Genomic DNA, 288,358 nt, shown 5'->3' with positions numbered 1-288,358 from the left:
AGCCTTGATTTGCTTTATTGCTTTCTTAAATTCTTTGAACTCTTGCATGAACTTCTCATTTTTTTATCAGAAGCTTTAAAATGAGTCTTATGGATTCTGTGTCCCCCATTTTCTTGATGTCTTCCTCAGTTAACTCTGAGGTTGGCATAGGGTTTTGCTCCTTTGCAGGGGAGTTTTCAGTGATATTTATTGTGCTTTTGTCTCTTCTTTCACTCTTGGTCATTGTACTTCTGACTAGCAGATTCTTTTCCTTGGAGCAGGCTTCTAAGCTGTGTCACCCACAGGGCTACAATGCGATTTTACTTATTGCGGCTGGTACACAACTTTTTGCTTGCAGCTACTTGTGCCACAACCTCCAGCAAGTTTCAGGTCTGAGTACTTATGTCAGATTTCCACTGTGGTCTCCACCGCCTCAGCTCTTGGCTCACTACTCTCCACCTCCTGTGATATCATGTTGAGGCTGCACTATTGTCTCTGCAACTTTTCTCCCACTTCTGGTTGGAGCAGGTCCCAGGATTAGAGAGACAGCAGGTGTCCTATCTAGTTAGGTTGTTGGTGGTGCTGATCTTGTCGGAACTTGTTGGATGTTAGGTCTGGGTGCCACATGGACCTATTTTGACCGGCACGATGCCACAATCTGTATTATTTTCCTGCAGGACCAGTGCAATAAACGGACCTCCATGAGTTCTCGCGAACTCAGCACATGGCACTTCACTGTTGTCCCCTGCAGTCCCAAAGCTATTGCCACAGTGTACAAAATGGCTCCTGACACACCACCACTACAGTCTTGATCTGCTGGCTGTCAGATCTGAGGGCTACCCAGTCCTGCCCCAGGTGGAACCCATAGAATGCCACGTTGTTGCAGTTCACCTAGTCAGATATGAGTTAACTCCCAGCTCAGGGTATGTTCAGTCCTTTCCCTTGCCCTTGCCTCCTTACTCAAAATGGCGCCCAATTCAGCTCTAGGGGACTGACTAGGCTATGAAATCCACCCTGTTCTCACACTGCCTGAGATCTACTGCTCTGTCTCTGCTCCTGGCCAAATCAAACGAACCAGCAGGACGGACAGTTCTTTGGATTCACCTCCCAAGCTCCCAGTGAAAGTTCCTTCCCACCTGGTTGCTGGTGGAGTTCCAGCTGCTGGTGGAGTTCAGATTGCTGTTAGCTGAATGCCACTGGAGTATCAGTCACTGCAACACTACACTGCTGTGTCTGCTGCTTTCCTGTGTCTGTCAGTCTCCAGGTACCCCTCTGCTGTTGTTCTGTCCTTTCCTATTTCCTGAAATATGTCCTCTCTGCTTCATCCTGATTAAATATTTCTCCATCTGTTTAAATGTGTCCTTAGCCTATTCCGTCATCTTGATTCTCTCTGAGTTCTTACGTTAAATTTCCACCATGGTCTGCATCAAGCCCCTGCTCACCAGTCTCCACTTCATGTGATGCCATGGGAAGGCTACACTGTTGTCTGTAAAACCTTTCTCCCACTTCTGATTGGAGCAGGTCCCAGGGTTAGGGAGACACTGGATGTCCTATTTGGCTAAGTTGTTGGTGGTGCTGGTCTTGCTGGAACCTGTTGTCCATTATGTCTGAGGGCCACACGGGCCTATTTTTTTTTTTAAAAGATTTATTTATTTATTGGAAAGTAGGGTATATAGAGAGGAGGAGAGACAGAGAGGAAGATCTTCCGTCCGGTGATTCACTCCCCAAGTGAGCGCAACGGCCGATGCTATGCCGATCCGAAGCTAGGATCCAGGAACTTCTTCCGGGTCTCCCACATGGGTGCAGGGTGCCTAAGCTTTGGGCCGTCCTCGGCTTCTTTCCCAGGCCACAAGCAGGGAGATAGATGGGAAGTGGAGCTGCCGGGATTAGAACCAGCGCCCATATGAATCCTGGGGCACTCTCAAGGCGAGGACCTTAGCCGCTAGGCCACGGTGCCGGGCCCCACACGGGCCTATTTTGACCTATGATGCCTAATTCAGCAGTAAGAAACTGACTGGGCTATGAAATTTACCCTGTTCCCACACAGCTCATCTGGGATCTGCTGCTCTGTCTCCCTCCTAGTCAAATCAAACAGACCAGCAGGCCAGGCAGTTCTTTGTCTTGATTCATCTCCCAAGCTCCCAGAGAAAATCCCTTCCCACTTGGTTGCTGGTAAAGTTCCTGCTTCCAGTGCTATTCCGATTGCCACTCACTGAACTCTGCTGGGGCATCAGTTACTGCAACACCACATCATTGTGCCCACTGCTTTCCTGCGTCTGTCAGTCTCCAGATGCTCCTCTACTGTTTTTCTGTAGTCTCCTAACTCCTAGATTGTGCTCTGTTGGCACCACATTGGTGGTTGCGATTGTTGGGTCAGTTCTACCTCCATCCATGTCTTCTACACAAACCAAGGGTGTTGTACCCCAGCCTGATCCTGCTTATAACACATTCAGCCCTCACACAAATGCTGGGGAGCTGAAGTGTAGCTGGAGTGAGCAGCAATAACCACCACCAGGCCTGCCTCCTGCCCTTGATCCCGTGTTTGCCCGTACATACAGCAGACTGGTCCAGTCTGTCCCACATCCCATTCAGCTCTCCCACATGTCAATAGACATTGAAGCCTAGTTCAACCCAAACAGTCCCACTATCCAGTCCACACACATGCTGGTGGTTGCCACTCACTGTCTAGCCATGCCTGCTGCAGTCCTGGTTCTTTTACTCTCCAGTGGAAGTGGTAACCCAAGAGGGAGCTGACCATTATTTTCTTCCTGGCACACTCCAACTCCCAGATTTTACACTCCCAGATGGTTCTGTAGTTTGACTTGACAGAATTTGTCCCCAGTGCCACCTTTTACAGCTGATGCTGTGGCTAAGCCCAAACAACCCTCACCCACTTTGATTTATGCTTGCACCAATAGGAACAGTAAGCCCAGTCTGGCTTTTCTCTGATCTAGCTCACGTGAGGCCCACAGGTGTTGAAACCCTGCCCAGTATGGGCGGTCCCCATCCCAACTCACACTGTCCAGTGGGAGTGGTGGTCCAGAAGGGGAGCCCTCCACATTCTCCTTACCAGCTTTGTCCTCTCCCTTCCTGGTTCTCATGTGTGCTGGTTGGGTAATATGGCCCAGTTAGGCATGGCCCACCTCACCTCAACATTTACCAGTGGATGCTGTGGCCTGGCCTGGCCCAGCCCACAGCCAATTCCAGCTCACATTGGTGGAGGTTACAGACTAGCCCAGCCCAGCAGGCACCCAGTCCCAGCCCTTATGTGTGCTGGTACGTGTTATGACCGAGCCTGGCCTGATCCACACTCTATTCTGGTGTTCAGATAGACCAGCGGGCAATGTGAACTGGTTCAGCCTGGTCCACGCCCACCTATACCAAATGTATGCCAGTAGGTACCTTTCCCTGGCCTGGTCTGGGTTGCTCCCTATTGTGGTTCTTGAACTCACCTGCAGGGACTCTGTCCCAAAAGAGGAGTTTCCCAAGCTCCTCCATCAGAACCTCTCCCAGTGTTAGATCTTGTGCATACCAGTGGGTCAGTGGGCCAACCCTACTTAGTGCACCTCCTGTCCTGGCAGGAACAATGGCCTTTTCTGACTGGCTTTTAAGCCATTCTGGTCCTTACTGTTGGTTGTTTCAGCCCAGCCCAGGTTTGTCCACACCCACACACAGCTCACACATTGCTCAGTAGGAGAAGAGACCTAGCCTTATGTGTCCTATACCTGCAGTTGGTGCTGGAGTCTAGCCCAGTCTGGCACATCTCAGCCCTAATCCACACTTGTGCCAAGGAACACTGCAACCACATCCAGACCAGAACACAGCTCCCACTCTGGCACCTGCACTCACCAGTGGGAACTGCAACCCAGCCAGGGAGTCCCTTTCACTCCTCAACCTGGCCTTTTCCCAGCCATAGCTCATGCATGTGCCAGTGGTTGCTCTGACCCAGCTTGGCATAGCCCCTTACCTGTCTTGGTCTTTGCCTTAGATGCTGTAACCTGGCCTGACCCATCCTACTCCAGTCCCAACTCTCACTGACAGTTGCTTGAACCTGGCCCTGCTCAGTCTGTTCCCATCCCTGGCTCATGCAAACCAGTAGGTTTAAGAGCCTAACTCAGCATGACCTGTGTTCCAGCCTGATTTCTGTTCTTACTGGTGAGCTAAAGTTTGCTAGGCCCTTCCCAGTCCACCTACCTCCAAAACCAACCCACACATTAGCCAACAGTTGGAGTTACCCTGCCCAGGTTGTCTGACCCCCAAGCCTGGACCACATGTTCACCAGCTGGAACTATTACCCCAATAGGGGAGTTTCCCAGATTCCTCCATTTGGCCTGCTCCCTGACTCAGACCTAACATGCTGCAGCGCATGCTCGCCCTTTGCCCTACATAGCCTACCACTCCAACTTGGCCTTGGTATGAGCCAGCGGATATTGCATCCCAGCATGCCTCACACCCTGTTTTAGGATGCACATGTGGGTGCTGCAACCTGGACTTGCCCAGACTGTTTCCAGCCCCAGTACCCATAAGTGTCGGTGGGATTCCATGGTCATTCCTAGTTCAGCCTATCACCAACCCAATTCTTGAACTAACCAGTGGGACTTGTATTTCTACAGGGTTTTCCCAATTATCCCCCACAGAAACTATCCCCCCTGGACCTGTTCTCTTGTGTGCTGGTTAGTGTCATGACTCTGCCTAGTGTGACCTGTCCCCTGTTCTGAGATTCAGTCAGGTACTTAGATCTCGCCCTGCCAGACAGGCCCCCAGGCATAGTTTTTGTGTGGGCTAGTGTTGGCGGTCAGCAATGTTCTGCACTAACAGCCCATCTCAGGACTCCCATGTAGGCTGGTGAATCAGTCTGACCCAAGCAGATCTTACAGACTGTCCCCTCCAAACCACCAGGTGCCAGTCTCCTTGTTTGCCTTTAAGATCAGTGACCCCATCTCTGGGAATCTCACAGGACTCATTCCTCACCACCAGGCACAATTGGCCTTAACCATCGGTGTCCCTTGGCAGCAATTGCATACCCCAAAGACCCTAGAGCTCAGTGCTGGAAGGCCAGCAGGCAGAGCCTGGTGCCACTTGGTGTCCAAGGCCCAGGACTCACTCACATCATGGTAGCAGTGGCCGTGGCCAGGGCCCCAATCTTTGAGTCTAACCTAGCTCAGGTACCCTCAGCAGCAGCCAGGCTGCTAGAAGCTCCCTCCACCTAAGCCCCATGGTCGAACTCTCTTTGATTTTTAAAAAATTGATCTTGACATTGTTGCACTATGGACATTTTATTTTCATTTATACAATCATGAAAGTACTTAAAGGGCCATGCAGAGTAATGTTTCTTAAACTCTGAGGCAGGATCCAATTAGTAGCTAGCGGAGTTGATTAAATGAGTCACAATTGATATTTAATACAAATAGAGGAATAGAAAACAGTAGAAAGAAAATACAAGAATGTATCATAGTTAGAATAGATTTTACTTCTTAAAATTTTATTTCAGAACCATTGTAGTGGCACAGTGGGTTAAACTATCACCTGAGATGCTGGCATATCATATGGATGCTTGTTCATGTCCGGGCAGCTCCACTTCCTATCCAGCTCACTGCTAATGCCTGAAAAAAGCCCAAACTTTAACATTTTAAGATTTATATCTTAAACAGAAAAATAAGGGGCCTCTGCCTTTGGTGCCAGGGTTCCATATGGATCAGGTTCATGTCGGGTGCTTCGTTTCCCATCCAGCTCTCTGCTTATGGCCTGGGAAAGCAGCTGAGAATGGCCTAGTTCCTTGGGCCCATGAACCCTTCTGAGAAACCTGGGAGAAGCTCCTGCTCCTGGTTTCAGACCTTGCAGTTGTGGCCATTTGGGGAGTGAACCAGTAGGTAGAAGATCTCTCTCTGACTCATCTTCTCTCCAGGAAACCTGCCTTTCAAATAAAAACAAATAAATAAATATAAAAAAAACCCCAAACCAGAAACTACTTAATTTCATTTCTCTACGTACATATATAAAACTGTGCATGTGTATACACGTAGTTCTTCATATATATACATTTGTACATACTGTTATGTCTATATAAACAACATAGTATTTATATATAATATATATTAATGCACATACATGAGTGCTCTGACAATATGGAATACAGACACATATTTGAAAAAGTCTGAAATAAAAATATTTAAAATAGAAGGAGAACATAGAAAGTAAATGTTATTGTTACACAATGAATGTGATTTTAAATACTAAATGCCTTTATTAAATCATTATCTTCATCCTTAGCAAATTAGCAGTTATAATAAATAATGGAGTCACAGACTTAAAATCAGCAACAGGACTCCCCAATTCCACGAACAGCATTAATGATTAATCATGTAAAACAAAAATTGCGATTAAACTGATGTTTTTACAGTGTCCATTCTTTCAGCTACAAGCACTCTAAGCTAAAAGAATGAAAAAGAGTTCTCAGGTGATCGCTTTTTTAGTGTAAGATCATAGCCTACTTAGCACTTAACTTCTCATTAGACTGGGGTAAGTGGTGTGTGATATAACTGGAAGCCAGGAAGCTATTCTGAAACTACGTGATGGTTGAGACAATAACATCCTATCCCTGTTTTGCAGGATTTCTACTTCAGTCTCTCCCCGATAAGAACCCATCTCCTGGAATATTGAAACCCTGCTTGGCCCATTCTGCATCAGGGACCCTGCAGGCTTCCGGAAACTCTCCAAACTAAAAACATTCCAGACATTCCTGAAGGTCAGTTTCTTGGGATCCTGCAGGAGTGCTGGCTGCATGGCTGCAGTCACGACTGCACAGGCCCTTGGTTAGCAGACAGCAGGCCGGCGCTGCCTCCCCTCCCCTTTCTGAAAGGTTTGCTGTGCTGGGCAGGCCGGGAGTTCTTCCAGCTTGCTCAGAGAGGGGCAGATGAGGACACTGGGACCCTCGCTAAAGAAGCCTCCATCTGTGTGGCTGAGTTTCCAGCAACACAGTGAAGCTACACAGAGGTGGGAAACTTGGTGGAGGTGTGTTTTCTTTGGAAAACAGGCATTACATGAGGTTTCCTTTAGCAAAGTCTTGTCCCCCCCTTTTCAAGTCCAAGAGTCTCAACATTACTTTTAATAAATTCAAGAAATAGAAATTCTACACTGGAACTCTTATTAGCTGCCTGTCTTACAAAAATAATTTCAGGCCACACCATTCTCCTGTTTTTCCCCTATTAATAGTTCCAGTTCTGCCCCTTTCCTGCCTGCTTCCCTCCTCACTTTGCCTCACATATATTTCATTAGACTCTCCTCTTTTTGACCGGGGAAAGAGAATTTCAACTGTACCATAATGGAAGATTTTCAACAAGGAGAAGATAAGGTCTAAGTAGCCTTTCAGATCCCTTCTCTTACTGCCATTCTCCGAGATTTAATTTGCCTAGAATTCTCCCTAGCCTTTTCTCCCCTTGCCTTTCCTCCCCTTCCTCCCTTCCACTCCACCAAAACCCCTTCTTCTGGTCCCACATTCCCTGATAAATACAGCCAAACCCACCAACTTTCTCAGAAAACATAAGGGTAGGTTCTGGCAGCCATAACATATGGGTTGTCAGTCAGGTATATCAAGACTGCAGTAATGCTCTTGGGTTGGGAGCACTGACCTAGTGGGGTTGATCATCGGACCTATTCTTTTCCAGGGACCCATGAGACACTGAAAACAGTGGTACTCTGTATTCAGCATGAGACTGATAGCTGGTGAGCTGTCACTCAGAGCCCTGGGGTGCACCAAGACTGAGGGTGTGAGGAAGGAAGGCCGAGGGCTATACCACATTCCAGTGTATAGAGTGACAGTTGGGACTCTACATATGTTGCTAAAATGAGAAGACAGTGGGTGACACCTTCTCTGTTCTAGATAGGATACATGTCAGTGTCCTTTGGCCAGAGCTATTATTTTTTCCAGGTCCATTTGCCCAATGACTTTTTGACTTTTGAAGCTGTGGCAGAATTTTTAAACACCTGTTCTGAAATGCAGAAACTCATCTAAGACAAATCCTGTAAGACATCATCATCCCCAAAATACCTCTGGTGGATTCTGGGGAGCAGGAATTGAAGCAGAGGTAGCAAATTCACAATGGCTTTTCAAAGAGTCACTACGGAGTGCTATAAGGATCTCACAGATGACTAAAATTAGTTTATTGCATAGCATTAGCTGCTGCTGACTCAAGATGGTGATACAAGCAGTGCTAAGCTGTGAGCTCATCAGGAAGCTCATTCCCTTAAAATTACTGTCTGGCAGGGGGAGACCCTGCATTCACAGCAGTGGGTGGAAGATGGGGTATAAATAGCCTCCTGTTATAGCACCACTCAGGAGCGCACGTCCTACTTATCTGGTGTCTGAGCCTCCAAGCCAGTCTCTTGTCTCTGGGCTCAAGAGTGTGGAGTGAGTACGTGTTTGTGTGTGAACATCACTCTTTTGCTATGTATTAATCAGAAAACAAATTCAGAGGTGTGGTTCATCCAGCAGCTCACTGACACTAAAGACTGAGTTATTAGTCCCATAATACTTTCTTTTAAAAAAATATTTATTTTATTTCTTTGGAAGGCAGATTTAGAGAAACAGAGAGAGAGGGAGAAAGATCTTTTATCCACTCTTTGACTCCCCAGATGGCTGGAAATGCCAGGGTTGGGCCAGGCCAAAGTAAAGAATACAAATTTCATCCAACTCTCCCACGTGGATGGGAGCAACCCAAGCTCTACGGCCATTTTCCACTGTTTCACCAGGAGCATTGGTAGGGAGCTGGATCAGAAGTGGAGCAGCTGGGACTCCAATCAGTACTTGTATGGAATGTCAGTGTCATAAGTGGTGACCTAACAGAACGCCACAATGGCATGCCTTTTCCCCTTACCCCCCCACAAGCCTTTTTTCCTTAAGATTCATTTATTTATGTGAAAATCAGAGAGAGAAACAGAGAGAAATTTTCTGAGACTTAAAACATCCTGTGAGGTGGAGGAAATGTGCTATGATCTGACTCAAGGATCAATGGTCAATATATTGGAGACCTGTCCAGACAGATAAAGACAAAGAACAGTGTGAAGATAGATACAGGTGGTGTTGGGATGAGTATTCTACTGTGGAGAAAGAGAGTACTTCCTATTGAAGGTTGTTTATCAGAACTGAGCTGTATCCAGAGTCTACTCAAAATTATTGCAGTTTTTGGGTTGTTTTACTCAAATTATTAACTTCATAAAGAAAGTCAGAGGGGTCCAGCATGGTAGCCTTGTGACCATCGTTCTCGCCTTGCACATACCAGGATCCTATATGGGTGCCAGTTCTAATCCCGGCAGCCCCGCTTCCCATCTAGCTCCCTGCTTGTGGCCTGGGAAAGCAGTCGAGGACGGCCCAAAGCCTTGGGATGCTGCACCCATGTGGCAGACCCAAAAAAGGCTCCAGGGCTCCTGGCTTAGATTAGCTCAGCTCTGGCTATTGTGGCTACTTGGGAAATGAATCAGCGGATGGAAGCTCTTTCTCTTTATCTCTCCTCCTCTCAGTATATCTGACTTTCCAAAATAAATAAATAAATAAGAAAGCGAGAGAAGTCAACTATATAACTAAATTGGTTAATCAATCCAGGGTCAAAGTAGCTCCATGTTTTTTGCATCAGCCTGTCGTGTTCTGTCATGCTAGCTGATTATATTTCTTTTCATCCCTATCACAAATTTTCTTTGATATTAATTTCAGAATAGAAATGGATATCCTTAAGTGTGGTGCCAGGCTCAGTTTGGTTATAAATAATTCTATTGCTCTGTTGGTGCTTGTTCTCTGCCACTGATAACTTTGCCCCATCTGTTGAATCCATTTTCTGCCATATTAAGTCCTAGGATGATTTCTTCGGTGACACAAGAAACCTATGCGTCACTGATTTGCTATTTTGAAGCCCTGGCATGTTTCCTGTTGGGACACTGTGTACTTCGTTTCTAATTAGGCTTTCCTTCTTACTCATATTTGGCCTTAGTTTATCAATAAATTACACAATCAATAATTGGGAACAGGATCTCAGAACATTCTGCAAGCATGCTTCTCAGTGATGCGTGCGAAAGAGGAGTGTTCGGGGAGAACTGGAATTCAAATAGTGATGGGGACAAGATGGCTATTGGGCTTGATGACATCATGGTGGGAATGACAGCTGGATTTTTACTCATGCTAATAGTGCTGCTCTGTAGCCAGCTCTTAGTGTTTGGTAGAAACCTGGATTGGATTGCTGGCTGCCTGCTTGGGCCTCCACTGAGAGCATTTTGGGCAAGAGGAGAGTGCCCTGTGGATGAGTTTTCTCAGTACCTTTTTCGCTGTATCTTTGCCTCTCAAATAAATAAAAATGCATTTAAAAATCAATAAAAATTATATTCAGACATCAGATGCAATCTTACTTAATTGAATATTCCCTTAACATTTCTTTGTGTCAAGTATCTTTAGAGAAAGCCAATGAGTATATGTTGAGCACTGGGTCCACCACTTGGAGTTCAGTACACCTGCATGAGTGTCTGGGCTTGAGTCCTAGCTCCATTCCTGACCTACCTTTCTGCTAAAGGACACCCTGGGAGGTGAAAGTATTTTGATCCTCCTTGTATGATATACAACTTTGCAAGTGTCTGCTACAGTGTTCTGTCACCCTTCAATCTCCAGCAGCACTGATGTGAGCTACTCAGAGCACTCTTCTAGTGCAGCAATGGCCACCTAGGAGGAAGAATCTACTATTCAGCAGAGAAAAAAAATGCCAGCTGTAGAAGGAGCACAGGCCACGCAATTTTGACAGTCTCCAGGGGTTGTAGTGGTTCTACACAGGAGATTCACTAGGGCTCATTGGTTTTATTCTATTATCAGTTACGAGCTTTTTGTTCATTGCTTCTGCAATGTTGTTGCCCATATGGGACAAGAACATTTACAGATTTGCTTATGTCTGTCATTGTTATCTGACAAAGAAAAAAACCCCACTACGTCTTCTATCGGAGTATAGTGATTTTCTGCTCATGGGAAAGACATTTTCTGTAAGCTTATTCTTTTATAGGGAGCTTAACATGAATTGATTTTGAAGAAATCAGTTTTCTCATGACTAATAAACCTTTTAATTCATTTTTTAAAAAGTAATTGGATCCCAGCTACTGAGTGGGAGACCCCACATTGAGTTTCCAATTTGTGGCTATCAGCCTGGCTCAGCCTTGGCTATTGTGAGCATTTGCCAAATGAACAAATGGGAATGAATACATAAAAATTGAATGAATAAATAAAATTTAAAAACCCAAAATGAAAACAACAAAAATAAACAAACAAACAAAAAAAACCCCAACACATTTGGCTTATGTTATGTGACCAAAATCGAGAAAAGCCTTCAGAAGTTTCTTTTTTGAAGATCCTGTTGTAACGCCTTTGTCTTCAAGGAAAATGTTGCTGACCATTCCTCCATCCCTTCGGATCCTACAACACCATCCCCAACCATCCCTCCATTCCTTCAACTCCTACAATAGCCTGAGATAACCCAAGTGGAACACTCAACATGGAGCCTGTTGCAAAGAAAGTGTTCAGAAAGTGTTGGTTACTATTGTCTCTGCCTCTTGAGAGCAGGGATCACCTTCTACCTATCTCTTTATTATCTTAAACATTTAGCTACCCCACCAAGCTAGAAGGTCCTGGAGAATATGATGCTTCCTTTTATCCTCAACTGGGACTGTACTTTCTGGTTATTGGATATTATATGTGTGTTGAGTGAAATAATACAATTTCAGTCTTAAGCATTTTTGTCCTCTCATACCTGACAGTAGGTACTCAATCTTTGATGAATGGACAGAAACCAAAATTTCCATTAATGATTTTTGGAAAGGCCACTGAAGTTCAGCCCTGTGTTCAAAGGATTAGCTTTTCTAATATCCTATTAATGTCAAACATGTTAACAACAACTTCAACAAGATTACTCCTGAAATGAGTGTTATGAAAGGTGTGCTTTTCATTTGAATGACTGGCCACCTGGCTCCCCCAGTTTCCTATTCGAAGAGTAATTATAGCTGATGTTTAGTGTATATTTGTTTCAAGCCAGGCTCTGTCCTGAGCACTTTACACATACTCAATTTAATTTTTGTTACAATCATTTCCAAAGTGAGGCGTTGACTTGCCCCAGGTCATGCCCTTGGTAAATACTGCATGTAGCCAGCGTTTGCCTGGGGTGGCAGATGAGCAGTGGTTTGATTTCATGTTTCATTGAAAATGTTCAAATGAGAGGCAGAAATGAAGCAATCCAGCCAAAATGCTGTCACACAGAGTCTCACATGTCGTTCTCAAATTTGGTTGAGCTCGCAGCTAGCTGTCCTTTGCATCCCTGGGGCATAGCTAGAGAGTGCAAGGAGGCAAAAGCTATTGCTTGGTTTGTCAGCACAGGAAATGTTCTCCTAGCCACTCAAGGGCACCTATCTTTGTAAATGGCTGCTCTGCTCCATCCCCTCATCTTGCCCACATCTACTTTCCCTCTTATTCTCTGATTCCTCCCAGGTATTCCCTTGGCTTTGGGTTTTCTACTTTTCTACCTTTCTTTAGTTGCTTTAGTTGTACAAGTTACTTGCGATTCTTGCTAGACTCTCAGCGGTTCTTGCTAGAAACCTTCCCTGTTTGTGCACTGGAGACATAAAAAGAGCTAATACTTGTTCCAGATAGATGTCAACACCTCCAGAACTCTCTGAACATCCATCGGTCATGGTTCATATGGTTCTACTTTGTAAATAGTGGTTTAGTTGTCTCTGCTACCAGATTGTAAGCTCTTCAAGGGTAGGAAACTTGTTCTTATTGTTCTTAGTCATATCGATTCTATGAGACATACAAGGTGTCTTATGAATGTTTATTGATTGTATAAATGATTGATTAAACGTAAGCATTCATTTGCATATTCATTCCACTCTAAAATTATGACAGAAGTCAACCACAGGGGCTGTGCACTTCTGCTTTTATTTACTCAAAACTGGGCAAGAAGGACATGGCCAAAACTAACAGATAGGAGATGCTGTTTCTCTCTCCCTATGTATCAGAGAGAAAATATCCTACTGCTATCCAAACCACCGCCATAGGAATAAATCATTCTTGAAGATTAAAAATATGTAAGCCTGAAAAACTTTGTGGCTGGAAAAAATATTTCAAACAGCATTTTACTTTTCTCTTCTGCGGGTGTGTTGTGTAAATTATGTGTGGGGCAAATGTCTGATAGGGAGATGGAGTGGTAATTACGTGTCCTCAAATGTTTGGTTAACCACGCCTCTTAATCCCACATACAGTAGCTTAGCACTGAATTAAATTCTGCCCTTTAGGTAGGATTAGTATTTGGAGTTTCTAGTTTCTTTCGTTAAATATTTTTATCCCAATATTTGTGCTTTTCCATCTAGAATAAACGCAGTTTGTGTGTGTGTGTGTGTGTGTGTTAGGGAGGGGAATATAAATAGCACGGACTTTTTATGATTCAACTCATCATTCTTATTGGTTTGTGGTTGATTTTTATGGATACCGACTTTTTAAATTACTCATGCATAATTAGTTACAGGAACATAGAAAGAATTGCTAGACCATTTTCTCCCTTAATGATTCTAGTATCTTCCCTTTGCCAATAATTAGAGTTTTTACTTTTATAAGGGGAAAAATAACTTTCTGTGGTCTTTACTTTAAAAATGCAGATACTTCACGAGAAAAAGTTAGAAGGAATCATTAGGGAGGAAGGATTTTCTTTGCTGCCATATATAGCAGGAACGGGGCTCTCTTTATATGAGTGGTTATACCAATTTATTCTTAACTCATTAACATCTATGTGGGCCTAGAAGGGACCAAAAGCTGCTATTTACTAGAGAGGAAAAGAACTCAGACTTGGTGTTTCTCCTCAAACAGTTTTCAATGAAGAAAAGGATGCTTATATTGACAGTTGCAAAACAAAAACAAAAACAGAAAAACACAAGTTAATTCTTGCATGAATGTCTGTCCAAGGCACATCAGAGCTCTGGCTGAGAGTGTGGTGGTGGGTGGGGGTCACGGATATGGATTTGCAGAGGAGGGAGTATCTGAACTGAAACCCACAGAAGGAGCAGGAATTTGCCAAGGCAGCAGAGCTGGTGACTGCATGATTGGGGAAGGCAGTGGAGACACAGAGGGTGAAAAGCTGGTTGTCAGACTCTTTGGGGCTTTATTATCTGTAACAAGTTGCCTGTGATCCAGATCGCAGCTCATGGAAACACCTCAGACAGAGGTAGTCCAAGGTGAGGTCCTTTGGGAAAGGTTAGAGAAAGAGAGAGCAGGTTTGTTCTAGCAGCTGCGTGCCAGGGAGACCAATGTAATGGGAAAGCTGCCTCTATGTTTGCACCAAACAATGTGAGGGCAGATCTGGAACCGCAGTGGTAGGATTCAGAATGTAAGCAGTAAGGCAGAGGCAGGGCTAGACAGGTCACAGGGTGCTCTTAGCATTGTAAGCCACAAAATCTGCACTGACTTGACTTTCCATTCAGTGACCACAGCCACCTGCACCATTGCAAATAGAACCAGAACTGTTGAGCTTTGCACTGAAAGTAATTTGAAGCGGAAAAAAATGAATCAGACCAACATTAAATTATCTGCTTGATATTAGGTGGGTTATTTTCAAAACAGAGAGTCAGTTTTGGAGAAGGGCATCTGTCCATTTAATAAATGCTTGCGTTTGTGCCTAGAGAGGTAACTGTAATACTTTCAACAGGAAATGAGCCGAGGCTCACTTAGGGTGCTCCATTAGCCTTACTCTATTTTCTTTCAAAGTCCCTCACCAATATCTTCCTATGCTTTTTTTGCTTCTGCTGTGGAGTCAGTAACGTGTTTAGAAGATGATCCACATCGTAAGTATACACACCTAGATGTCACATTTGTTCTGGTAGCCGACCCCCGCTGTTGAGTGTACGTTGCCGTTTTTCTTGCTTCTGTATAAATGCTTGTGTATGTTTTTAACGCTCTTCAAAACTTTAGGAAATCTGCTGCAATCACACAGATCCACCACTGTCTCCTGTGTCCTGGTGACAAAGTCCCTTTCCTCTCTGACAGCTCCTTCTTTGAAATGTCTAACCTCCTCTTTCAGGATCTGACACCAAATTAAATTTCCTCAAGATGTTTAGTCGCTATTCCAATTGCTTCTTGTTTTTCTTACAACATTATGAACTGCATAAGCTTACATACATGTTTCTTAAATCATCTTAAACGTTTTCATGTACATGGTTTCAACATTTTCAAGTGGCATCATCCTTAATTGGGCATGATTTCAGTAGATGATATTCAAAACTTATGAACAGAGAGTGGAAATACACTTCCGTCTCTCTGTCTAAATCTCGTTTTTAATTTGAAAACTTTTGGGTTTTTGCAAATTCCAAAATTTGTGTGTGATTGGGATATCATTTCTGTTTCTGACTTTTCAATACAGCTCTTTGATTTAATGCACTTTCTGTGCACAGAAAAGTACAGAATATAACAAACCAGAATTTTAAAAGATATCTTCTCATGTGTATTTCAGATACTTTATTTTTAGTTGTTTTGGCTTAGAAATTAATACACAGGTCAAATACCAGAGTATCAGAGTTCAGTACCCAGATGGGTTCTAGCTCTAGTTTCTTACTAATGTAGACCTTGGGAGGCAATCGTGATGACTCAAGTGATTTGGTTCCCACCACCCACACTGGTGATCTGGTTGGAATTTCTGGGTCTTAGGTTGGGCCCCAGATGGGTATGCTGTGGGCATTTGGGAATTCTCTATATCTGTCTATGCCTCTCAAATAAAAGTTTGAAAATAAATAAAACTTAACTTAAACTTCAGAATTTTGCTATTTTCCAATCTGAATTTCTGTGATTGCATTTTAACAGATTATATGCGCTATGATTGTTGATATGTTTAGAACTATTTGTAGCATCTTACTTGGAGCTTTTTATTTTACATGGCAATTTTCAGTGTTTTTCTCCCTTATTTTGTCATTTTGTAAGTAACTATTTCCTTTTTTATTTTCATAATATTTTGGAAAAAAATATGTATCTTCCTAGTGTGACTATCAAGTTAAATACAAAAGTGACAATTATTATTTTTAAAATTGCATGTAGTGGTTAAGCCTCCTCCCACGACGCTGGCATCCCATACTGGTGCTGGTTTGTGCTCTTCCTATTCTACTTTGATCCAGCTCCAGCTGTTGCAGCCATTTAGGTAGAAGCGCTTTCTCTCTCCTTTCTGTAACTCTTTCAAATAAAATAAAATATATATTTAAAAATTACTTTTTACTCTCTATCGCTATCCCACCATTTTCCCCACACAAATACACATCTTCCTTTTATTCTCCATTGCTTCTTTTATAAAAATTTGGTTTTAGTATTTTCATTCTTTTACAGTTTTTTGTTATATCGTTGACAATCCAGATGTGTGATAGTGTTCTAGTTCATCTTTATAATAGTGATGTGACAGTGATGATGACAGCTGACATTTGCTGAGTGATTACTGCCTGTCAAAAGCTTCATCTCTTTAAAGTTTACAACAATTATATGAGCAAGGAAACTTCATCTTACAGATTGATGGGCCTGAGGCTTAGAAGTGTATGCTAGTTAAAGTAATGACTTCCAAAGGTGTTCACATGTAATTCTGTGCAACCTCTGACTGTTATCTTACATAGCAAAAGATTGAGGGTGTGATTAAAACTAAGGACCCTGAGATGGGAGCTGCCAGGTGGGCCCAATCTAATTACTGCAGTTCTTAAAAGCAGAACAACTCCTGGGTGGGTGAGAGGAGATGTGATATTAGAAGCCGAATGGGAAGGATTCAGCACCAGGTAGCTGTTTTTGAGAGCTAAGCATTTATGTTCAAGAAAAAAAAAAATCCAGGAGCTAATGGCATAAGCTCTCAGCCAATAACTTGCAGGGAAGCTGAGCCCTCAGTCTTACAGCCATGCAGAGTTGAATTCTGCCAACACGAGATTCACAAGAAAAAAGAGATTCTCTCTGAGACAAGAGGAAATGCAACCCTGCCAGCCCATTCATTTCAATCCAATCCAATTTACACTATATTGCATTACGAGATGGTAGCTTTGTGTTTTTACCTCAAAAACTGCAGTAATTTGTTATAAGTAGCAATAGAAAATGGATACAAATGGTCATGACTAATAAGCCGTAGAAAAAGAAAATAGAAACTTGGAATCAGATACTGTGTTTCCCAGGTGGTGTATGGCTAAATCATAATACATTTAACCAGTCTATTGATCTAATGACCATCAGGTCATTGAGTTTACTTCCCATTTACAGTATTTCAGACAATGGACAGATTTCTTTACATCTATGTATTCATTCACTTTGGTTGGAATTTTTATAGGGAGATTTCTAAACATGACATTATTGGGTTAAAGGGTATCCTCCCCCCCAGCAACATACACTTCAACGCAAGGCTGAGCAAAGAACTGAAACCAGCAGAGAGAACTAACAGAAGAATGAACGGATTTGGAATATCAGTGATCATCTCAGCAAAGCAAGTGAAATGGCCATCTAAGTGGAAACATCTATCTCCTGGTTGGCTTCCAGAAGTTGGCCTGAGAAGAGTCCCTCTGCTCTGTGTTCTGTCAGTCAATTCATTCCTTCTGGGCTTTTATTTCTGGTTTCTGTCCTTTGATCTTTGCAGAAGCACTGACAAAAAACTAAATGGTCTTTTCCTTGAATGCTGCTTGTGCTTCAAGTTCATTCAAAATGCTGTATCATGGGCTTTGCACGATGGCTCAGTGGCTAAATCCTTTAAATCCTTGCCTTGCAACCACCAGGATCCCATATGGACATTGGTATCCACTTTTTTTCATGCTCTTTCCTTTGTTTCAAAACATCTTTTTCTCATGTTCTACTGCCTTTGGGATTTTTGGTTTTTTCTTTAGGCTGTGATTTTTAATCACTGGAGTTGTGAAATCTTTTGAGTCAATTGTTATGCATGTTCTATGCGCTGTACTCAAGGGCTCAGTCCTGGGACATTAGAATAAACATCCGCTCAGATGTGAAATGGAAAGATGTGTAATTAGTGAGAACTCCTTTGCTTGTTACTTACCATGGAAAAAATAGAACTCTGATAAACCTTAGGGCAGTGAAAAAAAGTAGTAACTTATATATATTGGACCCTTGCCATGGACCATTATGTGAAACAGGTGCTACTATTATTCCCATTCTAATGTGGAAGGAATAGAGGTTTGAAGAAATAAGACAACGTTCTCTACACGCTAGATAGGATAGGAGGAGGCCAGCACTGAGATTCACACATAGTCTTGTCAGTTAGTAATCTTGACCACCATACCGTGTGCTCTTTGGCATTTCAAATTAGTCATAAGCAGTAATTCCAGGAACATTTGCCATCAGGAAAAATTATATGCAGAGCTACTTTGGTGTGGGGAGGCAGGAAAATCATTGGGATTGTAGGTGGGGAAGAGAGTCCAGACTGTAACCTTAACTGGTTGAGCAAGTCACTGAGCCAGTCATTTCTCCAGCTGGCCCAAGCTTGCATTTTTCTCATCTGTACAAGTGCCAATCTTTTTGCATCTTTAACAAAACTTAATTTCCTCTTCTTTAATTTTTTCCTACACACAGATAGATGAAGTCTGCCACTCCCATATAATTTGTGACAGTTGAGACCAGCAGCAGATGACTCAGTTGGCACAGGTACATTCGTTCTAAAAAGGGGGAGAGGGGGAAGGATAAAGCAATGATTAAATGCCACCCCCTGGCAGATAGCAAACTAAGCATAATGACTCAAGTTTAAAGCCTAGAAAATCTTGGTGGAAACAGGGTGGATATATTTTGTCTCCAATTTTTTTTTTTTTTGCGTATATTCATTGCTGACTGTAGAAATGGGCATGAGCAATTGGCTCATCGTTAATCATCTCAGAATTACTTAGCCTGTTCTGAAGTAATAATGCCATCAGACGTTGTCCAGCTAGATAAGAGGCCCATCCATTGAAAAGACCTGCTGGGTCCGACGCAGTGGCCTAGTGGCTTAAGTTCTCAACTTGAACATGAGGGATCCCATATGGGCACCACTTCTCATCCAGGCAGCCCCACTTCCCATCCAGTTCCCTGCTTGTAGCCTGGGAAAGCAGTCAAGGACGGCCCAAAGCCTTGGGACCCTGCACCCATGTGGGAGACCTTGAGGAAGTTCCTGGCTTCTGGCTTCAGGCTGACGTAGTACCGGCCACTTGGGGAGTGAATCATCAGATAGAAGCTCTTCTTCTCTAGCTCTCCTCCTCTCTGTATATCTGCCTTTCCAACAAAAATAAAATAAATCTTATAAAAAAGAGACCTGCAGTCTTTCTTGAACCTGTATTTACTGTAGCACATAGCTTTTCTCTATCCCATATGTAAAAAGCTGGGGTGTGTGTTCCTCCCTTTTCAGACTGTGACTGTGTTTGGATATAAGACCTGTAGAGAGACGACTCAGGTAAACTGAGGTCAGATGTGTTGTCCAGAATCCAATAAAACTGATGTTCTTCTAGGAAGAGATCGGGACACAAATAACATATAGACAAATAGTAACTAGAAAACAACTAGAAGGCAAACATCTACAAGCTAAGGAGATTATCTTCAGAAGAAAACAAGCCTTTCAACATTTTAATTTTGCCTGCTTTCATATGCCCTAATCTGTGGCATTCAGTTTTGGCAGCCCTAAAAAACTAATATGCCATGTTTTAAATTCAAAGTAATCTAAAAATTTATCCTTTTGTTTCCAGATGTTATTCTCTCTCTCTCTCTCTCTCTCTCTCTCTCTCTCTCTTTAAATAACATTCCTCCTTTGTTTGAGGTAGGTTTTTACACTCTAGTAAGTTGTATTCAAGTATTTAGCTTCACTCATGTAGTAGGAAATCTGAAGAGTGCCCAATGTTTAGGATGAACTCTGATGAGTACCCTGAGTGCAATTTATATTTCTACTCATGAGGAAAATTCCTGTCTTACCATTGCTCACCTTTGTGTGTGAATTCTCAAATAGATTGATATGATAGTTGATACAATAAAGCAATGTTTTATACACACACACACATATATATATTTCTTAACTTTATATATATTTCTTAACCTCCACTCCTACCCTATGAACTATTCTCCTTTTGCCCACCTATCTTTGGTAAAATATTAGGAGCAAAGCCACAGCCAAACTCAGAATCTCAAGGTAGGAATTTAGGGAATCATTCTTGTTTTGTTTAGATTTATTTGAAAGGCAGAGATACATATACAGAGAGAGAAAGAAGAAGAGAGAGGAATACACACACACACACACACACACACAAGATAGATCTTCCATTTTCTGGTTCATCCCCATAAATTGCTGCAAAAACTCTGACAGGACCAGTTCAAAGCCAAAACTCCAACTGGGGTCTCTGAAAGGTGTAGGAGCCCAAGTATTTGGGCCATCTTCCACTCCTTTCCCAGACACAGTAATGGAGGGTTGGATCAGACCAGTGCCCATAAGGCAAGAGGCAACTAAACTAGCTATGCCACAACACTAGCCTCTAGGAAGCCATTTTGTTTCTTGAATGTTTACTCATTTTTATTGAAAGGCAGATTTATGAAGAGGAGAGAGAGCAGGAAAGTTCCTCTGTCTGCTGGTTCACTCTCCAAGTAGTGACAGAGCTGGAGCTAAGCTGATCTGAAGGTAGGAGCCAGAAGCTTCTTGTGGTCTCCCACATGGGTACAGGGGCCCAAGGCTTTGGTCATCCCCTACTGCTTTCCCAGGTTGCAAACAGAGAGTTGGATGTGAAATGGAGAAATCGTGCTACAAATCAGCACCCATATGGGATCTTGGTGCTTGCAAAGTGAGAATTTAACCACTGAGCCATCATACCGGGCCCAAGAACTCATTTTTTATTCTTGCTTTCCCCTTACGTCTCATATATAACTCATTACCTATTTTTGTTGATTCTTTCTTTGAAACATTCAACAGAAGGTACTTCTTAAACTATAATGTCAACTTTAAATTGGAAATATCAATATAGACTCATGAATAATGAATATACACATGCACAGATAGATACACAAACATGAACAATCTTTAAGCAGCTCATGAAAAATGCATGCTATGCAAAAACCTTGGACAGGTTTCAGTCATTATGCACTAAAATGAACCTTTAAAAGTTTATTTATTTATGTAATTTGCTCAGGGACAGAGATACAGAAAGACATACAGGAAGCTCTCATCTACTGGCTCTCTTCTCAAACTTCTGCAATGCCCAGGGCTGAGCCAGGTTGAGCCAGAGGATGAGACCTAAATTTGAGTTGCTGTGTGGTTTGTAAGAAATCAGTTACTTGAATCCTCACTTGCTGCATCCCAGAGTGCATATTAACAGGAAGCTGGCACTGGGAGCAAATCAAAGCATTGAACTCAGGCACCTCAATGTACAATGCAAATATCCCAAGCAATTTCTTATTCACTTTGTCAACCACCAACTCTGAACCTATCTTAATTTCATTTTTCCACAAATGTTTGTGTGTGGATCACAGAAAGAGCATAGAAACAAAGACATTCCTGTAAAGATAAACACATCCGAAAACAAAATATTTGGAGAAAAATGGATTCATTTTGTTGATTAGAGAAGTTGTAAGGTAAACTTTAGACACTATTCCCCAGAAAGCAAGAGAAAGCTCAGTGATCTGTAGGGGGCACGTTGTAATGACACAAAAACCAGTTCAACAGGACTCCCACTTAGACACACTTTGGACATGAGTATATTGATTATAAGGCACTGAATATATAAAATATTTGAGTCCATAGTGGTACCCCAAAAAGTGAAATGGAGGTGATTACTCAATATATTCTTATTCTGAAGTTGTTAGTAAGAGGAAAAGAACTGAACATTTGCTTACCTTTTTAGTAGGAAATACATGTTATGCTAGTTAACCAGGCAAAACTTATCTTTTAAGAAAATGACCAAAAAAAAAAGAGTATAAAACAAAATATGTTTTGATCCCTAAGGAAGTCATTGGTTCGGAAAAGGGCCATCAATGGTGGAAAGTTGCTCTGAAGTTGGAGCTTCACATTATGATAAAAAGGCACAACACAGATTATTTCATGACTGCAAAGGAACTAAAGAAGAGATTTTGGCCAAGTGATAGACTGCAGATTTAATAACATGGGATAATGTTACTCCTAATATGACACACATGAAATTCATGAAATAGTTTAGGAAGTACTCTTCACAAAAGTGTTTAAACTGAGTCAACTGAGTCAAATTAGCCTGCTAGTCCTAAATTCAAATATACAAATCTCAATACGGACTCAAAGAGCATTCAAATTTCAAGGACATATGTTGAAGAATTCCAAATATGAAATACTTAACAAGACAACTTCTTAAAATTTCTCCAAAACTCATTATCATGAGGGGGGGGAAGAAAAATAAAGTAACCATCCTAGGTTAAGAGACAGTGAAAAGGCATAGCAGCCAACCACAATAAATGCAACTTAGTGGGCTCAGTTTGAAAAAAGCAACTAATGACATCCAAAGAGATCAGTACATGTACAAAAGGCAAAGCAATAGTCTCTACATCGTAAATCTGAAGAGGACCTGGGAGGAGCTTCTGTGGGTGGCTTGTGCCATTGCCATCATTGAAAATCCTGCTGTTAATGAACGTGGTATTGAGTGACCAATATGTTAGAAAATGCTAGTTTTAAACCACATCCTGTAACTACTTTTTTGACATCTCAGTATATACACAACTGGCTGCTATAAACCTTTTTTTTTTTTTTAAATCACAGGATGTGCTATATACCTTAAAATGGTTATATTCAGTTGTCTCGTTTCTATTTTCATTTTTATATTTATCAGCTTATAGTATTGAAACATGATTTTTACTGAACTCCGCAAATTTTAGGATAGTCCAAATAGGCATATAACTCTAACAAGTCATATGTTAATGATCGAGGGGCAGAACAATTTTAGGAGGGGTGTGCAGAGAAATCCTCAATACCTTAGTGAGGTGTAACTGATATTTGTGTCCTACCTAGAAAGGTATATGGTAGTCCAAGCTGACTTTTTCCTGTCTGTTCTAAGCTTTCCTTTTGCTCTCTGTCTGTCTATCTGATCTAATTTTGGGGGCTCCAGAGTGACCCTGATGGTCATTGCAAGAGAGGGTGGAGAGCCAAAGTTGGAACTAAGTAAGGACCAGAGAAAACTCCTCTCCTGAGTCCCGAAGGAAGTTTACTATTCTTCTGTTTCTGAGGACTGCATCATGATGCTGTTAATTTCCATGTTTCTTCCTGTTGTTGAAGTTGTGTAGTGGCATCTCATTGGAGAGATGATATCCAGACCAAGGAAGATCTCCCAATGAAACTGTTTAATTTATCTGGACAATAAGATGCTGGACTCTCTGCATGGTCCATGCCCACAATGAAGGAATCATGACTGGTTATGAACTGTATTACTGTTACAATATGGAGGAATTTAATATAGAGGGAGGGTTTGGGGGAATCCCAGAGCCTATGAAACTGTCATAAAATTAAATTTAAAAAAAAAAAGGAAAGAAAACCCTGGTGTTATCAGTGTGAGTCTCGGAAACGCTGGCCTGCCTGATGCCATGCGGAGGTTTGCTGCTGCCACTGGAGTTACTCCTTTTGCTGGCTGCTTCATACCCGGAGCCCTCACTCACAGATCCAGGCACCCTTCCTGGAACCACGTCTTCTGGTGGTTATTGGTCCCACGGCTGACCATCAGCCTCTCCCAGGGGTATCTTCTGTGATTTTGCTTGTTGTTGCTCTGTGTAACACAGACTTTTCTCTATACTGTCTGGGCATTCCCATTCCATGGAACAATGACAGCGTTTACTCATTGGATCTCAAACAATGTATGTTGGCCCTGGGAGTGCTACGTGTGCTAATACCATTTCCCACAAACATCTGGAGAGGTGATGCCTAATCAATATTTCCACAGAAATCTTAGAGACTGAAATAAAAGCGCAAGCCATTGCTGAAAAAGCTGTGAATTTTAGGGTGACTGGACTGCCCCAACTCCTGAGATTACTGCTATTCCACATGAGCTTGTAGATGGGTCTGAAAGCATGCAGGGGCCCTCTGTGCCTATTTTCAGCAGTTCCCTGTTGAAGACTGGAGAGCCCAACTAGCCACTGCAGAGATGTCTGCAGCTCTGACTATTCGGGCCACCAAGTGGGTGGGAACAACTAAGGGATCTTAAGCAGCTATTCTTCATAGTTTCTGAAGTGAACATTGGAAATTTGCTTGTCAAATAAGCACATTTCTTTATTATTTATTTTTTTGAAAGGCAGATATACAGAAGGAGATACAGAGAGAAAGATCTCCCATCTGCTGGTTCACTTCCCAAGTGGCTGCAGTGGCTGGAGCTGAGCCAATCTGAAGCCAGGAACCAGGAACTTCCTCCAGGTCTCCCACATGAATGCAAGGTCCCCAGACTTTGGCCATCCTCGACCGGGATGCAGAGAGTTAGATGGGAAGTGACACAGCTGGGACATGAACCGGTGCCCATATGGGATCCCAGAGGATGTAAGGTGGGTATTTAGCCATTAGGCTATCATATCAGACCCAATAAGCACATTTCTAAAGAAAACAAAAAAGAAAAAGTCATCTAAAAGATAAACAATAGGGAAGTTCTGATTATGAGTTACATCTCCCGTGATATACGGATGTTACATGATACTAAGGAGTTAATATTTTAAATGTGATAATTGATGTGATAATTAAATATAATAAAATCCTCATTTTAAGAGATGTATATTTAGATATAAAGTGTATATATATATATATATGAATAATAGCTTTCAAAACATATATACAGGTTAAGTAAACAGACAAGCCCATCCTATTTATTGCAGACACAACCCAAGACCCTTAGAGGAAACCTGAATTAATCCACAACACTGAGTTCTATATAAATATATGCTAGGTTTTCTTCCTACCAGCATAGTTTTTTTTTTGTAATTAAAGCAAGAAATTTCAAATGTTTATTTAGAAAGTACCTTATAGCTTTTCTTTTGCGTTTCCGAGTTGCCAGTCTCATGACTTTTGCACTCTGGAGCCATTATAAAGTAAAAGGAGGATTACTTGAATACAGCCCTATGGTACCTCACAGTCAATCTGATAGCTAATAAGGTTACTCAATGACTTAGGGCAGATACTGTATACTGGAATGAGATGGGTCATATCCTAAGCAAGACAGAACTGGGTCAGATTTCATCCTATTCCTCAGTACAACATAGGTACCAGTCAGCTTTTTATCACTACAGTAAAATACCCGAAATAAGTAACTTTATGAAAAAGATTAGATTGATTTGGCTCACAATATTTGAGGCTCAAGTTTTAAATTAAGTTGTAGCATTGGTTTGCTGTTTGTGAGTATGATGAATAACAATGGGAATGCACACAAAAGAAGAACTACATGGTAAATTAGGCAGAGGAGGCTGGCAAAAAGTTAGATTTTTCTAACAACCCTCCTGTGAGAACTATGCTACAAGGATATGCGCCAATGACCCAAGAATCTCCCAATTTGCCCCACTTCCTGAACAATATAATTCAATCTTTACCCTTATAGTACTTGTTTCTTTGGCACTTATATAACTGAATAAGTTTTGGGGCCAAATCCTATACAAACCATAGCAGCATGGATTTAAAACTTATGAATTATTACTTCTGGAATCTTCTGCTTAAAATTTTTGGGCTAAGATTAATCATGGATAACTTAAATTGCAAAAAGTGATACCTTTGGTAAGAGGAAACTTGCATGTGGTAAAATAGTAACAACTGTTAAATCTATGCTGTTGTATCTGGTAGAGACCATATAGATATCTATTTTATTATCATTTAGTTTTTCTAGATAAAACATTTAATATTTTCATATTAAACAGCTAAGAAACATTTCTATACCTCTATCATCTCCTTTAAAAAATTAATTTATTTATCTAAGAGATTTGGGGAGACGGGGAGAGAGTGTGCCCCTCTGCTGGTTTACTCTCTAAATGCCAACAGCAGCGGGGGTAGATCACGGCCAATGCTGGAAACTCAACCCAGGCATCCCCCGTAGGTGGCAGGAGCCCAAATACTCAAGCCATCTCCTATTCAGGCTCAAAGTTTCTAGGTCTGCATTAGTAAGAAGCTGGATTCAGGCAATAGAGCCAGGTATTGAACCCAGGTACTTTGATGTAGGAGGGTGCTATCTTAGGTTATGCTAGGTTAAATATCCAGCCAATAGTTCTTCTGTGATTCTGTGCTTCATGTCTACCCCAGTTCTACTCTTCTACTGTTCATCTTCTCCTGCCTGAATTATTGCAGTGGCCTCCAAATCATTGCTATCTCCAGTCTAACTGCATGAGAGTCATCTGTTAGAGAAAACTTCCAAAAACAAGTCCTTACCTCTTTCCTACCCTGCGTTACTGGATTGATAGCCACTGCCTCATCATCATCGTTAAGGGGAAAGTCTGAATCAGTTTAACACCCAAGACAAGTCATATCCTTGCTCAAAAGTACACGCTCATCACATCCTTGCTCAAGGTTTTCTTCTGATACCTCATGTGCTGAGTTCAAGCAGGAGTCACAACCTCAGATACTAAAGGGAGCAGGGTTTGTGGGGAGCTAAGAAGCAAGATGGTCTGTGAAAGGGGCGTCTACCACTTGAGACCTTGAATTAATCTGCGTTACTTTCTTCTTAATCACTTCACACTGTCCAATATTTTACTAATCAATAGTTGATATTAGTTTATAGATTTATTGGATGGTCCAGTATAGCATACATCTTATCTATCTTGTGTTCCACACACTGAAAGTGGAAACCGATGCATTCATGTTCTTGGTATGAACCTGTCAAATTGATTAATGAACTTTATAAATAAAAGGAATCTATAGAATGCAGTAGGCTTAAACTGTTTTAAAGCAAAGGAGTGTTATCAAACAATGTGTTTAGTTTTCAAATTGCTCACTTGTTTGATTGGTTGTTTTTACTCCTTTCTTGACATGTAATAGTGTTCTGTATGTAGAGCAAACATCAATTTAGTGAGTGCTTGGCTCATGAAAGCCACCACTAGGGGGAAATCAATCTACCAGTAGCTGTGGATAGTGAGAAAATCTGGCCTAGGAAGAAACAGACCCAACCCCAGAAGACAAGAGCAGGGAGGCAGGCTCCTATCTGTATTGTGGCACTAGGACTCATCCATGGATTCCCGGTAGCTCTGCAGAGAAAGGCAATGCTGTCATTTGGAAAACATAAGAGAGAAGCAGCAAGGGAGGGTTCTTTCGTGCAGACCCAAGGCTGTAGCACTGTGGGAAGGATGGCAAGATGAGCAGTAGTGACCAGTGGAAGGAGTGGTAATGTGTTGTAGATGGCAATGGTGCTATAGTGTTTGAGAAAGGAAATGACACGGGAAGCAGCCCCTTCCAGATGGAAGAGAGCAGTGATTCTGTGACAAGCAAGAAGCAGGCAGGAGGGCAACTAGCCCCATACATGCTCTTGAGTGCCAAGGTGGAATTCAGGCAGCTGGGATCCCAGCTTTGAGCATGTGTGATCAGAGCCATCAGTAAGCTTTTGTGTTCTTCAAGAATTAAGCAAGATGTATGACTATAGCATTCATTGCAATGCAAAGGATGGAGACAGTGAATGTTGGGCAAGCACCATACCAAAACTAAAACTGAATAATAAACCCGGTGAATAAAATCTAGGGAAGGAACAATCAGTTTGAAATTGCCCATGCCTTCAGATAGTTTACAATATGGAAAGGGCATGATCACTCACAAGGTAGAAACTGAATGGAACTGTTGGAAGTAGTGCCTGTAGAATGTCAAGTATGTTCACACAAGATAAATTCCAAGGTGGAGGACTAAATCATTGTTATGAAGTGGCCTTGGTCTTAAAGAGTGAATATAATGTAGACATAGGAAGATATTTATAAAGGTGTAAAGAAATAGTTTAAATAGCCGTGAAAAAGATAATGCATAGTCTGTACAGGAAACATCTCTATTTGGGTGAAGTATTAAGCGTGAGAAGAGGAATTGAAAAGATGGATAGAAAGAGATTTTGGAGGATCGCTGAATATCAAATTTCAGTTGTTATTTGCTAGGAAATACGCCTTCAAGGAGTAATCTGAATAGAAGATAAACACTCTCAAAATGAACTCGTAAACATCTGACCTGAAGAACAATTGATGTGCCTGAAGTGCGCTAGGCAGTGCTGCAGGTTTTGGATACAGTGATTAATGAAGCAGACAGAAGTCCCGGAGCTCAGAGAGAGATAAAATGGAGGCAGGCGGATTATCTAGGACATGCTTATGATTTGTTCAGCTGAGAGGTTGGAAGGACGCAAACTGAATCATTTCTGAAGAGTTAGGTAAAAGTAGCAAGGCAAGATACACTCCAAACATAGGATCACGAGATCCTGGCAACTGATTGTGAGGGAAACTGGAGACCTGGAAGTAAACAATGGCTGCAAATGTGGATCAGGGATTTAATATCACTAATTGAAAATAACAATCACACCTAGGAACAAAAGTAAGTTTTGAAGGAAAGAAAATTTTATTTTCCACATACTGATTCTGCTGTTATCTGATCACTTGGTTGCATAGCTTCAGCAGACATTCAGAAATGCAAAAGTTCTTCAGAATGCTTTGGAAAACACATACTTTGAGAAGTCTTTGCATGAATTTCAAAATTTTTGCACAAAAATTAAGTTATTTTGAGACTCATGTTTGCAACAGTGGTAAAGACATTGTAAGGGATATCTGCATCCCATGTGAGAATGCAGAGGTTAGAGGCTTGGCTCCACTGCTGACTTTGGTTTTCCTCTAGCACATGCCACTTGAGGCAGCCGATGAAGGCTCAAGCACATGGAACCCAGCAGATGCATTTGGGCTCCTGGCTTTAACCTGGCCCAGCCCTGACTATTACAGGCATTTGAGGAGTCAATTAAGTGATTAAATGTCCCTTCATTTTTTTCTCCCCTCTCTCTCCATTTTGAATAAATTAAACAAATAAAATTTAATTTAGATAAACAACTGAATTATAAATTTATCTTTAATTCAGTTTTTCAGAAATGTTTGAAGTAATTTACGTGAATTGAGCCTTAAGAAATAGTTCTGTCTTGGTGGCATAGACTTGTAAATCATAGCATTATATGGAATGATGAAAAAAAGAGTACAAACTAAAATAAAGGATTATTGCATTCTGTGCAGCCAATATATCACAGAAGCAAAAAGAGGAGAAGATAGGCAGGAACAGTAAAAAATTTGGCAGGAAAATCAAGGTGATTTTTAGGAGTGGAAAAGGAAAAAATTGTCAAGAGGAGATAATGAATAATCAAGTCCTAAGTGTGTGAATTTCCTTTCCTTTTCTTTTCTCTCTTTTTATTTTCCACAATGAAGTTATCAGTGTCATCCTTCTTGCCACAAACTGCTGTGAAACTGGTCGAGATATACAAAGCAATTGTTTTCAGACAATGGAATTTAGGCAATGTTGGATGTTGGTGCCTGATAAAGAGAAATACATGAGATCAACTTCTTGGTCATTCTGTCTTTCCTTGTGGAAGCAAAGGAAAGGGAAGGTCAAGTTGATAACAGTGCCTAGTTGAGCTATTAGGCATGGATCAATGCTCAAAGTTGTTGAGGTAGCTCGAATTTGTGGATCAGAGTAATGAAGAGGGAATTGCTACACAGAGAAAGAGGTCCAGATATCTGTACAGGAATATCGTAAGTTCTTAGTCGAATACTAAGCTTGTTCTCTACTCAAAACCCCATAGGGCCTTGGGAATTCCAGAAGATGCAGAGTTGACTTTGTAAGCATTCTGAATGGAGTGAACTCAGACATTCACTGGTGTTTTCAGCAAAGATGACAGAAAACTATGCATTAGCAATAAACTATCCAAATCCTATAGAAAAGGCTAGTTTAAATGAAGCTTGAAGACAGTCTTGTAAAAGTCAAGTTAATACCAGGATGGGTGTTTGGTGAAGTAGTTAAAACGTCACTTGGATACCTACATCCCACATCCCATATCTCATATCCCTGAGTTTCATACCTAACTCCACCTTCAATTCCAGCTTCCTTCTTTTGTGTATTCTAGAGATAGAAGGTAATGCATCAAATGGTTATGCTCCTGCCACTTGCTTTTTTTTTTTTTTTACTAATTATATAAATTTTTGATGATAGTTGATTAGGGTGATAAGGGCCAAGGGCTACAGGAATGTGGGTGAGATCACCATTTCCACATTCTCTTTTTTTATCCCTTCCTGTTCCAGGAGGAAGTCGGTTGGGGCTAGTAAACAAGCAGAAAAGTCAGACCCAGTCTCCCAAATCTTCCATGTGTACCTGGATGTGCTGTCACTGCTCCATCTAAGACACTGAGGAGGCCTGGCTCTTATACTTGCACTCCACAGTCAGACCATAGAACCTGCAATTCTCTTCATGAATGGGATTATGAGTCCAGAGATTCAGATGGGGAGATTCCCAAAGAAACTTTGAGGTGATCCCAGAGCTGGTTCTTATGTGTGCATGCCAGTTCAGGGTCCGGAAGATTCCGTTGCCAAATCAGCTTATGCACACAATGGTGGTTGCAGTTGCTGGGTCAGTTCTGTTTCCAGCCCTGTCTTCCACATGAACCGATGGGTGTTGGAATTCAGCCTGATACTGCCCTCCACATGCAAACCCTCATGCAAACCAGTGGGAGCTGCAGCCTGGTCAGAGTGATCCACAACAATCACCACCAGGCCTGCCCCCTGTCCTAGTTCCCATGCTTTCCAGTTTGTACAGCAGACTAGTCTAGTCTGTCCCACATCCCATTCAGCTCTCCTACATGTCAATAGACATTGAAGCCTAGTTCAACCCAAACAGTCCCACTATCCAGTCCACACACATGCTGGTGGTTGCCACTCACTGTCTAGCCATGCCTGCTGCAGTCCTGGTTCCTTTACTCTCCAGTGGGAGTGCTAGTCCAACAGTGAGCTGACCACTATTTCCTATGGGCCCACTCCCACTCCTGGATCATGAACTCTCCAGGTGGTTCTGCTGTTTGACTTGACAGAATTAACCCTATTGTGTCACCATCTGCCAGCTGATGCTGTGGTAAAGCCCAAACAACCCTCACCCACTTTGATTTATGCTTGCACCAACAGGAACAGCCAGCCAAGCCTGGCTTTTCTCTGATCTAGTTCACATGAAGCTGAGGTGCTCTGCTTAGTATAGTCTGCCCCTATCCCAACTCACACTGTCCAGTGGGAGTGGTGGTCCAGCAGGGGAGCCCTCCAATTCCCCCCTACCAGCTTGGTCCTCTCCCTTCCTGGTTCTCACATGGCCCACCTCACCTCAACATTTGCCAGTGGATGCTGTGGCCGGGCCTGGCCTGGCCCAGCCCACACCCAATTCCAGCTCACATTGGTGGGGGTTACAGACTAGCCCAGCCCAGCAGGCACCCAGTCCCAGCCCTTATGTGTGCTGGTATGTGTTATGACTGAGCCTGGCCTGATCCACTCTCTCTCTCCTGGTATTCAGATAGACCAGCGGGCAATGTGAACTGGTTCAGCCTGGTCCATGCCCACCTATGCCAAATGTATGCCAGTAGGTACCTTTCCCTGGCCTGGTCTGGGTTGCTCCCTATTGTGGTTCTTGAACTCACCTGCAAGGACTCTGTCCCAAAGGAGGAGTTTCCCAAGCTCCTCCATCAGAACCTCTCCCAGTGTTAGATCTTGTGCATACCAGTGGGTCAGTGGGCCAACCCTACTTAGTGCACCTCCTGTCCTGGCAGGAACAATGGCCTTTTCTGACTGGCTTTTAAGCCATTCTGGTCCTTACTGTTGGTTGTTTCAGCCCAGCCCAGGCTGGTCCACACCCACACACAGCTCACACATTGCTCAGTAGGAGAAGAGACCTAGCCTTATGTGTCCTGTACCTGCAGTTGGTGCTGGAGTCTAGCCCAGTCTGGCACATCTCAGCCCTAATCCACACTTGTGCCAAGGAACACTGCAACCACATCCAGAGCAGAACACAGCTCCCACTCTGGCACCTGCACTCACCAGTGGGAACTGCAACCCAGCCAGGGTGTCCCATTCGCTTCCGAACCTGGCCTTTTCCCAGCCATAGCTCATGCATGTGCCAGTGGTTGCTCTGACCCAGCTTGACATAACCCCTCACCTCTCTTCGCCTTTGCCTAAGATGCTGTAACCTGCCATAATCTGACCTGCCCCCATACTGATTCTTGCTAGTGGGTGTTGGAACGTGGCCCTGCTCAGTCTGTTCCCATCCCTGGCTCATGCAAACCAGTAGGTTTAAGAGCCTAACTCAGCATGACCTGTGTTCCAGCCTGACTTTTGTTCTTACTGGTGAGCTAAGGTTGCTAGACCCTGTCTGATTCTCCTACTTCCATAACCAAATCATACATTAGCCAGCCGTTGGAGCTACTTTGCCCAGCTTACATGATCTGCAGGCCTGGACCATGTTATCAGCAGAGAGAGTTATTATCTACTGGGGGAGTTTTCCCAAGTTCCCCCACTTGACCATCTTCCTCACCCAGATCTCATAAATGCCAGCTGGTGTTAAGCCAGTGCCCACCATAGTCTACCCTTCCTCTTGACCTTATATGAACTGGTGAATGTTGTGACCCAGCCTGCCCGACACCCTGTTAGAATGCACATGCAGGTGCTGCAGCCTGGACCTGCCCAGACTGTTCTTGGTCCCTGTACCTGTGAGTGATGGCAGGTTCCATAGTGACATTTAGCTCAGCCCATCCCCACCCCAATTCTTGAGCTAAGCAGCAGATCTTGTATTTCCACAGGGTTGGGCCACACATCCCCGACAGAATCTATCCCTGGACCTGTTCTCTTGTGTGCTGGTTAGTGTCATGACCCTGCCTAATGTGATCATTCCCTGATCTGACATTGTCAGTTACTTAGATCTAGCCCTGCTAGACAGACCCCCCAGACTTATTTTTCAAATGGACTGGCGTGTGGTGGTCAACATTGTTCAGTGGTAACAAGCTCTACTCAGGACTCCCATATCGACTGGTATATCAGCCTGACACAAAGAGATCTTAGGGTCTCTTCTTCAAGCCACCTGGTCTTAGTACCCTTGCTTATCTTCAAGTAAAGTGACCCTGTTGTTGGGAGTCCCTCAGGATTGATTCCTCACCAACATGCACAGTTGCCTCATTCATGGATGTGCCTAGGCAGCAGTTCCACATGCCTAAAACCCCAGAGCCATTATCTGCTGCTTTCCATGTGTTAGAACGGAGCTGGATCAGAAGTAAAGCATCAAGGGAGAATCAAGATGGCAGAATAGGGTAAGGACACGTTTAAACGGACAGAGAAGCATTTAACCAGAATGAAGCAGAGAGGACATATTTCAGGAAATACGAAAGGACAGAACAACAGCAGAGGGGTACCTGGAGACTGACAGACACAGGAAAGCAGCAGGCACAGCAGTGTGGTGTTGCAGTGAATGAACTCCAGCACGGCGATCTAAACTCCACCAGCAGCCGGAACTCCACCAGCAACCAGGTGGGAAGGGACTTTCACTAGGAGCTTGGGAGGTGAACCAAGACAAAGAACTGTCCGTCCTGCTGGTTCGTTTGATTTCACCAGGAGCAGAGACAGAGCAGCAGGTCCCAGGTGGGTCGTGCGAGAACAGTGAGGATTTCATAGCCCAGTCAGTCCCCTAGAGCTGAATTGGGCGCCATTTTGCCTAAGGAGGAAACGGCAAGGGAAAGGACTGAGCATGCTCTGAGAGGGAGTGAGCTAATTTCTGACTTGGTGAACTGCAACGACGTGGCATTCTACAGGTTCCATCCAGGGCAGGTATGGGTAATCCTCGGATCTGTCAGCCAGCAGATCAAGAACTGTTGTGGTAGCACGTTGGGCACCATTTTGCGTACTGTGGCAAAAGCTTTGGGACTGCAGGGGGCAACAGTGAACTGCGCATGTTCTGAGCTCGCAAGAACTCGCTGAGGTCTCGCAGGAAAACAATACAGACTGTGGCATCTTACCAGTCAAAACAGGTCCGTGTGCCACCCTGACCTAGCAGCCAACAAGTTCTGACAAGATCAGCACCACCAACAACCTAACTAGATAGGACACCTGGTGTCTCTTTAATCCTGGAACCCACTCCAAGCAGAAGAGAAAGACAGGTTGCAGAGACAACAGTGCAGCCTCAGCACGGTATCACAGGAGGTGGAGAGTGGTGAGCCAAGAGCTGGGCTGTGGAGACCACGGTGGATATCTGACATAAGAAGCCAGACCTGGAACTCACTGGAGGTTGTGGCACAAGTAGCTGCAAGCAAAAAGTTGTGTACCAACTGCAATAAGTAAAATCGCATTGTAGACCTGTGGGTGACACAGCTTAGAAACCTGTCCCAAGAAGACTCTGCTAACCAGAAGTACAATGATCAAGAGCAAAAGAAGAGACAAAGGCACAATGAATATTACTGAAAACTCCCCATGCAAAGGAGCAAAACCCTATGCCAACCTCAGAGTTAACTGAGGAAGACATTGAGAAAATGGGGCACACAGAATCCATAAGACTCATTTTAAAGATTCTGGTAAAAAATGAGAAGTTCATGCAAGAGTTCAAAGAATTTAAGGAAGCCATAAAGGAAATCAAGGCTGATATATCAGAAATTAAGAACACAGTAGACCAAATTACAAGTACAGTGGAGAGTCTCCAAAATAGAATGAAGCAAGCAGAAGAAAAAATCTCAGAATTGGCAGATATCTCCTGTCACCAGAGGGAAGCAAACAAAAAGTTGGAAGCAGAGCTGGATCAGGCCAAAAAAAGTATTCAAGAATTGAAAGACACTATTAAGAGGCCAAATATAAGAGTTATGTGAGTCCCGGAAGGTGCAGAAAGAGAAGCTGAGTTTGCAAATGTACTTAAGGAAATAATCAAGGAAAATTTCCCTAATCTGGAGAAAGAATTGGGAAACAAGATCCAGGAGGGACACAGAACTCCTAACAGGCTTGATCAAAAGAGATCTTCACCAAGACATATGATTATCAAGCTCTCTTCAATTGAACATAAGGAAAAGATCCTTAAATGTGCACAACATCAATTGACATATAAAGGAATGCCAATTAAGCTCACAGATCTCTCACAGGAAACTCTACAGGCCAGAAGAGAATGGAGTGACATATTCCAGATTCTAAAAGAAAAAAATTGTCGGCCTAGGATAACATACCCTGCAAAGCTTTCTTTTGTCTTTGAAAATGAAATCAAATTCTTCCATAGTAAAGAAAAGCTAAAAGAATTTGCCTCTTCCAAACCTGCTCTACAAATGATACTTCAAGATGTTCTCTTGACAGAGAAGAGGAATAGCACCTACCAAAACCAAAGGCAAACGGGAAGAACATCCCAGTAAAATGACAAGAGAAGACTAAAACAATGAACAACCCATTCCTAAAATGACAGGACCAAAGTACCACCCATGTATATTTAACTCTAAATGTAAATTGCTTAAGCTCAATCAAACATCATAGATTAGTAGACTGGATTAAAAAACAAAACCCATCTGTTTATCGTCGGGAGGAGACACACTCCAACAAAGATCAGCGGAAATTATATCACATGGGTTATGTTGTTTTCTGTTGGTTTCTTCTCTTCAAAACACTTTCTTCTGATTAAATCATTTAATGACTCGTAGATCATGCAGTGGCATCATTTTCTTCAAGAAGGTTCTTGATTTTCACTTCTTCAGCTACATGTTGGACATTTAATAGCATGTTGTTTAACTTCTTGGTGTTGTTAATTTCTTTTTTCTTCCGGAAGTTGATTTTGTTTTGTGGCTCTTCATTTAAGGGAAGGTAAAGTAGTTGTGTAATGGAGACTGTCATATCTAGTAACATGTCATTTAACTTCATGGCATTGTAAATTTCTATTTTTCTTTCTATTGTTGATTCTGTATCATGACTTTTCATTTAAGGGAATGTACAGTAGTTATGTAATGGAGACTAACAACCAGATGTGAGGATGCAGTGTGGTATGCATCTCTGTTTCCAGACAAAGATGGACTTACAGTGAAACTGTTTATATTATATTTTGACAATAGGATTCTGGACTCTCTGCCATTGTCCATGCCTGCAATGATGAACATATGACTGTGTATGAAGAACTATATATTAATAATGATATAAAGGAACTGGGGGGGAGGGAATTGGGGAGGGGATAGGGGAATATGGAACTGTATCGTAAAATGATAGCAATAATAATAAAATGTGGGGGAAAAAAAAAGAAGTAAAGCATCAGGAACTCCGACAGAAATTCCTATAAGGGATTTGGGAGTCTGAAGCAGCAGCTTAACCTACTGAGCCATGGCACTTTGCCATAAGCATCTTTTTTTTTTTAATAAAGTATAATTTGAAGAGGTGTATTTCCTTTTAGAAAGTAATATATAAGACATTTGGAGGCTAGCTCACCAAGGGGAATGCTGATAATTAAGTTTGAATTGTCCGTAATTCTAATTTCATCTCCAGAAAGCAAAATTTAAGATTATGCAATGAGTCTTTACTTGAAGAAAGAATTTTGCTACTTCTCAAGGTCATCTGGCCATTGACTTAATAATATATGACATGAGAGATTACTCTTTTGTAATCACATTACATTTTGGATTGTTACTTTTTTATGTAGAAAAGTGAGATGGTTTTAAATCTCCAAGAGTTGTATTCAAGGGCAGGCATATGGCCAGGTGTTAAGATGCTCACATCTCACATCAGAGTATTGGAGTTTAATGCTCAGCTGTGCCTCCTGACTCCGACTTCCTGATAACACAGGTTTCGGGAGCCAGCAAGGACGGCTCAAATGACTGGGCTCCTGTTGCTGATGTGGGAGACATGGACTGGTTTCCTGGCTCAGGTTCAACTTTGCCTCAGTGTGGCTGCTGTGAGCCTTTGAAGAGGAACCAATGACTAGAATCATGAACACACCCCCCTCTCTCTCTCTCTCTGTGACTTTGGAGGTGCTGCCTGTGTGGTATATCCCAGTAGAGTGCACAACTCATGACCATTTTTTTATGGCTGGGTGCTATTCATGACTGTTTCTTTACTTCATGAGCTTTATGACACCTTTCATTTAGACAGGTCCTTATCCCTGTGATTACTGTGTGTCAGGTTGATTCTGCAGCTGGCCTTCTAGCTGTTCATTAGCCTGAGCTCCCAAGCAGCAGACACAGTTGATTGTTGAAGCTGTGGTGTAGTTAGGCTAACTAATCTGGTGGTATCCAAAGGACTTCTGGTATATGGAAATATTTTTCAGGGCCATCATGGTTGAATGACAAAGTAGGCCTCAACTTGGAAGTTTGGCATCCCACATGGGCACTGATTCATGTCCTGCCTGTTCTGCTTCCAATCCCACTCCCTGCTACTTACACCTAGAGAAGCAGTGGAAGATGCCCTAGATGCTTACACCCCTCAACCTACTTGGAAGACCCAGTAGAAGCCCTGGTTTCCACCTGGCCCAGCTTTGGCTGTTGCAACCGCTTAGGGAGGGGATCAGCAGACAAAAAATTTCTTTCTACTTTTGCCTTGTGCCTTTCCCTCTCTGTAACTCTGCCTTTCAAGTAAATAAAATAAATGTTTAAAAACATTTTTTTTTGCTTGAATTAAAATGCAGAAAAAGCAGAAACCCAAGCTGTGAGACGGGTCTGTGAATAGCTTTTGTTCTTTTATGCAGAATGTCCTCAATGATAGCACCTGCAAAAAGACAGGCACATTCTAACAGTTTCATAATAGAAGTGTTTATGCAAAGTGGTGGCAGGAAAACAAAACAGTTTTATCTCTCCCTGATTATTATTGGTTGATGACATTCCTGTGAGGGTTTTTGGCATTAAGATACCACATTTAATTCCTGTTTTTGTAGACAATATTTTTGTGGCTCAATCTAATAGAGACTGGACAACTTCTGTTCTAAGAGACAGGTTATTATTGTTGTTGTCATTTTATGACACAATCTATAGGCTCTGGAATTACCGAATTTCCCTCCCCCACAATTAATTTCCCCTCTAGTACTACAATGGGTGGTCCTTCATAATCACTCATGAGTCCATCTTGCTGTTATTAAGGCCTTCTGGGCATGGACAATGCTCTAGAGTCCAGCAACCTGCTCTTACGATAATTTCAGCTGTTTTACAGGGACTCCATCTTTGGTCTGGATGAATAGAGAACTACTGCACTTTGTCTCCACATCTGAACATATCAGTCCTCAGTACACTTCCATTGTACATCCCTTAAATACAAAGCCAGTGAACACAGTCCACAACAGGGAGAAAAAGAGCAAATTCATCAACATGAAGTTAACGAACATGCTACAAAAATACCCAAGTGTAGCTGGAATGATTAAAAATAAAATTAAAAACCTTCTTGTAGAAATTGATGCTACATGACCCATGTAGCTCTGAAGAAATTACAATTAAAATTAGAACATCATTACCTATGAGATGTAGCAAAACAGTGTTGAAAGGGACATTTGCAATCTCAGGTGTTTACAAGCAATCAGACCAAGAGACAGGTGTATGTTAATCAATTCTCACTATACCATTGTGAGTCTGCTACAAATATTTGAAGTTAATACACATATAATCTAAAAATTGAAGTGCAAAATGCATGATTTGTCCTATTCTCCTTGCTGTTTGTTCAGTGTCATTACTCTCCTGTTCACAAAGAGAATATATATTCTAAACCCAGAATATTTGACAGTTGTATTCATCCAGCCCCTTGAGAATGAAACAAGCAAAAACACTCAGTCTGCTTATTTAGTTTTGCTGAGGACATTTTTAGATCCTTCTAATGATAATTTACCTTTGTAGCTGACCCTTTGTGGATTGCTTTCTGTTCTGCAGGAAAGATAATTCCATTCCAGGAATCTATTAGAGGTATTGAAATATCTTTCCCTCTCTCTTCCTCCACATCTCTTCATGTGCAGTTTCATTTTTACAAAAAGGGAGCTCTGGAATCTTTGGCTGATATGTCCTAGTAGGAATTGTTTCAAATAAAAAGCAAGAACTGCTTTCAACACAAGCTTAAAACTGCATTCAAGCAAATTGAATTTTTGGTCGCTGCTTATAGGTAAAGGTAAACACGTGTAATTGACTCATGCTTATTAAAATGCACTTGCATTCAAGTGTCCTTATAAATTAGTGCTTCTAGATGGAGTTAAATTATATTGACAGAAAACATCCACTTCTTCACATTTTCAAATTCCCAGAAGGTTTCAGAACTTATCTTCTGCATGGTTGCTTTTTTTGGAAAAACGAAAAAAAAAAAAAAAGTAATTCAACCAAAGGTGATCTTGTTTTTCCTTTATACTCTAAGCCAGAAGCAATTACTTTTCATTTCAGGATTAAGGGCTGCAATGTTACCATTCGTCGTGGAGGATCCTGGTTTCAGCATGTTGCCTTGGTTGCCAGCCAGTCCAGGGTGTGCAGGTAGCAGCTGGGGTTGGGAGTGTCTCTCTAACCCGCATTCCTTGGCCATGAATTTAGCAACCCTGTTTATCTGATGAAGACCTCCCGGTAGTGTATTGCTCATGACATTGTCACACAGACCTTAATGAACGACACGGAAAGGTACTGATTTTTTCCTCCTGACATGCCACCAGTCCTGAGTTTCCCAGCACCTCATCCCTGTCTCATCATCTCAAGGCCAGTAACTGAGTTCTGACCATGAGACCTGTCCCACATAACCCAAATGCTAACAATGAAGCTGCAAGTCATCTCTGTGAGCCTGTCACCCAAGCTTGCTCAGAGAATTTTTGACAATTACTTGAACATTTGCCTACTCACTGAGTCTTGCTTCTCTGAATAATTACTGTCATCTTACATAGCTATCTCTCCCTATCCTCGGCGATTGATTGCAGCACTCCCCTACCCAATGGATTCCAAAACCAAGGGTGCTCAAGTCCCTAATATAAAACACATCAAATTTGCATCTGCTTTTTGTACATCTCCTGTATAATTTAAATTATCTCTAAATTACTTATAATATCTAGTATAATGTAAATGCTCTGTAAATTGTTGTTCTACTGTATTGTTCAGAGAATAATGACAAAGAGTGCACTTATTCAGTATAAATGCAATTTCCTCCCAAATATTTTCTATCTGCAATTGTTTGAATGTGAGCATGCAGAACCCATGAATACAAAGAGTTGCTTGGATTTTTTTATTTTAGTTTATAACTTCTTATTATTTTATTTCTATCTGATTATCTTCATTTTTTTTGACAGGCAGAGAGACGGAAACAGAAAGAGAGAGAGAAATCTTTCATGCACTGGTTCTCTTTCCAAATGCCTGCAACATCTAGGACTGGGTCAAGCCAAAGCCAGATCAAAATTCAACTCAGGTCTCCCATATGGATGGCAGGATCCAAATACATGAACCTCACATGCTACTTCCAGAGTGAACATTAACAGGAATGTTAATAGTAAGTAGAGCTGGGACCCAAACCCAGGCACTGCAATGTGGAAGGCAGGCATTCCAGATGGAGTCTTAAACCACCACAGCACATGCTCCATCCTGTGAACTCTCAAACTGCAAACACTTGCACCATTTTCAGCACACAAATTCCCTCTTTTGAAACTCTTGACTTTACTTGGGTAACTGGAAAAGCTTTGTAACATGCCTTTCCCTTTCTCATTTTTCTCTCACTTGTCTTCACTTTGCCTTCCCTAACCAGAGTGTCAACTCCTTGGGAGAAGAAATGCAGAGAGATCTAGAAAGAACTGCACAGACAGATATGCTGTTAAGAGTGTAGGGAAAGGGTGGTGCTGGCAGTGGGGCGGATTACTTTTTGCACTAAGTAATAAAAAAAGTTTGTCCTAACATGTTCTGGATCCTGGAGATGGAATACAAGGCTCCTCTCCTTTCCCCTGCCTGCCCTCTGCTGGAACTCCAAACAAGCAATGAAATGGCTAGTGCAGGACACAACGTGGGGGAACAGCTTATCAGACAGAAAAGCAAGTGGGTAACTGTGAGCTATGAGTCCACAACCTCCATCTGTGAAGTTTCTCCTTGTGTGTCTTTGATTACTAGCAGCTTCCCCACAAAACCTCTCACTGATTCAGTGAGATGGACCAAATGAACTTGAATGTCCTCTTCCTTCTCTGTATTTGCATCTCCAGAATCCAGCGGATGACAGGTAGTAGAGCCATTGTAGAGGCTTTCCCCATTCACTATTCACTACTCCGTCCCTTGCCTGAGTTTTTAGCTCACTCCTTTATGAATCATTGCCAAGTCGGTAATGAAATGCAGAAGATAGTTTGAAACCCTACACTGGTTTCCTATCTTTGAAGGGTAGCAAGACATGACAGCTGCTGAAGCAATCCAGTTGCCGTTGGAAACGAGAAGCCTGAATATGTGAGCACTTAATAAATTTTTCCTCTTGCTCCCTCCTGGCAGGGTGGACAGTTCCCCATGCTTGCTGTTGGTCAGGTGGCTAGATGGCTAGATAGTATTGAAAAAAAAAAGAAGGAAAAACTTCTTTTATTTTATCTTTTTTATTGTTAAGAGAGGGCACATTGGGGAAGCAGAATCCATTAGCTGAATCCATTTCAGTATCTAAGGCTAATTAATTTAGGCAGCTTTAATGCAATTTTATTATGTAGTCTTTAAGAGCTATTCTGGTAAATGCCCATCCCATAAATACTAGTATGACTTTATATGTATAATATTCCTTTTGGAAGGGTGAGTATGAATTATTATCCAGATGTTAATCTGATGCAACCCAACCAGACAATGCAGTGATGCTTGCTTCTATTTTGATGCTTTGCAAGTGGGAAAAAATTGTTCAGAAATGACCATCTACACTATAAATCAGTGGAAAGTCAGTTGGGTTGCCTCTCCAGACATAATTTTGAAAATCAGTTTCACCATACTATGGACCAAATAATTGATTCATGTATTTCATTCTGTAAATTAAACACTAAACTTTGAATTATTAGAGGAAAAGAGCACAATTGGCCAATAAATTGGCCTTCTCACAAAATGACAGCATTTTAATTTATTGTATGCATTAACATTTATTCCTACCTAAGTTTTTATCAATCAATTTTCCATTTAAAAGATGTCTCTGGAAACAACAGCAGAGAAATGTTGAGTTCCAAAAAAAATATATTGTGAAAGGTAGCAGGTCTAGCATTCTTAGTGCTCTTGTAACTAAAACACAGTCAATAATCGAATGGCTTCACATTTTCCTAGGTATCTACTTTATGAACTGACTCTCTTCAAATGTCAAAATTTAAAACAGAAAATATTTGAATTTGCTGTTTAAGAGGTCTGCTCTATTTGTTCAGTGTTACAGCAATCTCTGACATTATTTTAAAATATTCATTTCTCATTTTGACAACCTTGTACACTGCTGCTGGCTTTTGATTTTGTTTACAGTACTGTTTTTCAGTAGTTGGCTTCAGATTGAATCAATATTAGAATTTTACAGTGTTTTTTTGTATAGTTGCTTTGCAAAATATTTTAAGCTTAAGCTGACTCCAAAATAGAATCACTACCACCAAGTTAATGTTAACTTCAAATCATTTATTAATTTCATTCACTTAACAAAAATGTATTGGATGCATATTAGGACACATTTCTCCACTGGTGCTATGGATCTAAAGATTCCCCTCTAGAGCTCTTGTTGATATTTAATTGCCACTGTGACAGTATTAGTGGGGGGGAATCTTCAGGAAGTGATTTGGGCATGAGAATTCTGCCCTCAGGAATGGATTGACACTGTCACAGTGGGAGTAGGTTATTTATTCAGGAATGAGCTCCTGACTTAAAAAAAAAAAATCTTCTGTCTTACCTGTGCTCATTTGCATGGAACTCATTAGATTTTTGTGCCATTTTTTTCTTCAACTTCCCAGCCTCCAGAGCCATGCATCAATATACTTCCATTCTTTATGGAAGTCTGTGATATCCTGCTATAGCAGCAGAACATGAACTAAGACAATAGGCAAGGTAGGCATTATATCCAGGGTCCGTGATACTTTTAGAGACCTGTGAGTATGTTTCAATTTTCTTTTTTTAAAAAATATTTATTTATTTTTATTGGAAAGGCGGATATACAGAGAGGAGAGACAGAGAGGAAGATCTTCCGTCCGATCATTCACTCCCCAAGTGACTGCAACGGCTCGTGCTGAGCCAATCCAAAGCCAGGAGCCAGGAGCCAGGAGCTTCTTCCAGGTCTCACACAGGTGCAGGGTCCCAGGGCTTTGGGCTGTCTTCTACTGCTTTCCCAGGCCACAGGCAGGGAGCTGGATGGGAAACAAGGCCACTGGGATTAGAACGGTGCCCATATGGGATCCCAGCACGTTCAAGGCATTTCTCTTTCACTGGCTCACTCCCCAAATGCCCACCATGGCTGGGGCTGAGCTAGGCAGAACGAAGGAGCTGGGATCTGAACCCAGATATCTCACAGGGGTGACAGAGATCCTACTGTTTCTTCTACTACCTGCTGCCTCCCAGGGTCCCCATTAGCAGGAGCTGAGACAGAGAGGAAGAAAAGGTACGTGGACCATGGCACTTGGGTATAAGATATGGGCATCATAATTCTGCATAATAACTGCTAAGCCAAATGCTTCCTCCCAGATGCCATTTTTACGAACTATTTTTTGAATCTGGTTGAATTAGCAGAAACATAATCCATAAGTATGTAGGGCTGCTATATCATGTTAGTATATTCATCTTTATATTAACATAGTCATGAAGTATAATTTTTGATATTTTTAAAGGAAAATAAAAATCCACCGAATAAAATTTATAGTGTAGACCTGTGGATCATAGCTCAGATTTTGTCTATGGTGATTCCCAGGATGAAAATATGAGTAAGACACAGTTTTACATCCTAAACACAATCCAATGAGAAAAGTGAACATAGTTCATAAGCTGATTGTTTCTTTGAAATAGTAATTATAAACTGAAGAATACAAAGATTGTACTACAAAGATTTATTTGTTTATTTGAAAAGGCAGAGAGAGAGAGAAAAAAAAATTGCTTCACTTCACTTCCCAAATGGCCCCTAACAACTGGTCTGGGCCAGGTTGAAGCCAGGAACCAGAAATTTCATCTGGTATTCAAGCACTTGGACCATCTTTCACTGCCTTCTGTATTGGAGGTGTATTGGAAGTTGTATTGGAGGTGGAGCAGTCAGGACTTGAACTGGCACTTGGCTGATAGAGGATGCCTGTGTTGCAAGTGGCAGTTTAACCTACTGTACCACAACACTGGCCCTAAAACAGTATCAAGAACAGACTTCACCTTAGCCTTCTTTCAGCTAACCCAGGATATATATATATGTATACAGGATATATATATATATACACACATTTTGGACAGAATACCACAAGTCCAGGTCCTTACTATTGATGGAGCTACAAGGAAAATGAGATTTAGTTTTCTGTAACTTAGTAAACAAGCTCACTTTTATTCGTCTGAATTGCTTTGAGGCTTCAGAAGTAGGACAGAATACCGACTGCATTTTCCCTCTTCATGAAATTTGCTCATATGAAAGCCAGCATCTATTTTTCACCATTACAGTTTCAAAGGGCACTTTTGGAAGAATCAGAATGAGCTGTTTAACCTAAATCTTCTCTGTTAATATTCGAACCATTTTCTCATTTTGTCCTGTCAATTAGAAAATGACTTTCAAATATTTTCTATTTATAGAGCAATTTTCCCTGCATTATCATATTATACACACAAAAGCCCTTTGAAAAAAATGAGCCATTACAGAACACAGGAAAACATGGCTGAGACAAACTTGACCCCAAATCTGAATTCTGCTAATCAATCTGGGTGACTTTGATCACCTAATCTCATTTACATCTCAGTTTTCTCATCCATAAAAAGGGGATTGTTATGTATATCTCACAAAGTTGATGTAGAAAATTAAAATAATAGAACTAGTATGTGAAGGGTTAGATGAGTACATGCAATACAGTTGATACTCAGTGAGTAGCTACTACTATTCTTGGTCCTATTTTACTAATCAGGAAACTGAAACACAGATATCATAAATGCCTTAATTGGTGTTGGGGGGTCTAAGAGATCCAATTCTTACAAATGAATTACAGTTTTCATCATGGCAAAGCTTTATTGAGAATGAAGTTGTAGAACATGAAGGTGCAGAGTAAGCATAATATAATAATCTATTTATGCTTGCAAGGATCTTACAAACACATTTTGTGTTTAAGTTGGGCCATTTGGCTTCCAAATGACAGAGCCCACATTTTTCCATACCAAGTATCAAACACAGCTTGTTGGGAGATTGTTCTAGGGGTAGCTGTGTTTTAGGGCTTCCTCTCTGTGGTGCTTGACTCATTTGTCCAGTTTTCCTTTCATATGAACTGTCTCCAGATCAAGGGGAAATTGGCTTGTAGCAACCTTATCACTCATCATCCTACAAATTTTTTTTTTTTTTGCTACAACAAAATAGAACTTCTTACTCTTTTGTTACAGCCTGAAATCAATTCCAAGAATCACTTGAATTGGATTAATTGAGGACACATACTCTGCCATCATGTCTTGCATGGGAAAATGTGGCAACACAATTGGTCCAATTAATGATAAGTCACCATCCTAGTCATTAGAGGAAGTTTTTTGCCCTAAAGGAAGGTATATTGGGCAGGGAAAAAATAATAATTGCTATCTTCTATTAATTATCATAGGTAAATTACTATTTTAATTAATTTAAAAAGAGTTGGTACAAAGAGTCAATAGACTAGAATCTCAGAATGGACAATGTCAGAGTGCATATGTCACACAGACGCTCAGCCCAGCAAGGAAGTTCACCACACTGTTGTTTTCCAATTACATTACCTCATAAACCACAGACTTGAATGTGCTTACCACACACACTTGAAAAAGGAAAGTTATAAATGCTTGGGCATTGTCTAAGAGGAAGCAGAAATTTCCAAGGATTATGACTAGAGGCTGGTCCACAGAATATCATGCCTGCTATTTGAGAGATAGAACGATGTCATTTTCTATTGCAAAGAATTTTTCTAACAAATTGAAAAATGCTTTTTCATCTATAAAGTCGGCTGGAGGGCGGGGACTGGAGGCAGGCTTCTAAATTGAATTGTATAATGGGTGAACTTTTAACGTATTCACTGGAGTTGTTTCAGCATTGCATTGATTGCTCTCATTTCCAGTGGTTCAGTGACCATGAACTGTTGTATTGGTGGCAGGCCATGATATTGTGTTAGAGAACTGGAAAACCAGTTTTTGCTGTTTTATCCAACATCATTTTCCTCATACATTTAACACAATTCCTGCAAGTTTGACCTTCTGTCTAGTCAAGGCTATCTTGACTACTTTCAGGTCCTTAGTATGGATCCTTTGGAAATATTTTTAACCTCAGAGTTTTACTGCTGCATCATAAATTACTCTTCTTCTTTTCTCTTTTAAATCTCTACTCTTTCCCAGCACTAAATTCTGCACTCTTCTACCTCCTTGGGAAACTAACTTCATCCATTGCTTCATTTGCTCTTCACATCTTCAGTTATTCCTCTGTGCTGCATCTTTCTACAGTTCTCCACGTACAAGGCTGCCCTCCCTTAAGATACCATTATGTGATAGTGTATATGGGGAAGTGCTTTGTTACTCGACAGTAGGGTATAAATACTGGGTAATACAATAAGCCTGTCTTATTCACACCATAATCATCTTTTACAAAGATTTCTATATTTGTTTAAAGATGTATTTATTTATTTATTTATTTAATTGAAAGGCAGATTTACAAAGATAATGAGAGACAGAGAAAGATCTTCCATCTGTTGGTTCACTCCCCACATGGCCACAATGACTGCAACTAAGCTGATTCTAAGCCAGGAGCCAAGAGCCAGGAGTTTCTTCCAGGCCTCCCACGTAGGTGCAAGATCCTAAGGCTTTGGGCTGTCCTCAACTACTTTCTAAATCACATGCAAGCAGCTGGATGGGAAGTGGAGCAGCCAGCATATGAACCAACACCCACATGTGATTCTGGTGGCCACAAGGCAAGGATTTAGCCACAGAACCATCACACCAGGCCCATGGTTTCTATCTTAAAATATGACCTCTGTTTTCTTAAACACTATTTTGGGGGCTCATATTTTTATTTCCCTTTCTTCCTGTATATGCTATAGCTATGACAGCCTTGCTTTGTTTCTATAGCCTTACTACCTTGGTTCACCTCCTTTCTTCAGCATGAGTCTTTTTCCTTCTAACTCTGACTATGAGTGCTCTCCACTCTTCCGTTCTCTCTCTCCTTTGCTTTCCCCCTCTCTTGCTAATCTTCATCCTTCTCACAAATACTCCTTGAAACAGCCACAGTTATTTCTCTTCCCTTCAACTTCTTTTAAATGCCTGCTTACAATTTTAACTGACATGTCACACTAGCTCCCAAATACATGTGCATATATACATACATATATACATGTACATATATATATAGAGAGAAAGAGAGTTTCAAAAATTTTTTATTCATTTGAAATGCAGAAAGGCAGATGTGTGGGGAGAAGGAGAGATAGGAATGATGCTTACTAGAGACTGAATATTTGTTTCTCCCTCAAAATTCACATATTGAAGTCCTAACCGACAATGTTACACTATTTAGAAATGGAGACTTTGAGAGATATATAGGATTATATGAGGTTAGTAGAGTACGGCTCTCTTGTCATGATAGGATCTGTGTCCTTACATGAAAAGACCCCAAAGAGCCTGCTGACTGTTCCTCTCCCACACGAAAACACAGCAAATAGGTGGCCATCTAGAAACCCGTTCAGAACCTGACCATGGCACCTTGATATTGGACACCAAGAAAAGAGAAACACTACATTTGGGGTGAAAAAAGAAGATAAAATAATCTATGTTTACACTAGCTTGTGTGTGCATGTTTAAAATCTTGGATTATATACCTGAAAAACTAGTAATATTGCTTATCTGTTTTTCAGAAAAACAGACTAATTACAGTCGTGGAAAGAAGACTTTCTCCGTATATATTTTTCTCTGTGTATATTTTTATGCCTTTTTTGATGCTTAAATTTTGAATGCACTCCAAGTTCAAGAAATTAAGTAAATAAAAATTACTTCTAAATTATAACAAGAACTTATTTGGAGTCACAAGATTATCTAGAAAGAAAAAGTTTATTTTATTGAACAAAAAGTGTTCAATAGCAGAGTAATAGCAGAAACTTACATCTGATTTGGTTGAAGTGATAGCAGCAGGTGCTCTAAATTCTTTCTTACTCAGAGCTTTAGCAACCCGCAGGACACTGCAGCCAGTTTCTATTGTCTACTTCGCTTTCTTTGGATCTACATTGTTTACTGCCAGTAGAACTTGAAGTGAGCTATCCACTAAACCCATATTCAATTGAAAGGAAATGTCCACAATCTCTTACAATCTCAGTAATGCCCAGTGCTCTCAGTAAAGTTGCCTTTTCAGCAACTACATACTGGGAACCTTACACACAGGGATGGCATCTGCGAAGGAAAGAATCCAGTCATTCATTTGAAAGAAGCTAATGTCTCTTGTCAAATTCAAAGACACAACTTTCCTCACAACCTGCTCTGGACAATTATGTAAAAAAATTGCTACTAGTCTACTTCAACATGTCACTTTGACATATAATGCTAATCTTTCATTGCTGTTACACATCTGTTGAAGATTTGTTTTGCATTACTTTCAGGTTCAAATCTAAACGCCAAGATATGATATTCAAAGACCTTGGCAAGCTGATCTCTATCCCTTTGCTTTTACCTGCTCATTATGGGATCTCTGCCATTATCACAACATGCCTTTGTTCTGGCTTCTTTGTAGATGCCATTTCTGCTACCTGAAACACCCCTTCCAGCTTGATTCTTTTGATGATCCAGCTCCAAATTGAGGTGAGCACTTTTCTTAATGGCAGCTGTATTTATTGTATTCCATTGAGACTCTTGGTGACTTTATTCCTCTTCAGCAGACTCTAAAAGCTCAGGAGCCATAATACATCATTTTGATCTTGCAATGCTGGCATTTGGTAGGTATTAACGACTTAGTGAATGAGTGCATGGGAAGTCTGACTGAAATTTTCAAGACAGAAATATTTCAGTATCTATAGTGAAGTCCTAATCAGGGAATAGGGAAAATCTTTCATGGAAGAAATTTAGCTCTCTGTGGCTTAAGAATATTATTCAGCCTTAGATTGACTTGTAAGAGATAAATTATCGTCAGCACAATTCTCTGTGAGTCTTTTGATGTTTTTGGAAAACTTTTAGATTTATAGACTCTGGGACATATGGTTTTAAAACTCTGCTGGGCATCTCCATAGTAAGACATCTCTTTGATGATGAGCTTTGCTTAAGTGTATTTTATTTCCACCATTCTATGACAAAAATGACAGCTCTCACTCTTACTGGATTGTCATTCTTATCTGCAGAAAACTACAGTTTTTTATGCTTTGTAGTAGTATGTTATACTTCTATCAAAATCACCCTTATGGAAATGAGCCTTTGGTATTTGCTTGCCCAGGAGCCAGAGTGACAACAACATAAACTGTACTACTTTATGGTTGGCAGGTCTTCTTCTGGGTCTTCCTTGAAGATATTCTTTTTAAATATTGTGAAATGTACAGAATACAAATCCAGAAATTTCTAGATGAAATAATTCAGAGGCTGATTGAGGTGGGGTTTTTTGGCCACTAATTTACTTTTTTTAAAAAAAAAATTTTTTTTATAATGTTTAGAAGTTAATCAGGGTGGGAAGGATCAAGGCTTAGGGAAAACTAGGTGTGATCATCATTTCCAAATTTTCTACTTCTTCCTCCTGTTTTTTGGAGAAGGGAGTAAGTAAGGGGATGAGTCATACCCAGCCTCCCAATGCCCCAGTACCTGGAGATGCTAGATACCACATGTTTGCCTTGATTTAACCTGTAATTTTTGTATGGTTGTTTGTTATTTTTTGAACCTGTCATTGATACTGTCTCAACCCAGATGTTTCAAAGAATGGAACTTGCATTATTTTTAACATATTGTTTACCCAATACTATGTCAATTAATTCCATAATGTTGTATATTGATAATGAGGCCTTGTTGGGGCTTTTAACTGACCGGATCTTTACTCTGTTAGACCTATCTTCAGACCATAGAAGGTCTCCCCAAGAGGCCACTGGACTTATCTGGACAATAAGACACTGAACTTCATGCTAGGCATGTGTTTGCAAGCAATGAATCTCAACTGAACTTGAACTATGGTTATGCAACAAGGTGGAGGAATCCACCATGGGGGGAGGGTTATGGGAGGGGTGGAGGGAATCCCCAGTGCCTATAAAACTGTACTACATAATACAATGTAAGCAACAATAAAAAAAAAAAAAGATTATCTAGGATATCAACCCCGAGTCCCAGTGGGTACATTCTCTGAGGGTTTTGCCCAGGTGGTTTTGCTAGTTCTGTCTTACCGACCAAATGATCTCTGTCTTATGGTCCAAGCTTGAGGAAACCATTTCCAGTGTACATTGGCTGACATGGTCAACCTTACAGTCTCCATTCACCCAGATTTTTGCTGTCATCATTTGGCTGGGGTAATTGCATCCACTGTGCAGCTGGGCCCAAGGACATGGGCCTGGATACCTGGGCCCTACTGGACGCTCAACATCTGGGTTTTCATCGACCTACCATCCACCATGCAAGTGGGCTGGAGGACCTAGGCCCTAGCAGACCCTCTTCCCAGGGCTCATGGAACTGATACCCAACATGTAGGCAGACTCAAGAACCCAAGCCAGGTGACCCGGGCCCTATTGAACCCTCAATCCCTGGGGCTCATGGACATGTCATCCACTGTGCAGTGGGCCAAAGACTTAGGCCAGGCAACCTGGTCTTGCTGGAATACTGCCCCTGGGGCTCACAGACCCAACACCCATCACTCAGGCAAGCCAAAGATCTGAGTCAGGCAACTTATCCCGAACCCCCGACCCTTAGGGCTCAGGGACCCGGCACCCACTGTGTAGGCAGGCCCAAAGACCTAGAGGTAGGTTTTAACTGTGACAATAAGGTGGTAATGAGATAGACTTTAGAGGCTAATTTGCTTTACCCTGAACAAAATTAATACAATAAATACCTGAACTACAACTAATCAGATAAGTTTGTATAAACATGGCCTCATAATAATTTGTTCTTAGAGTTCATTGACTTTAACTGTCCTGTGCATTGTGTTGAGTTGTGCCCATTGATATATCTGCTGTGTTAGTTTTCATTTTCTAAGGCAGTGAACACTGTCCCAAGCCTGAGCTCAATATGCATTTGAAACCAGTCCTGGAGCTAAATTAGAGCATTGATCTTAGTAACAGTGACTTGTACCTGAAGCAAAACTTAAATTTCCCAGAAGCTGTTAGACCTTAGTATAGATACCATTCATTACAGGGTTTGGGGATAGAAACAATAGGAGTCCTGAAATGTTTCTTACAATCCATAATTTCAGTTTTTTTTACAGCCACCAAATCTGCGAAATCTTTGCATTTACTCCCCTCCAGAAGACACTGTCTAAAATTAAATAAGTAATTAAGCTCTTTTAAAAACTAGTAGTTCTCCCGAGGTTTACTTCTATTAATTGCTTTTTATGAACTAAAGAAAGCTGTCCTTTTCATCGTTAATATAATGATGCACCTATTTCATTCATGTAATTATGTTTTTTTTAAGAGGGAGTTTTACGTTATTTATTTAAAAGACAGAGTGACAAAGAGAATGGAAGAGACAGAAACACTCCTTATATCTCTTGGTTCATTCCCCATATGATCCACAACCAAGACTGGGTGAGACTGAAGCCAAGATCCCAGAACTATGTGGATCTCCCTTACGAATGTCAGGGAACCAGACCATTGGGTCATCTTCCATTACTTTTCCAGACACATCAGCAGGAAACTGGGTTGGAAATAGAGCAGCCGGGAATCAAATCGGCACCCCAATATGGAATGTCCACACTGTGGCATAGGCAGAGGCTTTCTCCAAGGTATCACAATTCTGACCCTTTACTCATGCAATTATTTTACCTTATAGCTTACATGTCTCTCTGTGCTGCCACTGGGGAAAACTATAAGGTCCCAGAAGTCAGGAACTGAGTGTCCTTATTTTCTGTGTAGTCTACACCAAATAAATTGATTTTCAACAGATAATAAATATTTGAGTGCAATGATGACGGTGATGGTGTGGTGAAGACAGGTATATGAGGCTGATAAAACTTAAATTTAATATTAAAAGGCAAAGTTGTAGCTGTGGCTGTAATTTTCAAACTTACACATAACCTGTATCAGTTAATAAGGAGAGTTTAGTGTTACATAAAAGCAGTTATAAAAATGTTTAAGATAGTCAACTTACAATAGCCAACCCTCTAAGGTCCAGGGGTCTCCTTAATTATCTGCTTGATTTCGTTTAAGCCTTTGATCTTTGTGACTCTAGCCATACTTTCAGCATGAGATCAATTCATTTTCTACATATTTTTTAATAGAGTTACTGAGAGAAGGTGGTAATGATGCTAAAGCTTATTTTTTAGGAATTACTGTGACATTTAAGTCTTGACAGTCGACTGGCATTAATAAAAATAGGTGCAGATGAATGCACTGTTGGTTGGACTGTAGCAAATTTCATTTTTCTGTCAGAAGATCTGCATGTTTTGCATGACAGCAGAGTATGTTGTGTCCACATGAGAAAATTCAACAGCCTATCTTGATGGACTAGCAGCACTCAAAGAAGGAAGCCTTAAAGACAAAGCTGGGTTTCCTAGGACCGAAAAATCTAACCTTTGTGCTAGTCCTCCCTTCTGTCAGCCGTGTCAGCAGAAAAACTGTCAGGGCTGATGTCAAATGAATCATCTTTGGCAGCATTTATTTCCCCCTAAACCGCTTACCTGTCACTTCGTGGAAATTGCTACTTGCCCTTAGTGGTATGCAATATTCTCTCAGACATTGCACATAATTCGCTTTGCTACAAAAACTGAAAAGAAAATTAAACATTACATGTAAATTTAACTTCCATATTAAAGATAGAAGTTTCTCTTGGACTGAGTGTGTGTCAATAAACTTAATAATTTTGTAGTTAAGTTTTTAAAGTGCAGCCTTTTGGTCACTTGCTGCAGTTTTCTTCCAGGAGAAATTAAGAAATGCTTCAATTAGGGACAATCTAACTTGCATTGACAAGTGCATTTTTACCAGCTCTATTAATATTACTTTTACCTCGCCAGTCCCCATGGATATATTATGATTTGTATACTTCAGATTGTTCCCAATTTTCAAAATAATGAATTGGGATCATCATTTGATGTAGCAATTCCATCCCTGTGCCCCACAGAAGGATGCCCAAGTTCAAACCCTGACTATCCCCGATCCCAGTTTCCTGCTAATGCATACCCCAGAAGCAGCAAGCTTACCGAATAACTTTGCCAGGTTTAATTAGATGCTGGGGAGGAATCTGAACAAAGGTAACTTTAAAACAGAGACATTTTGGTTACGGAGGGGAACAATCTGAGTGTGGGCTGAGAGAGGCAATACAAAAATAGGGAATTGCTGAATGTGTAGGATGCGGAGAGGGGAATATAGTAGAATTTCTAACATGAATTTTGTGTCACAGTTTTGCCTCCTGACAGAGATGTTGAACCATCCACACAATGCTTTGGCTCTCCCACTCTTCCAAAGAAGTGCTGTGCTGTCACATGCTCTATTTTCTCTTTTAATTGCTCATCGATGTTCCTGTGAGAATAGACATGTGTTCTTGGAATTTAGTTGAGCTTCTGCTTTAGAGCAATTTGACAAGGTAATGTGATCTTCCCAGGTTACAGTTTGTGTGAGATGGTAGATCATTCATTTCCCGAGTCAGTTCTAGAAGAACTCTTCCAGGTCTTGTGATTGGCCTTGTCCAGTGGGATCTTCTCCACCAAGACCAAAGTGTTGGAAGCTGTAGGATCTACTTTCATCCTGAAGAGATCAAGACAGGATCCAGAAAACTGGACTAGCAATATTTAGTTGTCTGGTGTTCCAATGCGCCTCACATGGACTCCGCCTCCAAAATGCCTATTACCATAACTGCTAGAATTAACACTGCCTGTTTTGATTTGCAGCCAAAGCCCTTTGCTTTCAAACTAAGTGAACACTATTGTAATACCCAATAAACAATTAGTGATGCAAAAATTGGTCATAGTAATATTAGTGTTCATCTAATTTGTTTAAATTTAATTAGGCAGTTAATTCCTGTCTGGTGTCTTTATAAAAGAAAAACAAGAGGGAGAGAAAGTAATCTCAGATTATTAGCACTTGAAGCTTTTTAAGCTACTACCTCTTGGGCTTATAGTAAATCATGCATCCTTTAAAAACAAAATGCAAAATAAAATTGAAAATTGCATATAAATTTTCAAAAGGCAAAAAATGATCTTTAATGAATAAAACCAATCCCACCACAATCCTCAACATTAATTAGCATTATGAAGTAATATAGATGAATGTAGATAACAACATTATATGATGTTGGATAGCCCTGATCTGCACTCTGCATGGTTGATATTCATCAATCTTCTCTGATGGTGCCCAGCCTCTTCTTCCTTGATCTCCTGCTTACTTCAATGGTAATTTCTGTGGAAGATCTATCCAACACTACAGACTAGTATGTAAAATGCAAGAAACAGTAACTCACATTAGAAAGATAGAACTAAATAATCCTTAGAATTAACCAAGATGTTAGAAAGAGTCCTTGGTTAAAATCAAATTATAGTGGAAGATTCTTGCCTTTCTTCTTAAAGGTGAATCATATAGCCCAGAATGGCAACTTATAGGTTTCCCAGAAATCAGAATTCTGATTTTCTATATTATATCCTTGCCCTCTCTTCTCTTAAAATTGTGTTTACATCATAGGTTTCCCATCAGAAAAAAATGCAATCTTTTTTCTTTTTCACCTATATTTTGGAAAATTCTTTCTTTGAAAGTCTTTGCATTGGGCCTGATGTGATGACCAGGTGACCAAATCCTCACCTTGCATGCACCAGGATCCCAGACCTGATTCTTGTGTGTGCTTGCCAATGCAGAGTCCGGTACAGTCTGTCACTTGAATCAGCCTACATGCAGACTGGTGGTTGCAATTGCGGGTCAATTCTGCCTCCAGCACTGTCTTCTACCCGATCATGTCCACCATACACTCATCCCTCACACAAGCCACTGGGAGCTGCAGCCCAGCTGGAGCAATCCCGAAATCCCCAACAGACCTGCCCCTGTCCCAGTTCTTATGCTTGCCTGTATGTATAGCACACTGATCTAGTCTGTCCCACATCCCATTCAGCTCTCACATATGTCAATGGGTATTGAGGCCTAGTTCAACCTAACCAGCCCCACTATCCAGTCTACACACATGCTGGCGGGTATCACTCACTGTCTAGTCATGCCTGCTCCAGTCCTGGTTCTCATGCTCACCAGTAAGAGTGGCAACCCAAGAGCAAGATTCCCATCGTTTCCCTACTGGTACCACTCCCACTCCTGGATCATGCACTCTCCAGGTAGTTCTGCTGTTTAGCTTGACAGAATTAGCCCCCAGTGCCAGCATCTGCCTGCCAGCTGATGCTGTGGCAAAGCTCAACCAACCCACAGAAACTCTGGCTTATGCATGCACCAGTAAGTATAATCAACTCAGCCTGGTTTTCCTCTAATCCAGCTCACTTGAGGCCAACAGGTGGTGTAGCCCTGCCCAACCTGGTCTGCCCAATTCCAAATCACTCTCAACAGTGGGAGTGGTAGTCCAGCAAGAGAGCCCCTGCAGCCCCCTACTGTGTTCACTGTCCCTCCTCTCCCAGTCTCATGTGTGCTGGTTGGGCGCTGTGGCCCAGGCTGGCATGGCCTGCCTCATTTCGATATTTGCCACTGACGGCTATAGCCTGACTGGGTCTGGCCCACCCCCAATTCCAGCTCACGCTGGTAGGGACCACTGCCTAACCCAGCCCAGCTAACTCACAGTCTTGGCCCTAATGTGAACTGGGCCTATTTGGTGTGACCCATACTCTATTTTGGTGCTCAGATTTACTAGTGGGTAGTATGAACTGGCCCAGGCTCACTTGTCCTGACCCGAGCCAAATGTATGGGTATCATTCCCTGACCTGGTCTGGGATGCTTCCTACCATGGTTCATGCACTCACCTGCAGGGACTGTGTCCTGAAAGATGAAATTCCCAAGCTCCTCCATCAGAACCTCTCCCAATGTAAAATCTCATGCATACTGGTGGGTCTGTGGGCCAGCCCTACTCAATCCACCTCCTTTTCTGGCAGGAACAGTAGCCTTTCCTAACGGGCCCTCGCCTATTCCAGTTCTTACTGTTAGATGTTACAGAACCAGGCAAACCTGGTCCATACCCAGACACAACTCACACATGGCTCCGAAGGGGTAAAGACCTAGCCCTGCCCATCCTGTACCAACCCTGGTTCTCATGAGCACTAGTGGATGCTGGAGTCTAGCCCAGTCTGCACACACCAGACCCAGTCAACACCTGTGATAACAGACACTGCAGCCATGTCCAGACCAAATCATAGCCCCGACTCTGGGCCTTGCACTCACCAGTAGGAACCCAAGCCCAGCCAGGACATCCTCTTCATTCCCCAACCAGGTCTGTTCCAAGCTATAGATCTTGTACATGCTAGTGGTTGCTCTGACCCAGCTTGACATAGCTTCTCCCCTGTCATGGCCTTTGCATTTGGATGCTGTATCCTGGCCTGACCTGGCCTGCCCCCAGTCCCAACTCTCAATGTTGGGTGCTGAAACCTGGCCCTGCTCAGTCTTTTCCTAGCCCTGGCTCATGCGGACTGGTAGATGTGATAGCCTAACCCAGCATGGCCTGCACTTCAGCCTGCTTTCTGCACTTGCCAGTGGGCTAAGGTTTGCCCAGCCCTGTCTGGTCTGCTCCCTTCCAAAACCTACCCACACTTGCCAATGGGTAAAGCTACCTTGCCCAGCCTGCCCAACACCCAGTCCTAGACCATGTGATCATAAGTGAACGTTATGACCCACTAGGGGACTTTCCCAAGTTCCCCCACTTGACCCACTTTCAGACCCAGATCTCATACATGCCAACAAGTGCTAGGCCCTTACCCAGCATAGCCTGTCCCTCTGTCCCAGTCTTGGTATGAGCTTTTGGATGTTGCAGCCCAGCATGCTCCACATCCTGTTTCAGGGTACACATGCTAGTGCTGCAGCCTGGACATGCCCAGCCTGTTCCCAGCCCCAGTACCTGTGAGTGTCAGCAGGTGCCATGGTCACACCTAGCTCAGCCCATCCCCACCCCAATTCTTGAGCTAACCAGCAGGTCTTGTGTTTCCACAGGGTTTACCCACATATCCCCCACAAAATCTACCCCCAGACCTGGTTCTGCTGTGTGCTGGTTAGTGTCATGATCCAGCCTAAAATGACCTGTCCCCTGTTCTGACACTCAGAGTCAGGTATTGGGATCTAGCCCTTCCAGACAGTTTCCCAGCCATAGCTTTTGTGTGGGCTGGCATGTGGTGATCAGCACTGTTTCATCCTAACAAGCCCAGCTCAGGTCACCCATGTGGGCTGTGCATTGATTTGACCCATAAAGGCCTTCCAGTCTCTCCCCTCCAAAAGTCAGTCCCCTCACTTACCTACAAGTATAATGTCCTATGATTGGGAGTCTCTCAGGAGTTGTTCCTCATCTACATGTATGGTGGCTTTATCTATTGTATGTCCCTCGGCACTAATTCCTCAGCTGATAGAACAGTGGCAATGTCTATGCAAGACCCTTGGAAGTCAGTAATCACCTGGACATGAACTCTCAGGTTCCTACACACCCCCACCAGTCCCAACCACCAGACCCTTTATAGGCCTACTCCCGTAAGTTCCCAGAGCTTATCATCAGGTGGCCAGAGAGCTTTGTCTGGCACCATTGGCACCTGGGTGCCTGACCCAAGATGGTGCCAGCCACATTTACACAGTTGGCATGGTGGAATTCCTGGATCAGGAGGTTAGGCTGTGCTTTCTGCCACCAGCTGAGGCAGCTGGTGGAGAGGAGGCTCCCGTTCATGTGCCCAGCCCAACGCAAGCTTTTAGAGTCCTGTAGTATACAAGTTCATACATGTGTAGGGGGCACATACATTCCTTTCCTTCTCATATACAAATAGGAGTGTATAGCAATTTTAATTGTAGATACTTTTCTTTTACATTTAGATTACTTTAAATTTGAATGATCTTTTCCTTCAAGATAGTTCTTCCCCCACAAGCACTTACTTTTAAAATGCAATTGTCATTTTAAAATACTTTTATAAAGGTAATGGTGCAAACTTTGGGAAAATGAAATCCAAGAGTTGTTACGATAGTTTGGAGCCACACCCACCTAGGTATACTTGTTCAAATCTGGCACATTCATACAGGACTTTGTTCTTTATAGGGTACTTTGACTATTTCATTAAACCCTAATGTAGTCCTAATGAGACAGATGATTTTTGCATCAAAGGATTATCATACTGTGATATGAAAACATAAAAAGCAGCATAATAGGAATAGAGCAAGAACCATATTAATGCAGAAAGGCTTGTTTGGGTGAAAGGAGTCGGGGCAAGGGATGGCTTGAACTTTGAAGACTGAGCCAACAACACCTTTCAGTGTTTACAGCATGACCATCACTGCACTTTTTGTGTTTATATTATTTGAAGGCAGGGATTTTTGAGTGTTAGTAATGAGCATTCTACCCAGAGGCAGATGTTTCTTTGGTAATTATTGACTCCCATAGTATAAAAGCATTTATGTGACACTTGAAGTGAAGTCCTAGCAAAAAGTCTATGGCCTACTTATTTAAGAGTTTTGAAGATAATGCTTTATGATGCTGGCAGAGTGAAGAGAACCAACCAGAGACCAGCAAAAAAGAGAAGCCAATGTCAGCCTTAGGGAGGGGGCTGCATTAACAGATCCCTGCTGAGAACCAGAGGGATACGCAACAGAAACTCTGATGGAACAATGCATCTGAGCCAGAATCTTGCTCAATCATGATGAGAAACATGAGGAACTTTCTCAACCTCCTTCTATGGCCCTCCAATCTTCATGCACATCCCATCGTCCAAATCCAACAAAAATGGCATCCAGATGATGGGATCCAGTAAGATCAGTAATCTGGGGTTTAGAGCAAGACAGGAAATCAGAAATCATGGGTGTTGGGTACAGTTTGAACCATAATCCCCAATGACACAATCCCAAATAATATAATCCTAAATGTTACAATGCCAGAAGACCGAAATCTCTGAAGTCTAAAACACTTTGGAGTGTTCTGATTAGATCAATCAAAACTGGGTCTCCATAGTAGATGCAGTCACTCAGAGCTGGCATCTCAGGAAATGGCATCTCTCACAAACACAGAAAAGAAATCCCTCTTCTTACTGACATATTCCATGTTTTTGCAGATGCCCATAATGTTTACATGTGAAATCAGCATTATGGTAAGGCACTTTTGCAGAGTCAAATTCACAAACAAATTGGAACTCTCTAGAAGTGTTTATGCAATTTATACTTCCCGCATTGGAAAAGGTGTGAGAATGAAATACATGGGATAGTAAATTGCAAAAAATAATGCTGCAAAATTTTTAAAAGATTTATTTAGTTTTGTTGGAAAGGCAGATGTACAGAGAGGAGGAGACACAGAGAGGAAGATCTTCTGTCCAGTGATTTACTCCCCAAGTGACTGCAACAGCCAATGCTGTGCCGTTCCGAAGCCAGGAGCCAGGAACTTTTTTCCAGGTCTTCCATGTGGTTGCAGGATCCCAAGGCTTTTGGCCGTCCTCGACTGCCTTCCCAGGTCACAAGCAGGGAGCTGGATGGGAAGTGGAGCTTCCACCATTAGAACCGGCGCCCATATGGGAATCCGGTGTGTTCAAGGTGAGGACCTTAACCACTATGCTATTGCGCCAGGCCCACTGCAAATTTTAAATAGCAAAAACTTTAAAAGAAAAATAAACTTTACAAATCAGCATGTGAAAAAAGCATGTCACAGGGATAGGGCAAATGCACAGAGGAAGTCCACAACTGGCTGTCATTGTCGTTATTATTTTGAAGACTTGTGTTGAGACGAACTGCTTTTTAGTTTTAGGGCATGAATCTTTTTGAAAAATACAGTCACATTCATTTTCTATGCAGTGCTGTCCTTTTCAAAATTCTTTCATGATTTGGTATAATACATGACATGAGTATTCCTCTTAAACTTTCTAATATTTTGTGCCTTTTTTCCATGTTATATAGGGTTATGGAGCTCTATTCCATACACACTCATAAACACCTTTGGTGGAAACAATATTGATCACCCAACAGCAGCTCTGTCATATGAATGCCTTCAAGCTTATTCTGCACATTACTAATTTTGAATCAGTCAGTAGCCTGGCTGGCTTCTTTAAGCAAATGGCACTTTAATTCATTTAAAGATCCTGGAATTTCACCATCTTGAAGAAATGCCATTGCAATTAAATAACACACACTTAAGTTGAAGTCTTCATCATGGCCATGCACATGTGGCCAATCCACCCACTGGAATTTTCCAACATCACATGAATAACACTTTGAAATTATCTTTAAAAAGGCTTGACCACCAAGGGCTCTGCGCAATGGCTCAGTGGCTAAATCCTTGCCTAGCAAGCACTTCCCGGGATCCCACAGGGGTACTGTTTCATGTTTCAACTGCTCCTCTTCCAACCCAGCTCCTTGCCAATGGCTTGTGAAAGCAATTGAACATGGCCCAAAGCCTTGGGACCCTGCACCTGCATGGTAGACCTGGAAGAAGCTCCTGACTCTTGACTTCGGATCAGCTTAACTTCAGCCATTGTGGCCATTTGGGTAGTAAGCCAGTGGATGGAAGATTTTTCTCTCAGTCTGTTCTTCTCTCTGTAAACCTGAATGTCTTTACAATTTAAACATAAATATATCTTTTTTAAAAAAGACTTGACCACTCAGAATTCTAAACCTGTCATGCTTGGAGATTTAGTCTATCCATTTCTACCAAGTCCATCAAATCATCAAACATTTATAAAGTCGTCAGCTTTCCCAGGTCATTACTACATACCTAAGCAAGAAAGCTTCAGAATTTTAGGATCCAATGGGGCATGAATTGTGTGGATTTAATAAACAAAATTATAGGTGTGGGGGGAGGCAAGGAGCACTGTGCATTAAGCCATTGCTTGGGGCCCCTGAATCCCACACCTGAATTCTTGCTTTGAGTCCCGACTGCTCCAACCTTCTGATTCAGATTCCTGGTCACATGCTTGAAGGTCGCAGATCATGTCCCAAATACTTGGGTTCCTGCATAAATGCATAAAATTTTTAAAAAATATACTTGAGAGCTTTGAAAGTGTCACCCATTAGCCAAAATGAAGCATATCCTAGTTTCTCCACATTGGATTTGATGGCAAATAAAAAGTTTGTCTTTTCCGACAATAAAATACCTAGCTAGGAATAGTTCAGTATTTAACATGTTTTGCAGCACTGGAGAGACTTCTTTATTAGCAAGTTTATGGTTCAGCAGATCGCTGACCTTGTTGAATTCTTTGTGTTTTCTGACAAACAATGTTTTGTTTGTTTGTTTGTTTGTTTGTTTTTGATGGCAAGCACGGTACTGTGTTTGAAGGGGTGGGAATAGTACATGATCAAAAAATTGGTAACTATTCTGTATGCAACTGGAAATGCACCAACTCCTTTCCACATAATTTGGCTTCTTAACCCTCTTACAGAACTTCTATATTTTGCCCCCAAATGGTAATAACAGTGTTCAGAATTTCAGCTCTCAGAATTTCAACATTTTGGATTTAATCTTTGAAGAACACATTTTGGGGGATTTCTAACATCTGGGATTGTATCTTTTAGTATGATGATTGGCATCATTTGGGTATTCTAACATTACACAAGAATCAAACTCAAATTTGTCCAAATATAAAATGTATGTTATGTTTACTAATTTTATGCATTTTTGCACCATACACATTGTAGGTGCTAGGTAAATACTTGTTTAATGAATGAAGTCCCAAATAAAAGTTTTGAGGCTACATGTCTTGGCTTTAAGTACTAGAACTCTGATTCCTCTGAAATCATATTCTAGCTTGTAACTCATTGCCATTTGACCAGACATCACTCACTCTTTGGAATAAAGGAAATCTGCACTAAGGAGCCTTGTTGTGATAGCTTATGCTTAAACACTCAAAATTCAGTGTCAAACTGAAGGTTTATGGTACTTACTGATCTCGTATTTCTAATGCTTGATGTCGACAAAAAGAAGTTTTGAATCCACTTTCTATTCCTAAATATTTACTTCCAGAGAGAACCTTTATCTGTTAGAATGGAGTTAAGAAATGGTAATGGAAAGGTGCTGTGGCATGGTGAGTTAGGCTAGTGTGTGTAGTGCTGACATCCCACATGGACACAGGTTTGGTTTGTGTTCCAGCAGTTCCACTTCTGGTCTGGCTCCCCTCTCATGTGCTTGGGAAAGCAGTGAAAGACGGCACAAGTACTTGAGCCCTTGTTCCCACACAGAAGACACAGAAGAAGCTCCACTGGAGGGTGAACCAGTGGATGAAAGATTCTCTTACTTATTCCATCCCTCCCTGTCTTTATAACTATACCTTTCAAACAAACAGATAAATCTTAAATGGAAGAAAGGGAGGAAGGAAGGACAGGGCAAAGCTGGAATGCTGTTTCAGAGATGATGCCATTCTGAAGATTTAGAGTTGGGGTTGTGGCACCAAGGGTTAAGCTAGTGAGCCATTGGAAGAAAACCTTTCTGTCTCTCTGCCTTTAAAATAAATAAATCTGCTTTTTCTTATTTCTGAACCCACAGTAGACCATAGTTCCCAGCCTTACAGTTACTACAGCTGGTGACTGAACTCCAACCAGAATGATGTGAGCAGAGGTTACCTGCCTCCTTGCCAGGCAGACCCATGAATCTTTTTAGGCCTGATGACAAGTGTCCTTTCCCTTTTTTTCTGATGAAGCCACATGAGCAGGCTGAATTTAGATGGCTGATATTTAACTGGAGCCAAAGAGGAAGAAAGCTGGATTCCTAACTGTTGATTGGAGAAGAGTTGAAGATCAATCAGCAACATCTGTGTTAAAACAGAGATAAGTGTCTATTAGCTCTGTGCCATCATAATTTTGGTTTTCTCATTTGTGTGCTTCTTGTTATTTTGCTAAAGCACCTAGAATTGCCTTAGTATTTAGTGAATTGTCTCTTGAATGTGGCTCTGGCTTTCTCACATACTTTTCCTAAGAATCATCATCCTCTCATTCAGTTACTTTCACCATAAAATTTTTTCAAGGCCTACACTGATTCTAGTCATCCTCAAGCTGCTTTTGTCTTTCACCATTGTCACAGAGCTATCTCCCTCTCTCAGCCTGTGCAGCACTGTGTTATCTGTCCCTCCCATACTTACCTTGGGTCTGATTTTGGGTGTCTTGTTTTTCTAGGAAGATTTGTGTTCTCTTTGGAGTCAATGATTATGTTTTCCTGTTCTTTGTGTTATTCTAAAGTTAATCTTTGTCATGGGAATTTTCAGTATATATGTGTGGAAAAACTCTAATAAAGGTTTATTTTCCTAAGAAATAGTCTTTTGTTATTGAAGCACAAAAGCATCTAAATTACAATTTACTGGATTTGCCACCTGCATTCTTCCTCTTAGAAGAGACAGAGGGCATGTTTATCATATTTCTAATGGCACAAGTCATAAATAAGGCAAACAATGGAAGAATCAAAGCTAGACATATTAGATTGAGGCACATAACACCTAAGAGGAAAACTACACAATTACCTATCCAACTTCAGCATGAAGACATCAACACCAAATTGACAGGGTAATGTTTTATTTTTGTTTATGAATTATATTTATTTGAAAGGCAGAGTGACAGAGACATATCTTTCATCATCTGATTGACTTTCTAAATGCTCATAGCAAATAGGGCCAGGCTAGACCCAGGAACTCAATCCAGGTCTTCCAGGTGGATGACAGGGAACCAATACTTGACTCCTCACCATTTGCTTTTCAAGGTATGCATTAGCAGAAAGCTGCAAGCGAGAGCAGAATTGAGATTTAGACACAGGTGTCTTATTATGGAATGTAAATATCCCAAGTAGGGGCTTAGTCACTTTGCCAAAAACCCATTTTTCTTACAGATTTTAATTGGTTGTCCACAGTTAGGCTCAGGACACTGAGACAGTGAAGCATTCTGTCTCTAACAAGGCACAAGCATGAACCAAGATTACTAGATAGTAGCCAACTGGAAGTGAATCTGACTTCAATGTTGGGTAACAAGAGAATGAAATACCATGTGTTAATTGGGGCAAAATAAGCATATGGGCCAATTTTTACCTATAATACTGGTGAGAATCCACTATATAAGGACATTATCGAATGCTGTCTTCAAACTGGTGCCAAAGGACAGCCCAGGTTCCCTGAAAGTTTTGCTATAGAAGTAAAACCTAGTAGGTGTATGGGGAAAAGAAATTCCTTTCCCTGTGTGATTTTATGGTTTTCTGGAATAATACGATTAAGATAAGTAGGCAAAGGCATGCACATTTATTGACATACAAAAGGGAAGAGCCACTGTGCTGGGATTTCCAACCGATTAGGCATTATTCAGAAACGCATATGCCTCTTTTACTATGGGGATGGAAAAATGGAAATGGTAGATAATTTTGAGAGTTTCCAAATGATTCCCAGGGGATATCAATGGTCTCAGAGATAGAAATTCACTTATAAAAAGACTCTTTGGTGTTTGGGAACAGACACTGTCTTGGAAAGAAAGTCCATCCATCCATGGGTAGTTACAGTCTCTAGTTTGCTTTAGGGACAGATAATGAGATTTAAGAGTGAGGGTGAAAAATAGTCATATTCTTTTGGTCCAGGTCTTCCTGTGGCTAAGGAGAACTCCAGAGCAAGCTTTCTGCTTACATTAGAAGGTCAACACACCAGAAAGTGCCACAACTAAGGAGTAGCATCCTCTGAGCCCCAATTCTCAACAGTTTATTTTCCTTTTGATCTTATTCTCCAGGATGAGGGTACAGCTGACCATTACTGAACAGCCTGCGTTTTTGTACCTTCAAGTTATTGCCAAGGAGAAGAGAGACAACAGATCCCAACTTCTCTGGGCTTTGTTGGGACAATTATTGTAAGATGTTCAGACCAACCCATACATAGAAATGCGTGTTTCCTAGAAGTTTGGACTTGAATTCTGTCAATAAGGCTGCAGTCGGGGCCTTGGCACTAGATGGTCAAAGAAGGAATAGTCTTGGCATGTTATAGAAGCCTAGTATTTGCAATAAAGATGCTGTTGTGGTCTTTAGGTCAGACCACACAGCAAGTATTATTTCCTTTCTGGCAAGCAGAACTTGAAATAGATGGAGGCAAACTGGTGTGTATCAAAAGGCAGGTGATTAGAATGTTGAAGGGACTTAGAAACTAAATTACTAGTTACTCTGGTTGTTCAGGCTCCAGGATTTAATATGGTCATCATTGGGGGTAGAGAGGGTGATGTCAACAGTTTAGAGATCAGAACGGTCTTCAGATACGTGAATGCTGTTTTCTGAAAGGATTTTAGAATACAGAGATAACGCTAGAAGGCAGAACTGGGACCAACGGGATTTAAGTTCAAAATGAATTTTTAAACTATTATAGTTTATAGTTCAAAAATGGAAGAGACTTTGTAAGTAAAATTTTAAAAGATTCACAGAAAGACCAATGTCCGCCAGGGCTGTTTTAGCTGAAATTCAAGAGCATCTGGTAGGAAGTGAGATACAAAGGTTTTTAAAGCTTCATTTTAATCTAATGTTTGCTGACCTACTCAGGCTTTAAATTAGAAGTATGTTACACAAGAAAAGAACGTTATTACCTGGGATTATTCTGGAATTTCAGCCAGGTTTTAAAAACAATCTCAAAAAGAATACAATTCACAGATTACTTAACCTGACATTAATTGGTAGGTGGGGAGAGGAATAGTGTTATCATTATGAAAGAAAGCATGCTGGCAATACACCAGCTGTGCACAGGAGTCTGAGTCTTATTGTAGGGGTGGGCTGGAAGGATGGAAACCTTGTTTCCGGAGGACAAGGAGCTCACTGGTCTAAGACCTGAATGCTTGTCCAAGGTGAGCACAATAGGAGTGGCTGGGGCTTACCTCCCTGCCTCTGTATATTTTGGAGACAAACACACCAGAATCACGTGGTTCCTAGGAGCTGATTGCTTTATTAAATACTCTGTGTTCCCATCTGTGTATTCCTCTCTGCTTCCTGGGTTATCTCTCTCCTTCAGGGACTGGAAGAAATATATTCTTTTAATGATATGCAATCTCATATAGGGTATAAGATCATCTTGGGGGAAGTCCAGGTAATGTGAATTTGATAGAAAGAGTATTCTCATACCAGGAGCCTAAAAATTGGCAACAGATGCTGGATCAGCTACACCCAGGAGAGTGTTATGGAGCACCCCCAGAACTGTCTGGAGTAATTGATACAAACCACCCAAACTGGATCTTCCTGCTGAATGCACAGCAAACCAATTACTGACACCAAGGTAGTAGGAGAAAATAGCTATTGCAGGGCTCGGAGCAAGGAGCAGAGCAGGTATGGCTTCACCTTCTCCACTCGGTGAGGGGTTAGGGTAAAGGGTCCTTAAATTGAAATTGGGGTTGAGAATGTCCAGGTTCCTGGATGGTCTAGTTAGTGGCTCCCCTTGACTGGTCACAATATGGCGTTCACTTCTGAAGATGCCCTACCTGTCCAAGATTCCTGGACAAAGAAGTTTTTCAGGGGCTTTTTGGTGGTCACAAGGTGAAGTATGGGATAATCATTTCATGAATAAATACTTGGATTACTCTTTCCCTCTCCTGGCCCCGAACCCCTATTATACAGTAGTGCCATGGTGTCGTAGCCTCCCTCCTTTGCCGTGACATCCTCACTTTCCTTCAATTTATCTAGTTAATCTTAGTAAAATCAGGGCTAAGAAGCTTCAGACTAGGGGAGACCGCAAGGCTGGGAATTAAGACCTGATGGTTTCCCCAATCTACAAGCAAGGAGTGAATGCTCAGCTACGGGAGAGGGGAAAAAGAGATTCAAGTACTTGTGTCTGAAAGAACCGTCTCCATGTCTCACTTTTTGTCCAAGAAACCTCCATGTCTCGCTTCTTGGCCAAGAAACCCTTCTTTTTTTCACTGCCTTCCTCAGCGTGCTCTCCAGGTCCTGACAGGCAACGGTGAGAGGCGTGCACCTGCAGCGCAACCACACAGTCAGGTGCGGGTCAGGGGTACTTCGGCATGAGATGCCTCCACCTGTGCGTACCTCTGGTCCGCTTTCTCGGTGGCCTTTCCCGGCCCCACGCCTCACGCGGTGCTCGCGACTCGAACTCCCTCCTGCTCGGTCGCAAAACCTGGGAGCGCCGGAGTGGGCGCGCGGGCTGCGCGCGGGCCGGCGCCCGGAGCTCTGGGCATGCTCAGTGGCGCGGGCAGGGCTCCGGGCGCGAGCCGGGCTCCTTCTGCACCACATTCATCCGCTGCCAAGGGGAGCCGCCGGGCGCTCTTAAGGCTCTGCGCGCGCTGCCCGCTACCGAGCCGACCGCCGCGCCCCCTCGTCCCCACCTCCGCCGCGTCCCGTCGCTTTCCGGAGCCATGGCAGGGCTCGGCCACCCCTCTGCCTTCGGTCGTGCCACCCACGCCGTGGTGAGGGCACTGCCAGAGTCCCTCTGCCAGCACGCACTGAGGCGCGCCAAGGGCGAGGAGGTGGATTTCGCCCGCGCCGAGCGCCAGCACCAGCTCTACGTGGGCGTGCTGGGTAGCAAGCTGGGGCTGCAGGTGGTGGAGCTGCCTGCCGACGAGAGCCTCCCGGACTGCGTGTTCGTGGAGGACGTGGCCGTGGTGTGTGAGGAGACTGCCCTCATCACCCGCCCCGGGGCGCCGAGCCGGAGGAAGGAGGTAACCGCCTGCCGGCGACGCGAGGGGCGCGGTCGGGGGTGCGCGGCGGGCCCTTGAGGAACCGGGCGAGTTCACAACTTCCCACGGCGAGGCGAGGGTGTGTGTGTGTGAGAAAGTGAGTCAGGTAGAGAAGTCAGCGCCTTCGAGGTGATCAGGCTGAATAAGATGCGGTGCCAACTCGGCAGGTGGATAGGCTGGGGAAGCCATCTCCCCAGCATTTTTATTTGTAAATACTCCGCATGAGCAAGGTGCCACTCTCAGTGTGCCTGGGAAGCGGGGGAAGGGGTGAATCTGGACGTCCCTGAGGGAGGGGCGTGCCAGTCGGTGACACTTGAAGACCCCCACCCCCTGCCCCGAAATACTGCTGGCAACGGATGATTTACCGGGGTGTCAGCCACGTCGACATGGGGGCACCCGGAGTTACTTTTCAGAGGTGGAGAGTGAAACCCTGAAACGGGCTCTGGTGTGAATGAATTTGCTCAGAGTATATTGCTGGGAACCGTGCCGAATGTGTGCGTGAGAGCTCTAGGTCTGTGAAGCTGTACTCTGTGGGATGTTGGGCGTGTGCGCCGATTCAGAAATGGTTGTTTCCCAGATCCATAATTCTATTGATTTTTTAAAGTCTTGGGTATGGAAAGAGGTTTTCTATGTTCTCAAGGGGAGAGTGACCACTTTTAAATGTTGCAGCTTGTGAAAATGGCTGTGGTTGTATGAAACGCAATGTAGGTTAGTGGGGGAGAGAGAGAGAGTAGATTTGAAAATGCCATCTGGCTTGGGAATCTTCTCACAGGCGGTGCAGTGTCTGGGCCCAAGACTGCCATTGCTGTTGACACTCAGTGGCAACACACCAAACAGGTGTTTTCTTTCCTGTCTGGAGATTTGGGACTTTCACCCCGACCCCCTTCCTATTTTGTGTTTATTCCACTCCGAATTCTCCGGATATATACTGGTCCTACTGGAACTCTGCTTTTTGGCTAGTGAAATCCACATAGCCTGAGAATAAGCTTATTCCATTTGTTTCTCATTGAGATAACTTGCTTTCTTTTCCTCTCACTTTAACAAAATCCCAAAGGGTAACAAATCTCAACCTCTTATTTCCATTGCCACCAGTTTGCCCATTTTAAAATGCTACGAAATGAGAAGCCCTGTTGGAATACTATTGGATGTGTTCTAGGCCATATGGTAGAGCTGTGGTTTGTATCTGAAGAGTAAAAATAAGGTTCAAGAACTGTTTGATAATGGAATTCATTCAATAAGAGTAGGCCAGGGCTTGCATGAGAGACTCACTACACTACTGAATTTCATTTTATTCCGATAATAAAACCTTCACAGCGTTGGCCTTCCGGAGACTAAAGTGAGCAGTTGTCTTTGTTCTCTGCCAGATTTTCAGGTGCACCTTTTATATTGGTTTCATTCCAATAATGTCCTGGTTGGCCCACTGCCCAAGGTTGGTTAGTTTAGTACATAAGCACGTTTGACTGGGTCTACTGATTGTATGACCATGAGAAACTATCTCTAGCCTCACTTTTCTCACCCTTGAGGTAGATACTACAATACCCACTGCATTTACAATAAATCTATGAATCGATTTGAAATTAATAGAACAGGATGTTTTATCAGTGTTGACTATCATGGTTAACTTGGGTTAGGGAAGATTTACTCTTTGAGTAAGTGTCAGCATACACTAATGTGTATTACAGGAGATGGCCTATCAAAGGCTCTTGTCTTCTCACAGGGAAAGAATTTCAGACATGAGACAGAGAAGCAGTAAGCCTACAAGCCAAGTGTAATGGAAAGAACACAGCTGACAACCCAAGTGGACGTCAGTAAAGAACTAAGGTTCGGTCTACTTTTAGAAGTTTTTACAAATTGAGCCCACCATTTCCCTGCTCTCTTTTGCCTGTCCACTTCTGGGATATTGCTGTGTGCAGGAGTCTCTGGATCTGGAATTCATGGAATTCCCCCCCCCCCCGAGACTTTATAAGCATAGTGTTATTGGACCTATTAGCAGGGCAGGGAGATTCCCCCAAGCTGCTTTAGGTAGAGGGCTGAGACCCACCTAAGGCTGCTGGATTTGGACAAGAATTTAGATGTACAAATGCTGCTCTGCTTCCAAGGCTCACTTATACAATTCCACCAGCAGTCAATCACCCCCAAATTCCTGTTTTCTTAACCCCTTCCCTCAAACAAAGACTAATGTTTACTTGCCACGTATTAGAAATGTTTGCCCTGGAAGAGGTAAAGGGGAGTCATCTCATGTCTTAAGCTCCCCGCTAAGCTTTTTTATGACACTACACCCTGGTTTGGATCTCCTACTGGTATATGGTCTCTTTCTCAAGTACATCCATGCCATTGTGCTTGATCTGAGTCACAAGCCAGGTAAGTGAATATGGACCATCTAGTAGGACAGGAGGATCTTGGAGAGCAGGGTAATGTCTTCTTTCACAACACCAGCCCCTGCCTTAGCAGGTGTTAGTGCTTGTTGAATGAATGAATGAATGCTAAATAGCTAATACAGATATGCTATTAGCTTTACTATTAGTATTGCTATAAGTATTTTTAAGTATATACACATACACACACACATATATATGTATATGTAGCTTGTCTTCCTGTTTCTGAAAAATCATCACAGACAAGGCATTGTCTTAAAATGATTGTCACCATCCTCCCCAACTCCAGACTCATTATTCTTCATTCTGTTCTCATGCTGAAGCCAAAACACATCTTTTGAAAACACATATCTGCTCTTATATCTCTTCTGATGAAGACTGTTCTGTGTTTTTTTAAAAAATATTTGTTTTATTTATTTGGAAGTCAAGAGTTGCAAAGAGGGAAAGAGAGAGGGAGATAAATCTTTTATCTCATGGCTCACTCCCCAAATGTTTGCAACAGCCCGGGCTGGGCCAGACCAAAGTCAAGAGCCAGAAGCTTCATCTGGGTCTCCCATATGGGTACAGGGGCCAAAGGGCTTGCATTGTCCTCTGCTGCTTTCACAGGTGCATTATCAGGGAGCTGGACTTGAAGTGGAACAGCCTGAACTTGAACCACTGCCATGTGGGATGGTGGCATCACAGACATAACACTGGCTGCATGATGAAAATCCTTGAGACAATCCATTAAGCTTAAATAAACTTGGGCTCAGCTTTAATCAACTAGTTCCAGCTGCTTCTCTGAGCCCCCACCTCACCTGTCTCCACTCAAAAACATGTCCTGGCACTGATCTCAAGCCAGGTTCTTTCACTGAAGCTCACCATGCTACTGCTGTTCTATATAGACATGTTTCCTTCGGTACATGATTCCTCCTGCTCCTTCCCTTTCACTTATTTGAAAGGCAGATTTACAGAGAAGGAGATACACACAGAGAGAAAGATTTTCTGCCCATTGGTTCATTTCCCATATGGCCACAATGGCTGGAGGTGAGCAGATCCAAAACCAGGAGTCAGGAACACCTTCTGGGTCTTCCACGTGGGTGCAGCTTTCCAAGGCTTTGGGCTGTCCTTGACTGCTTTCCTAGGCTGTAAGTGGAGCAGTGGGACACAGACCGCCACCCCTGTGGGGTCCTAGCACATGCAAGGTGAGGATTTAGCCACTGATCCATCACGCTGGGCCCTTTAAGTACTCTTAGTATGTTTAATACTCTGAAGAGAAATCACCCTGAAAAAAGTATCATATTTTAAATTAATCCCATTCAATATTTTAGGAAGAAAAGTCAACTTCTAAATGTCAGAGTTCTGTAAAATTTATCTGAAAGCTGGCTTATTACTAGTGACAAGGTATGAGATTAAGTATTTTTTTATTGAAATTTTTGTAGACGTAATACATGTCTACAGAACCAAATGCAAAAATGTGTTAGAGACTATGTAGCCTTACCTCCTATGACCATTGTTTTATTTTTAAAAAATATTTACTTTCATTTAGTTGAAAGACAAAGTGATGCAGAGAGACTCTTCCACTGGTTCACTTCCTAACTTGTCACAACAAACAGGGCTGGGTCAGGCCAAAGCCAGTAGTTAGAAATTCCATTCAGGTCTCTAACATTGGTGGCAAGAGGCCCAAGTGTTTGGGTCATGCTCCACTGCCTCCTAGGATGTGTTGGAAGGAAGATAGATCAGAAACAAGACTTGACCCAGCACTTCAGAATGAAATGTGAATGTCCCAATGTGTCGCAGGCATTATAAGCAGCAGCTTAACCCATTGTGTCAAAACTCCAGCTTGCCCATTCACCCTCCTTGCGCCCGGCTACGCAGAAGCCTTCTTCAGAGGCCACCCCTTATACCTATTTTCTTTAGTTTCGTTTTGCAAGGTTTTTACTACCTAATAAATGATTAACTAGGAAATCTTATTTAAATAAAATTGTGAAATACATCCTGTGCCCTTTAGTGCATCTTTAAAAGCTATTATATCTTTTTCAGACACCAAGTATTAGTGTGTGAGATAATTCTGTTCAGAAGAAAAATCATACAAACACTTTATCACAAAGTGATAATAGCTTTAATTATTCTTTACTTGAATATTTGCATTTTTTGAGACATCTTTAGCAAAAAGGCAATGCTTAGCACAAGGAAGGCAACAAATCCCAGAGGAAGAATTAGACCTCAAATGAGAGGACCAGTGGTGCAAATGGAAGGAGTGGACAGTGCGTTTTAGGGAGACATTTCCTTTATATTAGGGCACTTAATCATTAGGAGCTACATATTTGGCAACTGAATTTATTTTCTAAGGAACAGCATAATTATGTTCCAGGACCCAGATGAAAATCAAGATCATGTCTGATAACAGAATGAACAAATGTGTAGGTTTTTTAAAATATATATATATATTTACTTAATTTTTTTTTAAATGTGAAAGGTGACAGAGACAGGGCGACAAAGAGACAGAGATTTTTCATCCTCTTTGGTTCATTCTCTAAATGACTGCAAATACTAAGTGTGGACATGGCTAAAGCCAGGAGCAAGGATTAAGGCCACAGTAACTTGGGCACATCAGCAGGAAGCTGGAGGAGAGAGCAGTTGGGAGTCAGACAAGTGCTTCCATAAGGGCCGTGGGCATCCCAAGCAGTGACTTAACCTCCTGCACCACCATGCTGGGCCCGACGACTAGGTTTAGACTATAAATCCCAAAAGATGGTAAGAAACCCAAGACTCAGGTAATAGGAATAGTACCTTGTCCTAAGGCACACGTGGTTAATCAGTTGCAGAAATGAGGTTTTCATGAAAGCAGAAAGGTCATTTTTGTTTGATGAGTTTGTTGCCAATTATGATTAATCCTAACAGAACATTAAACAGATGTGGAACGACTTGCTCAATCCAGTTTTACACTTTAACAATTTACAGCCTAACTTGGACACTAAGTGAATCCTTTCTACTTTCCTTCTCTCCTAAATGAGAGTCACTTATTTTCCTTTTAGGTAGAAAATAGTAATCAATCATTTACATGAACCTCCTAAATTGCCTAGGCATGGTTTGTGCTTAATTGTATCTTATTTATCAACAGAGTGAATGATTGGTTTTTAAAATGTACACATTTCCTCAACTGTTGTTTACTGCAGGTGAGAAGACTGCCCTAAACCATAATTAGAAATTGCTCTTCCTCTTCCTGAGATGGAAGGCTAGAGGCTTTTCACATGGCAGCAGATTAACGGCTCTGGATAAATCACCACCTCATCCTAGTTAGAACAAATGCTCCATTTTAGAATGTTTCTTCTCAGCTCTTTCACATGGCCTTGACAATCACATTTGGAAATTGATGTCTCTCAGAGATCAGGATGCATCCAGTAATGTAATCTATTTGCATGCACTTGAGCTTGAAGGCCTTGAAAATAAAAGAACACAATGAGGAGTAGGGAGTGACTTCCATTAGATTGTAATAGCTGAAAATGAGCTTTCTGCAGAGGTTCTTAGAATCATTAAAGAATCATTATAAGACAAGGAAGACAGGGCTAGATCCCTTGTAATTCAGATATGCCAGAAAATTGCTTTTGCATGTATTTGAATTCATATTAAGCTGAGATTTCTTCCAAATTAGTTTTATTGTATAATGGTAGGTACGTATTTATTACTGTAAATCACAACCACAGAGAAATCTACTTAAGTCTTGGAACAAACATATTTACTTTCCATTGCCTTTGTCCTAAGCAAATTATTTGTGACATCTTATAACGCCCATATAAATTTGGAGATGGATCTTTAAAAAAATGAAAGCTGATTATTGTTTATTTCATGGACTTTTGCTATTAAAAATCTCTAAGCAGTTCAGAAAGCCTCACTTAAAAAAAAAGATTTTACTTGAAAGGCAGAGTTAGAGAGAAAAAGAGGTGAGGGATTTTCCATCAACTGGTCATCCTCTAAAAGGCCAAACAGTTGGGTTGAAGCCACAAGCAAGGAGTTTCATTCTGATTTTGCGCATGGATGGAAGGGGCCCAAGATTTTGAGCCATCTTCTGCTGCTTTCCCAGGTCATTAGTGGGGAGATAGATCTACAGTGAGGGACAGAATTTGAACCATCACCCATAGGGGATGCTGGTATCACAGGCAGCAACTTAGTTGATACACCACAGTGCTAGTTCCACACTTCACTTTATGATGGGAGTTTCGGGTATGTGGTAATGTTCATGGCCCCTTTTGAAGGGGATAATGGCTAAAGATAAAATAACTAAAACCTAAATAGAAGAAGGCCTCATGCATGTTCTACTTCATGCAGTCTGTAAATTGTTATTTACTGTACCTGAATCCCCTGATGTTCCATCAGAATGCTCACCTGACCTTTGGAGTTAACGTCCATTACTTTCCTTAACTGACATTAGATATTAAATCTGTCAGAGTGCACAGGCTCATTTCATAAGCAGGCACTTTTCATCTGAATGGACTAGCAGGTTCAACAGCACACAATGAACCCCATTTAAAAATGTATGTGGGTAATGCCATCCTTATTCACTTTATCATTGTCAAATAATTTAATAATGCTCATCGTCTTCCTGAAGCTGAGGGCTAGAGGAGCGGTCACATCACATGGAAAGGAATAAATCACCAGACTAGATTCTCGTTTCTAAGTGTTTACATTGTCCAAGCAAGTATGACAGGTGAAGTCAGCATAGCAGTATGAAAATAAAAATGCGTAGTGTTGCAGGGTTGGTTGAATTTGGCCCCACAAATCAACATGGGCAATAACCTGACTCAGTTTAGATCGAAAAATGGAAGGAAATAGAATATTTTAGTTATTTTTGTAACTGGGCAGGCTTATGGGTAAATTGTCATTCCAGTAATGTATATATCAGTATATGACTTGATTTGACTACATCTAAGTACATTAATCTTTGATTTCCTGAAAAACAATTTTGCCTTTATTTCTTTGTTCTCATTTTAGGAAATATTATGGTTTTCTAATTTGTATGTGGGAGTAATTAATTATGAGTGTGTAAAAAAATGATTCTGCCTTTGAAAGTAGAGACAATGAGTTCTATCACACTCTTACGGATTGTGCATTCAGCAAGTGTTTATTATATGCCAAGCCTAATGTTTAGTGCTGATGACATAGAGATCAATTCAACATCTCCCCTGCCCTAGAGAAGCTCCTAGTCCAGCTGGGAAGCAGACCAGCATCAGACACTTGCAGAAGAGGGGCACTGGCCCCTTGACAGAGCCCTCTCCAGTGTTTTTTTCACACCTTAGGAATGTGCTTGAGCCACATCAGAGCTTCCCAGAAAGAGTGATTATTAAGGGGGAGTTAACTAGGAGAAGGCAGAGAAGTAGCCTTATAGAATCACAGAGCATGATGAACTAGGATAGAGGTGACTGTGAAAATTAATTTCATCCATGTTAGAGATTGAGGGTTGCAAAAAGCCCACTCTGCCCTCAGAGCTCTTGATATTTTAGACCCTGTTACGATGCCAACTTTGCCCAGGGAACAACATCCACAATTGCATTTCTTTTTAATTTTGGGTCAGGAGAATTTGGTCTCCTGGGGACCTTCTTTCCTGTTACCCAAATGCTCCATAAGGGTCATTCACCCCTTCTAAGAGTCCTGCTTAGCACACTTTGGTGGGAACAGTGCAGCTGTAGCTGAAGTGAAGGGGACTGAAGTGTCCTTCAAATGAGACTCGTTTCTTGTAGTTGCCATTTGGCTTCTGGCAAGGAACTTTTATTTGGTTTTGTAAGTTATCAGTGTATTCTTTGCTAGGCAATAATTTTTCCTTATAGGCCCATCAGTTGTCACATTAAGATGTAGCAGGCAAACCTGATACCATGTAGTCTACAGTTAGATATACCATTATTTGTGTCTGTAGCAAGTCATGAAAAACTAATCTCTATTTGCTGTTGAAATGTGTTCTTTACTAAAATATCTTTAAATCTTTACATTCATAGGCATTGAATCTCCCACTAATATTAATCAGTTGCAGCCTAAACTAAAAGTGTGTCTATAATCATGAGCTAAATGCTGTGCATGTGTATGCTGGACGGAACAGCCTTATGGAGAATACAGCACTGTTTTAGGAGCCAGAAAAACCTGGTGTCTGCAGTAATATTGAGATTCTAATCTTTGTAAATTGAAGATATCATTCTTTCCTCTTGCCACATTGGTTATGTTGGCTTGGAAACTGTAGAGCTGGAAAGACATAAAGAGCTTAGGGACAGTGGGAGGATGAAGATACGTAATTCAACAGATGGGATGGGAAATTGATGAAAAAATACGGGATTTTATTCAACCAGGGACATTATATTTGTTCTATTTAATTAACCAATCATATGAACCCATGCCTTGCTAATGATAATCCATTATGAAATGAAATTGAATTTGTTAAATCTGTTTCCACCACTTTGCTTACTCAACCATTTATAGCACATTCAATAAGTGATTTTTCTAGTAAAAGAGTTACTGAAAGCCAATGAGACAGCCTAAGATCCACAGACCTACACAAATTCTGTCATCACAGAACACTTTTACCAATGTCTGCCAGTTGATGCTTCTGTGGCAAATGTGAATCAAAAGCTGAACAAATGGAGAGCAAGTAGTTGCAAGGTAGGGAAGTTTTCTATTATAACTACAGGTTTGGGTATTCTCATGGCACTCCTTTGTTAAAAAGAGGAAAGAAGATTTCTTTATTTGAAAGCAAAGTGACAAAGAAACTGAGATATATCTTCCATCTGCTGGTTCATTCTCCAGATGACTAGAACAGGTGAGGCTAGGCCAGGTTCAAGCTGAAAGTCAGGAATTCCATGCAGAGTAGCACAAACTCCAAACAGCACCCCCATGTGAGATGGGGGTATCCCAAGGAATGATTTAACCTGCTGTATCACATGAATCTCGCCACTCTCTACATCCTATTTCTAAAGCTAAACCTTTAGTTTTGTTTTCCACATCTTGACTTTTGTTCTCCAAAACTGCATGAGTGAAGACTGATAAGTTAAAGGTATGGGTTTAAATGTAGTTTTTCTATAATTAGCTGTGTAAACAGCAAGATGCTTAGTCCAGTGAGATAGAGGCGTAATTATATAATTTTAAATATCCATTTATTTTACTTGAAAGTCAAAGTTACACAGAGATAAACAGATCTTCATCCCTTAGGCTCTCCTCCATGGTTTTCCCAGGCCATTAGCAGGGAACTGGATCAAAGGTGGAACAACCAAGGCCAGAACCAGCACCCTTATGCGATGCCAGCTTCAGGACAAGAATTGACTTGCTATGCCATACTGGCCCCATGGAGTAATTATTTTTTTAAATGTGGAGGTACACATGTAGACATTTTCAAATTGAAGCTATTTCCAATGCTGAAATTGCTGAATTCATCTTGGTTCACTTACACAGTAATAATGGAAGAAACACACCTATTTGATTCTCTTAATTTTTATTTTCTTTGAGTCATAAGACAACTATCATTTCACAAAATGAGAATAATCTAACTTAAATTTGACTTTAGATCATATTTTACACCATTTATGATCTTCAAAATAAAATGCTAGTTTTAAATTCTTCCACATAAAACTCTTGAACTAGAAAACGATGTTTAGAATTTAAAACTAGCATTTTATTTTGAAGACTCATGTCCTTTATGCCTTAACTTTGAGTATTTTAGAACTTTCTCTATGTCATCTTAGTCCAAAATCAGCTACCTAGCTTTTCTGGCAATCCCTTCTCTAAAGACAGTGTTGCAGACTGAGGGGTTCGAGTCAGAAAGATCACTAATTTCTTCACGCAGGAAGTTGGGTCTATGCTGTTTGCATGAGAAATTTTAGCTCCTGGGTTTAGTGTGGCCAGCTGCAACTCTTTGTGGACATTTGAAGATTCAGCCAATAGGTGGGAACTCTGTCTTTCCATATCACCCTGTCTCTCTGTTTCTTAAATTAAATAAATAAGCAAATATCAGCATTTTTCCCTATTATCAAGTGACATCTGAATTCCACCCACTTGGAAAATCTCCCAATAATTATGATTTCCCATCTGTTTAGACCCCTATTCATTCAGAAAAGTGACATTGGCATCTTCTACTCTGTGGCTTGGTGAATGTGTTTAGGGACTGTGAGGAGTAGGAGTTTTGTATTCTATCTTTCCTTTTTGGGTTCCTTTGTCTAAAGCAGTTAACAGATGATTGTATCGATAAGACAGGAAAATAAAAGTATTTGCCCTACCAATTAAGAAACTTAATATGACTATTGCCCACATAGAAGTACCTGGGTTCAAATCCACATATGAGTACCTGGGTTCAAATCCCACCCCTGGCTCTTGACCCCTGCTTCTGTCAAGGCATGCCCTTGGAGGTGCTTGCAGATGATTCCTCAAGTAGTTGTGTCTGTGCCCTGGAGTAAGTTCTCCGTCCCCTCTTTTGGCCTGGCATTGTATAAGCCATTATGACTCAACAGATAGATGCTTTGTCTGTCACTCTGCTTAAAAAAAAAAAATGTAGGAAAACATGGTTTCCCATTGGAGCTTGAACCTTTTTGCAGTCTTTCTTAGGGTAGGTTGAGTGGCAATGGTTGCCTCCCAGCAGCCACCAGTGAAGGCGGAGGCCTACATGGTCTCTATCAGGAGTCCCCAGGCCCCAACATCAGGAGTTGGCCCCAATATGCATGAAATGGGGCTGGGAACTCAGACGCTTTTCTTAGTTCAGAGAATGCCAGAATGTGTCCAAATACACTATATGGTAAAACATTATAATTTTCATGTCATTTTCAGATCACTGCCTAAAGGCTTAGATGTGACCTTGGAAATCACTAGCTTCATCATCTTTGCAATTTGCAACATTAGATAGGTGGAAATTCAGGCTTTTTATAAGATGGACCAAAAGGCATTTGAATTTCTCCCCCATGTAACCCGTTTGAGCTGTTTGTTACAGTGCCCATGAGAAATAAAGCATTTCGACTGGCATTTAGATTGGGTTCATTCTGACAGCGTGTGTGAATGTTTTGTGATGGGTTAGTCTGTGATTACAAGAAAATAGCATCTGAGTTTCAGTGGTAACAGCTGAGGAGCCATAGTACTACAAGTGAAACACTTCCTCATGCGTGCTATTTTGGCTACCCTCACCTTCCCAACAGTGCTTTTAAACACTTTAGTAGGTGACATCAATGACAGAAGCAAACCATGTGGTTGTATCTGGAGAAATCATGTCTGTAGAAAACGTGCCTGAAATTGTGCAACTTGGAGTTGTAATGACATGAGAACACAAGAAGCAGTTGTCATATCCCTGTCTGCATTTTTCTTCATGAATACTTAGCTGAATAACTGAAGTCTGCATGATTTGCAAGAAAACTGAGGTTAATATTCCTTCTAAACTGACCCCTGAGAGAAGCTTCTTGGTGAGGATATGGAGTAATACATATTTAAGATACCACATTTTCTTGAAAGTAATTGCGCAGAAACATAAGCTATAGTCCACTGGCCTCAACGCAGCCAAGGGCTCAATTATGATTCAATACACACTCCCTGGAGCCCTCACCTGCCCCCTTAGGTCAGTCTAATGACTGGAAATTCTGCAAATGTAACAGCTACTGTCCCTGGCCTATTTTTAAAACAGTCATATGCACACATAGACACATAAACATGGTTTATATATATTCTGAATCAAGTTTGGTTAAAATCCATTTTCTGACAGTGCCTTTCTTGTGAATCATGCTTGGTAGTAATGTGGGTTATCAAAAGTTCTAGAGGAATTCTTTTTTAGCAATCACTATATTTATTTATTTGAGAGACAGAGCTCCTAGTTACTCTGCCAAATGCCTATCATAGCCTTGCTGGATCATACTGAAACTGGGAGCTGGAAACTCAGTCCAGGTTTCCCCCATGGCTGGTCAGAACCTAACTACTTAATGAATCAGCTGCTGCTTCCCAGAATCTGCATTAACAGGAAATTACAATTGGGAGTGAGAATGCAGCCAGCATTACAACTCAGGCATCCTGATATGGGATTGTGGGCATCCCAACTGACATCTTAACTTCTAGGCTGCCACAAGAGGAATTATTGTTCCTTTTCGGTAGTATTTTATTCTTCCTCCTCCTCTCCCAGTTCCGCTTCTCCTCCTCTTCCTTCTTCTACTCCATCTCATTTCCCTTCTCCTCCTTCTCTTCTTCTTCTTTTTTTTTTTTTTTTTTTTTGGCATCACAGAAATTCATTCAGTGATACAGTGGGCAAAGGTATGTGAGAGATGTTTCTGCTTTCAGCTTATGTCCATGGGGAGGATGAGGATGCCCCTCCCTTTTGTCTGGCTTCTCGTGACCCAGAGAAGAGGAGGGGCTGCTTAATACTATTTTCTACTCCCAAGTCCAGGGGAGTACAATCTGGGGAAGAGGACATTTAATTGACAAGTAGGCACACTGTGTCACATAGGGTGGGGAAGATCTGACCTCCAGTTCATGAATCTAAGCTTGCTACCTGTTTGTTCCATTTTATTTACTCCCAAGATTTCTGACCCCTATTCTTAAGGGGTTCATCTCATTTTCTCTACTTCTGTAGCTACTTTCTTCTGACTAGGGATGTAGGCCTTGCATTTCCCGGGTTCAGAAATCTCTCCCTATCTCATCTAATGGTTCCATCTCACAAGCCCTAGAAAGTGTAGCTGGTGCCAATGGCTGTCATTGCTACTTTGAGAAGTCACTGGCCTTTTTCTGGTTTTTGAAGAGGGATCTGTGGACCTCAGTTTGTTCATAAGAGCAGGCTGACTTGCCCTTCATATGTGCTCCTGAGCATGATCCTCTCCTCTGCACACAAGTCAGCATGGGAGGTGACAGCATACATTGTATGTTCCAAAGCCAGGATACACACTCTAGTCTCTGGTCCCTGAATCTGGAGATCCTGTTGCTTCTGGGATTGTTGGGACATGAAAACCCATGTTTCTCAGCAACACCAAAGACTGTCAATGGGGGCTCCTTCTAGAACCCCAGACTCAGGCCTCTGGTCTAGCACAGTTGTGACCACCTAGGTCACAACATCAGGTCCCTGCTCTGCTTTTCACAAATTATCATGCTGTCATACAGTGGATGTTGCATGCCCAGGACACATCAGGTACTTGGCCTGCCAAAGGTCATCAATGGACTCCTCACCCTCTCACAGGACCCTGGCCTAAAATAAGCCTTTGGCCAAGTTCAATGCTACACTGCAGGTGAATCCCAGCATTGGCCTCTGGTCTGCCACTCCCAGACAGACACGTTAGTGTGCCGCAAGCACAGCCTTTGTAAGAGTTCTTAAGTTGCATTGTTTTGGTTATCACAAGCCAGGGGGGCCATCTTATTTTTAAATATTATGTCTTGGGCCTGGCACAATGGCTCAACGACTAAATCCACACCTTGCAAGCACTGGGATCCCATGTGAGCATTGGTTCATGTTTTGGCTGCTTCACATCTCACCCAGCTCCCTGCTTATGACCTGGTGATGCAGAAGAGGACAGCCAAACATCTTGGGACCATGCACCTTCATGGGAGACCTGGAAAAAGCTCCTGGCTCCTGGCTTCAGATTGGCACAGCTCCAGTCATTGTGGCAACTGGAAAGTGAACTAGTGGATGAAAGGTCCTTCTCTCTCTCTCTCCTTCTCTCTGTAAATCTGCCTTTCTAATAAAAATAAATAAAATGTTTTTAAAAATGTCCACATCAGAATCTAGTGCATTTTCATGCTTTGTTGACCCTGGTCTCTTCCATTTTGTGCTTCTACTTTCTGCTGATCCATGTATCTACCCACATGCACCTTCTGCTTGCTCCACACTCCAGACCCATGATCTCTTCAGTGTCAGATTCGTACAGATACTTTACTTATCGTCAGCTGCAGTTTGCGCACCTCCAAGTAGTCCAGTCATCTAGAGATGCGTGTGTTTAAACCCTCCGAAGAGGCAAACTGCCCAACCCTTACAACATACCTGGAGCCGTGGTTTTCTGGTCTTGTGTGCTCTGAAGGCTGGAACAGGAAAGCTATAAATTCACACTATAGTCCTATTATTTATTAACTGCATGGCCTTGAGCAAGTTGAACTTCCCTTTTTCATCATCTTTAAATATTGGGGGTGATTCACTCCCCTATTAGTTTGTTATGATGACTACATGAAGGAACATGTGTAAGGTACTAAATACATGCAGTGTATGCTTGCCATCAGTGATCAGTCCCTCCTTTCTTTGCTGTTCTCTTATTTGTATTTTTATTAAGAGCTGTCATTCAAATCCTTAGGGATTGAAGTTTTGCTTTCTCCTGCTATTTTCTTTTCCTGGAAGTTAGAGCCCTCCATTCCTGGAGCTTGAAAGCTTGCCTGAGGCCAGAAGTTGGAATACCGACTCTTGTGTTTTGCATCACTGTGCTTGAAACATGCCTGGAGGGTGGTAAGACCACTAGAGGAGTCTGCTTGAGTCTCAGCTGGCAGCTGAACCAGTCACCTAGCATCTGTGACACTGTTGACCCTGGCTTCTTCCCCACCTCATGTTTTTAGATGTAAGTCATCATAATCAACTGAATCAATAGATATCATCCCATAATCCCATTTCACCCTCTGATCTTCTAAGTGGAAGAATACTTACATAATTTCTGCTTTTAAGATTACCACTTGATTTTGAACTAGGCAATGTATTGGTGTTGAAATTTGAATTCATGTTTCCAGTATCTTTGCACATTGAGTATGTTTTCAATTGTTACAATAAATTTTAAATTGCTGTTACAAGATGAAATTCCCACATGGAATTGAGTCTTGATTCTGCTTCTTCTTCTTTTGTTATCTTGGGCTCTTTGCAAGTTTCAGTATCGTGTGAAATGTCTTTCTGCCTGTTTCCCAAGCATATTGAAGATCAAAGTGTTCTGAACACTGGGATGCCCTGTGCACATGTGATTACAGTGGTAACATTGTTATGATGAGCACAGACAGTACATTGTGGTGATAGTAACACGATTGTTTATGGAGCTGACCGGATCATCTCTCTCATTGACCAGATCTGGCGAATATACCCTTTGCCACAAATGTGGTTCTGCTTCTGGAGACAGATCTTCATAGAAAGAGGCCACTCTCAGAAAGCTTCAATCCACTCAAAAGACCCAGAGATCTTATTTGTAAAATAAACTTGGTCCACCACCCATGAGAAAGGGTAACATTATTTTTCTTCATTTAATATCCGATTGAGTGCTTGGCTAGATGAGAAACTGAAGGGATAAGCAAATATGATGCCTGCCCTGATGGAACCCATAGTCTAAGCGGGGTGATAAAGATAAAATAGATAATCACAAGCATATGTATGGTTTAAAAATGGTGATAAGGGCTTCAAAGGAAAAGGTCTTGTTTCATAAAGTTGTAAAAAGTTGATTAACGGACTTCAGCCACAAAAGGCTTAAGTATCACTTTGAGCTCAGAGCTCTTATGAGATAGTAAACAGTATATGTTTTTGGTCTAATGGCTTACCAGAGATGTTCCCCAGGCAGCAAAGACATAGGTTGACAATGAGCAGGACCTGAGCTAAAAGTCTTAAAGCCTCTTACTTAAAAGTGGTGTTGCTGGAGGCTAGCTGGAGACCACTGCTAGCTTCAGGATCCCCATGTGTAAAATGAGGGTAAAGCTGACCAGTACGGAGCAGAGCTATGAGTCTTCTCTAGCAGTGGTGCCTCTGCACATCACACATCACATCCGTGGGAACAGGACTACAGCCTGCTCTGAGGATGGGGCTCTGGCCTGCCTCAGCTGGCTCTCAGAATTTGGCTAGCAGGATCTTCAGCACTGGCACTGCATGTGCCTGGCATTTTGCTCCATTGTAAGGAACTTGATCACATACAACACTCCTGAGAAAAGCCCTTTGTTTATTAGAGAATCAGGAAACAGACTGTAGTTAAAATCTGTGATTTTATAGTAGTGAAGCTGAAATGGGGTGCCCAAAGCCAGGATATTTGGCCACCACCTCACAGAAGAGGCATGAATTTTCATGTCACTGTTAACAAATTTTGGATTAGTGAAACCCTGTTGGGACAAATACCAAACAGACAAGATGCCCCCTAAGAAGCAGGTTTCCCATCTATTAATAAGACATCAGGAGGAGTGAGAGAAAAATGCTTCTTGTTGAAGACGATTTTCAGCTTGGCAGTGATCTATCACTCTACATGACATCCATGAAGCCATCTCAGAAACCTTCCTGATCCAGGAGAACCAGAGGGGCTAGCCCTGGCTCCAGCCATGCATCTGTTCCAGGCTTCATGTTTATTTGCAAAAGGTTGCTTCAAACCGTGAAGCAACTTGTGGGAAACCTGGACCTTAACTTGCAAGCCCAGGAGGGGGTGCTAAGAAGAGTTGCACACCACTGGAAACAACCCAAGATCCTGGAGGAAAACTCTCAGGCTCTTTGGGAGTGAAAAACGAGGATTAATTCCATCCTAACACCACACTAACTTCAGCTTAGGCTCCCCTTAGACAACCAAGGGGAAAATTATGTTAAAGGTATAAGAACTTGGAGACACAGATTGATGCTATCAGATGTTGCCCTAACTCTGTGTGTATTTTATTTGATAACGCAGACTTCTCACCTGATTAGTAACAAACAGTAATGCAAACCATAATACAAGTAAATGACAAATTGTAAAATTTCTGCACACCTCAGTTTTGGTTGATGAGTGGAGATGTACTTGCTTACCTGGCTCTTGTCCCTGTGTCTAAAAGAGGGCAGGTTGACGTACCTAGCTCCATGCCCAATGTCCCTGATCACCATGACTAAGACTATTCTTTGGTGGCTTAGGTAAGTCCTTGGCTCCTACCCTTCTCTCTTCAGTCCTGCTTCAATTCTGCTGTATGCTTGCAACCAGTGTTGTATGTCCTCAAAAGAAATTAGTTGATTTCCCAAACTGTTGCTCCTGTTTGTGCAACTCTGATTTGCTTATGAATATACTCAGCCTTCTGTGTTCTTCACTTCTGCATCTGAGAGCACAACCAACTGTGGATGGAAAATAATTTTTAAAAACTGCATCCAGGGGCCAGTGTTGTGGTATAGCAGGTAAAGCCACTCCCTACAGTGCTGGGATCCCAAATGGCTACTGGCTTGCATCCTGGTTGCTCCACTTCTGGTCTAGCTACCTGCTAATGGCCTGGGAAAAGCAACAGAAGATGGACCAAGTGTCTGGGCCATTGCTGTCAACATGGGACACCCAAATGAAGCTCTTAGCTCCTAGCTTCAGCCTGGCCTAATATCAGCCATTGTAACTATCTGGGCAGTGAACTAGTGGATGGAAGATCTTTCTCTCTGTCTCTGTCCCTGTCTTTATGGCCATGTAACTCTGACTTTCAAAGTAAATAAATCTTTAAAAAAATAAAAACTGCATCTGTAATGAACATGTACAGATTTTCTCCTTGTCATTATTCCTAAGCAATAATATGTAACAATTATTTACACAGTACCCAGCTTGTATTAGGCATTATATGTAATCTAGAGGTAACCTAAAGTATATGGAAGGTTGTGAATAAGTCATATACAAACATATGCTGTGTCCTTTTATATAAAAGACTTGAGTATCTGTGAATTTTATATGTGTAGAGGTCCAGATGGAGTACAGCTCTAGCCCTCTCCCCAGAAGGGCTCTGGAACGCTGCACCAGTGCTCCAGTCCACTAAGGCCCTGACTCCAGCCAGCTTTGCCTTTTGGATCCTGCAGTCAGCGTCCTTCTCCAGCACCAGCACACTTCCTCTCAATTTTTCAGTGTCACATCCCACATGTTCCTGTTGCCACACTTTCCATAGATTCATCCCCACTGCTTTGGACTTCTATCCATATTATCTCCCTAGTGCGTGGTCCAATTTGCAGGTTTGTCGACCCCTTACAGTGTAGCCCACCATCACCCAGCTAACGCTTTAATGTAGTATAAACATTACCATAAACAGTATAATTTATCAACTACTGTATTTATTTGTACTGGCAGTTAAAATCCATCTTCCTCACCAGCTGTCTTGGTTCTGTTCCAACCTCTGGGAGCACTTTGGCTAACAGCAGAGGAAATAAAAGACCCTTGGTCAATAGGTCAGTTGTTCAGCCCTGTTGCCCTGCTGCATCGTGGTCTTACTCTTTTCATTCTCAGATTGCCCTTGATCTCATTACCTGGGTTTACTCTTGATCCCTCATGCTGAAATCCTGAAATCCTGGATCCTCCCACTAAAGACTCCAAGATTGACTTCTAATCTTTGTAGGAGAGACTCCCTAAAACTTACTATAAAGACTTCTGGTGCCCTGTTCTGCCAGTCTTCTCATACATCTGCTTGGTGAATGCATTGGGCCAAATACCAGCACCTGCCTTCTACTGTACTGTGCCCACTAGCATTGCCATTCTACATGTGGGGGCACCATACCAGATGTTGTTTTGACTCTTCTTATGCCCAAAATTGGAACCATTCCCTTGGTCATTGTGCTTGTGATGCTGGACCATTCTGCTGCTGGACCCAGATCCAGTGTGTATTCTTATGTTGTAAAGCATTTATTAAGGTTAGCCTATTCAGAAGTTTGGGACGATTTTACTGGGTACCCTCATAATTTTTTTCTTCTCTCTTATCTCCTGTTATTCCTAGCTATCCATTCAATGCAGCTTTTCTTATTCAGTCTAATTGGTAAACTTGTTTTTGGAACCCTTATTAAACTGATTTTAGTTGAATTTTGTAAAATGCCATTTTTCAAAAGGAAGGTAATTTTATTTTGTTTAAAGCAGATTAAAATATGATTTATTCAATGGCCAAAACAGATTTTATGGATTTCTTGTGTTTCATGCTGTTTTTGTAAAAGAAAAATTGTTCACATTACTGCAATTCCATACAGTGCAAAACTAGAACAAAGGAAGTGATGCAAATCCCTTAGCAGAAAGGTCAGTTGAGTCACTGGCGTGGCCTGAACCCTACTGGGAGCAGAGGGCCATGGTCAATGCACAGCATAGTCCTCTGATTGAAACACCAATCATCTCTGGGGATGATTTTCATCTGAGTATTTGCTCTGAAGGGCAGCAATAGAGGGATATTCACATGTAAACAAAGGGCAGTGGTGTGATGAGGAAATGAATACTTCACAGACCTTTAAAATAAACCAGATTCCCAGAAGCTCTCACTCTTCATAATTCCTGTCATTCTCCATCCTTTACAACAGAGACGATGGAGAAAATTGAAGAGCAGGCTTAGTAACAATAAAAAACGCGAACTCTGGTTGGTGGTCCAGGACAACAACTTCAGAGCAACTGACTTTGATTTTGTGAGAAAGGATGTCAAAGAATCTGGCCCTTGATGGGAGTTGGCTGGTGTTTAGTGCTGAATATACAGTGCTGGGCAAGGTCCCCAGGTCTTCTCAGGTTAACTTGCAATTGATTCCTCTTTTTGATGATTGAATGAGAAAAAACAGGGTAGTTTTGCAGTGGCAAAACCATGCCAGTGTTTCTATCAAGGATTAGCTGTTGATGAGGAAATTCAGAGAGCAAAGGCCAGTGTAATGTTTGGCTAACATTGTGCATAATTAAACCTGACTAAATCTGTAATTCCTGGTAACTCAATTTGAATTTTTGACAAGCCCTAGGATGAAATTGGATCTACCTCCAGGCTAAGATTAACAATCATGTTATGTGTCAATGACTTTACATTCTAGCCAGTTTTTTAGGCTGGAAACAATAGAGAACTATCTGCTACCAGAGAAAAGAGCAAGATTGCAAGGATAGCTCAACTTCATTCATCCACAAAATCATTAGGAACATGGAGTCCCCGTCTTTGAGCTAACTCTTCTGTCTGTGGATTTGCTTCCTTTTCCTAGCCTTCTTCCTTTCATAAGTTGAACTTCCTTGCAGCCTGAATGTCCTCCTACAGCGGCCCACCCAGTTTATCTCACATTCCTTTAATTTAGCTGCCATAACAGTCTGGCAAAGGTTTCTAGTTTCTCAACTTAAGATGACCTGCAAAGCCATGCTGACTTGCAAGGCTCCTTTTCCCTGAGAATACATTGGGAGACAAGTCTGTTAGCAATTGTCTGAACAGAACAGCTCAGCATGAGTGTGTCCACTTGTAACTAATCCCTATCAGACATTCACCAGAAATCAAGTATCTGAGTGTTTTAGGCATGTTCACTATTTTGAGTTTGCCATTATAACAAGTGGTCAGAGTTGCCCATTTAACTGCTGCAGTAAATTCATGTAACATGATCTTTTCATTGATCATACACCCTTTAGAAAGAACAAAAGAATTTCATCCTCTTCTGGATCTTCTCTTACTTTTCGTGACTCAGAGGAAGCTCCTGGCTTCTGGCTTCAGTCTTGCTGAATCCCGATTCAAGTGGCTATTTGGAGGGATGAATAGTGAAATTCTCTCTCTCTCTTTCTCTCTTTCTCTCTCCCCTCTTTCTCTCTATAACTCTGCCTTTAAATAAACAAATACATATTTTTAAAGTATTTTATTTATGGATTTTATTTCTTTGAAAGGAGGAAAGTCAGAGACAGATGGGCAAAAACCTTCCATCATCTCTTGGTTCACTCCCCAAATACCCATAGCAGCAGGGTTGAAGCTAGGAGCCAAGAACTCAATCCAGGTTTTTCATGTCAGTGACAGGGACCCAAGCACTTGCACCATGACCTGCTGCCTTCCAGCATGTCCATTTCTAGGAAATTATGATCTGAAGCAGAATTCTGACATGGGATGCAGCCATATCAGGTGACATCTTAACCACCACCCATGCAGCCACTCCTTCACTCACTTTTAACATTAATCATTTCTCCTGTCTGGCCTGCAAACCCACAGATACCAAGGTTCTTAAATATTTGGACAATATGCATCGTTGGCACAAACCACTCACTTATCTTTAAACCTTTTTATTTGGTGATCCAAGAATCTGCTTGTTAAACTCCTGAATTCATCCTGTCAACCCTGGCTTAAGCATCTCCCCAGTCGGTAATTTTTAGACTTGTGGAGTTATTGCAACTTCTGCTTTGATCAGTATACACTACCTTATGTTGTAGTTCCTAATGTGTGTGACAGAATCCTTCAGTTGTCCATGAACTAGGCTATAGCACCTGTGACTTTTTCACTTTTGAACCTCCAGCTACAGTGTAGGATGCAATAGGTGCTTAATGAATGTTAGGTAAATTGGGTTAAGTTTGTTCAGTATAATTAGCTTTCCCACTATTCTCAGTATCCATTCTATGGGATCCATTCATAGAAGGCAACTTTGCTGTTGCAGTAAGAGCACAGGACATACAGCCAGGATGGCTGCACTTAAGGCTAGTCTTGTTCTTTTTAGTGAATGACTTGGCTCACTTCTCCCTGAACTTCAGTGCTGTCATATATAAAATATACTTAAAGATTCCTGCTGCCTGTGACTTCTGCAAAGATGAAATGAAATGAAAAATGTGAAGAATGTTTGTAATGCTGATGTGTAGTTTATAAGCAAAACATCATCAGAACCAATCTTCTGGAATTTCAGAAACTAATCTTTCTTAGATGTGATCCAAAACAGACTTCTGCTGCCCAATCCTGCACTCTGGCGTATGTCATGGAGGAAGTGTTGCTTTAGTAAGGATAATGAATATGCAACCTCCAGTATGGTGCCAAGTCTGAGCTGCGATTGCTGTGATTATTACCATTAGGATAATGGAGCATTTCCACAGGCAGCTGGGAGGAGAGCAAGTCCCTTATCCCAGAGAAGTAGGATGTCTTCAGTCCTCAAGCAGTTACGCCCCTCTCTCTCCCTAAACAAGCAACTGATTTCCTGTCCCCTGTCTCAGTATTGCCATTCTTCATATGGGTGCTGTAAGTAAGGATGACTTTGATCCCAGAGGAATGCTCAAGGGGATTGAGCTGGTGCTTTAGTCCTCTCATTATCTGTGTGTGTGTCAGACACTGGAGCTTCTGCGGAGGTGGTGAGGCTCTAAAAATGTCTGCCCCTGTCTGCAGGGGTGATATGCTGCTGTATTTAGAATCTGGCCTGTAGACGGAAATCTTTCAAGCACTTGATGCCATTGAGCCTTGTTAATTTGTGAAAGAGTTTTTTATTTGCCCTCATTCTTTCTTTCAACCGTTCTTAATTTTCCAATCCTGTGTTTTGTTGGTTTTAAATGTGCTCACCAGAGTCCTGCCAGCTTGAGTTGGAAGGACTGTATTTCCAAACTTGCTGGACATTAGTTTTTTTTGGGCTCTGCCCAGACTCTGACAGAGAAGGCAGTGTTAAGCGGGTTGATGGTGTCTAGACAGTAAAATCAGAAACTGTGTAATTTATGTTGTATTACAGACATCCACTTCCCGGATTGGAAAAAGGAAACTAGCTTTTATCTAAGGAAGTTACATTAAAAACCACAGCCTCTGGGTATTTCTGACCTATGAAAAGTTGCAGCTTGAATCATTTTTACATAACATTCTCCAGTGCCTGAATAGACAGGAGTTATTGAGAATAGCACAGTGTTGGGCCAGAGATGAGAAATAAACTTCAAGTTTCAGGAGGTGATTCACAAAAGCATTTAGGATCGCTTCCCAGTCCCTCACTCTGTTCAGGCCCCTGTAAGTTCATAAAGCAACTGGATATTGCATAGCAGTGGCAGCGGATTATTGGAAAGTTGGAGAAGTGAGAGGTTGCCAAACAGAGTGGTGTTATTTGGAACTCTAAAAATTGAAGATCCAACATAAGGATCAAAAAACAAAAAGAAGGCATCAAGGAAAAGCATCCCGCTGGTGGCAAACAAATCTGGTCATTTTTCAATTCTTTGATTTTAGAATATTTTTATTTCCTTTTAAAATTAGTTAATGTTGATAAATATCAAATGCTAGGCATTTACAACTGTTGAAAATAAAGATAAAACTTTACTAAACTAAGAAAAATTTATGTAGAAGTGAAGCCTTTTAAATTCTTCTCCTTCCTTCCTTCCTTCCTTCCTTCCTTCCTTCCTTCCTTCCTTCCTTCCTTCCTTCCTTCCTTCCATTAAACATGGCCAGACATCCAAGTCTTCAGCTAAAAGTCTGATTTTCTTTCAGAGAAGTGTGAACTCTGTAGAGCTAGGAGATGTGATATCGAAGGTGACTCTCTGAACTGTTTTAGTACACATGTATTTAAAATGTTGTGGTGTTAGCTTTTTGAATTGAATTTTTACTTTTCCTTTTAAAAAAGACATTTATTTTTATTTGAAAGGTAGCTCTACAGATAGGAGAGAGAGAGAGACAGACAGATCTTCTATCCACTGATTCATTCTCGAAATGGTGCAATAGCTGGAGCTGAGCCAAGCTGAAGCCAAGAGCTGGGAGCTTCTTCCATGTCTCAATGTGGATGCAGAGGCCCAGGGACTTGAGGTATCCTTTGCTGCTTTCCCAGGCCATAAGCAGAGAGCTGGATGGGGAAAGGAGTAGCTGGGACATGAATGGGCACCCATATGGGATGTGGGCATTGCAGGCAGAGGATTAGCTTGTTTTGCCACTGCACTGCACCAGCCCCAAAGTTTTGCTTTGTAAACACTCCTTTAAAAATTATTCATATCTCTTAAACTAAAAAAATTAATCATCTAGCTTTATTTATCACAAAGGAATTTTCTTGTTATCCCTATCAGATACTAGATGACTAGATTTAAACTCAGTTTAATAGTTCCCAGTGGATTGTGCTGAGTCCTAGGAGGTGCTTAATAAGTAGCAAGCAGTTGAACTTCATCTTGAATTTTAAAAAATTTTTACATGGAGGAACTGTTTAATGTGTATTACCTAGACAATTAGAGTATTTTTAAAGGGCAGATGATTAGGAAGTAGAGAAGAGTACAATATGTAATCTCTTTACTGCTAAATATTCATAATATACATCATATGCAAGAATCACTGTAGACACCAGGGTTATACTGCAAAACCCTTTTCACAATTGTATAGCCACTTGGCAAGAAGTCTTAGAGATCAAAACCGCATCAGACACTTCAGAATCTGGTCACTTGTTCACATGTCATTTCAGTTGGAGATATTTAGATTGTTCACCTCCTAGGATGCTATTGTCCATCCTTCCATCATATCAGAGTTCTAGCATAATGCTGAGGATTTGAATGTCTGATGAGAAATTCTTGATTAGTTGGAGAATTGTCTGCATGCAAGGGTGCTTTAGAACCAGCATAAATTAGAGCATTTTAGTATTTTACCACTGCAATGTGAAGATGCAATAACTATAGAAATAGTAACAACTGTTAATAGTTGTCATTATTATCAACTCACTCAATATTTTAAAATTTTCTTTTTTTTTTATTTCATACAAGCATTTATTCTTTTTTTTCTTTTTTTTTTTTATTTATTGTTGCTTACATTATATTATGTAGTACAGTTTTATAGGCGCTGGGGATCCCCCCCACCCCTCCCATACCCCTCCCCCCATGGTGGATTCCTCCACCTTGGTGCATAACCATAAAATCAACAAATCAAAAAGTTGGTTTTTTGAGAAAATAAACAAAATAGACACTCCACTGGCCCGATTGACCAAAAAAAAAACAAGAGAAAGTGAGAATCAACAGCATTAAAGATGAAAAAGGCAACATAACAACAGACACTGCAATCATTAAGAAAATAATATTTTAAAATTTTCAATTGTACTTAGCGGGGTAGGTATTTGAACTTGCAGTTAAGTCACTGGTGTACATCTGAGTACCTAGGTTCAATCTCTCACTCTTGTTCCAGCTTCCTGCTAGTGCAGAGGCAGTGGAGAGGACTCACATGGTTGGGTTCCGGTCACCCATAGAGGAAACCTGGATTGAATTCTTGGCTCTTCCCTCCATCATAAAGCAATTGTGGACTTTGGAGCAGTGAAGCAGAAAATGGGAGTGCTCTATTTTTCTGTATCTCAATTGAATAATGTTGCTTACAACATTGTAATAATCATTTGAAAGGCAGAAGAAAAATCTGTCTCTCAAGTAAATAAATAATTTTATTTATAATAATAATTTTATTCCTCATTCATTTTAAAGAGACAGCGTCCTTTCATGGATTCACTCTAAATTCCTAAAACGGCTGAGGCAAGGCCAGGGGTCTTGAACCCAGGAACCCAGTCCTCCCACACAGGTGGCAAGTACCTAGTTACTAGAGGGAAAAACAGGTGCTGTGAATAGATCCCAGGTGGGATGTGGGCATCTTTCCTGCTGGGGTAAGCACTTGCTTCAGCTCTCCTGATCTTTGCAACTGTATGAATTTATGTTGCTATTTTTAGATGCACAAGTTGAAGTTCAGGGATGAAATATGCGAAGATCAGCAACTTACTAATGACTAAATTTAGGTTTCAATCTAAATTCAAATTTTATCTGAGCACACAGCTCATCTTAATTACCACTCTGTTCTGAAAATTGTATTCACCTTCATCACTAGTTTCTCATGAAAAGTTGATTCTTTTTTTATCACCCCTAACCTGTGCAACAACACTCTCCAGGTGTTAACTAATTAGCCCTCAAAATCTAAGTGCCCTTTAAAAATAAATCTTTCTCCATCAACATTTTGATCCCTATATTGCTTTTTATTGCTGTGTGACAAATTGTCCCACAGTTTAGTAGCTTAAAGCAATGACACCATTGAATTTGCTCATGGACTTGGCAATTTTGCCAGGAAGTGGGCATAGCATATCCCTGCTTTTCTTGTTGTCAGCTGGGGAAGTTCAGCGAGCAGTGAAATTTAATTGACTTGCCTCACAGTTGATTCTGGGGAAACTCAAATAGCTGGAAGCTGGCATGACTGAGGCTCCATTGCTTCTCTCCTCACTTCTGTGTGAACTCACTGTGTGGTCTCTGAAGCCTGGTGGTTGCCAGTCTTACATGGTGGCTCCGAAAAAGATGAGCCAGCCATGGGGAAAGGAACACGGAGATGGAGGCTGTCTTGCCTTTAGTAACCTAGCCTTGGAAATGATACAAAATGGTTTCCACCACATCTTTTTTTGTTGGTCTTTTTGGAAGAGAACCACAAAGCCAGGGCCCAATTTAGGATGAGTGTCAAAGAATTTGTGAACTTGTCCTGAAACTAACAAAGTACCTGGGAACTTTACTTGAATGGCTTCCCTTGATATTTCTCTCTCAGCTTTAAGCAACAGGACTGGCTCCCAGGCAGAAATGTGTAGGAAGTAAGAGTTGTAGACAATACCCACTACTCTACAGCTGTAACCCTCACTTCTTTTTGGAATTTCTCTTCCTGAAGTTATGACGTATGTGGCCATGCAATTTCTTCGCTCTGTCAAACTCAGATCTTTCTAGCATTTCCCTTCCATATCCTCATTGTTATCCTCATCTGGGTACCATTACTGGCAGAGCCAGCAAAGATCCTAAAGCATCAACACCTCCTGGTGCCTGAGCCAGCTCTGGCCAAGCCTCACTTGGGTACCTGTATCGATTGTCATGGTACAGAAGTTCATGCCACCCAGTGATACTTGCTGCGCCTCACACAAATTGATGATATGCCACAGCTTTCCCAGGGTGTTTTGACCGAAAGTTTCATTGCCTACTTTCAGAAACCTCACTCTGATGTTCTCTGCAATATTCATCAACAGGAATAGTACTAATAAAAGATACTAATTCTGGTATAACAAACACCTGTTAGGAAAGAAGTTGATTTGTGTACTAGAAAGAATATACAGTTTTAAGGACAAAACAGGGTTTTCTCCTATTTCTTCCGTTGATGATTTTGATGTGCTATAAAGTAAAATATAGTGCTGTGATAAAAATCTTGTTATATACACTTCTTATGTTTGCAAAAATACATGATTAGAACATAACATTTAATGTTGAAAGCTTCCAGGAGCTTTGAAAATAAATAGGAAATATTATTTATTTTAAAATAACACAAATTATTGTTGTTTTGTTTAGAATGGCTTCTATCATACTATCCAAGCATCATATTTTCATTTCATTCTTGAAGCTGAAATAATCTGTAAGATTTACAATATGGGGGTCAGTGGTTCTACACCTTGGTTTTAGTTGGGTTGTAAATCTCACAGTGGTTAGTGAAGGAACCAGCCAAGTACCTCTTCTGATTTTAAAATATTGCTCTTGGTTTTGAGAGTGTGGTCATGGCCCTGAACTCCTGACTCTGAATCACTTCATCACAGGTGAGTAGCAGGCCTGAAGTTGCTTCATCTTGTTTTCACATGCAGCTCTCCCCAGCATGCTGTCCAGGAAGGTGCAAAAATGTGTGTCAGCCATCCCAGTAATTACAGCAATGAGAGGTTTCAGGACTGAGTTCAGACACCCTCCCTAGTGGCTTTGAAAGAACTGTTTCCTGTACACCAGGCAGCAGCAAAGGTGTTTTCTCCCTTAACCATCTGACAGGTGTTAACATCTAAATTTATCAACCACAAAACTGAGGCTGCAGGAAATGAAGGTATTTGTCTATGATTGCTCGCTAGTACATGTTGAAAGTCTTATTCCAAACTGGGTCTTCTGATTCCACCATCCTGTATATTTAACTGTATATATTCACTTATAACTATTGTATCTATTACCTTATAGCCTAGAAAGCTGCTGGTTATTGGAGTATGCCTTTTTCTGCATTGCTATAAAGTAAAACCCTTTTTCAAATGTACTGTGAGGTTACAGGGTTATTAAGAAAAGAATCCAAACAGAAGTCTTAGAACTTGCAGGTAGACTGAGCATTCCAGAGCTCAACAGCCTTACATTTCCACATGATAAATATTTTCTTATAATTGAAGTACACTCCTGAGAAGCATTGGAATTGATGGTCAGGCCTAGAATGAGGCCAAGAGGAAGGATTCAGTCTACTTCCCACTGCCTTGGCTTACTTTGAACTATTTTATGAACAGGCCAGTGGGAGACTTAAGCAGTGTTTAATGAGATGATAAATAATGAGCAACTGAAACGGTAAATTCTAAGAGGAATATTACCAAGCAAATAAAAAATTCATTTAAAGTTGGAAGCCTATGAAGGTATTTGGTGCAGCAGCTGGGATACCTGCATCTCAGATCCAACTGCCTGAATTTGAATCCTCATTCTGCTGCTTATTGTAGCTTTTTCATCATGTACACACTCAGAAGCAGTAGGTGATGACTCAACTAGTTGGATTCCTGCTACTCACATGGAAGATCTGGATTGAAGACCCCAGCTCGTGGCTTTTGTTGGGCTAGTCCCAGCTGTTGTGGACATCTGGGGGAGTGAAACAGCTGATGAAAGATCTCACCTTACCTCACTGCCATAGATAGATAGATAGATAGATAGATAGATAGATAGATAGATAGATAGATAGATAGATAGATAGAGGTGAGTAAAATTACAGTTAGAGACATGGATGATGAACACCATTTCTCTCCCCGCACATACAGTTTAACAAAGAAAGGGTGATAAACCAGAATTTCCAAGGTTGGTGCCCACATAAAGGTTTGTGAAATCAGAATTCAAAGCTTTGTAAGCTGACATGGGAGTGTCAGTGAGATAATTTCTCCCCACAAGAGATTCTAGTCATGATTCCCTTTTTTTCACTTTATGTTAAATTTTCATCCAACCAGGTCTTTTTTTAAAAAAAAAGATTTATTTATTTTTACTGGAAAGGCAGATTTACAGAAAAAAGGAGGAATAAAGATCTTCCATCCACTGATCCACTCCCCAAGTAGTCGCAAGTTGAGCTGATTTGAAGTCAGTAGCCAGGACCTTCTTCTGGGTCTCTCACATGAATACATGGTCCCAAAGCTTTGGACCATCTTCTGCTGCTTTTCCAGGCCACAAGCAGAGAGCTGGATGGGAGGAAGAGCAGCCAGGACATGGACAGGTGCCAATATGGGATCCCAAGCATGCAAGGTGAGGATTTAGCTACTGGGCTATCACACTGGGCTGCCAACTATGTCTTCGCAACAAAAATCTCATGCAGTGTTAGCATGTTCAGCCTGTACCATTCTCTACTGGATTGGAGATAGGAGTGCAGTGGGAATGAGGTTCCTATCTAAAAAGGCTGGGTCTAGTAACACAGAAAAAGTAGAACATGAATATGAGTGTTTATTTCTTAAGAGAATTTAAGATGGTTGCATTACTTTCAAGTGTGTGTATTTTGTATAGTTTGTTTTTTAAAACATTTATTTATTTATTTATTTAAAAGACAGGGTAACAGAGATAAAGAGGCAAAAAGAGAGATCTTCCTTCTACTGGCTTGCTTCCCAGATGCATGTGACAGCCAGATCTAGGCTAGGCTAAAGCTGGGAACCAGAAACTCCTTATGTTCATATTGGTCTCTCACCTGGATGGTAGAAACTCAAGTACTTGGATCATTCTCTCTCTTTCTCTCATACACACACACACACACACACACACACACACACACACACACACACACTGTAAGCCATTCTTGCAGGAAATGGTATCTCATTATGGTTTGAATTTGAAATTCCCTAATGCCTGGTGATGTTGAATGTCTTAGTGTGTATATTTGCCAGCAATATTACTTCTTGAATGAAATGTTTGCCCATGTCTATCCATTTTCTGGAGGGATTTTTGTTGTTGTTTGGATTTTGTTTTGTTTTAGTGTTAAGTTTTGGGAGTTCTTCAAAAGTTCTAGATAGTAATAGAATATATGGATTGCCAATATTTCTCCCATTCTGAAATCTGTTTTTTTTTTTTAATTTTCTACATGGCAACTAAAGATTTTAATTCTGAAGTTGAATTTATCAGTTCCTTTTATGGACCATGATTTAGGCTCAAGTTTAAAATCTTTTGCCAAAGTCTACGTTGTAATGATATATTTTTATGTTTTTCCAAAAGTGTTACAGTTTTGCATTTAAACCTGTGATCCATTTTGAATTCGTTCGTATATGAAGTATGAGATTTAGGTCAAGGTTTAGTTTTTTTGCTTGTGGATGTCCATTACTGTGCACCATTTGTTGAGAAGGCCATCCATCCTCTATTGGATTACTTTTGCTGTTTTGCCTAAAATTAGTTAGACATAGTTATATGTTCTGAGTTCTTGATGTTGTTTTGCTGATTTATATATGTCCCTCCACCAATACCTTATAATCTTCTTATCTTTGGTTATTTAATAAATGTTGAAATTGAGTACACTGATTCCTCTAGGCTTGTTTTATTCATTGTTTCTTTTCTTTGCCTTTCCCTGTAAATTTTAGAATAATGTTGCCCACAGTCATGAGATTTTAATAGGAATTACCTTAAGCCTTCCTATGTCTTTGAAAACAGAGAATTTTAAAAAATGAACATCTTTGTTATTTGAAACTATTCTTTATTATGTGTGTATCAAAGAGGCTGAAACAGAGGGAGAGAGAAATAGACACATAAATGGAATTCCTGTCCACTGATTTATTTCCCCAAATGCCCACCCCAGGTCTCCCATGTGGGTGAAAGGAATTCAACTATTTGAATCATCATTGCTGCCTTCCAGGGTACAAGTTAACAAAAAAAAATGGAGTCTGGAGCATGGCTAGAATTTGCCCCATTTTGATAGGGATGGTGATTTCAAGTGATGTCTTAATTCCTAGGTTAAATGTACACTTCCATCCTTACTGTTTTGAATCTTCCAACCCATGCGCATGTATTTATTTAGATCTTTGATTTCTTTCAGAAGTAGTTTATAACTTCAGCACACACATCATCTATGTGTTTTATAGATTTTCCTGTAAGTACTACATCTTCAAACAATGTAAATAGTATTGTATTTTCTATTTCAGTGTCCATGTGTTCACTGCCAATATATAGAATCAATCTATTTTTGTCTGTTTTATTGTACTTTATAATTGTGTTGACCTCTTAGTTGTAGGAGTGTTTGAGAGGCAGCTGTAGTTTTCTTGGAATTTTCTGTATAGTGAATAGGGACAGATTTGCTTCTTCCTTTCCAGTATGTATCCCTTTCATTTCCTTTTGTTTAAAGATCTATTCATTTATTTGAAAGGTAGAGTTACAGAGAAAGAGAGGGAGATACAAAAGAAGAGAGGTTTCCATCTGCTGACTCAGTTCTCCAAATGATTCAGGGCCGAAGTTTTTGTCTGCTAAAAGCCAAGAGCCAGGAGTTTGTTCCAAGTTTCCCACGTGGGTGGAGGGCCCCAAGCACTTGTGCCATTTTTTGCTGCTTTCCCAGGCACATTGGCAGGGAGTTGGATTGGAATTGAAACAACCAGGATGCTAACAGGAGGCCATATACAATGTCACTGATTGTAGGTTGCAGCTTAACTGGCTACATCACAATGCTGTGATTTCTTTTCTTGCTAAATCGCAGTCAGTAGAATTTTCAGTACTCTGCTGTTTAGTAGTGAGGGAGGGGTGTAATGAATGTCCTTCCCATGTTCCTGCTATTAGGAATAATGCATTGACTCTTTCATCACTAAGTGTAACATTATCTGTAAGTTTTTTTAAGCTCATCTTTATATCAAACTGAGAAAATTCCCATCTATTCTGATATTTTTGAGAGTTTTTATCATGAGTGGGTATTGAATTTTCTAAAATGCTTTTTTGTACTAATTAATATGGTCTTGCCATTTTGTTCTCTACCTACCTTACTAATATTGTGAACTATGTTGATATATTCTGAAGTATTGAATCAGCTCACTTGACTATACTGTTAGTGCTTCCTACTTAGTTCTGAAATCTATTTGTTAATAATTTATGGATTTCTGCCTATTTTTATAAAGCATGTTACTCTGTAGTTTTCTCTGTGTGTCTGTATTACTATATTTGGCCTTGATATTTGGATAGTGCTAGCTTAATAAAAATGAATTGCATTATGTTCGGTCTTCTGTTTCTGAAGGAGATTGTGTAAAATTGGCACTAATTCTCCTTTAAACATTTGGCAGAACTTTGTAATAAAGCAGTCTGTGCCAGCGAAGTTTTTTTTTAACATATAAATTAGATTTCTCTGAAAGGGTCATACAAATTATTAATTTAATTTTGAGTGAGTTAGTAGTAGTTTATGTTTTTCAAGCACCTGCCCCCAGCCCCAGTTATCTTGTGTTCTAGTGGATAATATAGTCTAGCCTGATGTGGTTCAGCCTCTGCTCCAACAATTTTAAGTGTATACTGCAGCCTATCCCAGCCAGGCATGCCCGCCCCACTTAGCTGTTGTGTATGCAAACAGGAAGCAGGCAATGCTAGGTAGGCCAGCCCAGGTTTACCACCTGGGCAGGTACTTTGGCCTGACCCAGACTTGTCCTCTGGCTACCCTACTCCAAGCCACTTGACTTCAGCTCTGACACATTCCTGTGAGTGCAATGGCCCAGTCTGTGGAAGCCTCCAGAAGTGATTCCTCCCTTGTCAAACATGCCTTCATTCACACCAGCTCCAGTATGCTCCCAGATCCCCTTCTCCAGGCTATCTGCAACATCCTCTCCACCCCCACCTGGGAGAGGGTGTGATATGTCCTTGCCTGGTGTCCCCCACCTCCACACTTACTTAAAAAAATAATAACAATAGGCATCTATGCTGGCATACTGGTATAGTTAGCACAAATTTGACATTAAGCAGGCACAGAATGTCAACCAGCTATTAGCTGTTTTTCTTTTAATAATGTAACACTTGCCTGGGTACAAGGCATCATAGGCAGTTGCTTACAGCTAGGGGAAAATAACTTTTAGAAGATAATGTTGTAGTGGTTGGCATGACCTGGTTGTAAGAGTAATTTGATTCTCATTTTAAATTAACTTTTTCTTATAAATAGCTAAGGGCATACTTCTCTGCTAAGACACCAAAGTAAGTAGGCCAAGGAGAACGATCTGATTGTTTCTAGAATATGGACCAACAAAGAACAGGCATCGTGGTGATGGCAGTAGGAAGGAGGGAGGACGACACTATAAAAATCACCATGAAAGGGGGGTGGGAGTTGACAGGATATTTTGAGTACCAGCTGTATTCAACTCCAGTGCTCAAAGGTCCACTGACAGTGGTCACAGCCCTTGCTTGACAATGACCACAAATAATTACAGCATCATACAACACAGTGGAAAGCATCTGAAAGCATCCATTCACTACCATCCATGAAACACGTGAGTGGCATCTGCAAGACACAGGTGTCTAGGAAATAGCAATAAATTGCTGCGAATTTCCAAAATTAAATAAACAAGTGGAATGACTGTAGTAAATAGCCTTAGATTAAGATTTTAAAAACAAAGTACAAATGCTAAAGTCAAGCAGGACAAAGCGAAGAACTGTCACTGGGAAAACAATCAGAGAGATTACAGAGCTGCATGAAGTAAGATGCTCAGTTGCCTGACAAAGTCAATGTTGGCCCCAGTGTGAGGACTGATGCTGTGCGCATTGCCCTGCTGTGCAGCCCTTGTCACTCTCCTTCACTGAGCTGCATGAGCTCCACTGATGACAGGGACTGTGTCTTTCATTACTGGATCCCCTGCCCTTAGCAAAATGGCTGCTCACCATACATCTGTCTAAATCCAGATGCCAGGAGAGCAGACAATTAACTCTCTTGGGCCTTAAACACAAAGACTGTGAAAGACATCTGCAGCTCCTGAAAGCTGCCATGATGACAACTGCTGAGCCACAGGAGGCTCAACTTTGGGTTTCACTGTCATTCTGAGGCTCCCTGCTGGCTCTGCTGCTCCAGATTCCTTAGAAGTGTTCTGGTCCAGCTGGCTTCTGCTCTGAAAAGAAGGAATCTTTAGAAGTCACAGAAAGATCAGCGGACACTTCAGCCTGAGCACCATGGAGGCCAACCCAGGGCTGGGAAGAGACTTAAAAAGGAATAAAAGAAGCCCTCTGCCGCCACCCCCACTAAGCTGGAAGAATTTTCTACACTGATATCATTAAGGCTTCCTTTTCAATTATCCTACCCAGGTCAAACATAGTTATAGAATTCAGGAGAGAAAGAAGGCTTTTTTTTTTCTTTTAATCCCTAAATGTACCAAATTCCAGGCATAGTGCCAATAGCAGGAAATGGAATATATTTTTTAAAAATCAATTTAAATCATTTGAAAGTTTTAAAGTCTGGAATAGTGTCTCATTTACCAGAAGCTGTCTTTATAATTCAGCTTCATCTGACAGCAAGAATTTATAGAGTGTGGTGTCCACTGCTCTATGCTAGATGGTATTTGTTGAGGGATACAAATGAATGTAGAAATTAACAGTCACTATTGGATCACACTGAACTTTAACTTTCAGTACTATACTACCCATTTTCCATCAGCCTCTTCTAGCCACTCCCCCATAACATACCGCTGTATTCTTAGCTCAGGGCACGTTCTCCCCACCCCCAGAGACTGTACTTTCTGATCATCACTGTTCTGTGCATTTGTTTGATTATTTCCTCCATTTGAAAAGTTTTCCCTTCTCTACTTCTAATGGTGTGCTGTAGCTTGGACACTGTCCTTGGCTTTCATCCAAATTCTACCTCTTCCTTCCTCATCATATTGAGTACATCCATTGAGGGGACTTTCCATCTGTGAAAAGCACAAAACTGTTCCCTAGGGAATGAGGAAACCTGGAAAGGTGAGTTCAAATAGTGTGCATGAAATAGTGTGAGTGGGGGTTACTTTGCTAATGTAGTGTAGGAATACAAGAATACTATAAAATATAAAGCACATGTGTCAGTGTGACAGTTTTGGTGGGAGAATCAATGCCATTATTCAAACTTGAGCATTCTGTAATGTTACATAGTAGAACCTACAGATGGTCTTATATGACTTTTACCATCATCAGGCTACTATTGTCTTTGGAAGAATCAAGGAAATGTAGCATACTTTAACAACTGAATGGACTCCCTGATAACTAGGAAGTAAAGGAAATACATTTTTAGTTTTAGCATATAAGGATTCTGGGTTCTACTCCTGTGAACCTGTGCCTTTGCACATATTTTTTACAGCTGCTGATGTACTTGAAAGCCAAATCTGATCTTTGAAAATTGGGATTCCTGCAAGCTGTGATAATCAACTAGGATTTGGAAATGGCTTCAAAAATCTAATGCTCTGGCACTTTAACAAGGCTTCTGAAAAAACAATTTAACATGTGGAATCAAGTATTATGTGGAAGTCCAAGACTAACACAGCAAAAAACATTTGTATCCATAATAGTTAAAATGTAGCTGTGCCCTTCCCTTCAAAATAAATAGACTACCCTTCAATAGAAATTCTTTTATAAAGATTCTGAGGTTGTTTGTAAAAGGTTTACTCAGCAATGAAAGCAAAGTGTAGAAAACTGGATGCTCCAGATCCCTCACTGAAAGTCTTTCCCAAATTTGCATCTTCATTCTTTTTTCTTTTCCAAAACTCAAAGCTGAAAAAGAAATGATCAAAGTCAGGCTTCCTTCATTTAACATTTCCAAGAGGCTGCTGAGGGAAAAGTCAGGAACCTATAGAGTTTCATCTTTTCCTAGTTGTTTCAGAAGCAGGTGTGGGGCGGAAAGGAGTGGCAGTTTTCTTGACCCCACTTCAAGGTCTCAGTGGACATATCTGTAACAAGAGACAGAGTGACAATAGAAAATGTATGATATACTCACTTAATTGAAGTTTTACATGACACAGGAGACTTCAGAAATGAAGATTCAAAGACCTGGGGAAACTGTTTTTGTTGTTGTTGTTTTAGTCTTGATGGAAAATGGACAACTTGGCCTAAGTGTGACTGAATAAAAGCATGAACAATTGGCAGTATGTTGATGGGGGAGAAGCCTGGCAAGCTCTCTCTGTTGAGATTCATTTTGACTTCTTTGTGGAGCACTCTTTTCTCCTGTGGGAAGGGACTACTATGTAATGAGAGGCTTGGAGGGAGAAGGGAAGGTGTGACTTTTATAGCTGTTTAAAAAAAATTATCTTAGTTGCCACAGTCCCAGCACTGTGCTACCTGCTGTGTCATTCTTGTTTTTGTTTTTTTTTTTAAGATTTATTTATTTTTATTGGAAACCCAGATTTACAGAGAGGAGACAAAGATCTTCAATCTGCTGGTTTGCTCCTGAAGTGGCTTGCAACTACCAGAGCTGAATGGTTCTGAAGCAAGGAGCCAGGAGCTTCTTCCAGGTCTCCCACATGATTGCAGGGTCCCAAGGCTTTGGGCCATCCTTGACTCTTTCCCCAGGCCACAAGCAGGGAGATGGAAGGGAAGTGGAGCAGCTGGGATACAAATTGGCAACCATATAGGATCCCGGCACATGTGAAGAGAAGACTTGTAACCACTAGGCTGTCACATTAGACCCAGCTTCTGTAGCTTTTATGGCTTGCTTTGAGACACAGAAGTTCCAAATTCTGTGATTACACATTAGGGAAGAGAAATTCTGGTTTCTTTGACTAACTCCAAGGGGAGGAAGAGAAAAAGATCAAGGCAGGAAAATTTCAGAGAAAAGATTACACTTCTAAGGCCTTGCGCTCTCCTTTGGTTCAGGGTACTCAGCATGCCAAAGCACCAACCTTTGAGGCATCAGCTTCTGAGTTCCAACAATACAAAGACAATGAGTAAATATGCATATGTCTTAAGTCTCTAGACAGCCAGAGTAACTGAGATCAAATGCAAAAGAAGTGGATATTTCTGGGGTATGTGTTAGTTCTGGCAATTGAAATAGTTACTTCCCAAACCAGCATGCTTGGGTTGCCAGCACTAGCTTCTCATTCTAGCTTTCTACTAGTGCAGAACCTGGGAGGCAGTGGTTATGGCCCAGGTGGTTGAGTTTACCCATGTGGGAGACTGGGATTACACCCCTGGCAGAAGGATCCCGCCCAGTCCTCTGTGTTGCAGGCAGGTAGAGAGTGAACCATTCATGGGAATTAGCTTGATCTCTCCTTGACACTCAAATAAATGTAAACAGTGTCTATTTCTGTTCAATATTTACTAATTTTTTCTACAGTTTCGGATTGTTTAAAATAACATTAAAATATGTTGCCCACTAAAATAGTAACAGATAACACTAAGTTGTTAAGCACTGAAAATTTAACTTTGAAAATAATTATCATGTTCTTTTTCTGGTGAATAATTAGTGCCTTGGAATGGTAGATACGGCATAAAGCAAGACAAGTGGAACAATGAAGTAGAAGGAAGATGTCAGAAACACCTTACACAGGGACATCACTCATGACAAAAAAGATTGCAGATCAGCAGATAAACGTACAACATTCAATAATGGTGCCAGGAGAGTTAATCTTCCATTAGGGGAAGAAGGAAGAAATGGCATCTCTTCCTTATATGATATGTAACAGCACATTCCAAATGGAAGTGAGGCTTAAAGTCTAAGGCAAAACTCTAAGTTGTTTAGAACACATCCCAAGAAGAGGATCTGACCACATTACAATTAAAAATTCTCTTCATCAGAAAATACTGAAGGGTAAAAAGGCAAGCCACAAACTTGGAGATGATATTTGCAACACATGTAACCAAGAAATGATGTTTCCAGAACACATAAAGACTCTTTTGAAAAAGAAAATGACCCAAAAGAAAAATGGGCAACTGTTAGATACAAGCACTTCAAAGCGACAGAGGGATCCAAAGAGTGCCTGGCATGTCAGAAGTACTCAAACAGTATTTGTTGAGTGAGCAAAAACACAAATGGACCACAAACATGAAAGATACCCATCTTCATTGGAAGTCAGGGAAATAAAAATGAAAACCACTATGGGATACAATTTCATATTCACTTCACTGGAAATAAAATATTTAGAGTGTTGGAGGGGATGTGCTGCAATTAATCTATTGCATATGGAACATAAATGGGAACAACCACTTTGGAAAATAGTCTACTGCTTAGCTATAGCTGGAAATCTTACATATTTTTAAAGTCAGTTCAACCCCTGCATCTATTTGTGTGAGAGGCTCCCTCATACATGTGACCTGGGAAGGACAAGTAAGTCTATCAATTGTAGGATTGCTCAAACAAAAACAACTCGTATATAAATTAGCAGTAGGATGAATATATAAGTGAGATTTACTGAGATACTGGAATAAATAAGTCGCATATAAATACATGTGTGATTTTATATATATAAAGTCAAAATAAATACTGTATTTGGAGGAAATATGTAGGTGAGTAAAAAAGTGAGAAAAAACAAAATGACTTGACAAAAATTCAGATCAGTAGTTACTTCTGTGGGGAGATTGGAGGCACATAAGCATCTTCTAAGTTTTGATTTCTTAATTTTTATAAGATGTATATTACAGTTTCTTTTCTTTAAAGTGGTGAATTGTTTCATAACAATGTTCTGCATACAACAAATACTTTTTAATATTTGTTTTAAAATGTGAGCTGCAATTTGGGTTTTTTTTTTTTTTTTTTTGCCTTACTTGAAAGGAAAACTGACAAAAAGGAGGGAGGAGATGCAGAGAGAAAGACATGCCATTTGTTGGTTGACTCTTTAAATGCTCAACAATTGAAAGTGAAGCAGGCTGAAGCCAGAAGCCAGGAACGCCATCTGGGTCCCCCAGGGCAGTGGTAAAGACCCAGATACTCAACAGTCATCTACTGCCTTCCTGGCACATTGGCAGGAAGGGGAATCAGAAGCAGAGGAGCTGGGATTCCAACCAGAACTCTGATATGGAATGCCAATGTCCCAAGTGGCAGCATAATCCGCTGCACTGCAATGCCTGTTCCAGTGAGCTGCATTTTGAAATGATGAATTTTTTTCTGATTCATGCCAAAGGAATTACTTATCTACACATATTCTACCATGAAAATCTTAGTGAAACAAATAAAATAATCTTCTAATTGATTTGTGTTAATGCTTCTGAGTTTGCAGATTTTTTTAAAAGATTATTTATTTATTAGCTTAGTTTTTATTGTAAAGTCAGATTTACAGAGAGAAGGAAAGACAAAGAGAAAGATCTTCCACCTCTAGTTCACTTGCTAAGTGGCCGCAATGGCAGGAACTGAACCAGTCCGAAGCTGGGAGCCAGGAGCTTCTTCAGTCTCCTGTTCGGATGCAGGGTCCCAGGGCTTTGGGCCATCTGCTACTGCTTTCCCAGACCACAAGCAGGGAGATGGAAGGGAAGTGGAGCAGCTGGGACACAAACTAGCACCTACATAGGATCCTGGCACATGCACGGTGAGGACTTTAGCCACTAGGCTACTGCACAGGGCCCTCGAGTTTGCAGATTTTTATAAAATTTACTTTAAGGTATAAAGAAGCTGTATGTGTGTGTATTTTTAATCTTTTACTCTAAGAAAATTACTGATGTTGTCACAGTCTTTACATGACTGTGATTTTAGTTTTCTTCTAAAACAACATTTAATTAATTTTTATTATCTACAGGAAAGCTCTCATGAAGTAATAACATTTCCAAATGATATTAAAAAGAGGTATCTCTATTTCTACAACAGTTGTAGGATGGTGTAGTCACATCTGGAATAGTCAAGAATTGAACTGGTGTTTTCCAACCAAAGTCCTCACAGTAGCTTTTATCAGATAGTTTTCCTGCATCATGAAAGACAACATTGGACTTTGTTTTATTTTCTCAAGACAGTTTTTGAGGCTGCAACCCAAGTGTGAAATGTTCAAATTAGCAGATTGGAAAAAATCCCTTATTTGGTAAAAGGACTGCAGACACCTCTAAAGGATATCTGAGGGCCTCACAGCCAAACTGCAGGGGTTGGAAGGCTGCATGGAACACAGCATGCTGCCAAGGGCTGGCACTGGCCAGTGATAGCCACCTCCTGGTCAGGTTAGACCAGTCAGGTTGGGTGAGCAGCAGGTGGATGGAAGGTAGACAGGGCTGGATCCACTGACAGAGAAGCAAGTGTGTGCAATATGCTTGTGCTTCAAGAAATTTTGTTACATAGCCCTTCCATCATGCCAGTCTCTGAGCCTAGCATCACCACTTCCCCCCCGCCCCCCACTAATACTGACTAGTTCCTTCCTTGGGACTAGGGCTCCAAATTGCTCTGATAGCTGATGGGTGTGACGTTCATGCTTTCTGGGAATTTAAGCAACTGGGTCTTTTGAAAATAACCAAGGTTGCAATACAAATCCCATCTTATTCCAGGGAAATATGAGCATCCTGGAAATATCCACCTTTGTTAACCTTCATCTAGACAACCTGACCTATGATTGGTAGTATCACCTTGCAGTATTACCTTACACCAGAAGAAAAAGAAATCTCTGTAATCTATTTACACTATAAAACCACATCGCTCATTAACTGGAGAGTACATTCAGGAGATAACTGCAAAATAATTGTGAAAACTCAAAGTAAACAGGCAATTCATTATCAAGCTGAAATCCTTTAAAAGACGTTCATAAAGAATGTCTCAGAAACATAACTATCAAGTATGTTTACATACCACATACCATTCAGCTAAGGATTACAAATAACTCGTGCCTAGCGGAAAGGCTGTTGGAAATGCTGGCAGAAGATAAGCTTTCAAAGAGTTTGATGAGGATGGGCATGATGACCAAGGCTGCAGAGCTCTTTGAAAACATCAGGATAAGAGGCAGAAGCAGCAGTTCCATCTCTTTGAACCCCATTTGTTATGAAGCTTGCTGCTGTTGCAATAGATAAGATCCAAGACCAACCACAAAAACATACACTCGGTTTCAGCAGGGGCTTATCTCAACAGCTGGGTAACTGTTCAAAACTGTCCCCACCAAAGCATTTTCTCTTTCTGTGCTAACAGTTCAGTCTCCCTGCAGAGGAACAGGCATTGAAAACATGAAAGCCCAATTTTTCTTCTGTCCCATTAAAACAAGCCCAATAAATCTCAGCAAAACCAGAAATTTAAGAAGTGTTTTTAAAAAACAAATTTATTTTTATATGGTTTCCATTACATAATTTGACACATATGGGGATTCTAATTTATAGGAACAGAAAGTAGAAGACCATTAGTTTGGCCTGGAACAGAGGAACTTTATGGTCTAAATTCTGGTGGCTTGTAATTTATGGATCACATACCAGGAGAAAGTCTCACATTTCATGGGAACTTAATATTTCATTTACATATTTCAGACAGATGCCAAAGTGTTCAGGAGTCAACAAAGGTTTTTAAAATTTCAGCCTCTCATTCAAGCAGACTCAAAAACACATTTCTTTTTTTTTTAAAGATTTATTTTCATTATTTTTTATTGGAAAGGCGGATATACAGAGAGGAGAGACAGAGAGGAAGATCTTCCGTCCGATGATTCACTCCCCAAGTGAGCGCAACGGCCAGTGCTATGCCGATCCGAAGCCAGGAGACTCTTCCGGGTCTCCCACGCGGGTGCAGGTTCCCAAAGCCTTGGGTCGTCCTGGACAGCTTTCCCGGGCCACAGGCAGGGAGCTGGAAGGGAAGTGGGGCTGGGGGGATAGAACCAGCACCCATATGGGATCCTGGGCATGCAAGGAGAGGACCTTAACCACTTGCGCCACCACACCGGGCCCAAAAACACATTTCTTTAGATGTTGGAAGTGCCCTTTGCAGTAATCAGGAATGCTGCAACTGCTGTATTTTCAACACAGTGTCTGTAGCCCAGCACTTTCCTGGTCCAGGGAGCTGGTTGCTGAAGCAGGGTGCTGAAACACTTTGGTTGTTATTTGTGCAATGCTGTAGTTCCTACTCCATAACTGAGGTCACAGGTGTGGCCTCCCGGTTTGGCTTTCTGCATGCCCTCTGCTCACACACAGTTGGGCTTGTAATTGCCTTAGAAGCAAAGTGCCATCCATATCTCTATAAAAGCCTAGTCTGTGACTTAGCCCAACCATCTCCTCTGGAACAAACTAATAAAGGCACCTCCCCATCCCTTTTTAAAGATTTATTTATTTTTTTATTTTTTTTATTGTTGCTTACATTGTATTATGTAGTACAGTTTTATAGGCGCTGGGGATTCCCCCCACCCCTCCCATACCCCTCCCCCCATGGTGGATTCCTCCACCTTGTTGCATAACCATAGTTCAAGTTCAGTTGAGATTCATTGCTTGCAAACACATGCCTAGCATAAAGTTCAGCGTCTTATTGTCTAGATAAGTTCAGTGGCCTCTTGGGGAGACCTTCTATGGTCTGAAGATAGGTCTAACAGAGTAAAGATCCGGTCAGTTAAAAGCCCCAACAAGGCCTCCGTATCAATATACAACATTATGGAATTAATTGACATAGTATTGGGTAAACAATATGTTAAAAATAATGCAAGTTCCCTTCTTCGAAACATCTGGGTTGAGACAGTATCAATGACAGGTTCAAAAAATAACAAACAACCATACAAAAATTACAGGTTAAATCAAGGCAAACATGTGGTATCTAATCTTTTGGGATTCACTCATTTCCCTTAGCATTATAGTTTCCAGTTGTGCCCATTTAGCCACAAAGAACTGCATTTTGTTTTTTTTAATAGCTGAGTAGTATTCCATGGAGTAGATGAACCAAAGCTTTCTTATCCAGTCTTCTGCTGATGGGCATTTCGGTTGCTTCCATGTTTTTGCAATTACTGATTGTGCTGCAATGAACATAGGGATGCATGTTGGTTTGTCGTAAAACAGGTGTTTTGGATATATTCCTAGGAGTGCTATTGCTGGGTCATATGGTATGCAGATTTTGAGTTGTTTGAGTGTTCTCCAGACTGATTTCCATAGAGGCTGTACCAATTTGCAGCTCCACCAGCAGTGGAGTAGGGTTCCCTTTTCCCCGCATCCTCGCCAGCAAGCGTCGTTGGTGTTCTTGTTTATGTGGGCCAATCTTGCTGGTGTTAGGTGGTACCTCATCGATGTTTTAATTTGGATTTCCCTTATTGCTAGGGAGCTGGAACATTTTTTCATATGTTTGTTTTTAATGGAAAGGCAGATCTACAGAGAGAAGGAGAGACAGAGAGGGAGATCTTCCATCTTCTGGTTCACTCCCCAAGCAGCCACAATGGCTGGAGCTGAGCCATCAGGAACCAGGATCCATAAGCCTCTCCCACATCCCCCATGAGTGCAGGGCAGCTCTTTACTAGTAATTACTCTATGTAAAGTTTCACAGAAAAAAAAAAACCCAAGTTGATGCCTGGAAGGTCAGAACACTCTTAGGAAAACCAAAGTTGTAAAGGTATTGCAGGCTTGAACAACTTCAGGGGAGACAATTTGCACTAAATTTTACATGAATGGTGTCTCCTGGATTTGTGCAATATATCAGCCGTAGAACAGCGGCAACATGAAAGTCTGAATACCATATTTTTAAAACAAACTTTGTTTGTAGGAGTTTTAGAATTCCAGAAGTTTTGTGAAGCTAGTGAAGAGTTTGCACAGACTCCTGCAATCAATTTCCCCTATTACTGACATGCTACATTAGCATGGTACATTCATTGCCATATATTGGTGCATTGTTTATGACCAAGTACAAGGAAAAGGGAAAAATAAATCCAGGATACCTACCACATCGCATTTAATTACCATGTGTCCTTATGTTCCCTTGCTAGTAGTTATTTTTCAAATGTTCCTTATTTTAAAAATCTTGACACTTTAAAAAAAAGACTTATTTTTTTGAAAGGCAAATTGCAAAAAGAAAAGGAGAGACAGAGAAAGAGATCTTCCACACACTTGTTCACTCCCCAAATGGCTGCTCTCCTGTGTGGATGCAGGGATTACACTGATTTGAACCTTCCTCTGATGTTTTCCCAGGGGCATTAGCAGTGAGCTGATGAGAAGAGAAGCAGCCAGGACATGAACTGAAACCCATATGGGATGCCAGTGATGCAGGCAGATTAGTGTGCACACCACCACAATGGCCCCACCTTGACAATTTTGAAGAGTACTTGCCAAGATTTTGTGCAATGTCCCTAACTGGATTTGCCTTATGTTTTTATCATGATTAATGTGGGTTTATGTTTATTAACATATTATCTCAAAAGTGCACAACTGTCACAATAGCTTGTTGCTGCTGATGTTGATCTTGATCACCTAAGACAGCGCTTGTCCTGTTTCTCCCCTACAATGTACTCTCCCTGCCCCCTTTTCCATATGGTCATGATGGATGGATGGATGGAAGAAAGCAGGGAAGGAGAGAAGGAAGGTCACTACATACAACCCATACTTGGGAAGTGAGAAGTTTTGTTCCACTTTGTTGAGGACTGAGGGTCAATGTAAATAATTCAGATTTCTTCTACATGGGAGATATGACTTTTTCCTTATATAATCATTTACTCAATTATTTATACCACTATTGAAAGATATATTTTATCTATTCAAAAGGTAGAATTAGAGGGGGCGGGGGAAGGACCAAGAGAGAGAGTGGCATTCCATTTGCTGGTTCACTCCTCAAATGACTGCAATGCCTGGGGTAACCAGGAGTTTCTTCTGGGTCTCTCAAGGGTATGGGCCATCTTCTACTACTTTCTCAGGCACATCAACAGGGAGCTGGAATGGAGCACCTGGGACTCAAACTGGCTGGCATACATATGGAATGTTGGCACTATAAATGGCATCCTAATCTACTACATCACAACACCGACACACAAGGATACTTATTTTATATTTTGGGTTATAATGCAATAGCACTTTAGTTGTGCCTCAGAGTATCCCATCTTAGACCACTGGGAGTTCTTGCAATTAGATCCAGTAAGCCTTTGATCCACTCCATCACTGTGTGTAATTTTTGGTTTGTCTATTTAGTACTCCCTTACTCTACAGCAGAACAAAGCACTCCTTGTTCATCTTGTGTTAGTTCCTGCTCTAGACCCAGAATCAGCCATTTCCCCTGGAGGTTCTGGCTACCTTTATTGACAAATGGTGTTAGAAACCAAAATCTGGGTGCTGAATATGTTCACTGTTCCTGGAGTGTGTTATTTCTAGGAACTCTCTGCTGGTACACGAAGCAGTACATACACTCCTATTCTTGTATGCATACAACCCATGTATAAACATGTATCTACAAATTTCCCTGAGTATTCAACTGAATTTTCACTATGATAAACATGAGCATATAGCAACCTTGTCAATACTATGTCATTATAGCTTTTCTTGCTTATCTTTTTCTACAACCTGTCACCCATTTACTTAATTGATCAGTTCCAGTATAGATATACAGCCATATCAGAATCATTAACCTGTATTTTCAAGGAAAACAATTTTACCATGTATAGAGTTCATGTATTGTTTCTTTTGCTTCTTAATCTTACAGATTTGATTCATTTTATAAGCTGCTTAGATAAGTAGTGCTCCCCACTAGTTTTAGTGAGGTTGCAATACATGTAAATATATACAATGTTATATATGAATAACTTGAGTATTATACAGAATAACTTCACTGCCCCACAAACTACCCTTAGCTTCATCAGTTCAAGACCCTGGCAACCACTGACCTTTTCTCTGTTGCTATGGATTTGCCTTTGCCAGAGTGTTGCATAATTCATGCAGTATGTAACCTTTTAGACTGGCTTCTCCCACCTAGCTATATGCATTTAATATTCATCTATGTCTTACAAACTTATCACTCATTTGTTATTGCTGAATAATACATGTTTATATGGATTACTACAACTGGCTTATCCATCCACGTACAGAAAGACATCTTGATCTCAGTTGGGTCTGGATTATGAATGAAGCTGCCAGAAATATCCACGGGAAGGTTTTTATGTGAAAATAAGTTTTCAGTTTATTTAGGTAAATACCCAGGAGCAAGATTTCTGGAATGCAGAGAAAGATTATGTTTAAATTTGAAAGAAACCATCAAAATATTTGTGCCATCTCACTTCTTACCAGCAATGAATGAGAGTCTCTGTTGCTTCGGGATCTCATCAAGAAGCTGATAGGTTTCAGTTTTTGGACTTTAGCTGTTATTAGAGGTAAGCACTATAATCTCATTTTAATTTTTTTATTCCTTAACAATTAAAGATACTAAGTATCTTTTCATCTGCTTATTTTCATTTGTAGATCTTTTAGGAGACTGTTCAGATCTTTACTTTTTAAAGATTTATTAATTTAGTGGATGTTCACTTTACCTGAATACCCAGGGAACATTCACCTACTTTACTCAGGCTTTTATTTTCTCAAATTCTAATCAGAAGTTAAATACAACTGAAAACTAGTGAGCATTAGTTTTACTGCAAAGGAGCGGGATCATTCAGATTTATTCCAATGACAGCATGTAATCCTTAAACAAAGCTTTTCTTCATTTAACAGAAAAAGAAGAGAAAACCATATTGTAGTCTTTCCTTATGTTTATTGCACAAAATGAGTTATGCTTTAAGACCTAGGTTTTCATGATGGTTCTGTTCCTTTTCTTATAGACAGCCACCTTCTCATTGTGGTTCCATACAGCCTTTCCTTGCTCTGTGTGTAAGGGTGAACAGCTGTCCAGTGGGTGTCCCTTCTTAGGACACTAATCCCACATGAGGGCCCAACCTTCATAACTTCATCTGAATCTCATTATCTACTAAAGACCTCATCTCTAAATAGCACCACCCTAGGGTTACAGCTTCAGTGTATGAAGAGGACATAGATCAATGTATAGCATCGTCCAGTAGGGAAATGACAATCTTTACAGCAAATGGTGCTAGAAAAATATAATGTTCATAAACAGAGAGTGACACAGATATTTTGCCTTTCATAAATAGTAATTCAAAATGACTCATCAGACAAAATTCAATATGTGGAACTCTAATAATTAAACACCTTGAAGCGTTTAATGTTGTGGCACAATGGGATCAGCTGGCACTTGCAGCACTGATACCCCATGTCAGAGAGCATGGAGTCCTGGCTGCTCTGTTTCTGGTCCAACTTGCTGCCTGAGAAAGTAGTGGAAAGCAGTGTTAAGTACTTGGCCCCTGCCATCTATGGTGGAGACCTCCATGAAACTTGGGGCTCCTGATTTTGCCAGGGTCTCAGCCCCAACCATCCAGCCATTAGGGGGAATGAATAAACATATGAAAGATCTCCCTCTCCTCCTCTTCTTTGAAATAAATATTTTTTAAAAAATTAAAAACAATGCCTTGAAGATAGAAGAAAGTCTTGGTGGCCCTGGACTTGACAACAAATTCATAATATGACACCAAAAACATGGTCCAGGAAAGATAGTCTTGTCTTTATTAACATTGAAAATGTCTACTCTTTTAAAAAATTGTTAAATAAGGACAGACCACAGATTGGAGAAAATATTTTCAAACCAAATATTTGACAGAGTACTTACAGAGAGTGTACACAAAAACAACGCTTAAAATTCAGCAATAAGAAAGCAAAAGGTCTAAGGGGCTGGCAATGTAGCTTAGAGGGTGAAGCTGCTGCCTGAAACATTGGCTTCCCATCTAGGTGTAAGTTGTGTCTCAGTTGCTACACTTCTGATCCTGGCACGTGCAAGGCGAGGACTTTAATCACTAAGCTATTGCGCTGGGCCCTCTTTTATATTTCTTGATGCTACTACAAATGGTATTGTTTTTAAATTTGAAATTCCAACCAGTAATTGTTAGCATATAGGAATATATTGGCTTCTGTGTGTCAACATTGTGCTCTGAGCTTTTTCTATTCTTTCTTATTAGTTTCAGTGGTTTGACTAAACTTTGCTATTTATCTGTCATTTTGGGGGGAATTTTCTTATAGAGACAATCCTATTATTTACCAACAAAAGATAGCTTAAGTCTTTCCAACTTAGATACACATCTCATTTCTGTTTCTTATCTGATTGTATTAGCTAGGAGTTCTAGGACAGTGCTGAATAGCAAAGGCAAAGCAAGGCATGTTTTGCCTTATTCCAGATCTTAGAGGGAAAGCACTTAGTTTGTCATCCTTGCATATATACAAGTTGTGGTTTTATGGCATTAATGGTTTTATGATATTTATCAAGTCAAGGAAGTCATTCTTTATTGTTAGTTTGACAGGAGTTTTTATTTTTTTAAATCATGAATGGATGCTATATTTTTGTCTATTTTTTCCCTGTGTATATTTATATGGTCATGGTTTTTCTTCTTTAGCCTGTTGATGTGATAAATTACATTGATTTTCATACCCAGAATAAATGCCACTTGTTTACGATCTATAATTCTCTATATTATTGAGTTCACGTTGGTAATGTTGAATATTTTTCCTGTATGTTTATGAAAATTATTCATCTAATGGTCTTTTCTATAATGTCTTTATCTGACTTGGGGTTTAAGATGTTATGTGCTGGCCTCCTAGAACTGATTAGAAAGTGTTACTTCTGCTTCTGTTTCCTGGAGATATTACAGGATGTTTTGTGTCATTGCTTTTTTGAGCGGTTGGTAGAATCTTCCAATAAAATTAACTGGGCTTGGTGCTTTTTGTTGGCTTTTTTTTAAAGCTTAATAATATATTGGAGTCAAAAGATGGCATATGAACTGTGAGACTAAGGTATAAAATGGACTATACAATGTACTATAACCTCAAACATTTATTTTTCTACATACATTTGAACTAAGGTGCTGTTTTTTTCAACCTATGATATAAATAGTAAAGGATATCTTTGCAGATGTAAATGTTGTCCAGTGAGTATGCTTTAAAAATGTGATCTTTTTCTTTCATTATCCATAATCTCCATTTACTGAAATGAAAAAAAAATGAGTAACATTTTGTCCTTTGCTTTTTAGTTCACAGGAGTGTGTAATTAGAATATCAGTCAATTTTTTGAGTCCCTAGAGGCCTTCAGACAGGTCTGTGCCACCTGTTTAATGGATATTTTGAAGCTCTAGCATTTCAAATTAAAAAGAAAAAAAAATTTTAGATTTCCCATGTTCTCTTCCATGAATACACTTATTAGTTTTCTAATTATACAAAAAAGTCACAAAATAAAAGAGGAAACAACATTTAGCTTTCCCCAAGAAGCTAAACATACAGAAAGAGGTGAGAATTAGTTATGTACACTTTAATGAAAATTATCATAATCATTCATTCTATTATCACCGCTGTCTATAAACCAGTGTATACTCTCTTTTTACCTATGCTCTGCTAAGAAACCTTTAATATTATGATTATTGAGATCATAGTATACTGTTTTCAAATTAAGCATTTATTTGCAGCTCATTTTCAGAGAATTTTCAGATGAAGGTGTTACATTTCACGCTACAGTTCTTTCAAGTTGAAACCAAAATCTCACTTCAAGATTATGGTTTTAGATTTGCAGTTTTCAAAGATAACCCACTACTTCTTATTTTCCTTTCCACATTTTCACTCATCTGTCTTTGTAAGCTAACAACTTTTTGATAACTCAGTGTTTCTTGAGCATTTTATTTTAATAAATCCAAATTTGTATCCTTTCCACTTTAAAAAATATTCATTTATTTAAGAGAGAAAGCAAGACAGATAGACAAATACAGGCATAGACAGATAGAGAGCTATTATCTGCTGACTTGCTCCCCAAATGCTTGTAACAGGTGGGGCAGGGCCAGCCTAAAGCAAAGAACTCAATCCAAATCTCTCATCAAATCTCTCATGTAGAGGCCAGAGATCCAACTGCTAGAGCCATTGATGCCACCTTCCAGGGTACACCTTAGCAGAAACCTGGAATTGGAAGCAGAAGCAGCACCTGAACCAAGGCTCTCTGATATGGGATGTGGGCATCCTATAAATCATCTTGCGCACTCGGCCAAATACTGTTTTAGAATTTTTATTTATTGATTTAATTTATTTAAGAATCAGACAGAGGAGAGAGAGACTGAGAGAGATTCCCCCATCCCCATCTGCTGGTTCATTCCCCAAATGCTTGCAACTGAAAACTCATTCCAGGTCTCCCATACAGACGGCAGAGACCCAACCACTCAAGTAATCATCTCCCAGTGTCTGCACAGCAAGAAGCTGGAATTTGGAGAGGTGTTGGGACCCAGTACTCCTGGTGGTATCTTAATAAAATGAAATCTTAGAACAAACACAGTCCTCTCATCCCCTTTTTCTAACTATTCACAACATCTCTGACACTTATAATTCTTTGATTGATAAAATACAGCTAGTCTTCCCTGGTTTGAAGTAAACAAACACAAAATACCAAACATGTAAGTGTAAGCATTACTAAGCAGAAACATCAGAATATTCAGTTGAACACTTGATTTTCAAGCGTGATAACCATCAAGAGATAATGGTTATGTATCTAGTCTGAGATTTCACATCCATGAAATGATTCTCTGCAGTATCCTAATCCAAGAAAAGAAAAAAATAATGAAGTTTTTCAAGGCAGTTTACAATTTTCCACCAACATACACATACACACACACACAGTTTTGTTTTGTAAAGTGTTTATTTTATTTATTTATTGAAACTATTTATTTATGTATGTATTTGAAAGTCAGAGTTATACATATGTATTTAGTAAAATATATATATATATAGTGCAAGAGAGAGAAACAGGGATGGAGAGACAGAGACATTTTCTGCCTGCTCCTTCACTTGAGATGGCAACAATGACCAAGGCTGAGCCAATCTGAAGTCAAGAGCCAGCAGCTTCATCTTGGCTTCCCATGTGGGTGCAGGGGCCTAAGCACTTGGGCTATCTTTCACTGCTTTTTCCAAGCACAGTAACAGGAAGGTGGATTGGAAGTTGAGCAGCCAGGACATGAACTGCTATCCATATGGTATGCGAGTGTACCAGGAAAAGGCTTTACCCATCCATTTTGTTATTAATGCAAAGTTAGTTTATGATCTTACAGAGCTCTAAGTTATGCTAACTTTACACTTGATCTTAGCCAAAAGGCCAAGAAGCGATAAGTTATGCTAACTTTGAATCTTACATCTATGTCATATTAGCCGATTGATGAAGAACAGTTATTTAATTAACCTGGGTTTTACTTTATCTGAAAAACATATCTTTTTAAAATGCCTGTTTCTCATATTTTTAAATGCCTGTCCTAGTGGAATTTGCACTATGTCATCACTAGTTGCCATAATTTCATTATCCCCTTCATAGGATTGTTGTGAAAATTGAGCTAGTGAATATGTATGGAACACTTAAAACAATGTCCTGCATCATAATGATAGTTTCCTAAAAGTTAGCTGTTATCTTTGTTATCATCATAAGCAAACGTTTAACTTCATAAAGAATTTTCTCTATATGTTTCCTTTATTCCTTGATTCATTTGAACCCAGAAATAATAGATTGAAGTTATAAAACATTAGTATACTAAGCATGTTTTCTATCTGTACAGTGGTGATAATATTTGCCACTTCACTGAACAGTGATGATAGGAAAATCAAATAATGTAATTTATATGAAAGTGCTTTGTAAACTATCAAGTGCTACACAGGTTAAAGATAATATTATGTAGCAATTGGCATAAGTCCTTGTACTCAGTACATGTTAAGTGAATTAAGTGTTCATTTATTACATAGTGATTGCACAGACACTGTTCAAGCAGTGCCCCAAATACCTGAGACCCAAGACAGTGACCTATTGAGTATCAGTTAACTCAAACAGCTTCTAATTTAATATTGTCTATCAATAAACTATCTGGAATCTGACAGTGTTTAAAAAATTACATTTTCTTTGCAAATCTGCTTGAGGTAACACTTCTAAACCTCCATCATATGTTAAGAATGAATGTAGTTCAAGTTCCCTATTTTACAGTTGAGACAAATAAGGCTGAGGGAAGTTAAGTAACTTCTTTAGAGTTATAGTGGAGTGTCAGTTTCCATTTTACTCTTAACTTTAGATAAACAGGCACTGGATGCTTCCACATCTAAAACAGAATTTGAGATTCCAATTCTCATTTAACTTCTCAGCTCTTCAGTGGCAGAAGAGCTCATTAGTTTTGCCTCCCCAAGTGAGCACTGAAAAAAAAGGTGAGAAAGACAATGAAAGACAATCCAAAGAAAACAGCCTGCCTTAGCATATATATGCAAATTCATTTATTTCTAAATTGTTTACGTGAATCTCCATTTTTTTAACTGTCAAAAAGCCTGCTCAGAAGGAGCAAGCTGGTTATGAAATGTTTAGGGATTTGTTTCCTAACTTGTTCATTTGGTAATTTGGATTCAAACAAGATTTTTACAGTTATTAGATCTCTATATAGGAATGGCATATGCAAAACACATGTATCTTGGAGACTATGCAGAGCCATCTCAGAGGAACAGACCAGAATTATTATCCGTTGCCTTGCAAGATCGTTAACTAGACGAGTTTTCATGACTGTCTGCTGTCAACTGCTCTGAGAAAACACATGATGTAAGCATCTTGTTTCACTCTAAGACTATGACAGAAATGAGAAAAAGCAGAAGAAATAGCAAAAGCTACCTAGGAACCTTTGATATTTCAGCACTTTTTCCTTTTTGTATCACTCTCAGTCATCATCTTGTGTCTCCTCGTGAGTTATCTCCCCTGCTATTGTTGATGAAGGTGTTAAGAAAGGCTCTGATGCTTTAGGTGTCATGTGTGTGTTCTGACACCAAAAGCTGAATACAACTGAGAAGGATATCCAAGGATATCTTTATGTTCATGGCATATCAGTCCTACTGGGTATAGAAGGTAAAAGAAGGCAATGGGGCTAACCAATAGAGTCACAGGTAACTGACACTGGTGACTATCTCTGTTAAGAATCCAGGTAGTGCTGGATTTTATGCTAGGTATATGCTTGCAATGAAGGAATCTCAACTGAACTTGAACTGAGGTTATGCAGCAAGGTGGAGGAATCCACTATGGGGGGAGGGATGTGGGAGGGGTGGGGGGAAATCCCCAATGCCTATAAAACTGTATCACATAATACAATGTTAATAACAATAAAAAAATAAAAAAAAAAAGAATCCAGGTAGTTTGTGTTGCCCAAGGTCCTTCAAGTTCTCCATTTGCCTTTCTCCAGGCCTCTTAGAGCCAAGGCTCAGGAGAGGAGGGTTGGTGCATGTGCAGGGGGTTGGCTGCAAATGATCAATAATGAACCGGAATAAGGCTGTTGCCAAAGTCAGTGAGAAGGCAGTGGAAATGATCTGTTCCCCACTGGCTTCCTGCAGACTCCAGACAAGTCACCCCAGACAACATAAACAACCAACAGTGCACCTGCTTGCTTCAACTTTCCTGGCCAGCAAAGAAAGCAGGGATTTATTCAGGATGATTAAGTATTTCAGCTCCAGGTTGTTACAGCCTTGCTGGACCACAATTTTCTGGTGAAGGCTTCTTTTATTATGTTGGATGAAAGATGCAATTTGTAGCCATGTGGCTAGAAACACAACATGGCAAAGTGGAAACAAGCAAAGAAAGCCGCAGTTGGAAGGCAAGAAAACTGGGAGGGCTCTAGGGATGGGAGACTTTTTAGTTCTTCTAAGAATAGTTAGAACAGCTGTGTACAATTGGGTTTAGGGAAGATATTTTGATTTCTTCAAGTAACAGAGTGACAGAAGTTCCAGGTACTAAAGGGAACTACGCAACTAAAGTTAGATTTCTTTTATGTCTAATAATCAGCACAACCTTCCTCTTGCTCTCCCATTATTTATCATTAAAGCTATATGACAGCATCTATAAACACTTCCATATGTTTTTTCCTTGGGCAGTAACACATTTGTTCTTATTAGAACTTGCTCTGTTACTGGGAAAACACCTGATCCCCACAAAGCTGATGGTTCCAGAACAAACACAGTTTCTTTTTTATACTCTTTTCTTTATTTATGACAATCTTTACACAGTTAATGAGGGCAGAATGATTCAAGGGCTAAGGAAAGTGGGTAAGATTATTATTTCCACATTGTTTTTTCCTGTATCTGGGATAAATGGGGAGATAAAGGGAGAAGCCCCACCCAGTCTCCCATCCATCTCAGATCCCTGATGTGGGGCATGCTCCAAGGGTCTTGCTCAAGTGGTTTTGATAGTTCAACAATTATGAATTGCTACCAATTTTGCCATTCCAAGCACGATGAGGTTGCTGCAGGATCCACTGATTGAAATAGTCCACCCTAGAGTCTCCGTTTGCCCAGTTTTTCACTGCCAACATATGGCTGGGGTAGTTGATTGAATTGTTCTGTCTTCTGTTGTGGTGCCGGGTATTTTCTGTAGTTTCTGATAGACTGCCATATCCTCCTTGTGCAGCTGGTTATGCTCTCCACTGCTCCATCTGAGCCTCTGAGGAGGCTTGGCTCTGACACTTGCACTCCATGGCAGACCATGGGTTTTGAGTCCGGCAATTCAATTGGGGAGATCCCAAAAGAAACTGCCTGAGGTGATCCCAGACCAGATTCTTGTGTGTACTCAGTAAGTACAGGGCCCAGTACAGTCCATCACTCCAGTCAGTAGTTGTAATTGCTGGGTCAGTTCTGTTTCCAGCCCTGTCTTCCACTGGAACCAATGGGTGTTGCAGTCCAGCCTGATTTTGCCAAGCACACATCCGCCCCTCACATAAACCAGTGGGAGCAGCAGCCTAGTCGGAGTCACCCACAATAACCCTCACCAGGCCCACCCTCTACCCTGGTTCCCATGCTTGCCAGTATGTGCAGCAGTCTGTCCCACATCCCATTTCGCTCTCATACATGTCAATGGACATTGAAGCCTAGTTCAACCCAACCAGCTCCATTATCCAGCCCACACACATGTTGTTGGTTGCCACTCACTGTCTAGCCACCCCTGCCCTGTCCTAGTTTTCATGCTCTCCAGTGGGAGTGGGAACCCAAGAGGGAGGAGCCCACTGTTTCCCTCCTAGGCCACTCCCATTCCCAGATTATGCACTCTCCAGGTGAACAAACACAATTTCTTAAATATCTTCCCTACTTATAGCACCATGAGATAAGAACAGTCCAGCTAGGTGAGATGAGTGACCTCAAAGTGGCCCTCTACTTCGGGAACCCCCTCAAGAACCCAATCATGATGAACTTTCCTGCAACACCAGATGCTTGGCCAATGTTAGCATTCTCAGCAGTGATTATCAGCATTGATTCAGACATGACAAGTTTAATGGTTAAAGATCTTGTTCATCCCAAAGTAAAGCAACAAATATTCCCAAAAGTCTCAGGAAAAGTGAGGTGACTTTGCAATTGGGAAGTTTCAAAAGAATTATTCCCACTTTAAATTCCTATCCTTCTGAGACCCCCTCCCCTCCCACCACCACTCAAACGCAAAACCAAACACCTGTTTGTTAGTCCTAGAGCAGGAAGTAATGTCAGGCTCAAGAAAAGTAGATCGGATCCTACCTACAGGGAGCTTGTTGCGAGTTCCTTCTACCTCCCGTTTTCCTTTCCCCACAATCTTAGCCTAGCATGTAGTGATTCCGCAATTGACCTGCAGGAAATCAGTGACAGTTTCCCATATTGTTCCCAGACTTATGACTCTGAGATGAGACGCTCCTAAAGATAGACAAATCTATTTTATTTATGTGGATTATTCAAGGATAATTACTATTCTCAGTGGAAAGTAGTAATTCCAGTGCCTGGAATGATGAAAGAACATCACATCCCCCAAATGGCACAATTGGATTGCATTCAGGAAATGCAGTTATTTTAATATTGTTGTAAACCAAACATAATTATGAACATAAATTTTACCAGGAAAATACCACATGACATACTGCAGAAACAAATGTTAGTGACTTTTAGTTCAGTTGCTGATTTATCTACTCTAGTTTCCATTACTTAATTCAAATATTTAGTATTTGTCAACTAGAAACTCAACAGATTTTCTCAGTTTTGATTCTAATATTCCACTATTTTGAAGATATAGTGCAGTGAAGGGAAACTGGGGCATGACTGAGACTTGAATTGACCCCCACAAATCAAATGAAAATCAAACAAAATTCTCCAGATTTTATAACTCTTTGATTTGGTTTTGTTTTAAGCACATTAGTGAGAGGACTACAAATGGTGGACTTGACTCTAGTATATGACGCTGATTGTATATGACAGATACCAGTCCGTGTGACAAACACTTTTGGGCTTATCAAACCTCAACCCTTCTTTCTTTATACATATGGCTTTTGTTAAGGTCCTCTATGTGCTACTCAGTGATTCTTTTTTTTTCATGAAAATTCAGAAGGGGTGAGTAGAATTGTGATAGCAGGTAAAACATCCAAAAGAAATTGGAAGGGTGCCCAGGGTAGCAGTTCCAGAGAAGGGAGCAGCACAGGGGACAGAATAGATTGGAATGTGGATGGGAGAAGAAGAAGGAAAGGTTGCTTCTTTGCCTTTGCTCTTGAAATCTACCTCCTTTTGAAGATTTCTGGAAAATACATCAAGTACCTGGTTTATATCTAAAGAGATTCCTGTCTTTAATATTAAACAGTGATAACTGCAATAATGTTGTGCAAAGCATACAGTATGAGAACACACATAGGCTTTTTCTGAAGAAGACCAATGAATACACTGTGTGGTAAAAAATACTGTAGGTATTATTCCTGATCCCAAAACTCGACAAATAATGTGTACAAAACTTATACTAAATTCTTGAGCTGGAAAAATTGAACAAAAAATTTTAAATCTCACTCTTCCACATTTTGCATCATTTTCTCATGAAAATATTAAAACCATCTGTCTTCTCTCAAAACATAATGACAACCAATGTTAACAACTATGCAGTGTAAAATAGATGTGCTATTTGTAACCTAAGCTATGTTAACCATGAAAAGAAAGACTAGGGAAAACACTAAATTTCAGAAGGAAATAAGACATTAATTCTGATTTAGCTAACTCAAAATCCATGTGCTATGTGTTAAATATGTTTAATATTTGATTTTGAAGAAATGCATGTACATAAACCTCAGATAGTTCTTTCAATTACTTAGATCAAAGGTAAGATTAGAAGAAATTAAATCAATATTTCTATATAGTATTTTTATGAATGGAAATACATTTAAAGAATAATGTTATAAAATGTCACCAAAGCAATCTTTGCCCATTGCTATTTCTTTCCCTATTTTCTGTTTACACCATGTATTAGTCACTTTCTCACTGATGGAGCTCTGAGTCAGGCTGTTCTATCACAAGAAGAACTTTATTTAGCTTACACATAAGTTTAGACAGTGTTGTGCAAGCTCTAGGGAGGCTCTTGGGGGCTATGTGAATTTCTATGTCTCGCTTTTCCTATAGAGCCTCTGAATTCAACCTTGGGACCCTACAGTGACCTATCTTAATGCATTCACTTTCCAAAAGCTCCCACCTCTAAATATTCTGAAGTCAAATTAAGTTTCCACTCTCTTAGTATTATTAATATTAAGACTTTTGGAATCAAACTCCTGCATTAGTTTTCAGAGGAGACAAATCATGCTCCAACAGTAGCATACTGTTTTTCTCCCATGCTTTATCTGTGAACTCAATCCAGGTCTCTCACATCTGTGATAGGACCTCATCACCTGCTGTCCATTAGCAGGAAGCGGGTATGAGGAGTGAGACCAGAGCTGATATGGGACTGTGTTGTGGGATATGGGTATATTACCCAGCATCTTAACTTCTAGGTCAAATGCCCACTCCATTTATTACTTTATAGTTATTATATTTAACATTGTGTTCCACCTAGAATTTGTTTTTATACCATGCCTTAGTCTTCAAAAGTCATTAAAAACCTATATTTCACTGATTTGGATTGCTTCTTACTACATTTATGAAATTACTGTGCACACTTGAGTCTGCTCTTAGACTATCCCATTCCCCTACTTTTTGTATCTAATCTTGTATTAGGACCATTTTTGTTATTACAGAATAATACTATGTTCCAATGTTTTGTTTTAGGGACATTCACTAGCTATACACCGTTGCCCTTTCTTCATAGTGTCCTGGGCTATTTTCATGCATTTGTTTTAAAAGCACATTTTTTTTATCTTAAAGGAAGAGGGAGAGAGGGAGGGTGGGAGAAAAAGAGAGAGAGAGAGAGAAATCTCCCATCACTGATTCATTCTCCAATACCTGCAACAGTGAAGGCTGGGCCAGGCTGAACTCAAGGGGCATGAAACTCACATGCAGGTGTCAGGGACCCAACCATCCAGGTCATCCTCTGCTCCCAGGATGTAAACCATCAAGAAGGTGAAATTGGGAGCAGAGCTGGGAGCAGAGCTAGGGCCTGAACCCAGGCACTCCCAAATAGTATCTCAACTGCTGCACCAAACACCTGTCCCACTCCCACTTATTTTTCAATCTATGTGAAAGTCAAGTCATCTGTCAGTGAAGAAAACTTGGCATTTAACTAAGTAATACTAAATGTATTGAAATTATGGAGCAATCATTTGACCTTGTGGTTAAGCTGCTGCTTGGAATGCTGCATTCCACATCAGGGTGCCTGGGCTTTGCTCCCTAGACTACTCCTGGTTCCAGCTTCATGCTAACATGCACACATGGAAGCAGCAGGTCATGGATCAAATTGTTGGGCACCTTCCACCAATTTGGGATGCTGGAATGAGTTCTTGGTTCCTGGATTCAGCTTAGCCCAGTCTTGGCTGTTGTGAGCATTTAGTGAGTGAACTAGAAGCCAGGAGATCTAGCTCTATGCCTTTCAAATAAGTAATTAATATTTAACATTAAAGAATACTGTTAACTATGTAGCTTGATTTAGTAAAAATAGAAATCCCCCATACTATGTAGTGATATGCAATGATCACTAGAGATATATATCCTTTTGTCTTATTCTGTGTCTCTAAAAACAGTTTAATAATAATATTCCTTATGTGAGTCCTGTATATTTTATAATAAAGTTCCAAGGTAGCTTATATTTGTGTAAGTTTTTTAAAGATTCACTTATTTTTATTGGAAAGGCAGATACAGAGAGGAGGAGAAATAGAGAGGAAGATCTTCCATCTACTGATTCACTCCCCAAGTGGCCACAATGGCGAGAGCTGAGCCAATCTGAACTCAGGAGCTAAGGACCTTTTCTAGGTCTCCCATTTGGGTGCAGGGTCCCAAGGCTTTTGGGCCATCCTCAACTGCTTTCCCAGGCCACAGGCAGGAGCTGGATGGGAAGCAGGGCCACTGGGACATGAACTGGTGCCCACATGGGATCCTGGAGCATGCAAGGCAAGGACTTTAGAACTAGACTGCCGTGCTGGGCCTGTGTAAGATTTTTTTTAAAAAAACACATTTGCGGATCCGGCGTGATAACATAATGGTTAAGGTCCTCGCCTTGAGCACACCGGGATCCCCTATGGGCGCCGGTTCAAATCCCAGCAGCTCTACTTCCCATGCAGCTCTCTGCTTGTGGCCTGGGAAAGCAGTCAAGGATGGCCCAAAGCCTTGGGACCCTGCACCTGCGTGGGAGACCCGGAAAGAAGTTCCTGGCTCCTAGCTTCGGATTGGCACAGTACGGCCGTTGCAGCCACTTAGGGAGTGAATCATCAGATGGAAGATCTTCCTCTCTGTCTCTCCTCCTCTCTGTATATCTGCCTTTTGAATAAAATAAATAAATCTTTAAAAAAAACGCACACACACATTGGCTAACAGCATGAACACCATGCAAATTAACAACTGATCTTTCCATTGGATTTGCCCATTAGCTTTAGTAGTTCTCCACATGATTTATTAGGGTGTCTATTTTTAAACTCACTTTTTAGTTGTTTATTGCTGATAAATATAGGAGTATAACTGACTATATTTTGTACAGTGACTACTTATCTACAATAATTCTTAATCCACCTCTTAATTCTAGTGAAGACAAATAATCATGATTTTGGTTTCTTCCTTTCTAATAATTATGCATTCATTTAATCAATAATTACTGAATATCTACTGAAATATTATGCAGATAGTGAAATAGTGCTCAGAAATAAAAATGAATGGCTGAATGATACTGTCAACACCATGAAGGAATTGCAAAATAGTAAAGGTAAAAAAAAAAGATACAAAATCCCTCAGCTGTCAGTAATATGACAGGGCCCTTGCTCCCCATCAAAGTAATGTCAGAAGAAGACAGCTGAAGCAGACAGTATAAATAAGGAATGAAGTCATAATATAAAACCTAAAGTGGGTTCAGGCTGCAACTAGAAATAAACTATTATCCCCAGAATGAGAGAAAAACAAGCTTTTAGTTTAATAAAGACAATCAATAGTTGCCAAATGCCAAAAGTGGGCTAGCAAGAATGTTATAATTTTATGATAAAGACTGTGAATTAGCTATCATAGAAACACCTCAGTAAAATTTTATAAATATGCTTGAAACAAGCAAACAAAGACAGAATGTGGCAGCAAAGAAATAGAATATGCACCCCAGTCTTAGGCAACTGCTTAGGTTGCCTGTCCTGCACCTACTCTGGGAACCTAGCCCAATCTGGCACAACCCAGACCCAGTCCACATCCATGCAGAAGTGTGCTGTAGTGATGTACACTCTAGTTCACCACCCCCTTTCCAGCCTTGCACTCACCAGCAAGAACCACAACACAGCTGGGCCATCCCCTTAGCTCGCCAACCAGGTCTTACTCCCTTGTGCATGCCGGTGGTTTCTCTGACCCTGCCGGGCATGATCTATGCCGTGTTTTGGCCTTTACCATCAGATGCTACAACCTGGCCTGGCCTGGCCCACCCCAAGTCCCAACTCTTGCTAATGAGTACTGCCATCTAGCCTTGTCCAATCTACCCCTGTTCTTCGCTTTCATGCCAATCAGTAGGTGTGATAACCTAGCCTAGCCTGGTATGACTGCACTTTATTCCAGCTCCTACACATGCCAGTGTGCTAAAGTATGGCATGGCCCTTTCCAGTCCACTACATGCCCCCTGCACCCCAGAACCAGTAGACACACTTGCCAGCAAGTGGAGCTGTCTTGACTGGCCTGACCAACACCCAGGCCTGAATCACATGCTCACCAGCAGGAGCTACAGCACACCAGGGGAGTTCCCCAAGTTCCCCCGACCAGGGCCATTCACACTCTCAGATCTCACATGTATCAATGTGTGTTAGGCCTTTACCCAACATGGTTTGCCCCTTCTGTCCCAGCCTTTGTGTGTGCTGGTAGATGTGGCAGCTGGCCCACCCCACGCTCTGTTCTTAGGTGTGACTATGTGTATTGCCACTCGGACAAGTCCAGCCTATTCCCAACCCCAGTACCCATGAGTGTCAACAGATTCCACGAACATGTCTAGCTCAGCCTGCCATCTCCTCAGCTCTTGAGCAAACCAACTGGTATGGCAGAACCCACAAACCATCACAGAATCTGTTTTTCCCTCATGCTTGTCAAGGTCATAGCCCAACCTAATGTGACACATTCCCTGTTCCAACTCTCACAAACATGTACTATGATCTAGCCCTAACTTTAGTGTGCACTGATGAGTGGTGGTCTGCAGTGGTTGATGCTAGCTGACCCAGTTCATGTGTCTCACATGGGTACATCGATCTGACCCAGAAAGATCCTCTGGCTTCCCTCTCCCAAACCACTTGACCTCATCCCTCTCGCTTACCTGCAAGTACGTGGGCCATGTCAGCAGGAGTTCCCAGAAGTCATTCCTCACCTGTAATAGATTTCTTTGGTGGTCCTCCCTCCCACACATCCTATACCCACTTCCCTGATCAATCCATAGCCCCCATGGCCATGATCACATGAGTTCCCCAGCCTGGTCTTCCCATGGGGTAGCGTGCTGGCCTGGAGCCCTGCCCACCCACCTGAGATCCCAGATTGAGTCCTCTGGCACACATGATAGCCTGGGATACTACTCCTCTGCCCAGCTGGGATTCAAGCATGTTAACAAGTCCCTGATCCCAGTCCTCCAGCATACCATCACAATATGTCAGCATGGAGTGATCTGTCAGCCACTAGCCCAAGAGCCCAGGCCCACTAGGTGCCTCGCAGAAGTTAGACCATAACTTGATACACACTAAACAAAACAGCTTCGATGTAAGGAAGCACTGTGCCAGTCAAGTTGCAAGGTAGAATGAGAATCCCAGGTGGAGAAAGTGAAGATACCTTAGACAGTAGGTCTACATAACATTGGGAATTTTGATGTAATTAGAACTCAAAGTAACAGGAGAAAAAATGAGAGCTGTGAGTGACAGGCTGCAATGGTTTATGCTTTATAGCTTAAGGGAAATAATGAAGACATTTCCTTTGGGCTTATCTTGCTCTGAAGGAAGATCTCTGAAATAGAATGAAAGGTCACAACAATAGATACAAGGAAACCACTCCTTCAAACATACCAAGATTCTACACTGACAGGGACAGGAAGGAAAGGATATTTACATTTATTAGACTATTTGTTCCATGAAGGAAGGGGCCATGTGCATTCTGTTCAACTTGCCTCATCACCTGTTGTGATCTTAAATTGATTTGTCTCCTTCCTTATAAGATCTCCATTCTTCGGGCCCGGCGCGGTGGCGCAAGTGGTTAAAGGTCCTCGCCTTGCACCCCCGGGATCCCATATGGGCGCCGGTTCTAATCCCGGCAGCCCCGCTTCCCTTCCAGCTCCCTGCTTGTGGCCTGGGAAAGCAGTCGAGGACGGCCCAAAGCTTTGGGAACCTGCACCCGTGTGGGAGACCCGGAAGAGGCTCCTGGCTTCGGATCGGCATAGTATCGGCCCGTTGCGCTCACTTGGGGAGTGAATCATCGGACGGAAGATCTTCCTCTCTGTCTCTCCTCTCTGTATATCCGCCTTTCCAATGAAAAAATAATAAAAATAAATCTTTAAAAAAAAAAAAAAAGATCTCCATTCTTTTTTCTGTGAAAGGAACCTCAAAACTGGCTGGAGGAATTGCTCTAAGGTCCTTAAAACTGGCTCTACTCACCTAATGCACAGCAAATCAATGGCTGATAACAGGTGATGAAAGAAAATGTATATTTTAGAAAAACATGGGGCAAAGATTTAGGCAGCTCTCGCTTAATTCCCAGACTTTCAGAGAGGTTAGATTAGTTACAGATTGAAGTTAGTGGTCAAATACGCATATTCAGCTTGTGTCCATATTCCTGATTGATCTACAGCGCTATGTCCCTCTTTTATTTTGTTAATGATATCCTGTCATTTAGGGTATTTTGATGATGGAAAAGTGGGCTGCAATCAGTCTGGGCACTAAATGCAGGTGGTAATTACTGTGTGGTTGGGGATTGGGGTTCCTGGAAACCCCTAAAGACATGATTGAACATCAAGATGTTGTCTATATAAGGGAAGTAAATGACCTTATGAGTCGTGTTAATGACCTCATAGGGCTAATTATACCACTCCCTTAATTCAATGACTTGATTTTAGTACGGGTGGGTTACAATCTTAGCAGCACAAGGAAACTTTAGGCTAAGAGAAGAAGGCCGAGTGGCTGTAACCTAGTGACATGTGGCACTGAATCCAAAGCACTGTACAGGGACTTGGTGGTGTTTCCATCCACATGAATGTTTACAAGCCTCTTCATTGTTTATGATACACTTGGACATATGTATGTGTCATCGGTGAAATAAATAAAAATTACACTGAATCTTCTTACTTACCAGTACTTTTCCATACACTATTTCATTCTGTTTGTCGTTCTAGGTTAGTATCAAAAAACACATATTTTTAGCACATGTGTGTAATTTGTTCCATTTCAGAAAGTCAAATACATGCTATTTTTAAAACACTAGACATTTAAAAAATAAAGTACATTTGTATGTACAAAAATGATAAAGTTTCTAAGGAATCCCTTTTATAAATCTAAGTTACAAAGATGGATGTTTAGAAAACTGGTGATTGGGAGATTCAATATGACGGAAGAAGGTAAGGACATGTTAAAACAGATGGAGCCAGTTATGAAGCAGAGAGGGCACATTCTAGGAAATAGAAAAGGACAGAACAACAACAGAGAGGTACCTGGAGACTGACAGACACAGAAAAGCAGCAGACACAACGGTGTGATGTTCCAGTGACTGAAATCAAGGTGGCATTCAGCAAACAGTGATCTGAATGCCACTGGCAGAGAGAACAAGCAACAAGGTGAGAAGGGACGTTTACCAGGAGCTCCAGAGGTGAATCAAGACAAAGAACTGCCTGTCCTGCTGGTTTGTTTGATTTGACCAGGAGCAGAGACAGAGCAGCAGATCCCAGATGGGCAGTGTGGGAACAGGGTGGATTTCATAGCCCAATCTACCTCCTGGAACCTTATGGGGCATCATTTTGTTTAAGGAGGAAACCACTATGGGGCAGAACTGCACATCCATGGAGTTGGGAGTGAACTCATTTCTGACTCAGTGGACTGCACCAATGTGGCATCCTACAGGTTCCACCCAAGACAGGTTCAGGTATCCCTCAGACCTGAAGGCCAGCAGATCAAGAACTTTACTAGTAGCACGTCAGGTGCCATTTCTTACAGTGTGGCAAAGAATTTAAGACTTCAGGGGAAAACAGTGAGCTGGGCATGTGCTAAGCCAGCGAGAACTCAACAAGCTCATTGCATTGCACTGGTCCCACAGGGAAAATAATACTGACTATGGCTTTTATGGGTCAAAAGATGTCTATAAGGACCTCGAATCTAATGGCCCACAGGTTCTGGCAAGATCACCACCAAAAACAACAAGCTAGCAATATAGGACACCTGGTGTCTCCCTAATCCTGGGACCTGCTCCAACCAGAAGTGGGAGAAAGGTTGTGCAGATAATGGTGCAGCCTCAGCAGGGTATCACAGGAGGTGAAGACTGGTGAGTCAGGAGCTGGGGCTACAGAGACCATGGTGGAAATCTAACATAAGAACTCAGACCTAGAACTTGCTGGAGGTAGTGGCACAAGTGACTGCAAACAAAGAGCCATGTACCAACTGCAATACGTAAAATCGAACTGTAGACCTGTGGGTGACACAGCTTAGAAACCTGCCCCAAGGAGAAGAATCTGATAACCAGAAGTACAATGACCAAGAGCAAAAGAAGAGACAGAGGCACAATGAATATTACTGAGGACTCTCCTGCAAAGGAGCAAAACCCTATGCCAAATTCAGAGTTCACTGAGGAAGACATCAAGAAAATAGGGGATACAGAATTCAAAACACTTGTTATAAGGCTTCCTATCAACACCGAGAAACATGTAAAACAGGCATTCAAGGAATTCAAGGAATATGTCCCACTGGAAATGAATCAAATGAAAGCTGATATATCAGAAATGAAGAATTCTGTGAAGCAAACTAAAAGTGTCTCCAAAATAGAGTGAAGGACGCAGAAGAAAAAATCTCAAAATTAGAGGATATTTCCTGTCACCAGGGGAAAATAAACAAAAGCTGGAAGCATAGCTGCATCAGGCCAAAAAAAGTATTCAAGAATTGAAAGACACTATTAAGAGGCCAAATATAAGAGTTATGGGAGTCCCAGAAGGTGCAGAAAGAGAAGCTGAGTTTGTAAATGTATTTAATGAAATAATAGGGGAAATTTTCCCTAATCTAGAGAAAGAATTGGGAAACAACATGCAGGAGGGGCACAGAACTCCCAACAGGCTTGACCAAAAGAGATCTTCACCACGACACATGATAATCAAGCTCTTTTCAATCAAACATAAGGAAAAGATCCTTAAATATGCACATGGAAAAAAAATCAGTTGATATATAAAGGAATGCTAATTCAACTCACAAGAGACCTCTCACAGGAAACTCTACAGGCCAGAAGAGAATAGAGCGACATATTCCAGATTCTAATAGCAAAGAATTGTCAGCCCAGGATAATGGACCCGGCAAAGCTTTCCTTTGTCTTTGAAAATGAAATAAAATTCTTCCAGAGTAAAGAAAAGCTAAGAGAATTTGCCTGTTTTAAACCTGCCTTACAAATGCTACTTAAAAATGTTCTCTTGACAGAGAAAGGGAATAGTACCCACCAAAACCAAAAGCAAATGCTAAGAACATCCCAGTAAAATAACAGAAGGCTAAGTCAATGGACAACCCATTCCTAAAATGACAGAACCAAATTACTACCTCTTTGTATTAACCCTGAATGCAAACAGCTTATACTCATCAATCAAACATCATAGATTAGTAGACTGGACTAAAAAACAAAACCATCTATTTGTTGCCTACAGGACATGTCTCACCAACAAAAATCAGCAGAAGCTACTTCTCATGGATTTTGATTTTTTTTGTTAGTTTCCTCTCTTCAAATCACTTTCCTGATTATATTCTTCAATGACTCATAGTTCATACAGTACCATCATTTTCAAGAGGGTTCTTGATTTTCCTTTTCATTTCTTCAGTGACACATTAGTCAATCAGTATCATGTTATTTAACTTCACGGGGTTGTTAGTTTCTTTTTTTTTCTTCCTGTTGTTGATTATGTTCTGTGGCTTTTCATTTAAGGGGATGCATAGTAACTGTGTAATAGGGACTATCATATATAGCAGCATGTTATTTAACTTCATGGCATTGCAAATTTCTATTTTTCTTCCTGTTACTGATTTTTGTTTTGTGGCTTTCCATTTAAGGGGATATATAGTAACTATGAATGGAAACGATCATATCCAAATGTGAGGATACAATGCAGTATGCATCTCTGCTTCCAGAAAAAGATGGACTTACAATGAAACTGTTTATTCTATCTTGACAGTAGGATATTGGACTCTATGCCATTGTCCATGCACACATTGATGCACAAACGATTGTGTATGAAGAACCATACTGTAGTAATGATATAGGGGGAAGGGAACTGTGGATGGGATAAGGGAAATCCCAGGGCATATGAACTGTATCATAAAATGATAATAATAAAAAGAAACAATTTTTTTAAAAAAAAAGAAAACTGTTGATTTTAAGACACTGGCCAAGGTACCCACATATTTTGTTGGAGTACCTGAGTTTAATAACTAGCTCCAGCTTCTGGCTCCAACTTCCCCCGAGAGGCAGTAGTGATGGCTCAGGTGGCTGTGCTCCTGCCACTCGTGTGAGTGTGAGAGACTTCACTGAACTTCCAGCTCCTATAATTGGCCTGCCCTGATCACTGCCATAATGGGCATTTTGGGATTAATGAGAATTTTGTCTCTCTTTCTCTATGACTATCACTCAATTAAGTGAGTAAGTAAATAAATAAGAAACATTTGTGCAGTGATTCATAAGGAGAAAACATAGAATCATATACACAGTTTTAAAAATTCATGCGAAACTGAAATTAAAAGGAGTTGATTTTTGCTGCAAAAAATGAAATCTTGATTATTTCCTTCATAATACAGATTTCCTGTGAGGTTTTTCCTTCAACCTTAAAGATAAAGTTACAGAGAGAAAGATAAGAAAGCAAAATCTTCGAGTCATTGGTTAACTTTCTGAACAGCCACAGTAGTCAGGGCAGAGTCAGGTGGAAGTCAGGAGCCAGTAACTTCTTCCAGATCTGCCATGCAGGTGCAGGGGCCCAAGCACTTACGTCATCTGTCACTGGTTTCCCAGGAGCATTAGCAGGGAGCTGAATCAGAAGTGGAGAAGCTGGGAACTCAAACCTGCACTCATATGGAATGCACATGTCACTATGTGGTGGCTTTATACGCTATTCCATGGTGCCAGCCCCCTTGTGAAGTTTCCTCAGCCCCCTTCATGTGCATGGGTTTTAACGTTTTCCCCATCAAAAAAAATCTCCTAATTCTGCTTTCCATGAACTTTTAAGAAATGCTTTTGTGTTTTATATGTATCCTTATGGTCACATAGATGTCACATAGGAAATGGTATGAAATGCAATACCACAAATTGGTAACAGCTATTAACTGTAGAGGGAAAAACTAACTTTGTTTTGTCAGAAAAGGGAAGGGAAGGGAAGGGAAGGGAAGGGAAGGGAAGGGAAGGGAAGGGAAGGGAAGGGAGGGGAGGGGAGGGGAGGGGAAGGGGAAGGGGAAGGGGAAGGGGAAGGGGAAGGGGAAGGGCCCAGTGCCGTAGCCTAGTGGCTGAAGTCCTCGCCTTCCTTGCATGATCCCATATTGGTGCCAGTTCATATCCCAGCTCCTCTACTTCCCATCCAGGTCCTTATTTGTGGCTTGGGGAAGCAGTTGAGGATGGCCCAAAGCCTTGGGACCCTGCACCCACATGGGAGAGGCAGAAGAAGTTCCTTACTTCAGATGGCTCAGCTGCAGCTGTTAGGGTCGCTTGGGGAATAAACCAGCAAGATGGAAGATCTTCTTCTCTGTCTCTCTCTCTCTATGTAAATCTGACTTCCCAATAATAGCAAATAATCTTTGAGAAAAAAAATAATGAGAAAAAAGGAAAATATGATAAGGAAGAGGGAATCAGATAGTAAAAAAGCAGAACTCTTCAAAGGCAGAAAAGTTCCTGTTCTGTGCTTATTTGTAAAGAACAAGAGAAACTAGGCAGCATGTATTAGTCCACCACTGGGAAAGAAGGTTGTTGTCTTATGAATTGCTTTTATTATAGCCACAAAAATTGTGAATGATGAATAAGTGTGATGGATCTTATGTTTGATTTTAAGCTAGAAAATGCCTGTCTTTGAAAAGCTTCTTATCAAGAATGTAACATGAGCTCAAGCTACCGATTTAAAATTCCATGTGCATGATCCTCCTGTTTTAAAGCAGAGGAAATAATACTTACCCCTAAAGAGGATGATGGGGAAGGCCAGTGACAGATGTAAGCAAAGGAACTGAGCTCTTTTGAATTTTATACAAGTAAAAAGATACAGTGGAATGTCCTGGTAAAATTTCCACACAGGCATGCACAACCAGACAGTGGGTGCCACATAACATTTACCAATTTTAAGTGTTCAGATTATTGTTTAGGGTAATCTTGTGTACTCTTTGGATCAATATTACAACATGGGAACAATCAGTTCTTTCAGTTTCAGCTTTCAAAAAGCCTCCTTTCAGACCATTGAATAGGCAACCATTATGTTAAGTGCTTAAAAACACAGTGGAAATCTCCAGTTAGAAGTAACCCTTGTCTAATTAGTTGAAAATAATAACCTAAGAAAGTCTAATGATTATCCAAAAAGCAAGATATTAAAATCTAGCTGTGTTTTCAGATGCCAGAGTTGGTGCAAAGCTGAGAGTTTAACTTTCCGCTCTGATAGGGTCCTACAAGAGGCCAGGGTACATGTTCCCGTCCTGTCTAGCAGTGTAAGTTTATTCAGACCTTTTGGCAGACTTTCCTGCACACTCAAGCTAAATCCATGAATCATCCATTGTTGGCCAGCTCCACTCGCAGTTGCTAAGAGATTTTTTTTGTCAGGCATACTGAGGCTTTATTATGGTCTGTAAAAAGGGCAAAATGTATTCAGTTGTAAAATGCCCCATCTTTCATAAATTAGTATTTAAAACGTTGCTATGGGTTTTTTTTTTTTTTGACACTGGGGCAGTGGGAATATCTATGGCAGCTGGGGCACTTTCTACTTAGGAAAATGTAAGAAAAAACTTTCTGTTCATAACCCTTCAGAAAAGCGAGCAGATGGAGTGGAAAGATTTTTAAAGTAGACAAAAACTCATCTAGGAACGTCTAAGCTCTTCTTATCAAGAGTGTAACATGTTCTCACAGGTTTCAAATCAAAGCCTTTTAATGTTTATTAAGTATGCTCTCATTTTCCTTGTTTCTCTGAGTTACACTTTTTTGGAACTAGGCATATTATTTTAAAACTGATATAATAGCTTTTTAAATTAAAAAACATAAAAGAAATGTGAGATTTTAGCTTGCTCTTGAGAGTTTAAAAGAGATTCTATTTCTATAGTAAATAAAATATATTGTAGGGGCTGGCGCGGTAACCTAGCGACTACATTCCTTGCCCTCAAGTGCGTTGAGATCCCATATGGGCACCAGTTCATATCCCGGCAGCCCCGGTTCCCATCCAGCTCCCTACTAGTGGCCATTGGAAAGCCACTGAGGATGGCCCAGTGCCTTGCAGAAGTGTGGGAGACCCAGCAAAAGCTCCTGGCTCCTAGCTTCGGATTGGCTTAGCTCCGGCCATTGTGCTCACTTGGGCAATGAATTATTGAACAGAAGATCTTCCTCTCTGTCTCTCCTCCTCTTTGTGTATCTGACTTTCCAATAAAAATAAATAAATCTTTAATATATATATAATATACTTAAAAATGGGCAAGATGGTAGATTTTGAGTGATCTCACAACAATACTTGGTAAGTAGGTGAGGTAACACATAATTAATTAGTTTGATTTAGGCATTGTATTATATGTACATATTTCATTATAATGCTAAATTTTATAATATATATTTCTTATTTGACAACAAAGACACATTTTAAAACAAAGTATATGTTTGTTATCCATCCTGAATGTTTCACATCTAAACTCCTGTAATAGTTGTTTATGTTCATTTTGAATCTGGATGATGTCTCATTGAAAAATTCCATAGTTTGTCATACAGGTTAATACTTAATTTTAATGACAAAAATGGGATAATTTGGACTGTGAACTTAAAAAGAGACAGTGCAATGTATCTTTAAAGATAATGTATGCTCAGGGGCCAACCTGTGGTGTAGTAGGTTAAATCTCTGCCTTTTGTGCTAACATCCCAGTTTAAGTCCTAGACGCTCCATTTCTAGTCCAACTCCCTGCCAATGACCTAGGAAAGCAAGCGAATAACCCAGGTCTGGGCCCCCACACCTTCAGGACAGCTCCTGGCCTCCTAGTTTTGGACCAGCACAACTCCAGCCATTGCAGTGATTTGAGAATGAACCTAAGGCTGGAAAATCTGTCTCTATTCTCTCATGAATATAACTCTGTCTTTCAAATAAAAATACTTTTTTTTTAAGTTTTTTTCTTAAATTGGAAAGTCAGGTTTACAGAGAATAGGAGATACAGAGAGAAAGATCTTTAATCTACTGTTTCACTCCCCAAGTAGCCAAATGGTCAGAGCAGAGCTGATCCCAAGTCAGCAGCCATGAGCTTCTTCCCGGGTCTCCCACACAGGTGCAGGGTCCCAAGGCTTTGAGCTGTCCTTTACTGCTTTCCCAGGCCACAAGAAGGGAACTGGATGGGAAGCAGGGCAGCCGGAATACAAACTGGTGCCTATATGGGATCCTGGCGCATGTAAGATAAGGCCTTCAGCCAGTAGGCTACTGCACCAGGCCCAAAATAAATAATTGTTAAAGAAAAGATCTTTTTAGGTTCAGGCTTACTGACAAGGAAAACTTTGCTGCTCTGTTCCTTAGTTTGCCAAGATAAAATGCTGTTTCATGAGGACTGTATCAAACATTTTGAAAGAAGCTTATGAGGTAGGACACGGTCTTTGGAGTTGGACTGGGCTGGCTACTCCATGTTGCAAATGATGTAACCTTGAACAGCTTCCTCTCTTTGAATCCTGCTTCCACACCTGAAAAGGAAGGCTAAGAACACACCCTTGCCAGGTAGCTTGGGACTTGAAACGAGGAAACACAGAAGCCCTGGGCCATTGTGGCTCCTATAGAAATGTCAGCTCTCGGCATTCCCACTGCTATGGCAGGCTAATGTTCATCATGGTGCTCTGAAATACTCAGGTTTTCAGTTGGCAACGAAGTGTTTTGCTTTACTTTGGATTCCAGCTGAGATGTTTTATGGTAGGTGGGCGGGAACATTCATCTCTTATTGGGGCTTGGGATAAGAGGATGTGGAGGAGTGTTGTGCCTTGGCCTGCTTTCTTGCAGAGAAACTGAACCTACAGGAGTCCTGTGTTCTTGCCTCTTTCTTCTCAACAAGAGAGGCCCTCGCTTGTAGAGTCCTCCTAGCCTCCCTCCTAGCTTCTGTTTCTCCATGCTGTCTCAGCTTCACTGCTTGTTGCTGTGAAGTAGGACTTCCTTTGTGACCCTGTGGACCCAGTCAAGACCAAACATGGAGCAGGGAATGGACTGTGCCTTGGTGCTGGTGTTGATCCAGAACACATTTTTTTTAAAGATTTCTTTCTTTTTTTTTTTTAATTGGAAAATCAGGTTTGCAGAGAGAAGGGGAGACAGAGAGAAAGGTCTTACATCTGCTGGTTCACTCCCCAAATGTCCTCAATGGCCAGAGCTGAGCCAATCCAAAGTCAAGAGGCAGTAGTGACTTCTGGGTCTTCCATGTGGGTGCAGGGTCCCAAGGTTCGGTCCATCCTTGACTGCTTTCTCAGGCTACAACAGGGGGCTGAAAGGGAAGCAGAGCATCCAGGACACAAACTGGTGCCCATATGAGATCTCGGCAGTGGATGTAAGGCAAGGACTTTAGCCAGTAGGCTACAATGCTGGGTCCGCAATCCAGAACACTATTTTTTTTTAAAGAAGACTTTAAACCAAAGCTCACAAATAGTAAGGAGTGACCCCGCCCCCTTGATAAACTTAAGCTTCCTGACACCTGTGTTTGTTTAACGGAAGCATCTCTATGTCTGTACTAACAATCTGACAATGTGCAACCTTTGTAGAACCAAAGATGATGTTTTTACAACAAGTTTTAGTGTTTGAGAGAAACACAATCTTTTCCTCAGGTATTTGTGCATTTCCCTCTGTCATCCTAGATATGGTTGAAACCCTGTATTGTAATCTTTGTTATGTTAGATTGTAACCAAATGGAATCAAACCAGAAACCAATCTAGGTAGGTCTTCGCTATTGAGCCAAACTGAAGAAAATTGCTAGCATTTCAGTTCTTGAGACGGTATGAAAGGACAGCTACAGAGGACTGACAACAGTTTCTGGGAACCACTGCATCAAAAAGTATAGGCCTCGTGCAACTTAATGGCAGTATCAGCAAAGAAACATGTCTGTTCTTGTCAAGAGAGAAGGTAAGATCGGTTTGGAAACAATCCAAAATGGGTGTCATACCCAGTCTCTCATAGAACAAATTGTTGAATTGGTCATTCTCTGGCAGATATGAAGCAGAACAAAATCCAAAGGAAAGTTTAGGCTTAATGCCTTAAGACATGATGTTCCTGCCAAGCTAAGAAAACCAACAAACATTGACCCAAATATGGTAATGGAGTTCATTGAGAGCACACTGTGGAAGGGTTCCTGTGGATTTCTGTTAGAAACTTCCTTTGCCATGATAACTTCTGTGAAACTCAACTTAAGTGAGAGAGAGGGAAGAAGAATTTTCCCCACTTTTTAAATCATGGCTCAGAAGTGTGTTATAAAATACCAAGAACGGAAAAGCCATTACGTGGAATATAAAGAAATACTTGAGTCTACAATATCATTGAACTCTTGGACTCAGTCTCAGCAGACATGCGTCGTATTCCCACGAGAGTCTGGAAAAGTCACTCCTGTTTTTTTCTGTCTGGAGTTGCAGTTAGTTATTTGCTCCATAGCTCAATCCGGGTCAGACTGTTCTGCAGTAACAGACAGGTGGATGTTAAAACAGGGAATCTGTTGGAAAGATTGCGGAGTAATTGCTTTCGTAAAGCAGTCTTGGATGGCAGTTTGATGGCAGTCAGCTATGGTAAGGACAAATGAAGCTTGGTAGTACCTTCCAGAAGGTGATCTTTTAGGTTCTGTCACCTGCAGTCCTATAGACAGAAGTTTCATGTAGAATGGCTATCTTTGAATTGATGATGCTCTCTAAGATGTGGGTTTTGGAAAGAGGGGTCTTTGAATGCTTAATACTTACAAATTGTAATATTGATTTGCATTTTTCCTGTTTGTGAGATACAATGTGTGTTTCTTAGAGTGTCATAAAACTGATGTTGTTTTTCTTTTGTGTAAACTTAAAACCATTCTAGAAACTTGTTTTTAAAATTAGTTATAGAAAAGTTCCTTAGCCTATTAAAAGTATTAAGGGAAGGAATGAAGCTCATTTCATAATAATCATTATCACAGAATACAATCACAGAATACAATCACAGAAATTGTAAGGTGCTTTGTCAACAACTATATTGTTAAAATATAAGTAGATTTTGCCATGAATACAACATGTATTCATTTGTAAGCAGTCACACAATGGAAATGTTATATTTTTCACCAATTGAATTGTTTTTATAGTAAACAGTCTAACATAAAACAAACTGAAAAGGGGAAAAGAAAAAAAGAAGAAAAGCTATGTTAAATTACAGAATAATGACCCAAACAAAATTTTGATCTGATTTAATACATCATTCAGCATTGCAGGAGAACAGATTTTTTTTCCAACTAAGGATAGACTTTTTTTTTTCTTTTGTGAGTTGCTTTGTTTTTCCCTTAATAAGCTTAAGACTTTACTGTGTCAAAGCCAACCTTAAGAATTCTTTGGTCAGAAATGTTTAATGTAATATTGACTCGGGAGCAACTTGGAGTTGAAAAGTACATCAGTTATTTCAATTTTACTTCAGGCTATTTTTTTTTTTAAGTGTGAAGAGTTCCAACCAAAAAATGGCAAATGCTCCAGGACACTGTGCCTGGAAATAAGATTCCTGAAGAGTAGGGCTTGGGATATTTAGGTCGCCCTTTGTAGAAATGAGCCTGGCAGTACATTTCAAGTACACTGTGCCTCACATGTTTCAGATATCATTTCTCATACTGCTCCTTGGATGTTAATTATTTTGTTTTCTTTCACTTTCCCTCCCCCCCCCCACATGCTATTTCGTAAGTCTTGGCATTTGCATGTCCAGAGGAAAAATTCCCTTACACTTGCTATCTCTCCTCACCAGCTCAAATACTAGGATGCCCTAAGGGAGTATCCCAGACTGCAGCCAACACACACAGATTCCTTCTTATCACTGGGAACAGACCCTCCTCCATGGGTGTGTACACAGATTTCTTAAGAGAGCATGCATCTGCTGACATTAAACTAATATTTTTGGAGCAAAAATGAAAATTCCTCAGAGGTTTTTATTAGATGTATTTCCTAGAAATGAAAGTTTAGGTCAGCTGTATTCATCAGAAAACCCACAAAGCACAATCATCTCTAAGTATTTGTAACTGAAATGATAACTTTCAGAAGAAAGTATCCAATCAGTCAAGGCTAAAACTCATATATACTGTCTTTTAAAAAAAAGTATATATATTTTATATATATATATAATGTGTATGTAAAAGATGTATAGTAAATGTATGAACTACTCCCACTTGCTGTAGGTGAAGGACTAGCTGAGCATAAAATGTCACACTTAAGCTCTTGCTGAGAAGGATTTTTTTCCTATTTCACAGTGAACTTTATTAAAGACCATATTTACTGCACTTGTGAAAAGAAAACTCGAGTGAGGTATATTGGGGCAGGTGGTTATCAATCAGCACATCCACATCCCATGTTCAAGAGTCTGGTTTAAGTCCTGGCTCTGTTCTTCATCCCAGCTTCCCACTAATGCACATCCTGAGGAGCAGCAAGTGATGACTCAAAGTAGTTGAGTCCCAGCCACCCATGCAAGAATCTTAAATGAGTTTTTTGAGCATTGTCTTCACCCTAGCCCCTAGCACTAGTTGGTGCAGGCATTTGGAAGTGAGCCAGTGTGAGTGATCAATCTCTCTTTTTCTTCCTCTAACTTTCAAATATTATAGTCAAATTTTAAATTATGTGAGAAGTGGTTTTTGAAATAACACCAATTCCTTTTTGCAAATTTACATACACCCATGTATCAGATTTTACAATAAAATAATAGAAATACTAAAACAGCTCAAAAAGCTACTTTTAAAAAAAATTCAAGGTAAAATGATTATTTTCACCTCATGGTAACTTTTTTTCCTTAAGGAAAATATTAACTGTGTTAATCTGTATTTATCTGATTGATTTAGTCATTCTCCAGTGGTTCAGAAAGTGACTTAATCTAGGTTTTAAAAAATCAGTAATAGAAGATTTCACTTTTCCTTAATTTCTAGCTTTTGTAGTAGGCTCCCTTTTCTTTAAAGCTCTAACTGAGCTCTTGGGAAAAGGAAAGATTTTCATCATTTTATTCTTAGATAATGTCTGCCCAATATTTAACATAGCTACTTTCAAGCACTGAATGTCTGTTTCAATGCAGCAGCAACATTTCATGAGGAAAGAGGGTATTAGTCTACTATGTTTAACAGAGTTCATAGGGCAGCTCAGTATTCTTGCATTGTGTAGAGTGATAGAAGCTTTTGCCCACCATGTCTTTGAAGAGGGTAATCACATCATGTCCCTGGCTCACATCTCTGCTGATATTTTTCTGTTTTTCATGTAGACAGGGACCCAAGTGTGTTTGGACTCATTGTCTGCTGTCTCCCAGGAAGCAGAAACTGAAAGTGGAGTAGAGGTTAAATCGGGCACTTCAATATAAGATGTAGGAATTTCATGTAGCTGCTTAAACTGCTATGCCACAACACCTGCCCCCGTATCCATTTCCAGGATAAGGAAACTAAAGCTCAAAGTATAAGTAGCTCACTCAGCCAACCAGTGATTATTGAAACAAGGATTCAAATCGGGTTGCAGAGCTGCAAGGTTTGTGAACACATCATTTGGCTGCACACCCTTTCCGGGATTGTCTATTTGAATACCTTTTGGTGAATCCTGGGTATTTTATCAGTAAGGAAATCCAATACTCTGTACTGAAAGTACAGACAAGCAACTTTGTCAGGGGCAGAGAAGGTGACCCTTCCTTCTGTTATTTTCAGGATGCCATTTTTTGCCCAAGAGTGTTAGATAGCCCCTAGAATTTTCCTAAGTACTGTGTCCAGATCAGAAGGAGATGCCTGCAAATTATTTTCATGACTTTTATACAGAATTTAATTTTCTGGTATGCTAAGGATACTAATGAATCAGTATAACACAACTTGAAAATGGAAGGAAGAGAGAAAGGTAGGGCAAATGATTAGATGTCATTTTTTGTCCATATTTCTAGTTTTTCATTTTTCAAGCAAAGCATTGAGCACATTTAAAATTATGCTTTATAATTGCTTTGCACTTAACCACTCAGATTATATCTATAATTTCACAATGTATGACATATATTACCTGTAACTTATTTTTATAAACTTGTTCAAGTAGCAGTTTATTTTTTCTTCTGAACTGCAGTAGTGAGAGCCACAACTGCTAAAATGTAGAGCTTGCTGTGTGTTGGCTTTGTAGTAAGGTACTTATGCATATTATTTATTTTTTTTTTAAGATTTATTTTTATTATTTTTTTTATTGGAAAGGCAGATATACAGAGAGGAGAGACAGAGAGGAAGATCTTCCGTCCGATGATTCACTCCCCAAGTGAGTGCAACGGGGCCGATGCTATGCCGATCCGAAGCCAGGAGCCTCTTCCGGGTATCCCACGCGGGTGCAGGGTCCCAAAGCTTTGGGCCGTCCTCCACTGCTTTCCCGGGCCACAGGCAGGGAGCTGGAAGGGAAGTGGGGCTGGGGGGATAGAACCGGCGCCCATATGGGATCCCGGGCGTGCAAGGAGAGGACCTTAACCACTTGCGCCACCGTGTCGGGCCCTATGCGTATTATTTTAATCATCACAGCACTCTCACCTGTCTTCACTGTTACCATCTCCACTTTACAGAGAAGGAGCCAAAAGTGGAAGTTGAATAATAGCTCAAGATCACACAACTTTTAAGAAAGTGTAGTAGATTCAATGCTCACATTGACCTCTACTGATTCTAAGATTCATGACTTCAACCTGCTCTCCAAGTCTGCCCCCATGCAGGCTAGACTGGTAGCAAAGCAGGCTGCCTGAGGAAAGAGGCTAGGCCTCGGTTACAGTCTTGTGGCCAAACATGGCAGAACAATCTGAAGCTGAGGCTTGAACATTTCCGACTTGCGAAAATTCTTTTAAATTTTGTTTTAAGAGGAGATATTTCAGGGCTGACATGGTGGCGAAGCAAGCTAATCCTCTACCTGCAAGCGCTGGCATCCCATATGGATGCCAACTTATATCCTGGTTATTCTATTTCCCAGTCAGCTCCCTGTTAATAATGTGGGAAGACAGCAAAGGATGGTTGCATTTTGGGGGCCCCTTCATGCTCATGGGAGACCCAGAAGAAACTTCTGGCTACTGGTTTAAGAGCAGTCCAGTTCTGGCCCTGGAGACCATTTGGGGAATGAATCAGTGAACAAAGTTCTCTCTCTCTATAACTCTATCTATCTGCCTATGTGTGTGTGTAATTCTGTCTCTGAAGTAAAATAAAAAACCTGATAAGGAAGTTCTCCTAAAAGCAGATCACTAAAGAGCTTGTTCGTTAAGCTTAAATTGGTATCTGTTTAATTGTTCCTTTTTCCTAAGATGATCATATCTTTCTTCATTGGATTTAAATGGGGTGTTTCCCCTAAGCCATTCTGAATTTGTTTTCGACTTCAACTTAGAAAAGTTCCCTGGCCATAGCAATGGTTCCGTGTTTCCTGCTCCTTTGCTGTGAACCATTGACATTGAGTCTTCAGTTAAGGTGTTCTGGCAGGCCAAGTTTCTCTTGTAAGAAACTTAAACAGATATTTCAGAGACAAAGAGGAAAAGAATCATGGGTGATTGTGATTATGGGTCTCTGTGAGTACTAATGGCCAAAATAAATTTGCTTATTAGTCAGTTGGCTGTGGGTCAGTCTCCCAAACAGTCCATAGACAGACTATTGCCTGGTTAGGAATGGTCTCCTAATTAGCTTCCAAGCTTTGTTAAAGTTAACAACTACAGGCCTGGCGCTGTAGTCTAGCACCTAAAGTCTTCACCTTGTACACGCTGGAATCCCATATGGGCACCAGTACCAATCCCAGCAACCCTGATTCCCATCTGGCTCCCTGCTTGTAGCCTGGGAAAGCAGTCAAATATGACCCAAAACCATGAGACCCTGCACCCGCATGGGAGACTCATAAAAGGCTCCAGGTTCCTGGCTTCGGATCAATGCAGCTCTGGCCATTGTGGCCATGTGGGGAGTGAATCAATGGACAGAAGTTCTTCCTCCCTGTCTCTTCTCTCTGTATATCTGCCTTTCCAATAAAAATAAAATAAGCCTTTAAAAAAATAATAAAGTTAAGAGCTACATCGCAATTGGCAGTTTAATAGCATTTAAATACATCCTAAAAGAGTTTTATCACACACACTGCTCTTTCTGATGCCAGCATGACCGAGATCACCAGGAATCACTATGCTTGTCCTCACAGAAGTAATTTCTAGAACATCCATTTATTTTGTTAGGAGGAAAAAATGTCGGTCCTCATTGTTTTATGAGAAATTGAGTCACTTGAGTTATGAGAAATTACATAATGTTGTCACAGAGGTTGTTAGGGAAGCATAGTAACAGCGTATGGGCTGAGCTTTCTGCTTTTATCCTTGAAAGATTTACAACTACTGGAATTTCCCTTTTGCCGTAAACAACTAGAAAACTGAGCTAAGTGTATGTAACAACAAGTTTAGGCTGTACACAACGGTGAGTATGACTGTGAACCCTGAAGACAGAGAAACAGAGGAATTGCAATCTCCAGTTGCTTTAGCTTGTAGTCTAGCTTTCTAGGTCACAGCAGAGATAAAGGAGACAGAACAGACCCAGTGATTTTGCTGAGTTCTGTGACAAAAATAAGAGTTGAGGAGATGAGAGACTGCACCAAGAGAACATTGCAGAAATCTGCAGAAATGTTGCTTGAGTTTATTTCTGTGTAGACCCAAGACTGGAGAAAGAACCACCAGAAAATAAGCCAAACAATTCCCAGAATCACACAGGAATGAGACTAGTTATATTCCCACAATCTGAATGGAGAGACCGCAAAAGACACAGGACCAGGAGAAGAAGCTTGGGAGAGCCAGGGTCTTAACAGTGATGGAAAATCACTGTTTTATTCCAGGATCTTCACCGCAGGATAAAGACTGCTCTGCATTTGCCATAACAAAGGTGATGGTAAATCTTGAGTGGATCAAACTGATCAGAAACATACTGAACTACCCACCAAGACAAAAGCCCACATGGTTTTTTGAAAAGACAAAAGATTTTTGAGCCATAATGCAATCATTTACAATATCAGGAAACTAATAAAATTAAGTGATTCAAAGAAGTAGGAAATATGACCCCCTTTAAAAAAAAAACAAATTTACTTTTGATAATGTTTACATAGCTTACCAGGATGGGAAGGATGGAGGGTTAGGGTAAAGTAGCTGAGACCATTGTTTCCAAATTTTCTATTTCTTCTTCCTGTATCTGGGGGAAGGAAAGAGATAAGGGGAGAAGCTACACCCAGCCTCCCAATTGCCCCAGTGCCCAGGGATGGGGATATCAACCCAGAGTCCCAATGTGGAGAATATGTCCCAATTTAAGAAAAAAATTAGATCAATGGAAAGATATTAATGAGAGATGATAGAAATAGTAAATAAGAACCTTAAAAACAGCAATCATAAAATCTCGTAAATATGCTGCAAGAAAAGCTCAGTGTGATGGCTTAAGATATGAAGGATACTAGAAAAAGACTCGTGAGATTTCTAGAATTGTACATGATAAATTGAAAATATGCTAAATGAGATTAACAGCAAATTAGACACTGTAGTGAAAAGATCCTTGAACTTGAAGACTTCACAGTAAAAATTTTCCAGGGTCCAGAGCAATGGCTTAAAGGCTAAATCCTTGCGTTGAATGAACTGGGATCCCGTATGGATCCTGGTTTGCAAGTGCGCAGCTGCTCCACTTCTCATCCAGCTCCCTGCTTGAGGCCTGGAAAAGCAGTGGAGGATGGGCCAAAGTTTTGAGACCCTGCATCCATGTGAAAGACTGGAAAGAAGCTCCTGTCTTTAGATTGGCTCAGCTCCAGCTGTTGTGTCTCTCTTTCTCTCTGTAGATCTGCCTTTCACATAAAATTTAATAAATATTTTTTTAGAAAAAGTAAATTTTCCAAAATGAAATACAAACATAGAAACAAAAGACTGAAAAAGAAAAAAAAAGTTGAATTTTGTGAGGGTACAAAATATTCAAAAAAATAATGAATTTTTTAGTTAATGAAAGCTATATGCCCACAGACTTAAAATACTCAGTGATTCCCAAGTTAAATAAACATAAGGAAAGCCTAGTCAAAATGCTTCATAATCAAAAAACTGAAAGTCAGAGTAAAAACCCATCACATGGGAACAAAGATAAAAATGACAATAGAACTCTCACTAAAAACAAGAAGATCGTGAGTCAATGTAATTCCAGTCTCTAGAAGACAACTGCCAATCTAGACTCCTGTATCCTAGAGAAAATATCTGGGGGCTGGCATTGTGGTGCAAAGCCACCACCTGTAATTGGCATGGCATATCAGAGCTACAGTAAGTGAACCAACTTCTCTGCTTTCAATCCAGCTCCCTGCTAATGTACCTGGAAAAGCAGCAAAGAATGGGTTCTGCTGCTTGGGCCTTGCCACCCATGTGAGAGACCCAGATGGAATTCCTAGCTTCTGAATTCAGTCTGGCCCAGCCTTAACTGTTCTAGTCATTGGGAAGAGCTTTCTGTTTCTTCCCCCTCTCTATTACTCTGTTTTTCAAATAAGTAAAATATTTGTTTAAGAAAAAAAGGAAATTATCTTTCCAGTTCATAATTCTTTCTCTGATAACCGTGAGGCCAGACATATTCCAAAATTCAGAATGTTTCTATGGGAAAGGCATGCAGTAGGTTAACTGCTTCTTTACACAGCTACCTATTTGAAATTGTGCCCTTTAACCAAACACATTTATATATGTGCAGCAAAACCTAATCACACTCATTCTACCTAAAATATTGTTCATCCCAGATGAGTAACCGTCTATCTAGATGAGAAAATTAACTCTACAAAAACATTCACATAAGATCAGTTCAGATTTGCTACCAAACAAGTTTTGGCACTACATTGTTCTAAAAGAAGCTTTTGGATTTGCAAAGTTTGGAATTTGGGAAATGTAGAAAATAGGTCTTGTCCCTAATCCCTTTTCTACATACTGTCGCTGTATCTAATCTCTAATATTACCAACATGATTTGTCATTCACGTATCCCTGAAGGTGTAGCTGAGATCATGTAGATGATAGAGCCATGTCAAAACAGTAGAGGTCCTTGATTAGTCTGTGATGTGATTGAGGAAACCAAGAGGAAGAAGAGAACTTGGATGCTCTAGGCTCTTCCTGTCTGACACTATCTGCTGCCATCAGGTAACACAAAGATTCCGTTGGCTGAAAGCCCAGGGAGCTTCAATCTCCTGGAATCCAGGGATAGACAATGCAGGTCTTCAATAGAGTGGAATCTTGCATCCTACCAGGAACTTAGGGTTATAGCACATGCACTGGGTGTGGCCTCTGCATTTTTTGTTGATGGAACTGTTTTTGCCACACCAGTGACTAAAGGGAGAGAACTGAAATTTAAATAAAAACAAAATGAGCAACAGCATAGGTAGTACAAAGGGATCTTTGGTTGCACCCAGAAAACATGTCCACAAAAAGCAGCATGGACCCTATAACAAGACTAGAGGAATTATGACTATTTCTGCTTTGACAGTGTCAGTAATTAGGAATCTGGGACTGTGGTGAAATAATTTTATATCTTAGAAGATGCCAGCCCAGGATACTGTGTAAGTATCCATGTGACTTAGACAAAAAGAGGTAGATGGGACAGGAGAAGGGTCTGAGTTGAAATCTAATTGAATAGGAGAAATATCTGCTTTTAGACAACATGTCCAGTTACAATTAAAGCAATTTTTGTACAGCAGAATTTGTGGATCTTAATTAGTTAAAGCAATGGGCCTAGTGTGTCATCTGTTAAACAGGATAAATAGCACCAACTCCACTCAGTTATATAAGGTTTCAGGGCGAAAGTTGTGGGGAGAAAACATGAATATGGAAACATGAAAAATGAACTTGGGTTTTTAAACTGATGAGATTTCTGTTGATGTAGGAAAATTACTCTGGCTATAGTGCATACACACTGGGAAAGCCATTAGAACACCAATAACTCAGCCACAGCAGATGAGGCTGTGTGTCAGGAAACTGCATTGCACATGGGTTTCAGAGTGACCCCAGCAGGAGAAACATGCAGAAAGGCAAGGAATCAGGGAGGAATTCAAGATGATCCCTAAGTGATTAAGAGGACAGTGATGATGTGTAACTGAGGAAGGAATTCTGAATGCAAGCATGTTTGGGGGACAGATTAGTTCAATTTGGAGCACATTGCGTTTAGGGCAAATAATACTCTTAAACAGGGGGAAACTCAACAGTTGTATGGTGGTTAAGAGTGAATGTGTGATGTGGTTTTGGAAGCCAGTTCCTGCAAAAGGTATATAAGCATTCATTGATTGATTCACTATTCTAGAATAGTGTTTAAAATAATACAGAATAATTCATGGATTGGTGTGGACTTAAGTAGGAGGGTATACAGGAGCAGGAGTTAAGAGGGGCCATCACTGAATATAACTGTTGCAACTACTGTTGGCAGCGGGTGGAGCACTGTTCACACTCCTGGAACCAGAAGTCACATCTCCGCAGAATAACCCAGCTGGTTCATCTATAAAGCAGAGGTGAAAATCCTCTTTCATAGTTCTTATCATTAAGTGGCTTTCTCAGGGTTGAAAGCAAAATTTAGTACTGATAAACCATAATGGAGTCACCAGTTAAGTTCAGTATCTTTTTCAGCCCTCTCTTTCTGGCCAAAGACATACTTTTGCATTCAAAATGATTAGAAAATGCAGAAATAATGATAGTCAAAGCTTTATGAAATTTACCTCCAAAGAGTTCTTTTTGTTTTTAATATAGAATTATGCCAGTGACTTATTCTGTTTACCCGTCCCTGTGGATTTTCCCCAGAGTTTCAGTGAAATGTATAGCACCTTCTCTGCTTTCTTCTGTTATGCTTGGTTGACTGATGTTGACAAAAAGCTTTCTGGATGTTTGCTTCATTTGCAAGAATAAGGTGTGTCATTTGCCAGTATTTCTACCTAAACTATAACTCTAAAATATTTCTATAACCCTAAAGTATTTCTACCTAAAAATGAACTATAATCCTAAAATATTTATATAACCCTGAAGTATTTCTACCTAAAAATAACCCTAGACTCACATACAGGGTACTACTTAACTGTCACTTTTTATTCCTTCTGTTTAAGAGTTTCTTTTCCAATATTCTCCAGTTAGGAAACATACTAAAAGATTTTTTGAGGCAGGGTTAACACAACTGGCTAATCTTCTACCTACAAGCACCAGCATCCCATATGGGTGCCAGATCTTGTCCCAGATGCTCCACTTCCCATCCAGCTCCCTGCTTATGGCCTCGGAAAGTCATAAAAGTAGCAGAGGATGGCTTTGTGCATGTATCTGATTTTTTTTAATTTTCTTGCATAATAGTTGAAAATCAATCTACTTGTATGGCTACCTACACATTATACAAGATTAGGGAATTTTTTTTTTTTGTATAATGTCACAGATGACCATGGGCCTCACTCTTATCTTCCAGCACTAAGCAACCTTGTTCTGCACTCTTTCGGTTTGGTTAGATGGCAAGTGGTCCTTTTTTTTTTTTTTTAAAGATTTATTTTTATTATTTTGTTTGTTGGAAAGGCGGATATACAGAGAGGAGAGACAGAGAGGAAGATCTTCCGTCCGATGATTCACTCCCCAAGTGAGCGCAACGGGCCGATGCTATGCCAATCCGAAGCCAGGATCCTGGAACTTCTTCCGGGTATCCCACAAGGTCGCAGGGTCCCAAAGCCATGGGTTGTCCTCCACTGCTTTCCCGGGCCACAAGCAGGGAGCTGGAAGGGAAGCGGGGCTGCCGGGATAGAACCGGCATAGAGCCCATATGGGATCCCGGGCGTGCAAGGCCAGGACCTTAACCACTGCGCCACCACGCCGGGCCCGCAAGTGGTTCTTTACTTGATGCATGAAAAGGTGAAATCACAAACAGTTCAAAATATGAAATGAAATCTGATTGTGCTAGGAATCTAAAAGATGATTTAACCATAGAGATACATGTAGCAATATATTCATTCATTTTAGACATTTTAAGCAGAAACAATGTTTTATTGGCAACCTTAATATTATTAGCTTTTCTCATCTGTCAGGTGTCTTATTTTACTGTAAGTAAGAGAACTGAGTTTTGAATCCTTCTTCTGCCCATATAATTGGGGAAAATTCCTTCAGCCTGGTGGAACTTGGCATGCTGATCTTTAGACCACTAAGATCTCTTCTATTCTGTATATTCATATTTCTGTGAGCTAAACATCCTGAACTAGTTTTCTTCATTTTTCTTCCATTTTGCTCTCCAGTCTACAAATTTACTACACATGTGTCTGCATTGACATGTATTAGGGGATCAAAAATATTTTTTTACAAAGAAGTGGAGTATTCTGCTGTTTCTGATAGATTGTGAAATTACTATAATTTAAAAGCTTTTTATGTTGGTCTGTTACTCATTTTTATTTTTGTTGAATCATATTATTGTTGTTTTAATATTCACATCCTCTCTACCATAGCTTTAAGCATGATTTAGAGTTGGTTTTTAATGTGTTGTCACTAAGGTGTTTCAGGAGGAAACTACAAGAAAAACTACTTCACTAAATCTAATATTTTTTTAGATTTATTTGTTTTTATTGCAAAGGCAGGCAGATATACAGAGAGGAGGAGAGACAGAGAGGAAGATCTTCTGTCCAATCATTCACTCCCCAAGTGAGCGCAACGGCCGGTGTTGCACCCATCTGAAGCCAGGAGCCCAGATCCTCCTCTGGGTCTCCCATATGGGGTGCAGGGTCCCAAAGCTTTGGGGCGTCCTCGACTGCCTTCCCATGCCACAAGCAGGGAGCTGGATGGGAATTGGGGCTGCTGGGGTTAGAACCAGCACCCTTATGGGATCCCGGGCGTGCAAGGCGAGGACTTTAGCTGCTAGGCCACAGCGCCAGGCCCATACATCTAACCTTGATCACACTAAAAAAAGATACAAATATTTTTATAATCATAAATTAACCAGGAACTGAGTTTCATTTTTATTCAGTTGGATTTTTCTGGTTAAAAAAAAAACTATTCAGAGTTTAATTGGTAACTTATTCCAAAGTAATTGTTCTACTCTAGCCATACCCATTGGAGGACTGGACAGACAGGCATCTGATACCTTGGGTTTGGGGGAACTTTGTCTTTCTTCTAAAGCTATAAAGTGAATATAACACCAAATAATAATAACAATAATTATGTCTGCTTGATTAAAAAATGTTTTCAAATTAAGACATTTGTTTCCCTAATACTAGTTTTTTTTTTCAAGTATGCATTTTCAATTAACCTTTAAATGAAGGATAATTTAGCTGGAGAGGTAGACAGGGTAAATAGTGCAGTAGTTATTCTAAAGGGCTGAACTCCTATAGCAGGCATTTGGCCCAGCAGTTAAGATGCCCACGTCCTCCATTAGATTGCCTGGGCTTATGTTCCAGCTCCGGCTCTTGACTCCAGCTCCCTGGCAGTGCAGATCTTGGGAAGCAGCACTTATGGCTCACGTAATTGGGTTTTTGCCACACAGGTGAGGGCTTGACTTGCATTCCTGGCTCCCAGCCCACAGGCACTTGTGCAGTAAATCAGCAAGATGCAAACACTGTCTGTCTTTCTATATGCTCTCCACTCCCTGCCTCAAAGACATAAATAATTTCTAAATGTTTAATTCCATAGGATATCAATTCATCTTTATGTGTTTTCAGATATGCCATCTATAAAGAGGGACAAATAACTAATTATGCTCATGAAAATCAAAGTTTAAAGTTGTCGATCCATGGTATAACATTATTTTTGCTGAGACTAACTTAAGATTCCTAAGATTCAGTTTTGATCCCCAGACTAAATGAAGGGAAAGGAAACCAAAGCTTTCCTGGTGTTAAGGAAAACCCTTGATTGCTAACATCCTGTGAATGGCAGCATTGTCCCCGCTATTAATAAAGCAGAATTAGGACCTTGCCATTGCACATTTGGGCTTGTTTTTATTTTTAAGAAATGTTGGAAAATTTCAGAAATGAGTGTTTTTTTTTCCTTCTCTGTTTTGCCTTAATACCTCATAGACCCTAACGTTTTTGTTTGAACTAGTTTAGTGTGTGTTTCCCTTATTGACCCCAAATAAGTTTGGTTTCTTTTTCCATGGTCTTCTCTAAAGAACTCTGCTAATAGCATATTAAACTGGATTACAAACTTAATGAGCAAGTACTTTTAGTCCCAAACAACCTTGGAAGAAAAAGAACAGAAAAAGTAATACCGCATTGAATGAAACTGAGTACGTTGGTATAAAGGAAAAGAATGTAACTGTATGGTTGACGTAATCGACATCTTCTAGTAGGTTTATTAAGCAGTTTAATGGAATATAGTTATTCAAGCATAATAATGGCTTCAGTTGAAATGTCTGCTCTCCTCTTTTTCCCATACACTTTGGAATGAGTAGAATGTGACAGTTGAGCTTTCAACAAGCTTCATGAATTTTAAATCCTTTTTAGTTCTAAAAAGGGCTACCTGGCATGCAAGTTGTGTGGACAAGGAGTTGGCAGTCTCATGGGGCGTTAGGGATATCAAGTGGTCTCAAGATAATGAAAGCTCAGGTGAACCAGCTGCATCTTGGGTCTGTTCTGCACACTTGTAAGAACAGAGGATCTCTCTCTGTCCAACATTTAATAGTTAATCATTCTGCAGTTATAAGGTTATTTTCCTAGCATTTGGTGCAAGTCTTAAAATCTCCCTGTCATCACAGACAAAGCATCCACTGAAGCCTCAGAACAACTTCTTCTTCGACAGCTAAAATTTTCTTTTTTGTTCCTACTTCTTGTATATTTAGAAAAGAAAGCCCTATTGAATTATAATCCACCTCACATTTTAAGATGTATCCTAACTGATCCTGAAGAATTTTCAATGAATGTTTAACTTAGTGTTAAGTCCTAAACTATGCTAAAATTCAGTGCAAAGGACCTTGGTTGTTGCATTTGGAATTAGCTAGCAACAAAAGATTGTCCTCAGGAGACTTTTCCTCACGAAACCTACTAGGAAGCAATCTCGGTTCAAATAGTGTGAGGTTATTCTTAAATTGCTTTGTAATAATCCCCCCTGTTTTATTTAAACATGTGATTGTATACTTATTATTTTATAACACTATGAGCAAATAGAATGTTCTCATAAGCATACTGACTTGAAATGTCTGGTCATTCGTGTAGCAAAGTATTAGCAGGTAGGAGTATCTATGACTGGAGATTGGGAAAATCACAAAGGTGATTAATGGTTCCATCTGACATATATCTTCTTTTCTACCTTTTCTACACTGAATATGTGAGATATGTTACTCTGTTTACCTCAAGCTCAGAGTAAGGGCTTTCCACAGACCTCCTCAAGAATCAGTGTAAATTCCTTGATGTTTGGAAACATCAAAGAAAAGTATCTAAGAAACCTGGAGAATAAGATTTCCAAGGATGTATGAAGACCCAATAGTGAGAACCTGGGTAGAATAAGTCAACAGTAAAACAGGAGCTGAAAAACTAAGCCAAAGGATACATATGATACAGCTCCAAGTGATGCATTTTCCCATGTATGGAATCACATTAGTATTTGCATTTTTAGAATAACAGAAAGTATGTATTGACAAGTTGTGTCCTCTATACCTAGATATATCTGGAGAGCCGGAACCAGCTGTGATTACTTTATTTGTAGGCAGAGCATTTGAATTTAGATATCTGTGCTATGGGGTCCCAAGAATCTCCAACTTCTGCCAAGGATCCATCAACTGAGATCCACCAACCTTCACTCTTTCGATTTTTTCACATCTCCTTATTATCAGAAAGACTTAAAAATGATTATAATCCCAGTTTGTTTGCATAATCTTTTAGCCACTGAATTTATCCGTAGTACCATGTTCCTAGAACTGTGTGTTATTTTTTTGTCTGGGTACTTACAAGGAACTCAGTTCACTGCACAGATACAAATGACATTCATCACTATAGAGACAGCATGTTAAATTGTGGCCTAATGACCTGAAATAGTAGAACTACATCTCAAAAGTTTCTGAGATACTATCCAGAGACATTGCAGCAGCAGTAAAATCAAGCAAACTATATCATGTCAATAAGAAATATTTTAGTTTCCAAAGTATTTGTGTACTACTAAAAATAATTTAGTTTTGACAGTATAAACAGAATTATGTGCACTGGGGATTTATTTCAAGATTTGAGTATCAGTTTATGTGTTAGTCCCACTAGGAAACTGAGTAGCTTTGTGCCAGTAGATTGTGTGCTTCGCACACAAGATTATAAGCTTTGTCCATCTCAGAATAAACACATTCCTGTTGTGAACTGGACGGCATCTGATCTATAATAAATCTGCTTGAGAGACAGTGGATCTTAGCCAGCTCAGCCATGGTTCAAGGAATAAAAACAATAAATAGGGGCAGTGACATTTATGAGGACTAATTTCATCACTGTCTGCCAAATAAGAAGAGATTGTAGATGGTTAAGGTTATTGCACTCTGAGATTTACTCAAAAACAGATGTGAAGTTGTATCTGTGTTAGATCATCAATGGCTATTCCTTGACTGAATGTTTTATATAGAAATTAGTTAATATTGAGTGATGAAATGAAAACAAACTTTTTTAAAAAAGAAAAAAACTGTAATTGCAAAAATGTATTTTGGATAAGGAGTTTGGGAAAGGTAAAATTCCTTAGTTGGGTAATAATTAGTTTTCCTTAGTAGAACATTGGATTGTTTCTTTTTTATGATTTATTTATTCATTTATTTTGAAAGTCAAAGTTATAGAGAAAGAGAGAGAGAGAAAAAGAGAGAAAGAAAGACTTTCTGGGTCACTAATTTACTTCCCAGCCGGCCACAATGACCAGTGTTGGGCCAGGCTGCAAGCAAGAGCTGGCAGCTTGATTCAGGTCTCCCACGTGGATAGCTGGGGTCCAAACACTTGGGCCATCCTCTGCTCCTCTCCCAGGCTATGTGCAGGGTCTGGATCAGAAAAGGAACATTTAGGGCACAAATGGGTGCCCATATTGGATGCCAGCATTGCAGGAGGCAACTTTACCAGCTATGTTGGCCTCTGGCATATTTCTGTTAGCAAAATATTATTTCCAGCTGAGGATTCTAGACTGGATAACATAGAAGAGAAATTATTTACTTTTATTATTTATGTATTAATTTGCAAGAGTGAGAAAAGAATGCAGCAGAGAGCAAATCATGGACCAGGATTCCATCTGGGCCGCCCATGTGGGCACCAGGGGCCCAGCATTCACTGTTTTCTGGGGTACAGAAATGAAAGATAACTGAATAGGAAGCAGAGCAGCCAGGGCTCATCCTAACCCTCCAGTATGGGATGTCAGCATTGCAAAAAGCAGCTTGTATGGCACTTCAGCCCCTACCATTGTTGTTGTCATTGTTTGCTGTTTGTTTTTTTTTTTTTAAAGATTTATTTTTATTATTTTTTTCATTGGAAAGGCAGATATACAGAGAGGAGAGACAGAGAGGAAGATCTTCCGTCCGATGATTCACTCCCCAAGTGAGCACAACGGGCCGATACTATGCCGATCCGAAGCCAGGAGCCTCTTCCGGGTCTCCCACGTGGGTGCAGGTTCCCAAAGCTTTGGGCCGTCCTCCACTGCTTTCCCAGGCCACAGGCAGGGAGCTGGAAGGGAAGCGGGGCTGCCGGGATTAGAACCGGCGCCCATATGGGATCCCGGGCGTGCAAGGCGAGGACCTTTAACCACTTGCGCCACCGCGCCGGGCCCTGCTGTTTGTTTTTAAATATTTATTTATTTATATTGGAAAATCAGATATACAGAGAGAAGGAGAGACAGAAAGGAAGATCTTCTATCCATTGATTTACTCCCCAACTGGCTGCAACTGCAAGAGCTGAGCTAATCCAAAGCCAAGAACAAAGAACCTGTTTTGGGTCCCCCATGCAGGCACAGGATCCCAAGTCTATCTTCAACTGCTCTCCCAGGCCACAAGCAGGGAACTGGATGGGAAAGCAAGGCTGCCAGGATACAGACTGGCAACCATATGGGATCCCGACAGGCAAGAACTTTAGCCATTGGCTACTGCGCCGGACCCAAGCCGCTATCATTTTTGTTACCACATTAGAACCTGGACACATTCCCATGGATGATTTCTTGAAGCTAGCTGTTGGTACATCTTTGGTAGGAGATACACCTTCATATCCATAAGCATACAGACATTCAGTTGATTTCTTGTTTCACCAACATGCTTTAAATATGTCAAGCAAATGGAATCAGGGACAACTTCTCAGAATTAACTACTCAGCCTGTGGATAGCCTTTCACCAAAACAATAATAATACAACATTTCCCAAACCATCCTGCATATTGTGTTCAACCCCTGTGCAATATTGAATAGTCAAAAAATATCATCTTGCACCTGTTGTGGAGAAGGCTTATTTCAATTGGTAAAACTCAGCAAGCACAGAATTTTAAAAAAAAAAATGCAGCCTTGCTCATTTTTAGAACAGACAGAAGTCACTCAGGCTGTCCTGATGAGGACTTTTTTCAGTCAAGATACTCACTTGCTAGAGTAAGTGAATAAGAATGTTGTAATTAGCACAGCAGGTATTTTTGCCAGTCCTGTGGTATTTTTTTGCATGGATGTGTTTTAGTCTAAAACGTGTTTGAAAGCTATTCTTCCTATCTCCTTGCTTATTTTACTGGTTCGCTTAATAAGCTCCATCTTATCTCCTCTTCAAGTGACCACAATTTCAAAACTGATTGCTGATAATTTCTGAAGATGTAAAATCTTATGTTACTGCTCTGTTTTATAGCATCTACAAAACTGATTTTAACAAGAAAATGTACAGGCAATCAGGGACAAGTAGCACTAGAAGCCTTTGCATGCCTGTTACCTCCCCCAATCCATTACAATCCACTTACTGGTCTCTGGACCTCTACCCAAATGAACTCATATCTGTGTAATCACAATGATTGAACACTAAGTAGTCCTCCCTTCCCATGGGGGGATTTTTCCACCCGTTGTTGCAGACAGCCCTCATACCTTACAGCAGTGTCTTTTTATGAATGTTATTGTTGAAAGAACTGGACAAAGCAGGTTTTCTACTTCATGCAGGTCACAGTTTGAGATCCTCCTAGGATCTTTTGGTTTTAGACACTTTTTTGTGGCATTTATTCCCAACCCTTGCTTCCCCTGTAAGTCCGTCCTGGATACTGGGAGTTTTCAAGATGAATTTGGAGGGGGATGCCCAACTCAGCCCATAATGCTAGCCCTCTTGATTTTAACCTCATCCTGGTGATCTTCAGGCTTTTGCACTGGCTTTTAGAGCATCATTCTCCCAGTTGGTACTGTTACCAACTGGACCTCAGGATCATTGAGGTCTCAACACATGTCACATTTTTCAGAAAAGTTGTTCCTGACCTCCCACTTTTTAGTAAAATTACTCATTTCATATTGCATTTCCCAAGTTAAACATTTGTATAGCACTTCACTACCTAATGCCTTTTCTGTTCAAGTTGAATTATCTGTCTCTCCATACCCACCAGAATCTGCAGTGATGTATTTCTAGAGCCTAGAACTATGCCAAAGATATTGAACATGCTGAATAAATATTTGTTGAAATACTAGATAAAATGAATGGAACTAGTGAAGAAGAGTCATGTTTAGTGGTTCCTGGAATCAGTTGGCCCAAATTAGTCCTCTTGCCCGGGGTATTTAGAAATAAAGATGAAATTTTCCACAATTGAAATGCCATAAGCAGTGTTTTTAAAAGGTACCCCTTGGGACTAGCATTGTATAAAAGGTAAGGCCGTATACTGCATCATTGGCATCCCATATGGACACTGGTTTGCATTCTGGCCACTCCATTTCCAATCCAACTCCCTGCTAATGGCTTGGAAAAAGCAACAGAAGATGGCCAAGTGCCTGAGCCCCTGCCACCCAAGTTGGAGACCCTAATAGGCTTCCCAGCTCCCAGCATTAGCTTGGCTCAACCCTACGTGTTGCTGCCATTTAGAAGGAAACCAATTGATGTAAAGATATCTCTCTCTCCATTTCTCTCTCTCTCTCCATTTCTCTCCCTCTTCCTCTCCCCTCTCTCTGTAACTCTGTCTTTCAAATCAATTTTTGGAAACCTTTTTCTTTAAAAAAGCATCTTTTCAGAAATCATGCTTGACTTGTAGTTGTTCAGTTGTCCAGTAGGCATGCAGTTGAAGCCAGTCGTACATGGAGTCCAGTCTTATGGTAGTAGGACACTCTAGGGAATATGGGGATACACACAAAAAAAGTCTCCTTCAGTCAGAACCTATAGTTGGGGTGGGAGCAGGCATACATTGGAAGGCTTCTAGGGCTGCTGAATGCCTACAGTGTATTAACTGTATGCTGAACATGCAAAATATTTCTCATACTTTTAAGTTTGTCTTTGTTAATGGCAGTGTGCTACTTCCTCTGAATTCATAGAAAATTATGGGCACGCAAGTGTGCCCAGTGCTTATTTTGGATGGCACACACTGCAAATTTCTATACTTTTCAACTATCTGGAAATTTAATTTAAAATTTGAGAAACTTGTCAGTTTCCTGGTTTTTAACATACTAAATTTTGCATACCTTTTGGCAGCCAACACTGTCATTTGGCATTTGGCAATAAATCTTATTTTTGTTTGTTCTGTACAGTCAGAAAGTGAATCTGAGGTACTCAATGGATGTATTGTGTGATTATCATCAACAAAGAAATGGGCCACTTGAATTGGTACTTCTATGTCAAGAAATCCCACAGGCGAAGCAGTGCACCTGCCTTGCTTTTTCACTTAGGAAACTGAATATCACTTCTATCTGTCTTCTAAGAAGTTGTCTTGTCTTAGAAGAGCCTTTCAAGTTAGGGGACTTCATCATATTCTCTCCAAATAAAGAGGGTTCTTCCCCAGTTTTGTTCAGGGTGTACTCTGGCCCCATTGGCTTTTCTTTCTGCACTTTTGTCTCTGCTTCCTTGACACCATGGACCCTCTAGATCTGAACAGCATAATCTTTTTTTATAATCAGGCCAGTATTCTTGGTATTATGAATGGCTGTCAATGACATTTAACCAATATCTTTATCAGCCAAGTTAGCAGGCATTCTCAGTTAACAATCATATGTTACATATTATCTAACTTTTGATATGAAAAATCGTAGTGTATTCCTAGAGAAAGAAAAATTTTACATTGTTATTTCTACATCAGAATTTATGACTTTTTAAAAAACTTATTTATGATTCTTAGAAATGTCTGTTATTACTGATTCTTTGGATACTACATGTCAGCATCGTTGTAAGTAAATAAGTTGTTTTTAGATGTAGCTACCAGTACACTCAATCCCAATTGGTTAATGAAATGAAAAAAAAAAAAAAAACATACAACAGAAGCTCCAGAGCTACTAGAGCCATCATCCCAACTATGTCATCAAGGACTCAGGCCTTTCCATCTCTCCTTACTATCATGCTCACTTATGGATGCTTTCTCAGACCAGCGCCACAACCTAAAGACAAGGTACAAAGGAAGAAAAAAGAATATGTTTCCTTTTATGGTTCCAGAAAACTCTCAGCCAACTTCCCCCTTAGTGGGCAAAATGAGGAGGAGAGAATGAACAGGAGAGAATGACCATAACTGAGTTAAACTGGGAGGTACCTGAAGGGATATGATGTTAATAAACAACATAATCCATGCAGAATCACTTGATATAATATTTGACCTTTAGACAGAGTGTAACATGCTTTATTTATGATGAACGGTGTTGTGTTTATTGTACTAACATCATAAAAGCAGAACAGTTGTAAATGATTAGCAGCAAATTCCTGCCCTTCATTCATACTGATCCTGTGTTGAGGGGATGGAGACGAAGCATAAGGATCAGCTGGGAAGCCTATCTACAGTGCTGGGTTGTTAGGGTAACGCTTGCATACTTAGGAAGAGCATAAGACATCCTGCTTCTCATAGGAAGGGATTGGAAGAAGGCAACAGAACAGGATTCCAAGGAGTAGAACCAAAGCAATGCCTTAGTATGTGCTCAAAGCAGGAAAAAGCAGGGTGTCTTACTTAGAGTGTTATTCAGGAAATCATTGTAACCGCCCTTCTCAAGGTAACACTGGTCTTGGGAAATGGGAGAATGATCCCAAAGTTGATGAAATCTAGTCTACACATGTTATATGAGAAAATACACACAGGTTTGCAACTATGCACAACTGACATCTGCCTTCTCATAGAACAGACAGTGTGATTAATCTCCCTGTTGGCAGATAATTAGCTATGGAGAAACTGTGGTGATTTGCTGCAAAAATGAAAGTATCAAGGTTAGTGACAAGCTGATCCTCACAGACTTTGTTCCTAGAGAGAGGCTTTCCTAATGCAATAGAGACCTTCTGTTCTCTCCTGAGGGTTCTCATCTATCTGAAATTCCATAATCACTTTTTGGATTTTCCCTGTCTTTACCCATGAAACCACCCTCTTTTCCTGATTACATTTGGTTAGACACCAGAATACTTTACTCACACACAAACATGCAGGGTGTTTTCAATAAAATTTCTGGGGTTGCAGCTAGTGTCACATTTATGAATGCCAAAAATTGTTTTGGGACTACAACTCTCAGAACTGGAAATGACCTCATTTTAAGGTCAGCCCCCTCATCTTACAAGTATGGAAACCAAGATGTTAAATATCCTGGTTAATTTTTAGCAGTTGTCACTTGAAATAAGCCAGTAAGTTCAGAAATCCAAGACATCAATGGGGGAAAAAATACCAATGAATATTTGTGGAAAATGATTCAAGATATCTTCTTCATGTAAATAGTTATTATTACAAAATTTACTAGAAGGGAAAATGAACTCAGTGGTTATAAAACTCTAATACATGTTGACTGTTCTATAAATACTATGAATTCCCAGAATCATCACAGAGACTATTGACATTTATTTGACTCTGGTAAATTCTTGAAGGTTTTAGTGATTAGATAATTTCCATTTCTATAGACTATTTTCATAATCTAGTAAGTCCTTCGTTAATTTTTCCAACACTAAGTAAGGTGAGCTGTTCCAGATGCCTCTTTTGTTTCTAAGGGGTTCCAGATGACCTAACAACAGGAACAGATCCTGAATAACATGTTGATTACTTAGCTTAAATGTTGCTTCCTCAAAATGTCCTTCATGACCTCCCCATCTGAATTATGTGCTTCTATTATTCCTCACAGCACATTGGATTTTTCCTTCAGGGCTCTTAGCATAGTGTATAACTGTTTGATTTACATGTGTGTTTAATTTTTCTCATCCAAAGGACTATGTGACAGAGGTTACATTTATTTATTTATTTTGCCTATTTATTTTACTTTACTTGAGTGACAGAGAATGGACAGTCAGTGCAAGAGAGAGAGCCAGACAGAAAAGCAGATCCCACTCACTGAGTCACTCCCGAAAGGCCTGCACCAGCCAGGAGGGAGTCAGGCCAGAACCATGAACTGAAAAGTCAATCTAGTACTCCAATGTGGGTGGCAGGGACTCGGCTGTCTGAAACTTCACCTGCTGCCTTTCAGAGTAGAAGAAAAACTGAGAGCAGAGCCAAGACTCCAACCCAAACATTCTGACTTGGGATATGAATGTTAAGCGTTAAGTGTTAAAAGCAACACCATAACTGCTAGCACAAATACCAGCCCCAGCTCCATCTGTGTCTATGTTTTGGTGGTCGCTGCCCATTGGCTAACATTGTGAGTACAACTACATTCAGTATTTGCTGATTGAATGAAAATGAGGAAGACTAGAAAGATCTAAGGCACAATGTTTTAATTTCTAAATACTTATGTATGTATATTTAAATATAATTTGTGTGAGAATGTATTTTATTCATTGTGAAAGAGATAGTATTCAACTTCTTTTTTTGCATGTTAAAAAATATCTGTATAATGTTTCTATAAATAATAGAATAAGTTTAGAGTGTGCCTAGGACGCTAAAATGTTGGTTTCCTGAGCATTTCTTGAGACTATCTTATGAAATGATGTGCCGTGTTCTGAACAAATAGCTTGTATACATTTAATTTAGCTTTTTGCTTACCTAAGATCTTTACAAATAAATTTTTATGTTACATTTTTAAACTTTATTTTCTTTTACAGTTTTGTAGATATAGGGCTTTCCCCTCTCCTTTTTCTTTCCCTCTCCACTCCCCACTGTCCCCTGTGTTTTACAGTAGCATATTACCTCAGTTGTAGTCTTCACTCTTGTGTTATGCTCTCTGTCATGACACTGTAGATAAAGCAATTGTAGAGAATCTAGTATTTTGCTGTCAAGGTATATTAAACAGAGATGCTCTTCTTTGAGTCCTGGTATGCTGGTCTCCACTACACCATTCATCCATGAGGTTACAAGTGTATACTTGTTTACCTCTATATTTTTTCACCTTGCATTTTGGATGAAAATTGTCTTATACTAGAGAGAACGTATGACATTTGTCCTTTTGGGATTGGATTATTTCACTGAACATAACGGTCTCCAATTGGGGCTACTTTGTTGCAAATGGTAGAACTTCATTTTTTTTTAGTGTATATTTTAAAAATAATTTTTATTTAATTAATTGCATATTGCATTATGTGACACAGTTTTATAGGCACTGGGATTCTCTCCACCCTTCCCCTAACTCTCCCCCCATGTAGATTCTTCCACCTTGTTGCATAACCACAGTGCAAGTTCAGTTGAGGTTCCTTCATTGCAAGCATACACCAAGTATAGAGTCCAGCAACTTTTGTCCAGATAAGTTCAATAGCTTCTTAGAGGGATCTTCTCTGGTCTGAAGGTAGAGCCAGCAGAGCATCATCCCGATCAATTAAAAGCTCCAACATGACATCGGCAACAATTTATAACATTATGGAATTCATTGACATAGTATTGAGTATCTCTTCTTTGGATATATTTCCAGGAGTGGGATTGCTGACTCATATGGTAGTTGAATTGTTAGTTGCCTGAACACTCTCCATACTGACTTTCACAGTGGCTGCACAAATCTAGAATCCCACAATCCCACTAGCAGTGGAGTAGGGTATGTATTTCCTCACAGCCTTGCCAGCAGGTGTCATTAGTAGATTTCTGTGTGCAGGCAATTCTCACTGAGGATAAGTGGAACATTAATGTGGTTTTATTTGTGTTTCCCTTATTGCTAGGAAACTTGAGCATTTTTTCATGAGTCTGTTACCTATTTGAATTTTTTTTTCTTTGAAAAGTGTTTGCTCATTTCCTTCACCCATTTATGTACAGATTGTTGATTTTGCTTTTGTGTTTCTAGAGTTCTTTGTATATCCTGGATATTAGTCCCCTATCTGTTGCACAATGTGCAAAGATTTTCTCCCATTTGGTTGGTTTTCTCTTTGCTTTTTGATCATTTGCTTTGCTGTATAGAAGCTTCTTAGTTTGATGTAGTCCCATTTGTACAAATGCATTTTAACTCTTTATTTTTTATCTTTTATGATATGGTCCCATAGGCTCAGGGATCCCCCTCTTCTCCTTCTTCCTACTGATTTCCCTTATTTATTACAATAGTATAGTCCTTCAAAAACAGTCTCAAGTCCATCATTCTGCTATTTATGTGTTTTCTGACATTGTAGGCATAGACAATAGTAGAAAGTCCAGCATCCTATTGTGAAGGTATATTTAACAGTTTCACTGGGACAAATACATTTTTTTAAATTTTTATTGGAAAGGCGGATATACAGAGAGGAGAGACAGAAAGGAAGATCTTCTGTCCGATGATTCACTCCCCAAGTAAATGCAACGGCCGATGCTATGCCGGTCCGAAGCCAGGAGCCTCTTCTGGGTCTCCCACACGGGGTGCAGGGTCCCAAAGCTTTGGGCCGTCCTCGACTGCTTTCCCGGGCCACAGGCAGGGAGCTGGATGGGAAGTGGGGCTGCTGGGATTAGAACCTGCACCCTTATGGGATCCCGGGCGTGCAAGGACCTTTAACCACTGCGCCACCATGCCAGGCCCAACAAAAACATTTTTAAACATAAAATCTGTTTTTGATTTGAGTTTTCTATGTTAGTTTTCAATTACTGTGTAATAAGTTATTTAAACTCAGCAACTTAAAGGACACCTGTTGATTATCCCACAGATTCAGCAGGTCAAAATTTTGGATGTGGAACAGCTGGAATCCTGCTCAGGGTTTTACAAGGCTATGGCCAAGGTGTCCGCAGGGCTGTATTCTCATATGGAGCTTTGGTCCTCTTCCAAGCTTGAGAACTTTCTGGAGGAATTCCATTCCTTGTGCTTGTAGGGACTAAAGTACCTGGGTTTCTGTTTGTTGCTTGTTGTCAGGCTAGAGTTGTCCTCAGCCCCTACAGGCCATTCTATGGTACCCCTCCAAAGCAGGGCTGTTTGCTTTCTTCATGGCTGTCTGAACATCCTCCACTCCCTTTCTAGGATTAAACCCACTTCTAAGTACCCTCTTGTTAATCTGGCTCATCCATAGCCATTTTGGCAAACTGAAGTCAACTGCCTTGGTACCTTAATTAAATCTGCAAAATATCTTGTGCTTTGCAATGCAATCTAATCACAGAAGTGTTATTTCCCTTCAAATTTTCAGGTCCTTCCCACAATCAGAGAAATGAGTTTATTTGGATGACAGCAAAATGTTCACAGGAAATGGACTTGAAAAGACAAGGTTCTGGGGCCCAGCACTTGGGTAGTAGTTAAGACCCTGCTTGGGATGCCCATATTCCACAGTGCCTGGAGTTTAGTCCTGGGTTGGCTGTTGATTCCAGCTTCCTGCCGATGCAAACTCCAAGAGGTATAAGATGATGGCTCCAGTAGTGAGACCCTGCCGTCCATGGCTATAACCTACATTCCTAGCTACATGCTTTGGACAGGCCAAGCCTCAGCTGTGGTGGGCATTGGGTCAATACACTATTGAATGAGAGAGCTCTGTCTGGCAGTTTCCTTCTCCTTTTCTCTCTCTATCAAAAATATTTTAATTTAATTTAAGGTAAGCTTATTTTGATGTAAAAATGTTATAAAATTTGTACATAGTTTTCTTGTAATACACATTTCAATGAACCTTTTAAAAAACTTTCTAGTGTATGGATATTAGGGGTTTTTTGTTTGTTTGTTTGTTTGTTTGTTGGCTTTTATTTTCTGGCTCCCAAATCAACATCTTTTAATTCCATTTTTGGTGAAATTTTTATACTTGTTGCACAGGATATGCACAACACTTTGGGTATCATCTTAGATTTTTGCATACCTTGCATTCACAGCATTAAAATCTTTGTTGTCTTTCTAAATTCCAGTGTGTGTATAGTGCCTTGGCTTAGAATGTGCCTGAGTGTCCACATGCTTCGATTGTCTCACTGTATTTAAAATGCATTGTTGACTATTTCATGATGATCCTGCAAATATAATTCCTTTTCATAAACTGAAAAGCTAGTGGTTGGCTCTAAAAATTAATTATCCTTAGTTTGTGCATTTTGGGGGAAGCAGACTTTAGAATCTTTGGCAACCGGATCCAATTTAGACTGCTTCAGTCTGTAGCCTCTGCCTTCCTCCCCTCCAGAATGCCTGAGTACAGCTCTTTCTAGTCATTCTAACATTTCTTTTCACTGGACCATGTAGTGGCTACTTACATTAGCTTTCTGTTATTGACATTATATAGGAAAGAATAGCATAAACAAAGCACAGTCGTCTAACTTCATGTCTTACCTCTGCTAGCTCCTTGTTATGAGACTTTGGGTAAGTTATTTACCCTGTCTTAATTCCATCATCTGTGAAACAGAAATAATACTGGGACTTGCTTCTTCAGGCTAAGGCTGAGATCAAATATGAATTCTTGGTAAAATAATCTTGCAGGAAGATTATGCAAATAACTGCTATTATTGTTCATTAAATTGTTCCTAGGAGGCTTTTTCTTAGAAACAATATGAAAGTATGCAACATAGGAAATTTTTTATGCTGAATCATGTAGTATGTTAAACTTTTCTTGGTCTTTTTTAAAACTGGTATTTTACTTAATTTAGTAATTTAGTCTGCACATATGGAAAAGCTAAGAAATAAACCACTGAACAAGCCCTAAGGCATTCCAGAATTGAGGAACAGTAATTAATGTGCAAGCTTTTCTTTGGTGAACATCGCTAGCGTGGTTTATACATTTATTCCTATTTCTTAGTGTTCCTAATCACTCTGCAATTTAGTGTTCTGTGATCCTAATATACAGACATTTCATTTCTCTCTGATGTAAAGTGATCATGGAATCTTGCCCTTGACACAGGGTCTTTGAAAACACAGTGGACTGAAATCCACATAACTGGAAAGCAGAAGGGATTAGCATGATCTCCAGTCCTTGGATGAGACATGGATGAGACCTCAGCAAAGTCACAATCATGGTTGAGTGAACATGGGGACAGGCTTGGGAAGCTTGCCTCAGCAAGTCATTCAACCTTCCTCAGCTTCCATTTACTCATGTTCAATGCATATCTCATGCCAATTTCTCCTACCTTTTGGAATTGTAATATTGTCAATAAATATTCACAAGGTATACTGGCCCCCATTAAACTCTTAGTTTCCCAGAAGCAAGCTATTCAGTGGGTTACTCCAGCATTGCAGTGACTGGAACAAGAATGGACCAAAGTAAGAGATCAGGAACTCAATACAGTCCTCCTCCCAGATTGTCAGGGACCCAAGTCCTTGGCCATCATGGCTGTCTCCCTGGATGTGCATTAACAATAAGTTATGGGGTTAGCGTTGCAGTAGGACAAGCTGCTGCTTGCAAACTGGCATCCCATATGGATGTCAATTCAAGTCCCACTGTTCCACTTCCAATCAAGTTCTCTGCAGATGTACCTGGGAAAGCAGCAAAAATTATCCAAGTTCTTGGGTCTCTGTACCCATGTGCAAGACCTGAGTGAAGCTCCTGGATTCAGTCTGGTCCAGCTCCAGCCATTATAGCTATTTGGGGAATGAACCAGTGAATGGAAGATCTCTCTCTCTCTCTCTCTACCCCTCTTTCAGGTAAATCTTAAAGAAAAAAAAACAGAAATTTAAAGTCAGGAAAAGAACCAGGACTTGAACCCAGACATTACCCCAAAACATTCCTTAAATGCAAGACCAATGCCTGCACTCCCTTCCCCTTTCAAAAACCTCTGTATTGGTGTAAACTTTGCATCCATTTTAACTGATGAACTGAGATGTTGATCACACAAGAAAAGGTATGTGGCATCTTATTATGGACATTAAGTGCTTTTATAAAATTAACCAGAGATCCTGTCCAAGTGGCCACAGTTACCAAAGATATGCTGATTATCCAAAAAGAATAAAGTGTGATTTTTAAAAATGAGGTATGTCCTTTTAAATCTACCATATTGAATTGGCCAGGGACACCATAGTTTGGCCATGATGCACCAACAAGTTCCTGACAAGCTGTGTCTTGATGTGGTAGAAGTGTCACATCAATTCTTTGAATGGCCTCCTTAGGATTATCTACATGTCACACTTAAAAATGCCAACAACCAGCTGAGAAAATAAAACTTCCTTGTCCCAACCAAGCTATATTGTGCCTCTTCACTTCTTGGGTGTTAAACAAGAGCATGAATAGAAAGACAGTGTGATCTTACAGCTCTCTTAATGTGCTGATTTATAAAGAGTCTTGGAAAAGTGAAGCAGTCCTTGAAAGCACAGTGACAATGGTGGTGATAGCACAGCTTCCATGGCATGGAAGAACCCTGGGAGGCTGCATCCTGTCAGTCACAGCTGGTCATGCCCACAACCTCATTTGTAGAAATGCCGTCTGGCAACCCATTGAACAGAAGCAACCAGAGGGAAGCAGGAAGCAGTGAGGGCTAACAGGTTGTTGTATTTTCCTTATGGAGCTACAGCCCAGAGCTGTCCATCCTGCCTCATGTACAATATATATATATCACAGCATCCAGAGTGAAGCTATAATTAATATAGCTATTTACAGTTCTACTGCAAGCTGTAATTAATATAGCTTCTTAGTAAAACTGTAAAATCTTTATATTAGTTTTGTTTTGCTTTATACTGTGGAAAATATGGGAGGTTTTGTGTTGTTTCAGTATTTTATGTTGAGAAGGGATTTCACAAGAAGAGAAGAAGAGTTGAGTGCTGCGTTTCAGACATGTCTTATTTAATGTTGTGACTGTTGTATTTTTATTATTTCATTTTAAAAGGTATTTAGAATCCAAACCAATAACTGAGTTATTTTGGGTACAAAATAACAATAAGGCCACCAATGTGACAGGTACTGAAGTAGGTGCTTAGCATAAATTATTTTATTACATAATCCCTGATTCAGAGAAAAATTATTCTAGTTGCACATAGGAAACTAGAACTCTGAGGGGTTAATATAGCCCAAGTAAATCAATCCATCCACATCACCAATAAGGGATGAGTTGGTATTCAAAACTGGGGTTCTTTCCACCAACAAGGAGGAGTGAAGTGAAAAGACAGAATGGTGGGTGTAAACATGCTAGGACAAATGAGGACCATCACAGAGGTAAGAAGAGAATGTAACAAGAAGCATAAAGGAGATCAGGCATTTGGAAGCAAAAAGGATTTCCTCACACTGGTGCTTTAGAACGCATTGTCCTCCATCACTGTCGTCACTGGTGGCGTCTTGGCTGACACTCTTTAGGCCTATGGGACACCTTGCCAGACAGGCCACTTCCTACCTCGTATACAACCTCCAGAGGTGTAGTTCAAGACAGAGATTATACAGGAAGTCTACCTCATATCCTGACAGCATCCAGGAACAGAAAGGAAACCAGAGTTGAATGTTTGGAATTTAAATTTTGAAGTGCCCCAACGTGTGTGCTCTACTCTGGCTTTGCAGAGAACACTGCAATTGTAATTCACTAGAAAGCAGATGGGATCTGTCATAGGGTGATAAAACATGGGGAGCACAACCAAATGTAAGAAAAAGCAGCAGCCTTTTCCATATGGGTCAGTTTCATTGCACAAATATCTGTCTCTGTGTGTACACAAGTTGGTATGCACCAGAATAGCAAAAGGCAGAGCTAGTATTTATGGAACAGCTACCACATGCTAAGTGCCTGACAGATACTTAATGAACAGAGCAGCCTTGGAATTCGATGTTATTTGAACAGATTCTTGAAAGAAGGAACCTGAGGCTCAGAAAGCTAGAAAGCACTAGGTCACTGGCTAATAAGTAGTAGAGCTAGGGTTTGAGCATCAGGCCCTCAATCATAATGATATATTATACTGGCATTCCTAGAACAGTGGCTGTGAATGGGTAACCTCAGTAGCTCTACATTTTTCACTGCAGGGATGGGGAGAAAAATGAAGACAGGGAGGGAAAGAAAGGCCCGAGGGGGTGCCTTTCTCTCAAAAAGAATTAAGTGTGGTTGGGAGGAGTGGAGGAAGCAGAGATAATCAGAAAAGGAATCTGTAGTAAAGGGAAGGAAGGAAAGATGTAGCATACAGAAATACTGTCTAAAGTTTGAAAGGGAGAACGTAGGTCATGTAACATGAAAACGCAAGGAAGAACGGTCTTGTAAATCCTTTATATGAAGTGTGAAAATTATACACTCAGGGCCCGGCGCGGTGGCGCAAGTGGTTAAAGGTCCTCGCCTTGCACGCCCGGGATCCCATATGGGCGCCGGTTCTAATCCCGGCAGCCCCGCTTCCCTTCCAGCTCCCTGCCTGTGGCCTGGGAAAGCAGTCGAGGACGGCCCAAAGCTTTGGGAACCTGCACCTGCGTGGGAGACTGGAAGAGGCTCCTGGCTTCGGATCGGCATAGTATCGGCCCGTTGCGCTCACTTGGGGAGTGAATCATCGGACGGAAGATCTTCCTCTCTGTCTCTCCTCTCTGTATATCCGCCTTTCCAATAAAAAAAAAATAATAATAAAAATAAATCTTTAAAAAAAAAGGAAAATTATACACTCAGACTTCACAGTTAAAATCAAGGTGTAGCTATTCGAAATTTTCCTCTAATTTATCCTTTCTCTCTTTTTAAAAGATTTACTTTAGGGGCCAGCACAATGGCTCAATCAACTAATCCTCCAACTGTGTGGTGAGCCCATATGGTTCTCAGTTTCCATCCCAGCTGCTCCACTCTTCATCCAGCTCCCTGCTTGTGTCCTAGGAAAGCAGTGGAGGATGGCCCAAAGCCTTGGGTCCCTGAGCCTGCAAAGGAGACCTGGAAGAGACTCCTGGTTCCTGGCTTCAGATGGGCTCAGCTTCAGCCGTTGTGACCATTTGGAGAGTGAAAGAGTGGATGGAAGATGTTTCCCCTATCTCTTCTTCTCTGTATAAATCTGCTTTTCCAATAAAAAGAAAGGAATCCTTTAAGTTTATAAAACATTTTTGAAAATATTTATTTGATTTAATTTGAAAGTGAAATTACAGAGAGAATATTTTTCCATCCAATGATTCACTCCTCATCCAGAGCCTAAGAAACTGTATCATAAAACAATAATAAAAAATAATTTTAAAAGAAAAAATGCGTTTATGAACTTAACTCTGAAGGTAATATAATGTCAACATCTGTGATATGGAACTATTCTGATAACTTGGTTTATGTACATGTGATGGGCATTAAAAAGAGGGCGTACTGCTCTTGCACAAAAACCATTTTTTTTTAATCACTGCAGCTGTTTTAACTCTAAAGAAACCACAAACATTTAATCCTCTGAAACCTCAAGTTGGAAAGACAGAAGACTTTCTTATAAAATACAGTGTGTCTGAAAGTGGTATGGCTAGCAGTTTCCCTACTCAGTTCTTAATTCTTAAGAGTGGAATAAAGGTGCTGAATAGAAATGTTACTTAGTTACAGATAAACTTTTCAGACCAAAATCTATTACATATCTGAATACCCAGTAACCCTTGAAACATTTATCACAGAGGCATTAGTATTGGTAACAGAAGCAAAAGGGAACTCTAGCTCAGTTCTCAGGATCCCTGCGTAAGCTACTGAATAATTTTCTGTGGGCTTTGAAGAGGAGCTGCCAGAATGAAACAGTTGTGTGTTTTTCCCAGTGGCCCAAGAAATTATGGCAAATGTTTCCTTTTTTCATTTTTTATGCTTTAGCAACAATTCTATTTCCTGTTACGTAGGAAAACTATTCTGCTGCTTTTTTAAAAAAAAAGTCAGTGAATATATTTATTACAATGCTAACAGCATTTGGCCCATGGAAATGATTTTTATTGTTCTGAGTCATTCTGGTTCGTGGAATTTTTGCATGAGTTCCTGGACAAGGATGAGATGATATATTTGTTTTACTTTATGTCCTCAGTGTTTTTCTAGATGTGTTAGTATTGTGGTTGTTGTCAAAATATTTCCATATTTTTATTACTGTAGGAATAACTTCGTTGCAGTTATGGCTCCTACACCCTTCATTGACAATTCACTGTGAAAACTCAGCATGATGCATTTTGGCAGAACTACCTGCTTTGCCCAGTGTGGTGCGATCTCTTTTGTTTTGTTTTGTTTTTTCCCTTAGACATATTTAATTTGTTTTTGCTGAACTTTTGGAAGACCTGAAATTAAACTGTGTGTCTCAAAGGGTACTTTGAAGTATTCCCTAATTTAGATTATCTCTGTGCTTTGGACATACCCTTGTATCATAGGAAGTCCCTGAATTCCATTTTTTAGAAAAGACATTCTCTAGTTTCATTGCAGCTATTCTATTTGTTAATGACCTTTAGGTTTTCAAAAATAGACACTCCTATTAACTGAGAATAAACTAAGATCGTTTAGATGTAAGCCTTGATATTTTGGTATTTTAGAAAATCCTGGAATAAAAATCATGTCCTGTGGGTTGAGATTGCAAGTTACTGAGTTACTATCATTGATATTTTTCCATGTATAACTCTGACTGATAAAGGAATTCAAATTAAATTCTGTGCTTTTTTGGAAAAAGTTTAGGGCTCAGATGGTATGTTTCCCACCTCCTTTAACTTGTGTGCCCTGATTAGTCTTGCAACGACTCCTTGACTAACCGTCTTCCAATAGGACTCTAACTGGTCACTTTTTCACAAAAGAAGGGATTATAATACTGACTCAGTCTAAGACTAACAGGAAACAAAATGTCCTGCTTCACTCTCCCAAATGCCTGCAACAGCCAGGCCTGAGCCAGCCCAAAATCAACATCCAAAAATAATATATATCCCCCATGGGTGGCTGGGACACAACTACTTGGTTCTCCTTGAAGCTCCCCTGGATGCATCTTAGCAAGATGTGAGAGTGAGAGTGCAAGTGCAGCCATGAATCCAACCCAAGCACTCCAACATGACTTTCAGACATCCCAAGTGAAGGCCTGCCCCATGTGGGAAGCTGTAAATGGGTAATTCTTCTCTTATAAATAACTATGACTGATCCTAGATCATACTAAAGATAATTAAGATGTGTGTGTGTGTGTGTGTGTGTGTGTGTGTGTGTGTGTGTGTGTGTGTGTGTAGGAACATGATTTAGTGTCCGGACATTTTAAATAGTTGATTATCTTATTAGAAAAGAGTAAGCTATTAATCTGCATCATCTAATTTTTAACAGGTTGACATGATGAAGGAAGCATTAGAAAAACTTCAACTCAATATAGTAGAGATGAAAGATGAAAACGCAACTTTAGATGGTGGAGATGTCTTATTCACAGGTATGGATCTATTGAGTTTTTTTCTATCCAGAATTATGTCTAAGGGGTGGACACTCGAGTTAGTGATAAGAGGCTGCCTGCATGCCTTCTTCCCGTGTCATATCTCAGGGTTTGAGATGCAGCTCTGATGCTGATCCAGCTTCCTGCTAATTTGCACCTGGGAGGCAACAGGTGATAACTTAAGTACATGCGTCCCTGCTACACACATGAGAAAGCTGGAGTGAAGTTCAAGATAATTGTTCCACCCTAACTCAGCATTCGTAATTGTAATTTGGATGCCCCCAGTGAATAGAAGATCTTTCTTTCTTTTTCTTTCTCTCTGTCTCTTTCAAGTAAATTTTTTTTAAATGTGTGTTTCTAATACTTGGCTTTTTTGAACAAATTAGTAGCTGCTAAATTCAAGTAATTTAGAAAATATAGAAAAGCACAAAGGAAAAAAAATGTGACCTTCCATTCAAACAGACTCACTTAAATAATTTCACCGATGTCCTTTTAATACATTTGTACATATGTATTTGCCTCATCTTATGGGATTGCTCTCTGTATGTATATCATCAGTACGTGTCTTGCTTCAATTATGGTATTTATACTGCAAATATCCATTGTGTGTATATTGGTTCAAATTTAAAGGATTTTTAACTCAAGATCAGTGTCACAAACAATTTTCTTTACAGATGGCAAGATTAATTTAAATAATTTTGCATTCAAATTGACTTGGTTTAGTGCCAGATAAATATATTAACATAACTCAAATAAAAATAGCTAATACTATTCTTGATCTAACCAGAATCAGGTTTTACAATGTATATAATATAACTACTAAACAGTTCTTTAACATCAAACTTTTGAATTCTGTATGATAACATTATTGTATTCTGAAATTTGGACAAACACTCCTCTGGATTCATTCTGGTTATATTGCTGGGTAAGATAGTAATAGTAATTTGAAATTACACTAAAAACTTGTTTTCTGCTTAAAGTCAGAGAATAAACACCTATTTCCCTAAAGTAACCCTGACAGCAAAGGCTGGTTTAAGGGATTTGGAAATGTGGCCACCGAAAACATGAAGTTTCTTGGAAATAGAGTATTTCAGCTACAGTGCATTTTACACTGAACCATATAGGTATGGCCAAGTGTTGTTTTGTATTCTTTGCATATGTATGTAATTATTATATAGGAGCAACAGCAATGTCCATCCCACCACATTTCTCATTCAGTGCCATGTGCCTATGGATGGCTGTCACTTGGTATGCTGGCTACTTCAGGCAGCCCCACTCTCACTGTAGACTACATGAACCTATGCTGCCATTACCATTAGCAGGTTTCCACTTCTGGGTTTGGTTTGCACTGCCCACTGAGATCACAGAACAAAGAGCCCAAAGGGCTCTTGCTTCACTCTTAGCTCTGGTTGTTCCAAAGCAGATTCAGGCATTCTTTAAATCTGTGCAGTAAGTTCTCCCTCAGAATATTCTTTGCGTGTCATTAATAGCACTTTCATTCTTTCTGTCAACAGAACAACAGCCAGTTCCTCTTAGAAAATAGGCTTTTGTGAAAAAGTTGAATGTGGAACTCAGACTTCCTTACATAAAAGACAACTCTTTTCTTTGTCAATACAAAAATATATGATAATAATAATACTCCAGCTATAGACAACTACCTAGGTTGCCTTGTACCTTGGCAAGCATTACATTGCTGGAAGAAAAGTAGCAATAGTGGTAGGAATCCTGGGTCTGGTTAATGCCAAATTTGTGTTAACTAAACCAGTGTGCCAGCATAGTAGCCTATTCTGATTTTTGTTTTGTTTTGTTTTGTTGTTTAGTATGTGAGGAAGGTGGGGAATGCCAGGCTAGGACAAACTGTCCAGACTCTAGGCAAGGGGAAGGGTGCTGCAGATTGTCCAGGGAAGAGGACCTTGGGGGTGTACTATATTTGGAGACCCACATGGACATACATCCATCCCAATTACGTAAACAATATAAAACATTAAATTATAATGGTAAAGCTAATTATAAGCAGGCACTGATAGTAGTTAAAGCTTGGTTTAAACAAGTTGTGTTGACAGTTACACAGTCATCCCAGTAGCTGAGCTGATGTGCTCCAAGAGAAGGTCACTTAAATGCTGAGACTCTTTCCTTCATCCAAAGTCTATCCACATCATCTCAAGCCTGAATTTGTACTCTATCTTCTTGTTAGATCCTCTGAAAGACGGCTTGCCTTTGATAGTATCTGTGGGCTTTTTTTACTGGCTGTAGTCAACACATGAGTTCTTATGTTATTAATGATATTATTCAAAACTGAAATGGCCTTGGGATATCTCTCTGCTCATTTACAACTAATGTTAAGTCCTGCCTTCTAGCTCCTTCTTTTCCTTTTTATTTTAATTATAGGAAATGATATATTACATGGAAATTTGCTGTATTAACTGCATTAATTAAATAATTCATATGGTATTATTTACATTCACAACATTATACAACTATTACTGCCCAGTTTTGGAACTGGGAAGAATTGGGTATGAAACAAAATCTGTTGTGCTTTCTATGTGCTCTGTGCCCTGTTCCTTCTACAACTCAGAACTTCATTAATAATTTATCAGGAAGTAGAAAGAAGGAGAATTGCTTTCCAAAACCAGCTCCTGCTGGGAAATCTGTCAGGCAAGAAACAGCTACTGGCAAAAATGATTTTAATCCTATTTTTGATAAACAGACAACAGCAACTTACTTTCACTTCTGTTTATTTATATTGTGAAACAGAGTACATTAAAAGCATTATAAAAATGTTATGTACACTTTAAAAAACAGTAATAAAAAATGAACACCTGGGTTCTACCAGCAGGTTTAAGATATACAGTCTTGTTAAGACCACAAGAAGTCCCTGGTGGTCCCTTAGTCCCCACTTCTGTCTGTTCCCAGCCTCAAGTGCCCCTGCTCTGAGTTGTCTCTGCCTGACCTTCCTTCGAGCTTTATTTCAACATATATATTCTTAAATTGCCTGTTATTTAACTTTGCTAGTAATATATATATATGTATATTCATATGTGTACATATATGTGTGTATGTGTGTGTGTGTGTGGCTTTTCTATCTTTGAGCTAAGTCAATGTACATAGCTGTAACTAGTTTTCCATGTTGATTACTACTCTGCTAAGAATGCACCCCAATGTATTTATTCATTTTTTGTTGATGTGTATTTGGGTGTTTTCTATTTTGTGTGTTATCTTTAATGCTACCATGTATATAAGTCTACTAGGGATATATTACAGAGTTTTCCTAAGGTAAACACCTGGGAATGAAATTCAGAGGATAATGTAAACTCTGTGGGTTGTTTCTTTACTTCAATGAGATGATTGTTTGATGTTTTTCTTTGATCAACTAATGTGGCTAATTACATTAACTGATTTTCTGAAGTTTGATCAACCTTGTGCTTCTGAAATGAAATAAAAGTTGATCATAACCTACTGTATTTTTAAGACAATTTTAGTAATGTTTAAACTTTTTTGTGACCTATGTTTTTTCTTTCTGGTTTTCCTTGTCTGGTTGTGATAAAGAAGTTCTATTAGCCTTGTGAAATGTACTAATGAATATTTCCTGCCTTTATATTCTTTGGTACTAATATTGTTTGAATTGTGTATTTGTTGAAATTTGGTGCTTTCTTTGTAAGTAAGATCTTAAACTTATTCAGTTTTTTGAGCACGGTTTAACTGTTTGTTTTTCCAAGGGGGCGGTGGTGGTTGTTGTTTTACTTTTCCTAAGGCAGTTTTAATGGGTTCCTTTTAACAAGATTTTATCTGTTTACAAAATATTGAATATAACATCCTTCATATATTATTAAGATATGTTTAAGCTTCACAACTCTGATATCCCTTTACATTTGTGATATCTATGCACTCCTTTTTTTAATCAGTGAGTTGTCAATTTTATTTGTCTTTTCAAAAAGCTAGCCAGAACTCTGTATCCTAAATGTTTACTTTCTATTCCTATCTTATTTCCTTCCTTCGGATTTCTTTACTTTTGTTCTGTTCTTTCACCCGAAATCTCAGATTGTGTATTTATCTCAGTCATTTTTAGCCTTCATCTTCTCTGCTATAACCATCTAATGTAGCTTAACTTTCTTTCTATGTACTATTTAACAGACTCATTTTGATAGGAATGTTTGTTATAATTTAATTCTGACTGTTGTTGAGTTTCCCTTATGATTTTTTTTATCCCTTATGATTTAATTACCAAGTCATTAGTGGACAATTGGATTTCTTTAAGAAAAAACAATTCTTGCTGTGTCAGGTTTGGCGGTGAAGATGCTCATGCTCACATTCCCTGTTATAGCACCTGGATTTGATTGCTGGCTCCGTTCTGATTCCACGTTCCTGCTACTGCAGACCTTAGAAGGCTGCAGGCAATGGTTCTAGCAGTTACTGCCACTCGTTGGGAGACTGACTGCCTTGGCATCCTGCCTCAGCCCACCTTTGTAGGCAGTTGGGTCATGAACCAGCTGATAAAATCACTGTAGCTCTCCCTCTCACCCTTGCTGAGTTCTCAAAAGAACTTACTGGCCATTATTGTAAGTTGCTGAAACATCAACTCATTACTTTCATAATTCATATATTTAAAAAAAACACAAAAACTCAAGCATGAGTCCTGTATTTCTTTTGTGAATTTTATTTCTAGTAAATCAAAGGCTTAATTAAGGGAAGATTTTCTTTCTAGAATTTCAAGAAATAAATCCAGATCCCTAAAAAAGTAATTGATCTGTGCACTGATGATCGAAGCTTGCTAAAACCATGGACTTTAAAAAAATAATTATCACAAGTCCCAAAATTATTATATAAAATTCTGATGGGAAACATATGATGCAAAAATCGGGCTGATGCCACCTGAACCCACTGATCATTCTAGTGGGTTCCCTGAAAATGTAATCAGTTACCCCTCACAGTGAATACAGTAGAAGCATAGCCCCAATATAAAGGCATCAGGTCGAAGAAAGAGAGAACTAGAATGAGAATCAAACCAGCAGTTTACTGAAAATACAAAGGATAAAGGAACAATATAAGCACTGAGTGATATCATGAAGCTATAAACCAAATCAAAAATATAGTAAACAGAATGAGTTAGGAAGGAAAATATAAAAATGGATTGGTATAGAAGAAAATGACCAGATACATACAAATGAAAGGAATAATTTTAAACTTCACAGTTCCATCATTTTCTTTTATGACATCAGGTCACCCTGCATACTATTTTATGATACCTGCTTATTAGTACACTATTTTTTTAAAGTCATATATAAGTCTGATTTATAAATCTATTTTTGTCTTAAATTAATTAAGGAAACTTAATATTTGTCATTGCAGCAAACTTTTTTTTTTATAAAATAATACTTTTGGGTCTGGTGCCATAGCTTATTGGCTAAATCCTTGCATTGCACATGTCAGGATCCCAAGTGGGTGCCAGTTTGTGCCCTGGCTACTCCATTTCTCATACAGCTCCCTGACTGTGGTCTGGGAAGACAGTAGCAGATAGACCAAACCCTTGGAACTCTGCACCCAAATGGGAGACTCAAAGGAGCTCCTGGCTCCTGATTTCTGATTGGCTCGCCTCCAAATGTTGCAAACTTTCTGTCTCCTCTTTCTGTAAATCTGCCTTTCCATTAAAAATAAATAAATACTACTAAAAATGATACTTGTGTCACATAAAAGACCTCTTTATAGCATAAACTTGGGTTTTCACATATAATAGCATTTCCTTTTTTCATTTTTTATTATATTTTTGATAGTTAACATAATTGACCAGGATGTATGCCCATGTGGGCCTGCAAATAGGGTGGGGAAGGTCAAGCTATAGTAGAAGGTAGGTGAAACAAGTGCTTCATCCTTTCTCCTACTTTTTTCTCCTGTGTCCACTATAGGGGGAGGGGAGGGGCTGCTCTTTCTGTCAAATTACATCAGCACACAAAGACGGGGGAGAGTCATTTGATGACAGTTTAGAGACAGAGTGCTCTGAGGGGGTTACTTGAGTGGTTTTGATAGTTTTGAGATGTTATCAGCTTTGTTGCACCAGAGTTGAGAAAATGTTTCCAATGCCTATTGGTTGACCAAGTCCTATAGACTTAGTGCATCCTTACTGCATCCACAGACCCATGTTGCAAAGTATGACTGGGAGAGATGTCTAATCTGTTCCATTTTCCACCTACTGAGGAGGCACTTGAGGTCCTCTGCTGGGAAAGATGAACTGGCTGTCATATACCCTGGTGCATCTGAGAATGCTGCCCACTGCACAGGCATCAGCTACTAAGGAGGCCCAGTCCTGACACATGCACTCTAAGGTTAAACACACATATGTTGCGGTTATGCACTCCCCTCCTCCACCACCCCAAGAAACCTGGCCTGGGGTGACCTCAGACTTGCCTCTTGTGTGGGCCAGCTAGCACAGGGTCAGGTTTGGTCAGTCACCTGCAACAGCCAACAAATATGCCACACACTGGAGGATGTAGCTCCTGGTCATTTCTGCTCATAGCCACATCCTCTCACTAATCAACAGGTGCTGTGGCCTAGCCCAGCTCAGCCTTCCACAGACTCGGTCCTCACCCACACCAGTGAGCACCACAGACTAGTTGCAGCAACCCTCAATAACCTCTGTCAGACTCACTACCAGCTCCAGTTTTTGCATGTGCAAGCATGAGCTGCAGCCTAGCCTGGTCCATCCCATATCCCATCTGGCTTTCGTGCATACCTATGGGTACTGTGGCTTAGCTCAGCCTACCTGCCCCCAGACCTGGTCCACACTTATGCTGTAGGGTGTTGCCACCTTATGCAGCCAGGCTCACCCACAGCCCTGGCTCTCATGCCACCAGGAGTAGCTGCAGCCTACTAGGGGAGTACCCACAGTTCCCCTCTTGTGCCTGCTGTCAGCTCCCAAATTCTGTACTTGTCAGTGGGATAATGTGGTCCATCCTGGCATGACTCAAACCAAGTCTTGATACTTATCATCAGATGCTGCAGCCTAGCCCTGCTGGTCCACACATATTATGGCTCTTGTGCACATGAGTAGATGCAGCAGCCTATCCCAACCGTCCCTCAGATGCAGCCCACATGCTAACCAGTGGATGCTACAGCTCTGCCCAGACCAGCCTGCCCTCATCCCAGCTCTCATGTTCATTAGTGGAAGCTGCAGTCTTGCAGGGGAGTTCCTGAATGTTCCCTACCAGCTCCACTCCCAGCCCCAGGTCTTACCAGATTGGTATGGCCCATCCCTCATCCCAGTTCTCACTTAAAGGTGCAGCAGCTTATGCTAGAGTAACCCACCCCTGGTTCCAGCCCTCATGTTAACTGGCAGGTGTTGTGGGCCAACCTGGTAGGGCCTGCAGATTGGCCCAGACTGGCCTAACCTGGCATGCCAACAAACATAGCCACATGTATGATGATAGGTGCTACAGTCCAGCCTGGCCTGGCTTGCCCCCAAATCCAGCTCTTGAGCTCACCAGTGGGATCTTCAGCCAAGCACAGGAGTCTGAAAAGTTCCCCAATCGGAACCACTCCCAGGCCTGGAATACTGGTAGGTTCTGCAGCTCTGCCTGACCTCAGTCCTGGTACCCAGTGGCACAGCTGTTTCCTAGCCCAACAAAGCCACACCTATTCTAGCTCTCACCAGCAGGTACTATAGCTAGTCCCGCCTGACCCATCCCAAGACCCAGATCTCATGTGAACCAGCAGGTATCACAACCTAACCCAATCCATCCTGCACCCATTATGGCTCCGGTGAGTTCCAGTGGGTTCTGGGGCCTAGTCCAGTGTGACACACCTTCAGATCCAACTCATACACATGCTAATGGGTGCTGCAACTCTCCCCAGCCTGGTCTTCCCCCAGTTCCATCTCTCATGCTCACCAGTGGGAGCTACAACCAAGCAAAGGAGTCCCCCAAGTTCCCTTACCAGACCCATTCCTAATCCCAGATCTTGTGTGTGCCAGCAGGTGCTTTGTTCCAGCCTTTGACCACCCCCAGTCTCTTCTCTCAAAGGTGAATGTTGAACTCTGTCCCAACCCTGCATGGCCAATACCCTGTCCTGGCCCTTACGTGTGCCAGTGGGTGCTATGGCCCAGCCCAGCTCAGCTTGTACCCAGATCTGGCCCACACACATACCAAAAAGTTCTGTGGTCCAGCCTCACTCAACCCATAACCACCTTCCACTCTTGTGAAAAGCAGCTGGTGTTGTAGCACACAAAGGAGAGCCCACAAGGCCATTACAGAATCTATCTTCAGATGTGGCTCTCTCATGTTCCACTGGATACTGCAACCCAGCATGGTGTAGCCCATGCCTTGATCCAACACTCATGGACAGGTACTATAACCTAGTCCCGCTATGCATGCCCTACAGCTCCAGCTTTCACGTGTGCCAGTGAATGATGCCACTTAACCCACTCCAGGTCTCCCACATGAGTGGGTGCCTTGACCTGACCCAGAATACCCTCTGGTCCCCCCCGCAAAAAAAAATTACCTCATCTCAACTCCCTTGCTGTCTGTGAGTGCAGTGGCCCAATCCATAGAAGCCCCCCAAAGTTACTCCTAAACTGTCAAACATGCCCTCAGAATCCCCCCCACTCTAACAGATTCCCTTCTGTGGGCAATCAGCAGCCTTTCTACTATACACAGTGGCATGCTACATCCCTGTGGTCCCAGCCCAAAGTCTCCCTCTGCTCTCTGTGGCAGTGCACAGAGTTCCCCACATATCATTCCCAAAAGGAACAGGCAACTGTGCTGGCACACTGGTATAGTTAATACAAATTTGGCATTAACCACATCCAGAATGCCCACCAGCTGTTTGTTTCTCTCCAAGAAATGTAACACTTACGTAGGTACAAGGCAACCTAGGCAGTTATCTACAGCTAGGGATATAGTAACATTTCTTAAGAGACAACACAAGTGTGGCATTCATAAAAAATTCGAAAAGACAAACTGTCAGTTTTCCATGAAAGACTCCTGTGCCTGTCAACATCAAGTCTTAACCTTGAAATATTTTCATAACATCACTTGGCCTATGTCATTTACCTCTCCTATAAGAATATTATGAAGATGAAAGTTATAGCATTTATAAAGTCAATCCAACACTCACTTCTGCATGGTTGTTCGCACACCTTACTGTATACTCAGGGTCAAAGTGAAGCTGATTTTTCTTTCAATGTTTTTCCCACAGTTAAATGGAATTATGTTAAAAATAATTAAGGAAGCATGAGAAAGCACTGCTTAACCCCATCTTCTGTACTTGTTCACCTATAAGTAAGACATCATTTTTATCTAGTATTTTACTTTCTAAGTAGAAAATTGCAAAATTTCAGAAAGGTATGTCCTAAATATTTGTACTTGGTAAATAGGCATCCTTTGCTCTTTTTTATTTGAAGTGAGTAACATACATTGTTTTAAAGACAGAGCTCTCAGTAGTCAGCACTAATTCACTGTCCCAGATGGTTTCTTCAGACGTTATCTGCTTGCTGTAAGAAAAGAATCCAATTTCATCGCAACATCTGGCGTTGATTTTTTTAGGGTGAGCTAGGAGGAAGAACTGGTACTAGAGATGCCGTAACTACTACGTTATCTTTGATATGCTCAAATCTGTTGTTTCCTAAGTACAAGTTCATTCTTTTTGTGGTAAATTAGATACAGCATTTTACTCATTTGTGTTTAGTGCAGAGGTGTTTAAATACATTCACGCTGCTTGCAGCCATCACTGCCTTGAGTCCTGGCAACCTTTTCATCTTCCCCACTGCAGCTGCCCATTAAAAACAGTTCTGTCTACCTTGTCTCTCAGCACCTGGGAACTACCATTATACTTTCTTCCTTCATGGATTATGAAAATGTTTTCCTGTAATGCCAATAGTTTGAAATCGGGTTTTTTGCAGTAGTTTTTTTTTTTTTTTTACATGGTGGGGTTTTTTGTTGTTGTTATTTGTTTGTTTTGCAGGGGGTTCCCATTTGGTTTGGGTTTTTATTTCCTCAGTAAAGCGGGTGATCTTTGTTTGTTTGTTTAATGGAGGTGTCCTGGGTCCTTTGTTTGGGGACAGAACTATGTGACTTTCAGGTCATTATTTATAGGGAAGCAGTATACACTCCCTGAGGCCACTCATTCACCATGTTCCATGACATCTATTATAGGAAGAGAATTTTTCGTGGGCCTTTCCAAGAGGACAAATCAACGAGGTGCTGAAATCCTGGCTGATACTTTTAAGGTAGGTAAGGGATGATTTATGCCTAACACAGAGTAATGATGATTTAATAAATATTCATGGACCCTTGGAATCAATATATCATGAGTAATGATATTTGTGTGTCATCAGTCTCACAAACATTTCCTAATATTCATAAATTTGTTGAGGGTCTTAGAGTTGTCTAGTTTATAGTTCTCAGTAAACAGACTTTCTTGGATTATCACAAGAGCAACAGACAAAGTTAGGCATCTTGGGCTTTCTGGTAGGGCAAAATCATATGAGCCTTTGGCAGATGTTCTTGGCACAATCAGTGGTTTCAGGGGGAAAAATCTGATTGTCTTAATTGACTCTGAAATAAAATGTGGATTTTTCAAATTGGAATCAAAGGTTACCTCCAAAGAGGTGCCTACTATATTCCAGAAACTGCCTTGATGTTACACAAACATCCCCTCATGTTCCTTTTACTATGCTGGACTTTAATAGATCAGCTTACCAAATTGCTTAGCAATGAGTACAACTGGGTTGGTGTTTAGTGCAATAAGAAACCACTTGGAATACCTGCATTCCATATCAGAGAACCTGGTTCCATTTCTAGCCCCACTCCACTTCTGACCCAGTCTCCCACCAAAACACAGCCTGGAAAGCAGCTGATCAAGGTACCAGTGTTCGAGTCTGTGTTGTCCGTACAGGAGACCTGGACTAACTTCTAGGATCCTGGCTTCAACTACCTTTCCTAGGCCAAGTTGAAGGCATTTGAGCAGTGAACCAGACAATGTAAGACTTCTTTGTCTCTCTGCTTTTTGAGTAAAATGAAAATAAACGACCAAAAAAAGTCAAAGAAATATAGCCCTCAAGAAATTCTCTGAGAAGAAACAAATCTCCAGCAGAGGCTGTTTATGCAGGATATTCAAACACACCAGCCCAGAGCAGCCTATGCTACAGGTCACAGAAACAACAGAGCTTTAATTGGAAACAGTAAAACTTCTGGACCCTAGGTTTCCTCCAGACAGCCTTGTCTTGCCCACAGAGTATGTTCAGTTCAGGCAGGTTTCGTAGCAGTTTTATTAGTGTTATTCTGCAGCATCAAACTGGTTTGTTTTGTTTTGCGAACTGTATAGGACTATGCGGTCTCCACAGTCCCGGTGGTTGATTCCCTGCATCTGAAGAGTTTCTGCAGCATGGCTGGGCCAAATCTGATTGCCATTGGGTCCAGTGAACCTGCGCAGAAGGCCCTCAAGGTAAGTATGAGACTGTATTCCTTCTCAGTGCTCTGCCTGCCACAGGACTTTCCCAGTCCTCTCTGGTGGTGGTCAGCAGGCAGGACTGGTAGGGAAACAATGTCCTGGCACTTGAGGTTTGTTTGATGTACAATACTGTGGTGCCACATTCGTTAGGAACAGGAACACTAAAGTCTGGTGAGCCATTTAGTCACACACCATGTTCTTTGAAAGGCTATGACTGAGAATAATAAACTTCAAACTCCTTATACTCATGAGGGGCTGGAAGAAAGAGGACACACTAGCCAATAACCTGCCTCATAATGCTTTCTCTCTGAAGTGAAGGAGCTGGTCCACAAAGGTGTGTCATAATGTTCTTATCCATAACTGAGCTATTTCCTAATTATCTTTCTGAAATTCATGATTCAGAAAGACCTTCAGAGTTTAACTTCTCATTTTTATTTGGAATAATGACGTTTTAGGACAGTCTCCCCATTTGGTAAAGGAGAACAGGAAAGCCCTAAAAAATGATAACTGGCCCAAGCCACACAGCCAGAGCAAGAGCAAAATCCCAGATAAGAAGAAAATTTTTCACGTTAAAGTACTCTCCATTTCAGAGATGCTTTCCTTCTATGTACCTTCAGGCCTGGAAGGTGTCTAGACACTGGCAAGAACAAAGACTCTGTCTTTCCCGGCCACTATGATCCTTTGTGGTAGTAGCAGGCTCTTCTTAAATACCTAGTGAATGGATGAGCAAATGATTTAGGTGCTGTTGTCTCCATTTTGTTGATGAGAAAACTAAATCAAGTGACTTATACCAGGCCTCAAGGTCAAAGCTAAATAGTAGACTGGAACTGCAGTTTGCTTCCTCTTTTGTGGCCCTGCATGTCAGCATGTGTGACTTGCTCAAGGACGACATCCAGAAACTCCTGATAGACAAAAATAACAAATCTGTGTGCACCAGTGTGATATTTCTTGGCTTGCCTTCCCAGGTCTTCTCTTCTTCTATGTCCATGCTAAACCTGATACTGTTTGGGAAGCAGTCATTGTGCTAAGATGAATTCTCCCCCTGCATTATCAGCACTGCTGTCAGCTAGCTCCCTTGAAATGTCTTCCTCCTCTTTCCCCAACTGTATGTCACTGTATTTCTAGGGCTTTTAGTGATTGTTGCTGAACAATCTGTCATTGCATTTGACTTCTGTCATGGTCGTTTTTTCTCCATTTCCTTTAGAGTATGTCTTTTGTTCTGCTTCATCTGGAAGATTATGTCAACTTACTGTGTGTAAAAAAAAAAAGATGATATCTTGAAAGAAAGCATATGATAGGTATTGTCATCCAGAGGTCCCAGCAACATGATTTTTGTCCTTAAGGAATGAGTGTGGTGCCAATCCATGGCAGCTGGTGTGGTCTCCATCAATTACAAGACAGGAGAAAGCTGAAACTAGCCTATACAATACCTTTGTGTGATGGGCAAATTAAAAAAACTAGCCCCTTCTGCCATGTTGGGAGATGAGGTCCCTACCTCAGTAGGTTCCCTGACTCAATAGGCCTCTAATTCAATAGTCTAGAAAACTAACGCATACCAATATAAGAGATAACACAGCACGATTAGTTAGCACTATGTTATACAAAATAAACTCTGACTACTATTCAAAGTTTAGAAGAAAAGGGAGAACTCAAGAACTGTGTATTTAGAGACAGCCTCCATGAGAAAATGGCACTAAACGTTTATTAAAGGATGGGTGGCATTTTACAGGGTGGGCTTCAATGGGAGTTTCCAGATGGGAACATAGCGTAAGTGAAAATGGATGTGGGTTTCTGGAAGTAATGCTGAAAGGGGTACACATGAGATCTGAGGAGATAGAAGCTTAAAAGTGAGGACAATAGGATGATCACTGTGAAGCAGGAGTTTGGGCGCCCACCAAGTCCCCTAGTAGAAGGCTTCCTATTACTTCGGAGAGATTGTAGCAGCATTCCTTTGGCAGAAAGCATCTTGGAGAGTAGGGCCCTGCTGTCAGAAAAGAGGACTATCGATGGCATAGCAGAAGCCAAACCCCAAATCCTTTGATTGGCTTAGCCACTCACTCCTGTTTCTCCATTATCTCCACATTTTTTTAGTTTTTCAGACCTCTGTCATTTCAGAGCATCCTGTGAGGGCTTTATAATCCGCCTTCCTGAAGAGTCCATTTGAGTCAGTGTTAATAATGATGTTCATTCTCAACTTGAAACCTTCTGTCTCAGAAGCTATTAATAATTCTCACAGGCGAGAAAGACATTCTTTGGAGATCATATTTTCCATCAGCAAATCTGCTGCCTGAACCGTGGGCCCGTGGAGCTGGCGAATGCCCACCTGCCATGTTCCTAGCATCAAAGGTGTCCTCTTACCTTATAGTTAAGGCAGGAGGACAAATTGATCTGGGGAATAATGAGGGCTCCCTGAGGGAATGGTCTGAGGTTGGAAATAGATGTTTTAGTGAAAATCAGATGAAGGAGAACTGAGCAGCGCATTTATCTGAGAGCAGTTTGACTGTGTTAGAACCAGCGATAGAGTTGCTAATGAGACATAAAAATTGATAGGCAGGAAGATAGATGCATAGAGACAGAGACCTTCTACACAATTTGTAAGATTATTATTCGTTTTGTTTTTCCCATTTTATGGGTGAAAGTACTGAGATCTGTTGAAAGATCCATTCCGAGTAAGATCTCAGGACTCTAGAACCAGGGTCTCTGTTCCTGCTCCATCAGCCCACCCTACTCATATTTATTCTTTTATTTTCTTTTTTAAAAAGATTTATTTATTTTTATTGCAAAGTCAGATATACAGAGAGGAGGAGAGACAGAAAGGAAGGTCTTCCATCCAATGATTCACTCCCCAAGTGATTGCAATGGCTGGTGCTGCACTGATCCGAAGCCAGGAGCCAGGAGCCTGCACCAGGTCTCCCACATGGGTGCAGGGTCCCAAGGCTTTGAGCTGACCTCAACTGCTTTCCCAGGCCACAAGTAGGGAGCTGAATGGGAAGTAGAACTGCCGGGATTAGAACCAGTGGCCATATGGGATCCAGGTGTGTTCAATGCAAAGACTTTAGCCGCTAGGCCATGGCACTGGGCCTTTCATTGTTTTTCCTATGGACAAATCCCCCTCCCCCACCCCGGTATTTTACCATTAGTTTGTTATTGCTGAATTCCCTCTCCTCTTCCCTTCTCTTTAGAACTACCCACCCCTTTCCCAAGTTGTTCTAGTATCTGGACTCTAAAAGCTCTCAAGGAAGACCTGCTTGGGTCCCAGGTATCTGTTTCTTTCCCTTGCAAACCCTGCCCCTGCAGAGAAACCCCTGGCCACTTGGTATCTCTCCAAAGGGCCCATTATTTAACTACCGGTGAACCATGCCTTTCCATGCCAAACATGGAAAGCCCCATGACTTCCTGCATCTGTCACTGGTCCCTGCTCACTGGCTTCCTTCAGCAACTGAAAGCTACTTCATGCATATTCATGTCAAACTCAGAGCCCAAGAGTTTCCGGGTAGTCTTATTGCATTTTCAACACTTTGCCATGGGTTGCAATGTATTCTTGGTTAATGAAGTGGATGCTAATGGAGGTAGTCATCATATCAGTCTAGTTTGGAGCAGATTCAGTAGTGTGTGCGTTGTCTATTCAAATGAAACCATCCATGCAGAAAGATTTTTAGCAACTCTCTGCTTAAATACCCAAAACACATTTAACATAGGGTACCGACCTAGGGAAGGAAGAACAAATGATACATTGCTGTGTTTTACCAATAATATTGCCAAGCTGCTGGAGAGTGGGTGATTTTGAACAAACTCTTTAAAATATTTAATACCAAATTTGATCCTAGAAAACACTATTATTTAATCAAAATGAGTCTCTACTGCATCCTGCTCTTTGTATGGTTTGTCTATCACAGATTTCATCATTCCCTTTATGGCTCTGGATAATCACCTAGATAATCCTACCTCTAGATGCTAAGAGTAATTAATTCATGGACAGGTATTAGAGCTGCTAGCACTTCTCCTGAAGGGATGTTTGCTTGCTCCTCATGAAAACTAACTGTAGCTGCTGCACACAAGCATCATTATAGCAATAGAAGCCAATCTCCAAAGACAACATATGCTGTTACTTCATTCATTTAAAGTTACAACGAAGAAAACCACCCTGTACTGGCAGCAGTGAGAATAGCAATTACTTTAAAGAGAAAAGGAATCATGGTCCAAAGGGATGCTTGGTACCATACACCTTATTCTTGATAATTTTATGGGACATACACATATCACATTATTAGAATAATAATTCTGTAACAACTCTGTCTTTGTAACTCTCAGACTGCTGAGTCTCCCTCTACATGATGCCTGGTTTTTCCACAGACTAGTCTGTTTTTAATCTTTTTAATTAAGGAAAGAAAAGGTATTATAAAGCATAAATCTGTACTATATCTCACCCTGTTCTTTGCTAGATCCATTCCAAAAACCTAGATTAATTACATGCTGTCCATCACAGGAGGACAGACTGTAATATCTGTCCTCAGGAGGGACTGCCAGTAATTCTCAGTAATGATCTTGAACCCAGTCTCCTTGGTGTCATTCAGTTCTCCAGTTAATGGGACCAGGAGAAGAGGTAGAAGGAAGAGGTAGGATGAAAAATGAAGGGAAGGAAGAAAGGAAGAAAAGTAGGGAGAAAGGAAGGGAAGACTAAGAGAAGGAAGGAAGAGCGGGGGAAAAGGAGGAGAGGGGGAAGTGATGACCTTTAGCTAAAACTCCTGAAGTTGATCAGAGCAGAGAGCTGCTGACCCAGCATTGGAGCCATATGCTGGCACACTGTGCCATCTGCTGGCTGGGCAGCAAGAGGAGCATTCCTACTGTCCTAACCCCCTACAGGGGACCGAAACCAATTCTGTCATCCTTTTGCCATCCACAGTGTTGTTAAGTGGCTCTTCTTTAATTTGTTAATAATTTGGTTCTTTTGTATCACAATTAACTACTACTTTAAAATAATTTCAATAGCAATACAAAAGGGATGTGGTGAAAAAGCCAGCACTCTATTTTGTGTCTTTGTCATATAAATGGAACTCAAGTGCAACAAGTATAATTCCCATTGACTTATAACTTTAAATTAAAATGCTCACAATGCATCTCATGAAAATGTCTTTTAGGTTTCTTATCTACTTCCTGAAATAACTAACTGCATTTATAAAATTCCGTGAATGAGAACAAGAGCTGCTTTGTGGCTGATTAAAATTGCATTGCACACAGCCTGGCTTTCTTTTGAATGACTAATGATATAATAGAGATCACTCAAAGAATATTTCCTCTTGTTTTGACTCAACTTCAGCTTTGATTATATTTCCAAAAATGTCCATGTTATTTTATAGACAGTCAGATGAAAAATGAAGACGGAAAAACCCTTAATGTGTTTGGATTTTGCATTTTCTTTTTATTGCCTGGAATTTCCTTTAATGACAGGACAGCAGCAATAGCAAAACCCAAAGACAGAATGGGAACTAACTAGTATCAACAGGGTGACTGAAATGGAAAAATAAAGGCTGCATTTTTAGTCATTGTTGTCACAGGGAATTATAGTGTGTAGCCACAATATTTTCCACTTTGGATCTCTGCTGTGAAAGGCATACTGACAGTCTCATTGTATGTTTAATTTAGTCATATTATCTGGTTGTCCATCCCAGTTGTATTCAAAGATCCACAAAACAATGACATTTGTTAATCTACCATGCCTGTATGAAGAAATTAAAATACAAAAGCAAATAGCCCCTGAGTTTGTACCAAGTGTTTATGCTCCTTCGCCTGGCAGCAGTTGCTTTATTTAACAGTATTCCCAGAGATGGATGCCAACAAGGCTTGGATTACAAAAATAAAATGTTTTGGCATGATAAGGCAATAAATAATTTCAAACTGTGAGACCGAAACGGTCATGCTGAAGCTTAGGAGTTCTCCCTAGGCAGAAAGAAGGCAGAACTGGCCAAGTGGGACAAAGGGGATAGCGATGTGCATTTTTTTTCTTTTGGGCTTGGCAGTAGGTTAAATGGGGGAGAAATTATATTGAAAGAGCAATTCATTCTACTCATTATGGAATGGAACATCTACAAGCATTCAGCTGACACTCTGGCTTGTGATTGGGGGATCCAGGCACCTGTTAGAAGCTGAGGTAAATGACCTTTTAAGGGGACTTGCAAGCCAAGATTCTTGTTTTTGAAAGGAAAAGTCTGTATGGAACCTTACATAAGTGGTTCCTAGTGAGAACTGTGGGCTGTGGTGTAAAATCATCAGAGGAGCTTTCTGAAAATATACTACTCTGGTATCTATCTCAGAAGATTCTAGAGTTCTGAGTTTGATATAGAGCCCAGGCATCTGCATTTTGTAAACTCCATTGGTGATTTGTGAAGCACAGGCCAAACTAGAGCCTTTGCCCTCAAGAATGCTTGCAACTTCCAAAAGCACTTGGTTAGAATCCTGGATGATGTGCCTGTGAAGAAGCCAACACCCATGTCATATGCAAAACAACATATTCCACATAGAGTAGCAGCAAGCATAGAGCAAACAGCCAGATTAAAGCCAAAAAGGATGGAGACTCATTACATTTTTTACCACTGAGAATTCCACATTGTATAAACATGAAATAAAATGGATTAAAATGGGAAAAACTCCTTCAATCCATTTGACATGCCATAATTCCTCCTTAAAATATTCCAAGTCACCTCAAACCACTAATGGTTACCATTTCCTGAGAACAGGAAGCTTACGAATTGACTCATGTTTCCTTATCCCTCCCCTCAGCACACACAGAAGAGCCCTAAGAACAGGACCTGACCTTGGTGTGTCAGGATTTGTGCCAAAATGAAAACAAAAATGCTAGCATTATCCTGATATTAGAGAAGCACTTTATTTGCAAAAAAAAAAAAAAAAAAAAAAAAAAAAAAAAAACACAGTTTTGTTCTACTAAAGAAACAAGTTGCCTACAGGGCCAAATGACTAATATGGCTGAGCAGAGAACTGAGGCTCTCAGTTGACAGATTTTTCAGATTTTCATTGTGGCTCCGCCTCCAGCTCTCCCTGTGTGAACCCTGTCTCTTGCATCTAGTCTCTTCTTGGAAAAAAAATCAGTCTCATTAGGAAACAAAGCATCACCCCTTCCCATTGGAAATTCTGTGACAGCCAGTTAAGGTGGAACCTGTGTCATAAACATGGGGATGTGCAATTGCTTGGTAAAAGTAACACATAATTATAAATCACCACCGGTAAGGATTGTTCCAAAGTGGGTTCCCTAGAGATTCTCAGCTACTGAGATACTATCCCATCAGCTGCTGTAGACGATGCGACATCTGCATGCCTGTCTGAAAAAAGAAAACCACAGAAGGCCAACTCCATTCTATCTTCTTTAAATTTCACATGTAACCATAAAGTTGCAAATGTAATGAATGGCATTAAAAGTTTTTGGGGGTTCGGGGGTGGAAGCAGCATGATGGCTCAGTGGCTAAATCCTTACCTTGCAAGCACCAGCATCTCATATGGGTATTGATTTGTGTCCTGGCTGTTCCTCTTCCCATCCAGGTCCCTGCTTGTGGCCTGGGAAAGCAGTGGAAGACAGCCCAAAGCCTTGGGACTCTGTACCCACATGGGAGTCCCAGAAGAAGCTCCTGGCTCCTGGCTTGAAATTGGCTCAGCTCTGACTGTTGCAGCCACTTGGGGAGTGAATCAGTGGATGGAAGACCTTTCTGTTTCTCCTTCTTTCTGTAAACATACCTTTCCAATAAAAGTTAATAAATCTTTTTTTAAGTTGATGGGCAAAAGGCTAATATTTGCTTAACCTCTTATGTTATATTGTGAGAAAGTTTATTTTAAAGATTTATATTTTTTTATTTGACAATTAGAGGAAAAAGAGAAGAAGAGAGAGAGAGGTCTTCCAGCCATTGGTTCACTCCCCAAATGGTCACACAGGACAGAGCTGGACCAATCCAAAGCCAAAAAGTCAAGAGCTTCTTCCATGCCTCCCATGTGGGTGCAGGGGCTAAAGACTTTTAGCCATTCTCCACTGCTTGCTTAGGCCATTAGCAAGGAGCTGAATTGGAAGTGGAGCTGGCAGGACACAAACCAGTGTCCATGCTCCAACCCTATGAAAAGAAAGGTTCTTTAAAGGTGATTTAAAAGAAATCACAGCTGAAGTGTGGACTTTCTCATCATGCAGCAATCATCTTTATTGAGCAACAAATATGTGAAAGATACAGTCCCAAGCAGAGGGATACTGAGATGGATGAGAAATAATCTGCACTCTCTAGACATCTCTGACTAAACTAGAGAAGCTGTAGAGAACATTATAAAGTAGATACTGTCACAGTGGAGCACAGGTAAGTACCTGGCTCAGGATCCTGCTGGGAAAGGTGATGGGAGCTCTGTAGGAGGAATGACAGGAGCAAGTGCAAAGTCTGAGTGGACCTGAATGAACAGAAGCTATGGATAGACAGAACAGGCTGTTACCAACAGGGCACCTTGGGAGCTCTCTCTTTCCTAAGCTAGAGGTGACCTGGGCAGGGAGAGGGAACTAAGGGCCATGGAGAAAGTAGTTCAACTTACACCTTGGCCAGAGGAATGATGTTTTTTTAATCTGTTCTTTTTTAGCAGAGGAGTGAAAGCTGAAGGTGGCTTCCAGAAGCTGTCTGGCTCTGTGCCAGACACAATAAAATTAGTTAGAAGCCATCCTATTGTCCAGGAATAAATGAGAAGAGGGGCTAGGTAGGTGGCCATAAAAACAAAACATGGGCAGTGTTGAGGGTGAAGCCTGTTACAGGGGGAAGATATTGCAGCTGATGGGCTTCAAAGAGAGTAAAAGGAATCAGACCAACCCTTTGATGGGTAATTACAGAATCCCTGCATTGTGCCAGGCACTGTAATAGATCCAGGGGGACAATGATGAACAAAATGACCTCAGAAATGACTACCAAAACAGGGTGTTTTGGTGAAATTTTGGGGGAAGTATCTGAACTCTGCTTGTCATCATAAACTCATTTCTCTCCAATTCCTCCAGGGAAACAAACTGTTGAAAATTAGTGAACCAAAAGATGTTTCTGGATTTCTCTGACCTAGATTCACACTTTGGGACTGGAACACTGCTAAGACATGTCCAGCAAGCAGCAGCCCTGGTCGAAATCCAATGTCTAGGCTTGTAAGACACTACGGGCATTGGCATCTACCTCCGTTTCCATTGGCAGCTGTGGAATTGGGGCTCATCCAAATTTAAAGTCTCTGTCGTTTACCCTTTTCTGTGTGTGTGTTCAAACTTCCCCTACCCCCTCCAAAAGTCATCTTAATGATGTATGGATGCCTTCCATCTCTAGCAGTGTCAGATTGTTTCCTGCCTGAGTGGATTTGGTGAAAAATTGGCAAAACCAAGCAAACAAACAGACCCAGGAGGATTTCTGCCTCGTGAGCTGAAATCATCCAGCCCAGTATGACCTGCATGATACACTAAACCACGCCAACACCAGTACCTTTGGTGTTCAAGGGATTAGGGAATGTGTCAGTTGAGCTGGAAGCAGGATGGTTGAGTTTTAGGTTACTGTTTCTCTGTGGAAATCATAAGTATTAAATGCCTTCGCTGTTGATGAGTATCCTGTTGCTTGGCGGAAGGTTAATAATAAAGAACCTGGTAAAACACAGACACTAGATTAAGACTGACATTTTAATGGTGACTTATTCTTCAGCCTCTGGGGCAATGTCTCCGCTACATCATACAAGGCTAGAATTTGGATTATCCTTAAAGATAATGACGTGGGAGGGAAACAAAGTAAAAGTAAATTTGCTACCACACTCCTGCAAATCCATCCTGCAAATTATCACTCTGCTCTTAATAATCACTTCTAATTTCAGCTTGTTTTTTTCCCTCAAGGAGTCAGATTACTCCAACAGTCTTTATGAATATTTCCAAATCATGCATGCTAAATATGTCCCCTGGATGAGACTACTGCTGCTGTTGAGTCCCCACGTTACTCATTGCCTACTCTGTCTACAGATATAAAAAGGTAGCTGTGGGGCCCGGTGCCATAGTGTAATGGTTAAGGTCCTCGCCTTGAACGTGCCCAGGATCCCATACGGGTGCTGGTTCTAATCCCGGTGGCCCCGCTTCCCATCCAGCTCCCTGCTCGAGGCCTGGGAAAGCAGTCTGGGACTGCCCAAAGCCTTAGGACCCCACACCCGCATGGGAGACCCGGAGGAGGCTCCTGGCTTCGGATTGGCGCAGTATCGGCCATTGCGCTCACTTGGAGAGTGAATCATGGGACAGAAGATCTTCCTCTCTGTCTCTCCTCTCTGTATATCTGCCTTTCCAATAAAAAAAATAAATAAATCTTTTTTTTAAAAAAAAAAGGGGGGGGTAGCTGTGGAGACAACTTACATAAGCCATTCCCTTTTGTCTCTTTCTAAAGTGAGACCAAATACAAAGCCATGAGCACATATCCAGAAGCTATCCACACAGTTCCGAACAGAGAGAGAGAAAGAGAAAGAGAGAGAGACTGTATTAGAAACTCAAGGAAAGAATGAAAGGAGCTGAATTTATTAGATTTTGTGGTTCTCAGTAAAAATCAAAATATCTTTTAAGTATAAGGATCATGTAACTGTAATCAGAATGGTCTGTGAGTGATTCTCAAACTTCGCTATATCCAAGAATCACATTTAGTATGTATATAAATGCACATCACATCCTAAGATGCTCCATGAGAAATTCTGATCCAGAAAGTCCAGGAGGGTGCCCAGAAGCCACAGCATGCTTCTGGAACAGGTAATCCTCCAACCACACTACAGTGAACACTGACTCTGTCTGGAATTCACCAGACATAACTTCCCACATTAGCATTTGAGGGCAGGGAGAGAAAATGTATCCCAAAAGTCAATTGCTATGTCCTTGCACAGAAAATGCCTCCTAAAATCATTCAAAGTAATACCATATTGAGTAAAAATAACTGGTACTTTAGGGAAATAGCTCTCGTGTGCAGGAAAATCATACATAATCATACCCTAGATTATGGAAATACAAATGCTTATGAAGTGCTAACTGTTCTCTAAAGAATAGGATCTTTTTAGTGGCAAGTGCTAACAGAGTGAAAGATTATTCATCCTGTTTTCCACATAATGCCTTTCTCTCTGCTGGTAACATTTTCACATTAAAATACAGTGTCTGCAATGAGTTCCTACTACACTAATTCTCATTAGTCACATCGACCCTCAGGGTTGAATAGAGAAGTCTGTCTTCCTTCCCAGCCCTCTAGTTCAGTGGCATGAAAACAAATGCCAAATTCTACAAGTAGAACTAGTGGCAGAAAAAAGAAAAATCAGATAAGTTTGATTCCTTTTCTGAAGCTAGTTAGGGAGAATTTGAGAAGCACCTTGGGAGAAAACTAACGCTGAGGCAAGTGGGAGATTCAGTGATGGGTACTAATTGGCATGAAGGTGGATTGGCAGTCCTACTTCGTTCTTCCTGAAAGTTCAGCTCCAACTGAGTGTGTTTTACAAAGGACACTGCATGGGGAGTCACTAAAAATGTGGAAGATGACCAGAGCATGGAGAAACTTTTTTTTTTTTTTTGCAAAATTAGCTTTATTGAGATACAATCTCCACAGAACAAAATGTATGGTTTTTGAAGTTTTAATTAATTAATTTGTTTGAGAGCTAAAATGACAGAGGAATCTGAGATCTGTTGATTGATTTGCTATACACCTTTAACAGCCAGAGCTGGGCCAAGCTGAGACACCGAGTCCAAAATGCAATCTAAGTCTGTGATGGCAGGAACCCAAATTACATGAGCCATCACCTACTGCCTCCCCAACATGTTCACAGGAAGCTAAGATAGAAGCACATGTGGTACTAAATCCCAGGCACTCTTGTATGAAATGCAAGTATCCAAGGCAGCAGTTTAAGCCCCTGAAGCACAATGAAAATCCCTTATTATGTTCAATGAGTCCTAACAAATGTCTGTCATGAACCCAGCAGGACTTTAGCCTGTGTGTTTTCAATAGTTTTTGTAGATAAAAGGCATATTTTAGAAGATCTGTTTGAATTATATAATTGTACCTTACCTCTTTTCATAAAAACAGTTCTCAAATATTGGAATTAGAAGGGGGAAATGATATAAGGGAACTGCATTGTAATATAGCAAATTAAGCCAGCACCTGTGATTTCAGGCATCCCATATAGGTGCCAGTTCCAGTCTGGCTACTCTACTTCTGATTGAGCTGTTTGCTAACACAACTGGGAAAACAGCAGAAGATGACCCAAGTGCTTGTGCCACTGCCCCTCTCATAGGAGATCCAGATGAAGTTCTTGGCTCCTGGCTTTGGCCTGACCCAACATTGACTGTCACAGCCATTTGAGAAGTAAACTAACAGGTGGAAGATGAATTTCTTGCTGTCTCTCCCTCTTCTCTCTCTGTAATTCTATCTTTCAAATGAATAAATAAATCGTTAGGGGAAAAAAAGATGATGTAAAAGAGAAAAACAAGAGCAGAAATTCAAATTGGAGCTGAGTTTAAAAATACACACCATGAATTGTCTTTGCATAGAATTGTTTTTACTCATAGAAAACTGTAATCTTAAATTTCCATTCACCCAGTGAATTATCTTTTCTGGTATGTCTCAGAAAGTCAATGAATTTTGGCTCCTATTTGGCTAATCCATTTTGTTCTGCTTCCCAATTATTTATGATATCATCTACCATCAGAGTATTTCATAATCCTCAAATATTGTCTGCCCAGAAAGAAGCAAAAATTATGTAATCTAAATTTTCTTTTAACTACTACTATGGGTCATCTTTCACTACTGGCTCAGGATCATTAGCAGGGAGCTGGATTGGAAACATAGCAACCAGGATTTGAACCAGCACACATATGGGATACCAGCATTGCAGGTGGCAGCTTTACCTACTACATATTAGTATTCCAAATTTTAAAGCTGGAGTTATCTATGGCAATATTGAGGAGATGAAAGATGACATAGGGTTACTTTCTAGGATCATCTATTTTTGTGCTGAAATCCAGGAATCATGCCTTTTAAAACCACAAAGTCTCATGAATAGGCCAGTGTTTTACTGGCACCAGCTTCTATGAGATTACAAGAACTGATTGTCAGATTTTTCAGAAGTTCTTTACAAACTGATTGTTAAATATAGTCATTATTAAAAATTAAAGTTTGGAGGTGGATATTTAACTTAGTTTTTAAGATGCCCATGTCCCATAATAGAACTCCTTGAGTTTGCTACCCAGCTCCAATTCCTGACTCCACCTTTCTCATAATGCAGACTCTGGCAGGCAGCAGTGACAGCTCAAATGGGAGACCTGTATTGAGTTCCAGGCTCCTCCCAGAACCCTGGCTTTGTCCTGGCCAAATCCCAGCCATTGTAGAAATTTGAGGAGGAGTGTGTTTGTTCATGGCTATATGTGCTTGTCTCTCAAGTAAAGAAAAACATATTTAGAAAATAAGTTATGTACACTTAAAATTAAATTGTCATATTAAAGACAGAAGTAACAAGCATTTGACATTCATCACATCCTAACAATGCTGCTACATCTTGCATTTGTGTGTCTCTTGGTGGTGATTTGTAACTGTCATGTGCTCTGGAACATTTTTTCCCAGCTTCACATTTGGTGGTATCATGTTGGCAGCTCAAAACTGGCCACTGCAGCAGTATTTCCAGCACAATAAGCAACAAATGCTAGAAATCATTGCCTAGACAGAGAGGTGGAAAAAAATTGATAACAAAGGTTAAAATGGAAAATGTATGACATATGTAGCCATTATATTTGAGGGAATGTTATGAAATACTCTTCCAGTATGCAAAAGTTCAAAGAAGTCACTCCTACATCACTATCAAGTTTCACTTTCATATGTCTTCATTGTTTCAGTTGCCTTTTATTATGGGAATTGTCTTATTTTTCAGATTGATTTATTTGAAAGGCAGAAGGAAGAGACAGGAGAAGTGATTAAGAGAAAAAAAAAGAGAGAACTCTTCTATTTGCTAGTTCACTCTCCAAAGTCCTACAGCATTGAGGCCTGGACAAGGCCTAAGCCAGGAATTCCACGCCAGTCCCCAATATGGGTGGGAGGAACCCAGCTCCCAAGGCCATCACCTGCTGCCTTCTTAGGTGCAAAGAGTAGGAAGCTGGATTGGACGCAGAGTGGCTAGGACTCCAATTGGCCCTCAGTATGGAATGAGAGTATCCCAAGCAGTGACTAAGTCTTCTGTGCCACAGCATCCGACCATGTTTCACATGCTTTTCTCATTAGTGCAAACGAAACTACCAACTAACAACCACATTGAAGTTACCCTGATCTGTTCTTTGTCTCTGTGGGTTAACATGAATGTACAAGCTCTGCAAAAATCAGCACAATCAGACATGTGAGAGCCAATTGAAAAATCTAACTTCTAGTGAAGGATATGAAGTGTTTTATTACTAAGTGTTTTATTACCAGCCTTTATATCAGTAAATTTTGTAATAGACTTATGTGAATAAATAGTGAATACATTTTCCCCTATGTTTACCAGCACACCCCTGCTTAGAACTGAAGCTCTCCAAGCACTGAACAAGTGTGGAAGACTTTTTAAAACTCTTCAGGGAAGTGTAATTGGAAAGTAATGTTATTGGAGGCTCCAATGATGATTTTATTTCTCCTCTACAGGGGGGAAAAAGAATGCCAGACATGGGCACAGAACCTTCTGTAAATCTCCACAAATGGTCAAGTAGACATTGAAGGACTCAGAGCAAAGTATTCACAATTACTGCAAATATACATATATATTTAAAATATACATATATATATGGTTTGATGCATGCCTACTAATGAGACAGCCAAAAAATCATGTGCTCACATGGAGACTATGTAAGCTGTTCTCAGGTCCTGGGCATGGCAGCCATGCATGCATTTTTGGTGTGAATGATCTGAATTTCTTTCCTCTCCACCATGGAAATCAAACACTAGTCAGTGATTTCACCAACAGATATTCCCAACTTTTTGTCCCTGCTGTCTGTGCCCTCTGCCTCAAGCCCCAAAAAGCTATTTTTGTCCATAGGAGAGTTTGAGGCTTTCTTGGTCTTCCCCAGAGGCCACTGTTTCAGAAGATTTCTCCAGAAATGGTTGATGTGACTGCAGTTGTCGATCAACAATAGAAGAAGTTTATCTTCCACACACTCATGAAGTTTGTGTGAACTGTGCAAAAACAGCAGCTCCAAATACAGGAAATAATTTGTGAAGAAAAAGGTAATTGACTTTGAAAGGAATATTTGGCAACAAAAGTATTCCCAGACTAGAAAGAGCCAGGCAACCTCATTCTCAGGCTCTGCACAGCTCAGCAATTCAGAGAGGAAGTTTAGATCATGTCTTTCAATATGATCTGTAGAAAGGCTAAAAAACATGAAAATATGGTCTCATTTCTAGAATATTATCCACAGTTATAAGTCTCAATCTTAAGAGAATTGATACCTTATACATTATTTCATACTGTCGGGCCCTCATTAAGCCCTTAATGGATATATGAATAAACAAATGAATGGTTTTTGGATATCCAGTAGCAATTAAGAATGTATTTTGGCATCATACACATATATTGCATCTCTATATATTCTATAAACAACTGCCTTTACTATTATTTCAGTTTTGATATGTTGAGGTACATATATATGAGTACATCATAGGGCATCAATTATAAGCCAAATATGTGTTTTGAACATTTTCTAAAGATGTCTAAATAGCTACCTTTGCTTCCATATTTGGCCAATAAATCCTAAATTGTGTCAAACAACTTTCCTTGGAATTTTTTTCACATACTTGCTGTAATAAACGGTATGAGTAAGAAACGAGAGAATGGAATTGCATTCCAGTCTTTTGGATGAGAAAATTCCCAGAAGTGTTGGGAACTACCGGAAATGCCTGTTTGTGAATACAGCTAACCATGCAGATCCTCTTGGGCTGTGAGCCAGATAGTTCCCACTCTGTTTGGTGACAGCTCTCTTCTGTGGAGTAAGGCCAGTTCCACCATGTCCACATCTGTGGAGCAGACCATGGTGACAAAGCAGCCAACATGATCCTGAGCCCTTTCCTTTCTATGGCCACTAGCCTGCTTCATTGAAGAGGTGCCTATGATAAAAGTGAGGTTGACTTTCTTTTTCACAGCCTGCAGGTCCTTCCCATCCTTATCCAAATTTAATATGGGTTTTCTTTTCCTGAAGGTAGAACATATGACTATGTTCTCTCCTTATCTCATCCCCATCTCACTGCCATAGCCCTAATCCAAAGATAGTACTGTAGAAAAGTTGTTCAGTTGAATCCCAGCGCAAATTGTATCCAATGCCAGTAATAACTTTGCATAAAATTATTTTGCACCAAATTGAAAAAACATGTGAAACAGAAGTTGCTCACTTCTCCCTAAGTCTTATAGAACTTGTGTACATTATTCACTTAAGTCCATGTTTCTCAGGATATGGAATAGTGCACAATAAAAAGAGGATTTCGTGTAGAGGGATTAGCTGCACTCTCCTTTGTATTCCAGCTTGGTGCCCAGGGAGAAGCAGGAAGTACAGTTGCACAGGATGAAAGGACACTTTACAAAGAGCTTTGGAATGGCACCACCTGTTCCGGACTTTTTAGGGAAGAAAACTGTGGAAACATAGAACTGAATAGCCCAACAGCTGCATTCCAGTGATATTTGGAAGAATGCTCATCTCTCAACTAAGGCACTACGCATCTTCCAAGGGGAAATGAAACCGTGTTCCTTTCTCAGCTGTACCATGGCTCAGTTCTTGGGAGCCTTGCACCAGGCCAGTGCCGACCTCACAGGGACAGGGTGAAGGCCACATCCCTGAAGCTCTCCCATTGCAGTCTGAATGGCAGGTGCCCTGTATTATGCGTATCCACACATCTTCTGAACTCAGCTAGAAATAAGTGACAAGCTATCTCATGATCCTAATTCTAACCTGTAAGAAATAAAAATGATCCCTTTAACAGAAATAAAGAAACCTATTCTTCATTCCACCACACACACACACACACACACACACACACACACACACTGAGCTTAATATAAGCACCTTTCGTTTGGGGGGCATTTCGAATGTGGGAGAATATATCTCGTTTATTATCTGTAATTAGCCACTTCCCAAATCCTTTTCATTTAGAAAGACTATGCCTAATATAGCTGCTATAATTTTTTTTTTCTTTCCACAATTAACCAGAACCACTGTCTGCTGTAATGGGTCCTGTTCCTTATTCAATGTCATTTCTTTTGGCACATTTAAAAATCTGTCTTAAAGTGAATAACCATGGGGCTTTGATAAATTAATTGAGAAGTGTCTCCTGAGGTGGCTTTAGTGGTTTTATTGAGGCATTTATTTTAAGAGTAACTCTCAGTAGAATTTATCACTGAATTACTACATATATTCTCAGCATTAAATTACTCCCCCACTAAAGATAACATGATTCTTTTACTGTCTGTAATCAAAAGAAAAAGAAACTATCCTAAAACAATTCTGGGCTGGGTACTGGCCCTGATGTCAGTAATTTTATGACTGTCACTACCAGCAGCTGTAAATTACAACTCGAAGGCACAGAGAGGGAGAAAACAGCGATGAGAGTCAAGGATGGTAGAGGAGACTTGCAGTTAGAATCTCAAATGTCATTAACAATAAATCAGTTAGAAATTGGGGTCTAGGAAAAGGACTGTCCCATTTTGGAGGTGAGGGTGGAAGGTGGGGACAGAACCCGCAGACAGCTAGAACCCAAGCAGGGCATCATAGGAAAGGAAATCTGGTCTCCCACAAATCTTCATTACTCCAGTAAAGCTTGGTACTTTCTGAAGTAGCCACAACCTTGAAGATTTTCTTGCTTCCTCACTAATAAACAAGAAGTCAACACTGATAACATTCCTTGATAACGCTTCCTGTGGAATGCACAACATTCCGTGTTTCTGCTTCATAGTCACTGGACATGCCTGAGTCACCCTGGCAGGTGGTGGATTGTCCCAGACTACTTAACCAATAAAGGGATCCTTGGCCCTCAGGCCAAGCTCCCTTTTTCTTTCAACTCGCTTTGTACTGATGACGCGATTTCTTTATAAATAAAAAAAAAATGCAGTGAATCATCTGGAAAAAGCATCTGGTGCTTAGGAGTGCTGAGAGCACCTTGCCTGAATGTATTGTGCCAAAATATGCTCCTCAGAACTCTCCTCACTGCCTAGAAAACTAAGCTAATGGGAACACCAGATTTTTTTTTTTAGTTGGTTTTCCCAGTGTCTAGACTTCATCAGGTAGTAGCAGTTGTATGTGCTATATTTTCTGAACTTCTATAAGGTTCTTGAATCACTGCAGTCCTAGTTGGCAGACCTCTGGCCTAGAAAACTGTCTCCCCAGGATGGTGGAAGAAATCCTGAATTCCTCTGCTAAACAAAGTCCAACTCATGTGAAAGGAAGACAGCCTAGTTCTGACCAGCAATGTGAACAGACAGATCATCTTGGTATGGCTTCCATAGCACATGATAAACACATTTGGATGCCATGAAATCCTATTCTTGCACTTGAAAGAAACTTGATGGTGAGATTGATCAAAGGCAATGGCTAAGAAGTTTTTCACATCCACATCTTGCATAAGGAAATAACCCCAGTTAGACTTACAAAGAAGTCGATTTAGCAACTGAGTTTAGAAACTATTTTACTAAGACAGGGACAACCAATCGATAGATGTTTTATGTGCTCAATTTGCTACATACAGTTCTTTGTTTTGTTTTAATGCCTCAAGGTGCTTCATATTGTTTAATTCACTCCCAGGTCCACCACTCTTATTGAATAAAGTGTCTCATCTATGTTGCTTTAAGATAAAGGGAAATCCTGGACCTGGCATGGTAGCCTAACAGCTGAAGTCTTCCCCTTGTAGATGCCAGGGTCCCATATGGTCGCTGGTTCCAATCCTGGCAGCTTCACTTCCCATTCAGCTCCATGCTTGTGGCCTGGGAAAGGAGTCGAGGATGGCCCAAGGCCTTGGGACCCTGCATCCACATGGGAGACCTGGAAGAAGCTCCAAGATTCTGGCTTAAGATTGGTGCAGGTCCAGCCATTGCAGCCACTTGGGGAGTGAACCATCAGACAGAGGATCTTCTTCTCTGTTTCTCCTTCGCTCTCTATATCTGACTTTCCAATAAAAAATAATAAATCTTTAAAAAGGAAAGAAAGAAAAAGAGAAATCTTGGACTCTGATTTTAATTATGTTTTACATTGAATAATGAATTACATTGATGTTTCTGCACAGGCATAATAGCTTATTTTTTTAAATAATGGCTTATTTGTTTATTTGAAAGGCAGAGTGATAAATTGTTGTTGCTGGGGGAATGGAGGCAACAGAACAAACTTCTGTCTACTGGTTCACTTTCTGAATGACCACAACAGCCAGGTCATTAGTGATTGATCTCACTGGGGAGTCAGGAAGGGCTTACCATGTGCCATACTTCATGCTCTCCTTGGAATAGATCTTCTGCAATCTCTCTTCTATCTTTCCGTGTCATTAGTCTTATGGTTTCATGCCATGAATGAGTGGGCTTCAGCTCCTAAACCTATAGCACACATTTCTACACAAATACTACAGAATGAAAAGGTAGTAGGTTGGGAGGTAGGTTGGGACCAGACTGTGGAGAAGATTGTGTTATACCTTCATGACATTCCTGTGGAAGTCCTTAAAAGGTATGGATTTGCAAAGAGGGGCAACTCCTTGGCTAAGCAGTTAAGTTTCCATTTGAAACACCTGAATTCCACACTCAGCTGTCTGGGTTTGAGTTCTAGCTCTACTTCTGAATCCAGTTTCCTTCTAATGTACACACTGGGAGGCCCAAGAACTTGGGTGTCTGCCACCTACATATGAAGACCTGGATTGGTTTCCTTACTGCCTGGCTCTGTCTTCTACCTGGCCCAGCCCCAGCTGTTTGCAGCCATTTGGGGAGTGAGCCAGTAATTATTAAAATTCTCTCTCTCAAATAAAAATGCTTAGTCTTGAGCTTGGCGCGATAGCGTAGTGGTTAAAATCCTCACCTTGCACGTGCTGGCATCCCATATGGTCGCCGATTCTAATTAGAACCTGGGGGGTTCTAATCCCAGCAGCTCCACTTCCCATCCAACTCCCTGCTTGTGGCCTGGGAAAGCAGTCAGACAGGCGCAGTATCAGCTGTTGCGGTCACTTGGAGAGTGAATCATTGGGTGGAAGATCTTCCTCTCTGTCTCTCCTCCTCTCTGTATATCCGCCTTTCCAATAAAAATAAATAATCTTTAAAAATGCTTAGTCTTTTAATAGAAAGATCTAAATGATTAAGTCCACATTTTTGGTATTTGGTTATTTTCATTATTTGACGGTGTTGGATTCTGAAGATTTTGCTTGTGTTAAGGGTTAAGAATGAGGTATCAATATTTTAAGCTTTGTGCCTGACTTGTTTTGCTTTTCCTCTCCAGTTATATTATGCTAATAATAAATGTATCATTTGAAGAACTGGTCTGTCAGTTTTACTCAAAATGCAATTCCATGAGCCTCATTTCTCAGAATTCTCTGGAGAGTTCCAAAACACAAGTTTCTATGACCCATGCCAAATTTGCCAGGTGGTACCTGTGAGGGTGGTACCTAGGAATAAGAATTCAATATTTTCTCCAGGTGACTCTTACACTCAATGTGGGAATCACCTTCCAATATATAGATAAATTCAACTTAACTGCACACAGAGGAGCAATTTGTCTATGTTTGTATGTAGTTATTGCTAAATGTGAGTATTAAGCATTCAGTTACTGCTATGACCTCTCTTTCCTGCAAGCTAAGGTAGATATTTTATATCTGTAACCATTTATGCTTTACTAATAGATTGCATGAGCAAAAGCTTGAAAAATATGTAATAATCTTCAAACCCTAAAAATAATTAGAGGCACATTTTTTATAAGAATTAGCATGTTGCAATTCTTTCAAGGAATCATGGCTTTCTCAGGTTTTCCTCTTCAGACAAGAATAGAAATAAGCAATGAGAACATGGACAGAGAACAATCTGAGGCCTTGGTTGCAAGCTTAGACCCCCTCATTCTTTGTGTCTGCCTACAAATTTGCTAAAGTCCGCTTTGCTCTCCTTCTAGATCATGCAACAGATGAGTGACCACCGCTATGACAAACTCACTGTGCCTGATGATGTGGCTGCAAACTGTATATATATAAATAGTCCCAGCAAAGGGCATGTCCTGCTGCACCGAACTCCAGAGGAATATCCAGAAAGTGCAAAGGTAAAAAAACAAACAAAACAAAATATTGTCTCTTGGATGCTGCAGTGGGCAGGTTTGCTGGAGATGCTTTCATGATGCAGTAACCAGAAAGGGATTCTTTTCTCCTCAGATAAGGCCAACCACAAAGAAAGCAGCACAGATCATGCAAGTTAAGGCCTTTCTCACTCAGGCTGTTGGTCACTGATGCATGCACAATAGTTGAATACTTCAGAGTTTTTCAGTTAAGCCCTGGTTCAAATAAGCCTGTGCTTCAACTCTAATTAAATTTACTTTCCACACTCAGATCTTCATTCAGCTTAGAAACCTGCAATTAGATAACCAACCGCATCATGGTTTTCTGGAAAATCAGAGCTGTCCCTCTTCAGTCATTTGTTTTTCAGAGCAGAGGAATATGAGTGATGTTGAGAGGTCAGAATTGCAGAAATAGAGGGCAGTATGTGCCAGGTTAGCAAAACAACTTTTGGGGGAAATGATAGAGCAGGAGGGAGTACAGTACACTTGGAGTCAGCTGGCTGCTCCCTTCGGGTTACTCTACATTTGTGTTCCAACAAGGGACGCGTCTCTGGATCTAGAATTCCTTCCTGGCCCTTATGGCACTCTGCCAGACTCATCTGGACACTCAAGTGATTCAGGGTTATCCTGCCAAGTAAATAGAGAAGTGCTTATCCCAGATTTATTCAGGTATCCATGTCTTCTAGTGCTTCAACATTTTCATCTCTCCCTGCAGAAATGAAGTATTGAGGCTGAGTGTTGGACAAGAGCCTTCAGTAACCATTGATGGTTTTTCCTTCACATCTCACACTTTGAGAATATTAGAAAATATGTTATGCCACCTTTTTTATATACAGTTGTGGTTTTTTAATCATTCATTTGTTTAAAAGCAGAGTGACAAAAAGAGACAGAGTGAGAAAAAATTTCCATACACTGGTTGACTCCCTATACGACTGCAGCTTGGAGCAGGATCCAGAACTGCACCAGGTCTCCGTGTGAGTAGCAGGGACCCAAGTACTTGGGCCATCTTCCCGTGCTTTCCTAGGTGCACTGACAAGGAGCATCTGGACTTGAACTGGTGCTCTAACATGGGATGGCAGTGTCACAAGTGGTAGATTAACTTATTGTGCCACGTTGACAATCCCCCAACATGCAATACTGCATAATTACTAAGTTTACTCTCCAATCACAGACTCCCTCTTAGCAGAAAAAAAGACAAAAGTAGAGCAGGTACATGAATAATTTATCCCTATTTCCACAGCTGAAAGTCTGAACCTGAAAAAAAAAAAAAATAGAACTCAAGGCCCAGACTGGGACCAGTTCTTAGGTGAATACCAGACCTTATACTTGAATGTGCATCAGAGTTGTTTAAAATGCCAGTTCCTAGGGCCTGTATTATGGGAATATTTGCAAGCACTATTTCCAAGGCTTAATGTGTCATTCCACATTAGAATGCTGGTTCAAATCTCGTGGCTGCTCTGCTTCTGAGCAAGCTTCCTGCTAGTGTACCCTTGAAGGCCTTGGAAGGTAGGCAAAGTTCTTGGAACCCTGGATCACACATGGGAACACTAGGTGCAGTTCCAGGCTCTTGGCTTCCACCTAGTCCAGTTCTGAGTCTAGTGACCATTTAAAGAGTGAGCCAATGGAGAAAAGATTCTCTTTCTCTGTGTGTGTGTGTGTGTGTGTGTGTGTGTGTGTGTGTGTGTGTGTGTATGCAAGCATGTGTGTTCCTCTCTCTCTGTCTCTCTGCCTTTCAAATAACTAAATAAACCTTTGGAAAAACACCCAATATGCCAACTCCTGAACCTCCACCTTAGAATCTGAAATATCAGCAAGCCCACAGATCACAGGATTCCCTTTGAGAAACACAGGTCTGGGTAGCGCATGCCTCTGCAGGTGCACTATGTATCTGACCACTGTGTGATCATCCATCGCTTGCCGTGTCAGCCTGGGTACATCAAAAATGACATGAACATTCACAGTCTCCTACTTCCTGAAGGATTCCCCTGAGCTAGGTCTTTGCCAAGCTCAATCCACTGTTCCCAGAATGTTTTATATAGCCTTATAGCCATCCTATGAGAGCTTATAGCTCCCTTAGGAGGGCTGGGTTATCACTCCAGTCCTACAGAAGAGTACACTGAGACTGGGTGGAGATGTGCCTGCACTGGCAGAACCAGGCTTGGAACTGACTGTGTCTAATTGCTGCACTCCTCCGCCCTGTACTGAGGTTAAGGAACACAGTTTCCTAAACAAACAAGGCAGGTGGTGTTAAGGCAGTGTGTTATTAAGCAACTCTATTGTTTGAGAAGAGCTTTGTTTGATCATCAAACAAAAATCTGTGGACTGAAATTTGCTTTCTTTCTATGGTCAAAAGATGCTGTAAAACTCACACCTATAATTTAGAAACTGCTTGACCTGAACTATTCTAAATTATATTTTGTCAAAAACATTCCAGCGGTGCTGGTAAGGAAACGTTCTAGTCAAGAGGGTTTTAAAAGCAGAGAGAGTGTGTCAGATGCAGAGCCCCACTGACTGACCAGTTGCTTCATGCAACCCTGAAAGAGGCAGAGGAAAGGTGGTCCAGCAACACCCACATTGCTGACAGCTCTTGGCTTGGAGGCAAAATTGCGGGGCTAACAGCTAGCCAACTGCTACTGGCTCTCTGATGGTGGCTATGTGTCTATGTAGGGTCTGCCTCTCATGCGTCTGTTGAGGTTAAATGACTGAGAAGCTCAGACACAAACCCAGTCAATTCTGCGTATTCCAAGGCTGCAGAGAGCAAAAGCATAATTGTTGTTCTCGTCCTTTCCCTTGATTCCCTGTGTAGGTTTACGAGAAACTGAAGGACTATCTGCTGATCCCTGTGAGCATTTCTGAACTGGAAAAGGTGGATGGGCTGCTCACCTGCAGCACGGTGTTAATTAACAAGAAGACCACCTCCTGAGCTGCAAGAAATCCACCCTGGTTGCCGGCAAGACAGTGCCAGCAAGGCCCGTGACTGTCCCCTCTTCCGTTGTTTTCCTTGACAATCTACTGTGCCACTGTGCTACTAACTTGTTTACAAAAAATTCTGAGTTTAATTGTGTACTTACCCCCCCACTTCCCCTCACAGTGGTACTTAAAGCTGTGGACCTGCTAAATGAATTAAGCAACCTGGAACATGGTAGTGCTAATGAATCATTGAAATATGATTAATAATAGTAAGGACACACTCATTTTCATGTTTGTATTATCTGTGTAAAAATCATTTAGTTCCCAATATAATGCTGAAGAAAGTCTTGGTCAGTCAGATAAGCTGGGTTTTTTCTTTATTATTATTAGTATACCTTTATCATGCATCATGTTTGGTTCCTGTGAAATTTCTTGGTCTGCAGATTCTCCCTGTTTTCCTCCTGGACTCTGGAAACTTTTTCCCTCCGGTTACTTTCTTTGGCCTTTTGCATTTCTATCACCTCAGTCTTGAATACGATTTAAGGTCTTGCTTCCTGGCTACCTCCAGCACAGGTTTAGGGTCTGACATCAGTATCCTCTGCCTGCCAGCTGCAACCACAACCTCCCTCTCTCCTTGCGAGCAGACAAGCTCCTCCAGTGACCCAAACCCCAGAGGCTCTCTGGAAGAGTGTCAGTCACAAAGAGTCTTAGACATAAATTCCAGAATCAGGGCACCACACCTGGGAAGGCGAATACAATACCAGATGATTGGTTGCTAAGGGATTATGGATCAGGAAGTTTAGAAACACCTGCGGGTATAACATCTTAGAAAGTCTTAAGTCACATTCCATGAATTGTTGCTTCATGACTGACCATAAAGTTCCTTGAAGGAAAGTCTTATTCTTTTTCACCTCATTTCTCTTTGCCTCTCCCTTGATTTCAGCCTATCTTCCAGCCTTTTACACCTCCTAATCAGTCTAGAAGAGCCATTCCTTCCAAAGGAGACACATGCAAAGGAGTCACATGCAAACATGGTTACTGATGGTTGAGTGTGAGCTGCAGCTCAGTGTTTAAACAACATAGTTTAAACAACCATAGTTGGCAATGCCCCAGATATTGGCTATGGAATTCCAATAAAGCTTCCTTCTTCTCTAGCCTTCTCATTGCACAGCTCCCGGCCAACATGATTTCTAACAAAGAACAATGCCATGGGGAAGCACAAGATCCTCCTCTTACGTACAACCAAAAGAATCCACCAATTGGCATCTATTTTCCAGGAAATGGCAACTGACTCTGGCATGTTTTTCAAGCTTCCTGGTCATTGCCATCTTTCCTGGATTGCCTATGACTTGTTGGTTAAGGACCAGAGAAATTAGTGTGTGTTTCTTCAGGTTTTGCTCTACTGACCTCTGAGATCATAGACATTCCCCATGTTGATGACCAAGAGAGAATGGCCTCCATTCATGTCATCTTTCTCTTAGCATCCAGAAGCGAGAGACCCTGGGGAGAGCCAAGACCGCCTTAACCACTCCCTTTTGTCAGTGATTTAATAACTTTATTGCAGAAATTTAAAGAAATTTATTCTCTTCCTTATTGCTTAACTTTAAAATCCATATCACACTGCAAATATCTAACAATGTACATCCTGTGAAAGAACCCCACCTTGGTCACCATTGTATTTGTTTTTAAAAAAAGATCTATTTTATTTTTATTGGAAAGTCAGATATACAGAGAGGAGGAGAGACAGACAGGAAGACCCTCTGTCCATCGATTCACTCCCAAGTGACCACAATGGTTGGAGCCGTGCCAACCCGATGCCAGGAGTCTGGAGCCTCTTCCTGGTCTCCCACGTGGGTACAAGGTCCCAAGGCTTTGGGCTGTCCTCTACTGCACTCCCAGGCCATAAGCAAGGAGCTGGATAGGAAGCAGGGCCACCGGGACTGGAACTGGAACCCACATGTGTGAAAGGCGAGAACCCTAGCCACTAGGCTACCTTACCGGGCCAACCATTATATTTCAAACCTTCCCTTCAAAGGATGAATATGTTTTTCCCAGAGAGATGGAATATTAATCATGGGCTCAGGTTAATAAAAGAAACTCTCTTTAGAACTGTGTCTGCCCTTTTGAGTTAAATCAACCCTCCATTGCAAAAGCAGAAAATCTCTCCATACAAGCTCAACATCTCACAAACAGCCACAGGAGAAACAGCCCAGTCAGTCAATTTGGGCTAACAGGCATGTGGTTTTTCAATAGTTTCCCTCTATCATCCTCAATTACAGGGCTGTTTTCTGTTATGCTTAGTCAATTACAAGTAAATAGATTTTTCTTTGTAACAGGGTCTGCTGCAGAAAGCAACTTTTCATTTTTTCCCTAGTCTTTGCTTCTTTCTCTCTTCTCTTACTCTTGAAAAGTCATTTAGAACCTGGGTGCCTCTTCCATACCTTACTCCCACACTACTATGATACCTTCCAGGCCAGCTCCCTTAGACTCTCTGTGTGACAGAATGATATGAAAACCTAAAATACTCGCAGCATAATAAAATTACTGCTTTGATGTTTCCATCAGCATAGGTTATTTTTGAAAAAGAAACACCTTTTATATAGGTTCCCCTGTCTATTATGATTTGTAAGAGGGATAAACTAGCAGGAACTGTTTTTCAACATTTTAAAGACGTGATACATTATATTTAAGTGGGTAATAGTCAAGTCAGATTCAGTTGGTATGATTCAATTTAACAAGAGTGACATAGAGAAAATATATTATTTAGCATTATCTCTTCTTCAATAATGGATTGCTATAGAAATCAGAAAGCAGACCCTCTAATGAGTATCGACTGTTCTTTTTAAGCTATTGTGAACAGATTGCTAAGACTTCATCTCTAAGGAGGACAATAGTCTGTAGAGGAATGTGTGACTTACAGTTGCATGTTGGTCTTGGCGATTGCTTACTCTTCAACATTCTATAGAACCCAGACACATTTCCAACATGGTGTTAGATATCTGCATTCTACTTTTCTGACCATCTTGTTCTCACCAACGTATGGTTATCCACTCTGTGTGCCAAAACCAGTGATGCCTTTTATGGCCCTGTCATGCAGAGAAGGTCTGCCATGATTGTACTCTCTTGCTGTCCAGTCCTACATATGTACCAGTCACGATGGAATAAAGTGTGAGCTGTACTGTGAGCCACTGCATATGTCTCTTTTTTGCAAAAGGAATCGCTATGACAAAGGAAGTTATCCTTTCTCTGCTACCCCACAGGGGGTGTTTTCTGTCATCCTATAGATCACAGAATTAGTCAAACTATAAGTCACAGAATTAAATCAACTTCTGCCAATCCTTGGATTAGAATGGCACCTAAAGTGACAAACACTTCAAAAGTGTGTGTATTGGGCCTCGTGCGGTAGCTAGTGGTTAAAGTCCTCACCTTGCACACATTGACATCCCATATAAGTGCCAGTTCATGTCCCAGCTGCTCTACTTCCCATCCAGCTCCCTACTTGTTCCAGTAGAGGATGGACCAAAGCCTTGGGACCCACAAAGGAGATCTGGAAGAAGTTTCTGGCTCCTGGCTTTGGAGCAACGCCAACTCCAGCCATTGTGGCCACTTGAGGAGTGAACCAGCAGATGGGAGATCTTTGTCTCTCCTCTCTGTATAGCTGACTTTCCAATAGAAATAAGCAAAACATTAAAGAAAAAAGGAAAATGTGTGTATCATGGTTTGGCATAGAAGGCTAAGCCCACATCTATGGCACCAATATCGCATATGGGCAGCAACTCGTGTCCTAGCTGCTGCATTTCTGAATCGGCTTCCTGCTTATGGCCTGGGAAAGAAGCATAGGATGGCTCTATTCCTTAAGTCCCTGCACTTGCATGGAAGACCTGGAGCAGGCTCCTTGCTCCTAGCTCCAGAGCAGCTCAGCTTCAGACCCTACAGCCATTTAGGAAGTGAACCAACAGATGGAAGACTCTCTGTCTCTCTCTCTCTCTCTCTCTGTGTCTCTCTTTCTCCCTACTTTTTTCTAGGTAACTCTGATTTTCAAATAACAATAAAATAAATATTAACAAGAAAAATCAAGTTGCAGGTCAGGGCAACTTGATTTCACCTTGCTCTTTCCAAAATGTGTCTATTTTTAAAAATGTGCTTTTTAAAAAAATGTGCTTGGAAATAAGGGTAAAAGAAAGTAAGAGAGAGAGAGAAAATGAAGGAGAGGGAGACACAAAATGAAGGAGAGGGAGAGATAATCTATCTGCTGGTTGGGCAGGCTGAAGCCAGGAGCCTGGAGCTCTATCCAGGCTTCCGACATGAGTGACAGGAGCTCACATATTTACATGGTCAGTCCATCATCTGCTGCTTTCTCTGGCACATTAGCAGGGAAGGCTGTATTGGAAGCATTCAGTCAGGACTCCAATCAGCACTCCAATATGGAATGTAGGCATTGCAAGCAGCAGCTTAATGCACTATGCAACAACTCCAAAACATTTTCCCCAGTATCTTTTCAGGATTTATTTATTTATTTGAAAGAGACAGTGACAGAAGAAGAGATGGAAAGAAACAGAGCATGTAAGCAAGATCGTTCATCTCATTCATTTACTCCTCAAATGGCAGCAACAGACAAGGCATGGGCCAAGCAAAACCAAGAGCTCAAAACTCCCTCTTGGTCTCCCACCTGGGTGGCAGGGACCCAGGTTCTTAGGCCATTTTCTCCTGCCTCCCAAACACATTAGCAGAAGTTAGATCTGAAATGCAGAGAAGCCAGGACTCAAACTGACACTTCAGTATGGGATGTGGGTATCCCAAGTAGCAGCTTAATGTGCTGTGCCACAGTGCCCATCCCTCTTTTTTCCTTTTACTGTGAACCATACTGTGACACAGCCCTGGACACAGTCAGATGATTGCCTTCTTCCCTCATACGAGAGTTTGTTTTATTTGCTTTACATTAAGAATCTTAGAAAACATAAAAATTTTTTTAACAAGCCATTATTTTCATTTTCAACAATTTATCTCAACATGAAGAAACTGTATTGATTTCTTTTCCAGATTGTAAAAATAACAACTGTACCAGGTAAAGGTAAACTCCAAGTAGTACCGACAAAAAAAAAATGGTAAAAATAAAAGGAAAGAAAAACTTGCTCTGAATTTTACCACGTGGAGCTAGAAATGATCACTGTTAACATTTCAGAAGATATCTACACATTTATGAATAGAGACAGATATAAATAAGGAACAATTTCACATAATCCTGCTCTTCTGTAGTCTGCTCTCTTCATTTAGTAATACATGGGCATATTTCCATTGCAATGAATGGAGATCTACATCATAAATTTTAACAACCCCGAATATCTTATAGTATGGTTATTGGAACAGCCCTTTCTGAATTATACAGAATATTGTATTACAGATGGTCAGCATGTCCACACTGCTGTTAGCCAGAGGGCTTCATGCTATCAAAAATGTGCTGCTCAAGCCTTCACACAGCCCCAGAGTTACTTCAATCTGCTGTGTTCTCATCATAACAGAGCGATACTGTGAATGCTTGCCAGATGTACAGACTGATATCAGAATTCCTTAGAGATGGCATTGATTGAGTCACACTTTCTCACTGCTGTTGTTGCCTTGATTCAGTCTCCATTATAAAGATTGGCATCTGTGATGCATCTAGAAATGGCAAAATGCCAAATGCCATCCCTGAAAACCTGGCTTTGGTAGCAAAAGAAAATGTAAGCCTTTTTCCCCATGACTCACAAGAGCAGAGGGGCATCCTAGCTGAAGGAAGAGTTGGCTGAGGGGTCGGGGGGGGGGGAGGGTAGGAGAAGGGGCCAAGTTCATCTCCCTCCCCACCTTCTAAAACTGGAAAGAAGGAGAAAAACATCCACCCCTGGAAAGCTGCAGATCCAGGAAAGGGGGTTGTGCTGAATGAAGAAAGGTGGTCAACAGCATATTGGATAACCATGTAACACACTTGCTGCCAGGCTCTGAGATACAATTCCAGCTTTTCAGGAACTGACAGTCTAGGACAGGCAGAAAGGGAAGATCACATGAGTGCACAATAGTACGAAGCAACATCAGGCAGGAAGCACTTTAGAAGACTGCTGTGGCGGTTCCTGAGAAAGGGAGACCAAATGTGTCAGGATTGGTTTTGGGCTTGGAGAGAACCATGGCTCCAGTAGGTGGAGGTGGATTTGCAGGCACTCTAGGCTGCAGGAAGAGCATAGGTAGAAGCAGAGAGATGGGATGGCACCTTGTGCACATCACAAGCGTTTTGTTGGATCCAAACTTGCTGTGTCAGGAGTTAATGAGGATAGCGATGAAGATATTAACAATGTGTCTTTCTTGCAAAGAATCCTTCAGTTCTTTGATATCATTTGCATGAGAAATGTTCCTTTAGGGCAAGTGTTATTTTGCAATAGAGTAAGCTAATTTCTGGGGATACAATGAGCATAGACCCTGAAGAATTTGCATGCAAGAAGGAAGGCAAACAAAAAACAAATTGTGATTTAGTGTGATGACATTAGGAAAGGAGAATGAGATGCTCAAACTAAGTAAGTGGATTCAATTGGCTGAGATACTGGGTAAAACAAATATTTCACACAAACATGGGAAGATAGTATAGTTGGGATGGCAAATCCCTGCCTGACCTGAGGCTTGATTCAGACTGAAATTGGCAGTTGTGAAATCTCCTGAAGACTCTGGGTCAGGGAGCGGTGACATTGGAGTTTGCTCTGGCAGCATTATGAAGATGGACTGCGACAGAAAAAGACTCGTATTTCTCTAATTTCACCAAGTTTGATGTTTTATTCAAACATTTCTTCCCACCATCAAGATGGAGCCTGAAGACTTAGCAAGAAACTGTTTCGATTTTCCCTCCAGAAGAAAACACAGAAAACACAAATAATGTCTTCTCCTCCCAACTTTTACGGTTTTTGTTTAAAAAAAAAAGATTCATTTATCTCTATGAAAAATTAGGTTTGTGTCCTGGCCTGGTAGGGATTCTATAGAGTCTTTCTGACCAGGTTGCTTCACCTGCCAGGGCATATGAGAGCCAGAGCTAGGGTGGGCTGGGTAGAGTTACCTGAAGCATCTTCCACAGCCAGACTGCTCCACCCACAAGCGCATGTAAGAGATAAGGCTGAAGGTCAGTAGAGCCAGGCTGTTGGATTCACAGTGCACACAGAATTAGGACTGGGGGGTGGGTTGGCTAGGAGGCATGGCCAGGAATGAGCTTCTTAAACCTCACAAATGCCCTAGACAGGACCCCCAGTTTCAAGAAACAGAGCCAATAGGTGTATGGTCCATCCTCAGAACACACGGTGTATGATGGCCACCTCCACTGCTGACTCCCATGCAATGGTGAAGATCCTACCCAGATACACACCAAAAATAAGGCAGTCTGCTCTTCCAGTCCAATAGAAAATTTCAAGTATCTCTTCAAAAGGTGTAAAAAATAGCAAGCTAAACCACTCTTCAGGTCTAGTCTGTGGATACTCTATTCAGGGACAGCCAAGAGGCCCTAGAACTTACATAACAACAAGCAGCCCATAGGAGGAAGTCATACCTTCTCTACTATATGTAAATTTAACCAATATACCACTCAAATAATTCCCTCAGGACATTCTTCCCCTAGCTGGAGTCCTGGAGGCAGCTTCATAAGACCCCTCCCATTCCTTGGCACAAGTGACAGCAGGAAGTGGAATGCCTTCCCCAGCCCTCCTGACCCCATAGACACAGGAGGGAAGGCAGGAACGTCTCTCTCACACCCACATTTCCCCTACCTACAACACATTCTTCCCCGTTTTATGGCCCACATGAGTCCATGTTCCCTTCACATTTGTAATGAACTTTTAAAAAACAATAAAAAATAAAATTAAAGAAAAGAACCATGGGATTCTTAGCAAGAAAAAATGCATTATAAATGTCATTATCATCATCATTATCCTCATTAACTCCTATCACAGCAAGCTTGGATCCATCAAAATGTCATTCCTATTTGAAACATCAATCAGCTGCTCCAGAAATAACTTGGGACTTTCATTGTTGTTGCCTCCAAGCTGTCTTGACACCTTCCTTGGTGAATTCACAAGCTTCCTTGGGCTGCCTGCAAAAATACTTACATAGGAAAATGTTGGCAGATACGAATGTTTCTTCTCTCCCTTCCCGCTCCCAACACTCATTTTTCAACTTAGTGAAAGCTGGGCCACATATAGCACAAGATAACTGAGGTTATAGGGCTTTTACAAAACTATATAAGTGCCTAAAATGTTACTGTCTCTATAAACAAATAAAATATTCAAACAAGTATGCCAGTGAACTTGCTGGTAAAATAATACCTGGGCTGGCCTATGACATGAATATCTAAAATCAATTATGAGTGTTTCGATTGTTGGAAGCCCCTCCTTAAGCCCAAAGCTTAGTCATGTAGCCATGAAGGCAGAGAAAGAATTTACGTAGATAACGCAAACCAAAGAGGTAGTCTGTTTATTTCTTATGCATAAAATTTCCACACATACCCACAAATGTACTGAGTTATAAGTTGACAAACTGAAGCAGATACAGTATTTTAGATAAATGATTTGGCAGGGATTTTTGGTTTGGTTTTGGTTGGGTTTTTTATTTGTTTTACTGATTTGGAAGGTAGAGCAATCAAAGAAAAAAGACAGCTTCCATCCACTGGTTTACTCTCCAAATGTTGGCAACAGCTGTGGCTGGGCCAGGCTGAAGTCAGGAGTCAGGAACTCCACTCAGGTCCCCATGTGTGTGTCAGGGACTTAGGTGATTCATACAGTCATCTGCCGGCTCTCAGAGAACACTTGATGGTTTTTGTTTCATTGGTCTTGTTCACTTTTTTTTGGAGAGCCAGAGAGAGAACTCTTTTCTGTTGGCCTCCTCTCCAGTGGCCAGGCCTATGCCAGTCAGGAGCTGGGAATTCAGTCTGGATTTTCCAGGTGGGTTGCAGGGTCCCAAGAATTTCTGCCATGAAGGTTTTCACTCAGGGCCTGTACTAGCAGGAAGTACAACCTGACTCCAAAGCCAGAAACCAAACCCAAGTGTTCTATTGTGGGACACAAGATCTCACCCATTAGTGGCTAGCTGCATGTGTCCAACTCGATATTTTTATATACATCTTCATTGTGAAATAATCTCCACAATTATGTTAATTAACATATTCCTCACCCAACGTAACTACAGTGTTCTTGGTTTTGGATGTGTATGTGAGACTTGAGGATATTTTTTTTAATCTTTCCTGTTAGCAAATCTTGAGTGTACAATATAGAATCATCAATTATAATCTCATTGCTGTATTCATTAGCTCTCCAGACTTACACCTTGCATGACAGATATTTTGTATCTTTTGACAATGATCAATATCATCCAGATTTCCCCCTTTAAAAGTAATTTTCAACTCTCTGCTCAAGGACAAGGGAGTTTATTGATTATCCAGAACTTTAAAGAAAGAACTCAGATGACAAAATGTTTGTAACTGGTTGGGATTCTCTGTGTTGTGTGTTGAAATTGCCCTCTAATCCATAGGGACAGAAAGATTCTACATATTGCATGTTGACATGAGAAACGTTCAAGAAACATACAAGCTCTGATTTCAAACAACAGCATAGCTTTGTAGAAAGCTTACCTTTGGGCCCAGTGCGGTAGCCTAGTGGCTAAAGTCCTCACTTTGAATGCACCAGGATCCCATATGGGTGCCAGTTTTAATCCAAGCTGTGCCGCTTCCCATCCAACTCCCTGCTTGTGGCCTGGGAAAGCAGTAGAGGATAGCCCAAAGCCTTGGGAACCTGCACCCGCGTGGGAGACCTAAAGAAGTTCCTAGTTCTTGGCTTCGGATCTGTGCAGCACCAGCCATTGTGGTCACTTGGGGAGTGAATCATTGAACGGAAGATCTTCCTCTCTGTCTCTCCTCCTCTCTGTATATCTGACCTTGCAATAAAAATAAATAAATCTTTATGAAAGAAAGAAAAGAGAGAAAGGAAGGAAGGAAGGAAGGAAGGAAGGAAGGAAGGAAGGAAGGAAGGAAGGAAGGAAGAAGAAGGAAGAAGGAAGGAAGGAAGGAAGGAAGGAAGGAAGGAGAAAGAAAAAGAAAGGAAAGAAAGGAAAGAAAGAAAGAAAGAAAGAAAGAAAGAAAGAAAGAAAGAAAGAAAGAAAGAAAGAAAGAAAGAAAGAAAGAAAAGAAAGAAAGAAAGAAAGAAAGAAAGAAAGAAAGAAAGAAAGAAAGAAAGAAAGAAAGAAAGAAAGAAAGAAAGAAAGAAAGAAAGAAAGAAAGAAAGAAAGAAAGAAAAAGAAATGTCAGCTTTTCTACCTCTCAAAGGAGTTTGTGGGATGGACACTGGCTTGGGTTTCCAACAGGGATTTATAATTCCAGGGCAGGATTTGAACAAAGTCATCTATTGTGTTTACAGGAGATCAGATGGACGTAGTCCCCCAGTGTTAATGTCAGGACAGTAACAGGAGACACCCCTGAAGGAAGAGGGTGATGTCTTCCTTTCTGTGCCTGACATTGCTACCAGGGTGAGTCTAATAGAACAGAGAAGTCATCTTTAACAGATGCAAATGAAGAGATTGACATGAAGGTGTTTCAGGAGTGTGAGGATTAGGTGGGGGAAGAAGGGGCAGTGAGGCACTGAGGAATCAGCTGTCAACAGCACTTCTAAGCCCAGAAGGACAAACAGGAAATTATGCAGGACCACAACCCCATACAGAGCAGGACAGAAGCATCTCAGTTTCTGTCTGCTTTCTCTCTGATCTGCTGGTCTCCCCCTTGGCCGAACCCAGTGAACACAATGAGATGCCTGCAATAGACATCAGTCTCCCAGGGCAAAAAGCCAGCAGAGAAGGGCAGAGGAAGGATCTGGAAAGCACAGAGGGTGTCAGCACAATGCCAGGATGAAAATGAGCTTCAGACCATCAGACACATACCATCACCAACTGTCCCACAAAAGCAGCATTTAAATCATGATGACCCCTGGCAAATTCCTCATGCAAATGGCAGTTCAGTGGTCTGGTACTTCCTTCCTCAATAGAGAGAATGATTGAAATGGAACCAGCCAGAGAACATGAGCATACGCGGCTGGAGAGTGCAAGATCGTTGCACTCCAAAACCGTGTGTCTGAGACCTCTTTAGTAAGCACTGTGTTCGTTCTAAAATTAGACCAGTCTCCTGGGCACCTGGCATCTGAAACCACAGAGCTGCTTTTTTTTTTTTTTTTTTTTTTTTTTGCAGCACTCCTGTGACCTTCTGGTGACATAAAGTTGTTCAAGATCCTGACAAGCCTGTGTTCTGTGCCTCCTTCTGTCTACCTGTCCATGCAGCCCACCTGGGAAGGCACAAGCTGCTTTGGTGTTACATGGTCATGTGCTCATGGAGATACTAACCAGTTAAGCTGACAGCAGTGAACTCCCCTTTTGCTGGGAGTGTTTAAAGAGAAACTGAGAACTCATGGGCAAGTGTGGCTATTGCGAGATTGCTCTAACTGCTGGCATCTACTATCGATAACATCTGGATCATAGGAATATGTTTATCATGCTGGGATGCTATAATTAGGTCTTTGTTCCCATCCTGAGTGACCTTACTTTTCCTTTAACCCGCCCCAGTCTCTTAGATGTCCTCTCTTACTGGGTGAGGTGAGGACAAAACATTGTGGTCACCTAGCAGATGGTAGTGAGAATACTTGCACCTTGCTGGTGACAGTGGGAGTTCTACAGATCCACTTCCTAGTGAAACTGCTGAGAATTCTTTCTAGAATTTAAAGTCCCTGCAAATGGTCATAAATATATAGGGCAAGGGAAGAAAATTTATACTCTTGGTAAGAGCACTGTGAGTCTATGGCATTTGAACTGAGACCACACGTTTCCTTGCCATTCCCAGTTCAATAGAACAGAAACTCCACTCCAGACACATGAGCTAAGCACAAAAGGACACCTCTCCTTGCAGACCCCAATCAAAAGTTTGCCTTCTCAGTAAGGGGAAAGACATCACCATTGCTCATCCTGCCTACTCCCTCATGCTCCACGTGAATGTGGTCAGCTGGTGGCATTTCTCTCCTTCCATCTACCCTCCTCTAGTGAGATGAGGCATCTGCCTTGAAAGCATGGCACCCCCAAAACTGTGCAGACAACAGGGAGGCTTCCAGCCTACGGACAGACACAAGCCAAAATGATGTACTGCCTCCCTTCCACCTAGCACCCAGCCACCAAAATAGACATGTCTCTCTAAGAGAGGTGGCCGTGCTCTTTACCCAGTTCCACAGAGATGGCTTTAGGGAGATGCTTGTAGAACAAAAGGCTCCAAATTCCTCCTGCAAAACTGGCTTCATGTGCAATGGAGTGTGAAGTTGCAGTTTAAGAGTGCTTTCCAAACAGAGATTGTGGTTAAAAAAAAAAAGTCAATGGGAAGGAGATGGATACATTCCTTGTGTATATATAAACAAAATTGAAATCTTCTAAATCAGAAAGGAAGAAATAAAACTACTACTTGTATTTACAGAGGGCATAATCTTCCTTTATTTATTTATTTATTTATTTATTTATTTATTTCTCTTTTTTATTTTATTTTTGATGATCTTTACATAGTTGATTAGGGTGAGAAGGGTTGGGGACCAGGGAAAAATGGTTGTGATCATTGTTTCCAAATCTTTTTCTTCCTCCTATATCTGCCAAAAGTGGGAAGATAAGGGCAAAAGCCAAACCCAGCCTCCCAACTGCCTCAGTACCCAAGATAGGGAACAGCTACACAACGTCATCCCAGGGTCCCCAATGTGAGGCATGCTACGAGGGTTCTGCCTAAGTGGTTTCAATAGTTCTGAAATGCTGTCGATTTAACTGATTCAAATATGAGGAAGTCCTTCCAATGTCCACTGGCTGACATAGTCTACCTTAGGGTCTCCATTCACCCAGATATTTGCTGTCAACACTTGGCTAGATTAGTTGTCCAATTTGTCCTGCCCTCCTTTCTCTGCTATGGTACCAGAAGTCTTCTGCAGGTCCCAATAGACTGCCATATCCTCCCTGTGCATCTGAGTATGCTATCTACTGCTCCATCTATTCCTGAGGAGGTTCAGTTCTGTCTGACACATGAACTCCACAGTCAGTACACAGATCCTGCAATTCTCCCCATGGTTGGAGTTCTGAGTCCAGTGATTCAGTTGGGGGGATCCCCACAGAAACTTCATCTGAGGTGATCCCAGACCTGATTTTCCTATATGCTTTTATGGGGTCTGGCTTAGTCTGTCAACCACATCAGCATATATACACACTAGCACCTACAATTGCTGGGTCCGTTCTGTCTCCAGCCCAGTCTCTTACACAAATCAATGGACGTTGCAGCCCAGCCCACTCAGCCTACTACATACTCGGCCCTCACGCATACAAGCAGGAACTGCAGCTAGTTGAAGCAACTCCCAATAACTCTCACTAGGCCCACCCTGAGCCTTGTTTCCTATGCTTATCTGTATGTGCAGCAAACTGCCCCATATCCTATCCAGCTCTCACACGTATCAATGGGTGCTTCAGTCTAGCTTAACCCAACCAGCCTCACTTCTCAGCCTGCATAAATGCCAGCAGGTGCCACCACCTTCTAGTCAGGCCCATCCCCAGCCCTGATTCTCATGCTCACCAGTGGGAGTTACATCCCATCAGTGAGGGTCCAACAGTTTCCCTACTGGGCCCATTCCCAGACCAGGATCTTGTATTCTCCAGGTGGATCTGCAGTCTAGCTTGAAAGGACTTGCCCCCAGTTCCAGTACTTGCCATTGGATGCTGTGACAAAGCCCAACCAGTCTGTCCTTACTCTGGCTGATGCCTGCACCAGTGGATACAGTTGGCTAGCCCAGCCTGGCTCTCCCCCAACCCAGTTCACATGTAGGCTAACAGGTATTATAGCCCTGCCTGATCTGCTCTGCCCCCAGCCCCAATTTCACGTTCACAGTAGAAGCAATAGTTCATGAAAGGAGACCACACTGCCCCCGACTGGGCTTATACCATCCCCCCAGGTCTCACATGTGCTGGTGGGTATTGCAGCCCAGTCAGGAATGGCACACCTCACCTCCGCATTTGCTGGCAGGTGCTGCAGTCTATTCTAGCCCAGCCAGGAAGGCAAAATCTTTTAAATGGAAAAACTGTTAAAACTAATCAATTGGCTCAGCAAGATTTTAAAATATAAGATCCATATTTTAAAAAATGAGTTGTACTTCTTGACACTTAGAAATGAACAACCAAAAAACAAAATTAAGAAGACAGCTGCATTTACAATAATATCAGAAAGAATAAAATACTCACACATAGGAAACAATTTAATAAAAATGTGCCATACTTACTCTGAAAATTACAAAACATTGTTGAAAGAAATTAAAGTTCTAAACAAATGCGACAATCTCTTTTGAAAGTCTTTTAGAGACTTAATATTGTTAGGATGACAACATTCTTGACACACAAGGGAGACCTGGGCTTGGCTAGGTGGCATAACTTGTCACCTGCCGACACACATGAAAGCTAGGGCTGGATGGTCTGCCTGGCAGGACTAGGTGATGGTACCCCCCAGTGAGTATCAGGGCAGGAGAAGGGCTATGCAAGGCTGGGCCATAACACCAACTGGCACATGAGAGAACCAGGTCTGGGGGCATATTTTGAAGGGGATAGGTGGGCTCACCTGTGTGGATCTGCAATACCCACTTGTTTACATGAAGCTGGGGATGTTGACAGGGCTGAGCTAGGAATGACCATAGAACTCACCAACACTCACAGGAACTGGTGTTGGTAGCAGACCAGGCTGGTCCAGGCTGCAGAACCTGTGAATGCATCCAAGAATTGGATGCAGGGGCAGGAGCCACAGCACTGCCAGCACATGTAAAGTCCAGGACTGGGAGTGGAATCTGCTGAGCAAAGGCCTAGCACACACCAGCATGCATGAAATCTGGATGCAGGAGCAGGCCCAGAGGGGGGAACTTGGGGAACCTCCCTACTAGGCTACAGCTCCTGCTGGAACCAGGTCAGGAAGAGCTGCACCACTTCGTGGCATATGTGTGGGCTGGCTCAGGGAGCAGGCCAGCCTGGGCTGAAACAAGCCTTAGCACACACTGGTACTCTTGGGTTGGGCCACAACACCTCCAGTTCATATGAGCACTGAGCCTGGGGACTGGCCAGGGTGGGTTAGGCTGTAGCACCTGCCAGCATAAGCTGGGACTGGGAGCAGACTGGGCAAAGCCAGGCTGCAACACCTGCCAGCAAATGCCAAGGTGAAGTAAGCTATGCCAGACTGGGCCACAGCACCCACTGGCATGAATAAGACCCTGGGTTGTGGGGTGAGTCTAGTAAGAAAACTTCAGGGATTTGCCTGCCAGGACACTGCTCTGAGTGACGAGTGTGAGAGCTGGGACTGGGGGCCAAACAGCTGGGTGGGGACTGCAACATCTATCCACCCACATGTGAACTGGGTTTGGGAGAGGACCAGATTAAGCAAGACCACTACATCTACTGGCACATACAAGAGTTAGAATGAGTACAGACCTATTGGGCTTTGACACAGCATCTGCTGGCAAGTGCCAATACTAGGTGCAAGCCACGTTAGATTGGGCCACCATGCTCACTGGCATGCACAAGATCCGAGGCTGGGACTAGTAGGGGAATTGGCACTCCTCTTCTGGGATGCAGCTCCTATTGATGAGCATGAAAGCCAGGGCTGAGAGCAGGATAGGCTGGACAAGGTGGCAGCATCCAGTGACATATATGTGTGCTGGGTCTGGAAGTAAGTCAGGATGAGCTAAGTCACAGCAACCATATGTGTGTATGAGAGCCAGATGGGTTGCAAGGATGGGTCAGACTAGACTGGTGCACAAGCTAACATGCACAAGAACTAGGGCTTGGGGTGGGGTTGGTGGGAGTCACTGGGGGTTGCCCCAACTAGGGTGCAGTTCCCACTGGTATGCATGAGGTCTGGGTTTGTGGTGGGCTGGGTTGGGCTAGGCCACAGCATTTGCTGGTTTGCAAAGGAGAGGGATCCAGGAATGGCCCAGGCAATTACATTCACCAGTATATGCATTAGTTAATGCAGGTGACATACTGTACCAGACCCACACTAGCTGGGCATGCAAGATAGAGGTCTGGAGTCACCTCAGGTGAGGTTTCTTGGATGAATCACCAACTAGATCACTGAATTCAATCCCCAAGACCAAGGAAAATCACAATATATGTGATCCAACAATATATGTGTGTCAAGACTGGGCCTCCTCAATTGCTGATGCCTGAGTAGTAGACAGCATGCCCAAATACACATGGGAGACATGACAGCCAGCTCATCTAGATCAGCAAAGAATGCCATGTGCCTCATCAGAAGATGGAGAGCAGAACAGATTGGACCATTCAGGAGAGTGGCCAAACTTTGCAAAATTTTCCTAGGCCTGGGGATTCACTAAGGTGGGCTTGGTCAGCCAATAGATCTTGGAAAGATTTTTTTCAGCCTTGGAGCAATGAAATAGATCTCTAAGATGACACCAAATGACTGCCCTCCATCCCAGGGTGTTGATGTAGTTTGGCAACAAGAAACAGCACCTCCCCTTGACCTCACCCCTGCAGGTACAGGGGAAAAAGAAAGAAGAAAAGATCTGAAACGTTTGTCTCATCTTCTTCCTCCATATGCCAACCTTCTTTACCCTAATCAATGGCCAACACAGGCACACATTCCTCTCAACTATGTAAACAACATTAAAAATTTTAAAATACAATATAATATAATTTAAAAAGAGCAAAATAAAAATAATCATACTTTCCTCCCTACATTAATTCTCCTTCCCTCCTGTCTTCAATTTGGCAAAACATAACTTCAATTCACTCTATTTACACAGACTTAATGCACCACTGACCATAATGTTCAATAAGTAAAAAGTAGAAAGACCCAGCTCTGGCCATTGTGGTCATTTGAGGAGTGAACCTGTGAGTGGAAGATCTCTCTCTCTCTCTCTCTCTCTCTCTCTCTCTCTCTTTCTCGCTCTTTCTCTCAATACCATTCATAGAAATAAAACAAAATCTTTTAAGAAACAGCAGCAATATCAGAACAAAAGATGTCTGCTTCATTTTTACACATTTTTTGTATCCCATATTAATTACCCTATAGTAGAGAAAATATATGATATTTGCCTTTGGGGGACTGGTTTATTTCACTAACCACTGTGGTTTATTTATTTTATTTACTTGAGAGGTAAAGAGACAGAGTTCCCACCTGCTGGTTCACTCCCCAAATTCCCACAATAACCGTGACTAGAAGGGGCTGCCTCTGGGAAACAGGAATGCCTGCCATGAGGGTAGCAGGAACCCGACTACTAGAGACAACACCTCTACCTCCTAGATCTGAAATTGACAGCAAAGCCAGAACTCCAACTCAGGCACTCCATATAGGATGTGCACATTCTAACTGGCATCTTAACTGCCATACCAAATTCCTGCCCACAAAATAAACTTATATAATTCCATCTTTCCATGAACTTTCAGAAACACCCTTATATAGAGAAATGGAATCATTATTGAGAATTCATAAATATATCTATATGTCTAAAGTCAATAGATTACTGACAAGAAGAATGAGACCACCAGTGGAACAAAGAATTATCTTCTCAATAGATGTCACTGGGACAACTGGATTCCCACATGGGAAAGAACAAATTCAGATTCTTTCATCACATCATATACAAAATTAACTCAAAATGGGTCAAAGACCTAAACATAACAGCTAAAATGTAAAACCCTTAGAAGAAAATACACTGGTAAGTCTATGAGCTCAGAGTCACCAATAGATTCTTAAATGTAACAACAAAAATACAAGCACAAAAAAATTAAGTTGGATTCCAGCCAAATTAAAAACTTATATAATGCTTCAGAGAACACTCGCAAGGAAGTGGAAAGACAAACCAGAGTGGGAGAAAATATTTGCAAATCATCCATCTAATAAAGGGCTTACATTTAAAATATGTAAAGAACTACAACTCAGCAAAAGAAGAGACAAACCTTGACAATGGACATGAGACCGGAAGATAGCATTTCTCCAAAATACATATGCAAGTAGCCAATAACCACAAGATGTTTGACATCTTAGATACTAGGAATGTGCAAATTAAAATCACATAGTACCTACTGCACATCAACTAGAATAGCTGGCATCCAAAACTCAGCGAATAACAAGATATTGGCAAGAATGAGGAAAAATCAGGACCCTTAGTAACCCCAGTGAGGTTCCAGAACAACCATTTTGAAAGAGAGTCTGACAATTCCTCAAACACCTAGCTGTTAACACACAAGCCAGCAACTTTACCCCTATGTGTACATACAAGAAGACCTAAAAGCATAAATCCATCAAAAGTGAAAATGTAAATGTTTATAGCAGAATTATCTAAAATAACTAACAGATGTAAACAACTTAAATGTATCCCAACTGACAAATGGATAAATAAAAATATCTAGACAATAAGCTATTCAGTTGTAAATTGGATCAAATTACTGAACATCCTATATCATGCAGAAGCTTTCAAAATGGTATGCTACATGACACAAGGCAGTCACAAAAGATCCCATGTGGATGATTATGTGTATGTGAAAGGACCAGAACAGGTGGATCTGTAGGCATCTGCAGGGGGAGGTTAGGATAAAAAAGAGGACAACGAAAAACTCGGGCTTTCTGAGGTGCTGAAAATGATGTCAATTGCATGAGGAATATGCTTAAAACTGCTGAATTACAAACTTCTAATGGAATACGATCTTCTCAATAAAGTTGTTTTTGTAGTAATAATACTTTTTGTCCTCTTCCTATCTCAAAGGGAAATTGGGGGCCTCAAAGGAGAAAGGATTTACGTAAAAGTACCAGCAGTTCCAAAGGAATGGAGCCTATTGTATGATTGAATGAGATTAATCAGCCTTTCATCAGCACCTGTCAGTACAGAACTCAGACACTGATACTCCTATAACATTCTTGGCCCCCAATTAGAATCCTTCTTCAGCAGAGCTCAACCTGGAAAGAGTGCTGTGCGATTATCGCACATGGAATGCTTCTTACCATTGTAGCCCATCACAGGAGGAAAAATAATATTTCCTTTATTTGTTGTCCCAATACTCCACTCAAGTATATGTAATTGCCACACACACCAAGTCCCTCATACTCTCAACTCTGGAGCCAACACAGCCCTCACAATGTGGAAAGTTCCTTTTGCGCATTCCCAACCCTACCATTGCTAATCCCTCTGAAGAGAGGAAAGCACAAGGAGAGGAGCATCAGTGCTCCCAGTGGCACCATGGAGAGTAGAAGGGACAGACACTGGTTTGGGGCCAGATAGGTTTGTGAGCAGAACACCAGAACTGGGAAATAAGCACCTAACCGAAATTTCAAAACTACCACATGTCAAGCATTTTCAGAATGTGTAGTGTTTTCTTGCCTTTCACTTGTCCATGTCTATCCACCCAGATGGCGGGGAGGTGGTGGTGGTGGTGGTGGTGGTGGTGGTGTGTGTGTGTGTCCCCCAAAGGCTTCTCTTCATTTGACCTCAAAAACAAGGAAAGCAGGACTAGCCCTGTTTGCAGACCTCTGTATTTTTGCAGAGAAATTATGGAGTCACAGTGCCCTCAGGTGGTCATTTGTATTTTCTCCATCTACTTTTTCCGCAGAGAAGTAGGGAAATGAGCCAGCCCCACGGTGTGGGCTTTGTGGACAACTGAAGCCCCCACCCCTTTTTTTTTTTTTTTTTTTTTCCTATGCTATGCCTAGACTGAGCCTTCCTAGGATCTGGATAGGAAGTTGAGAGTTTGTTCTTCTTTTGGAAAAAAGGAATCAGCTAACACCAGGCTAACTGTGGGGGACCAAAACATTCCTTGTGTTTGTTCAGTCTCATCTTGGGGTAAAAGATGTATTCACATGGGACAGCCCTGTGGTGGCTGTTTGGGACCCTCACCTGGTCCCAGTGTTTTAAGAGACAGGATAGAGGGCCCTGCACAATAGCAGAGTGGTTAAAGTCCTCGCCTTGAACGCCCGGGATCCCATATGGGCACCGATTCTAATCCCGGCAGCCCCGCTTCCCATCCAGCTCCCTGCCTGTGGCCTGGGAAAGCAGTCGAGGACAACCCAAAGCCTTGGGAGCCTGCACCCACATGGGAAACCCGTAAAAGTTCCTGGCTCCTGGCTTTGGATTGGCTCAGCTCCAGCCACTGCGGCCGCTTGGGGAGTGAATGATCGGATGGAAGATCTTCCCCTCTGTCTCTCCTCCTCTCTGTATATCTGCCTTTCCAATAAAAATGAATAAATCTTTACAAAAAATAAAATTTAAAGGAGACAGGATAAAGTCTGAGGATCATGAGAGCCAGCAGTGAGCAGGAAAGACAGAAGGGGAGATGGGAAGGGTAGAGTGTGTGGAGGGCAGGAGGGAAAGGAAAAGGGGAATGGGAGTGGGGGAGGCTGTCTGCTAGACTCCAGGGATTGCCTCTCATCAAATCTCATCTAGCAACATCCTCAGAAAAACACCCAGAAATAGCACCTGGGCCTTCGATGCCCTTGTCAATTAGACACAGAAAATCAGCCATCACATGCAGCCTGTCAGCCACCCAGTTCCTTGGTTGCCTCTCACCAGAATCTCAAACATCCCCAGTCCCTGGCAACAAGGTTCAAACTGAATGTCTTTGACATCTGAGATGTGAGTAAATAGACACCTGAACTAACTCCAAGATTTGGGGCCCAACTTAAAGTAGCTGTCTCGTTGTTCACACCTGAGTCTTTTGCCAAGGACAGGGGGTTCCTTGAGTTACAGCCACACAGGTCATGGTACTCCTGGAGCTGAGCAAGGATCTTACACTGAGCAGGTGCTTAGCAAGGGCTGAACAAACCAATCACTGAGAGAAATGGGACCAACCAGTCACGTGCCCAGTGAGCTAAATGAACATCACTGCTGCTACCTCTACTCAGGATCTGAGGAAGGCCTTCCCAAACCCACATGTCAGACAGCCATTTCAGATGGATTTCAGAGACTCCAGTTAACCCTCAGCTTGGCCTGTTGTCACCATAATTATCCAGAAACCGTCAAAACTGAAAGCACCCCTTTGGTGACAGCCAAGAAGGCTGTGTGCTGCATGTCGTCTGCAAGGAGGTACCTGTAACAGCACCTTGAACCCTGCTAGGCCTGAATGGAAGCTCTGATTCAAAGAACCTGGCAACCTGTGGCCTGGTAGAAGATTTACCCTGACACTGGGTGATAGACTTCCAGAATGATTTAGCAAAAGAGAGAGACCCATACTGACACCTTCAGTCTACTCTGGTCAGGAAAAGCAAGAAAGGTAAATATACTGGTGGATGAAAATAGTGCCAAGCGATGGCGGCCCAGAAGAAGTGGCAGGGGAGCGGATAGAAGCTGGTAAATGGGTGTACAGCTTCACAGAAACAGGAGGAACCCAGTTGCCTGCAACTGCCCAGAAAAATGCAACCCTCAGGTCTGACATATCTCCTGCCAGCTCAGAGAGACACAAACTCAAGACACAGGCTCAGGAGACAGAACCACTCCTGAATCCTGGCTCTGTTGTCTCCTAGCTTGAGCAGTTTCAGGTAAGCTTAGAGCACTGTTCCATAACCATGATCTCCATAGGCTGCCAGATTCTCCCAGACAGTTGTAATAATCATTACAGGAAGGGCCTTGATCTTCTGTAAAATACAGACATCCCTCAGGATGCATGTTGCCAAAATCAGCCAATGTTTAAGTCCCTTTTATAAAATGACATTGCATTTGCCCATAATTTATGTCCATCCTCATATAAACTTTTAACCATCTCTAGGTTACTTATAAAACCTAAGACAATGCAAAGACTGTTTAAGTAGTCATTATGCTCCGTACAGACTCAACCCCTGTAGACTATGGAGTACCCCAGTGAGCTGTGACATAGTGAGAGGCACCAGCAGGGAGTGTCTGTCTGCATATACCATGGTCTCTGTGCATTCAGCACTCACAGCGCAAGCAAGTTCAACCCTTGCTGTTTTGAAGGTTTCTGGAATGTTCAGAGACCTTTTTCTTGAATATTTTCTGTTGGTTGATTGTGCAAATGTAGAATCTGTGGATGTAAAGGGATTCTGTGAACAGGATCAAACTAGAAAATGTTAGCATTTTTGTCACACACATTCTAAGTTGCCACAGTGTGTTTTTTATGTCAACACAGCTTCAGAATATGTCCTCAAGTGACAAGTGACTACCTCATCACCCCCCAAGTCCATCCTATAAGAACAAGAAAAGACTCGTCAAAAATTTCATGGAAAATGAGTATTAAGAGGAAAATGCATGTTTTTTCTAAATTTTATACCAGAATAAGCTTATAATTCCATTTCCCATAAATTATTTAAGGTGCACTTGCATGTAAACTTGGGAGTCAAGGTTAGGAAATCACTTGCCTTCCCTAAGCATCAGATTTCTCCTCTGCTAAAGCAATAAAAGCAAAAACAGCTGTGACATACTGTTTGCCAGGCACTGAGCTAGATGTTTGGGTGTGAAGTATCTCATTAAAGCCTGCAGCAACAGTATAACACAGGTCCCTAGCACTCTGTGCTTTTGAGTCTCAAGTTGGAAAGCAGAAATAATAATGGCTGTCTTCGGGGTGGTGTGTGGAATCCTTGGCATGAGTGGCACTCCGTAAATAGCAATTAAAACTGTTATAACCATGCTGCGGAGGAAGGAGATGAGGAAGTGGCAGAGTTAGAGGACAAAGGGTAGGAAAAAGTCATGGCTTCTACTGGATTCCATGATGCAATTGTGCACAGTTGCTTTCCCTCTCAGCTATGGGACCTGAATGTTTCATCAATGACCCATGTGTGGTTTTATTCATCCCATTCAACTTGGGTAAAGGGGGCCTGCTTTGGGGCCAGTAACGTGGCAGGTGAAGCTATTGTTTGCTGTACAGGCACCTCATAGGGCACTAGTTCAAATCCAACCCATCTCCCTGTTAGTGTGCCTGGGAGGACAGTGGAAAGTGGCCTAAGTACTTGGGTCCCTGCCACATATATGGAAGAGTTGGATGAAGTTCCTGACTCCTGTTTTAAACCTCGACCAGCTCTTCCAGCCATTTAGGAACTTAGTCAATGCATGGAATCTAGTTATCTGTCATTCCCTTTCCAATAAAAAAAAAAAAAAAACTATTTTTCAGGAAAAAAAAAAGAGCCACAATACTAGGAAACTTGGGAATGCTTATGAGTGCGAGAGCAGACGGCAGTAGAGGAAACGGTGTGATGGAAACTGGCATTTTCCCAGTGCTGTTCCTTTTTCCCACCTTCCTCCCTTGAAAGTTTGCCCAGAACTTGGCCCCGTTTCCCAACCTCTCTCAGAGCTCATTCTATCCATAGGAATAAATTCTGGCCAATGGATGTAACTAGAAGGGCCATGAACAGTTTACAAGCCACATACTTAAAACAGAAGCCAGATGCACTTCTCTTCTCTTTTGGCCTTCCCTCATGCTAAAACCCAGACCTGGTTCTGGTGAGTCAAAGGCAACCTCCTGGGATGGCAAAGTAGCCAGGAGGAGTCTAGCTTCCCTGCTGACTTCACCCTGAGCCCCTCACCCATATCTGGCGTTTTCTTTGACAATTTTATAAATGTTTGTCATAATTGTTTAATCTCTTGGTGAAAGCAGCATAGCCAGTTCCCATTTAGTCATGTCCAAAACAAACCCTATATCCAGATCCAAGGAGGGAAGCACTGTGGCTGGAATCCCAAGCAACAGGAAACCAGCTCCAGAGAAATGTTGACAACTCTTCTAGGGATTCTCTGAAGGGATATGGGGCTGGACCTCAGGGTTCCACAGGAAAACCAGGCATTCCCAGGGTTCAAAGTATCAGCAGTTGAAGTGAAAGAGAAAGGAGATACTGCCATCATACATGGGGAAATCTCTCACCCCAGGTGGACAGCACATCTCCTGCTTCTCAGTGTCAAGAAAGCAGCTATGGCTGTGCAGTAGCTCATTCCTAGGGGAAAAGAAGGTCCAGCTTCCTCCCCATGCATCCTGGCTTCCTCACCATTGTTATCCTGGCACACAAAAGGAACTCAGAAAGTGTTGTGGGGGGTTTGGGGATGTTGGCATGGTGGCATAGCAGACTAAAACCTCCACCTGCAGAGTTGGCATCCCATTTGGTTTCCGATTCATGTGCCAACTGCTCTACTTCCAATCAAGCTCCCCAGTTGTGGTCTGGAAAAGCAGTGGAGGATGGCTCAAGTCTTGGGTCCTTGCATCTATTTGAAAGACCCAAAAGAAGCTCCTGGATCCTGGGTTCAGATCAGTTCAACTCTGGCTGTTTGTGGCCATCTGGAGAGCGAACCAGTGGATGGAGGATCTATGTCGCTCCTCTCTCTGTGACTCTGCCTTTCCGATATAAATAAATAAATAAATAAATAAATAAATAAATAAATAAATAAATCTTTCTTAAAGTTTTCTTTTTATTCATAAAATGAAACAAATGTTATATATACGTGTTTTTAAAGATTTATTTACTTATTTGAAAGGCAGAGTTGCAGAGAGGAGAGACAGAAAGAGAAAGCTCTTCCATCCCCTGGGTTTGTCCCCATTGGGAGCTGGATGGGAAGTGGAACAGCTAGGACACAAACTGACACCAACTTGGGATCCTGATGCTTGCAAGGAGAGGATTAACCAGTTGAACCATTGCACTGGGCCTGTATATCAGGTTAGTTTTAAAAGTTTTACTTTGAACTCATCAAGATTTGTTGAAAGACTGCATAAGTCATACAAAGAGCTTTTCCTAAATCTCTCATCCCACTCTATTCATGCTAACATCTGCAGTGACCTTAGTACAGTGATTAAGAGAGGAAAACTAACAACAGTTGAATATTATTAACTAAGCTACAGATCCTATTCGGCTTTCACCAATTCCCACAAACATTTTGTTCCGGAATCTGCCCAGGACCCCACACTGCATCCAGATGGCATATTCTCTTATCTCCTCCAGTCTGCAACCCAGTCTGCCGTGAACAAAGAGCACTGGCCAGTGCTCTCATAGGTGGTCCCTCAGTGTAGGTTTGCCTGGTATTTTGTGGTGACTAGAATCATATTAAGCATCTTGGGCAAGAATACCACAAAATACAGTGTTCCCATCAAATCAAGGGACTTGTGGTGTTGCTATACCTTATTATTGGAAATGTTTACACTGCTAACTGTGCCATTTCTGCACTGTGAGCCTTCTGTCTTTCCATCTGTAATTGGTACAGCTTTTGCATACAATATTTAAACTTCTTAGAAAATCAATCATGTGGGTGGCAGCACGATTTAGTAGACTAAATCTCTTCCTATGGCACTAGCATCCCGTTTAGGTGACAGTTCCACTTCCCATCCAGCTCCACTTCTGATCCAGCTCCCTGTTTATGCCCTGGGGAAGCAGCAGAGGATGACTCAGGTTCTCGGGCCCTGCACCAACATGGAAAACCAGAGGAAATTCCTGATTTCTGGCTTTAGGTCAGCCCAGCTCCAGCTGTTATGGGCATTTAGGGAGTGAACAAGCAGACATAGGATCTTTCTCTAAGTTGCTCCTCTCTGTAACTCTGCCTTTCAAATAAAAATAAAATAATGTTTTTAAAAGGCAATCCTTTTCAATTTCTTACAACTATTTACCTCTCGTGTGCTTACTGTCCTAATGTGGTATTGTCATTAGCTTGGGGCATAATACCCTCATTCCAACTGTTCCACAGTAATTGGTTGTAGTGGTGCTCATTAAGTATTCAATGAACAGGAAAACTATACAATGAGATGTACCACAAAATACAATATAGAAATCTTGGTTGGATCTTGATTTTGAAAAAAGAAATAGATCATACAAAAATATTTTAAGAAAATCTAGAAAATTGTAATATGATTGAGTATTGAATGACATTAGTAACGTATTGTTATTTTGCTTGGTGTAATAAGACATTGTGACTATATTAGAACTATCTTTTCTCATAGCCCATACATAGTGAAATACTTAGTAGTAAAGTGATATTGTGATGGAGATTTTTAAAAAAATGATCCATTGGGCCCAGCGCAGTAGCCTAGTGGTTAAAGTCCTCGCCTTGAAGGCGCCAGGATCCCATATAGGTTCTGGTTCCAATCCTGGCAGCACCATTTCCCATCCAACTCCCTGCTTGTGGCCTGGGAAAGCAGTAGAGGATGGCCCAAGGCCTTGGGACCCTGTATCCACGTTGGAGACCTAGAAGAAGTTCCTGGCTCCTGGCTTCGGATCGGCACAGCTCTGGCCACTGTGGTCACTTGGGGAGAGAACCATCAGATAGAGGATCTTCCTCTCTCCTTCTCTCTGTATATCTGACTTTGCAATAAAAATAAATAAAATCTTTTTTAAGAACCCATTTTAAAAGGCAGAGAGAGAGATCAAAACAGCAACTGTTGGTGTGGATGTTTGGTGCAGTAGCTTAGATTCCCCTTGGAATGTCTGTACTCCCTTTCAGGGAGCCTGGATTGGAGTCCCAGCACTCTTCCTCGTTTTAGCCTCCTGTGGTGAGATGATAGATTACCATTCAACTGCTTAAGTCTGACACCCACCCAAGACCTAGATTGAGTTCCAAGCTCCTGGCTCTAACCTGAATAACTCAGCCCTGGAGGTTTCAGACATTTAGGGAGTGAGCCAGCAGACGAAGAAGCTCTCTCAGAACCAGCATTGTGGGTAAAGCCACTTCCTGCAATGCCAGGACTCGAGATGAGCACTGGTTCATATCCCGTGGTTCATGTCTCTTCTGATATGGCTCCCTGCTTCTGTTCCGGGAAAAGCAGCAGAGGGTGGCCCAATCTTTTGGGCCCCTTCACCATGTGGGAGACCTGGAAGAAGTTCCTGGCTCCCGACTTTAGCCTAGCCCAGCCCCAGGTGTTGTAGAAATCTGGGGAATACATCAGCAGATCAAATATCTCTGTGTGTCTCTTCCCTTCTTTGTAACTCTGACTCTCTGCTTCTGTCTTTCTCATTGTGTTTCTTTGCCTTTCAGCATATTAAGACATAGAAGTTTTTAAAATGAATGGCAAATTTCAATCATTATTAAAATGGATGTTGGCATATAAAGTTCCATTACATTTTTTTGTAATTCTTTGTATGTTTAAATTCCCAAAGTGAAAGATATTAAAATCCTGCTGCTTATCTCAATGTGCTTCACAAAATGCCACACATTTATATAAATTGTAATGTATTTGGCATTCTATGGAAACTGATGCTTGCTCACACTACATGAAAAGCCAAAGCACTATCTCCTCAGAATCTAGGTAGTGGCTCCCGACATGGATGCTGATGCCTCTCATCAGCTTTTTCTGAGGCCCACTTCCCACTTGGGTAGCTCTCTTCTCAGGCTCACTCTGCACTCAATGGCTAAAGCTTCAGCAAACTGTTGGCATGTATCCAGGAGCGTTTCCTGGTATTTCAAAGTATAATGCCATATTCCATGTCCATACCTTCCTCTCTATCCATTTCATGTCTGTCTTGTGTACTTTTCTTTTTTGTTCAGCTCTTTTCATTAATCTAATGGTTACCCTGATCCTTCTAAAGATATCAAATGCCATCTGATTCTTGTATCCCACAAGACCTGCTGGGGTCTGAAGAATGATGTTACACTTTCCACCCTGAATTCTAAACCAATTGAGATATAAGATAAAAGTGCAAGTAGTTGCAGGCCAAAATATCACACTTCCTACTAATGAAGTTTAGTTGGAAGACACAGTTTGTATCTCTGGGCAAATTGAACCTCAGCTTCAGAGCAACCTTCCCAAAGAGGGCTGGGACCTACCTGCTACAAAGAAGCTGAGCAGAACATGGCCTGAAGTGGTGGAGCCTTCTCCCAATAAAAGGAAATGAGGCAAGGGCCAGATTTCCCAGTTTTTCTTCCCAAATTCACCACACAGAGAAGGAATTCTGCCACAGGCCAGCCCTAGCCAAGGACTGTCCTTTTCCCTCAGGGTCTTCTGGGGGCTGATGTTTGTAGGGTGACAGTTTCCTTTCAGAAAGCATCTGGACACCCTATAAGCTTTTCGGGCAGAGTTAGTAAAACACATCTGTACCATGCCCTTTCTTGTATTTACCACAAACTGAGGCTGTGTTGTGGCATTCACACTTCCCACCACTGCAGTCACTTCTTCCATTCACCTAACACCCAATACCTACCCACTGCAACTGCAGTCTGAGGCCATGCAGAGGACAGTGGCTCGAGTACCCCATTTACTTGCAATGGCTTCAAAGATATAAGCTGCCCTTTTGTCCCTACATAGATGCATTCTGTTGGTAGCTTCGATATTTTGTGACTTCGATGTCATGAAGTGTCCCATGACCCCACAATAAATGGAAAACCTAATGACAGCCCATGTGTGTGTGTGTGTGTGTGTGTGTGTGTGTGTGTGTGTGTGTGTTGAAAGTTTCCTCCATTCCTATGAGTCATACCATTAAATCAATACAGAGTTTCACTCTAAACCCTTAATCAGTTACATAAACGCCAAGGAGCTCCCTCTGACCCTGTGTTATGTTAAAAATTTTCCTTTGTTCTGTGAAACTTTCGTTCTTGGATTACACATTTCCAGGGCTGACTGCCAACCTCTTCCTTCACTGTTGGCGCTCTGAGTGGGGGCTGTGTGTGTGTGTGTGGGTGCGTGTGTGTGTGTACCCTGATCTGCAAAGTTACCTTTCCTGTTTTCTCAGCGACCTGAATAAATTCCAATTTTCTTCTGGGCTCTGTGTTAGTGTTTGGTGTGCTTGATTAGCTGAATTGCTTAAAGAAGGTTCCAACTCTACAATTTTCAAACACACCTGAGTCATATACTGGAGACAAATGGAACTGAATCCTCAGAGACTCAGCCTCACCTTCGAAGATCCAGCTGCTGGACCAGTGGTTAAGAAAACAGGGCAGGTAGGCACCTGCCATCACTTTCCCAACCATGCTTCATACACCCTTCCACAAGGATCATGCCATCTCTGTTTTAATGACTTGTTTCTCTCTGTGTTTTGCCTTTGTCTGTCTGCAAATTCCTCCAAGTTAAACGTTCTGTATTATTCTGGGATTGATGCCATGACACAGTAAGTTAAGCCTCTGCACAGTAAGTTAAGCCTCTGCTTGTGGTGTCAGCTTGTGGTTTGAGACCCGGTTGCTCCACGTCTGATGCAACTCCGTGCTAGGGTGGCTCAAGAAGCAGAGGAAGATTGTCCAAGTCCTTGGGCACTCACATGAAGGACTCAGAAAGAGCTCCTGGCTCCCGATTTTGGATCAGCCCAACTCTGGCCATTGCAGCCATTTGGGGAGTGAACCAATGGACAGAAGATCTCTCTGTTTGTTTCTCCTTCACTCTATGCCTTTCAAATAAAAAGTAAATCCTTTTAAAAATAAAGTTCCATGTTCTTCTTTTGATCTCTTCCAGCCAGCCTCTAACTCCTAGGGGAGCTTAATTTACATCTGGGGAAAGGTCAAAAGAAAGAAAGGCTAGGGAGACCCTAGCTTCCTTAAATGTGTCACTCATCTACAAAGATGTTCCCACACATTCTCCCATGGACTATTCCTTCTTACTTTCATCCCCAAATCCACTCAACATCACCCACTCAGAACTCCCTTTCTTGACATCTTTCCTAAAGAATCCGCAATGAACATGTTTTCCACACACAATCACTCTCTACCTTACTTCCCTGTCTTATCATTTTCATAAGTCTCTGGTCGGAAATCATTTTAATTGGATGCTTACTTACATAACTGTATGTATCCACTTCCCTCCACTATAGTCTCAACATAACCAGACGCAGGTTAGGATCTTAAATAGTGCCTGGGATGTGGTAGACACTCAGGAACTAACAATTGAATGAGCAAGTGGAGAATAAGAAGGAGGAAAACAGTCTCCCCTTTCCCTTTTGTTCTATTATGAAATTCTGAGTTCCGGGTATTCAGAGAGTAAATCAGCAGATAGAAGATATCCCTCTCTTTCTCCATCCACATATCTCTATCACTGTGTGTATGCCTTCCAAATAAAATGAAAATAAAAATGTTAAAAATATGGAGGCATGGGAGGCTCCACAAGCAAAGGTGAAGGCATTCTCTCATCCTTTGCTGATATGCCCACCTGATATTTCAATGTGTACTGCAGGGCCCAGAAGACATCCATAGTGAGAGAACAGTTGAGGAACATGAAAAATGTCACAAGCCATGTATTTTTTCAGGGGCAAAGAACCCTCCAATGAATGTGGGGATCCAGAGCTGTAGAGTCCTCCTATCTAGGCAAGGAGAGGCTGAGCTTCCTCTGGAAAAAACAGGAATCTACCCTACTGATTCCACAGACACTTAAGAAAAGATAAGGGTTTCTCCGAGACAGGGAGTGACACCTGAGATCATCACAAGACCTTTGGAGTTCCTGGAGCCAAACTTGGGAAGCCAGGGGCTGGAGGCTGCAAGACTGTAACTCCTGCAGGACAAGCGGTCCTAACTACGCCACTGTTCCATGCCTCTGCTGCCTACCTGCGCTATGTATAAGATGCCCAAGGAAGCAGAAGACATTTCCCAATCCCAATGGGGCAGAATCTGATGAGTCTAGTTTAAGTCATCCCCACACTTTATTTAATCAATCATGATGGGGGCAGGGAGAGAATACTGAATTGGTGTGGTAGCTCCTACAGGAATCAGAGAAGGGACGTGAGGTCAGTTCCAGGAGACATTGGCCATTTTTGTCCCAATCGACAGATGGTATTCTCCAGGCACCATATCAGAGGAGCAGTTTATTATGGTTTCCATTCAAATCTTCACATGTTTTCCATTCATGTTCTCTGTCATTAAGCCATAGCCACCTTACACTGGGTAAAATATAAAAGGCTGCTTTTTAAAATACTGGCTGGGTCATTGAGGCCATTAAACACTTGTTTCCAGTGTTAGTGAAGCTAAAGCAGAGATCAAGGGTCAATGATAGAGAAATTTTTAAACCTACATTGACCTAAGGAAGCCAAATGCTACCGGAACCCTGTGGGCAGCCTGCCACCTGCCTCTTTCATCAATTTCACAGCCCAAGAAAACAACTTCTGGAATGGATTCACATGAATCTAATGACCTCAACAAAATCAGGAATGGTGCATTATGAATGCAACCCAGATAGGACTCTCCTGGGGCTATTCACATAGCACCCCATGGTCTCTCATTGACTACTACTGATTCACTCAGTTGCTTTGCTTTTGTTAGTTCAGGTGTCTGTGTTAACAAGATAACACTGAGTGAGATCACCCCTAAGTTCTTTTGAACATTTGGTTGTGTTTTCCAGTCGAATTTGTCTTTAAGTAAACTGTTCCTCTACAGGAAGGCTAGTCAACACATTAGCGGAAAGGGAAGACACAAAACTAGGAAGCTTCAAAGAGAGCTACTACACCACACTTCAGCTAAGAAGTTAACATAACCGTGAACACAGATACACTTACAGAGATGATGCTTCCCCTGGATTAGTATTCCTAACCTGAGAAGTAAAAACAAGTGTGTGTCCACCTTGATTTGTTAAGAGAACTGGGGCCCATTGTATTTGCTCCCGTCTTATGTGAGTAGTTTATGAAGACCTTCTAGGTGATCCCATTTTCTATCTTGGAACTTTTAAGCACCCTGCCCTGTTGACAGGGGGCTTCTCACATGACATGAGTAGAACAAAGGGCTGGACACAGTCCTATATGTCACAAGTGGATAACTGACCGCATGACAGCAGTCAACAAATACTGCTCACCAAAGCAAGTAGGACATCCCATGTGACAGGTGGATGTGAACGGGCCTGTGGAGCTGTTGGCTACAGACTACATTCCAACAGAGAGCAGTTCTCTTTCTTTCCCTGAGGTTGTGCCCCTCTTTCTAATCTCCAGCCTTTGGAATCTGTAGTCAGGAGGGCAGAAGTCTCTGCAATTGTGCAGTTATGCTTCTGGCAGTTTCTGTCTTGCACCTGCTCCAAGGAACTTTTGATCTCAAACACTACACATTTGCCTTGTAGTCTGTGCTTCAAGAGTGACATCCTTCCGCTATGGCAATAGATGACTCATACTGAGTTTTCTGATCTGAAAGAAAGGTCTTGATGGTGCAAGTGAAGAATATCAGAGCACACATAGCTGAAGGAAGGGTCTGTGAGAAGAGATTTACAGTATTCTGATAAAAACCAAAATGACTGTCCCAAGGAAGCCTGTATCACACAACTAGTGAGAGAACACACTTCTGTAGAAAGAGACAGGAGGCTTTCTCTAAACCCCTCTCCCAACTGGTATGCACAACCACACACACACACACACACACACACACACACACACACACACACGATTCACGGGTTCTAGCTACAGTCAACCCTTGCCATAACTTTTGAGCTACACTTGGATAAATACTAACCAGAAACAAATGATTAAAAAATTTTCTTCACAATGAATAAATAGGACAAACATGACTTTCTAAGTACTATGAACCTGTAGAGACCAGTAAGCATTCATATCTGGGAGCAAGCATTTACCATAGTAGTTAAAACACTGGTTAAAACTCACGTATCCCACCATGGAGTGCCTGAGCTCAGTTTTCAGCTCTGTTTCCTGACTCCAGCTTCCTGCTTATATAATCCCTGGAAGGAGGAAGGTGATAGGTCAAGTAATGGGGTCCACTGCCATTTAATATGAGAGACAAGGATTATGTTCCTCCAGTGCAGCCATTGTGGACATCTAAGGAGTGAGTCAACATATAGGAACTTCTGCTCCCTGTTTCTGTCTCTCTGTCTCATGTGAGTAAATACATTTTTAAAGAAGAGTACACCTCTCTGGAGCAGGCTGTGCCACACCAGCCAGGATGGCCATTTCCACCAGCTGCCACAAGCCCTGAAGGCCAGCGGGCACACATTGCCTGGGGAGGGGATCTAGGACAAATCAGAATGGGAGACACAGAGGGATTCTTTGACATGTATAAAATGGTTTCCATGCACCAGCCCACTGCACCCACAGGTAACCGTAGGAGATGAAAAAGGGTGGTTTAAAATGGGGGAATCTGCAGGGCCTCCCTGCAGATAAGTCAAGCACTCACTTATGTGCGCGAGTCAGGTCTGCGGATTGGCCAGGCCGGGTTACGCCACAGCAACCACAAACGAATGTAGGGATAGGGGGTTGGCCACATTGGACTGGGCCACAGCATACACCAGCACTCATGAGAACCAGAACTGGGGACAGGCCTGGTAGGGGATCTCTGGTGACACTCCTACTAGGCTGTAGCATGCTCCAGTGCACAGAAGAATCAGGACTACAGATGGGCTGGGGACGAAATGGAGAGGTTTGTAGGCAGTCACCCTATAAGAGGTCACAGCACCTACTAATGTGTGAGAGAACTGGGGCTGGCAGTGGATTGGCCCAGCATACAATCAAGGCTAAGAACAGTCCAGGGAGGAGTTGTTGGAGGTCGCCCAACTTGGCTGCAGTGTGCTCAAGAGCCAGGCTTAGGGGCAGGCTGGGCTACACTAAATCACAGCAACTGCCAGTTCACATGAGAGCCGGACTGGGGGCAGGACTGGCCAGGCAGCTTGTCTCACTGGCACATGCATTGCTGATGCAGGATGTGGGCTGAACCTGACCCTATACCACTCTGCACACACAAGAGCCAGCTCCAACCTCAGAGAAAATCACACAGACATGTGGTCTGACTCCAGAGTGCATGTCATAAGACTGGGTTGCCTTAGCTGCTGAGCATTGTGCAAGAATGGAGGGTATATCCAGATGAACACAAAAGAAAAGACATGCAGCTGATCTAAGCTAACACATAACTCTGAGTACCTCATTAAAAGGACAGAGGACGGTTTAAACAACAGTCCAGGCTAGGATCCACTACATGTACCTAGGTCCACCTAGGGCCACTGAGGTAGGCAAGGACAGCCAGCAGGCCTTAGAAAGAATTTCTCACCTCTAGAGTAACAAAGCCAATAACTTCTCAGAACAATCAAGAGGACTCAAGTAATACCCTTGAAACATTCTTCCCTACATCAGGGCCTCAAAGGCAACATCAAATGACCATCTCCACTCCCACACACTGATGTAGTGTGACAGCAAAAAGGAGTGCATTCTCTCCCCTCTCCCCCAGCCATGGACACAAAAGAGAAAACTGAAACATTTATTTCACTCATCTTTCCCCTCACCCTGATACTTTCCATCCTAATCAGAGGCCCACATAGATCTGCAATCCCCTCACCCTTGTAATATGTACTACAACACACACATATATATAATGTACACATATATATATATATAAAGAAATTAAATAACGTGTAGAAAATGTTCAGTAGCCATGTGTATCTCATCACTATATTCGTTCAAGACATTCTATTCTCTCATGACAGCTCCAAGCTTGAAAGCTCAAGAGGTAACGATATCTTCTCTTAGCTGTTAAGTTATTCTCAATGTTGCACTTGCCCTCTGTCATTTTATCATGGAGTAAATACGTGCTAAAAGTTAGAGTAAGGTGTGTTCTGAACTGTGATAACCTGGGGAAAAGATTCGTTCTTTCTTGGGTCCGAGTATCAAAGCGGAGAACAGTATCCGCCTCCCAAAACCCATGTACTGGTAGCGGTAGCAGTGGCAGCACCCACATAGAGAGCTGTCCAGTGTACGGTCTCACGAGGATCACGAGGTGGCCATGTGAGGAGGAGACTAGGGCAGAAGAATACCAGGGACTCATCTTGCTTTCACACAAAGTAGCCCCGCAGATGCTTAGACCAAAAGACAGCTCCCAGTCACCAAAACTAGAGAGGCTGCCAGCCACCACAATTGTAGCAGCCACCACAATTTTTGTATTTAACAGAAAATGTGTGGGGTGGGGCAGGGCTACTGGCACAATGGAGTAGTAAGTTAACCCTCTACCCGCCAGCATCAGCATCGCGTATTGGTGCCGTTCATGTACTGGCTGCTCCATTTCCAATACTGCTCCCTGCTTATGGGTTGGGTAGGCAGCAGAGGACGGCCTTAGCCCTTGGGATGTTGCACTCACATGTGAGACCCAGAACTCCTGATTTGCAACTTTGGATCAGTTCAGTTCTGCCCGCTGCAGCCATTTGGGGAATGAGCCAGCAGATGGAAGAACTCCCTCTTGACTCTCCTGTTCTCTCTGTAAAATCTGCCTTTCAAATTCTAAAAAAAGCGTAAAACTTTAAAGAGACTAAGGAGGAGAGAGAATGTTGGGCTGACACTACGGTGTGTGGGGTTAAGCAACCACCTACAGTGCTGACACTACATATGGGTGCCAGCTAGAGCCCTGGTTACTCCACTTCCAGTCCAGTTCTGTGCCTGGGAAAGCAGCAGAGCACGGCCCAAGTGTTTGAACCCCAAAACCCATGTGGGAGGCCTGTAGAAAGCTCCTGGTTCCTGGCTTCAGATTGGAACAGCTATAGCCATTGCAACCATTTGGGGAGTTAAAAAGCAAGTGGAAGGTGTGTGTGTGTGTGTGTGTACCTCTCTGTCTTTGCAGCTCTGCCCTTGAAGCAAATAGTTTCTTAAAGAAAATTTAAATTTTTGTAAGCATAGGGGATGAGGTTAGAGCAAGTTTCCACCTGCCATCTCTGTCAGGGTAACTATACCTTCCATCTATGCCTGTTGAACTGAGATGCAGTTCTACTCTGACACTGTTTATGAACCCCCCCAGGAAAACACCCTTTCTATGGAGTCAGAACTTGACTCACAATGATGCCAAATAATGCTGACACATAAAGCAACCCCACATCGGTGTGCAGCAAAAAGGAGGAAGCAGTTTCATGTCGGTGAACACTAAAATATCCCAAGGAGAAGCCTGACCCCAAAATGTCTACTTTGATTAACAAACTACTTTGTCACTTTTTTTCCCCATAAAAATAGAAGCTTCTTTCCTGAATATTTATATTCTTGTATTCTACCTCTAATTCTTTTAGGCATCCCTATAACTTTTTTTAAGAACTTCACTGCGTATTTCCAGGAACATATTTTCTCAAGGCGTTCTCTCATTAAATAAAGGCTAATGTGAGTAATGTGAGGGCATTTTAAAAAAAAAAAAAAGCTTGTGGAAAGACAGAATTGAAAAATAAGTGGATTCAGACATTTGGCATACTGGTTCATACACACAAAAAGACACATCTCTGTTCCTGACCCCAGCTACCTGGTAATACAGACTCTAGGTGGTAAGAATAATGACTTAGGTACTTGGATTGAGTTCCTGTATCTTAGCTCCTGGCTTTAGGTTTGGCTCATTCCTGACCACTGCCGATATTGGAGAGTGAACTGGTGAATCGGATCTCTCTCTCTCTCTCTCTCCCTCTCCCTCTCTCTCTCTTTCTCTGTCCCTCCATCCATCCTTACCTACCCTCCTCCTTCCCTCCCTCTCTCTCCTTTTCTCTTTTATTCTATCCAACTTTCTTAAATAAGTGATTATTCTTTTAAAATAGAAACTGGAAATTCTCATTTTTTCCATAATACATTTTTCATTAACTCTTTAAATACTTCTCACATTTTCAACCTCCACGAGACATAACAGACAGGGCCTGCCACAATAGTCTAGTGGTTAAAGTCCTCATCTTGCATGCGTCAGGAGTCTATATGGGCAATAGTTTGTATCCCAAATTCTCCATTTCCCATTCAGCTTTCTGCCTGTGGCCTGGGAAAGCAGTCAAGGACAATCCCAAAGCCTTGGGACCTTGCAACCATATGAAAAAATAATCAGCAAAGATAAGAAGTGCATAAAATTGTTAGACTAAGCCTGACTTTGATAGCAACTCAGACTACCATGGGGGCTTAGTTCTGGAATTGCAGAACCAACACCAAGCAGATTAAGTCATGTGAAACCAGCTCACTGCCCGAAAATTGTGGTGCTGCAAGTTCATCCATTTCTACAATCAGCAACTTTGCAGAAGAGCAAATGAGGTGTACCTCTGCCTAATCAGATATACGCCCTCAACTACTTACTCCTTTGCTAGAGTGGGTTTTGTTTCTGAGGCTAGGTCAAGGGGTTGTGGGCATGGCCCCGAGGGTACTGGCTTCTCGGGAGGCAGAATGAGGCTGTTTCCTCCACGCAAAATAGCTGACGAAGAAGCTGCATTGTGGCTTTGGGGAGTCATAGTGAGTTAAAAACCAGAACAAATCTCAGCCAGAGTGGAATAGTGGTCATTGTTAACAACTACTGTCTGTGTGGTTTGTGCAAGACACTAAGCAGGTTACATCCTTTCTATTAGTTAATCTCTGAGATAAGAGGTTGCTATGTCTTTTTCTTTAAATGTTAGTGTTTCCCAATAGTCTGTCTTGACTCCTCAGTTTTTTTTTTTCCCCTGGGCAGGTGAGGAATTAGGAACAGAGTCCTGGGGCAACTTGCCTGAACTTGAATATCAAACAGTAAAGCAATGACTCAAGCACAAGTGAAGTCAGGTTAAACCCACACAATGAGGTATGAGGGAGGTCAGGATAGGGAAGGGGCAAAGATAGATTGGATCACGTGGATTAGAACTAAGGTCAGGAGAATTACACAGCACTGAATTCTCCTTTAGCTGCTTCCTGAGGTGTCCTAGAAATAAAAACAGCCACTGAGATGAACCACACAGGTAATGGAAAAATTACACATTCTTCATGTTAAAAATGGCATTCTCGGGCCTGGTGCAGTAGCCTAGCAGCTAAAGCCCTCGCCTTGTGTGTACCACCATGCCATATGAGTGCTGGTTAGTGTCCCAGCGACCTCACTTCCCTTCCAGCTTCCTTCTTGTGGCCTGGGAAAGCAGTAGAGGACGGCCCAAAGCCTTGGGACCCCCGCACCTACGTGGGAGATCCAGAAGAATTTCTTGGATCTTAGCTTTGGTACGCCTCAGTCCCAGCTGTTGCGGTCAGTTGGGGAGTGAACAGTGGACAGAAGATCTTCATCTCTGTTTCTCCTCCTCTGTATATCTAACTTTCTAATAAAAATAAATAAATCTTTTTTTTATGTGTGTTGATTTGCTGGTACATATCCCAGCTGCTCCACTTCCCATCAGCTCCCTGTTTGTGGCCTGGAAAAGAAATAGATGATGGCCCAAAGCCTTGGGACCCTGCACCCACATGGGGAACCAGGAAGAAGCTGAGTGGCTCAGCTGCAACCACTGCAGCCATATGGGGAGTAAACCAGCAAACAGAAAATCCTTCCCTCTGTCTCTCCTCTCTGTAAATCTGCTTTTCCACTTTAAAACAAAAAGGCATCCTATTTAGTCAATCCCTATTATGCCCCATTCTGTGTTTAGAACAGCAATAAAAAGATAAACAAATGATGGACATCAGGCATCTCATTTAGTATCCAACTTGGAATGCCCACATCCATATTGGATTGCATGGGTTCAAGTTCCAGCTCTGCTTCCAATATCAGCTTCCTACACCTTGAGAAACAGCAGATAGGCGGTGGCTGCAGCACATGGGTTCCTGCCATCCATGTGAGAGGCTCAGACCGGGTTCCAAGCTGTTAGTTCTGGCCTCAAACACCACCGGCTATTGCAGACATTGGCATTTGGGGAGTGAACCACCACACAGAGTTCATTCTCTCTCTCTCTTTCTCTCACGTTATGGAGAGTGAGGAGATCACACCAGACGCAAGTGCGGGATGTATGGAGTATGAAGGAGTCTTTATTAGTAAAGCTAATAGAATACCTGCTACTCTAGGAACCACCAGCACATTTGGAGTCTCACTTTCTTAATTGATAGTTGCAGTTGCTAGGCAACTGCTCATCTGGTGACAACAGAAATTAGCAAATAAAAAATCGCAATGGCAATCTAGTCAGAATTGAAACCCTGAGTCAAAAAATGGTCATTACCATGAAATCTGTCCATTGAACTGAAAATCTATGTTCCAGCTTCTGCAACAAAGTAAATTATCCAAAGAGACATGCAGCAAACAACCTGCACACACTTACAAAACTGCAGACATTCACCTTTTCCTGGCTTCTCTGCCCACATTCTCTGCTAGGCCTCACCTCTCCTGGAACTCTTGAAAGCACACAAATTAGGAACATAAAACATCTTGGTATTTACATCTTTGCCAACTTACCCAGGCATAAATAGAGAATGAGGAATACAGATACAAGTGGGACATGTTCCAGGGCTACCTCTGTCCTCAGAGTCCATCCATGGGAAGCAAGAAGAGTAAGAGAGCAAGCAGGTGTGTGAGAGTACGAGAGCCAGAGCACAAGTGACAAAGCGCATGACTCAGAGAGCGAGCAACTTTTATGGGGCTTCAGAGGGGGAGTTCTTATGCAACAACTCAAACTCCCCTCAAGTCCCAGGTAATGAGGGGTACGCACTCTTGGATGAACAAATGGGCAAAAAGCATTACACAGGTTGGGGGAAAGAATGACTTCCAAACTCATGACCCTGAACTATCCGCGTAAGACCATATCATACTCTCTTCCCCTTTGAAATGAAGTAAAAGATTTAAAAATTTTTAAATTTTATTTTTTAAGATTTATTTCTTTTTATGGGAAAGGCAACTTTACAAAGAAAAGGAGAGATAAATATCTTCCTTCCATCCACTGGTTTACTCCCCAAGTGGCCACATGGCCAGAGCTGAGCCAATTCAAAGCTAGGAGACAGGAGCTTCTTCTGCGTCTTCCACATGGGTGCAGGGGCCCAAGGCTTTGGGCCATCCTCAACTGCTTTCCCAGGCCACAAGTGGAGAGCTGGAAGGGAAGTGGAGCAGCTGGGACATGAACCAGCACCCACATGAGATCCTGGCATGTACAAGGCAAAGACTTAGCCACTGAGCCATTGTGCCAGGCCCCAAAACTGAGAAATTTTAGGGGCCCAGCACAATTGCCTAGTGGCTAAATCTACACAATTAAAGGGCATTATGTCTTAATCAAACTGTTACTTTTTTAAAATCACCACTGCTCAGACTTCCAGTGAATATTTTAATCGGTCTGAGCTGGGACCCAGACACCCACTCCCAAGTCATTCTAAGAAGTAGCCCAGACAGAGAACCACTGATTCTAACCTAGCTCCAGGGAAGGGAAATGGCTGTTTCTGAGGCAAGCCACACAGACAGTCTGTGGCTTACCCAACTCTCCTCTCCGGGCGCTCGGTGGCTCCTCTTTAATTACTCCTTCCTGAAATTATGCCCATGTGAAGTCTGGCCTGCGTCAAGCCTGGCCCACTTCCTCTTTTTTAAATTTTTTTAAGATTTATTTAATTTTATTGTAAATAAAACTGATTATATATATGGAGGAGGAGATACAGAAAGGAAGATCCTCCACCTGTTGATTCATTCCCCTAAGCGGCTGCAATGGACAGAGATGTGTCATTCTGAAGCCAAGAGCCAGGAACCTCTTCCAATTCTCCCACACCAGTGCAGGGTCCCAAGGCTTTGAGCCGCCATTGATTGCCTTCCCAGGAAACAAGCAGGGAGCTGAAAGAGAAGCAGGGCTGCTGAGATTAGAACCGGTACCCATATGGGATCCCAGCCCGTGCAAAGTGAGCTCTTTAGCCACCAGGCTATTGTGCCAGACCCACACTTCCTCTTTTTAAAACTTGCATTGGTTACCCTTCCAGTTCCCCACCACGCTCACTGCTGCCCAGAGAACTCAGCAGGAGCACATACTGCCATCTACAAGCTTCTTTCTTCTCTCTCAGGGTGCCATCTGACAGAACCAAGGGAAGGCTCCTTGGCTCCACCGTTCACTCTTCACTGGCCTGAGCAGAGCACACCTGGGAAAGGTCACGTAGACTATGATGTCCTCCCTACTTGCCTGAGTGTTGGCTTCCAGTGCATAATGTCGCTGCCACCCCTCAGGGGCCTGCTCCACCGATGACCTATCCAGGCCCTGAGTAGTGGGGCCATTGCTGGCTTCATAGGATTACAACAGTCTCCAAAAAGAACGATGCTCTGAAGGTAGGCAGAGGAAGGGCCCCCTTCTCAGTCTCTCTCCTCCAGCTCAGCAATGTACTAGTTTTGAGTTTATATTGGCAAGTGTTCTTAGAACTTTTACTTGCCCTGTACCTACCATCCTGCACCCTTCTGGTCTCACCCTCCTGCAGCCAGGAACCACTCAAGGAGACAGGATTTACTACTCTTCACATAGTGTTTTTATACCTGAATTTCACTGCCTATTGGATTGCCATTAAGCTCAGGAGCATCTTTTTAGAACTGGCCACATTTTTCTTCCAACTATTTACAGAAAATTTTTAATTCGGGATCACTCAGAATAGAATTTGTTGCTCAATATAGTATCTGGTATCTGGCAAGAAGTTTGCAATAAATTATAAAGCAGCAATTAAAGCTCTACCTATTGAAATCCATGCACCTAGGTTAAATCCTCCTTTTACATGGTCTTCATCAAGCTGAAATGGCTTCCTCTTCTCTCCTTCTACATTCCTGTAATAGCTATTTTTGTTGAATGTTTTTTGTAACTTTTTATTGCTTCATTTGTCTTTTATTTGAAAGGTTGAGTTACAAGAAAGAAAAACATATTCCATCTGCTGGCTTACTCCAGCCAGAACTGGAGTAGGCCAAAACCAGGAGCCCGGAACTCCTACTGGATCTTCCACATGGGCAGCAAAGATGCAAGTATGTGAGCTTCATCCACTGCTTCTCTAGATGCATACTATGCTCATGAGAAGAGATAGGACTGACAGTGGAATTCGGCACTCAAATCAGGCACTTAAATAAGGGACAAGGGCATCCTAAGTGGTGACTAAAGCAGCTGCTCCAAATGCCCACTCCCAACTGAATGCTTATAAGTTGTTCTAAGACCACACAGGTAATAATGAGCAAAATCAGAATCCAGTGGTATTGGATGAAACAGCACCTCCCCTAATTCCACATCCTCCAGAGCCCAGGATGTGACTGAATTGGAAAATAATATCTTTACAGATACAATCAAGTTAAAATGAGGTCATGATGATGTGGAGAGGGCCCTTGACCCAATGATTCATGTGGGATTGTTTTTTGTTTCTTGTTTGTTTTGAAGACTTATTTGTTTTTACTTGGAAAGCAGATCAGATTTATAGAAAGAAAGAGAGAGGGAAGATCCTCTATCTACTGGTTTACTCCCTAAATGGCCACAACTGCCAGAGCTGGGCCGATATAGAGCCAGGAGTCCCTTCCAGGTCCCCACTGTAATCACAGGGTCTCAAGGGTTTGGCGCATCTTCCACTGTCTTCCCAGGCCACAAATAGGGAGCTGGATGAGAAGTAGAGCAGCTGGGACATGAACCGGGGTCCATATGAGATCCCAGCATGTGCAAAGCGAGGATTTATCCACTGAGTCGTCGTGCCTGGCCCACGATTGATGCTTTTATAAGGACAAAATCTGGACACAAAAACATGGGAAGAAGCACAGGAAAGGGCTGAGTGAAGATGGTTGCAGACACAGGAGTTCACGGCCACCTGCCAGGGAATGCCAGTGGTCATGAAAAGCCAGGAAGAGTCAAGGAAAGATATACTCCTAAAGCCTTCAGTGAGGGATGGGCTGCCAGTGTGGGGCTTCTAATCTCTGGAACTGTAAGACACTAAGTGTTTCTAGTTTTAAGTCACTTCATTGTGGCAGTTTGTGAAAATACCACAGGAAACCAACAGTAACCTATGTCTGACAGATGCCCAGCATCCTCATTCTTATTTTTTCAAGATTATATTTGCTAAAACAAACAAACAAATTAAAAAAGGTTGTATTTACTAATTTGGAGAGAAAGAGAGAGATGCTCTGAGTCACTTTCCAAGCACCTGGGTCACCTTCCACTGCTTCTACAGATGCATTAACAGGGTCCTGGGTGGGAAGTGGAGCAGATAAGAATGGAATTGGAATACATCTGATGGTTTAACCAGCTATGCCACAACACCAGCCCCCAAGTATTCTCATTTTTAGAAACCAAGACATGCAGCAGTATGTTTATAGCATCTGTGCTGTACCCTGAACAGACCATTTATTAGATGCCTTTGTAAGGATACTCCAAAATTTCAAGGAAAATATATACTATGAAAAAAAAACCCTTATGTATGGATTTTAACCTTTTTTGCACCAAATAAAATTATCTTTTAATACCATTTGCCTGTAATTTTTTGAAATACTCTAATATTCCCTTGAAGGAGGCAGATAGTGGAGGCTATGTTAGGGTAGAGGGAAGTGGTAGAATTACTGCCAAGAAAGAGAAGAATGCGTATGGCTGCTTACTTAAAAATTTGCACAACTTGCATGACAAGCTGACTCTGTGATTCTGCAGAGCAAGGAAAACAAGTTTACCAATGAATAAAACATACTGCAGGAAAAAAAGCAAGGGTGGCAGAAGGCAGGTTGGTCACTGACTGACTCTGTGATTATGCATGTGGCATTTAGATGCAGCTGCCTTGATCCATGTGAGTGACCTTGGGAGCATTGATGCATTGATTTAAAAACAAAGCATAAACCTTTCTTTTAAAAAAAAGTGCATTTATTTTTATTAGAAAGACAGGTGAGGGTCCGGCGTGGTGGCCTAGCAGCTGAAGTCCTCGCCTTGAACACGCCAGGATCTCATATGGGTGCTGGTTCTAATCCCGGCAGCCCTGCTTCTTGCTTGTGGCCTGGGAAAGTAGTCGAGGATAGCCCAAAGCCTTGGGACCTGCACCGGTACGGGAGACCTGGAAGAGCTCCTGGCTCCTGCCTTCAGAACAGCGCAGTATCGGCCATTGCAGTCACTTGGGGAGTGAATCATCAGACAGAAGATCTTTTTCTCTGTCTCTCCTCCTCTTTGTATATCTGACTTTGCAATAAAAATAAAGCTTAAAAAAAAAAAAAGAAAGATCAGATTTTTACAGAGATAAGGAGACAGAAAGATCTTCCATCTGCTGCTTCATTCCTCAAATGACCACAATATCCAGAGCTGATCCAAGCTGGAGCCAGGAGCCAGGAGTTTTGTCTGAGTCTCCCATATGGATGCAGAGTCCCAGGACTTTGGGCCATCCTCTACTGCATTCCCAGGCTGTAAGCAGGAAACTGGATGGGAAGTGGAACTGCCAGGATATGAATCAGCAGCCACACATAATGTCAGTGCTTGCAAGGTGAGGATTTAACCATTAAGCCATTGTACTGGGCCCAAAATATTACACTTTCATCTCTTAAAAATTCCCAAGCTCCTCACCTGATCTCACATACTCCTTGATCCCCACTCCACAATTCTCACTTCTAATTGAGAGCAGACACTTCACTTTCTAGTTGACTACATAAAAAAAAGGAATGAATACAGAAAATGGAAGATTAGAGGTGCTAGAAATGAAATCATGTCAAGAACAGGGGAAGAGACATGTGGCTTCAAGAACCAGAGATGTCTGTCATCAACTTCTGTAATCAGAAGTCGCAACAGGGGACCAGCACTGAGGCATAGCAGGCTTGTCCTGCACCTAAGGACCCAGCATCCCACACAGTCGGTGGTCTGAGTTTCAATTGCTCTACTTTGAATCCAGCTCCCTGTGAAAGTGCCTGGGAAAGTAGCAGAGGCCAGCCCAAGACCTTGGCTTTCAGTACCCATGTGGGAGAGCCAGAAGCTCCTGGCTCCCAGCTTTGGACCAGTCTAGCTCTGGCTATTGCAGCCATTTGAGGAGTGAACCAGTAGATGAAAGCTCCTCTCTCTCCCTCTGACTTCCAAGTAAAATAAACAAATCTTAACAACAACAAAAATGTGACAATTCACTGATAGTTGTTCACTCTTGGCAGTGAGCAGAGTGCTCACTATTATTCCTTTCAGTTTGGTGAATTTTAAATGTCTTATTTTAAAAAGAAAAACAGTGCAAAAGCAAGTTCAAAATGGCAGCACCCAGACTGGTGCATTAGACTGTCAGCTTCCAAATCACATGCCTTGGTGGCAGCTGAGACCTCTCCTGTGTTAAAACAGCCCATTCCCTTGGAGTGCCTTTGGAGGCCGAGAACTCTGAGGCCACCCACCTCCATTTGGATCTCCCACATGGGATGGAAGAAGCCGAAACCCTGCCTTGCAGGATCAGGATCCAAGGTCATCGGAACGACAACCAGGAGCACTGAGCGGTCTGCAGAAACAAAACAGTAAACTTCCTTCGGGACTAGGGAGAGGAGCTTTCTCTGATTCTTGCCTGGTACCGACTTTGGGTCCCCACCCTCTCTCATAATGACCATCAGGATTGCTCCAGAAACCCCTCAAAACAAACTAACAAACAAACAAAAAAAAACTAGAATAGAGAACAGCAAGGAAAGCTTAGAAACAGGAAATGGGCAGTGGGGATGCACTTATAACTCACTGGGTGGGACACAAAGATTAGTTACTCCTCACTAGGGTATTGAAGATTTCTCTGCACACCCCTCCTTAAACTGTTCACCTAAACTGTTGACATATGTCTTGTTAGAGTTATAGAGTTAGACTACTTGAAAAACACCCAGGTTCTGCAAAATCATACTTCAATTCTATAAACTGCTAAATACTAAAATTAAAATAGACATGAGACAGCTGAATAGTAATCTATAGCCATTTTAAGGTTATAGAACCCAGTTGTATATAAACTAATAATTGTAATGTCAATGTAGAAGTCATAGGATGTGGTTCAGAACTTGCACTCTTTTTTTTCTCTCTCTCTTTTAACATGCTGCTTACACAATACCATGTCAACTAATTCCATAACGTTGTAAATTGTTACTGATGTAATGTCAAGGCTTTTGATTGATTGGGATGATACTCTGTCGGCTCTACCTTCAGATCAGAGATGGTCTTCCCAAGAAAATGTTGAACTTATCTGGACAATAAGATGCTGGACTCTAAGCTTTGTAGATGCTTGCAAGGAAAGAATCTCAACTGAATTTGAACTGTGATAATGCAACAAGGTGGAAGAATTCACCATGGGGGAGTGGGTTTTGGGGAGGGGAGGAGGGAATCCCAGTGCTTATAAAACTGTCACATAATGCAATGTAATCAAGAAAGAAAGGAAGGAAGGAAGGAAGGGAGGGAGGGAGGGAGGGAGGGAGGGAGGAAGGGAGGAAGGAAGGAAGGAAGGAAGGAAGGAAGGAAGGAAGGAAGGAAGGAAGAAAGAAAGAAAGAAAGAAAGAAAGAAAGAAAGAAAGAAAGAAAGAAAGAAAGAAAGAAAGAAAGAAAGAAAGAAAGAAAGAAAGAAAGAAAGAAAGAAAGAAAGAAAGAAAGAAAGAAACAGCCCGTTCCCAACACAGCCCCTTGGAAGAGAATCTGCAAATACACACACACCATAAAACATTGCCTTGCACTTTGTCCTCCCATTCCTGAGAAATTAAAGGAAATGATCATTCAAAAAGACTAAAGATGGCTAACACGTAGATGACAAACTTTGTGACAACTTCCCTGTAACTGTGAAAACTTGGAAACAATCTAAGGTGATAATGAAGAGGGTTCCCCCTGATTGGCTGTGATAGCCCCCAGCTGGTCTCTCTGCTTCCTCTACAACCTACTGTCTGGTAGCAGCTGGAGACGTCCTTTGAAAACACAGTAAGACTGCTCCTTTGCTTTTGTTAAAATGTTCTTGGTACCCTTCCTGCTGGCCCCAGCTCTGAACCACTGCCTCCTGGGGCTTGGATTGCTGCAGTAGCTCCTCCCCTGGTCTCCACTCCTCCACCTCCCTCAGCACAACAGCGTAAGTGCTCCTTTTCCAGTCATAAATTGGATCATCCAACTCCGCTGCTCAGCACTCTCCAGTAGCTTCTGGTCTGACTCAAAGTAAAACCAAATGACTCAGAGCAAAGCCAGAGTGAACCTGCAGGGTGGCACAGAGCAGTATATCTATTTCCTGGGCATATCAGAGGCTGTTTGTTGGCTGCTCCCTGTGCTCACACCCTCCCTTTCCATAAGCCCTGAATCAAATTCCTCTTCACTGAGCACCTTGCTTCAAGCCGTACCACTCCATAAAGAATCCCCTTCCTGGGTTTATCTTTTCCTGTTAGCATTCATCGTCATTCATCATCTTCTATTGCACTAAATAACTTAGATAAAATGTGTCAAATGTCTATTGCTCCTGCCCTAAACAAACATTCTCTTAAATTCCTTAGGCATCTGTGCATTTTGATCTGTTTTGCTCATGGTTGTCTCCCCAACACATAGAACAGCTTCTAGTGCATAATAGGCATCTGTATGAGTTCATTTTTTGTTAATATAGAAACACCAAAGGCTCAGTACCTTACAGAGAAGGAGTGGTTCCAGGGCTTGGTGCTGGCATCAATTCAGCTCTGGTGAGGCCCTCATGGTGGGTGGCATCACAATGGCAGCAGCGTAAGGATGGGGAAGAGCTCCCCTGGTGAGAACTGAAGCCAGAAAGAACATAAACTAACAAATGTCCTGCCAAGAACAATCTCATTCCTTCTGAGGGCACACTGCCCCCGCCCAGACCTTGTACTATATATAGCCTTTTTTTTTTCATTTATATGAAAGGCAAAGAAAGACTGTGACAGAGATATCTGCTATCCACAGGTTCACTCTCCCAAATGTTTCAACATTTAGGGCTGGGCTATGTTGAAGCCAGGAGCTGGGAAATTCAGGCCAGGTCTCCCTTGTGGGTGACAGGAATCCAACCTGAACCATTCCCTGCTGCCTGCAACAGACCCTAGCACTCATACTAACAAGAAGCTGCATTCCAAAGCAGAGCTGGAGACTGGCACCCGGCCTTCAGACTGACTGTGGCCATGTCCCACAGATTCGCTAAGGTTTTTTTTTTTTTTAAGATTTATTTATTTTTATTGGGAAGGCAGATCTACAGAGAGATCTATACAGAGTGAGAAAAAGAGCTTTCATCCACTTGGTTCACTCCCAAGATGAGCTGCAATGGCCAGAGCTGAGCCAATCCAAAGCCAGGAGCCTCCCAGGGTCTGCCACACAGGTGCAGGGTCCTAAAAAGTTGGATCATGCTCTGCTGATTTCCTAGATCACAAACAAGATGCTGGATTGGATGTGGAGTACCTGGTACACGAACCCGCATCCATATGGGATACTAGCAATGGCAAACGAAGAGTGAGCCAGATGAGTCATTGCACTGTCTGCACTTTGCAGACTCCTTACCACTGCACCAGTCTCTCACTCTCCACCTGGTCCCATCATCTCTGAATATGCCCACCCCGGGGATCAGACTTTCAACACCAACACATGAAACTTTTGGGGGAGCAATGACATCCACACCAACATTCAGCTTATTAAATCAAAGAGTCAGCCATTAATGTGATGAAGAGAAGATTAAGTAATCAGAAAAAACTACTTGCACTATGTGTCACTATGGGGAAAAAACATACTCATGATATGACTGGACGTTAATGTGAAAACCAGAATCCCTGGGTTATCAAAACTACATTGGCCTGGCTTCCTCAATATTGTTCTTCTCCAATTCCACTGCTTTCCCTTCCCTTAGGTGGCTTTCTCCAGTTTGTCCTGGGTTCTCTTATCATTTTTGACTCGAGACTGACTGGTCATCACACTCCTCCAATAAAATGGAGAATACTTACAATGTCTAAAAATGACTCAATGAATGTTTGAAGATTAAGAGAATAAATATTAATCTACATACTATGTGTCAAGTAGCTTCAAAAACTTTATACTCCAACATCTCTGGAAGTCAAGTACATCTCCCATACCAGATGAATAAGTGAGAACAGAGTCTAGCAAGGTGGTGCAGCAAGCTAATGCTTTGCCTTGATGAGTCAGCATCCCATATGGGTGCTAGTTCAAGTCCTAACTATTCCACTTCTGACCCAGCTCCATGTTTTTGTTTTTCACATTTATTTATTTTGGGGCCTGGCACGGTAGACCAGTGGCTAAAATCCTCACCTTGCATGAGCTAGCATGACATATGGGCGCTGGTTCATATCCTGGCTGCTCTGCTTCCCATCCAGCTCCCTGCTTGTGGTTTGGTAAAGCAGTAGAGGATGGCCCAAAGTCCTGACACCCTGCACCAGAGTGGGAGACCTGGAAGAGGCTCCTGGCCTCTGGCCATTGCGGGCACTTGAGGAGTTAACCAGTGGGTGGAAGATCTTTGTCTCTGCTTCCTTTTGTAAAGTTGCCTTTCCAATTAAAAAAAAAAAAAAAAAAAAGGAGCTAGCTGGGACACAAAGTAGCTCCCATATGGGATCCCAGTTCTTGAAAGGTAAGGATTAGCCAATTGAGCCATTATGCTTCCCCTCCCCAGCCCCTTCTCTATCCCCTCTAAGCACAGCTCCATGTTTTTATCCTGGGAAACCAGCAGAGGCTGGGACAGAGGCTGCATCCACGGGGTTGGCTCCTGGCTTCAAATCAGCTCAGCTCTGGGCAATGAGGTGATTCAGGGAGTGAACCAGCAGATGGAAGAGCTCTCTGTCTCTCCTTTTCTCTTTGTAAAATTCTTTCAAATAAAAATAAATCACTTTTTAAAAAATGAGAATAACATGCTTTTTAACGTACATATGAAATACATCAGGAATAAAATTGGTACCGTGGTTTATTTTTCTGTTTCACAGGTTTCTTTAATATTGCAGTTATGCTATGTGTACATACACGCTTCTGTTCATGGCCAAAAATACTTCACACACTTGAATGAGCAAACACAGCCACCTGAAACTGTGCAGGATGGTCTGAGAATAGAAGAAGAACCCTTGGTCGTGAAAAGTGAAGACTCAGCTGTATCAGAGTGAGCAGTCTGTACAGACCCAGGCCCGGGAGCACCGCTGCCACAGCAGTCTGTACAGAGGCCCGGGAGCACCGCTGCGGGAGCAGTCTGCACAGACCCAGGCCCGGGAGCACCTCTGCCACAGCAGTCTGTACAGAGGCCCGGGAGCACCGCTGCGGGAGCAGTCTGCACAGACCCAGCCCCGGGAGCACTGCTGCCACAGCAGTCTGCACAGACCCAGGCCCGGGAGCACCGCTGCGGGAGCAGTCTGCACAGACCCAGGCCCAGGGGCACCGCTGCCACAGCAGTCTGTACAGAGGCCCGGGAGCACCGCTGCGGGAGCAGTCTGCACAGACCCAGGCCCGGGAGCACCGCTGCCACAGCAGTCTGTACAGACCCAGGCCCGGGAGAACCGCTGTTAGATGCCCGACTCCCTCTCACAAACCTTGCCTTCCGGCGACGCCACCTAGCGGCCGCTCTCCGACTCCTCCGGGGGCGTGCCCTGCGTGACGTCCCCGGGGCGGGCCCAGAGGGGCGTGGCTGGCACCGATTGGCCGCCGCGGGAAGGGGCGGGCCTCGTCGGCGGACCGCCCGGCCCGGGGCCGGCGCTGAGAGCTCCGCGCTCCCTGACGCGGCGCTCGGCTCCCCCAGCTCCGTGGGCTCGCGGAGACGGAGCCGGAAGCGCCCAGGTTTGAACCCCGAGCCCCTCTTTTTTTCAAGGGGTAGCCGAATTCCCCTCCTCCTCCAATCCGCTTCCTCTTTTCTCCCTCGTTTACTCCGAGACCGAAGTCCCCACTTGGGGCGGAGCCGTGAGGTGCAAGCTCTCGGACCCGGAAGCGGCGCGGTGTCCCTCCTCCGCCATGGAGTCCACCGCGCCTTCCCTCACCGAGGAGGACCTGACTGAAGTGAAGAAGGACGTGAGTAGCAATCTGGGCCCGGCTGCGCCGCAGACAGGGAGCCGGGGGCGGGCTCCGGCCGCATCCCCTCACCGGGGAGGAGGAAAGCGGAAACCCGTAGTGGGAGGACGAAGAGGAACCTGCAGGGCGGAGGAGCGGAAGGTCCAGGCAAGCGAGGACAGGCAGCGAGCCGTGCATCCGCGTGGGCCCCGCGGCTGCCTGGTAGTGTGTGTCCATCCAGACGCAGAGCTTGACATCTCTGAGGCCCTGTCCGGCGCCGGGCTTCACCCCCGGGCACGACCACCCTGAACTCCGGGCCCTCATCTGAAGAGAAGGGCGGCTCCGACCCAAGCAGGCTCGTCCCCCCAATCGTGGTCTCCCCCAGAGCCCAAGCCGCTCCAGACGCAGGATGCCCATCGGTGGAGCCAGTAATGTGACACTTTAACAGAGGGGGTCTGGGGGAAACTCAACAGCTGAAAGCACGGCCTGGAATTTCCCCTAGTAAGCAAACGCCCACGTATTTAAATGGGGGCAGAGGCGTGCACACGTATTGCTGCTCCGTTCACTTAACTAATCGGCCTTGAGGGTGTCCAGGGACTAAGGTTGGCCCAGAGCGTCCTAGGTCTTGTTGAGGTTCCCTTTTCTTTTACCGGATGAGACCCTTTTGGGTTCCACTAGAAGATTGTGTATGTTCATTCAGATGAAAATAACAAACTTGAAGTGCATTCTGCACCTGCAGAGCTTTTGCCAAATCGCCCTTGGCGGGCAGGACAGCAGGCTCTATGATGGCCTCTGCCTCAGGTGGCGTCCCCAAGCTGCCCGTGGATGTTCATGAATGACCCTGAGCTTGACAGTTAGCATTGGTATGACTCACTGGGCATGGCTGGTGCTGTGCCTTGGTTTCCCTCATGCAGCACAGGTTTATGGAGAGTGTTGTCCTCAGAAGAGGAAAACCAGACTGCTGCTTCACGTTCTGGTTGAGGTGGGCCCCCAGGATGGGGGATGCTTGCTGCAGGTTGAGGACTCCTTGGATGAAATGCTCGGAACCAGAGTGCCTCCGATTGTAGGGTTTTTTTTCCTTGAATATTTACATATCCATAAGGAGCTATCTTTGGGATGGGACTCAGTGTGAAACATGAGATTCCTTAATGGGGGCTGGCCCTGTGGTGTGAGGGTTAGGGTCACCTGCAGTACTGGTATGGCATATTGGAGCACCGCTTGGAGTTGTGGCTGCTCCACTAGCAGTGCAGCTCCCTGCTCGTGATCTGGGAAGGCAGTGAAAGACGGTGCAAGTAGTAGACCCCTGACAACTGGGTGGGAGGCCTGGGTGGAGTTGCTGTCTCCTGGCTCCCACCTAATCCAATCCCAGATGTTGTGGCCATTTGCAGAGTGAATCAGGCAATGTAACAAATCTCTATTTCTCTTCTGCTCTCTGATGCTCTGCCTTTCAAAAAATAATTTATTTTTTAAGAATCATTTACATTTCAGATATACTTTATGCACATAGTCTGAAGGTAATTTCATATATTACTTTTTTTTAAAAGATTTATTTATGTTTATTGGAAAGTCAGATATACAGAGAGGAGGAGAGACAAAGAGGAAGATCTTCCATCCGATGATTCACTCCCCAAGAGAGCCGCAACGGCCGGTGCTGTGCCAATCCGAAGCCGGCAACCAGGAACCTCTTCCGGGTCTCCCACACGGGTGCAGGGTCCCAAGGCTTTGAATGTCCTCGACTGCTTTCCCAGGCCACAAGCAGGGAGCTGGATGGGAAGTGGAGCTGCCAGGATTAGAACCGGCGCCCATGTGGGATCCTGGCGCGTTCAAGGCGAGGACTTTCAGCCGCTAGGCCACGCTGCCGGGCCCCCATGTATTACTTTTGCTATACCTGTTTTCAGTGACCCGTTACACGAGGTCAAGTATGGAATCTCCTACTAATATCACATCAGTGCGGATACTAAAGCACCTCAGATTTTCACATTAGGAATACTCACCTTATAGAAATTAATAAGTATTGTCTCTTTCAGAATGATTGCCACTAAAACCATGAATTTCAAGAGATAGGCCTATATTCCACAGTTTATAATGTTCCTACTTCATCTTTACTACATCTCTTAAAGGAGATAATTGCCAAGCTCCCTTCACAACTGTTACAACAAAGCCAGAGGGATGTCAGATGGGAGGAAATGAGACCCATATACAAACTTTTGGAAGAGTGGCCTCCATATCTTTATTTTTCTCTGATAGTTCATTGATGTTATCCATTTCTATGATTTTCACTTGTACCTGTGTCAGAAATAGGTATTTTTTGGAGTAAGGCTTGCAGATACGGTGTGGGATACTCTCATCTCATATCGGAGTGTCTGAAATTGGGTCCCGGCTTCCTGCTGATGTGCTGGGGAGGAAGCAGATAATGACTCAAGTTCCTGGCTTGATGGAGTTCCTGGCTCTGGCTTTGGCCTGGACCATTGCTGGCTATTGCTGGTATATTAGGAGTGAGCCGGTAGAGGGAAGATCTGTTCTCTTTCTGCCTTTTTAAATAAGTAAAAATTAATACATTTTCTTTTGTTTTCAATTATTTTATTTTTGATAATGTTTACATAGTTGATTAGGTCACAAAGGGTCAAAGGCTACAGGAAAGTGGCTCACCCAAATAGTGCACTTACACAGGTTGCTTTTGAAGTAAATAAAATCTTAAAAACAAAACAATATACCTATTTCTTGCCAGTTAGGCAAACATATAGGTCATTGGACTTAAAAACATACAAATGTAGAATTACAAATTATAAGTGCTATGACAGGGAAAAGCATGAGCTAAGACAATAATAGGAAGTCTCCTTAATATAAAATGGCCAGAGGAGGTTATGTTTTGAGCTGGTTGCTGAAGGATATTACATAACTGGGGAAGAAATTCTAGAGAGAATAGAATTTGCCATGAACTGTAAAATCAGCTGGACCTTTGTGACTTGGGGCAGTTGGAAAAGAGGTTAACCTGGAGTAAAGTTAAGAAGGTAGATTACAGCCAGTCTGTGGAGGGCCTGAGTTTTCTCCTGGTGGGGAGTTATTGGTTGGGTTCTGCTTTTTCTTTCTTTTTTTTTTCTTTTAAGATTTATTTTTATTGGAAAGGCAGATATACAGAGAGGAGGAGAGACAGAGAGGAAGATCTTCCGTCCAATGATTCACTCCCCAAGTGACTTCAACAGCTGATACTATGCCCATCTGAAGCCAGGAGCTCTTCCAGGTCTCCCGTACCGGTGCAGGTCCCAAGGCTTTGGGCCATCCTGGACTGCTTTCCCAGGCCACAAGCAAGGAACTGGATGGGAAGCAGGGCTGCCGGGATTAGAAGCAGCGACCATATGGGATTCCGGTGCATGCAAGGCGAAGACTTTAATTACTACGCTATCACGCCAGGCCCTGGTTCTGCTTTTTCAAGATTCCCTCCTGGCTATTCTGTGTACAGAGAAAAGCAAGAGTTCATGCAGGAAGAAGTGTCGGGGAGACTCCTGGAATTTATGTGGAGGAAAGATGATGGTGATTTGATTTGAATGGAGCAAAATTTCAGGGGCAATTTTGAAAAGAAACAGTGAGCTCAGTGACAGAATTGAGGGTTGGACTGGAGAATGGGATCAGATTAGTAAGTGGAAATGTCAAAATAGCACTGAGATCTGCAAGTCAGAAGTTCAGAAGGTAGCTCAGAGCTAGAAATCCAAGTATGGGATCAAAGGAATTCACCTCGAGGTGAGGCCAAGGTGTGGCAGAGAAAGTTGTCTTTTTTTGGTGGGGGGGTTCTTTATTTATTTTTGTTGGAAAGTCAGATTTACAGAGAGGAGAGACAAAGGGAAAGATCTTCCATCCACTGGTTCCCTCTCCAGGTGGCTGATCTGAAGCCAGGAGCTTCTTCTGAATTTCCCACACAGGTGCAGGGTCCCAACGCCTTGGGCCATCCTTGACTGCTTTCCCAAGCCAAAAGCAGGGAGATGGAAGGGAAGTGGAGCAGTCAAGGCACTAACTAGTGCCCGAATGAGATCCAGTGGTTGCAAGGCAAGGACTTCAGCCATTAGGCTACTGTGCCAAGGTACTGTCCCAGAAGTAGTCTTAATGCCCTGTTAAAAGGAGTGGCCGTCATCCCAGCCCCCATTTCTGAGACAGGCGGCAGATGGCTGACCTTCCTCCCCACCAGCCTGCCTGCATCATGATCTTCCCTGACCGCCTGAGCCAGGATGTCAGCCTCCCTCACCCCACCCGGAAAGTGGTAGCATCCGTGACAAGCTAACGTGCTCTGTGCCTCTGAGACCTTTCATTACCTTTAGCTCCTCTGATTAATACATGTGAATCAGTTGAATTACAATTATCACAGTCTCTGACATGTATTGATGCTATGTACTGGCACTTTTCTAAGTTTTTTGCATGTATTTATGTATTCTTGCCAAGGAGGAGACAGGCACAGAAAAGTCAATTGCCCAAAAACACTTAGAGAGGTGCTGAAATACGATCAAGTGACATCAACTTACTGACACAGTGTGTGGAGACCAGTGTGGATTTCCTGCTAATTACATTTTGTACATACAAGTTTGTTTTCTGTGGCATTCTTGATTTCTTCCATTTTTCCAACACTCTCTACTGCTCTAGGTGCACACCCCCTTCCAATTCCCTGAAGTCAAGTTTTAATTTCTCTTACAGACCTCAAAGACAGGTTAGGCTTTTTTAATTAAGATGCTTTAATAATTCTTTATAACCATGGGAGTTAAACAGATGGTGAGAACTTCCTCCCTGTTCTTAATTCTGAACCCCTTGCTAAGTGGTAATTAACAGTGGACAGTACTGTTGGCTCCCAGCACACCGGCCTCCTTGTCAGTGGCCTGGTCCCTTTTTAAAGGTGAAACTGGAGCAGGGCTGAACCGATGGAGGACTGTGTGGGACCTACTTGTATCCACACAGACCTTCATCTTAATTAGCACGCCTTTTAGGGTCCCTGAGCTCAGACCCCTGCTTCACAGCAGGTAAGATCCCAAACTAACAATCCACCACCTATGTGAATGCCTTAGGTTTTGGGAAACAACACTACAGCATGTGCTATATCTTTTTCAGGCTTTAGAAAATTTGCGTGTATATCTGTGTGAGAAAATCATAGCTGAGAGGCATTTTGATCATCTACGTGCCAAAAAAATACTCAGCAGAGAAGACACTGAAGAAATTTCTTGCCGAACATCAAGCAGAAAGAGAGCTGGAAAACTGTTAGACTACTTGCAAGAGAACCCCAGAGGACTAGACACCCTCGTTGAATCTATTCGACGAGAAAAAACCCAGAACTTCCTAATACAGAAGATTACAGATGAAGTGCTGAAGCTGAGAAATATCAAGCTAGAACATTTGAAAGGTAAGATGTCCTAGGTTCCTAAGAGTTAATATAAGTGTAATAAGGCTTTTTAAAAGGCAGAAGCAGGGGCTGCATTGTGTCACAGAGGGTTAAACTGCCACCTGTGATGCTGTCATCACATGTAGGCACTGGTTAGAGTCCCAGCCATTCTACTTTGGATCCAGCTCCCCTGGGAAGGCAACAGAAGTTGGCCCAAGAACCTGAGCCCCTGACATTCCCATGGGAGACTCCAGATGGCTTCCTAAGCTCTTGGCTTTGTGCGGCACAACCATTCAGGGAATGAGCCACAGATGGAGGATCTCTAACTCTATCTTTGAAATAAATCGATCTTTTTTAAAAATGCAAAAACAAAGCAGAAAATATGCACCAAAACAACAAATGAGAAGTGACCCATTGCTTCAGGGACAGTCATTAATACAGCAAGTAAGATACCACTTGAGAGCCCCACATTCCCTATGGGTGTGCCTGGCTTGGGTGATAGCTACACTTGTGGGTCCAGCTTCCTGCTAGCACATACCGAGGGTCCCTGCTACCTGTGCAGGACAGTTGCCTGGACTGAGTCCCAGGCTCCTGGCTTTAGTCTAACCTGGCCTGGCCTGCACAGGTCTTTGGAAAATGAATTAACTGATAAAAGATTTCTCTGTCTCCCTGCCTTTCAGGCAAAAGTAAAAATTTTTTAAACTCAAAAATAAAAGTTTAAGCTTCAGAATTAATATTTGGTTTGCATTTTTTACCTTAATACTGTCATTACATTGCAAAGGTAGAATATCACTCAGTATTTTCTTTGTATTTGTATAGTAACAGCATTTATACAAAGTTTGTTATAATGAAACCCCAAATCCATAAGGGTTTATTTCTTTTAAAAGTTTACTTATTTTAATTGGAAAGACAGAGCTACAGCGAAATAACCTCTATCTGCTGGGTCACTTCCCAGGTGGCTATAATGGCTAGAGCTGAGCCAATCAGGAGTCAGGATCCCTCTCTTGACCCCCAACACAGGTGCAGGGTCCCAAGGCCCTGGCTATCCTCCACTGCCCTTGCAGTCCACAAGCAGATTGTAGAATGGGAAATGGAGCAGCCAGGACACAAACCGGTGCCCACGTGGGACCCCAGTGCTTGCAAGGGGAGGATCAGCCAACTGAGCCACTACATTGATCCCAAGGGTTTATTTCTTAAATCAGCAGAATATAAAATTAACCTATGCAGAATCTCTGGGAATATTATGAGTCACACAAAAAGACAGTATATAGATAGAGAATTTTAGTAAGTCCAACTCGGCTAGTTTGTCTTCTACCAATTGATCACAGATGCAGTTGGCATACATTTGTAGGAATCATATTGTATAAAACACCTGACTTTAACCACTAGAAATACACTCTGCCTACATGATGGGACAGGCGTGGGAACTGAGATTATGGGAATCACAGAGTCACCTCTGCCATTTTCCCGGGACTCGTGGCAGGCACATGCTTCCTAACAGGAATGCTCGCACAATGTAGTCCCCACCCTTCCACTTCCTCTCCTTCTCTAGGGCACATATACATGTAGCATAGCTCTACTCCAGCCATTCCAGATTCTGGTAATACACAAATATGTAATTTAGGATTCTGCCCTTAGTGAGCTTTTAGCCTAAGTTCTTGCTGGTTTTAGCACACATTGGAGATTTCCTCCTTGTGAGCCACACATAAGAGAATGATTTGTGTCATTTGGGATAGAAATAATGAATACAGGACAGGTATTGGGCAGTGTATTAAACCACTACTAGGAACTACTGCATCCCATATCAGAGTACCAGTTTAAGTCTTGGCTACTTGTTTCCCATCCAGCTTCTTGTTGATGCATGCTGGAAGGCAGCAGATGATGGTCAAGTGCTTGGGTCCCTGCCACCAGTGTGGGGCACCTGCATGTCATTCCAGGGTCCTGGTTTTTACCCAATACAGTTTTGACTGTTCCAGGCATTTGGGGAGTGAACCAACTGATGGAAGATCCCTCTCTGTGTGTGTCTCCCTCTCTCTCTGTAACTAAAATAAATAAATAAATCTTAAAAGAAAAAAAAACCTGGAAGTGATTGTCAGCCATACCCTTGGATATGATGAGATGCTCTGATAAAACAGGCACCATCAGTTAAGCAGACAGTGAGGTTGGGAAGCTGTCACTTTGCCATGAGGTCATCCTGGAGTGTGGGCCTCCTTAGCTGTTCAGTGCCTCTGTTTCCTCATCTCTAGTAGTGAGAGGCTATCCCAGGTGACCAGTCAGATCCCCCTTGCTGATTCTTGCTCATAAAATTTTATCATATGCCTTGTTCATTTGTTATCAGCTTGTATTTTCTGTATCTGAATGCTAAAGGATGTTTATTGATTGTGAAAGCTTTTTGTTAGTTTATGAAAAATTTTAGGGATTGCTTTATTGTTTTGGCTCGTTCAGTGGTTGAGTTTTTTATAAGTATATTGGAATGTGAATCATAGCATGCCATTTAACTTCCTTGAGACTGTACCCTTATCTAGAAAATATGAATACTTCATGACTTTTCTTAGCATAAAGACAGATAGATTTGAAATGGATTATGATGAGTACTTAAGTTGCTGTTTAAAATTTGTTTGTGTGGCAACTGGCTGGTAGTCTTTGAAAAGCTCCAAAGATGAAGGTGGATTGCAATTGTATTGTTTTGGTTTTGGGTCATTTTTTATTACATCTGGATCATTCACTCATAGGACTGAAATGCAGCAGCTGTGAGCCGTTCCCAGGTGGAGCCACAAACATCTTGTCCAGATCCAATTCCGATGAGAACAGCTTCTCTGAGAAACGGAGAGCCTCCGTCATGTACCATCCGGAAGGAGAGTCCAGCACGGCTCCCTTTTTCTCAACAGATTCTTCTCTGAATTTGCCTGTCCTAGAAGTAGGCAGAACTGAAAATACCATCTTCTCTTCAACCACACTTCCTAGACCTGGGGACCCCGGGGCTCCCCCTTTGCCGCCAGAGCTGCAGTTAGAAGAGCAGGTTCCTTGTTCGAACTCGAGTGAGATGTTCCTTCCCTTGCGGTCCCGTGCTCTTTCGCGGCAGTGACGGCGCCCTGCAATTTCAACTGCTCAGCAATGACAAAAAGTGTCCTAAGGGAGACAGCTCTTACAAAACTTCTTCAGTGGTTTATTTACATTTGATATGTGTCTTATAAAATGCAATTTTAAACACACTTTGTAAATAGGATATTTTAGAGAAAAAGAAATATACTTCAGAATAGAGCAATATGTAAATCATGTTGATCGTGTGCTTTTCTGTATTTTTTGTTTTTAGGTGCTTTGTGTTCAGATATTTCACATTTAAGACTAATTTTAATGAACATTTCTGTATTTGAAAGTGGATTCTGGAGCTTAAAATGACTTTTCTATCTGCATTTTTACTAGAAATTTTCTAATGGTCCTTTCTAACTACTAAGCAGTAAATTCTCAGCATTAAGCTGTTCCTATCTTGAAATAAACCCAATCACTGAAGGCAAAACTGCCAGCATACTCAGTTGGTCTTACAGGCTTGTACAGAGTCTCCTTAGAATACATGCGGAACTTGAGCCCCTGAAAACCTCAGTTGGCTTCATTTCATGTTAACACTGCTTTCTCAAGATTTTCACATTTTTTATCGTTTTCATTCTTACCAAAATTGTCCTGTCATAAGCCTCATGTCATGTAATTTGATGAGATTTTAAAAGATGTTTTCAGGCCCAGCACAGTGGCTTAGTGACTAAATCCTCACCTTGCAAGAACTGGGATCCCATATGGATTCTGATTCATGTCCTGGCTGCTCTACTTCCCATCAATTGTGGTCCCAGCTTGTGGCCTGGGAAACCAGTCAAGGATGGCCCAAGGTCTTGGGACCCTGCACCAGTGTGGGATACCTGGAAGAGGCTCCTGAGTCCTGGCTTCGAATCAGCCCTGCTCTGGTTGTTGCGGCCACTTGGGGAGTCAGCCAGCAGATAGAAGATCTTTGTCTCTCCTCTCTGTAAAACCTGCCTTTTCAAAGAAAATAAATAAATCTTGAAGCTTAAAAAAAAAAAAAGATGCTTTCAGGTGGGGTGTTTGATACTATGGTATAGCCCTTTAGTCCCAGTCAGCCCCAGGGTTTGAATCCCAGCTCTGCCTCTAATCCAACTTCCTTCTAATGAGCACACTGGGAGGCAGCTGGTGATGGTTCAAGTACTTAAGTTCCTGTTCCTGTTACCCACATAGGAGACCCAGATGGCATTGCTGCTTCCTAGCTTAATTCTGGTCCAGTCCTGGCTGTTCTGAACATCTGGGGAATGGAAAATGCATAGCAATTTGTAGAAAACTAACTTGTGATATTGAGTTGAATTTTTTAATGACTCAACCATGAGAAGATTCAGCATACTGGCTTTTTTTTTTAAGTTTTAATACTTCATTTTTTTAATGTAGTATAAGCAATTTCTGAAGTTTAAGGAATGTGTTTTAACTGCAGCCTAAGAAATAGTGGCAAGGTTAGGCATTTGCAAGAGCAGTACAATGCCACTTGGACACCCACATCCCATACTAGAATTACTGGGTTCAGTTTGCCCTTCCACCTCTACTTGCAGCTTCCTGTTTATGTGCACCCTGGGAGGCTCCAGGTGGTAGCCCAGAGTGGTTGATTCTGTACCACTCACTCAGAGACGTAAATTGGACTCCTGGCTCCTGATTTCAACCTGACCCTGCCCTGGCTGTTCAGAGGATTTGGGAAATGACTCAACCAATGGTATTCTCATTCTCCCTCTTTTTCTCACCCTGTCCTCCCATCATAGCTAATATGGTGGGCACTGTGGCTCCACAGGTTAAGCTGCAGCTGGATACACTAGTGTATTGTGCCAAGAATTAAGTGTTACTCTACTTCAGAATCCAGCTTCCTCTAATGTACACCTGAGACAGCAAATGACTCCAGTACTTGGGTCCCTGCCACCCAGTTGGGAGACCTGAGCAGAGTTCCTGGTTGCCAGCTTCAGTCTGGCACACCGCCAGCTGTTGCAGGCATTTGGAGAGTGAAGTAACCAAGGGAAGATCCTTTCTTTCCAAAGAAACACTTTCATAGCATTAAGAAATTTTGATTATGATCAGATCAAAGTTCTTATAGGTCAATTTTAACATTGAATTTTTCCATACTGTTGAATGACTACATAGACAATAATACTAGTTACTATTTTCTTTCAGAATAATTTTTGGAACAATTGGAGGTTTATAAAAAATGAATAAAATAAGTTTCCAAGTATACCCTTCTTTCCTCATCCTGCATTGATGTGGATCATTTGATACAAGGGTGAACCAGTTTGAAACATTATTATTAACCAAAGGCTGTAGTTCCATGCATTTGACAAATGGGTATTATCATGTATTCACCATGACTGTGCAATACAGAATATTTTCACTTCCTTCAAAATCTCTTAATGCTCTGCTTGTTCAGCCTTTAGTATCTCCTGACCCCCTCAAAACCCTGGCAGCCACTATTCTTTCGTTCTGTTTTTCATGAAATGTCATATAGTTGAATTGTTATGTTATATAGTCATTCCATACTGGCTACGCAATGTGCGTTTTGATTTCTCCAGTTCTTTTGTGACTGCTCCACTTCTGATCCAGCTGCCTGTGAATGCACCAGAGAAAGCAGTGAAGATAGCCCCCTGTCTCACACTCACTTTCTTTCCTGCTCACTGCTATCTTAAAAAAAAAAATCCCAGTCCCCAGGCTGCACCCTGTATCTGAAGCGAATGTCTGAATGTGGAAGACAAGATTACCAGATTATTCCAATATGCTACAAAATTTGAAAACAAAGCCTTATTGGATGCCACATACTATGTTGGGTATTCTGTGTGTAATTTTATTTCAATCCTACTAACCTTGCAATATAGGTTTCGTTGTCACTTTAACACTAAACACTCACATGAAGGAAAGCTTTTAATGTGAACTCTTCAGGATGAGAATCTAGGGCTGCTTGATTGAAGATCAGTGTTCTAGCTGCAATTCTGCACTCCCCTGTTAGCTTTTCTTTAAAGTGGTAAAGGAAGAATAGATTTATGTACTTTTTCCACTCTTAATTCAAACCTAAATCAGAAGCTCAAAGTAGCACAGTGACTTAGGCTAATCAATTCCACCTGCAGCACTGGTATCCCATATGGGCGTGGATTCACTTGCCAGCTGCTCCACTTCTGCTCTAGCTCCCTGCCTATGCACTGGGAAAACAGCGAAAGATAGTTAAGTCTTTGGGCCCGGGCACCCACATTGCAGGTTAGCATTTGCATCTAACTGAGCTCTGTCTCATGGCTCACCGTGACTCATTCCTCTGCTCCCATTGTGACCATCCTCCACAGGCACCAGACTATGGAACCACCTGAACCTGAACCATAACCTCAGAGGTGCAACGGAAGCAAACATTTTCTTTCCTCCTCTTGGGTATCTCAGTTAAAACAATGAAAAGCAGCATAAAATACTACTGAAAACCATGAAACTTGAGTTCACCTCAATATGGAGGGTAGATTTTTAAAAGAGGCAAAAGGCCTTAGTGTTGTGGTACAGTGAGTTAAGCTTCCATTTACTGTGCTGCCATCCAGTGTTAGAGAACCTGCTTGCTTCTTGGCAGCTCTGCATTTGATCTAGATTCCTGTCCATGTGCTTCCAAAGAGAGTGGACAATAACGTCTAACTACATGGGTCCTTGCCACCCATTCGGGAAACCTGGATGGAGTTCCTGGCTCCTGGCTTTACTGGTCCAGGCCAGACTGTTGCAGCCATTTGAGCAGCGAACCAGAAATCAGAAATGGACTCTGAACTAGGAAGAGAAATAAGGTATATGATCAGTTAAAAGACAGGAGAAAAATTTGGAGGAGGCCTAACTTATTGGAAATCAAAAGTGGTTGTTGAATCTGCTTGTACAGAGGAGGTTGGTATTTTCGGATTTATTTACTTATTTGAAAGATGTAGTGGTGGGGGAGGGCAGTCAGTGCAGAGAGAGATCTTCATCTTCCGTTGCTTTCCCAAAATGGTTGTCATGGCTGGAGCTGGGACAGCCCAAAGCCAAAAGCAAGAAGCTTCTGCATGTCTCATTCCCAAGGACCTGGGCTGTTTCCAGGCACATCAGCAAGAAGCTGGGTTGGAAGTGGAGCATCTGGAACTTAAACTGGTGCCCATATGGGATGCCAGTACCACAAATGGCTTTACCTGCTATCCCACAACGTTGGTTCCATGGTTTTTGGTTTTGACATCATTAATTTTGGTTGCTCAAACTGGGTAACCTAACTTCAGTGGCATTCAACAATGGGCCACTTTTAGGGCCCAGCATGGTAGTCTAGCGTCTAAAGTCCTTGCCTTGCATGCGTCAGGATCCCCTAGGGTGCCAGGTCTAATCCTAGCGGCCCCGCTTCCCGTCCAGCTCCCTGCTTGAGGCCTGGAAAGCAGTCATGGACAACCCAAAGCCTTGAGACCATGCAATCCATACGGGAGACCCAGAAGAGGCTCCTGGCTCCTAGCTTTAGATCGGCTCAGCTCCTACTGTTGTGGCCGCTTGAAGAGTGAATCAGCACACAGAAGATCTTTCCTCTCTGTCTCTCCTCTCTGTATATCTGACTTTACCATAAAATAAAATAAATTTTTAAAAAGGGGTCACTTTCAGAACTCACAAGGTAAGTATGACTATCTTCTGAGAGTATCAATTTTATTCAGCAGTAAGTTATTTTAAGTATCTCAGTCTACTGAACAGGCCATATTAGCAACAGCTAAGCAATGTTTATACAGCTTTTCAAGGCATGATATTGCATTTTCATCCTCCGGTTTTATACCCTTGGAACTTTGGGCCACAACTGTGTCAGCTCAACCCCCTCAACCCCTGAAGGGGCCAGAAACTGCACTTAGCCACAGGCATGTTCACCATGTCTCAGCCACGCGCCAGTAAGAACTCTGGGCACTGAGGCTCAGGTGAACTGCTCTGGTTAGCAGCACTCCATGCATTTTCTCACAAATCTTTGCCAGGACAAGACAGTACAGGTCATCTGGCAGAAGACAGCTGGATGCTCTCAATGTGCAGCTTGACTGGACTCCGTTTAATGTGCCTCTCCCTTTGATTTTTTTGTTTCGTTGATTTTTTTTTCCTTACAGGATTTTGCTGTAAGTGACTACAACCCTGAGCGTAACAGCATGTCCTTCTGATTAATTATCAAGCCTAAGGACAGCCCAAGGGAACCTCAAACTCAGAATTTATGTCAGAGGATGGCTTTTTATTTTATTTTTATTTATTTTAAAAAAATTTTTATTTTTATTTTATGAGGATGGTTTTGGCAATTCCTAAAATTTTCACCTTGAGATTATTACTTGTCTTTAACAATATGACTACTTAGATGGGGAAAAATTGAGGAAGACTAATAATGGTACATGCCCTCACAGGTCCTTACAGCCCGGCAGTACTTACTGATCTTTTACTCTGTGACAAACACTGAGCCAGGACCTGGGAAGGAATATAGAAATGAACAAAGCATAGTCCAGCTTCTCGCATTCAGGTGGTCATAGAAATTACCATAGAGGCCTTGAGAAAGAGCAGTAGACAAGACAGCTCAGCTTGGGACCCTCCCCTTGAGCTTAGCTACAGGGAGGGATGGCAAGTTGTACGTGAGTGTCAGTCCTCACTGACATAAACCCAAGCAGAAATGAAGTCAACATAATGGACAAAGACAAGTACTGTGGAGCAGAGGACTAAGCACCTCTTGGGAGCCAACATTCATGTTGAGGTAGAGTGCCGTTAAGTTCTGCTCACTGTGAAGTTCTGGTCCAGATTCCCACTCACACACCTGAGAGACAGTGACTGATGACCTCAATATTTGGGGCCCAGGCACCCATGTGAGAGACCAAGATGGGGTTCCTGGCTCCTGGCTTCAGCCCAGCCCAGCCCCAGCAGTATTGTCGGGAATGAAGCAGCAGACAGTAGATACTAGCAATTTGCCACACTCTTTCGCTCTCTTCCCACATTCTAAAATAAATAAAAGTTTAAAAACTAAAACTATTTTTTAAAAGAAATAAAGACCCTTATATAATGACCAATACCCATGTTTGCAGACTCTTGTTGTTTAGTGATCTAGAAAAGGCTGCAAGCACCCACTAGGCACATTGGAACTAGACTCAAGTCAGCAATGATCTCAAGCAGGTGACCCTGGACATGCACCTCACTTACAGGTGGGGCTGAGGTTACGTTAAACAGAAATCTTATCCCTGGCAATGGAACTTTTATTTACTTACTTATATATTTTTTGCTGGCTTTTCTTTGGAAGATTCACTTTTCTGAATCAATCAACCAACATGATTTTTATCAAAAGGCATTTTGATAGGCTACTGGCTTTTCTTTGGAAGATTCACTTTTCTGAATCAATCAACCATCATGATTTTTATCAAAAGGCATTTTGATAGGCTACTACTGTAGCCTATGTACCAAATCTTTCCTCAAAATGCTTGTTCATGTCAAAAATTTGACTTTTCTTCTTTTCAGCACTGGAGAGAACCCATGGAAATCATATAAGCACAATCGTTTTTCTGTTTTCAGGGAAGACATCTGAGTTGAACACCTGGGTCTATCAGATGGCCGTTCAGATGTGCCAATGGCAATGGGAGAATCAGTAAAAGACCTATTTAAAAATATGTATTTACTTATTTTTATTTAGACAGGAAGATTTACAGAGAGAGGGAGAGACAACGATCTTCTATCTGCTAGTTCATTCCTTAAGTGGCCACAATGGCTGGAGCTGAGTTGATATGAAGCCAGGAGCTAGGAGCTTCTTCCAGGTCTCCCACGTGGGTACAGGGTCCCAAGGCTTTGGGCTGTCTTCGACTGCATTCTTAAGCCATAAGCAGGCAGCTAGATGGGAAGTGGAGCTGCCAGGACATGAACCAGAGCCCACGTGGGAACCCAGTGTCTGCCGGGGGAGGATTAGACCATTGAGTCATTGTGTCCTCAGTAAAAGACCTGAATCCCAGTCCAGCAGTTTGTCATTGGAGCTGCCATGTCCTTCTCAGCTTTACCTGGAATGTAGCTGTCCAGCCACTCAGGATGGCTGAGCCCCAGACCACAGACCCAGTGGACTTACCAAACCCCTTTGCTGGTACACAGGGCCCCATCTCATGAGGTCTGGGCTGTGGGCCCAGAACCTTCCAGGCTGGCATTACCTCTGCTGGACCACAGTGCCCATGGCTTCCCAGGTCTGGCCAGAACACTTGTATCAGAGGTAGTGCGCATACTGGAGAGGCGGTGCTTGGCCAGCTGCACAGGGCTGGCGCAGAGACAGCGGGGACAGCATAGGACCATATTGCAGCAGCAAACAGCTCTAAGTACACTGATAGCAACTTCACTTAGGTGTCATTCTGTCTCAGTTCACCAGAAGAGTCAGAGAGGTAGCGAGACACATGGTTGTACCACTTACTAAGAGATGGGACAGTTGCGAAGATAAGCAATAGGAAAGACAAGTTTCTACTCATATAAGCGGGTATTTCAGAAACTAGCAGGATACCCGTGTGGATGCGGCTGGAGCCAGGGCAGAAAGACCAGGTGTGGCGACCCACAGTTGGAAAGCTCAGCATTAGGTAGTTCATGTTGCAGATCCGGATTAGGCTCGCTCTGTATCGCGCTTTATATCTGCCTTTCCAATGAAAAAATAATAAAAATAAATCTTTAAAAAAAAAAAAACAGCCTTCGGCAAAGCGTTAGTAAGTATCTGTGAAGATAGTCTAACATATTGCAAAAAGGCAGAACAGGCCTGGACAGCGGCTGTTAGAGGAATCCGTCCAGGCCACAGGGAATGCAGCCAGGCCTTGGGATTTGGTCTCTTCCCGGGGAAGCGCAGCCCGCAAGGCGGCCGGGGAGCAGCGGCGCAGCGGCGCAGTGCCGCCGCCAGGGGGCGCCCGCCGCGAGGCCCTGTGTCCGGCTTGGGACGCGCTCCGGAGCCGCTTCCTGCTTCCGGTGGCGTGCTGGGTCGCCGCGCGCAGCCGTCATGGCCGCGGAGGAGAAGGACCCGCTGAGCTATTTCGCAGCCTATGGGAGCAGCAGCTCGGGCTCCTCGGGCGAGGAGGATGACAGCGAGCCGGAGGAGACGAGTCGCCGGGCCGCCGATGCGGAGGCCAAGCCGGCGGGCGGCTGCGGGAACAAGGCGGAGAAGCGGCTGCCGGGCCCCGACGAGCTGTTCCGCAGCGTGACTCGCCCGGCCTTTCTCTACAATCCGCTCAACAAGCAGATAGACTGGGAGCGGCACGTGGTGAAGGCGCCGGAGGAGGTGAGGCCGCCCGGCCCGGGCCCCGGGCACGCCGCCCCGGGTGGGGGGTGTCGGGCCGGCCCTGCACCCCGCACCCCCGCGCGGCAGGACTAACGGTGGTCACTCCCCACCCGCCCCCACTGCAGCTTCTCCCCGACACCCCTTCCCTTTGACGCCGAAGTGCCCGCCGTGCTGCCTCCAAGACACTGCCTGCTGCAGCCTCCTGGAAGGGGTCGGCCTTGGCGTAGTATCTCTGAGACTGGATTCTTCTTTGGTAACTAAAAAAAAAATAATAATAAAGTTCTGAGCTTTATTCTTATAGGGAACCCTTTGGCTTTTCACGTAACCGTATTGTGATTTTTCTTTTTTAAACAAAACCAAACGTTGCTTTAAAAAAAAAATCTTAAAACATATTAGTAATAATGAGCCTGAAGGCTAAGCGGCCTGCAGGCAACCGCCTGTGCTGGCGTGCATGGTGGGGGACCCAGGCTCGTCACAGCACCTCCTCCTCTGCTTCCTTGACAGCCTCCGAAGGAGTTCAAGGTGTGGAAGTCCAGCTACGTGCCCCCACCGGAAACCTACGCGCAGGAGAGGAAGCCACCGCCCCCAGAGCTGGACATGGCGATAAAGTGGTCCAACATATACGAGGACAACGGCGATGATGCCCCACAGAATGCTAAGAAAGCCAGGCTCTTGCCGGAAGGGGAGGAGACGCTGGAGTCAGGTAACGGGGGCCTGCCAGCGTGTTGGAGTCCCTGTGATGGTGGCATGGATGGTGGACTAGCTACTGAGCAGAGTGGCAGTGCAGTCTGATGGTCTGGGGAGACTTTTGGAGCGAAGGTATCTGTGGTATCTCACACAGTAGGGTTTGCTGTGTTCTGGTGGAAGGAGATTATTCAGGTGTTAAAGGGAAAGCTGTGGGATCTGCACTAACAGCCTAAATGATGCATGGCGCCTTGTTACAAATATGACGGTGAGCTTCTGGATTCTTACGATTGTGGCTGCATAGTGCTGAAGAATTTATTTTATGTGAGCAGTTTAGGTGCAGAGGCAGAATTAGTGTGACAATATGAATTTAACTGAGCATTGCTGTTGTGTGGTAAATAGGAGAAGAATGACACAATTATTCTGTCTTTAGTCATAAGATCACCTCTTACGTGAACCATCAAGGTAATCTTTGCCTCCACATTCTTAACCTCCTCAATTCTGTCTTTCACAGTACATCTTTAATTACATCTTTAAAAAACATTTGTTTGTTGCCTTTAAATAAAGTAAGGGAGAGGGACATGGAGAGCTTCCCGTTTGCTGGTTCACTCCCCAGATGGCTGCAGGAACCGGGCTGGACCAAGCCAGAGCTGGAAAATGGGAGCCAGGAACTCCAGAATGTGGGGGCTCCCCAGCACGTGGACTGTGCTCTGCTGCCTTCCTGGGGACATTAGCAAGGAGCTGGATCTCGAGTGCAGCAGCTGGGACTCGAACTGGCGTCCATTCGGGGTGCCAGCATGGCAAACAGCAGCTTTATCCGCTGTGTCACCACACGCTGGCGTCAAGTCTCTTCCTTTTGAAGGTCATCTCTGCTTACCTAACTTCCCTGCTTAAATCCAGTCCCCAGGTGTGGTAGAATCAGAGCTGTATTTCTGTTTTTGATACAAATCAGTTCAAGATACAGGCCTTTTTCATGTTTGTCACACTGTTAACAGAAAATTGTATTCATTGAAAAATTGGTGATCCAAGTGATTGGACTGTCTTTTTTTTTTTAAAGATTTATTTATTTTTATTGGAAAGTCAGATACACAGAAAGGAGGAAAGGCAGAGAGGAGGATCTTCCATCCACTGATCTACTCCCCAAGCGGCCACAATGGCCAGAGCTGAGCTAATCCGAAGCCAGGAGCCCAGAGCCTCCTCCAGGCCTCCCAGCAGGCGCAGAGTTCCAAAGCTTTGGGCTGTCCTTGACTGCTTTCCCAGACCACAGGCAGGGACCTGGATGGGAAGCAGCGCAGCCAGCAGTTGCCCATATGGGATCCCAGCACATGCAAGGCTAGCAAGGCTAGCAAGGCTAGCACTTTAGCCTTTAGCCTTTAGTAGGCTACTGTACTGGGCCCTAAAACTATCACTTTTAAAAGACCAAGGTGTACTTTTTTTTTCTTGCTGCTGTCAGGGCCTGGGTTTCACATCCCCACACCATGGAGTGAGGGGTGAGCTGAAGCTCCAGACTGTAGGTGCCGAATCTCACCTGTGGTCACAGCTACAGCTAGGGCAATTTTCAGCCAATGCCAGAAAGTACCATTTTCATGAAACAGATTTCATACATTCCTTCCTCTGCTTGCTTAGTCCTTTGTGGAGCCATACAAACTTAGATTTTTAGAAAAAGCAGGGCTGGTATTATGGCATAGTGAATAATTCTTCAGCCTGAGCCTGGACTCCCCGGTGGGTGTCCATTCCTTTCCTGATAGCTCCACTTCTGCTCCAGCTCCCTGCTCATGAACTTGGAGAAGCAGGGAAAGATAGCCCCATTACCTGGACCCCTAGCATCCTGTGGAATATTCAGAACAAGATCTGGCTTCCCCCTGGCCCAGCACTGTGGCCTAGTGGGTAAAATCCTTGCCCTGAAAGCGCCGAGATCACGAATGAGCACCAGTTCTAATCCCAGCAGCTCCACTCCAGGTCCCTGCTTGTGGCCTGGGAGAGCAGTGGAGGATGGCCCAAAGCCTTGGGACCCTGTACCCGTGTGGGAGACTTGGAGGAAGTTCCTGGCTCCTGTCTTCGGATAGGCACAGCACCGGCCGTTGCAGTCACTTGGGGAGTGAATCATCAGACAGAGTATCTTCCTCTCTGTCTTCTCCTCTCTGTATATCTGCCTTTCCAATATAAATAAATCTTTAAAAAAAAAAAAAAGAAAAGAAAATGTGAACCAGTAGAAGAGTGATCTCTTTTGCTGTGTCTCTTCCTTGCTCTCTGTAATTATGCCTTTAAAATAAATAAAACTTGGGCCCAGCGCAGTGGCCTAGTGGCTAAAGTCCTCACCTTGAACATGCCAGGATCCCGTGTGGATGCCGGTTCTAATTCCAGCAGCCCCGCTTCCCATCCAACTCCCTGCTTGTGGCCTGGGAAAACGGTCAAGGACGGACGGCCCAAAGCCTTAAGGCCCTGCACTGGCGTGGGAGACTTGGAAGAAGCTCCTGGCTTCAGATTGGCTCAGCTCCGACTGTTGTCACTAGGGCAGTAAATCATCGGATGGAAGATCATCTTCTCTGGCTCTCCTCCTCTCTGTATATATCTAACTTTACAATAAAATAAATAAATCTTTTTAAAAAAGAAGAAAGAGAAAGTAGAGGTTTTAACACCCAATTTTGAATCTACCTCACTTTTCCATTTCATTCCTTGATTTCCCTATGTGTTTCAGAAGGCTAATAAAGGCTCATCTTCAATAAATGGCATCTTTTGGAAGACTTTGCTTCCTTATATAGTAAAAGTACTATTAAATCATAATTCTTACAACACTCTGGAGAGAAGGAATGTGGAAATGAGCATGGTAGTTGCTCAAGATCACAAAGCTATAAATTGCAAGTTCTGAACTAAATCATTTGTACAGAAGTTTCCCACTTTATTACTGTTTGCTACTTACTACAGAAACAACACGTGGTTCAGCATCACTGTTTACAGACAAGAAAGTGATCCCAGATGAAAGCTTCTGCCCCTCTACACAGCTATAGCAGAGTGAGGGTTGGATTTCAGGGCTTTTCCACCGAAACTGCCTTCCTAAGCTGGAGTTTGTTTTTTTGATGCATTCAAGCTGAAGTACTTGCGGTACCCGGGCTTCTATGGCAGGAATAGCAGTGAGGGCACCAGCATTAATAATCAGAGTAGGCTTGTGGCAGGCTAGTGCTCTTACATTTTTGTCACAGTGCACAGTTATGCCAGGTTTAAATGCCAGAGTAAGCAATCAAGAATCAATAATAGTCTTTGCTAGGTTGTCGTTTGTCTTTAGTTAGAAGGGATTCCAAATATGTGACCCCTAACAGATAATATCTGTCCATTGGATCACTTAATGGTCCCCCTTGGGAAGCAGACCTGAGATATTACCAGTAAACCAGAAAACAGCCCAGGGCTCAGCTGCTTTGAGCCTAGCTATTACAAAGCAGTTGTTTTTGCTGTTGGTCGTTGAACATGCTTTGTGTGATTAGTGTATTCCTCTTCGGAAGTGATTTTTCCCATTTCAGGTTCCAGTCCATGCTCAGTAGGTTAGTCAGATTAGCTTCCCTGACGCTTTTTTTGTTTGTTTGCTTTTAAGATTAATTTTCATTGGGAAGTCAGATTTACAGAGAGGAGGCTCTTCAGTCTGGTGATTCACTCCCCAAGTGGCTGCAATGGCTGGAGCTGAGCCAATCAGGAGCCAGGAGCTTCTTCTAGCTCTCCCAAGGCTAGAGGTCAGGCTGCAGGGTCCCAAGGCTCTTGGCCATCCTCCATTGCTTTCCCAGGCCACAAACAGGGAGCTGGATGGGAAGTGGAGCAGCCAGGATTAGAATTGGCACCCATATGGGATCCAGGTGCATGCAAGGCGAGGACTTTAGCCACTAGGCTACTGTGCCAGGCCCCTTCCCTTGCATTTTTAACCTCTTCTTTTAATTCTTAATGAAGTACTGTATGTCTACTCTCTTAAATTATCTAAGTGTAGGATTATAATTTACCTTGTTTTTATTTTCACCTTCCCATTTCTACCCTTTGACCTTTTGTACCACCTCACTTCTAGCTACTTGAAAAGCTAGACAGGTTCAATACTTACCATTGGGCCTTGCTGCTTGTTAGCCCTACTTACTTAGTAATTCTGCACTGGAGATAAGTAATACCTAGATATTAATTATAGCTGTATTAGCATGTAAAGATGAAAGTCAAGCTAATGCTTTTCATCTGTTTTATTTTACTTGTTTTAGAATTAGCAAGGTAGCTTATGTTGGCAAGGTAAGCTTATCCCCGGGTGAGTTTAGTCCCATAATAGAAAAATCAATTCCACATTAGCGCGTCTGTGCTGTGATGTGCGGAGTATGCTCAGCAGCGCTGGGGAGTGAACGTTTCCGTTTTTCCATTTTGCTGCTGTGTGTTTCCGGCAGTGATTTGTTAGACACTAGATGGCAATAGCTCTTCTCAAACCACTGGTAGAAGGTCACTTTTCCTTTTTCAGCTGTGGTAGTGGTGCTTTTATCTGTTACTTAGTAAACTTACTTGTAGCAAATGGCGGAATAGAAGAAGTATCTGAGGAGCATCTGTAAATGTTACTAATTAATTTTATGATAGGCTTAGAAAATATTTCCAGTTGTTTATTGCGACTACAGAAAATAATCCTGAAAGATAAGCTTGATGATAATTAAACTGAAAAAAAGCCTTGGCTTGTTTGAACTGTAATATCATATAAATTTGTTTATACAGCTAGTCTTTCTTGTACTTGCCTGATAAACTAATGATTACAACTCTGATTTGTAAATTCTTGGGTGAGTCAGTGATCTGAATTGTATTTTATTGCTGCATACATCAGCATATGGTACTTGTGAAGCATCATTGTGCTTAGAAGATGGAGATGAACCACCTGTTGCTAATTATTGTCCACATCAACAAATGACTTCTTTTGAGTTAGATATAATCAGCAGAAAGGAATTAAAGGCTGAAAATCTTAAATATATTTTCTTCAAAGAATGTACAATTTGTTACTAAAAGTTCTCACACACTCTCTCTTTTAAGATTTATTTTTATTGGAAAGTCAGATATACAGAGAGGAGGAGAGACAGAGAGGAAGATTTTCCATCTGATGATTCACTCCCCAAGTGTCTTTCATAGCCGGAGCTACGTCGATCCGAAACCAACAGCCTGGAGCTTCTGTGTCTCCCATGCAAGTGCAGGGTCCTAAGACTGTTCGCAGTCCTTGACTGCCTTCCTATGCTACAAGCAGGAAGCTGGATAGGAAGCAGGGCTGCTGGGATTAGCACCCTTATGGGATCCTGGTGCATTGAAGGTGAGGACTTTAGTAGTTAGGTCACTGCACCCTTTTTATTTATTTATTTTTTAATATAAAGGCCCTTTCAAACATCAAAATGCTTTATAGATCATTATATGATATTGAATTCTGACTATCTGTTGGTTAAGGAAACAAGCTCAAAGGCAGCAATAAATATATTATTATAACCAAACTAAATTTTTATTTTAAAAATCATGACATTTCTGCATGCTTTTATTTTGTCTAAGGAACTTTAAAAACAATACCATGTTTGTTTAAAGAGATGGGAATTAGCAACCAGTATCTACTTTTATTGGATTTTTAAAAAATCGAACAACAGGGCTCGGCGCGATGGCGTAGTGGTTAAGGTCCTCGCCTTGCACGCCTGGGATCCCATATGGGTGCTGGTTCTAATCCCGACAGCCCCTTTTCCTATCCAGCTCCCTGCCTGTGGCCCGGGAAAGCAGTCGAGGACGGCCCAAAGCTTTGGGACCCTGCACCCGCGTGTGGGAGACCCGGAAGAGGCTCCTGGCTTTGGATTGGCTCAGCTCTAGCCGTTGGTGCCACTGGGGGAGTGAAACACCGGACGGAAGATCTTCCTCTCTGTCTCTCCTCTCTGTATATCCGCCTTTCCAATAAAAAAATAAAAAAATAAATCTTTAAAAAAAATTGAACAACAGTCCACTTTTATCAGCTTGACAACATTTTCCTTACACTTATTTTTTAAGATTTATTTTTTTTGCGGGGGAAGGCAGATTGACAGAGAGATGGAGAGATCTTGTATCTGCTAATTCATTCCCAAATGGTCACAACAGCCAGAGTTGAGCCAATCTAAAGTAGCTTTCTCTGGGTGTCCCATGGGAGTGCCAGGGTCCCAAGGCTCTGGGCTGTCCTCTACTACTTTCCCAGGCCACAGGAAGGAAGGTGGTTGCGAGTGGAACAGCTGGAACATGAACTGGTGCGCCTTTGGGATACTGGTCCTTGCAGGAGGAGGATTGGTCAATTGAGCCATTGTACCAGCTCTAAACACTAATACTGTTTGAACTTTGTAAAGGGCACATTTAATGAAAAGTTCTGAGCCTGGTGCAGTAGCCTAGTGGCTAAATTCCTTGTCTTGCACGCGCTGGAATCCTATATGTGTGCTGGTTCGGTTCTTGTCCTTTCTGCTTCACTTCCCTTCCAGCTTTCCACTTGTGTCCTGGGAAAGCAGTAGAGGACGGCCCAAAGCCTTGGGCCTGTGTACCACCATGGGAGACCTGGAAGAAGCTCCTGGCTTCGGATCGACTCAGCTCCAGCCACTGTGGCCACTTGGGGAGTGAACCAGCAAATGGAAGATCTTTCTGTATCTCCTTCTCTGTGTATATCTGCCTTTCCAATAAAAATAAATATTTTTGAAAATAAAAATCTTGCATAGTCCATCTATAGCTTTGTTCTTGTTGTTGTTTCTCATGTGGAGGAGAGCAAATGTTTGAATGTTCTGATTCTTAGGAGTGAGCAGGCGCTAACACCACAGAGTAAAAGCAGGCAGCCTAGTCTGTGTGCTTTTTAACTTTGGAATGAAGATTGGGGACTCTGTTAAAAATGAGAAAGAAAGGTTGTTTGGCGGATGAAAGGTTTGTTGTTACCTAAATATGTCATGGTAGATTTTTTTTTTTTCTAAGAAAGCAACATGGTCCATTTTTGCAAAATTTAGATCATATTTAAATATCCATGATGTATATACTGTAGATAATTTGGGATTGTCCTTTTCAGAGTAATTCTTTTTTTTTTTTTCTTAAGATTTTTTTTATTTTTGGGCCTGGCACGATAGCGTAGTGGTTAAAGTCCTCATCTTGAACGCGCCAGGATCCCATATGGCCGCTGGTTCTAATCCTGGCAGCCCTGCTTCCCATCCAGCTCCCTGCTTGTGGCCTGGGAAAGCAGTCGAGGACAGCCCAATGCCTTGGGACTGCACCTGCGTGGGAGACCTGAAAGAAATTTCTGGCTCCTGGCTTCAGATTGGCACAGCTCTGGCCATTGTGCTCACTTGAGGAGTGAATCATTGGACAGAAGATCTTCCTCTCTGTCTCTGCTCCTGTCTGTATATCTGCCTTTCCAATAAAAATAAATAAATACATTTTTTTAAATGAGTTTTATTTTTATCACAAAGTCAGATATACAGAGAGAAGAGACAGAAGGGAAGATCTTCCATCCAATGATTCACTCCCCGAGGGACCACAATGGCCAGAGCTGTGCCAATCTGAAGCCAGGAGCCAGAAATTTCTTTCAGGTCTCCCATGCAGGTGCAGTCCCAAGGCTTTGGGCTGTCCTCGACTGCTTTCCCAGGCCACAAGCAGGGAGCTGGATGGGAAGCAGGACTGCCAGGATTAGAAGCGGTGCCCATATGGGATCCAGGCATGCTCAAGATGAGGACTTCAGCCGCTAGGCCACTGTGCTGGACCCCTTTTCAGAATAATTCTTATGGAAATGAAATCACTTGTTTTTGTAAGCTACCTGAACATGACACTACAGGGTCACCTGGGTTTTTGTATCACTATAATTGAAAAACAATTTGCACTTAACATCAGAGCTCTAAAAGTTAGTTTTTGGTTTTTTATAGGGAAGTTTTAAAAGAAACAGTTGATAAGGGTGATTGATTGGGTAATAAAGACAATTAAATTTTAGTGCTATGTTATTACTTATTAATATTTGTCCTTTCCCATTTAAAGATGATGAAAAAGATGAACATACTTCTAAAAAGCGCAAAGTAGAACCAGGAGAATCAACGAAGAAGAAAAAGTAGAAACCAACAATTGACAAGGACTTCTGGACTGTTAAACTTGTTCCAGTGTGACTTTGGGCTTATTAACTTGATATTGTGGATTATTATGACAAAGCATCTCAATATGTTAACGAACTAATAACATATTGCCTCAAGAACTTTCCACTGCAGAATTCATTTTTATTTAAGATTTGTACGTATTTAAAATTCAATAGAAACCTGTGATTGTGAAATTGACAACATTGGGAAGCATTCTCACTGAAACAACTGGTGGCATACTTTGAGAGTTTTTGTCACATTTAACATGCCAATGTTCTATTTGAACCTTTTATAAAGGAATATATATTTTTTAAAGTTAATATGTTGTACTGTGAACCTGTAGGGTGCTTTTCAACAGTGTACAGTGTAAATAGATCATGAAAATAAAATGATTTATTCAATACTACTTTATAATATTAACATTTGAATATATGTCCGTGAAAAGTATTCCCTGCCATCTCCTATTTTCAGTTGTAATTATTTTTACCATATAATTACCTGAAGTAATGCCCGTTGTGTGCCAGATGCTTTGTGCGTGTGTTACCTGTTATCCTCAAACCGTGGTCAAGTAGGTGTTCATAGCTATACCTGTTAGTAGAAAGATCTTGAATAATTTGGACAAGGTTACACAGTGACAGCTGCAATTGGAATTTAACTTGGACACATAAACTATCACATTGAGCCACTTGTATGTCGTTATCTTTTAGGGACTACAATTATTATTGTCTCTCCCTCGTATCTTATGTTGCAGTTAGTGCACATCTTCTGTTCCTGATTATTTGTAAGGCTCTATGCCTTACGATTTTTCATTAATTTCTCTATTAAAAGGTAAGTTTACTGAAGATAAGAATTTTGAAATGTTTCTTAAAATGTCTACTTTTTTGTGATGTTTTTCTCCATGAACATTTCCAGATCACTTGTAAATGCATGTTTCAACTCTTTTGTGTGCACCAAAACAATGTTAAAATTCCATTTTCCCATGAATGTTGTGAAGAATAGCCATCTAATGTAACCCTACTTGTACATGTTTTATTCTTAGTTTTTATTTGAGAGGCTAGCAGGGCTCCCACCTACTAGTTTACTCCCAGATGCCTGCCAAGAGCCAGACTAGGCCACAGCACGAGACAGGAACTCAGTCTGGTCTCCCACATGAGTGACAGGGACTCGGCTCCTGCTTCCCAGGGCGCACGTTGGCAGGAAGCTGAGCCCTAAACCCCCCAGGTATTCCAGTATGAGGTAGGTATCCCAACTGTCATCACACGTGACACTGAAGGCCTGCCCGCCTCACCTCATAATTCAGTGCTTATCATATAGTAATACTGAACAGTGAACAAGGGTAGGTGTGAGGATGGTATCTGCTTTAAGTTCTACAAACCAAAATACAGTGCAAATATTTGTAGCATATTGAGTGATAAAGTTGCATGTGCGTGAATATTTATACGATTATGCCTTCAAGAGGACATTAACTACAGGGTATTAAATGTCCAGTATGTGAAAAAAGAGAGATTAACCTTCAGTTTAAATCTCCAGACTTTTATTCTTTCATGCTAGATCCATTGAATCAGGAATGTGAATCAGATTAAAATTTATAAAAGAAATTAAAAATGATTGTGTAAGCCATGGACTTTTGTGATAAGGAACAGCAGTGATTTATCTCAATCAGCTTTGAAAAGTGGGTTCTGGGGCCTGGCGGCGTGGCCTAGTGGCTAAAGGTTCGCCTTAAACGCCCCGGGATCCCATATGACCGCCGGTTCTAATGCCAGCAGCTCCACTTCCCATCCAGCTCCCTGCTTGTGGCCTGGGAAAGCAGTCAAGGACGGCCCAAAG

At 41.8% G+C, this 288,358-nt stretch overlaps 3 protein-coding genes, 1 long non-coding RNA gene and 1 other non-coding gene across 9 annotated transcripts; 4 read left to right on the top strand and 1 right to left on the bottom strand.

The window, feature by feature from the left end:
* Positions 1–40,263: 40,263 nt before the first annotated feature.
* On the top strand, positions 40,264–54,045 carry LOC121161004. Its single transcript, XR_005884605.1, has 3 exons — positions 40,264–40,357; positions 48,725–48,792; positions 53,506–54,045. It is a non-coding gene; the product is annotated as an uncharacterized LOC121161004 (long non-coding RNA).
* Positions 54,046–67,408: 13,363 nt separating this feature from the next.
* Positions 67,409–211,017, top strand: DDAH1 (dimethylarginine dimethylaminohydrolase 1). Of its 2 annotated transcripts, none has more exons than XM_040987381.1 (6): positions 67,409–67,838; positions 174,971–175,070; positions 185,210–185,283; positions 186,381–186,500; positions 207,631–207,774; positions 210,593–211,017. In XM_040987381.1, exons 1-6 carry the CDS (start codon positions 67,536–67,538, stop codon positions 210,707–210,709), a joined length of 858 nt encoding a protein of 285 aa, XP_040843315.1. In that variant the 5' UTR covers positions 67,409–67,535; the 3' UTR covers positions 210,710–211,017. The 2 variants fall into 2 exon arrangements, with proteins under 2 accessions (XP_040843315.1, XP_040843316.1); XM_040987382.1 differs by lacking the exon at positions 67,409–67,838 and adding an exon at positions 140,993–141,111.
* Positions 211,018–260,836: 49,819 nt separating this feature from the next.
* Positions 260,837–270,209, top strand: BCL10 (BCL10 immune signaling adaptor). Of its 2 annotated transcripts, none has more exons than XM_040987380.1 (3): positions 260,837–261,141; positions 266,209–266,497; positions 269,242–270,209. In XM_040987380.1, exons 1-3 carry the CDS (start codon positions 261,085–261,087, stop codon positions 269,559–269,561), a joined length of 666 nt encoding a protein of 221 aa, XP_040843314.1. In that variant the 5' UTR covers positions 260,837–261,084; the 3' UTR covers positions 269,562–270,209. The 2 variants fall into 2 exon arrangements, with proteins under 2 accessions (XP_040843314.1, XP_040843313.1); XM_040987379.1 differs by having other exon boundaries at positions 260,843–261,141; positions 269,209–270,209.
* A 6,978-nt stretch (positions 270,210–277,187) lies between these two features.
* CUNH1orf52 (chromosome unknown C1orf52 homolog) lies at positions 277,188–288,136 on the top strand. Of its 3 annotated transcripts, none has more exons than XR_005884610.1 (3): positions 277,188–277,766; positions 277,892–278,019; positions 278,271–278,363. XR_005884610.1 is itself a non-coding variant. In XM_040987376.1 (3 exons), exons 1-3 carry the CDS (start codon positions 277,488–277,490, stop codon positions 286,511–286,513), a joined length of 552 nt encoding a protein of 183 aa, XP_040843310.1. In that variant the 5' UTR covers positions 277,418–277,487; the 3' UTR covers positions 286,514–288,136. The 3 variants fall into 3 exon arrangements, 2 of the variants coding, with proteins under 2 accessions (XP_040843311.1, XP_040843310.1); XM_040987376.1 differs by lacking the exon at positions 277,892–278,019 and adding an exon at positions 286,440–288,136 and having other exon boundaries at positions 277,418–277,766; positions 278,271–278,469; XM_040987377.1 differs by lacking the exon at positions 278,271–278,363 and having other exon boundaries at positions 277,892–278,244.
* LOC121161113 lies at positions 279,895–280,017 on the bottom strand. The gene has a single exon (XR_005884631.1). It is a non-coding gene; the product is annotated as a small nucleolar RNA ACA64 (small nucleolar RNA).
* Positions 288,137–288,358: the final 222 nt, after the last annotated feature.

The sequence above is a fragment of the Ochotona curzoniae genome, unplaced genomic scaffold (assembly GCF_017591425.1).
Source record: "Ochotona curzoniae isolate NIBS_2020 unplaced genomic scaffold, NIBS_Ocur_1.0 contig_4612, whole genome shotgun sequence".
Taxonomy (NCBI): domain Eukaryota; kingdom Metazoa; phylum Chordata; class Mammalia; order Lagomorpha; family Ochotonidae; genus Ochotona; species Ochotona curzoniae.
This window is presented reverse-complemented; position numbering and strand designations above follow the sequence as displayed.

Bases quoted from the DNA above. Each gene is read 5' to 3' on its own strand.
- DDAH1 (XM_040987381.1), top strand. From the start codon at position 67,536: ATGGCAGGGCTCGGCCACCCCTCTGCCTTCGGTCGTGCCACCCACGCC. The intron at 175,071-185,209 runs GTATGGATCTAT...CATCTATTATAG, and splicing joins TGGAGATGTCTTATTCACAG to GAAGAGAATTTTTCGTGGGC. The intron at 207,775-210,592 runs GTAAAAAAACAA...TTCCCTGTGTAG, and splicing joins AATATCCAGAAAGTGCAAAG to GTTTACGAGAAACTGAAGGA.
- BCL10 (XM_040987379.1), top strand. From the start codon at position 261,085: ATGGAGTCCACCGCGCCTTCCCTCACCGAGGAGGACCTGACTGAAGTG. The intron at 261,142-266,208 runs GTGAGTAGCAAT...TATCTTTTTCAG, and splicing joins TGACTGAAGTGAAGAAGGAC to GCTTTAGAAAATTTGCGTGT. The intron at 266,498-269,208 runs GTAAGATGTCCT...ATTCACTCATAG, and splicing joins CAAGCTAGAACATTTGAAAG to GACTGAAATGCAGCAGCTGT.
- CUNH1orf52 (XM_040987376.1), top strand. From the start codon at position 277,488: ATGGCCGCGGAGGAGAAGGACCCGCTGAGCTATTTCGCAGCCTATGGG. The intron at 277,767-278,270 runs GTGAGGCCGCCC...CTTCCTTGACAG, and splicing joins TGGTGAAGGCGCCGGAGGAG to CCTCCGAAGGAGTTCAAGGT. The intron at 278,470-286,439 runs GTAACGGGGGCC...TCCCATTTAAAG, and splicing joins GGAGGAGACGCTGGAGTCAG to ATGATGAAAAAGATGAACAT.